Genomic DNA, 288,358 nt, shown 5'->3' with positions numbered 1-288,358 from the left:
CCTAATCAAAAATGTAATGTGACAGCTGTCAGTGAACCAAAACACATGAAAGCAACTTCAATGTTCAAACTTATCAAATTTATTAAGATAAAATCAGTTCATATCTTTCAAATCAGGTTCAAAAAATTGAAGAACCCCGTTTAGCTGCAACAACAAAAAGTTAATAAAAAAAGTCCAAAAAAAAAGTCTCATCACTGTCCCAGAAACAAAAAAAAAGTAAAAAAAAAAAAAAGTCCCATCACTGTCCCATCGCCTGTCCCTTCACTGCACAGTTGTGTAGAAAAATGTTGGCGACTCATTGGGTATCTTGGTGTTAATTATGGGCAAGGGCAGTATATGTCTGTTACTGCCCATTGGGTCAACATTCACCCAGAAGACCACCAGAAAGTTAGCCCATTCTTGCCACTGTCACCTCCCCACTGCTTTAGGGGGCCAGTTCTGCACAAGTTCTGCCTCCACCAGCTTGCAACCATCCACCACTTTGACTGCAGTCCAACCTGCCCCGGTGTCTTACCAACGTTGTCAGGCCAGGTGCTCTCAGGCTGTCCTTCATTTTGTGAGCTTGGGTGAACAAAGCCACAGTGGGCAGAAGCTCTTCCGGACCATCAGGGAGGAGAAGGAGGTATATGATTGGCTGACCCAAGGTCAACTAACGGTGGGAAGTGTTGTAGCCGACAATGAGAGGAACATTGTCTCTGCAGTGCAGCAAGGAGTCATACACTTTGTATGGCAAACGTGATAAACCTCATAGTGCAAAGGTTTCTTCGAACATGTCGTGCCAATTGTTGATCCCTTTTGAGGATGTGACTCTGTGAGCAGGCATCAAGGACATCATCCCACTCGTCCGTGCGGTAACCAACATCATAACCAATACAGCACTATTACTGCTGCTGGTTCCACTGTCAAATGTCTGTTTTCCACCCTACTGGCTCCAAGGAACTTTGTGTCCTATGTCCCGTGTAATCACTTACACCTTGGCTGATTTTTTTTTTCCACTATTTTTGCACTTTGATTTTTTCCCACTTTTTTCATTGTAAGTGCAACTGCAACTAAACAAAACTGTACCATATCAGACTCCCACTATTGTAGCTGCAATTATTCAGCCGTTATTGCAAGGTTCGCTTTAGGTTCGGTTCAGCCAAATCCGAACTTCACGAAGGTTTGCCGGATCGAACCGAACCGACCTTTTCAAAAGTTCGCTCATCCCTAATGGATATCTATTATCAACTGCAGGTTAGAGGTTTAATATCATATTAAAAAGTTAAAGCATAATAATTAATAATAATAATATAATGACCTAGTTTTTTATTATTTTTATTATTATAGGTTTAAGATAGTGAAAGGCTTAAAATGTAAATTATACAATTCTATTTACCTGCAGCTGTAACTGAAAAAAGGTTACTATGAATTTATTAAAAACATATTTTTCTTCCTTTTAATGATGACAGAAAGAATTTGTAATTTACATTTGTTATACATATTAAGGGTTTTTATTAAGGGTAGAACCTCAAATGGCAATTAAACATTATAATAGAATACTCCCACAATGAAAAGTCCTTTTAATCCAGCACTTTCAGCAGTTTAAGAAGGAAACCGCTTCTTCTTATTTATTCCTCTTCTCCAAATCTCCTATTTAAACCTGAAAAACAGTAAATAATAATAAAAAATGAAATTTCTTTATTCCATGCACAACTAGGAAAATATTAGCTTGTAATTGTGTTAGTTGTGTCAGCATTGATTGTTCAGTATAAGCCAATGGGGGAAAGTTATAAAACAAGAAAGTTGTGTTTTTTTGGGGCGTAAAATGGCCTGATGCTAATTAATTTATTCGCAAAAGGCCGTTTTGCGAATAAAATTTTTGCATCAGGCCATTTTACGCCATCTTCACCAGTGCGGCGGGGAAGGGGGGTGTGGGCGGAACGGGGGGCGCGGACTCAGGGTCCACTTCATTTATCATTTTTCGCAAAGAAAAATTATAAGGAAACCTACGTCAGCTCTGAGCTGGCGTAGGTTTCCTCGGCGCACACACTGGTGCGCATGGGATTTATGTAGAGGCAATGCTCCTCCACATAAATCTCCGTACTGTCGGAGCTGCGGGGACATTTTTACGCCCGGCGCAAAAAGCGCCGAACTTAAAAAATGTCCCCCAATATCTTCAAAATAAAGTAAGCATGTTAAAACATTGTATCCTTAGTGTTATGTCTGAGGTGGCATCCTGTACTCCGGGCTGTTGCAGCACCCACTCCCCTCACTTGGCGGACGCCGGATCCCATGTGCTTAGGCCCAGTGCCACATCTCCTTCGGCCCTTGGGGCGCCCTACCTCTCCCCACTCCTGCTCCGTCTCACTCGGGCTGCCACATGCACCCCCCCACCTACTTGTCTCTAGCTGCACCTTGCCTGCCTGCCATCCCTATCAAGCCAAGCCAGGGGTAGCGACCTGGGGGTCGTCTGCCACAGCAAATCTGACCCACCTTACAGCAGGCTCTGGGGAAGACCAGCAGCCCCTTAGACTCTGCTCCCTAGTGCGGTCATGTTATACTCCAGTCATTACAATTAGAATATTTTATTGGAATGTCCAAATACATTTAACAAAAAAGATAACCTGTTAACATGTATGCAGTTATTTCCAGGACTGTGTGTGCCATAAGGCACCCAAGGGGCTGTGCCTAGGGAAGCGGTGTTGAGGGGGTAGTACTCTAGCAATTACTTCCATTGAGAAATCTTTAGCCTTTAATGTTCTACAGGAAGTGGTGTATTCTTTCCAGTCCGACACAGTGCTCTCTGCCGCCACCTCTGTCCATGTCAGGAACTGTCCAGAGCAGTGGCAAATTGTAGATAGAGGTGGCAGTAGGGAGCATGTGTCAGACTGGAAAGAATACACCACTTCCTGCAGGACATACAGCAGCTGAGAAGGCTTGAGATTTTTAAAGAAAAGTAATTTACAAATCTGTATAACTTTCTGGCAAGAGTTAATGTATTCTTTTTTCCCCTCTGGAATACCCATTTAGGCTATGTTCTCATACAGTATTTTTGCTCAGTATTTTGTGGGGGAGTGGGGGGGGGGTTGTTTTGTCTGGTTATACTGGTTTGTGATGACTACTATACAGTGTATAATAAATGTTCTCAATCCTTGTTCAACAATAAGTGTTGATTCTTCTTCATGGAAAAACAAGACATCCCCTGAAAATAAGACACAGCACATTTTGAGAGCAAAAAATAATATAAGACACTGTGTTACTTTCTGGGACCAAAGTGCTGAGCAAAAATAGTGTGTGGGAACATGGACTTAATGGGGGAGATTTATTAAACTGGTGTAGAGTAGAACTGTCTCAGTTGCCCCTAGCAACCAATCAGATTGCACCTTTCATTTTCCAAAGAGTCTGTGAGGAATGAAAGGTGGAATCTGATTGGTTGCTAGGAGGAACTGAGCCAGTTTCACTTTACACCATGTTTGATAAATCTCCCCCAATAGGTTGTCAGGCCATAATGCTCATCTGTACTGATGAAACAGTCACACACCATGCATCCAATATAGGCATTCTCTTTGATTTCAGATTAAAATTCAACAATATTAAATCTTGTATTAATATTAACTACCAGCAATTATATTCATTGTGCATCTCCTCCCAGTAAAGTATTGAAGACTTAAAATATGTTAAGAATTAAACTTTGTCTTATTCATGTCACTGGCATCTGCTGACATTCCTATCAATGCATTATTTATTACAATTACATTATTAAATCACCAACGAATTACTGTTTTAATTTAATCCAAGGGACAGCTGGCTTATCTGTGAAGGAAAGACGTATGCAAAGACTCTGCAAAGAGAATTTAATTTCTATTGATAGAACAGGCTCTGTATACTTTTACAAACTTTCAAAGGCAAACCAATAAAAAACTGAACTCTTTTATCCATTGATTAATTTATACAATATTATATGGGCTAGTTAATACCATGGGGAACACCATCAGTATAACTTGAAACTTATAAGCACCAATACAGAGTCTGACCCCTACTGTATTACTTGACCATTATAATATTCTGTTTCTGCACCTTCTCAGGTATCAATACTTAAGGAAGAAGTTCAGTGGAAATTTTTAGTAAAGTATTGTATTGCCCCTAAAAGTTATACAAATCACCAATATACACGGGAAATGCACATAATGGGGGGGATTTACCAAGACCGACGTACAAGTACACCGGTCTTATATTAGGCCCGAATCTGCGCCCGGCGTACAAAATCTACACCTGCTTCCAGCAGGTGTAGATTTTGATCATGATTTATGCCTGCGAGCATCCACTTCCTGGATAAAATGGTGATGTGACGACCCGACATTTTTGGTAGTTTCAAAACTGGGTTTGACTGGTAAGTAATGTTATATGCTTCTGCGGCAGATTTTTTTTTTCTTTACCTCTACCTGGAGTTCCACTTTAACCCCATTATTAGAATGTAAGTGATACTGTTAAAATTTAAGTGTGATACAGTATACTTACAGAATCACTGTCGACCACATCCGCCATCTTGGGACGATCACGTCATCTTCAAGAGGCCGGCTTGACTGCTCCAGCCCTCCCTCATGCCGGCCCCCCACCATTGCATCATCAGACGTCTTCTATAATGCTCAGCCAATGGCGGCAGAACAGTTGATGACGCGCTGGAGGGGGGAGGCATGAGGCAGGGCTGGAGCATGAGGCGATCGTCCCGAAATGGTGGCCAGTCATTCCGTAAGTATACTGTATCACACTTCCGATACGTTCATACGGTCGGGGGGGGACATGGGGAAGGGGGACATTCACTTAAATAACATACATTACAATGTTGTATAACTTTGTAGTGTGTGTTATTAAGTGAAAAAATGTTTTACACTGCACTAACCCTTTAATGTAATCTGTGTCGGCCATTGGTTTACTTAGAGGTGGTTACTTTCAGCACTTTCAGCACTTTATTATTTTTTTATGTTGACAATTAAAATATATATTTACTGGCTTCCATATTTAATGTACTGTTTTATGATAATGTGGATGAGGGGAACCCGGCACTTGTATGCATTATTTTGTTGTTTTTAGGGGTAATACCTTTAACTTTTTTTATTGGATAGATTTTGCTTTGGGAGGATTATAGTTGTTAGTATCAGGCCCGCTCCTGCCATGAGGCGGAATGAGCCTTCAGCCTCAGGCGGCAGATTTTGCAGTCCGACAGGGGGCGGCATTATGTCCCCCATGCTGTCATTTTTGTTAAGTATCACTTAACAAAAATGACAGTGGCCGCACACCTGTCCCGTTGCCCGCGCTCTCCACTGTCTCCACATCCGTCAGGTCCCGCGACGTCACCCTGCAGCTGTCATCGACCTCCAGACTGTGGTGAGTGCCCGGGGTCGGTGGGGGTCGCGCGGGGCCGCCGGGGGGTTGTTGCGGTTTGATGCGGTGCGGGTGGCGCATCAAACCGCAACCCCCCCACTCACCACAGCCTGGAGGTCCATGACAGCTGCAGGGTGATGTTGCGGGACCTGACGGGATGTGGAGACAGCAGAGAGCGTGGGGCGGCTGCGGCGTGGGACAGGTGAGCGGCTGGCTGGGGGGGCTCGCGATGCCGGCCATCACTCAGGGGGCGGCCGCCTGAGGTTTGCCTCAGGCGGCAGAGACCCCAGAATCGTCCCTGGTTAGTATTATGGGTGATCCCTTCCATTATGATGAATTGCTTTATTGTACCAGTCTTCTGACTATAGGTGTATATAACACAAGGGAGCCATGGATCTCAAATTGTGCAGAATTATAAAGGAGGATATGGTATTATTGCATACTTTTGCCTAAAATGGTCCCAAAATGCTGCAAGATCCCCCCAGACCTGGTCACACCAATATCAGTATATATTACCAAAAATGCCTGGCTTCACTCACTAATCATGTTCTGAGACCTCCCTGCACACACTTTCCCAATGTACGTTTCGCAGTCTTCCTCAGGAAACTAATAAGTAAGGGGTATGAATAGGAACACCTATTTTTTTTAAGAACGCCCATACAGACACTAGGGGTAAGACAAGAAGCAATACTTACTTAACTTCCTTGCCAACCGCCCCCCCCACCCCGCAATGTCTTCAGTCCCCTGTTAAACGCTCTAGCTGCTACTATGAAGACAGACTTGCCTTGGGAGTGACAGCCCATTCATCAATCACCAGTTGCAGCCATCACAGGGGGAACCCTTGTGCCTATACAATGTATTACCGTATCTGTACAGTTCTGCTATACAGGTACAGTAGCTGATAGAAATCCAGGAAGTGAAGAAAAATGACATCTATGCAAATCCACATTGTCTCCTGCTCCTTCTGCTATCCCCCCTTAGGAGACAAACCTTCCATGCCTTTGTCTCACATTGTGTGTGTTTGCTGAGATCAGGCTGATGATGCAGACAGGGGGCAAGGCGTGATGTCCCAGAAGGCTTGGCTGGATTACCCAATCCCCTGAGTGATTCACCATCTCTGACTGGCCAGAAGCAGGTGTTGCACTGATTTGTCTAATTGTGCAGAAGTGTGCAGTGAAATTAGGGCTGTGTTCACACATGTTAGAGTGTCATTGCAGTGCTGCAGCGTATTCACAAAAATCATGCAGTAACACAAGTAAACTAGATTTGCATTTCCAGGGAAATACATAGTGCTTGAAAAGAGCGCCTCTTTACCAGTGACCAGAGAAACTTTAACCCTGGGTGCCGTACCTTAAGAGCAACTCGGTTCATTTTCCTTTAAGAGCAACTTGGGTCCCGTCCCTTTGAGAGACATGGGTCCCGTCCCTTTAAGAGCAACGTGGGTCCCATCCCTTTAAGAGTGACTTGGGTCCCTTTAAGAGCGTCATGGGTCCCATCCCGTTAAGAGCGACTTGGGTTCCGTCCCTTTAAGAGCGACATGGGTCCCGTCCCTTTAAGAGCGACTTGGGTCCCGTCGCTTTAAGAGTGACTTGGGTCCCGTCCCTTTAAGAGTGACTTGGGTCCCATCCCTTTAAAAGCGTCTTGGGTCCCGTCCCTTTAAGAGCGACTTGGGTCCCGTCCCTTTAAGAATGACATGGGTCCCTTTAAGAGTGACTTGGGTCCCTTTAAGAGCGACCTGGGTCCATTTAAGAGCGACTTGAGGCCCTTTAAGAGCGACCTGGGTCCCTTTAAGAGCGACCTGGGTCCCATTAAGAGCGACATGGGTCCCGTCCCTTTAAGAGCCACATGGGTCCCTTTAAGAGTGACATAGGTCCCGTTCCTTTAAGAGCAACCTAAGTGCCTTTAAGAGCGATCTGGGTCCCTTTAAAAGCGACCTAGGTCCCTTTAAGAGCGACTTGGGTCCCTTTAAGAGTGACCTGGGTCCCTTTAACAGCCACCTGTGTCCCTTTAAGAGCTAAATGGGTCCCTTTAAGAGTGACTTGGGTCCTGTCCCTTAAAGAGCGACATGGGTCCCTTTAAGAGCGACCTGGGTCCTTTTAAGAGCGAAATGGGTCCCTTTAAGAGCGACACCGGTCCCGTACCTTTTGGAGCGACCTGGGTCCCTTTAAGAGCGACTTGGGTTCCTTTAAGAGCAACATGTGTCCCGTCCCTTTAACAGTGACATGGGTCCCTTTAAGAGCAACATGGGTCCCTTTTAAGAGCGACTTGGGTACTTATAATGGTTAAGAACATTGCTCGGTTAGTATGACAATCTTGCTCATGTCAGTGAGACAAAATTGTTAAGGACCTTCCATCTTCTACATCTTCTATTGGCCAATAGTGGACATGTGACTGTGTGGATGTTGTGATACATTGACTGACAAGACCTTAGAGTTCCTATTGACTGCTGTATTTCAGCTATTTGCATATGTGCTGTGATTGGCTGTTACCGGTTAGAGTGTGGCCATTATTTCCAATGGGCCATTATTTTCTATGGGAAAATTCTTAAAAACGACAAATCCGATCAAAACCAAAATAGATAGCACACCTCTCATCACCGAGGGCTTCGAAACTGTTTGAACAGAGTCTGTGCGCAAAGTAGTTCGGGCTGTATTAATCACAGAAAAATGTCTGGAAAAAGAAGAAGAAAAGGAAGAAGAATACGGATTACAATATTAAAGGCAGAGAGGATCAGAGCCTTATTGTGGGGCTTAACTTCAAAGATAACAGATGCTTTATCATAATATGTGCGTGAAAATCAAAAGAAAAAAAAAATCTAAAAGTTCTTTACTTTATTCCAATATCAGCATTACAGGTAGAGAATACAGTGTGCTGTGTGGTGTTACAGGTAGAGAATACAGCGTGCTGTGTGGTGTTACAGGTAGAGAATACAGTGTGCTGTGTGGTGTTGCAGGTAGAGAATACAGTGTGCTGTATGGTGTTACAGGTAGAGAATACAGCATGCTGTGTGGTGTTACAGGTAGAGAATACAGTGCTGTGTGGTGTTACAGGTAGAGAATACAGTGTGCTGTGTGGTGTTACAGGTAGAGAATACAGCATGCTGTGTGGTGTTACAGGTAGAGAATACAGTGTGCTGTGTGGTGTTGCAGGTAGAGAATACAGCGTGCTGTGTGGTATTACAGGTAGAGAATACAGTGTGGTGTTACAGGTAGAGAATACAGCGTGCTGTGTGGTGTTACAGGTAGAGAATACAGCGTGCTGTGTGGTGTTACAGGTAGAGAATACAGTGTGCTGTGTGGAACTACAATGAAAACACAAATTACTGCAAATAATTCAGTAACACAATGAAACTGTGAACACAGCCTAGATCATGGGTCTCCAAACTGCGGCCCTCCAGCTGTTGCAAAACTACATTTCCCATCATGCCTTGACAGCCAAATCCAAAGCTTTAGCTGTCCAGGCATGATGGGACTTGTGGTTTCGCAACAGCTGGAGGGCCGCAGTTTGGAGAACCATGGCCTAGATGTTCTGCAAAAGCTTTGGGCGGGGAATAGGCAGGGTGGAGGACTGTGATGAACAGCTGAAGGAAAGCATTGCATTCTGGAACCTGTAGTACTGTGTACAACTGATAAACCAGGAAGTGCAGAAACACAAAACAGAACAAACCCCCCCCCAAACAAATGGATTTTTGGTAGTTTCAAAACTGGAATAGACAGGTAAGTAATAGAGATGAGCGAACCTAGAGCATGCTCGAGTCGATCCGAACCCGAACGTTCGGCATTTGATTAGCGGTGGTTGCTGAAGTTGGATAAAGCCCTATGGCTATGTGGAAATCATGGATATAGTCATTGGCTGTATCCATGTTTTCCAGACAACCTTAGAGCTTTATCCAAGTTTAGCAGCCGCCACTAATCAAATGCCGAACGTTCGGGTTCGGATTGACTCAAACTCGAACCCGGCTCAAATAAAGAAATTTGGTCACAACTAAACTTTTTGTTGAGCTTTGGGTAAAACAGCTGAGCCAAACTTTTGAAAAGTTTTCTCATCTTTGTTGCAGACTGCAGAATTTTTATTTTGGCTTGGGCAGTTTAGACCAGTTTCTTTTTGATGCAGTTTGATAAATCTGAACCATGGAATTTTACTCTTTTTCCAAAATCTAAAACTAAATGGACCTTTAGAAGAACAGAGTAGACGATGGTTTTGCTCGAGTAATACATATCTAAAATGCATCATTCAATCTTTTTTTACCATCAGAAATTTGAATGCGCTTTATATTAATTTATAATGTGAATTATAGTACAAATAATTGAATTTTGTGAAGATTGCAGATGCACAAAATGGAACAGATAGACAAAATGGATTTTTTTGAATAAACTGTTTATTTCCCTGTCATTTTTAAGCAAGTAACAGCATTGTGAATGAGTTTGGAAAATTATTTTCTCCTATCTGTTATTATTTTGCTCTATACATAACTGTTAGGCTGTAAAACCTGTTAAAGTGCATAATATTTCATTAAATAACCTTAAATGAAATACACTTGAGAAGTGATTAAGGAAAGTTAATTTAGTTATATGTTAATCTTCTGTAAATAACATTTACCACCAAGTGCTTCTTTAAAAGATTAATCCATTTATCTTACCTATTTGCAGTTATATAAAAACCTGAAAGGGCTAATTAGATCAATTATACCTCAATCATATATGTATTATGATTTATGACCCCAGCTAGGTTGCAATATACCTAATTTCTAGTAAATAGGTAATATCCTGTGAGACCATTAAATCGGATTAAAGTAAAATTTTGTCAATGCAATTGTCTTCTTCGTTTGTTTTCTAGATGAATCTTTTATTAGAGAACATTGTTGTTGTAAATTAACATATTATTTGAAAAAATATAAATAAATAAAGAATAAGTTATTTAAAAGATTCTCTAGGAATTAAATACAGATCGTAAGGAATCTCAGTTCCTCCCTGAAGGTTGCAATGTCACCTGTATGGGTGAGCTACTGTGTCTATAGATAACAGTCAAGGGTCGGCCCTCCCGGGAGTTCATTCATCTTGCTGATCGGGGGAATGTTAAGTCCACGTTAATTAGACAATAATGGCTTTAAAAAAATAAATAAAAAAAAACTTCCAGTGTTAGTCCCAGAAAACCCACATAATCATAATAGAATGAAGTTGACTATGTCTATTTTAATTTCCTTATAGAATTATTACTTGACAGACCTAAATGGTCAATGTGGTTTTAACAAACTTTGTATGAAGAAATAGTACTAGTGATTATACCAAACTTAAAATGATCAGAAGTTCAGCTGATCGTTTTTATTTCACGGAGCAAGATTCTGCCCATCAGCTTATCCCTGGCCAATTTACACAGGCTGATTATTGTTCACCAGCAATCCAAACTGTTACTGTTTATGGAAGAAAGCAGTTGTTGTTGTTTTTTTTTTTTTGTTTGTTTTTTTAGTCCTGGTAAATTGTCCTGCCAGTAAGAAGTTTCCAAACATCAACTTTCCAACTTTCTTGGTTTTGTAATATCCTCACTTGCCTGTGCTTGTGATTACAGATGTACAGATCTGACTATAATTACATATTTAAGTAGGGATGGTCCGAATCTGCCGAGGTTCGGGTTCGTACAAACCCGAACTCTCTGCAATGATTCCCGCTGTCTGCCCGCTCAGTGGAGAGGGTGGATACAGCGGGAGGACCGACTGGAAAACTGGGATACAGCCATAGCCATAGGTTGTATCCCAGTTTTCCAGGCTGTCCTCCCGCTGTATCCACTCGGAATCTGATGCCGAGCGTTCGGGTTCATACGAACCCGAACCTCGGCAGGTTCGGACTATCCTTATATTTAAGTCAGAGACTACTAATGAGTTATTCATCTATCCATATAGGTTGGTAATGAGCTATCATTACAAAAGGTATCTACAACTAGCGATAAATACACACGTATTGAGGAGAGACTGACCTACTGTATACTGCAATTGTATCATGACCTGATTTTGCTGGTCTCAATCACAAATGGAACACATTCTTATTAGAGATGAGCAAACCTCGAGCATGCTGGAGTCCATCCGAACCCTATCGTTCGGCATTTGATTAGCGGTGGCTGCTGAAGTTGGATAAAGCCCTAAGGCTATCTGGAAAACATGGATATAGTCATTGGCTGTATCCATGTTTTCCAGACAACCTTGGAGCTTTATCCAACTTCAGCAGCCACCGCTAATCAAATGCCGAACGCTCGGGTTCGGATGGCAAATTTCTGCCCCTACTTATTGATTAATCTATTCATTTTATGCTGGATGGGAACTTCAGATTACTACATCCCTTTTAAAGGGTCCTTGCAGGGATGAGAGTTTGAATCTGATTGGTTGCCAGTGGACAATGCCTCACCAAATACTTCATACTTGGGCAGCATTGGGCACTTTTTCTAGTATATATGTGTGTGTATGTGTGAGTGTATATGTATATGGCAGATTGTGGAGATTAACATACCAGGTGGTTCTGTCTATGTTGTACTATAACAGATGATACTGTGAAATGATAGAGCAGCTGATGCCAAAGCACATTTACATTCATTAAAGCAGAATGTGATGCAAGTGGTAAGTATTTCTGCCAAACACAATTCTGCCATGTTCCATTTATATCCATGTACATTTATAGTAGATGTTGTGACAAAAGGGTTTGTTTTACTCAGATAATTTGTGCTTATCCACCATCTTCCTCATGCATCTGCCTCACTCATTGCTCCTGTTTACACACCATAAGGCTGCGTTCACACTACGTATATTTCAGTCAGTATATGTTTATTTCAGTCAGTATTGCAACCAAAACCAGGAGTGGATTAAAAACACAGAAAGGATCTGTTCACACAATGTTGAAATTGAGTGGATGGCCACGATTTAATGGCAAATATTTGCTGTTATTTTAGAACAACGGCTATTATATTGAAAGAATGGCCGTTATTTACTGTTATATGGCGGCCATCCACTCAATTTCAACATTGTGTGGACAGAGCCTTTCTGTGTTTTTAGTCCACTCCTGGTTTTGGTTGCAATACTGACTGAAATATACGTAGTGTGAACGCAGCCTTAACATGGATGATGCTTTATACAGTACTACTATTATAAACCAACATGTGGTGTCTGCAGTTTTATGAGTTCTGGTATCATGGCGACTGAGGAGTAAGACATGCGATGGAGGATAGATGTTCTTCAGAATGTATGGGGCTGACACATTTATCAGATACATAGAGAGAGAGAGGAAGCCTGCGAGCAAACAGATATCTAAAGGCGAGGATTCAGAATATGACCTCCATTACTGTATATACAGTACTGTAAAGGGTCTTTTACATGGGCCTATTAACATCCAGGAACAAAGCTAGAAACACACCAGCAGCCAACAATTGACCTGTGTAAAAGTAAAGCCCCTATTCCTCGCTCCCAGCTCACTGCCGCTGCTATTCCACGTGTCCGCAGTGAGCGTTGAGTCTGAGGGTAGGGGGCACAGGGAGCTGTGGGGAGGCTGCCCGGGTGATCGCTGATTGTCCAGGCAGCCCATGGCATATGGCAGCGGTCTGCTGCCGCCGCTCCTATTCCTCGGAGTGATGGCAGCAGATCGCTGCTAAATGAGTTGTTTGTTTTTCAAGATGTTGAAAAACAAATGACTGCAACGATCAGCTGACATGAACGATGTCGGCTGATCTTTGCCTTCTATTCCGCGGGACAATTAACGGCCAATTTCAGCTGATAATCGTTCCGTAAAATAGGGCCTTAACACGACCAGCTGAGGGCAGGAAAAATACCTGTTCCTTGGCTTATGGGGTCTTTAGAGCAGGTTTTAAAATTTATTGTTGTTGGCCACATGTGTAAACAGGATTACAGTAAGTTTGGCCGTGAAAGTTAAAAGAAAAATGACAGCACAGGTATGTGTGTATCTGTTCTGTCAGTTTAAAGATCACAAGCAGCAAAGCACAAGTCTATATTAGTTGTACTTGCTTGTGATCCAGCATCCAGGTCTTCAATCCTCCAGCCATGTAGCATGAAGAAAAGCAAGAGTTGCACTCACCAAAAGTAGCCTTCATGGAATCTTTACTTTCCGTATAAAAAGTACATGGATATAGCGGGGACAAATGTGGGAAGACACCATAAGGATGACAGTAACAACCTGTTTTGCGTGCTCAGAGCTTCAAATGACCTTCAACAAACAATATATACAATTAAAGCAATTGAGAGCTTCAACAAACAATATATACAAATAAAAACAGCAACACAAGGTAAGAACAATACAAAAGGAAGCTCAGAAGGAGGCCTTCTGCTTATGTTCGTACTATCCAGGTTTTGGTTCTTAGTAGAGAGGAGCGAACCTCAAGCATGCTCGAGTCCATCCGAACCTGATAGTTCGGTATTTGATTAGCTGGGGCTGCTGAAGTTAGATAAAGCTCTAAGGTTGTCTGGAAAACATGGATACAGCCAGTGACTATATCCATGTTTTCCACATAGCCTTAAGGCTTTATCCAACTTCAGCAGCCACCGCTAATCAAATGCCGAAAGTTCGGGTTCGGATCGACTCGAGCATGCTCCAGGTTCGCTCATCTGTAGTTCATAGTAATAAAAACCTAAGATGCTGGCATATTTTAAAACTGACACATCACTGCCATGAACCTCTCTCCCATCTTCTAGCCACCGGCTGTACCTTAAAGCCCCGGGGGGCATGAATATACAGCCGGTAACCGGAAGATCACAAGCAGGGTGGAAGCAAGTATATACTTGTGATCTTTAAACTGACAGCACAGATATGTATATTCATATTTCTTATTTAAGAAAATGTATTTTTGTTTATAAGGGTCACCAGGTACACTGGTGACATTGTCTCACGTGGGGCCTCGAGGAAAGGTGGGCAGCCAAAGAACTAATATTGTAACTCAAGGGACTACTGAATTTGAAGTTTCACCTCTTCAATAAAAGTAAAAAAAAAATCAAAGCAAAAAAGACCCAAGTGATGTCAGTTTTCCCTCTGCTCTGCACAGAATGATCTAGTGAAAATAAATGCTGATTGGCAAGCAGCTGTGCACGCCTGTGTTTTCTTCTATATAAAAAAAAGTCTTCCGGTACTTATTAGCTGCTGTATGTCCTGCAGGAAGTAGTGTATTCTTTAAAGTCTGACGCAGTCCTATTTGCTGCCACCTCTGTCCATGTCAGGAACTATCCAGAGCCGTAGCAAATTCCCATAGAAAACCTTCTCTTTTCTGCAGACTGGAAAGAATACTACTTCCTGCAGAGCATACAGCAGCTTAGTACTGGAAGACTTGAGATTTATTTAATAGAAAAAAATTAAAAATCCCTGGCACTTGCTGGTGGCAGTTGATTTGAAAGATTTTTTTTATTTTTTTTTCTGGGGGGGAGGGGGGACTACCCCTTTAAAACGTGATGAGCCACACATACCAAGACATAATCTCTGCTAGAAGGGGGAGTTACTAGTAGCGGAGTATAATAGGTCCGTTTTGGGTGGTAGCCCGGGGCCCTGAGCTCCTGGGGACCTATGGCCACCCAAAAAGACGTATACTTTCAGTGGTGTACTGTCTCCTGGCTACATTTCTGCCATGATTTGCAAAAAAATCACAGCTTTTTTACCGCAATTTTTTTTTACCAAAAATCAATTCATCATAATATTATCTATCCTGAACTATGAACACCATGCTGGTGTTGCCATAGTTACAGTGGGGGTGGGGGGCCCAGGTTTGGTGAACAGCCCAGGGGCTATGGTTAAGTTAATCCGCCCCTGGGAGTTACCCATCTGTAGACAGCTGTTTTGAGGTTCTTGGTTAGTGCAGAGCAAGTTGGCGCTGTAAAGCAAGTTCTTTTCTTTCTGAAAATAAGCTTTGCATGGCTTGTACAACTCCAGATAGCAGTTTGGTAACCTTCTCAAGGAGATACATTGATCTTCTAGTCCCTCTTTATTCTATAAAATACTACAAGTATAAAAAGAAACCGCTATGAAAAAACAAACAAAAAGTTAGTTATTCTGAACCAGAAGTTAGTAGTAGTTACCAAAACTCTTACATCTGAAAGTCCTCCTCTTGTCCTCTCCTCTTGATCCTCTTGGTATTTTCAGTACTTAATATTTGATACAATTGTATTAGAGATGGTAAAAAATAAAGATTTAATGCCATAAAGCCATGTCCTAGTGACATATTCAGATTTGTAATTAATGTATATATGTAAAGTATTCCTACAAAATAATGCTAGAGGGACTAAATATTGATCTACAATTTTTGCTTTGTCTTCCGCCACTGGCCCTATGATAGACATCAAGGCATTTTATGTAAATTTGAAAGACTAAATCAGTATAATAGTGTAATGAATGAAAATGCAAACGTGTGTGAAATTAAACTCAAGAGAGGGAACCATTGGAGACCTAATTAGCAGCACCATGATAAATCACCTATATTGTATGAAGTGATGTATTCATTCACATTTAGGGTACAAACCCACTCGACGTATTTGCTGCGTGAATCAGTCTTAAAAATAAGCAGGCAAAACGCAGGTTGGCTTTATACGATTGTTCTGCGTTAAAATACGCAATTGCGTATTTTTGAAGCGTGAAGCTTGTTGTTAGCAAAGCATCAGTTGTTAACAACCTGTGCGAAAAACGCATGTAGCTTCACGCTTCAAAAATACGCAATTGCGTATTTTAACGCAGAACAATTGTATAAAGCCAACCTGCGTTTTGCCTGCTTATTTTTAAGACTGATTCACGCAGCAAATACGTCAAATGGATTTGTACCCTTAATTTTACATACTGTTGAAGAAGTTAGAAGTCAGATATAATGGCCAAAATAAACTCTCACTGTGTGTTCATAACCATCTTGTTACACTACTGTAAAAGATAGGAAATATAATAAATCAAAATTGCAGCACTTATAGGCTGTGTTTCATTGTGGTACTGTCGTAGTACTATAGCATCTTCACAGAAATGTTGCAGTACTGCAATGAAATTGAAGAGACTCTGACAGCAGGTTTGTGCTGTCCTATCTCAGGGTAGCATAAACTACTGACAAAGAAGCTAAATAGAATGATGTAACACTTATATTGTTCTCTGCAGCTGATCCAGAGATATCCTCCTTAGTAACATGGACAATAAGTAGTTCTCTCCATTATGTGCATGAGCCCAGTAGTCCTGGATATTCATGAGAAGCAAAACTCCAACTCCACCCACCAGCTGCTGATTGACAGTTATCTATCCATGCTGTGTATAGGCAGTCAACTGTCTATCAGAATCTGGAGGGTGTGGGGAGGGGTGTGGCAAGAATCCTATTCTCCTACATATTAGGAGAACGGCTGAACAGAATGATTTAAGTAATAAACTGATTATGTCACTAGTTTATGCTGCCCTCATTGAAGGTGGACTAGGTAGTAGGTGAAGCTAGTGACAGATTCCCTTTACTGCAATTAAATGAAACAGTACCGCCATGAAACTGCAATGTATGAGCACAGCCAAAATCATGGCGCTTGCACTGTGGAGTCCTATACAAAAATATATACTTGTAAATAGACTGAACATAGTCACTAGTATACTATGTTCAGTCTATTAAACTTAATATACTCATATACTTTGGGGTATACATCAGCATACTGTCCCGTTGGTATGCCACTGTAATACTTGTCTCATGCTGTATTTCATCAGTCCTGAGGACCTATAGTAACATTTTCCACCACATGTTAAAGTGAGAGCTTTTTTTATAAGCTAAACTTTTATTCTGCTTTATGATGACTTTATGTTTAGTATTCTTAAAAAAAAAAAAAAAAATCAAATTAAAAACAAAAAGCTTTAAGGTCAAGTACTCATTGTTATAATGATCTTGAACATATTTGACCGTGATGTTAAATGAATGCTTTTTCATGCTCAACAGAGACTGGTGTTACCATGGCTTCCGAACTTGCTTGACAACAAGCAACAAGCAGCTTGGCATCAATAATAATGAGAAATATCGCAATTATTGTTTCTGTCCAACATGATAATGAGTGTGTAGAAATAATTGAAATTAACCTTGTATTGTAAGTAATGACCATGCACAACTTTGAAAATAACAACATATAAATATGCAACAGTGAGATTACAATATAATAGTAGAACCAAGTTTCAGACACATTTACTAAAATTAGCATATTTTACACCAATGCAACTGGAGATGGCATGTGGAGAGGGCAAGAAGTTAAGGATATTTGACTTGTGGGAGAAATTTCAGGATAACCTAAAATGTTCTCTAATCTTATCAGGTGAGCTTAATGTGACTTTCTCTAAAATTTTTAATGTACATGTCCAACTTTTTAATGTTTGAGTACTTTTTGCATAACTTGCTGTTTTCTAACAAGGGTCTTGTTGTGGGGTGCTTGGTGGTAATGCTACAATGCGGGCAGCTATGTCTAGTCTCTACACTCTGTCAATGGTACAGTGACAGTGTTCTGTAGCTGGCAGTCCCCTAGTGAGCATGTTGCTCTTTGGTAATTTGTCCACGCAAATATACACAATCTTGTGTCTATTGTAATGAAGAGTCAAAGAGGATTGTGGCTCAGTGTTTCTGCCACACTCAAGCACATCTCACTCCTTCCTCCTTCCTCTTCTTTATGAATAATCAATGCTGCCCAGCCTCCTGCTCACTCATACTGTCAGCCAGTATCTGCCAACAGAGGACTGATCTGCAATCAGATATAGTTGAAATTCTTAGCCTGCAAAGGAACTGTGGTCTAGGGGTAAATTACCTGTCTAGAAACAATCACCAGTTTGTTTTCTTTGGTTGGAATCCCCTGATGGAAATGAAATATAGATATTTCTTTTTTCTCATCATTGTATCATTTTTAAAAGAGCAAAGAATTCTCAATCAGGGCCAAAATAGTTGACTTAACTAATTTGACCCTGATTGGGAATTCTTTGTACTTTTAAAAGTGATACAAAAATGAGAAAAAAAAAGAAAAAGGTATCTATGTAGTGCCTTTTATGTCTGCATAATCTTGCTTAGTTTTCTTTTTTTTTTCACATCAATTTATTTCATTCTGTTCCTTTATTTCCCTATCCCGTTATCAGTGAATGTATTTTCAAATAGAAACTCTCCATCACACTTAGCTTTAAGTAATTTTGTATTCCGCAAATGTCAGAGTGTCAAGTGGTTATTAACTTACCCTGACAACAATATCCTTAATTAATCTTTTCTGTATGATTTCTCATTTTGCTAGCATGCTCTGGCAAGATTTTGTTCCTACACAGTGGCTGCACATCATATATATGTCACTTCTGAACATGTGTAAACAACAACGCCTGGTCCTTTTTATCTTCCATGCATGATACAATCCTCTTCTCTCTGTCATAGATATGTATCTACAGAAATATCACCTGTATAAAAACAAATGTACTGTGCATAAAAAGTCGCCTTTCAATCTAATTTGTAAAGTTAAAACTGTTAAACTGTACAATTTTTCCTTTAAGAAAACGAACTGAGGCTGAAAGTATAGTGATATATAGTATATTAAAACATTTAAATTTAAGAGGTTTAACAAAACCTTGAATCAATTGTTTAGGAAACTCAACCATTTTGTTTGCACAATTTCTCTATTCATCCTTGTAAAACATACATTAATGTTTTACAAACAGTAAAACATACATTAATGTAAATACAAGTATTATTTTTTTACACTGGAATGCAATGACCTGAAAATTGGAACACATAGACATGCCAACTGCTAAATTTCCTCCTTTGGGATACTTTATCACCAAGTAATGGAGATTGTAATCCCAGTGTACACAGACAGAGCTGTAGAATAAATTAAAAGGGGTCCAAAGATGGGCTAAAAAATTATGGAAGGTCCTTAATTATAAAATATATCAGGAAAAACATAAAATGTGCCTACTGTTTCAAAAGAATTATATTTGTAATCTGCATATTTCTGTTACAGTGGTGATTAGTGGTAATTTTAGTGTCATTAGTGGTGCCCTCAGCCCCTTCTTAGGTGCACAGCTATTTCTCATCTCCTACATTTCAGGAACTGGTTGTCAGCAGTAATGATGAGCGAGTAGTGAAATATTCGACTTTTGGGAAATCGAATCGAGTAGTCACCGAGATTTGAATATTCGAGCGAATATTCGATCCCATTATAGTCTATGGGAAAAAAAATTGTGGCACTTGGAACTCCAAATTCGACCACTTGGGGGTCACCAAGTCCCCCATGAAACCTCCCTAAACAATGCCAACACCTCCGGAATGACACCGGGACATTAGGGGGAGCATGCCTGGGTGCACTCAACACCCAAAAATGACAGTTTAATGCCACTCTCCGCAGTTGAGAAGGAAAAATATTTGTGAAAGCTTTGCGAACGTTTATGGCAATGCTAACACATTTCCTTCGTATTTCTTGCGCAGCGTTACAAACATGATTCCAATGTGCGTCCATAGAGCGTCATGTTATTCGCGCGTATCACACATCATGCTGTGCGAACGTTACTGGAACAGTATGTATGACGTGCCTTTTTCTGGGCTACTGGAACAGTATATATCAGGTGCCCTCAGTGGGCTACTGGAACAATATGTATGACCTGCCTTTTACTGGGCTACTGGAATAGTATGTATGACGTGCCTTTTACTGGGCTACTGGAACAGTATATATCATGTGCCCTTAGTGGGCTACTGGAACAGTATGTATAACGTGCCCTTAGTGGGCTAAACCAGGGACACGATAAGTCACTTGTACACACAGGGTACTGGAATGAATACAGCTGATGCTGCTGCTTTTATATAATCTATTTCTTAGCACTGAGAAGTGCTTTGGATTTAGAGATGACTTTTTCGTTGGATCTTAGCCCTGAAAAGGACTTTTGGGTTCTGTAGTAAACCTGCCTGACCGAAACCTTTCTCTCCCCGCTGCAAGATCTTTCCCTGGCTAGGTTGAAAGCGCATCTGCGGTCGAGAGGCGGGAGCCAAGTATTTAAGATTCAAGGTCATGTGGTTCAGCCACCCAATGAGGGTAGACGCCGTTTTCGCACTGCGTGTGTACTCCCAGGGCCCTCATGGCCTCCCTGCATGGTGATTGGATTAAAAAGAGCGCCAACTGTGATGGGAGGGCTTTTGAATGTTTCCCGCGTATTCGTCACACTACTCAATTGAATTCGAATCTTTTGAATACCGCAATATTCAATCGAATACCATCTCGATTCGCTCATCTCTAGTCAGCAGTACTCATACAGTACAGGGACTTCCTTTCTCTTACTTCTCTGGCTAATCACAAAAAAGAACATACTCCTTTCTGCTAAACCATGACATAGTGCTGGAGAGAATACAGTAGTTAATGGTATTTGGAAGGAGAAAGGGTTATTGATGTACTTGGTTTGCAAGGTGACATGTGAGCAGAAAGGAAAGTAACAAAAGCAGCAGGATGACATCAAGGAAAGGGTTACACTAAGCCTCGAGCTGCTACTGTTGCTAAAGAAATAAATCTGTGTGGTGTGGGCACTAACAGCCAATTTCCCATTGACTTCAATGAAGCATTATTATATTGAAAATACGGACACATTTTAATCTAAAACTTACAGCTGTATTTTTATTTTATTTAATGGTGCATGAACATAGCCCAAAAGGGTTCAAAAGAATGTGTAATAATCAGAAGCTGAACAGAAGAAAAAGAAGACAGTCTGGGGTTAGATCAAGAAAATGACAGGCAATGTTAAAAAAATATTATTTTACTGAAAAAGCAGTAGATACTTGCAGCAAACTTCCAGCAAATATGGTTGATAAATCCAAAGTGAATGTACAGTAAACCTGCCTGGAATAAATCTATATCTCCTAAAAATTAAAAGGAAATAGTATTAGGGGAGTCTAGATGGACCAGATGATGGGAAAAATCAATATATCAATTTATTTAATAAATCAATTTATTGCTCAATCATGTATGTTTTTGATCATTATTCTTTAGTGCTATGATACGTGGTATAGAAAGCATTTAGCTCACCATTGCTTTCCTAAGAATGTACCAAATTGGCAATTGCAAAAATTTTTGTTCTTTCTCTTCAGGAACATATCGGGTAAAGGCGGCCATCTTGATCCTGATCATTATTAGCGGCCATCAATGTTACAATAGTGCCACTTTCCCCTATATTTTCCTGAAGTGGGAACATAGCCCCAGTGTCAGTATAGTAAATGAAGCAATTTTGCAAATGGTCTTGGTTAAATTATCCTTCCGTCTTGTGTGCACAGCTCTTATGCAAACCTCTGTATGTTAGGGTGAGACTGCTCCAAAGTGGTACACTACAAAGAAAATTGGGTATACTCCCAGCCCTCTTACCATTTTTTTTTGTTAATTTACCCTTAAACTCTTGAAGAGGCATATTTGATTGCAGCAATTGTGTAAACAGTATATTGTAGCGTGTTTATGTTGAAGGTTCACACTATGTAAAAATTATGTCCGTCTTTCATAACACTGGCTGTCATTGTGCAAAGAATGTCCTTTATTAAAGTAATAACAGACACTTCGTGCAATGGTAGATGTTATTTTGAAAGATAGCTGTCATTTTTCCATACATTGAACCTAGCCTATAGCTGTATGTTTTTTAAATACAGTTGTGTTTAAAAAGCGTGTGAACCCATAGGGGGAGATTTATTCAACATGTTGTAAAGTGAAACTGGCTCAGTTGCCCCTAGCAACCAATCAGATTCCACTTTTCATTCCTCACAGACTCTTTGGAAAATAAAAAGTGGAATCTGATTGGCTGCTAGGGGCAACTGAGCCAGTTTCACTTTACACCATGTTCGATAAATCTCCGCCATAAATTTTTCTTTAAACTACAACAGATTTTCGCAGAAATACAAAATCAAACAAATGATCAAAAAATATTAAACTTGCTCATTTACTTATTGAGGCAAATTATCAGATATCACAGTGGCAAAGGTATGTAGGATGAGCCAATAATTTGAAGGTGACCTAAGGTGTGAGTAGATGACCTGTTTTATTTTTAGAATGGTGATCTATCATAGTCTGATCTTCACAACACATCTGGGGGAGTGTATCATGGCACACAATTTAGAGGACTTCAGAAAAAAAAGCTGTTAATGTTTATTATTCTAGAAAAAGGTTACAAAATCATCTCTAAAAAGACTCCACCAATCTACAGTCAGACATATTGTGAACAGATGGAGGAAATCCAAGGCCACTGTTATCCTGCCCAGGACTGATCAACCTACAAGGATTACACCAATAGCAAGGCATATAATAGTCCGCAAAGATCACAAAATTACTCAAGGTAACAATTCAGCAACTAAAGCCCTTTCTCACATTAACTAATGTTAATCTCTTGTGGACACAATAAATATTGCTGGAACTTTCCTGTGATCCTTTCTTCTACACTGTGGCCTCTTGGTGTGTTATGGATTGGGGTTGATTCCTCACTAGCCACCTGCGGAGTTCAGGAGCCCGGTGCTCTTGCTCGTTTTAGATACTAAAAGAACATACTTTTGTCTCTCTCTTATATGTGATATTGGATCATTTTTCTCAATAAATAATAATGACTAAGTCTAATATTTTTGACTCATATTTGTTTGATTTAGTTATCTTTAGGGTGTCTTACTGTATGTCTGATGTAATTTTTTTTCAACTTTAGAGAAAATTATGCAGTGTTCACAAACTTTGAAACACAACACAATAGGGTAATCTCCCGCTCGACTAATGGGAGGGCAGGGGGGTTTGTGGGTACAGCATGGTGGGGAGGAGGCGTGGCCTCTTCCCTTGCCTCTTTTATCATGATTTACACCTGCTCGCAGGTGTAAATCATGATTCAAATCTACAACTGCTGGGAACAGGTTCAGGCGCCCGGCCAACCTAATTGGCTAAGAGAAGGACACCTTTTAGTAAATCTGGCTGGCCGGGTGCCTGAATCTTGGGGGAAAGGGGGCGGGGCCTAATGTAAGAGCCGCCTTGCAAGTATGCCAGTCTTGATAAATGTGTGTTTCTATCTATATGCTTAAGTATGCACTATAGTATTGTATTCACACTGTATTAAGGGTATCCACAGATTTCTACTTGATATTGTGCCTTTATGGCTAGCATAAATATCCCTTAATCCAGCCCTTCCCCTCTCCTGTACTTGGATAAACTTGTTTCCAGCTGCTTGCATTGTCTTAAGCACATTCATCTATGGAATATTTCATGTAAGATCATCTACAAACACACAGTCGTGAGTTAATAAGAGCTTTTCGTGTAGCCAGTCATAAACAAACAAAAGATAGAAATGATCCAGCGTAGAATGGAGGAATATCAAAGAACACTTGGCATCAATGAATCAGTGAAGAAAAAAAAAAAATTCTAAGTGGCTAAGTGCATTTATTTTCTAAGATGTTAACTCACATTTATCCGAATAAAAACCCTCTACACTTTCTACTGAGCTTGTCATGTCTTAATGATTTGTTTTTAGTTTGTGAAACAGCTTTAACATATAAATATCACAACATTTAGAGGACATTACAGTACAAAGGGAAGCTGTCATTGGAGAAAGGATGACCAGCTTCATTTTTCAGGAATACAGCTTTTCAAAATGTACTAGTGATTTATACACGACACATAATTGGTACATAGTGAAAAATGTGTACACCCGTCAGCCGTAACATTAAAACCAAATAGACAAATATTATGTAGAGTTAGGCTATGTTCATACAACGTATATTTTCGTAAAAGTACGTCCGTTGTTGCAATTGGCAGCAACGGCCATACTTTTTCCGAAAATACACGTTGCCTTGCCTTCTATGGGATCCCGTTAGCTAAAGAATGTAGTAGTGGGCACTGCAAAAAAATATAACAAATATAATGGAGAGTGCTACTGAAAACCATATAATATCAGCAGAACAATCAAAAGAAAAAAAACAGAAGAATATAGGGTATAAAGAAAAGATCAGTGCACTCCAAAAATAACATAGAATAGCTTTATTACACCAGCTAGAATAATTAAAAACACTAAAATCACAAAAAAACGGCAATAGCCTATGATGTAGGCTGTGCCTCGGAACCACAACTATATATAGTACAAAAGCATGAAGGGACTATGTATAAAAATAACTGTAATGGCAAGAAAAGATATAATACAATGGTAACGAAGTTAGAAAAATGTAATGAGTCTACCAAAAAAGAAAGGGGGAAGGACGAAGACCATACCACCTCCTATGACTGGCCCCTACGTAGCACTGAGAAAATGATACCCCACGCGTATCGCCGCCATGTTGCGGCTTTGTCAGGAGTCCATGTCTCGATAGTTCAGAGCTGATATATTTTTGGAGAACAGGGTTAGGCGATGTTCACACAACGTAAGAGACCGGCCGGGTCACGGAGCGGCCGGTCTCTTACGTTGTGTGAACATAGCTTAACCCTGTTCCCCTAAAATATATCAGCTCTGAACTATCGAGACATGGCCTCCACAAGGTGGAGGTGTCCTATGGTACCTGGCAGCAGATCCTTTAAAGGGGAAATGTGGGGAAAAAAAATCAATTTTAAGATATGTTATTGCCCAATGAAAGTTATAAAAATTACTAATAGACATTTATTATGGAAAATGCACCTATAGTGCATTTTCCCTGCACTTACTGCAGCATGGAGTGTTCAGGTCTCTGTAAAGTTGATGACGTCAGGTGACATAAACTGCCGACACCTGCTGCAGAGGTGGGATGGACTGGAACAGCAGGAAACGGATGCAACAATATGACTGAACGTATGAATGAGGCCTAAGTGGTGCACGCCTCTTAGTGAAACCGACCTGACCTGCGCCTGCCTTACTGATCAAGAGCAGGTGTATATTTCTGCCATGATTTAGACCTGCGTACTTATATGTGAAATATATTTCCTAAAGTAGGCTGCCTGTCAGTTCATTCTGCCAGCTCTAATGACATAGGGATTCAGCAAAGGATCAAGGTGAGGATTTTTCTTAGAGACAGACAATCCAAGAAAATATACTGCCATGATCAGAAGAATCAGCATTCTAGACCCTGTGTGGGAAGAGAGTTTCTATTACTGTACTGCCTGTACTGCTCTCTATAAATCTTTTGGCTTGAGATGGTTTCAACAACTTTTCGCCTTTTTTATAGCCAGATCAGATTCCTAACATTTCTGTAAGTCATTCATTTACCAAAAGGGAATTCGTACTCCAGAAAAAAAGTCTTAGCCGCTGGGTGTCCCTGCAATCTCCCATTCCATTGCCTGTAGTAGTAACAGTCACAGGACCATAGAACACAGGAATTGAGGGTGGGGCTAAGTGCACTTTCACCAGCACTTCAGTTGGGTAGACAAATAAGGGATTTATTAACTTCAACATTTTTTGCGCACTGCCCCTATATAAATCCCCTCCATGCGAACAGAGTGAACTCTACACCAGCTTAGAGCCACTGACATTTTTTCTCCGGAAAAATTATAAATGTGGTGTACGCAAAGAGTGCTCACCCTGCTTCTGCACATTCCGTTACACCCCTGGCCGCCCTTCTGGTGCAAGAGGTGCAGATGGGTCCGATGCGAATAAAATATTTGCAAAAACACTGTTTGCGAATATATTTTTACGTCGATCTGGCCCATTTATTCACACTTTAATAGCTCTTTTTATTCCTTTTTTTTTTTTTTTTTTTTTTTTTTGCAACGTAACCAAAATTCTGCAAGCAAAGCAATGAATTCTGATTTTTTTTTTCCATTTATACCTTAAGGCTTTCACAGATTATTATTTTGTACATTTTTTTTTTTTTTAATATTGGAAAAAGTGGGGATTATTAGAATTTGTATTATGGAAAAGATTTAAAAATATGTGTTTTTAAAACCTTATTTTTTTTTTTATTTTCACATTGTTCATTCTTGAACTATTTCCTGACATTATGACATACATAGACATCAAGTGTCAGGAAATGGTTAACCACGGTTCTTGCCTCTATAGTCTGTAAATAGCCCACTCCCCAGAGGTTGGCCAAATTGACTACAGCCATCCATTACTCTTCATCTGTTGTTGCACATGAACAAATCTGTTCCTATTTTTCAATATTTGGTCTCTTCTACTAAATTCTATAATTTTTTTCCACTTGAAAATATGATTTCATGCTGCACAGTTCATCTCTCATGTTGGAGCATGTTGTTTGTGTTTTGGTAATTCCTACAAGATATGTCGGTATTTGTTTCAGCTTTTCTTTTGACATCTTTTGATTATATTGTGTGAGCCAAAAAAACATACATCTAGCTAGACTTATATTATATATATCAGAGGTACTGATCCTTCAGCCCTCCAGCTGCAGGTTGAGTACTAGAGATGAGCGAACCGGGTTCGGGTTTGAGTCCATCTGAACCCAAACGATTGGCATTTGATTAGCGGGGGCTGCTGAAGTTGGATAAAGCTGTAAGGTTGTCTGGAAAACATGTATACAGCCAATGACTATATCCATGTTTTCCACATAGCCTTAGGGCTTTATCCAAGTTCAGCAGCCCCCCGCTAATCAAATGCTCAAAAGCTCGAGGTTCGCTCATCTCTATTGAGTACCCCTGATATATATGAAATCTAGCTAGCTAGATGTATTCAGGGGGTCATGGTGCTCAACCTGCATCCCTCCAGCTGTTGCAATCTCCCATCATGGCTGTCCAGACAAATTGGTTTAAGGGTACAAACCCTCTGGGTGAATTCGTAGCGAGACTGGCTGCAGATCCCTGCCCTGTTTACTCAATCGCAGACAAACTCACAGCAGGGATGTACATCCCGATGATAGTTTCTTCGCAGCCCGCTCCATCAACCCCCCGCCGGCTGGAGCGAACACATCACCTGGTCCCGCACCAGCTTGCTTCGGGGGTTCCCGGCAGGTCCCGCTCAGCCAATCAGTGCGCTGCCCTGCCGCAGAGCACTGATTGGCTGGGCGGGACATGAAGACACCGAGAGGCCCAAAGGAAGCCAGCTGGGGGTTAACTGGGTTGGCTGCGGACAAACTCGCAGCCGGATGTACATCCCTGCTGCGAGTTTGTCTGCCATTGAGTAAATAGGGCAGGGATCCCAGTGAGAAGCTCGCTGCAGATCCGCCTAGTGGGTTTGTACCCTAAGGGTGCTAACACACACGACCGATGCGCTGCAGATCTGATTTGATGCTGTGTTCAGTTATTTACATCAAATCTGCTGCAGATCCGCAGCAGAAAATTCACTGCGATACGGTGTGTGTGCAACTACCCTAAGGGTATAAACCCACACACCGTATATGCAGCGTATTTACTGCTGCGATACGCAGCAAATACGCAGCAAACACGCAGCAAATACGCAGCAGATTAGATCTAAATAACTGAACACAGCATCAAATCTTCACCATCAAACTGCTGCGTATTTGCTGCGTATTTGCTGCGTATACGGTGTGTGGGTTAGTACCCTCAGAGTAGCTTCGATTAAGAGCGTCTTAAGCATTTTGCTCACAGTGTTTCAAAATTGTAACTTGGTTTAAGAGCATTGCTTTGGTTTAAGAGCTCCCTGTACTAGGTGCAAGGGGGAGTGGGGTAGGGGCATGGTCTGCACAGCGGGGTCTACAGCTCTGTACTCTGACCCAGGAAGTGTCCCTCACCTTCCAAATCATGGCAGATCGACTTCAGGCTGGGGCTTGCATCAGGGGATAGGACTGTAGAGGTAATCTCCTCATAGCTGTAACCCCTCTCTTCCTGGACAGAGAGTGCTGCATTTAAGTGCCAACATATTCCCTGCTGATTCCTTCATACTCTCTGCAGTCTATGTCAGCCCTTGTGTTTCCTATATTCTCCATTCCTGCTTTATTGTGCCTGCACTTACACTCAACTATGCACACTGCTGCTATAATGTGCCTGCACTAACACTCAGCTATTCACACTGCTGTATAGAAAGGTTTCTGTCACTGTCCTCCTGCACAGCTCTGTGATTCTCACTTCTTAATTGGTCCATGTTGAACACACAACCCTTCCCCATTGCTGTCATGTGACCACACAGACCTCTGACAGCAGCCCTGCTTCTTTATTCTAGCCTGTTGCACTAAGCTACTCCATTTTCGGGATCTGCAGTTCTATCCTGTATCCACAAACTGCTGCTGTTTTTCAGGTTTATGCACTTATTATACAGTATACTCCTCATACTAATTGCTATATTGTACAGTAACTTATAATATGACATATTCAGCTGTTTCTCATTGTTTGTTTCATCTGTTCTGCACAGTGGCGTAGCTATGATAGAGGCAGGGTAGGCAGTTGCTATGGGGCCTGTGCAAGAGGAGGGCCCGGGTAAGGTAAGAGCGTGTGTCCTGCTTAACCCCTTATGTCCTGCAATGTGTAAGTGACCCAATGTTTACTTATATGCTGCAACACAAAAAACTCTGACCCACCTAAAGCGCCTAGCCCAACAAGGATGCGTTTAGGTAGGTGGTCAGACAGCAGTGAGCTGCCCCCTCCTTCTTTGGTGGAGCAGGAGATATGCTTGTTCTCTGCTGCACCACTAATAAAAGGAGTAGCTGCACAGTTTCAGTGCGGCCTCCAAGTGACCATGCTTACTCATCTCCATTTTTTTTAATCTGTCAGTTTTGAGTTTTCACCCAAAAACTTGTATAATCCGGAATGGCACAATTTTTTGTGAATATTCAGCATATTTTAATAACAAGTTTCACTGACAGCAAGAAGAGACCTTTAAAAATAGTAACTTAAAACATTTTTCTAGGACTATACCTGTTGGGATCTTGGCAGTACGACGAGATTGTGCTTTTTATGTTTCTTTTGCTTTAGTCTGAACTCTGCTAATTGAGTTCTCTGCCACCTTTGTCTGTTCACTGCTGAGTTCCATCTGGTCACTGCCCGGTTAACTTTGTTTTGCTTTGGATATTTCTGTGACTGACAGGTCTCCCTGACAATCAGTGTGTTATGTTACCAGGTGTCTGTGGTTGGAGATCAGGGCACTGGTCCAATTACCCTCTGGACCCGACCCTTGACCTCCTATAAAACCCTTAACCTCCTATTAGGCATTAACCCCTTGCTAGCTATTGAGTCTAGTTATCTAGTGTACTCAGCTCCCCTGTGATTATCTCCTGTATTTATCTTGGCTTAATCTGACCCCGTCTTTCTGTATTGGACTTTCTTTGTTATCTGGCCTCCCTGACCCTTTGACTTTTGTGACCTGACTATCTTGTTTGAGGGTGCATTCCCATGTACAGGATCCACAGCAGATTTGATGGTGCAGATAAGAATATGCAGCAGATCCACAACAGATCTGAAGTAGATCCGAAGCAGATTTGATAACCCAGATTTGCTTTGCTTTGAATCTCCATCTTCAAATCTGCAATATCAAATCTGCTGCGGATCCTGTACGTGTGAACGCACCCTAACTCTGATTTAGTACCTCTGTTGACCTCTAGTTGTGACCTCGGCTTTCTTAACCTCCGTTATTGTGTGTGTGTGTGTCTGTCTTGTCTTTGTTTTGTGTGCCATGACAGTAAGTCAGGGACAGTCACCCAGTTGTCCACAACCGACTAGGGCTGATTCAGGCAAGTAGGTAGGAACAGTGAGCGAGGACTAACATTAGGGTCCATTCTCTGTGTCTTCCTCCGTTATTTCCCTGACTAATCGGTATAATAACATTTTTAGAGCATATATGAATGATGAATGGAGATAAGGACAGGAGATTTATTCCGTTGCTGTATTTAAAGTGTCACTGTCGTTTCATTTTTATTTTTATTTTTTCAGAAATCAATAGTACAGGCGATTTTATGAAACTTTGTAATTGGCTTTGTTAGTGAAAAATGCATTTTTTTAATCATGAAAAAGCAGTTTGAAGCTCTCTCCCCTGTCTTCATGGTCCTCTATGGAAAGGGGAGGGGTGAACGGAGATGAGGCACCAAAACAGGAAAACAAAGAGCTAATTTACAGCTACATCACAGGCTATCTCCTCTGAAGTCAGCACTGACCTCTCTAACCTCTCACTACTGGCTGTCACACAGGTCCTGCTGTGTAATCCTTTGTTCTCTGCTCTCTGCTGGTGACTAATCTCCCTTCTCCTCCTCTTCATAGAACAAACAGGGCCCGACTGATGTCAACAAGTCGAGATTTCCTAATAATGAGCAGTGATTGAGAGAAAGGAGGGGAGGAGGCTGGGTAAAGTCTTTGTGAATGCAGATAATGACATATTTGCCAAATAAACCCAATTACAAAGTTTCTTAAAATCGCCCTGACTATTGATTTCTGCAAAAAATAAAATAAAATAAAACGACAGTGACACTTTAAATGTGATAGATAGAGATCTTATAAACAGTACAGACTTGGAACATTCACTTCCATCTTAACCTAACGCTGCCTACAGGTCCTGAACAGTATATAGGGAGGGGATCCTTTATGATAAAATACCCACCACCACCACCACCCATATACTGGTGGTCAGAGCCTGGTGCCCATAGGGGGTTTAATGTATAATAAAGACCCCTCAGTGCCATGGCTCTGGCCACGAGCAACCACAAGCTCCAACCCATGATGTAAACTCCACCCACAACCCGTCAAACCCCCCCCCCCACCATCCCAGGCCTGGCATGGGTGTTCTTTTCGTTCTTCAGAACACAGGGTGATGCAGGAGGGGGCGGTCCATCTTTGCCCTCTTCTGCAGGTGGTGGCTGGTCACAGCTCAGTTTTTCGCTTCATTAGTGAAGCAGGGAAGCTACGTGGGCTGGCTCTGCTGTCTGTTCCTCTAATGAAGGAAGGAGCTGCATCTGGGGAGCGCATGGATGGGTGAGTAGAGCTTTCATTCACCCATCCCAAAAGCACCCCCCATAGCAGCAATGACAGAAAAAAGTGTAGTAAAACTGGGCCTCTAGAGGCGTTCTTGGCCTTGGCACTTGCTCTAGTAAGCCCGGTGCTTGTTTGATTAGAACTATAATTGCAAATTGGTTGTTTATTCTTCATTAGTGCTGCTCCAAGGTCTGTTTCTGAGGCTTTGCTCTAGACCACCACATCTTAATCAGGATCAATATAGCCTAGGCTTGCTGTGTGCAATGGCCTACTTGACTGGCTGGAAAGCAGTAAATTGCTATAGCGAATCTTTGAGGTTGTTGCCTTAGTGGCTCACAAATGTCTGAAAAATACTTGCAAAATTTTGAAAGATAACTAACCCTGCCTAGGAATCTCTTTTATTCCTTTGTTGCAGATTTTGGATCTCCATCTTTTTTAACTATTGGTATCAATTACTGCTGGGCCACCTTTGAGAAAGGGTTCAGTCCCATAGATATTCACAGCATTTTCTTCTCCATTTGAGATGTTTTAAATGACTGTCAATAAACCCGATTTGTCATCTATTTCCACGTGTCAGAATACATCTTTCACACCTTCATCTTACCTTTAATGGTTTCTGGCGGAATGTCTCCTGTTGTAAGCATTGAATAATACTTTCTTTTCAGAGCCTTGTTCACTGGCTTATATAGCCTTGAATTGTCTGACGATTTCTTCCCTATAAGGCCCCGTTCACACTATGGAATTAGCGACGATATTCCAGGCGAAACTCCTCCTCGCAGACTCGGCGCCGACTCCTGTCTTCTATGAATTACAATGGGACTAGTCAATTCTTTGCGCAGAGAGGCGCGGAGAGGCATGGAGAGATGCGGAGAGCGGAGGCGTGTGCGCTCTCCCATTGTAACTGATAGAAGGTAGGAGTCAGCGCTGAGTCCTGTTAAAGCGGCCTTGGGCTAGGGTCATACTGTATTTTTGCAGTCCATTTTTTATTCATCCATTTTATGCTAAAAAAAAAAGGATGAAAAAATTACTGTAAAACGGATGCATTTGTGTGCATCTATTTTGATCTGTTTCTTTTTTTTTTTTATTGATTTCCATAAAAAAAAAAAAAAACTCAGATCAAAAGACATTCTTTTTTTTTACCGTAACCAGAAATATGGTTGATCAAAACAGTTGCATGCAAAGGGGTCCGTGTTATCATCTGTTTTTTGCATAAAAAGGATGGGGGAAAATAACAGATTGCAAAAATGCAGTTTGAACCCAGCTTAACCAAGCTGCTTATCCAGTCTGTGCCTTTATGTACTGCTGCTATCATGCCTGTGTTATGAAGTCCTGCATTTGAACGTGGTTCTAGTAAATCTACAGGAACCCTTGTAGGCTGTACTTACTGTTCAGTATTGCACTCTGCCTTTCAATCGGTATCTTGAGTATTCTACAACATTTTTAAGAGCCTTAACCCTTTGAGGACCAGGCCCAAAATGACCCAGTGGACCGCGTAAATTTTGATCTTAGTGTTTTCGTTTTTCCCTCCTCCCCCTCTAAGAGCTCTAGCACTTTCAGTTTTCTATCTACAGGGCCATGTAAGTACTCGTTTTTTACAGGAATAGTTGTACAATGTCTTTCATTTTACCATAACATGTATGACAGAATTCTAAAATTATTATTTATGAAGATATAAATTGGTGAAATCGTAAAAAAGAATGCAATATGGTAATTTTTGGGGGGTTCCTGTGTCTACGTAATACACTATATGGTAAAAGCGACATGATACTATTACTCTATAGGTCAGTCCGAACACAACCATATGCAGGTTTACACAGATTCTTTAATGTTATTTTTAATGAAATCCTTTTTTGGGCAATTAATTATTAATAAAATAGGCCTATGGTGACGCTTATAGCAGTTTTATTTTTTCACCCACGGGGCTGTATGGGGTGTAATTTTTCCCGCTATGATCTCTAGTTTTTATTAATACCATATTTGTGAAGATCGGACGTTTTGATCATTTTTATATATATATATATATATATATATATATATATATATAATGTAACATAAAATCGGTAATCCGAGCACTTTATTCCCTCTTTTCATGTTTGCCATTCGCAATGACACCTGTTATATTTTAATAGATCAAACAATTACACACGCTACCGTATATTATATGTTAATTTATTTATTTATTTTTTATCTTTTATTTATATAATGGGAAAGGGGGGTGATTTTAACTTTTATTGGGGGAGGGGCTTTGGGGTAGTGTAATAGTGATTTTTTACTTTTTTTTTTTTTTTTACACATTTTAAGTCCCTTTGGGGGACTTTTACATCCATTAGTTGATTACACACACTGATCTTTGCTATGCCATAGAAATAGCATTGACCAGTGTGATAGGGGATCTGCTCATTGAGCCTGCCTGTGCAGGCTCAGTGAGCAGATCGCCGATCGGACTGCAGGGAGGCAGGTAAGAGACCTCCGGCGGTCCGTTTTAACGATCGGGACTCAATCGGGTCCCGATCAGTGACAGGTGACTCCCCCTGTCACTTACACATAAACGTTGCGGCCGTGCCACGTTCGCGGCGCTTAAGGAGTTAATGACATGCTGCAGCGCGATAGCTGCAGCCTGTCATTAACGGTGAGGTGCTGGCAGCTCACTGCAGCCGGCCCCCACATGCTATGAAGCGCGCTCCGCTCTGAAACACCCAGGACGTACAGTTACGCCCTGGGTCGTCTGGTGACAGACTTTCATGCCATAAACGTACGTCTAGGGTCATTTAGGGGTTAACCCCTTAAGGACCGGGCCTGAAATGGCCTTAAGGACCGGAGCAAATTATATGAATATGACCTGTGTCACTTTATTTAATAACTTTGGGATGCTTTTACCTATCCGGCTGATTCTGAGATTGTTTTCTCCTGACATATTGTACTTCACATTTCTTGTAAATTGAAGTCGATACTTATAACGAATCTTTATGAAAAACCAAAATAACGTGAAAGATTGTGAAAAATGCATTTTTCCAACTTTACAACTTATCTGCTTATACAGAAAATGGTTATACCACATAAATTATATATTAAATAGCATTAGCAACATGTCTACCTTATGCTGGTGGCATTTATTAAACTATATTTCATTTTTTTAGACAATAGAAAGCGTAAAACATAAGCAGCAAATTTCCAAATTTTCAGTAAAATTTCAAAATCAGATATTTTTAGGGACCTGTTCAGGTTTAGGCTATGTTCACACTGCATATATGTCCGGCCACATTTTTTCGCGGCCGGACATATACGCGGTAAACTCCGGCCAGGGATTTACGCTACTTGCGGCCGGCTACGTACGGAGCGCGAACTTGCGCCCGAAGTCTACTTACGCTTCCCGATCGCCCTACGTAGCGATTTGACAGCGGTCTTTTACTTGGAAATCTTCACCTAGCCACGGACACCCCACAGAACCTTTTGGATCGGCACAAAAAGCTTAAAAAATGAAGAAATCACCACTACGTACGGGACCGCATGTTACACTACGGGCGTAAGTTACGGCATTTTCGTCCTCAAACAATGGTCTGGTTCATTTTTTACGGCGCCGAGTATGACCCTCACATAAGTTCTTACGTAGTGTAAACTGTGCCGCCGTAAATCATATACTTTCCATTGTACGCAAACTACGTAAGTCTCCGGCCGTCTGGAGATGTACGTAGTGTGAACATAACCCCCAAGTGTATTTGAGGGGCCTGTATGTTAGAAAGCCCCACAAAGCACCCCATTTCAGAAACTGCACCCCCCCCACTCTGCAAAAGCACATCCAGAAAGTGTTTTAACCCTTTAGGGGAGTCACAGAAATAAAAGCTAAGTGTGTAAGAAATTTGAAAATTTTAATTTTCTGTGCAGAGATTTTATTGTAATCCAATATTTTTCATAATTATAAACCTATTACCAGATAAATTCACCCCAATACTGATTGCCCCGTTTCTGCAGTTTATAGAAATACCCCATATGTGGCCCTATTGCGCTATTTGACGCAACCACAAGCCTCAGATATAAAGGAGCGCCTAGGGAATTTCAATGGCTCTGTTATATTTGGTCATTTCTGACTGTACCACTTCAGGTTGGCAGAGGCTCTGGGGTGCCAAAACATAAAAAAATACCTCTAAAGGGACACCATTTAGAAACCTACACCCCTCAAGGAATGTAACAAGGGGTGCGGTGAGCATCTGGACCCCACAGGTGCTTCACAGATTTTCCGAACAATATGGCGTGGAAAAAGACAAAAGTATTTTTTACACTAAAACGTTCTAGCCTTCAATTTTTCATTTTCACAAAGGGATAAAAGGGAAAAAAAACACAAAACATGTAGCGCAGTTTCTCCCGAGTACGGAAATACCCCACATGTGGACATAAAGTGCCAAGCGGGTTCAAGACAAGCCTCCAAAGGGAAGGAGCGCCAATTGGCTTTTGGAAGCTGAATTTCACTGGAATGGATTTCAAGGGCCATGTCGCATTTACAGAGCCCTCGTGCTACCAAGACACTGGAAACCCCCCACAAGTGACCCCATTCTGGAAACTACACCCCTTAAGTAATCTAACAAGGGGTGCAGTGAGTATATGGACCCCACTGGTGACGGGCACAAATGTGGAACAATGTGACGTGAAAGGGAAAATTTTCATTTTTTCACTTTCACGGCACAAATTTGTCCGTCATCAAGGGGTCCATATCCTCATTGCACCCCTTGTTAGATTCCTTAAGGGGTGTAGTTTCCAGAATGGGGTCACTTGTGGGGGGTTTCCAGTGTTTTGGCAGCACAACGGTAAATGCGACATGGCGTTCATCATCCATTCTAGCCAAATCCAACCTCCAAAATCCAAATGGTGCTCCTTCCCTTCGGAGGCTTGCCCTGCGCCCACATGGCACTTTATGTCCATATGTGGGGTATTTACGGACTCGGGGCAAATTGCTCTACACATTTTGTGTTTTTTTTTCTTTTAACCCCTTGTGAAAACGATAAATTTAAGGCTAGACCAACATTATAGTGTAAAAAATGTAATATTTCAATTTCGTGCCACATTGTTCCACATTTGTGCCCGTCACCAGTGGGGTCCATATGCTCACTACACCCCTTGTTACATTCCTTGAGGGGTGTAGTTTCCATAATGGGGTCACTTGTGGGGGGTTTCAACTGTCTTGGCAACACAGGGGCCTTTTAAATACAACATTGCCCCTCGAAATCCATTCCATCCAAATCCAGCCTCCAAAAACCAAATGGCGCTCCTTCCCTTTGGAGGCTTTCCCTGAACCCGCATGGCGCTTTATGTCAACATGTGGGGTATTTTCATACTCAGGGGAAATTGCTCTACACATTTTGTGTTTTTTTTTAATCTTTTAGCCCCTTGTGAAAATGAAAAAATCAAGACAAGATCAATGATTTAGAGTAAAAATTTTAAAAAAATTACACTAAATGTTGGTCTAGCCTTGATTATTCTCCATTTCCACAAGGGGATAAAAAAGAAAATGAACACAAAACGTGTAGAGTAATTTCCCCTGAGTACGAAAATACCCCACATGTGGACATAATGTGCCATATGGGCACAGGGCAAGCCACCAAAGGGACAGAGCGCCATTTAGAGGCTGGAATGGAGGATGGAGGCCATGTCGCAATTACAAAGCTCCTGTGCTGCCAGGACAGTAGAAACCCCCCACAAGTGACCCTATTCTGGAAACTACAACCCATAAGGAATCTAACAAGGGGTGCAGTATGCATATGGACCCCACTGGTGACGGGCACATATGTAGAATATGTGGTGTGAAAATAAAAAATACAATTTTTTTCATTTTCACGTCCCAAATGTGGCCGTCACGAGGGGGCCATATCCCCACTGCCCCCCTTGTTAGATTCCTTATGGGGTGTAGTTTCCAGAATGGGGTCACATGTGGGGGGGGTTCTACTGTCCTGGCCGCACAGAGGCTTTGTAATTGCATCATGGCAAGTCTCTAATGGGAATGGCGGCCATACCTATTTAGTTGGGGAAAAGGGACAATTTTAATTTATTTGGGGGTAATAGGCCAATTATTAGTTCATAAGGTTGAAAATGACAGGTGTCCATCAAATTCAACCTGTGTTGATCCAGAGGAAGGCAAAAAGCCCTCATAAGGCAGACGACAGTAGCCTTATCACAGGGGAAAAATTCCTTCCCGACTCCATAATGGCGATCAGAATAATCCCTGGATCAACGTGACCCCTGAAATGGGAATAAGGGACAGAATTTAGAATATGTGGAACCCCAATGATGCGTGGCACGCCTTGAAGTGATCCAGTATGCAGAGGCCGGGGTGATCAGGACAGGTGTCACACTGAAAAATGGTGTCCTTCCTGATCCCCCTGTTACGCCACACTCTGAACTTCTTCTCGGGTCTCCTGTTTTCCAATGTGGGGGATGTCACCTGGAAAATGTTGCCCTCGTGCGATATGGGGTCCTTCATATCCAGAAGCACTGGGTCCGCTCCATGGCTGCTAAATATTAGGGCCCTATTACTGCTTCTGATATTTTCGGATTGTGCCACAAGCTACAGTAGCTCGGGTAGCGAGGGACCGGAAGAGGGGGTGCTGGTATAAAAGTTATCCCTGTACAGGTGGTAACCTTTATCCAGCAGTGGGAAGATCAGTTCCTGAACGACCTTCCCACTAACTCCGAGGATGGGGGGGGGCATTGTGGGGGCTAGATTCGGGCGTCCCTTCCTTCATACACTCTAAGGGTACGTGCACACTTTCTGAATGGAGAAGGATAACCCTTTGTGCATTCCGCAGTTGGCACCCGCCGGCGGACTGATGCGGGCACGCGTCTCCGTCCATGTCATAGACTCCATTATATGCACGGGCGGATTCCGCTCTCCGTCCAACGTGTTCATTCTTTGGATAGACGATGGAATCCGCCCATGCATAGAATGGAAACTATGACATTGGCGGAGAGGCACGCACCTGCCCGCATCCGTCCGCCGGCGGGTGCCAGCTGTGGAATGCACGAAGGGTTATCCTTCGCCATTCCGCAGTGTGCACGTACCCTAAATCTGTAAGTGTACCCTGAGGTACTCTCACAGAGTTTGTAGAATTTTACGCCATACCGTCATCTCTTATTGGGATGGTACTGGCGGAAAAGACGTGTCTGGGGGGCAGCGTACGCTACGCTACCACCCAGACACGTGATGAGGATGAATGGAGGAAAAAAGGATCCCCCTTATTCATCCTCACTGGCTGTTTCGGTGTCGGAGTCAATAATAGCGTATGCGTCCGAAAACGCCCTGGGGGCCATTTTTATATGGGAATTGGTATATGGGGTATGTAGTGGTGTAGTGTAAAACTTTATTCAATGTAGTGTAGTGTAATGTAGTGTTTTTTACGTTTTGTTTTTTTTTAACATTACGTATAAAAAAAAAACCTACGCCAAAAATGGTGTTGCTGATAAATGCCGCACTTATGTGCGGCACTTATCAGCAGACCGCGGCAGTAGGATATAGAAAAAAAACACCCTACGCCAAAAAGGAGGAATTGCTGATTAGCAGCGCACTTACGAGCAATGCAGATCAACACTTAGCGGCGTAAGGGTGAAGAAAATACAAAAAAATGAAGAAAAAAAAAACATTTACTACATGCTGAACATCCCTATAGCTGCTGATAAGTGTATTACACTTATCAGCCGCTAGAGGGCAGCAGAGCGCCGAAAAAAAGTCAAGGACATCCGAGGGGCCAACGGAAAAGGCCGAAGTCCCGAACGGAGGAAGATGACGTCACAGGACCCGGAAGACACCGATCGGGACCCTGGGATCCTGTGAGTATGGCCAAATACCTGCTCTGGACCCCTCAGCTACCTAGCTGAGGGGTCCAGAGCAGGTATTAATTACTTATGGGTATCGGCCTTAAGTGTCCTTAAGTGACAGTGATCCATGACGTACCGGTACGTCATGGGTCCTTAGAAGGTTAAAGGGGTTATCTAGCGAAAATCGTTTTTTCTTTTAAATCAACTGGTTTCAGAAAGTTATATAGATTTGTAATTTACTTCTATTTAAAAATCTCCAGTCTTCCCATACTTATCAGCTGCTGTATGTCCTGCAGGAAGTGGTATTTTCTTTTCAGTCTGACACAGTGCTCTCTGCTGCCACCTTTGTCCGAGACAGGAACTATTGAGAGCAGCAGCAAATCCCCATAGAAAACCTCTCCTGCTCTGGACAGTTCCTGTCTTGGACAAAGGTGGCAACAGAGAGCATTGTGTCAGACTGAAGAGAAAACACCACTTCCCGCAGGACATACAGCAGCTGATAAGTATCGAAAGACTTTTTTGCTACCACCAAAGGTTAATGATAACCCTTATGCAGTACAGTAAATTCCCCTCTAACTTTTTTATTACATAATTTCTGAAATTTCCCTGTGGGTTTCTGAATGCTTTCTTTTCTTGAGTACTTTATGAGTACCTTGTCAGTGGAAAAAAAAAAAAATCACTGAAAAAGCTCCCACCTAGATAATTGATGGATGTGAGTACACTACATGTACATAGAAACAACTATCACTGAAAACATGTAGGTTAAAACTTCTAACAAATTTTATTGAATATGCATTAAAAACGTGGTCCAAGAAATAAATCAACAAACAAATGGAAAACTTAGTGAATGATGCCGCACTAAGAAATCAAGTTAGTGTGTCTATTCATTCATCTATTAATACACTAAACCCTAATCACCGTATATATATACAGTATAGTGGCATCAATTTACCACCTTGTCAGTGGGCTTCAGGGTAACTTGTTTAAAGGAGACCTGTCACCCCCGTGCCGGGGAAAGAGCCTGGCCGACCCCCCAGTGCAGACCCATATACTCACCGCTTCCGAGAAGTCCCTCTCCTGGACCAGCTATATATCCGTCCGAAGCCTTGCGCACACTCCCAGAGTTGAGTCCGACACCCACAGAGAATGACGGCTCCAGTCATTTTCTATTGGCATCGGACTCATCTCTGGGAGCGCGTGCATGGCTTCAGACGGAGATATCTCGGCGGCAGGATTGGGTCCAGGAGCAGGGGTGACAGGTTCCCTTTAAGCAGGATGACATTACAGCTGGCTTCCCAATGCGGTTGAACCACAATGGGCTGCTCACCCAACAATTAGGTTGTAATAAGCCGCTTTCCATCACTGGTTACTGACTGACTACATTGAGGTTCTCTGTTGCAGAATACAGCTGCAGCAATGTCATTTTCTTTTTCATGCTGTCACTGTCTTTGACCTGTGTTGTTGTGGGGTTTTTTCTGGGCTCTTTATTTAACACAATATGTATGATGGAATAAGTTAGCTGAGAGAACTGGCTTTGCTCTCCCTTTCACAGCTCCTACATGTACTGTGGCATTACTGGTGCCTTACATAATCTTTAAGCAGTCTTTAGAAGTCCTGCAGATTTGCATACATTTTTCTGATGCCTTCTCTTTTTCAAACATATTTTTATTTCTTTTCACAATTTTACAAAATAAAAGGAAATTTGATGAAGGAAACCTCACATCTTGTTCCTTCCAGGCATATAAAGATGTTAACAGACATTTCAACACAACAAAACATGCCAATGACCCCCCCTCCTCCCCCCCCCCTCCCAATAGTGCTCACGGCCCAAGGTCCTCACAGTCCCCAGTCAGCAGGTTCGGCAACACTACCTATTCCGGAAGACGTAATCTGCCCAAAGTACCAGCAATATCAGCCATCACATACCACCTTGTATTGCGAAAAGGCCTAATCACCTTCTGCCTTTCAGCCTCATCCAGGAATTTGTTTATAAATGTCTTCCATTTCCTGAAGAAGGGTTTAGATCTCCTTTCCCTAGAGGGCTCGGCCTCCAATTGTTCCATTAGCAGATATTGCTTGACTTGCTACACTACATGAGCAGCCGTGGGCATATCAGGGGTGAGTCACCTAGACAGAATACAGCGTTTTGCCACAAGTAGGAAAGTATAAATCAATAACGTTACTTTGCCCCCCTCAGGCGGTATATATAATATCATAAGATGGAGATCTATGGGGACCGTGAGATCCAATTTTCCCTGGAGAAGAGAGACCACCTCCCCCCAAAAGGTTTGCACTAGAGAACATGCGAAAATCCCATGATATAAGTCCGTTCTAGCTTCCCCACAATTCGGGCAAGCTATAATACGGTCTGGATGTTCCGGAGTACGAGGGAATGTAAACCCATATGTGGCATGATGCAGGATAGGGAATTGCGATTCCCTCCATTGCTCACAAATGATGGCCCTGCTCACAAATGATGGCCCTGCGCACTGTGGCCCATCCCTTGAGAGTCAAAGCATGTAAGTCAGGTAAGGGTAGTTTATCTTTCCAATACTTAAACAGCGAGGGCTTCACCCCCCCTAAGAGCAGCCTGACGCAATGTGGCATGTAAATAGGCCACAGAGTGAGTCGGCACTGAAGTCCGTACAAATCCTGACATAGAATTGGATGACAACTCACTCTGTAGTGTAAAGTGTAAAGGGAACTCGGATCTCTGCCCACTTTGATTCCTAGATAAGTAATCAACGTCGGGGCCCATTTTACTGAAAGACATATGTCGGGAGGGGGGTGACGCGGGGTCCTGGGGGACAAAGCTAGCAATTCGCTCTTATCTACATTGATCTTAAAGCCCGAATGGCTACCAAATTGGTCCAGGTAATGTAGAACATTAGGCAGATCTCTCTTATAATCATTTAGGAATACCAATAGGTCATCCGCGAAAAGCGCTACCCGTTGTTCCCCTGCTCCAACCTTAATTCCTCCTACATCAGGTGCGGATTGCAGCCTGCGAGATAACGGTTCCACAGACAGGTTAAAAAGCAGAGGGGACAGTGGGCACCCCTGGCGTGTCCCTCTAAAGAGAGGAAAAGAAGGGGAGAGAAACCCCGGGATGTGAATCCTCGCTAGAGGAGTAGAGTAGAGACTTTGTATATAGGTAAGGAAAGATCCCGTAAAGCCCATCCCCCTCATCACCTTCATCATCCATCCCCAGCTCACACTGTCGAAAGCTTTTTCAGCGTCGATGGACAAAAAAGCTGGGGATGGATGACTGTGAGGTCAGAGTCTGACCTCGTCTAAGGCTGCTGGCACTCTTCTTATATTCATGACTGCTGCTCGCCCTTTAATAAACCCCACCTGGGCTGGTGAAATAAGATCTGGCATCACCCAGGATAACCTGTCCGCTATAATCTTTGAAATAATTTTCAAGTCTAGTTTAAGAAAAGAAATAGGGCGGTAGGATCCCGGTTGCTGTGGATCCTTTCCAGGCTTTAAGAGTACTTTAATATAAGCCGTATTTGATGTGCCTGGAATGGGCGTCCCTTCTATGTATGTTCTATAAACAGATAACAAGGTAGGGGAGATATCTTCGTTAAAGATTTTATAAAATTCCCCTGAAAACCCGTCAGGGCCCGGAGCCTTGCGGGTCTTAAGGTGTTTTATAACTCCAGATATCTCCTCTACTGTAACCGGGGAGTTGAGAAGGGGCACTTGGTCCTCTGTCAAAGAGGGCAAAGCACCTCCCAACCATGAGGCCCTGGTGCTATGGGAAGATGGGGCGGGTCTAGCGTACAGAGTTTGATAGAATTCTTGCAGGAGAGACACAATTTTTTCAGGGTGATTACATGGGGTTCCCTTAGTGTCCTGTAGGGTGTGAATTTGCTGTGAAAGACTCTTTCCTTTCCATCTATTGTTCATAATCCCAACGTGTTTGTTGCCATTCTTTCCTAGTCTGGTCAGATGGGGTTGTTAAAAAACTGGTGTACGCTTGACTAAGAGCGAGGCTAAATGTGGCTATGTTAACTGCGACCTTCTTCTGAAGGGAGTGTTTATATGCCATAATTCGACCCCGCAAGACAGATTTAGCGGCATCCCAAAACAATTGGGGCTGGTCAGCGTGGGCCGAATTATGGGTAGAATACTCCATCCACCACCCCTTCAAGAGAGTTTTGAATTCATCATCCCTAGCCAGCCCTATAGGAAATCTCCAGAGAAAGTCACGCCCTTTTGGAATAGTTGTTATGAAGGTACATAATAATGGGGCATGGTCCAAAATGACTAAATCCTCTATAGTATGGGTTAGCAGTTTAGAGAGAAAGGTGGGCAAAGAAAATACATAATCGATTCTGGACCAAGAATCATGAGGAGCAGAATAAAAAGTATACTCCCGTGAGTCTGGGTGCAGATGCCTCCACGTGTCAGACAGTCCCACGTTTCGGGTCAGTAATTCTAATGGTGTAGGTCTAGGAGACGATAAGGGTGGGACTGAACGAGTACTGGACCTGTCTTCTAATATCGACATTACTTCATTAAAATCTCCTGCCACCAACTTATTGGGAGCAGGGTCAGTCAGAAGTTTGGAGGAGAGCCTATTGAAGAAAGCAGTATTGTTCCCATTAGGGCCGTAAACATTATACAACACTGCATCTTCAGAGTGCAATTTCACATGTAGGGAACACATCCGACCCTTATTGTCATGTTCAGAACCCAACACTTGGCCCTGGAAGGCTCTACTTATCAAGGTCACTACCCCTCCCTTACGTTCTACTGCAGGAGATCCATATACCTCCTTCACCCAAAGTTTTTTGAGATGGAAGATATCCTCCTCTCCTAAATGGGTCTCCTGCAGTAGGACTATGTCTGGTTTCAGCTTTTTTAGGTGTCTAAGGATCATGACCCTCTTTTGGGGAGACCGGAGCCCCTTTATATTCCATGATATCAGACGCAGCATTGTTGCTGGTTACTAAGGATATGAAACCTGTGAGAACTGTATGAACACCCCTTATCCGCGAGCACCCCTAACCACCCCTCCCCCCTCCCTTCCCCAACTCCCAACAAAAGTAACATGACAAGCTGCTCCAACGGCTGTGCTACCCGCACCGCGATCGGAGAGCAGCGTCTACTGACTTCACCTTTTTCCATGTCGTGAGGCATCGACTTACACTTGTTAACGTTACCAGACCTGCCACCGCCAGCCACTGCTACCGGCAGCCGGCATAAAACAGGAGCATAAGGAGCAACAACTATAGTTAACCATATAACAACTCAGGAATAATAAGGAGGTCAACAGTAAACTAGAGAACCAGGCAGACAGTGTCCCATAACATATATCATATAGCTCCACCACCAAGGGAACGCCTCAGGGATCACGGTGGTAAAGAAGATCTCCTACGTTGCTGTTCTTTAGGCGGACAAAACCACTCAGAGCCGCCTGGGGAAGCGGGATCATCACTGCCGGCCCGATGTCTAAGTGAGAGTGATTTTTGACGGCCATGGCGCCTCCTGTCATCATCTGGTGAAGGGTCATCATCAAGCTGTAGGTCTTCTCTGGCTTTATCCAGAGATCGGTATGTAGAGTAGGAGCCATCTTGGTGAAAAACGCGGAGCATTGCAGGATGGAGCAAGGCAAACTTGATCTTTTTCCGATATAGAGCAGGGCAGACAGGGGAAAACAGTTTGCGCTGCCTGGTGGTCTCCGCCGAATAATCCGCAAATATGAGTAGCCTGGAGTTCTCATATACTATGGCCTCGCGCTGACGGCGGAATGCTTGGAGAATTTCCGCCTTGTCCGAGTAGTCCAGGTATTTAACAATGACCTGACGCGGACGGGACCGCTGCTGAAGAGTCGGGTGAGAAACCCCCTGATCTGTATTTCTCCGATCAGGACCGAGTCTATGCCCAGGAGGGACTCACATAACAAGAGAAGGTCCTGTTGGGCTACCGTTTCCGGGACCCCTATAACCCGAAGGTTATTCCGCCTCGAGCGATCTTCGAGGTCATGCAGCTTATTTGCGGTTCTTTGCTATCAGATCTCTGGAAGTAGGAACCAGAGAGTCTATGCCTTCCTCCAGCTGCTGGATACGGGTCTCGGCCTCGTCTAGGTGATCGCCATGCTGCGTGACCTCCGTCTGTAACTGTTTCAGGGTAGCGTTCACAGTAGCTGCGAGTGTGGACTGGATCGTGGGGGAGAGGCGTTTATCCACCGCAACGGCCAAGCAGTCATAGTCAATGTTCAAGGGGTCCTCTCCCTCTGACCCATCACTGCCCGATCTGGCCGGGGAGCCATCTCTTACCCGCTTACCCGCCATCTTGGAGCCCCGCGTCTTGTCCTTCACAGGCTTTCCCAGCGCAGTGCCGCATTTCTTGGGACCCATCGCCTGCACGAAGCAGTCCATACAGCTTTCCTGGGTTGTAATGATGTGTCTTCACCAAGCTGTGAGCAGTTGTGCGGGTAGGAAGCGGCTCAACCAGCGCGGCAGGCACGGAGCTGAGTCTCCGAGCGTCCTCACCACATGGCGCCGGAACCGGAAGTCATCTTCTCTTTTTCTCTTAAGGGTACAAACCCATTTGACGTATTTGCTGCGGGGATTTTGTTTTTACACCGTTCGTCCTATGGAAAAACTGACACGATTAAAACGATATGCATATTATGCATTTATTAGGGGAGGAGGTTTTGTTTTAACGAAAATACTTTTTTTTTTACTTATACATTAATTAGAAGTCCCCCTGGGGGACTTCTAATGCAACTACAATGATCTCCCATAGAGATCAATGTAGATGTATTCCACAGCACCGATCCGTGAAATCGGTGCTCTATTTCTTTGGCCTGCTGCAGACCACTGCAATAGAATACCAAGCCGGGATCAGCGTCATTCCGACGCTGAGTCCCGGGGCGGTAAGATGAAGGGATCCCCTCTCCGCGAATGCACTGGGGGGGGGGAATCTCGCCACTAGACACTAGGGAAGACACTAACGGGAGCGGTGATGGCCCACTTCTGCTAATAGCTGCGGTCCCGTGCTGCAGATAGCAGCCGGGATCGCGGCAGTTCAGAGCGGGGTCGTGGCGCGGCCCCCCTCTGAACTTCTCTTGCGGACGCATGACGTACCCTTACAGCATACATCTTCAAGAGGTTAAGGCTGCGTTCACACGTATAGGATCCGCAACAGATCTGCTGCAGATTTGATAGCCCAGATTTGATTTGCTTTGAATCTCCAACTTCAAATCTGCTGCGGATCCTGTACGTGTGAACACACTCTAAAGGGGTTTTCTGGGCAAAACAGACTCTTTAATGGGAGATGCAGGTGTGCATTGACACTGATACACAGTGAAATGAGTCTGACTGCTTCTGCCTCTGTTTGGTGAGTGCAGGCACTGAATAGCTGATTGATAGGGATGCCAGGGGCTGACAACACACCCATTAGTGACTGATAACTGTGGATAGCTCATCAGTTTAATTTGCCCAGAAACCCTATTTTAACTTAATAACTGACACAGTAAGCCTCACTGTGTCTGTAAATGTCCTTAAAGAGGTATTATATTTAAAAATGATTTTTCATAGGCTGCTGCTAACAGTTTATTCCATACTTATTATTATCTATTCAGTCTAACTTCTCAAGTTCTGAGCTGCTGCTTTCTTCTAAAGACAAAAAAAATCTGTGTGAGCTTTTCTCCCACCACCACCCCATTTCTTCTAATATGGCTGATGTAAACAAGTCCCTGGCTGGCTGTAATTGCAACTTTGTAGCTTCTTTGTAAAGCTGGGAGGGTTAATCTGAAGTCATGTTGCTGATGAACTCACTGTGATTATCCTTCCAGGCATAGCAAAGTTGCAGAAAGGGACTTGTTTACATGGGCCATCTCAGAAAGGAGGAGTGGGAGATGGAGAGAAAAGCTCACAAACTGTTTTCTGTGTCTTCAGCAAAAAGCAGTTACTTTGTTCTTCCAGATGTGTACAATGTTTTTATACATTTTATTGTATATTTGATTGTAGCAGCCGTTATATGTGTGTTTGCAAGGTGATCTTTAACCAACAGGTAACAAAATCACACCTGTACAAATGTTTAAGTAGTATACTGTATATGAGAAGTAGTGAGACCATGGTTCACCTGAAGCAGCCTACCATATCACTTAGTAATTGACAGACTATTTCATAGGAATTACCTTGTTGGGGCCATCATGGAATTGTTATAAGGACTAGAGATGAGCAACGTTTTTTAAAAAGTCTTGTTTTCAAACACAAAAATCACAGTCCTTAATCAATCCATCAGTAAAAATACCGTCCACATATACAGCAACGTGTTTCGACGTGCCATATATGCTGTGATAAAGACATGCACGTTGAAACGCGTTGCTGTACACACATTTTCTATATGTGGACTGTGTTTTTACTTGTGGATTAATAAAGGACTGTAATTTTAAGGGATTGAGTGCTTCAAGACAAGAATTTTTGGAATTTGGATTTGCCTATTCACATCCAGCACAAAGTCCTGGGCGTTGTCTGCACCTCCCCTGGTCCGGAAATCCAAACCAAGAAAGCTATACACACTGTTACTAGCAAGCATAACTACAGTCGAGTGGTTAATCTTTTCTTTGAGTAAAAGTTTTAAAAAAATTTGGTTTGCCAGATTAAAAAATTTCTGCCATGCAAACCGAACTTTAACGAACTGCACTAAAACAGCTATATATTTGTTTAGTTATTTTGGTGCACTAATTACAAGTATCTGTAATCTTTGTTTGAAAAAAAAAAAAAAATAATAATGATATGCTCATTTTTCTGCACTCCCCCAGTGACAGCCCGCTCAGCCAATCACTGGCCGTGGAGCTGTCGCATCTCAGTCAGTAATTGACTGAGGGGGGTGGATGTACACAGAAAAGGACGCTGGGGGAGCACGGACAGGTGAGCATAAAATATTTTTTTTCATAATTTTTTTCAAAGCATGCAAAAATTAACTTTGTTGCCTTCTTGGAGACTTTTCCATCATAGACAGCCCAGACATTTATGAAGAAGAGGACTCAACCCACTCTCCTTCCCTCTCTCTACCTCAAGTGCTTTCTAATAAAGCTTTTGGCCTGTAATTCCATATCCAAAGTACTTTTTTCTCTTTTCCATTCCATTTTTCTTCTTATTACTGTCCTGTTCTGTTTGTTGTTTTACATGTCAGCTGAATGTTGGTGCAGTGCAGCACGTGTATTGTATGGCGTTGGGTCTTTAGCCTTTTAAGTCATTATAGTGTGTTTTATTGCACTGTTTTTTTTTATGACGAAGATTCTATAATGGTTTTCTATTGATAAAAAAACCACATAGCATTTTGTATAGCAATAATGATTCTTAGCTGACATCACTTCTCAAGGGCTCGAATGAAATAAGAAAAAAAAAAGTCTGCTTTATATGTAGAAATAGCATCATTCTTGCCCATGGCCTTTGTCTAGTATTGTAGCACTCCATTCATTTTTAACCTTGCACAGAGAAAGGAGCCGCATACAATGCATTCATATAAAAACAGAACTGATAATTTGTGATATACAGAATAATACCTAATCTGCTGGAATTGGCATGTTTTTATGCTATGGTGTTATTACAGCTTTTTTCCTCCTCCAGAATAGTAGTCTACTAATATTTTTGGCTATGGTTATTACAAAGGTACACCTTGAATAACAGGCAGCCAATTGTTCAGCCATTAGTTATCTCTACTGTCCTCTACCCATTCTCCCCATACACAGGAATGATTAGCACAGGTGAGGGATCCAGTGTTCTTTATAGGGAGGGATAAACCACAGCTAGAGAGTTCTGAATACACAGCAAGGCTATGTTCACACCTTGTAAGAACGGCCGGTCTCAGAGAAGATCATCCTGGCCGTTACTGCAGGTACGGCCGGATGATCTTTAGTGGGGCAGAGTTCTGAGGCGGGCGCATCCGTGTGCGTCCGCATCAGAACTCCCCACTTCACACAATGGAGTGTGCGGCTCAATATTGTGCACTGACAGGGTTTTCTGCAGCCGCTATTCTCACGGCGCCGCTAGGGATCCCGGACGCATTGTATACTATGTGTATACACTCTGTCTGGGATCCCTCAGAAGGCAGCACAATGTTCGGTTCATATAGCAATTGTACTTTGCAATGACAGGCTGAATTTTTACATAAAATATGCTGCAAAACCCTAAAAAAATTATATGTGCTGAAAAAAAGGCAAATCTTTTTCTTTGGGGGGGGCGCTTCGTTTTTAAGCCGTTTGTCCTATGGAAAAACTGACATGTTATATATGTTCCTTAAGTCGGTACAATTAAAACGATATGCAACTTGCATAACTTTTATTTTATTTGATGGCTTGTAAAAAATTCAAACCATTGTTAACAAATATACAGTATGTTCCTTAAAATCGCTGTATTCCCAGGCTTATAGCGCTTTTATCCTTTGGTCTATGGGGCTGTTTGAGGTGTCATTTTTTACAACATGATGTGTACTTTCTATCGGTACCTTGATTGTGCATATGTGACTTTTTGATCTGAAGACTTAATTAGCGGGCACGGTGATCGGACTGAGCCCGCTAATAGCCGCTGTCCCGGGCTACATGCCTCACCCGGGATCACAGTGGTTTTGAGCGGGGTTGCCGCACAGCCCCGGGCTGAACTCCCCCACCCACGCGAGGACGTCACATTACGCCCCTCGTGCGGGAATGGGTTAAACACGAGAAGGAAAAAATAAAAGCGCAAAAGCGAAAATTAACCCGGCCCTGAAGGGGTTAAAATGAAGTCACATGTGACTTGTTAGGAGCATTTGTGCTTGTTCCAGGCATTAAAAAGTGTTCTTGCGGCAAAACCGTGCCAAAAGTGTGATTTTTAATAAACCTGTGAATAAACCCTTACTGCGGGAGGCAGTAAGTAGTGGTAACAGCGCTCTCAGTGACCTCACAGGGCCAAAGATAGACAGGCATAAGATTTATTTACATGTACACAGTAGCAGTAGTAGCAGTAGCACTCTTATCAAGCCAGTAGGGTCTAGAACAACCAGTTGATGGTGGAAGCAGCAGGACGTTAGTGGATCACTGACATACAATGACAAGGACTGAGAATGTAACCTGACAGGTGATTGACAGGGTTAAATTAAAACAGCAGTGGTGGATCACTAATGTACAATCCTGTTTATTATGCTGGAAGACACAATTTTACATAAATGGCAGGCTGACAGCACGCTCCTGTGTATACCCTAAAGGAGGAAAAGTTGGGCAAACAAAAAACTTAGTATTTGTGAAATTATTAATAATGAAAATCTACGCCTACTAGAGATAAGCGAGCGAGCACGCTCAGGTTCATCCGGACCCAAACTCTTGGCATTTGATTACCAGTGGCTGGAAAACATGGATAGTCATAGACCACAGACTGTATCCATGTTTTCCAGGACTCCCTAGGGCTGCATCCAACTTTTTCAGCCTCAGGTAATCAAATGTACAGCATTCGAGTTCAGACAAACCCAAAAGTGCTCAAGGTTCGCTTATCTCTAATGCCGATAATTTTTGGATTAATTTTAAACCTTAAGCTGGGTTCACACTATGTATATTTCAGTCAGTATTGTGGTCCTAATATTGCAACCAAAACCAGGAGTGGATTAAAAACACAGAAAGGATCTGTTCACACAATGTTGAAATTGAGTGGATGGCCGCCATTTAATGGCAAATATTTGCTGTTATTTTAAAACAACGGCTGTTATATTGAAATAATGGCAGTTATTTACTGTTATATGGCGGCCATCCACTCAATTTCAACATTGTGTGAACAGATCCTTTCTGTGTTTTTAATCCACTCCTGGTTTTGTTTGCAATATGAGGACCACAATACTGACTGAAATATACGTAGTGTGAACCGAGCTTAAGGAGAAGTCTGGCAAGAAACATTATTGAAATATTGTATTGCCCCACAAAAGTTATACAAATTACTAATATAGGATAATTTTTTACTCACCGTAAATTTTCTTTCCTGTAGTCCGAAGCAGCAGCACAAATGGGGAAGATCCTATCTTCCTGCAATGGTAGGACAGATGGTACTAATAAAAGATTGATTAGGAGCCCTATAAGAAATCCATACAGACCCCTCCTCCTTGTGTCAATTCTAACGACAAAAAAATTTAAAATTCATAATAAAATCTTAGTTAATAAGGCATTAAAACAATCAAGGTATGCTGCATAAATAATAGTTTGTTTAAATCAGGGCGGGAAGTCTGTGCTGCTGCTTCGGACTACAGGAAAGAAAATTTATGGTGAGTAAAAAATTATCCTTTCCCTTGCGTCCTCAGCAGCAGCACAAATGGGGATATAGCAAGCTATGAAAACAGACTAGGGAGGGCCATTACATTACAGAAGACAGAATGGCTGAGCCAAAAACTGGTTGACTCGTGAATATCTAGTCTATAGTGCTTGACAAAGGTATTGACGGACGACCATGAAGCAGTCCTGCATATTTGTTCCAAGGGTACAGATCTTTTTTCAGCCCATGTGGATGATATTGCCCTCATTGAATGTGCCTTGATTGCACCAGGTACCTGTAATCCAGCTTCTTGGTAGCATATGGAGAGGACTTCCCTTATCCATCTGGACAGAGAAGCTTTGGATGACTTGCATCCTTTGTTTTTCCCTGCAAAGGATAAAAACAAGTGGTTAGATTTCCTGAAGGAGTTTGCCCGTTCAATATACATGCTCCAAGCCCTTCCCACATCTAAGGGATGAAGCTCCTTCTCTCCCGTGTTGGCAGGAGTAATGGATTGTAACAATGGAGATGTGGAAGAGACTTTCACCCACCAGGCTTCAAACATCTTCTTTACCTTCAGGTAGGTTCTGTAGGCAGTTGTGGCTCTGGACTGCAGAAGAGTGGTCACCACTTTGACAGCATATCAATTCCCACCTTGTTGACGGCAGTCAAGCTTCGGACAAGCCTGCCCTCTTGAGTTATTAACTGAGGGTATACAGAAGCCTCCAGATTATTCCTATGGAATTAGCGCCATGCTTTTAGATAATAAGAGGCCATCATGAAACCAGAGACTTGCTACTTGCAAGATTTTTAGACTCTGCCCACACCTGGCAGGGACGCTGGGAGTAATCTCTGCTACTCTGTGTCAGTAGCTGGGGAGACTGGGAGAGTTCCCAGAAGATTCTTAGGCAGGGGGCTCACCATTGTGAACCATGCCCTCTTGGGTCAATAGGGGCAAATGAGGCTGACCAAGGCCCAACCTTGTCTCAGATTCTGCAAGACTCTGGGCTTTTTAGGAGTGAGGAAAAAAGGTTTTCCAATTTGAACCTTGAATAGGAATAGGTCTATCCTCCATGCGATTTACCAGAAAGCTTCTGGTCCAGAGACCGTTCCTCCGACAGGGTTACATCGCAGCATAGATTGCCAGCAGACAAAATGCCCCTGCCTCCAGTAGTAATACTACAGAGTTAGTGCCCCTATAAAGATCGATATGCGCCATCCTAGATGCGGTTTTGATCTTATACTGATAGCTTACCATAGATTGGTGTGCTGGTGTGCTGGAGTGGACTAGTATTCCCTTCATATGTTGGATGCCAGCAACATCTCTGATGGGGATTAAGGCTCCTTTGCCCGTTGCTCATACAAGCACCCCACTGCTTGATATATCAATGGTTTTCTCTACCCACTTCATTGGGAGACTGCTGCCATTGAGCAGGAAAAGCTATCCTCGTCTCTGGGTGTTATTTCCAGTGTAGACATAAGACCCAAGGGTATCAGATGAAGTGACAGCAACTGGGGAGTGCCGAGAACCCCGACTTGTGTCAACTTCTGTAATCTCTCTGGTGGAAGAAAGTCACAGACTGGGGATCTATTCTCCTCCCTAGGAATTGTTCCATGCCAGAAACAATGATGAGCTTCAATTTTCTCAAACAGTCAAAGTACAATAGACATCAGCTTGGTGACTGTAGATGGAGCCAAGATGATTCCAAACAGAAGGGCTGTAAATTGAAAAGAATGCCAATTGCCTTGTTCAAAAGGTCTTGATGTAAAGGAATATGCAGCTTTTGTCTGTAGACAGGTACATGCGGGTATACATGGTCAGATAGCATCCTTCTTCTAGGAGGGAACTACAGAGCATAAATCCTCCATACAACTGCTTTCTCAGAGGAGGCTGTATACAGGTACATGCAGGTATACCTGGTCAGATAACATCCTTCTTCTAGGAGGGACCTACAGATCATAGATCCCACATACAGCACCTTCCTCAGAGGAGGCTGTATACAGGTATACACGGTCAGATAACATCCCTCTAGGAGGGACCCACAGATCAAAATTCAATATGGTAGCCTTTCCTATCATATAACACTGGTACAGACCTCTCTCATTATGGAAATAAATTGTCAGAAAAGACGTAGTCACAAGTTCTTGTCCCCATCCCCAAGGCCTCCGAGACGTCTGGTCCTTCTTGTGCAGGATTCTTTCCTTTACCTTCCGTACTAGAATTCCTACGGAATGTGGAACAAAAGTAAAAGTTCCTTCTCTTCTTATTAGACTGGGGCAGATAATGGACCTGATCATAAGAAAAAAAGGACTTTCATGAGAATGTCCAATACAGATCCAACTATCTTTATATTGGAGTGAACATCTGCCCCCTTACAACGAAGGACCAGTCTCCAAACTGTGGGGATCGGGCAGCCAAGTATACTGCTCAGCTATAGTAATATAGACAATTATTTATTTTATTTAATTTATTTATTTTTTATTTTTTTATTTTTTTTTTGAAAATTACTAAGACATTTTTTTTTTTTTTTGAACAAGGTCTTTGTGCGTCTGAAGGAGCTATGACCTCGGACTCCATCCAGTTCAGCCTGTAGATTATCATTCAGATGTAAAATCTGAAGCAGTCATTGTCTCTTCTGAGAAAAAGTTGCAATCCACAAATGAATTCCCTGCCACCTGAAAGTCGAATCTTGCAGGATCTGTACGCCAAGAAAGCTTTTTCCCCAGAAGTTCTGTTACCAGGATCCTGCTACATCCAAGGATGGAAGTTGTGCCAGACTGACCGGCCGACTAACAGACTAGTGCAGAGTGCCTGGAATCAGACACACAGGTGCACTGAATATGCAACCAGCAATCCTAAGGCAGTGTTCACACATAGCAGCTTCATAGCTTTACTGCATCCTTCAGTACACAGAAGCTCCATAGGGTCACTGCATCATCTGATATCAGTATTACAGAGTGTAACTAGACAGCAGGTGTACACAGTATTACAGAGTAATTAGACTGTAGGTATACACAGTACACATCCAGCATCTCTAAGGATGTAGCTTCATAGGTCACTGCATTATCTGATAACAGTACTAATCAGATAGTACACATCTACAATCCTAAGGCCATGTTCACACACAGTAGCTTTACTGCATTCTTAAATAGCAGCACTGGAGCAGCGCAAAAAAGCTCCATAGAATCACTGCATCATCTGATGGCGGTATTAGGGAAAGTAATCAGATAGCAGGTGTATCCAGTACACATCCAGCAGCTCTAAGCATGTGCTCACACACATAGCTCCATATGGTCACTATATAATCTGATAGCAGTATTAGGGAAAGTAATTAGATAGATGTATCCCGTACACAACTAGCAACTCTAAGGCTGTGTTCACACACAGTAGCTTCATAGGGCACTGCATCATCTGATAGCAGTATAGTGAAAGAAATCAGACAGCAGGTGTTACACAGTACACTACAATTCTAAGGCAATGTTCACACACAGTGGCTTCATAACTTCACTGCATTCTTAAATAGCAGCACACAGAAGGTCCACATGATAACCATCATCTGATAGCAGTATTAGTGAAGGTAATTAAACAGTAGGTGTACATAGTACATGACTAAATTCTAAGGCAGTGTTCACACACAGTAGCTTCACTGCATTCTTAAATGTCAGCACACAGAAGGTCCACATGATCACTGTATCATCTGATAGCAGTATAGTGAAAGTAAATAGACAGCAGGTGTATAGTATACAACTAACAATTCTAAGGCCGTGTTCACACACAGTAGCTTCACTGCATTCTTAAATGGCAGCACTGGAGTAGCACACAGACGCTCCATAGGGTGACTGCGTCATCTGTTAGCAGTATTAGTGAAAGTTATTAGACAGGAGGTGTATCTACCACTACACAATAACTCTAAGGCTGTGTTCATACACAGTTTTATAGCTTCATTGTATCATCTGATAGAAATACTGGAAAAGTAATCAGACCGCAGGTATACACACTGCACAACTACAATTCTAAGGCTGTGTTCACACACACAATTTCACTGCATCATCTGGTAGCAGTACTATAGCAAGTAATTAGGCAGCAGGTGTTCACAATGCACAAATAGCAGCTCTAGGGTTGTGTGCACACACAAACACACAGTTTTATAGCTTCACTGCATCATCCGATGGCAGTACTATAGAAAGTAATGAGGCAACAGGTGTACACAATTAGCAGCTCTAGGGCTGTGTTCACATACAGTTTCAGAGCTTCACTGCATCATCTGGTAGCAGTACTATAGCAAGTAATCAGGCAGCAGGTGTGCACACTGCACAACTAGCAGCTCTAGGGTTGTGAGCACACAGTTTTATAGCTTCACTGCATCATCTGGTAGCAGTGCTATAGAAAGTAATCAGGCAGTAGGTGTGCACACTGCACAACTAACAGCTCTAGGGTTGTGTGCACACACACAGTTTTATAGCTTCACTGCATCATCTGATGGCAGTACTATAGAAAGTAATGAGGCAACAGGTGTACACAATTAGCAGCTCTAGGGCTGTGTTCACACACATACACAGTTTCATAGCTTCATTGTAGCAGTACTGGAGAAAATAATGAGACAGCAGGTGTACTAAATACACAACTAGCAGCTTTAAAGCTGTGTTCATGTATACACACTATAGTTACATAGGTCACTCATATAGTGAAGCAGTCTAACAGGACTTGCACAACCAATGTTAAAAAAAGTGAAAGACATTGAAACGAAACATTTGAGGCATAAAAGCCTCATACAACATATATATATATATATATATATATATATATATATATATATATATATATATCCAATAATCCTCCTGACACACATGCCAGGCTTCCAGCTCAAAAGAAAAAGCAGCATATCTTACCTTGCTGAAGTATCAAGAAACATTAGCAGCCGCCCAGGTGAGGACACAGGTCTGGCAGCACCATGATACTTACTGCAGTAGCCTCATGGCTTCCCTCACACAGCGGCTCAATACAGCAGAGAAGCTGAGCGATAACTCTACTAAAAAGTAAATAATCTCCTCTCTGATATAGCAGAGCAGGAAAAACAACATTTCTATAAATTTCTCCTCTCCACACGACCATGTGGAAAGGAAGAATCTTTGGAAAGGAAAGTCAGACACAAACATAGGCCTGAGCCTGCTTCCCTCTCCTACCACCTGTCCCACAGGAGGACAGAAAAAAACACAAGGAGGAGGGGTCTGTATGTCCTTCTTATAGGGCTCCTAATCAATCTTTTATTAGTACCATCTGTCCTACCATTGCAGGAAGATAGGATCTTCCCCATTTGTGCTGCTGCTGAGGACGCAAGGGAAACACTTATTACGGGAAATGCACATATGCACAAATGCACTTACTAATGCATCAAGGCTTCACTTCCTGGATAAAATGGTGATATCACTTCCTGGATAACATGGTGATGTCACTTCCTGGATAACATGGTGATGTCACGACCCGACTCCCAGAGCTGTGGTTTGGCTTCTGGTGAGAATGATGGTAGGGGGATGCTCAGTGTCCCTCCAGTGCCCTGTGTCCCTCAGTGTCCCCCTGCCATCATCCTCTCCAGCAGCCACAGCCCACACAGCTCTGGGAGTTGGGTCGTGACATCACCATTTTATCCAGGAAGTGAAGCCTTGATGCAGTAGTAAGTGCAGGGAAAAAAGCACTTTATGAGCATTTCCCGTAATAAGTGTATATTGCTATTTTGTATAACTTTTGGGGAGTAATACAATACTTTAATAAAAGTTTTCGCTGGACTTCTCCTTTAAACAAGGCGCAATAAATGAATGCACAATATCCAATTGACATTTCAATTGTTAATCTTTCAGTAAGTGAATCTTTTTTGTTTGTTGAGAATCTCAAGTCTAGTAAATAGGCTCATCTACATAATGTAGGAAAAACTATCTTTAAATATAATTTCTCCAATTGATTCTTTGAAATGTGCATCAATACAATTTGCTGTAAATCTCAAACCTGGCAAATTGATTCTCTCATTCCACTGCACTAATCTAGGCTGTTCTCTAATAGCCTGCGTTCCCAGCAATGTGACAGAAATGGATGTATTCAGCACTCTTAATCAATCAGCAAAGCATGGTACTTGGTTTCATGAAGACATAGTTACCATATAATAAAGTTGCAATGCTGAGCAATTTGGGGTTGCTTATGACAATCTCTTTATATAAATAATACTAGCCATGATTCATAGGTATACAGAGAAACATATTGATGCACATGTGTCAATGAGCTGTACAGTATGTAAAAACTAAGAAAAGCAGATAGATTCTGAAGACCATACATGGTGCTTGTATTTGGACTGTTTCCATGCTTGGACCACTCTTGCCAGTGGTCTTTGCGTCTTGCTTGCTGGACTTTCATGAGGATGCACCACTTCTGACATTGTGTGAGACTCCGATATGTTATTGCAGTGTGAAATATATTTTGAGATGTTCAATGTCTAAAAACCACATATACAGTGGTACCTTGGTTTAAGAGTAACTTGGTTTGAGAGCGTTTTGCTAGAAGAGTTCACAGTTTTTCAAAATTGTGACTTGGTTTAAGAGCATTTCTTTGGTTTAAGAGCTCCCTGTACTGGGTGGGAGGAGAGTGGTGGAGGGGCATGGTCTGCATAGGGTGGTCTACAGCACTGTACTCTGACCCAGGAAGTCTCCAATTCAGGCTGGGGCTTGCATCAGGGGACAGGACTGTGGAGGTAATCCCTGAATAGCTGTATCCCCTCTCTCCCCAGACAGAGAGTGCTGCATGTATGTACCCCCATTTGCCCTGTTCATTCCTTCATGCTCCCAGCAGTCTCTGTCAGCCTTTGTGTTTCCCAACCTCTCCATTCCTCCTATAATGTGCCTGCACTTACACTCAGCTATACACACTGCTGCTATAATGTGCATGCACTTACACTCAGCTATACACACTGCTGTATAGAAAGGTTTCTGTCTGTCCTCCTGCACAGCTCTGTGATTCTCACTTCCTGATTGGTCCATGCTGAACACCCCCTCCTTCCCCACTGCAGTCATGTGACCACACAGACCTCTGACAGCAGCCTTGCTTCTCTATTCTAGCTTGTTGTACTACGCTACTGCATTATGGGGACCTGCAGCTCCTTCTTGTATCTACAAACTGCTGCTGTTTTTCAGGTTTATGCACTTACTATTCATTGTACATCACATGCTGATTGCTATACTGTACTGTAACTTATAATATCACATATTTAGCTCTTTCTAAAGGTTTATTTTATTTGTTTTACATGTTTTTCAGAATAAAAAAATCATTATTTTTGGGCTGTGGAACCATTTGTCTGCATTTAAATGATTTCCTATGGGAAAATTTGCTTTAGTGTAAAAGTGAATTTAGATCACAAGCACAGTCCCGGAATGAATTATGCTCGTAATCCAAAGCACCACTGTATATGTAGTAGTTTATGACTACCAAGAAAGGCAGGAACCCCTGAGAGGCAAAGCATGTACTGTATGCCTTACTGTTAACATTTGCATATAGCAGATCTGCTTACTCTCAAGTGGCTGTGCTTAGCCCAGCATATATTAACTGCTTACTTTGTTGCTTGTATGGTTCATTGCTCAATGTACAGGATCCACAGGAATCAATGTACAAGGTATTCACACTTTTTGACAGGAGTCCCTGCTCCTGTATGTACTTTCCATGACACCCTGCTCTATAGGAGCAGGGCACAACAGAATGCACATAAATTGAGCAGCTATAGTTTATTTTATTTTGCTTCAAAGCCTGTGGCTCTCAAGGCTGCAGAACTACAACCTCCATCATGTCCTGCTGACAGTTCATGGTTTAATTTGTAGTTTTGCAACAGCTGGATAGCCACAGGGTGGGAAACAATGATTAAAAGATGGCCCTTAAAGCAACTCTGTACCCACAATCTGTCCCCCCCAAACCACTTGTCCCTTCGGATAGCTGCTTTTAATCTTAGATCTGTCCTGCGGTCCGTTCGGCAGGTGATGCAGTTATTGTCCTAAAAAATACTTTTAAACTTAAAGCCCCGCGCCAAACGGGAGAATCTGTGCCCTAACTTTGCACCACCCCTCCGTCCCTCCTCCCCACCCTGGTTTGGGGGGGTCAGATTGTGGGTACAGAGTTGCTTTAAGGGGCCATGGTGGCATAATTATTTAGCTCAGGGATCCCACGTGTGGCATTGTATGACAATAGTATGAGATAGTGAGAATCTGAAAACATCTGGGCAGCAAACTCTACATAGATGAGATGTGACCGATAGAAGTCTTCATGGTGGCCTGGGTCGAATGAAAAAGAAAGCGAAAATAGATTACTCCGATTAGAGAAGATGTCACCTGTAAGTGTCTGGATATAGCTGTTTATGCTGCTTCTGACTGTGTCTAAAAGAGGGGGGGCTGAGATTTTGCACAAGGACCCATGAGCCTTTAGCTACACCCATGATGATGGCCGTCCAAAAAACGGTGTGCGGAAATAGCTTTACAGTGATTTGGTTTTTGAATATGTGTCTGGAAGCAATGTCATCTGGGATCTATGCTTTCCAGTGATAGCTTCTTTAGGAACAAAATACAAAGTCAGTAAAGTGAGATTAAATAGTTTAATATTGTTGCTCTAATGAATACATATACTCAATGCTATTTTATATGCAGAACTGTAAAAAAATAATCTCAATACAGTATCAAAATGTACATAATTGTTTCTAATTTAAACACCACTGTCTGGTATATTAGGCACTCCAGATTAGTGCTTCAGGCCTGAAATTCAGATCTTTATAATGATATTTGATAGGAATGCAACAATTTCAGTGTATTTTACAGAACAGATGCTTCGAACTCACATTTGGTATTATATCAACATTTTACAACGATTATGTCTGTTTCAATGTCTACATTGAGGGTATGCTCATACAATGTTTTTGGATGCAAGTTTTTTTTTTTTTTGCTTCAAAAAAACATTGTGTAAATTTACCCCAAAAATAGTGATATGTTGTCAGAATTTTTGGAATTTTTAGAACAGATTTATGATTTGTATATTCTGCTGATCAAAAACAATTGTGGTCTAGACAACAATTTAAAGTGCTTCAAGAAAACTCCATTCATTTTCATATACTCAAGAAAACAATAAAACATCCCATTGTTCTAGTGTTTTATTCATTTTACTATAAATACAAGTCACTACACTCATTATTCATTTCTATCACAATTTTTTACTAAAACTAGTTTACAGTTTTTTGGTAAAGGGTTTGCTACTTCATCGTGTGTTCCAATACCTGGGCTCCCCCCCCCTTCTCCAAGACAATGTTACAGAAACAGCCCAGAATCACTCTTCCCCCTTCTCAAATCTCTTTCTAAAACTTTTTGGTGCCTTGGATTGCAAAAGAGATCATAAGACCCTTGTACTTCTAATAATACTAGAGGTTTGGTCCTCACTAGAGGTGAGCGAGGGTCCCACCTCAACGGCTAACTGGCTGAGTGGGCCTGACACGTCACAACCCAGGTTCCCACTCAGACATGGAAGTGGCTGGGGAACAGGCAAACCGGAGCTTAGGACAGTTGATATAATTCACTAGATTAGATTAGACAATAGATTTCACTAACACAATAGGGAACATTTATAAAGGGTGTTGTGCCTATTTTTTGTGCATATATGGTTTTTGTGCCCATTTTTTGGATTGAGTTCTATTTATGAACCAGTATTTGAATTTTTAGATGCAATTTGCCTGTTTTGAGTATTCATCCAAAATTTGCATAATTCAGGATTTGCACCCAATTTTCTTCATTTTTTTTTTCTTTTGCAAATGTTCTGTAAATAATCTGCTAATTCATGAATATTTGTTAAATTTGTCCTAATCAGCTGGGTTAAAAAATAAACAAACATTTTGTAGAAAAATCTCACGCTTTAGACTCAGTAGTTATATTAGAGACTAATGTGATCAACTTTATTATAGACAAATAATTTTTTTTAAGACTGGGTAAAATAATAAAAATAATAAATAAAATAATAATAATATAAATAAATACATTAAGGAGACACTTTAACAAACTTATCTTGTTTTATGATTTATACATCAATTTACGTTGTAGTTGTTCTAGGTAGTATATTTGCTCTTTGGATGTCCAGTTAATTATGTAGATAGCTTAAAAGGATATTCCCAACTCAACCCCACCAATGAGGGGATAATATTCAAGTTAGGATTTCCTCTTTAATCGATCAAGCTTTGTAAAACTTCTTAAGGAACACAAGGGAAAAGCTTTTATAAGGTTTTGCCTCACATTCCTAATTTGATTTTGGGCCGGATTGTAGCTTGGCAACTTTAGGACTTTAAAAAAGACCTACTAGGTCTCCTGTCATTTTTAGAAAGTATTTTTGTTATTTTTCATAAAAACCTGCATTGTTCCATTTTTCTGTTTCATTATAAAGTTGTTGTTTTTTTCAGATCTCAATATTGATATCAATATCAATATATGATCAATCAGAATCTAAGTCTCTGGCACCCCATGACAAACAGCTACTTAAAGGTCAAATGAGTGCTGCTAGCCCATAATTGTTTACCTGGGCTCAATATCGCTGACATATTGGCATCTCAGAAATCGTTTTTTCCATTCATTGTACCAAATTCTCCATGTTTGTAGGAAGGTAAGAGAAGCCACATTTCAATCTAAAAAGGGGTAATCTTCACAATAAAGATCATTTAAGTGTATTTCGGGAGTATTTAGCAATTTTAGAAAAATACAGGTATATACATATATCAGCTGACTATTATTTTTAATAGCATTGTAGAGTAGCTATTTGTGGAGTCTTCCTAGTTTCTTTCAAATTCATGCTGAAAAAAAATATATATAATTGGAATGGCTTTTCAGTCACAAAAAATAGCAACAAACTGCTGAGTGTAAACATACCTCTACAGGTCCATTATTTTGTCAAAATAGTCCAATCGTGAACATTTTTGGGACATTTACAGTACCTCTATATGCATCCAAATTTATACATAAGTCTTTTTTACTAAATCCTTTACAAAACCAACAGAAACATAAATATAATATATTTCGACAGGGAAAATAGCTTAATGCTGGCATGCACAATAAGCTGCAACAAAATATCAGTGCCAAGTGTTTAAGGCCTTAGAATGATTTCCTTTTCATCAGTTCAAAAAAGTCTCATTCTCTATGCCATGTTACTGAACAGCAAAATATAAAGATGTAGGAGGGGGACAATACATCTTCTGGGTGGGATGGCCTTTTAATTAAATAATCCTTCCACATTTATAATTTTGTTTAGAGAGGACAATATCCTGAATTAATAACACAATGTAGACTCCAAATATAGAGTGCTAGTATGTACATACTATATACAGTAACAGCTTGTGAAAATAAATCCCTTTTTGTTCTTGTAACAAAGTATCTGGCAAAAGTAAATGGTCGGTTAGGCCCAATATATACTATTAAACTAACATCACGCAAACACTAGAATATAACAAAATAATAATAATAACTTCTTTAGTTCAGCCTCCCCCCCCCCAAAAAAAATAAATTATATAAATAAAAATAAAAAATGTAAGTTTCAGTTTCTCTCTCTCTCATATATATATATATATATATATATATATATATATATGTATATATATATATATATATATACCACAGGAAGTCATCACTTTTTAAAAATTATTTCAAGACAGCAGTACAATACTTCCGTCCACACTATGCAGGTACACGCCGGCACAGGGGAATGCAACCTGAACATGCAAGTGCTAGGACTGACCATATGTGTATGTCCCCCCCCCCTCCCCTATTGAACATGTGATAAACAAAAAACTTCTCTAAATATTTTTGAAAGAAATCAGGTTATTAGCAAACCATTTGGTCAAATAGCTTGTACCACCTCCCCAAGTTAAGGTGAACCTCATAGAGATGGTTCCTAACACTGGCTAACATTAAGCCTACAAAAAAGTGGGCATGAAGGATCCAACTGCACTCTGTCAAAACACCCACAGGAGATGAGTGAAGTGGAAGCCAGAAGAATGTACACCCCCCCTTCCTTTAGAACACAATAAAAAAGAAAAAGGCCAGTATCCCAATACTGCTGGTCACACAATGCACAATGCTCCTGTGACTAGTATATACAATATATATCAAAAACAGAAAAGTGCAACAGCAACCTGCGAGTGCTAGGACTTCCTGTATATACTTTCTCTGTCGTACACACAATAATACAAAACTCATTTTATCATGTAAACAGTGAAATAAAAAAAAAAGCTGTACTCACCCACCCTTTCTCTGCCCCCATGTGTCAAGACAGGAACCAGGAAGTGGGAAGCAGCAAGGGCCAGGGCCAGTTTTTTTTTATTTTTATTTCACTCTACGATAAATTTAAAACCATTCATTCATTTACATACATTTTTATCTTTATATTTGAAAGTTCACAGTGTTGAAGAATTACCTTGTTTAAATTTAATATTTGGTCATATTTGCTAATTAAAACTATTCACTGAGACATCCTCTTTTATCAACACTGGTTTAATTTTCTGGTTGAATAATATATTTAGTCTGTTGTAACGGCAGTTGCTGAGATTTGCTTTACAAACATGTACAACCGACTTACCTTGCTTTACACACATGTACAAGGAAATTATAGGTAATCACTTTATTTTAAAGACTTTTAAAACCGTCTTTTCATAAGACAAGCACCAGAGTTTTTCATGATAATTTTCTATTTCCCCATATCCTAAATATATTACTTTCTTGTATAAGAGGACCACCCCATCAGATTTTTTTCTGCAAAATTGGTTGTTCATCTCCAGAAGGTGTCACTGTAGTTTAAATTGGTATCCAAATAGAAATATTGGGGGAGATTTAACAAACTGGTGTAAGGTAGTACTGGCCCAGATGCCCGTAGCAACCAATCAGATTCCACTTTTCATTATTCACAGGTTCCTTAGAAAATGAAAGGTGGAATCTTATTGGTTGCTAGGGGCATCTGGACCAATTGTACTTTACACCAGCTTGATAAATCTCCTTAATTATGTGTATTTCAACAGAATGTGCGAAAATATTTCATGCATCTCAATTGATTACCAAATTTTTTGAGTCTGTTATGAGATGGTATGTCAGTGTTAGGCCCCGTTCCCACTGAGCAAAAGTAGTGGAATTCCGCGACGGAATTGTCCGCCGCGGAATGCCGTTAGCCTCCCGCTCATAATAGGAGTCTATCGGAGGCGCGCGCTCCTGCTCTGTACGCGCTGAAGAATGAACATGTATGAGTGGGAGGCTAACGGCATTCCGCGGCGGACAATTCCGTCGCAGAATTCTGCTACTTTTGCTCAGTGGGAACGGGGCCGTAGTGGGCACATAGTAACACTGGTGCCCACTCACAGGAAGTGAAGAGACCAAAGCAGCAAAGAGCATACGAAATAACACTGTCGGTTTTTGTTTTTGTTTTGCATTGATTGTGTGTATTATTCCAGAGCTTTTTTTTATTGGTATTTTGCCCTTTACTGAAAATATATAGTTTAATAGTAGGACGCACATGAATAAATGAAAAATGTGTGAAAATGAGAAAAATTAAGTCAATTAGCCAGTTGCAGAAACATATTTGTTATGACAAATAGAATAATATGATGTTAAAACTGTGTCAAATGTGAAAAATAATTATCATAAACTTCTAAAAACTCTCTCTCTCTCTCTCTCTCTCTCTCTCTCTCTCTCTCTCTATATATATATATATATATATATATTATACTTTGTGCTACATATGTTCAGGTTAACACTAGAACTAAACTGTTTGGGTTTGGCAACATTCTCCAATCCTGAATGCTTGACAATTTTTCTCCCTTGTAGTATGTTTGTCTTTCAATTAGTTTTTCTTGGTCTACCAGTGAAAAGTTTCAATATGGTAAATGCAGAGGAACAAATGTGTAACGCCTGGAGTAGTGGATCCACTGGACCGGCACCAGCGGTGGCACAAACCTCACCAGGGAGCGGAGTCTAAGGGGCCGCTGGTTTTCACCAGAGCCCGCCGCAAGGCGGGATGGACTTGCTGCGGCAGGCGACCCCCAGGTCGCTACCCCTGGCTTGGTTGCTGGTGTCGGCAGGCGAGGCGTGGCAGGAGATGGCACAGGCAATGGTCTGCAGGTGAGAGCGCACGTGACAGGCTGGACACGGGAACAGGTGGAGTGACAGGGAAACAGGAACCAGGAACAGGGACTTGGGACCAGGTAACGGACAGGACTCAGGAACAGGGACTTGGGACCAGGTAACGGACAGGACTCAGGAACAGGGACTTGGGACCAGGTAACGGACAGGACACAGGAACAACAGGGAGCTGGGCCAAACGCTATGGGAAGCATGTAGAGGCTCCAACACAGGGGACAGGGCATGCTGGGATTTATAGGGGAGTGATTAGGTGCAACTACCAATTAGGAGCGCACTGCCCCTTTAAATCTGAGACAGCCGGCGCGCGCGCGCCCTAGGAGGCGGGGACGCGCGCGCCGGCCGGCAGAGCGGGAGACAGGAGCGTGGAGAGGTGAGGCGCCCCCCGGGGCCGAGGTGATAGCAGCGCCGGGTCCCCGACTATGGACACCGGCTGCTGCATGGGGCAGGAAGCGGTCGCGGCGGCGGCCCGGAACGCGGGACGCCGCCGCGGCCGTGACAGTACCCCCCCCCTTTGGCCTCCCCCTCTTTCTTGCCTGCAGATGGCACAGGAAGCCACAAAGTCTTTGACATCTTGAAACAGACTAGGCCACCAGTAGTGGCGAGAGATCCGTTGGCCGGTCTTACGGACTCCAGGGTGCCCGGCCTCCAACGAGGAATGACCCCACTTCAAAATACCTCTTCGAAGCGCAGGGTGAACATGAGTCTTTCCGGGGGGTACTCTCTGAAGCGAGGAGGTGACGACTGGTGCTAGGCGATCAGGCGGTAAAACATGGCAAGGGACTGTGGGTCTGTGGACGAGGACCTTCTGTAAGTTCTCCCGGTGGTGAGAGGACACGACCTTAGTCTTGGGTACGGAGAGAGGGTACACCTCGGCAGAGAAGGCATCCGCCGAGTCTTGGTCTTCTGCCGGTAGGTCGGGTAGAGGCTTGGCTGGGACAGGAAACGACATAGTACACTTGGTCTGAGGTGACCTGAGACACTGGTTGGAACAGTCCTGACCCCAACTGAGAATCTCCCCGGTTCTCCAGTCCAGTTGAGGGGCATGTTCTTGCAGCCACGGGAGTCCCAGGAGGACCGCGGGGGAAGAATGGGGCAGGACGTAGAAGGATATCTCTTCTTGATGTAAAGGACCCACCTGGAGGACTAAAGGTGCGGTCTGGTAGTACACACGGTCGGTAAGAATTTCGCCTGTGACCGAGGAGATAGACAGGGGCCTGGCTAGTCGGGTCACGGGTAGCCGCCATCTTTGGACCAATGTTGCCGCAATAAAACTGCCTGCTGACCCAGAATCGAGGAAGGCAGTAGTCTGATGATTTCGTCCTGAGAGAGTCCGGATGGAAACTGGCATAGACAGACTTGGAATGGTGGCATTCACACCTAGGGACACCTGTCCCACCGGACCTAGGTGCGAGCATTTTCCGGATGTTTGGGGACGTAGGGGACATCCCAGCCGGAAGTGATCGGAACCACCGCAATAGAGACAGAGATTCTGCTCCAGGCGCCGGATTCTTTCATCAGGCGTCAGGTGAGCCCGTTCCACCTGCATAGGAATCTCAGGAGAGGGTTGGGACATCGAAAGGTCAGGATTCTGGAAAACCGGCGCCAGCTGGGGATGGCGACGGGAACGGGTTAGTAAATGTTCATGCCGAACCTCCTCCTCCCTCTCCGAAAAACGAGTATCAACTCGGGTGGCCAGTAGAATGAGTTCGTTCAGGGAGGTAGGCAGGTCTCGGGCAGCGAACACGTCTCTCACACGACTAGACAGGCCCTTCTTGAAGGTGGCCAATAGGGCGGCCTCGTTCCAGTCCAATTCGGCTGCCAGGGTGCGGAACTGGATGGCGTAGTCACCAACAGAGGAGCTGCCTTGAGAGAGGTTGAGGAGAGCAGTCTCGGCTGAAGAAGCACGGGCAGGTTCCTCAAAGACGGAGCGAAACTCGAATAGGAAGGCCCGGAGATTGGCAGCAACTGGATCATCACGGTCCCACAGTGGCGTGGCCCAGGCCAGGGCTCTACCTTCTAATAGGCTGATGATGAAAGCCACTTTAGAGCGCTCGGTGGAAAACTGACTACTCAAAAGTTCAATGTGCATGGTGCACTGAGTCAAGAATCCTCTGCACAACTTAGAGTCCCCAGAGTACTTGCTTGGGAGGGCCAGTCGGAGTGAAGAAGAAGCGTCAGGAGGTGGTGTGCGCTGGGCAGTAGTCTGCTGCTGTAAGGCGGCAGTGAGTTGCTGGATCTGCTGTGACTGCTTCTGGATTTGTTGCGCCTGCTGAGTGACCACTCTGGCGACATCACGGAGATCAGGCACCTCGCCGGGATCCATGGTTGGAGCCTACTGTAACGCCTGGAGTAGTGGATCCACTGGACCGGCACCAGCGGTGGCACAAACCTCACCAGGGAGCGGAGTCTAAGGGGCCGCTGGTTTTCACCAGAGCCCGCCGCAAGGCGGGATGGACTTGCTGCGGCAGGCGACCCCCAGGTCGCTACCCCTGGCTTGGTTGCTGGTGTCGGCAGGCGAGGCGTGGCAGGAGATGGCACAGGCAATGGTCTGCAGGTGAGAGCGCACGTGACAGGCTGGACACGGGAACAGGTGGAGTGACAGGGAAACAGGAACCAGGAACAGGGACTTGGGACCAGGTAACGGACAGGACTCAGGAACAGGGACTTGGGACCAGGTAACGGACAGGACTCAGGAACAGGGACTTGGGACCAGGTAACGGACAGGACACAGGAACAACAGGGAGCTGGGCCAAACGCTATGGGAAGCATGTAGAGGCTCCAACACAGGGGACAGGGCATGCTGGGATTTATAGGGGAGTGATTAGGTGCAACTACCAATTAGGAGCGCACTGCCCCTTTAAATCTGAGACAGCCGGCGCGCGCGCGCCCTAGGAGGCGGGGACGCGCGCGCCGGCCGGCAGAGCGGGAGACAGGAGCGTGGAGAGGTGAGGCGCCCCCCGGGGCCGAGGTGATAGCAGCGCCGGGTCCCCGACTATGGACACCGGCTGCTGCATGGGGCAGGAAGCGGTCGCGGCGGCGGCCCGGAACGCGGGACGCCGCCGCGGCCGTGACAAAATGCATTTGTATGCATCTGTTTTAATCTGTTTTTCAATTGATTTCCATTAAAAAAAAAAAAAAAAACCTGTGAACCCAGCCTAACTATGCTGTTTCAGTATATAAATTACTAGCAATTCTGGCCTCAGGTCATTTTGTAGCTTTTAGGAGTAAATGACAGTAGAAATCTCTTAATGGACACCAATCAGCAGATATATCTTTGCTTATGAGGAGTCTGTGGGCATTACCATTCTGTATGCTAATTAGGCAGAATAAGCTGTAATTACCAATCAGATTCATTAAGAGGACTGACACAGAGGTAACCTTTGTGTGTTCAACCATCCCATTGAAGTGGCCATTACAAGCAAAAACTTGTGTCTTTTTGATGGAATTGTCTAGGTTGGTTTTGGATACTTAAAGCAATGTACCAGCAGTACATTTGCTTTAAGACCTTCATATGGATAGAACGGCACTGATGCAGGGAAGCCGATGCCGCGGTCCTTTTTTTTTAACCGCGCGTTCCCATGTATGGCGCCGTTCTATTCCCAGGCAATTTAATGGAGCCGCATCATAGAGGGGCTGGAAGTTCCTCCCACTTTGGGAGGGCTGGCCCACCTCCAGTGTTTCAGCCCCAGCTAGAACGGCCAAATACATGGGAACCAGGCAGTGGTTCTGCCCATGTGAAAATCTTAAAGCGAATGTACTGCTGGTACATTTTCTTTAAAGAGAGCCTGTCACTAGAGATGAGCGAACCTCGAGCATGCTCAAGTACATCCTAAGGCTAGGTTCACACTATGAAACTGTGCGGCTGTATTTTTTATGCGGCTGTAAATGTGCGGATGAAACTACGGCCGTGGGAAAAAATAGACATGCGGCTCAAAACATAAGGTCATTTACTTGGAAATCTGGTTCAACTAAAAAATAACAAATAAAATCTTAAGAAAGTGATGCAAACACCTCTGGATGCATCTGGGAAAGCAGGGAACACAGTTTACATGAATTGCTATTACCGGGGTTTGCGATTCTCTGCACTAATGCCGATGTCTCTCATGGTTAATCTATTAAAATAATAAAACACATTTTCGTTGTAATAAAGTGCCTTTCGTTGTTCAATAATTAAATTTAAACGAATCCATCATTTTGCAATTAAATATACTGTTAAAATAAATAGATATATAAATAAATGTATATTTATATATATATTTATTTTTTGACAGTATATTTAATAGCAAAATGATGGACTCGTTAGAATTAAATTATTGAACAACGAAACTGAATTTATTTAATCGAAAATGTGTTTTATTAATTAAATATTAATTAGTACAGGAAGCTCCATAAGCCGTTAATTCATATTGCCGGCAAAAGAGCATTCTGTACTAATCATCACTTTACTTTAATGAAAACATCAAATGTTTCTTCTAATTATGTTATCACAATAGCATTATTAGAAGAAACATTTAGAATTATATGTGCGCTCAGCTGATTGGCTGATCGGCTCAGCGCACATATAATGAGCCGGTCCGCAGCACAGTGACTTCATTGTGCTGCGGACCAGCGAAGAGGACACATCGGGGTGAGTATAGAGCTCTCCCCACCCCCTCCCCAGCACTGCACCCCTCCCAGCAAGGAAGGGGGGTCACTTAACCCCTTCCTTGCTGGGATGGGTGCAGTCTGACATCAGTCTGGCCCCCAAGGGGTTAAGGGGGATGCAATACATCCTCCCTTAACCCCTTGGGGGCCAGACTGTAAGCAGCGATCTGTAAAGATGCTGCATACTGTAAGGTGCAAAACACCGCTCACAATGATGGGTGTTGTGCTCCTGTTTGTGTGTTTTTTGTGTGTTTCTCCCTTTTTGTTTTTCAGATATCGGTATCCTGGGGATTACGTCGGATTCCATGGACTACGTCGATGACAAGCGTTTTTTTATTTTATTTTTTAATAAAATGGTCAATGAGGGGTGTGGGGGTGTTTTTATTTGAATAAAAACATTTTTTTAACTTGTGTCTTGTCTTTATTTCTTTACTTTATACACTTAGTAGTGGAAGCCGTCTAATAGACGGAATCCATTACTAAGTTGGGGCCTAGTGTTAGCCGGTATAAAATGGCTAACACTAACCCCCTATTATTACCCCAATACCCAATGCCACCAGGGGTACTGGGAAGAGCCGGGTGCCAGTGGTCCCGGAGCGTCAAAATTGGCGCTCCTGGACCGGGCGGCAGCAGGCTGGTAAGATTTAGGCTGGGGAGGGCCTAAACCAATGGCTCTTCCCACCCTGGTGTTACCAGGCTGCTGTCGTTTGGTTTTTAATCCGGCTGATTATAAAAATAGGGGGGACCCTATGTGTTTTTTTTTTTATTATTTATTTATTTTAAAAAAAAACACGTAGGGTCCCCCCTATTTTTATAACCAGCCGGGTTAAAAACCAAACGACAGCAGCCTGGTAACACCAGGGTGGGAAGAGCCATTGGTTTAGGCCCTCCCCAGCCTAAATCTTACCAGCCTGCTGCCGCCCGGTCCAGGAGCGCCAATTTTGACGCTCCGGGACCACTGGCACCCGGCTCTTCCCAGTACCCCTGGTGGCATTGGGTACTGGGGTAATAATAGGGGGTTAGTGTTAGCCATTTTATACCGGCTAACACTAGGCCCCAACTTAGTAATGGATTCCGTCTATTAAACGGCTTCCACTACTAAGTCTATAAAGTAAAGAAATAAAGACAAGACACAAGTTAAAAAAAATTTTTATTCAAATAAAAACACCCCCACACCCCTCATTGACAATTTTATTAAAAAAATAAAATAAAAAAACGCTGGTCATCGACGTAGTCCACGGAATCTGACGTAATCCCCAGGATACCGATATCTGAAAAACAAAAAGGGAGAAACACACAAAAAACACACAAACAGGAGCACAACACCCATCATTGTGAGCGGTGTTGTGCACCTTACAGTATGCAGCATCTTTGCAGATCGCTGCTTACAGTCTGGCCCCCAAGGGGTTAAGGGAGGATGTATTGCATCCCCCTTAACCCCTTGGGGGCCAGACTGATGTCAGACTGCACCCATCCCAGCAAGGAAGGGGTTAACTGACCCCCCCTTCCTTGCTGGGAGGGGAGCAGTGCTGGGGAGGGGGTGGGGAGAGCTGTATACTCACCCCGATGTGTCCTCTTCGCTGGTCCGCAGCACAATGAAGTCACTGTACTGCGGACCGGCTCATTATATGTGCGCTGAGCCGATCAGCCAATCAGCTGAGCGCACATATAATTCAAAATGTTTCTTCTAATAATGCTATTGTGATAACATAATTAGAAGAAACATTTGATGTTTTCATTAAAGTAAAGTGATGATTAGTACAGAAAGCTCTTTTGCTGGCAATATGAATTAACGGCTTATGGAGCTTCCTGTACTAATTAATATTTAATTAATAAAACACATTTTCTATTAAATAAATTCAGTTTCGTTGTTCAATAATTTAATTCTAACGAATCCATCATTGTGCAATTAAATGTACTGTCAAAAAATAAATATATATATAAATATACATTTATTTATATATCTATTTATTTTAACAGTATATTTAATTGCAAAATGATGGATTCGTTAGAATTAAATTATTGACCAACGAAAGGGACTTTATTACAAAGAAAATGTGTTTTATTAATTCAATATATTAACTATTAGAGGCATCGGCATTCGGCATCATTGCCGGCTATTTTTGAAGTACTCCGTACGGACCGCCTGTCAATCCACGGCCGCATGTCCAGCCGCAAACAATGGTCTTGTTCATTTTTTACGGGTCCGTTTACGATCGGGCCGTAGATTCATACATAGTGTGCACTGTGCAGCCGTATATCCTATACTTTCCAGCGTATGCATGAACCACCAAAAATACCACCGCACAATTACAGCCGCAAATACAGCCGCTCAGGTACTTAGTCTGAACCTGACCTAACCCGAATGTTCGGCATTTGATTAGCGGTAGCTGCTGAACTTGGATAAAGCCCTAAGGCTATGTGGAAAACATGGATATAGTCATTGACTGTATCCATGTGTTCCAAACAACCTTAGAGCTTTATCCAAGTTCAGCAGCCCCCGCTAATCAAATACCGAACGATCGGGTTCGGATGGACTCGAACCCGAACCCGGTTTGCTCATCTCTACCTGTCACCACTCCAGTCCTTTTTGTTTTAGTAAATACTTAAATTCCCCATGAATGAACAATTTTGGAACATCTTTTCTTGTGCTGTTATTTTTACTAGAATTGTACAACTTAATAACCTTTTGGGGCTCTATTGGGTCGCTGTTCGGTATGGATGCACCCACAATTGTTGTAACAAACCGGGTTATGTCTGTAGAAGGAAGTATCAGTTTTATTCACTATAAGAGATGACATTTTAGTTCTACATAAAAATCATATTGAAATTTCATAAAAACAATATTTTAAATATAATTTCACATAATATTTTCCAAAATAGAAGATTGTTGCATTCCTATTATATATTTAAAGTGAAAAAATAAGCAACTATATATTTTAACAAGCCTGTTGCACATTCATACAAGAAACTATCATAGCAGTTGGAACACATCAAACATCTATCAAAGCATTTAACTACACACAACCTAATGATTTAAACATATGAAGAAATCCAACTACACACAGCTATGGCACCTCTTGGTCAATAGTCAGGCAATCTGATTAAAAGCATCTAGCAGTTTATTAATGGAAGGTCATGCTTTGATTATTTGAAAATCTTTCTTTCAATGAATTATATGCGAGATAAGCTTAAGTTTCATAAATGCAGTGCAATTTTAGATTTTTTTTTCCAACTTATAAAAACAAACCTAAAGTTTTAAATTAGAATTTTAAAATAATAATAATATACATCTGAAAGTCAAAAGTGGTCCCACTGGTTATTTAAAATTATGTAAATTCTATCCAAAACATTTTTTTTTAATTATAATTACATTTATTTTTATGTGTACCTTTCATTTTTTGTTCTATTCCCTGAAACAAATCAACATGACTTTAGCACCTCTAAACACAACTTATTAGGAATTACATAGCTATAAAAAAATTAAACACCTAAATAATTAATATTATAAATCAATAAATAAAAAACATAAATAAATACAAAAATAAAAATAAAACAAAATTATAAAATAATTAAAAATAATAATAAAATACAAAAATAAAAAATAATAATAAAAAAACACTTAATAGAAGCTAGAGCACTTTGGCATGCCCACATTATGATTGTGCAGCACCATTTTTAGGATGAGGATATAGGTAGGAACAAAAATGAAGTTTCTTTATTATACAATTTCCAAAGCTTCTGTAATTGAATAAAATGGGGTATGTGAAATTTTGTTTTATTGGTAATACTATAGGAGATGAATCCCAGATGCCTGGTGTAATAATATTAATATTCTACATTGTACAGTATAAATAAGTAACCAATACTTATATTTTCATTACGTCAAAATTACCAGTTACCATTACTATATAGAATACTCAAACATTTTTGTTGTGCTACAATAACTTTTTTTTTAACCTTTATTATGGTTTGACTTCTTACTTTATATCAATATGTTTATTTTTCTGGACAGAAACATTTTTTATAAATTTGCTTTTGCAATTTCTTGTTTTCTACAACTGTGCCATCAGAAGATATTTATAATATGTGCTATTAAGAAGTATATATATATATCCTTTATTTTAAAGAACAGATTTGCAGCTTATAATTTTGACAAGTTGTGCAATGTAATAAACCTATACAGTGAAATGTTCAGACACATCATCGTGTCTGGGGCTTAGCATTTGTGAGTTATTTTGTATTTTTTTTCATAGTAACATCATCATTTTATGGTTGTCTTTTTCGATGAGGGCTTGGACAGTATCCATTTTGCTCTACATTGGTCCTTTGTACTGATTGCCAGAAAGATGTCTAATTCCAGGACATGAACCTGCAGCATCTCCAAGTTTCCTCCACACAACCTGAAAAAACATTAAAAAAAAAAAGATATATATTAACACATTGATAAATAAAATCTAAAATTAAGATAGGGCAATGACAATAAAATACAAGTACAATGAAAGAAAAAGACAACCGGTAAAACTCAATCACAACTCCAACATCTCAATATAAGAGGGCACTAGGTTCTCTGATGCCCCTCCCCCTTGTCACTTAGTAAAAAGGGTCCTTTTAGAGGGGGTCAAAGGATGTCCATTAATGAACGTTGGTCAACACAATCAGAGCTCATTAAATGAGCCTTCACACAACCCAATCACTGGATGATCACTGAATCATTCATGCAGCCCTTAAGTTTAATCTTGGTCAGCCGCACATCACCTTTTCACACAAGGCAATGTTGTGTGCTCAATATTGATGATTTAAATGCGTACACAAAGTTCTGATCAGCTGATGAATGAGTGCTTTCTTATTTGTCAGCTGATTGCTGGCCTCTCTTTACATAGGTTCTGTGTAAACTACAAAACTTAGGGGACACAACAGTGCTGCATACTTACCTGTCCCGCTTTGCCACAGCTGCTGGTGACATCCCATTCCCACAGGAAATGGCCATGCAGCATAGACTGCACTATACTCTCTATACTGAGTGCCGATTTCTTCTCACCAGAATTTGCAACAATGGCCGTGATTAATTCAAAAGATACTTTGCATTGAAAATTAATAGAATCCATACAATACACATAGTATATGCTCCAGCCAGGATTGCAAGCGGCCGCACGGAAAACCGACATGCCGCACAGAAATGTTAGTTCACATAATGAAAAGTGTGGTTCCAGCCGCACTTTCCATTGGATGCTATGGTAAATTGGGATGCAGGCACACACGGATGAACCCGCATCCCAATTCAACAGAAATTAAGTTCATCCGGCCAGTACTGGGATGATTTTCACTGACACTGGCCGTTCTTTGACATGGACGGGTCACAGAACAGCCGGGGTTTTACAGCTTGTGAACCCGGCCCGAGCCAATAATCAGCCCATGTAAATGGGTTTTTAGCGAGAGGAAATTTCCATCTTAGCTTCAGGCTGCCTGTAAGGAAGGGAAATTGGGAAGTTAAAGCTGGAACCTTCTATCTATTGCTTCATATCACCCATAGGGACAATTTCTATGGTACAGTGGATTCACCTGCATGCTTACATGTAAGAAGCATACATTAACTATTTAGTAACATTGGGAATACAATGTGATTTGCATTTCTTATCTCATTGATCCATAAAATGAATCTCTAACCCCGAATACCATAAATCTTTCAACAGACACCGTGTAGTGATCTCCCTTTAGTTCTCTCCCATTTGTCTCAAAGGCATTCTGAAATAAACTGGTAAGTATGCAAAATGGAAAGAGAACTATAAGTGCAGTTCTGAGCTATAATAAAGCATGGTAACTCTGGGTCAATACAAGATCAAATATGGAAAAAATTTACAAAATTGCTTTAGGTTTTTTTCTCCCCCCCTACGAACGGTTGAAGTTTGAAGGTCAATCTGTGCATTAAAGGGAACTAATACATTCAGATAAATCTTATATTCTAGATCATGTCTTATAACTATTATAGATTTATTCTTAGATCTCAGTGTATCTGATAGAATTAAAACTGAGATTGAGCGTGTAATGTAGAATATTTGGCAATTCTGAAATTCCTTGTTTATAATGCAAAAACCGTGACAAACACATTTCAGAGTCCACATTTGTCATACAACATTGAGTTTCCTCCTACACATAGCAGTAAGCGTATTGTTAACAGTAAAAGCTTCAGGCTTTTCAATACTGAATTCCAGCAATCGCTTGTTGCAAATTTGTCATTGCTAGCGTGACTGTACTGTTTTATATTTGATTTATTTTGTATTTTTATTTTAGCACAGGTATTGCAGCCTGAACAAAAATCATACAATATTTTCCTAAGGCATTCTATTTACTTGTGTGTAAATTAATTCCTAAATATCCTAAATATCCTAATTCCTAAATATCTGGCCTTCTTTTAAGACTCTTGATACACAGAACTAGCCAGACATCCCTTCGGGAAGGACCCAGCCAAGGACCCAGCTAAGGAAACCACCAAAACCACCATATTAAGTGGTCCTCTTGCAAAAGACGTCTAGAAATAAATGTCATGATCTTTATTTTGATGTTCGCACAAAGTCTGCTACTTAAAATACTGTGCGCATTGGGCGTCCATTATTTCATTGATGTCAATGCATTCCAGAGGGCACAGCTCTTTTTTATCAGTTGTGATTGATTTTTTTTTTTTTTTTTTGGGGGGGGGGGGAGGGGAATGATTGGCACACCGGATATGTAAAGTATGATATTAATTAAATTAAATTAAATATGATATTGGTTGTGAATCTCCGTTATCATGGACTTATCTTTCTAAAGCCCCTATTACACGAGGCGATGGAGAGGGGCCCCGTGTTAGCGCCTTCTTGCTCCTTGTTCCCTGCCCACTACTGGTGCTATTACATGTTCCCGGCAGATATATAGTCATAATCTGGTAAGTCAATTTTAACTGATTTGCAGGGGTTAAACTAAAAGGGGTGCAGATGTGTCCTACGACAGCTACTGTTTATACTATGAAGTCACTATACAATCTTTCAAGATATCGGCATAAATTCTTCCTGTAGTATGAAATTTCAGAGTTCATTGCAGCGTCACATTAAAGCTTTGGGGTGGCCCCTCATAGACACATATTTCATATACCTTTCCCTAAAGAGGAGCATAACATCATTAATTCATCTCTCCCATCACTTGGTTTAACTTAGATACTCATCTTTTTTATTCATTCTATGTAAACATGTATCATTATTTTTTCCTTTTACAGCTTCTAAATCATATTATAAAATCTACAAGAACATCCCCACTATCTCAAATAAGCCCCCTAAAAAGTGCAGCACTTCTCAAACTTCAGCCAACAGAGCAAAGTGATACCTGGGCCTCACCAGACAGACCAAGAGGATGCCAGTGCCTCAAAATCTGTTGCGGAAATCCATGCAAATATAAAAGCTCTTGCTCAGTCTACCCTTCATTTGTCATATTTGTATAACATTAAAATAAGTACAAAATGAGTCAGTATTGTTCCTAAACCAGATATTGTTGCAGCCAGAAAAAAAAAACTATGCATCTAATGGCCCTATTCCACGGCCCGTCTAGAGGAGCAAACGAGCGCTCCTCGTTCCCCACTCGCTATTATTAAACACGGCTGCAGCGAGCGGGTGAGTGCAGGAGGGGCGGTGGGGAGCTGCGGGGGGGCTGCCCGGGTGATCGCTGATCGTCCGAGCAGCCCATAGGATATAGCAGTGTCTGCTGCTGATGCTCCTATTCAACGGAGCGACGGCAGCAGATCGTTGCTGTATCAGTCGCTTGTTTTTCAACATGTTGAAAAACAAGCGACTGCAACGAGCAGCCGACATGAACGATGTTGGCTGATCATTGCACTCTATTCCACGGGACGATTATCGTCCTAACGGCTGATATCGGCCGAATACAGCTGATAATCGTTACGTGGAATAGGGCCTTTATGGTCACTTGCCTCCCAAGCTGTGCCTCACTAGCAACAAGGGGGCACCTTATTTGTGAGGTCCACTTCACAATTTGAGAAGCACTGCTTTAGGGCATGGGTGCAACCTTCGCATTCTGATGGGCCCTATTACACGGAAAGATTATTGTGTGAAAAATTGTTTAAATTTAAGCGATAATCTTTCCGTGTGTATCCAGTGTGTATGCAGGCAACAATCAAACAACTAACGAAAGTTTGTTTGTATTTTGTTGGTCACATCTTTTCAGCTGATCATAAAATCATCGTTATTTGTTCGCTTACCATTCACAAATCATTTTTAATTCGTAATTATGATTGTATACTACAGTATATAAATGATCATGATTACGATTGTGATTACGATCATAACTAACCACAATTGTTTCAAGTATTATGTTGAATGAAGCACTCATTTGCTATAGTTATGGTTATTTGGAGAAAATAAAAAATTGCTTAGTCTGATAGGACCCTTTAGCTATGCCCCTACACATCACAACAAAACCGATCCAAGAAATGTATCTGCACATCAAATTGTATGTGAATATCTAAGTTAAATGTTTGGAATTTTACAAACTGGAATCTTGGTTGGAATCTTACAAAATTAGAAAACTTTTTCTTCTGTTAGAATTTTCAATGGAAAAAAAATGGTTTCTGGGCAAAATATTAGTGTTTGTACAAATGGTAACTTTTCTAAAAGCAAAGACAACTTTTCTATGAATATGTATTTTTAAAATGAATACATTTCTCCAGGGTCTGCCACTTTCCACTATTTTATTTGAAGCATTAGTATCATTACCTCTGCTGCACAGTGCAATACTGGCTGTTAGAAGTTTCAGGATTAGCAACACATGTTCTAATAGCCCAATGTCTTTTAGGCTTTTCTCGATAACAAAAAGATGCTCTTGCTCATTAGTGTTCACAGTAGACCATATAACTTATTACCATATTAAGTGTAGCACAGTAAATAATCAACAAGCATCCAACTTTTCGGCATTAAATTTATAATAAAAATCAACCTTCAATGAACTTTGCCCAAGAGAAGCCAATTAAAAAAGATCTTCTTACCTATCTCGGCTGGGGTTGAGATAGGCCAAGTGTCAGCTCAGGCATTTATTGGTTAGTTTTTAATTAGTAATGTATTTTATTTAATTACTGTACTATAATGTCGGCTCAATAGCAAATGGTTTGTTATCTACAACATAACAATGGGTTCTTCAAATTTATAATTTATCATACCAGGATTATTGATTTAACAGTGAAGAAAATATTGACTCTAGTTCCCTCTTGCAATTGATTTGCATTCTGCAATATTTTAGAGGTCAGTTCTACAGGCAAGAAATGTTAACCAATACAGGAAGGAATGTCTGGAAAATTGGGATTATATGATCTGTGTAGTCTTTACTACTGTACATTAATATAAAATAAACCACTATCATATCACAAATATATTTGGATGTTGACAAATGATGGGCATTATAGTTTTGCAACAGCTGGAGGGCTACAGTTGCCTATCCCTGGATTAGATCATGCCTAAGGGTAAGTAGAGAAGCTGACCAGAACTGGATTTCAAAGGTGCTATAAACTGCTTGCATAATCCTTTAAGGATTTGTAGGTAGGAATGATTGAGGGAGTAGTATACACCTCCCCAAAACTGCACATATTTATTTATATGCCATAACCTATATTCATGCATATTTATTTATATTTCATAAGATCTGGTGGTGGCAGCAGACAGCCATAACTTTTTTATTTAAAGGGGTACTGCAGAGAAAATAATATTGACTTGGGCCATAAAGTTCTACACATTTTACATTACTTCTTAACAAAAAAAAAAGCAGCTCTCTATAGCAAAACTTTTCTGCTCTAGGCTATGTTCCCACAATGTTTTTTCCTGTCCGTTTTTAAATTTTGAAAATGACGCCCGTCATTTTCAGTTAAAAATGACTTTGGTTTGGCCACCTATTTGTGCAACGACGGCTGTAAATTATTCTAGTTCAGGTGGACTGATTGCCCTTTGGGTGTGTCTTTAAAAGTCCATTGAATTTAATAGTAAAGATGGTAAAAGGACGGTGAAAAAAGAAAAACAACTAAAACATAACATCCGTTGTTTGCAAAAGACGTCCACTAATAATTGCTTTGATCATTTTTTCTGACGTCTACATTGCATTGAGGTAAATGAAAATACGGCAATATTGGGCATCTTTTTTTAAAAAAACTGTGTCGTGGATCCATGTACTAGTAGCAGTGGTGCTGGAGAAGGGTCAAGCCCAGATATACATGGAAATAGGTACTCCGCACTGAGTTGCAGTTAAAGTACACAGCGTCTCCCAGTCCAGGCAAGGCTGAAAGCTACCACAGCTCTCCTACTGATATCAGGACTGTATGGGGCCCAATGAATACTGTACACTACCACCTACTTGTGCACCAGTGACCCAGGTGGGCTAGTGTGTGCTGGCGGCTGTGCATGGGCAGGAGGCTGGTGTGGGCTGGTGGCTGTGTGGGGGAAGGAGGCTGGTGTAGGCCAGTGGCTGTGCGGGTCCAGGAGGCTGGTGGCTGTGTGGGGGCAGGAGAATGGTGCAGCCCGGCGGCTGTGCAGTTGGGGCGATGTGCTGCCGGTGGCTGTCTGGAGAGGGGGTGCTAAAGTGAGCAGTCCCATGAACACAGAGCACGCTTCGCTGGGGTGGGACTTTGACCCCCCCTGCCACATGGGCCCCATGGTAGCTGCATGGATGCCTCCATTGATTATCAATGGAGCGAGCGGGCCAGATGATGATGTGGGGGGCGGGGCAGTGCTCCTAACAGTGCTCCCGGCAAAAGATTACGCCGACTTACAGCACAGGACTGGCACCAAGGAGGAAGGCAAGAGCCATATTTTCCTCCTCAGCATCCCAGGCGCTATAAGCGGCTATCAGCAGGTAAATTAGTCTAAACTGCTGATAGTTACCCTTTAACAATCAGAACATCACAAAGTCAAAACACGTTACATGAATCAGGTAAATGACTGGTACATATGATAGGGGACTCTGCCCATGAGGGCTTACAATCTTTAAGATAAGGGGAGGGAGACAGAAGGTGAGATGGTAGCTAGTTAAACAGTGGCACAGAATTATTGTAGGTTGTAGTCTAGTTTAAAGATTACATCAAAATTTTTTAGATATATTTTTATTCACTGCTGCCTAATGGCTGCCTCCCTCAACACTGCTACCCTAATGGCAAATACAGCCCTGCTGCTAAGTTAAACTTTTACAGTTCCTTATAGAAAAAGGGATCTTTTGCTATAGATATAATGTGTGGTTTCGGGGAGTCAGGCTAAAGTCCTAGACCTTCCTTCCATACTGTGGGAACCCAGACAGTACATGATTTCTAAAAAAAAATAAAAAATTATGTCCTATGTCGTCTAGGGGTTAATCCCAAGTATGGTAACTTAAGCTTCAGTTTACGGTATACTGATTTGCCTGAGCTAAACCATTGGTTCAACTCTTGTGGAATTTGCAGATTTATAAGGCTAAGTTCACAAAACATATTTTTTTATTTAATAACGGCCGTTGTAACACCAGCCATTATTAACCCCTTAGTGACCGCCATGCTGCCTTTTCACGGCGGCCACTAATGGGCTTTATTCCGATGCGTACGCCTTTTAACGGATGAAGAAGACTATAAAAATATGGCCCTGCGTCTGTTGGAAGATAGTAACACCTATAAAGTTCTGAAGAATGACCCTACTAAACAGTACCTTTCTGAATTAAAATACATACTGAATGAAGCCAAACAGAATGCCTTAATTACAGAGGAGGAATATAAGGTTTTATATAATTCTACCCCCACAGTAGCTACTTTTTATTCCCTTCCAAAGTTGCATAAAGAACGTGTACCCATCCCCGGACGCCCGATTGTGTCGGGCAACAATAGTCTGACAGAAGGCGCGAGCAAATATATCGACCAGATCCTGGCGCCTTTTGTCAACACCTTACCGTCCTATTTAAAGGACACGAAGGAAACGGTTAAAAAACTTCAAGAGATCACTGTATCAGGAGCGACAAAGATTGCCAGTTTGGACGTGGAGGCACTGTATACGAGTATACATCACAACCTAGGTATAAAGGCGATAGAACACTTTCTCAAAACAAAAGGCACATCTTTCAATGCACATAATCAGTTTGTCTTACAATTACTTCAGTTTACCCTCACTCATAATTTTTTCACATTTAACCAGAAATTTTATTTACAGACCACCGGCACCGCGATGGGCACTGCGTGTGCACCTAATTATGCAAATTTATTTTTAGGGTGGTGGGAATCTGAATATGTATTCAATGAAAATCTAAGTCACTTTACATCACATATATCACTGTGGGCTAGATACATCGATGATGTATTGATCCTATGGGAAGGGGACACCGACACATTTCATGAGTTCGTTAACACATTAAATGCAAATAACCTAGGTCTAAAGTTTACCAGTGAAATACATGACAAAAGTATTAATTTTCTAGATCTGAAGATCACGATAAATACGGATAGAAGTGTCTCCACAGAGATCCATCGTAAAAAAACGTCTACCAATAGCTTTCTAATGTGGGATAGCCATCATCCAGCACCCCTGAGAAAGGGGATACCTATAGGCCAGTACCTAAGAGCACGGAGGAATTGTTCGGACGAGGCCAGTTTTGAAAGAGAATGTCGGGAGCTGCTTCGTAGGTTCCTTGAGAGGGGCTACCCTAAAAAGGTATTGCATAGAGCATACCATAGAGCCAAGATACAGTCGAGAGACAGCCTGCTGAACAACAACCAACGTCAAAATGCATCAAAAGTTATAAGGTGTATAGGAACCTACGATGCAGCTCACTGGCAAATAAAACAAATTCTCTCCAAATACTGGCCAATTTTAACGTCCGACCCAGATCTAAAAGAGGTGATCTCTAATACCCCTGCAGTCACCTATAGAAGGGGCAAGAACCTCCGTGACCTTTTGGTCCACAGCCATTACCAAAATAATGAGGAGTCGGGTACATCATGGCTTAAAAGTAGTATTTCGGGTTCACATCCCTGCGGGACGTGCTCTTTTTGTCAGTACATGCCTAAATTAAAGGAGTTCTCTAAGGACGGTAAAAAATACATTATTCAGGACTTTATCAATTGCCAGACAGTTAATGTTATCTACGCTATTAAATGTCCGTGTGAACTTATATACGTCGGGAAGACCTCACAGCAATTACGTCGTCGCTTGGGGTCACATATAAGTAACATTCATCATAAAGTGGAAACCAGTGTGGCGAAACATGTCAATGAGAAACATGGAGGCAACCCTAAGTGCCTAAAAGTGTGGGGTATTCAAACTGTTAGGCTAGGACCTCGCAGAGGAAATTTAGAAACAAAGATGCTTCAAATTGAAGCACAGTGGATATACAGGTTACGAACTTTATCTCCCCATGGCCTTAATGAAGGCTTCGCATATGCTCCCTTCTTGTAAAACTGGTTAAATTATGACCGGTCAGTGCAGAACATAATTCTTAGTGTTCACATTATGGCAATTTAGAGAATCCAAGTGATGGGATCCGATGTCTTAGGACCTGGTACCCTGGGTGGACCAACTGAGAACTCGGATCTCATCTCATCTTGTCTGCATCCTGGATGCACGGATGGCCAAGACCATCAGGACATATAGTAAAACAAAAATTACATAAACAATAATGAAATGGACCTCGACTGAGGCTAGTTACATATAAATAGGTATCATATATTCTACGTACCTCTCTATACCGTTCCGTCTGAGTTCCCCAATGGTCCCAAGTGCTGAGGATCCTAGGATGGAACGAGTCTCTAGCGCTGAGCCTGCTGTCAGAATTGAGACTATCAGGCAGCGCATGCGCAAGGTACATCATTCCTATGCGTAAAAACTAAGTACACAGACATGCGCAGCGTAAGAGCACGGCATTTCAGTCTAAGTCCTAACGCATGCGCAGTGCGGTAATGTCTGTTTAGAGCTAAGTCTTGGCGCATGCGTAAAGGAAGCCGCTGACCGGCGTCTAAGATTCTATGGTAACATGATCTAAGGGGGCGTCTCTAGCTAACTCATACTATGCAAAGCAAGATGATAGGTCGTTACGTCATACTCACCTCCCCAAACACCCTCGTTCTGGTCCACGATCTCCCTCATAAGCCAGCGGTGAGCGGACCTGCAACAGTTTTGCCAATTATCTTGAGAAAGTCAGTGTGTTGCTGACGAAACATGTTGTTTGTTTAGGCAGTAAATGTTTTATTTATGTAGTGGGGATGTATGAGTAACAGGGGCAATATGCGTATACAAAATCGCACTCGAGCTAGCGTACCAAGCAGCTCATCTAGCACCTGATAGACAGAAGTTACAGTGCTGAGCAGTTCCCTAATTCAGTATAGTCAAGCGTGGAGGAGTGTCTTGAGGTTATCACCTCCGTCGCTAGTACTGTGTAGTCGATAGAACATTAAGTTCATCTGTGTAGTGTCCTCGGCCGGGACACTGTTAGTGACTATATACTGAAGTTTATAGGTGCCCCATTATCTAAATCTGTATAACTCTAACCTACACTACATTTTTAGACCACTTACGCACTGTCTGTCCATATATGTGGGTGTTATTTTGGGGTGCAATATATTAATTATTTTATTACATTATTATTAAAAGCTAAGTTTTAAGCCGCCAAGTAATTATAGGTATTTTGGGACTCTATGTCTCTTAGTTAATCAGTGTTAAGCGTACCTCTTGGACCGGGCGGGGATCCCCCCACCGACGCCTTTTAACGGCGGGCGCATCGGAATAAATTACCGTCCGGCGGCGGCTGCAGGACGGGTGATCAGCGGTCAGTGTGACCGCTGACACCCTCCTGTAACTGCTTGGCTCTGCTCCGGGAAGTTTAACCATGACAGCGGCATCTAACGGGTCCCGGTTGATCCCGGACGGCGCCGTGGGTCACTTACGCGATCGCGATGTCCCGCAGTGCCGTCCGGGTCCCGATGTCTCCATGGTGATCCCGGGGTCCTAATGAAGGTCCCCGGGGTCACCATGGAGATGCCTCATGCTGACAGGGGTGGCCGTGGCTGTTGCCTGTCAGCATGAGGCATGATACAATACATTGCAGTACATCAGGTACTGCAATGTATTGTATCAGTGATCAAAGTATTTTACACTAGTGTACAGTAATGTACACTAGTGTAAAAGTAAAAAAGTGAAAAAAAAGTGTGCACCAAGCACAACACAGCCCCCCAACCCCCCCCAATAATAAAGATGCATTACATTCCCTATACCCAATAAAACGTGACATAAAAGTGATCAAAAACACAAATCCTATACATATTTGGTATCGTTACGTCCGTAACGACCCAATCTATAAAACTATATCAATAATTATATAGCGCAACACACGCTGTAAAAAATAAATAAAAAAACAGTACCAGAATAGCTGTATTTTATCAATCCACTTTAGAAAATACGTCATAAAAGAAATCAAAAAGTCATATACATATAAAACTTGGTATTAATAGAAACTACAGATCTTCCCGCAAAAAAAAGAGCCCCAAACCAGCTCTGTCGCGCAAAAGATGAGAACGCTATGGATCTTTCAATGCGGCGACAGTTTTTGTAGGTTTTTGCTAGGAAGATAGTTTCTATTGCGCCAAAGTGATAATAGTGAACAAAACCTATACAAATGTGGTGTCGCCGTAACCGTAGCGACCCAGAGAATACATGTATTATGTTATTAGTGACCGCCGATACGGATTTAGTGCAGCAGAATAGTGCAGCAGCGCCGGTAATGCCCGCAGCCCCCTCCTCTCAGCTAACGGAGGTAGCTGAGGGGTTGGGCCAGAGTGTGGGGTCAGTCCCGGCAAGTCCCCTCACTGGCGATCGCCGTTATTATCAGTATAACGGTGGCCACCGGTAACAGACATTGCCAGCGCAGCTGAATGCTTTCATCTCTTCTCACCGTAAATCCACAGTGAGAGGAGATGAGAACATGTCCCCCCCTGTCCCCAGAATTAACCCTAGTGACCTGGTCACTGACCCTCCCCTCCCAGGGCGGCCATCTGATCCAAGATGGCCACCGCCATCTCTGTGAACAGACTCTGTTCACAGTGATGGATTCCTAAAAATGATCAAAGCTTCATTCTCTCCACCACCGGAGGTGGCGGAGAGCATGGGGCAATGATCGGTGACCACCCGGTGTGGTCCCAGTACAAGTGATCAGCGGTATGTACTATATACCACTGATCGCTTGTTCCAAATGGTGCCGGCACCAAAGTCAAGTGCCCTGGATTACCCGTAACCACCCTGGATTATTTGCAACCACCCCAGATTACCTGTAACCACCCCAGATTACCTGTGACCACCCCAGATTGCCTGTAACCACCCTAGATTGCCTGTAATCTCCCCAGATTGCCTGTAACCACCCTAGATTGCCTGTAATCTCCCCAGATTGTCCGTATCCACCCCAGATTGCCCGTATCCACCCCAGATTGCCCATAACCATCCCAGATAGCCCATAACCACTCCAGATTGCCCATAATCACCCCAGATTGCCCATCACCACCCCAGATTGCCCGACACTACCCCAGATTGCCTGTCACTACCCCAGATTGCCTGTCACTACCCCAGATTGCCCGTAATCTCCCCAGATTGCCCGTATCCCCCAAGATAGCCCATAACCACTCCAGACAGCCCGTAGCCTCCACAGATTGCCCGTAACCACCCCAGATTGCCACAGATTGCCTGTAACTACCCCAAATTGCCTGTAACCACCCCAGATTGCTCACAACCACCCCAGATTGCTCGCAACCAGCCCAGATTGCCCGTCACCACCCTAGATTTCCCATCACCACCCCAGATTGCCCGTTGCAACCCCAGATAGTCAGTGAACACCACCAGATTGCCCGTCACCACCCCAGATAGCCAGTGAAAACCCCCAGATTGCCCATGACCACCCCAGATAGCCAGTAACCACCCCTAGATAGCCAGTAAACACCCCAAGATTGCCCATTACCACCCCATATAGCCAGTAAACACCCCATAACCACCCTATACAGCCAGTAAACACCCCCAGATTGCCCGTAACCACCCCAGATTGGCACAGACTGCTCGTAACCACCCCAGATTGCCCATAACCCCACCAGGTTGCCTGTTGCCACCTCAGATAGCCAGTAAACACCCGGAGATTGTCCATTACCACTCCAGATAACCAGTAAACACCCACATATTGCCTGTAACAAAAATGACACTCTTTCTCTTTTGAGCCTTGCTGTGTGCCCATACAGTGGTTTATGCCCACATATGGGGTACCATTGTACTCAGGAGAACCTCCGTTACAAATTTTGTGGTGCTTTTTCTCCCCTGTTCCTAGTGAAATTGAGAAATTTCAAACCAAACAAACATGTTATTGGAAAAATTCAGTTTTTTTCATTTTTACGGTCTAGTTTTGAATACTTTCCTCCAATACCTGTGGGGACAAAATGCTCACCACACCCCAAGATGAATTTCTTGAGGGGTGTACTTTCCAAAATGGGGTGACTTTTGGGGGGGGGGGTCTATTCTGTAGACACTACAGGGGCTCTGCAAATGCACCTGGCTCTCAGAAACTTCTTCAGAAAAATCATGCACTGAAAATGCTAATTGGTGCTCCCTTCCTTCTGAGGCCCGCTGTGTGCCCACACAGTGGTTTATGCCCACATATGGGGTACCGTTCTACTCAGGAGTACCTGCTTTACATATATTGGGGTGAGTTTTCTCCCCTGTTCCTCGAGAAATTGAGAAATTTCAAACTAAACAAACATGTTATTGGAAAAATTCTATTTTTTCATTTTTACTGTCTTCTTTTGAATACTTTCCTCTAATACCTGTGGGGTCAAAATGGTCACCACACCCAAAGATGTATTCTTTGAGGGGTGTACTTCCCAAAATAGGGTGACTTTGGGGGGGTTCTATTCTGCTGACACTACAGGGGCTCTGCAAACACACCTGGCGCTCAGAAACTTCTTCAGCAAAATCTGAACTGGAAATGCTAATAGGCGCTCCTTCCCTTCTGAGCCCCGCTGTGTGCCCATACAGTTATTTACTCCCACATATGGGGTACCATTGTACTCAGGAGAACCTGCTTTACAAAATTTGGGGTGCATTTTCTCTCATGTTTATTATGAAAATTAGATACTTTAATCTTAACAAATATATTATTGGAAAATTTCTATTTTCCATTTTTTTCCGGCCTAATTGTGAATACTTTACTCCAGCCCCTGTAGGGTTAAAATGCTCATTATACCCCTAGATTAATTCTTTAAGGTGTCTAGTTTCCAAAATGGGGTCACTTATGGGGGTTTCCAGTATATAAGCCTCCTAAATCAACTTAAAAAAAAAAACTGGTCCCTAAAAAAATCAGTTTTGGAAATTTCATGAAAATTTGATAATTTGCTGATACATTTCTAAGCCCCGTAACACCCTAAAAAAGTGAAATATGTTTACGAAATGAAGCCAGAATGAAGAGGACATATTGATAATGTGACTTACTTACTCATTTTTGTCATGTGCCTTTTTTTTTTAGAAGCAAAAAATTTCAAAGTTCGTAAAGTGCAAAATTTTCACATTTTTCATTATATTTTGATGTTTTTCACAAAAAACCACACAAGACAGTGACCAAATTTTGCCACTAACATAAAGTACCATATGTTACGAAAAAACAATATTAGAATCGCGAGTAAACGTTAAAGCATCACTGAGCTATAAGCGCATAAAGTGAGTAAGGTCAGATTTTGAAAAATGAGCCTGGTCATTAAGGCCCAAACAGGCTTGGTCCCTAAGGGGTTAAATGAAAAAATACATTGCATTGATTGTAATGGAATCCCAGCCAGAGTGTATACACTCTTTATACACTCTGTTCGGGATTTCTTGTGGCCACACAAAAAACTGACATGTCAATTTTGTGCACCTGCTTTTCATTGAATAGCGTCCGCACAAGACCGACAGAGCAGTCAAGATGGGTAATTGGAGTGCGGGCATACCTGAATGTGCACACATCCCTATTCTAAAGAAATGAAGTTCATCTGGCCGCTACTCATGAACTTTACTGACACCGGCTGTTCTTTAACTCAGCCGTGTCACAGATCGGCCAGTGGCATCTGGAGACCGCTCCATCCATCTCCAATGCCGGCCCCCCTATGGTGCGTCATTAGCTGCTCAGCCGCGATTGGCTAAGCATAACTGTGCTCAGCCAATCGCAGCTGAGCAGCTGATGACGGCCAGCATGAGGGACGGATGGAGCGGTTTTGCCGCCCTCACGAAGTTGACATCATTGTCCCAAGATGGCGGACGGGGTCGACATGAATCAGGTGAGTATAGTGCATCACATTTCTGGGTCTAGCGTGGGTGGGGGGGAACACGGGGAAGGCCATTCACTAACATAACATACATTACAAAGTTGTATAACTTTGTAATGTGTGTTAATTAGTGATTAATTTTGAAACGCAGCACTACCCCTTTAAAATAAATAAATATATATATATATGTATATATATATATATATATGTATATATGTATATATATATATATATATATATATATATATATATATATATTGTAAGAGAGGCATGGTTTGGGAGCACAGATATGTGCCACTGAAGTGGTTAAACTGTGTCTGGTAAGCCCTGGGTGTGTCTCTGGTAACCAAGGGGTTAACCCAGACACAGGTAAAGCAGGATTGATAGCCTGGTTGTCTGTGTTGGCCATAGCTAACATAGGCAAATTGTAAAAATACGTACTGGGACCTGCTTTTTCTGGAGTGAGTGAGGTTGGCAGTGGGACGCTCACTCCACCCGGGCTTCAGTCCTGGGCTTCCATAGCCCACAGCTGGGGGTCATCAGGGCCTTAAAAAGAAGCTTACTGCAGTGCTGAGTGTGGCCATACCTTGAGAACTATCTGCTGGAATACTGAAGGTATTGCATGGGCCACACCATACTTTGTTATTTGTACCCGTGGGCTGGATAGCTGGTCCCATGTATAGTCAGGGATCAGTTATGTACTAGTAAGTGCTCAGCCGAGCAGGGTTTATTTGTGTTTAAGCCTTTGTTAAGGTTTGCTTTGTGTTTTGACACTAAGGGGGAGATTTATCAAAGGGTGAAAAATTTAGACTGGTGCAAACTGCCCACAGCAACCAATCACAGTTCCTCTTTCCTTTCAGCACTGCCTAAAGCTGAGCTGTGATTGGTTGCTGTGGGCAGTTTGCACCAGTCTAAATTTTACACCCTTTGATAAATCTCCCCCTAAGTGTGAAATCAAAACACTTAAATTGAACGTTACCCTGTCTGTGACCCTGCTTACTGCACTGCTACCTAGGATCGACCAGAGCTATTCCCCACAATATATATATATATATCTAAAGGCTTCACTTCATCACTAGTGATTTTAGTTATGTTAAGCCCATTCAGACATTCATATCACTGTTAACATCATTTAAGAAAACATACATTAAAAGTAGTAGTGAAATACTCTACTTTCGAGAATTCGAATCGAATAGTCACAGAGATTCGATTATTCGAACGAATATTCAATCCCATTATAGTCTATGGGGAAAAAATTCACTTGGAAATCCAAATTTGACCACTTGGTGGTCACCAAGTCCCCCATGAAACCTCCCTAAATTATGCCAACACCTCCGGAATGACACTGGGACATTAGGGGGAGCATGCCTGGGTGCACTCCCCAAAATTGCAGTATAATGCCACTCTCCGCAGTTGCAAAGAAAAAATATTTGCAAACACTTTGCGAACATTTATGGCAATGTTCACACATTTCCTTTGTATTTCTTGCGCAGCGTTACATACATGATTCCAATGTGCATCTGTAGAGCGTCATGTTATTCACGCGTATCACGCGTCATGCTGTACAAACGTTACTGGAACAGTATGTGTGACGTTCTTTTTTCTGGGCTACTGGAACAGTATATATCAGGTGCCCTTAGTGGGCTACTGGAACAATATGTATCACGTGCCTTTTATAGGGCTACTGGAACAGTATATATCAGGTGCCCTTAGTGGGCTACTGGAACAGTATATATCAGGTGCCCTTACTGGGCTACTGGTACAGTATGTATAACGTGCCCTTAGTGGGCTAAACCAGGGACACTATAAGTCACTTGTACACACAGGGTACTGGAATGAATACAGCTGATGATGCTGCTCCTACTGCTGCTGCTATCATCTATTTCTTAACACTGAGAAGTGCTTTGGATTCAGAGATGACTTTTTCGCTTGATCTTAGCCCTGAAAAGGACTTTTGTGTTCAGTAGGAAGCCTGCCTAACCAAAACCCTACTAAAACCTCTCTCTCTCTGCTCCAAGATCTTTCCCTGGCTAGGTTGAAAGCGCATCTGCGGTCGAGAAGCGGGAGCCAAGTATTTAAGATTCGAGGTCATGTGGTTCAGCCAATGAGGGTAGACGCCGTTTTCGTGCTGCGTGCATAGTCCAAGGGTCCCTCACGGCCTCCCTGCATGATGATTGGATTTTAAAAAGTGACAACTGCGATGGACTACTCGATTGAATTCGAATCTTTCCAATACCACAATATTCAATCGAATACCATCTCGATCTAGTCGTATTCGCTCATCTCTAATGCCGGATAAAAAAAGAAGCATTTTATTCCCATGGGTATTCCCATCTGAAGCGACATAGTTAAACTTGTAGGTTAGTAATTAGAGATGAGCGAACCGGGTTCGGGTTAGAGTCGATCCAAACCCGAACGTTCGGTATTTGATTAGCTGGGGCTGCTGAACTAGGATAAAGCTCTAAGGTTGTCTGGAAAGCATGGATACAGCCAATGAATATATCCATGTTTTTCACATAGCCTTAGGGCTTTATCCAACTTCAGCAGCCACCGCTAATTAGATGCCGAAGGTTCGGGTTCTGATCGACTCAAGCATGCTCGAGGTTCACTCATCTCTATTAGTAATTTTGTGAGTACATTCATTTAGCAAGCTAGCCTCCTTCGCCTGATATGCTGCTCTTTAACTCCAATTGTTGACAGTTTAATGTTTTGGATACCAACCACCCATCTGCTCTAAAAGCAGTGGTCTGGCTGGAGTATATAGCTGTAGTGCACATAGTTACGTATTTATTTTACTGTATGTATGTCTATGGCCCAGATTTATCAAACTGTATAAAACTAAAACTAGTGTAAACTGTCCAAAGTTGAGAATTCATTTTACCAGAACAAAAAAAAACTGCCCTTATTCGGACAATATTGGCCGTTACAGCCGATAATCATCTTTGTAATAGAAGGCAACGATCAGCCGGCTGATCATTGCTGTCGTTTGTCTTTCAACATGTTGAAAGACAAACAACTATAATAGCAGCGATTTGCTGCCGTCAGTGGCTTAGCTACCATGAAGGCAGGGAAGGCGACTGCTATGGGGCCCCTGCAGGAAGGGGGCCCAAGAAAGCCTGCTCTGCCTTCATTGTAGGTACTGTATGCCACTGGCAGCTGACCACTGCTCCCCCAGGGGCCCAGAGAGGGAGTGGGACCCGCCAATATACTGTTTAGCCCCCTTACTGTAGTGCCGGGTGAGCGGGCTGAACATCAAAAGGAGAGGAACAGAGAGCAGGACCTGCCAGGTCCTGCACAGCACAGGAGGAGAGGGATGAAGGACCTTATCACATGACCCAAAGGTCCTTAATACCTCTGTGTGAAGAACAGCCTACTACAGGAGGGGGAAGCCCTGGAAGCTGTTAGTGCTGTGTGTGTCAGTGAGTGTATCTATGAGTATATATGTACATGTCAGTATGTGTATGTATATGTGGCTATATATATATATATATATATATATATATATATATATATATATATATATATTAGTCTGTAACACTGGTGTATGTGTGCGTGTGTGTGTGTCAGCAATGTCTGTAGCACTGGTGTATATGTGTGTATTTTTGTATGTCAGCTGTGTCTCTACTGGCTGACAGGCTTGCTCCCAAAGATCTTCTGCAGCAGTTTCTATTAATGCTGGGCTCTAATAAAAGAACCCACCATTAAAAAAATGCAGCAGATGTTATTTCTGGTTCAGTATTTCTTATTACACTGAGAGGATTTCCCTGTATACAGTCTACTCATGGATTATACATCTGCACTAGTGTAATCACATTACAGTGTATATATGTGTATATGTCAGTGGTGTATCTGTATATATGTAAATGGTGCCTCTGTGTGTATACAGTATATGTGCGTCATTGTCTGTGTTTGGCAGTGGAGGGTAGGGGAGTGTACAGAATTCATGGGGCCCCTACAGTTTTTTGCTATGGGGCCCCATGAATCCTAGCTATGCCCCTGGCTGCCGTCACTCCACGGAACAGGAGCGGCGGCAGCAGACTGCTGCTACCTGCTATGGGCTACCTTGATGATCAAGCGAGTGGGGAAAGAGGAACAAGCAAGCATTGATAGCACTCGTTTGCCTCTCTCAGTTGCTCCGTGTTATAGGGGCTTTGTTGAGGTGTGGGATTTGTTGAGGTCACAAAAAGAAGCAATGTCAGTCATAGCAAAAAAAAAATCTTCTTCTTTATTTTAAGCAAAATAACAAAACAAATAATATACAGCAGATCAGGGTTTGTTGCAGCTGCCTTGGTATCAAGCAGCACCCTGCTTTCCCAGCTCACATACTCTGAGCCAGACTCTCTAAACCTAGGGATTCCAAGTGTCTTTATACCCAATTTACCCAAAATGCAACACTCTTAAAGAAATATACACATCAGTCTAGATTTAAACATTAAAGTGCTACAAACTTGTCCTTTTCTTACACAGCATAAAATTATAATACATATTGTGAAAATAAATAACATAGAAATATACAAAATAACCAGGAATACAAAACCCACTATAGCTGCATAGCTCCAGCTCAGCCTCACCTGGCAGTAATCAGGTCAGTGCTCCATATAAACCCAGCACCCCCTCCCTTATGGTTCCTCCTGGTAATCTGTGATGCTGTTTGTATGCTGGTGGATGTGTGTGCTGGTGGGAAATGCTGCACTTGTCTGTCTGCAGAAATAATAGTGGATAGAAAGAGGTTTTGCTGGCCAGCAGAGAAAGAAAGTAAGAGAAAGACACAGACACAAACAGACAAACGTATACATCATTCACAGAAATATTCTGTGGCTCTCAGAAAACAAATATGACCAAATGTTCTGTTCACAAGAATGAAAAACAAAGCACATACTAATACTGGCAGACAACAAAAATAAGAACAGCAAAAAGTGAAGACTGAAACTGGCAATGGCAACTCTCCCTAGCAATAAAAACTCGAAAGTTTTAAAACTTAGATAAACAAAGCAGCACAAAACTTTAAAAAATGAAATTAGCCACAAGACAACAAATTCCAATTCTATATACAGTAAGGCTTTTCCTTCATCTGGAGCTCAGTTCGGGAAGCTCCGTTGCAAGTTCTGTTTATTTTGCAGTGGATAAAAAATACTTGATGGAGTAATTTATTTCCACTCAAAATAAAAAACCAAAACCAAATGTAACACACAGAAGTTAAGGGGATCTCTCAGGCATCAATCAGGTTGTGTCCATTCTTAAACAAACTTTCAGTCGGAGGTTTAGAGTGGAGCTCCAGCAGAAGTGTGAACCTAACCTAATGATAAAAATAACAACAAAACCCAAAGCACTATGAACAAGGAGAAATATAAGAGTGGTATAAGAAGTATGGTTAACCCTTTAGTGACCGCCGATACGGCTTTCTACGGCGGTCACTAATGGTCCTTACTCTGCTGCCATCAGCTTTTTACGGCGATGGCAGAGAATAAGGCTGCGGGGCCGAGACGGCCCCCACCCCATCCCCCCGGCTACCGGAGGTAGCTGAGGGGTTGGGGCAGTGTGTGCGGTCCGTCCCGCCCCCCCCCCCCTTACCGACGATCGCCGCTATTAACGTTATAGCGGCGGCCGTCGGTAAAGGGGATTACCGGTGCTGCCGCCGCCTTTCATCTCCCCCCGCCGTGAATCTACGGCGGGGGGAGATGAAATAAGTGTATATCAGACCCCAGATCAGACCCCCCTAGTGCCCCGATAACTAACCCCCCTCCCCCGGCGGCCATCATTTCCAAGATGGCCGCCGCCATCGCTGTGAACCGACTAACGTCGGTTCACAGCAATGAAAAAGTTAAAAGGAATGAAAGCCCCATGCTCTCCGCCACCGGAGGTAGCGGAGAGCATGGGGCAGTCATCGGGGACCCCCCTGTTTGGTCCCGGTACAAGCGATCAGCGGTATATACTATATACCGCTGATCGCTTGTACCATGTGCTCCCGGCACTTTTTATCCCCCGTCACCATGAATGATTGGTGACAGGGGATAAAAAGTGATGTCCCCCCACCCCCCAAGTCGCCCCCCCACCCCCCCTGTCACCCCCGTCCCCCAGTCACCCCCCCTTCCCCATATACTCACCGGATCCACGGAGCTCCTTCCTCCTCGACGTCCTGGCTGGTTATGAAGTGCGCATGCGCTTCACAACCAGCCAACTCTGAAAATTTAAAGTGACAGAGACCAATTTGGTCTCTGTCACTGAACTATGATTACTGTGATAGAAAATATCACAGTAATCATAGTAATACAGTGAAAATGAATATGTAAAGTACAAAAAGTGACAAACATACAAAAAATAAAACACACACTTTTTATTATAGTAATAATTGCAGTTTACTCCCAAATTACCCCTAACCCCTCCCCAGATTACCCGTAACCACCGCACGTTGCCCGTAACCACCGCACGTTGCCCGTAACCACCGCACGTTGCCCGTAACCACCGCACGTTGCCCGTAACCACCGCACGTTGCCCGTAAGCACCGCACTTTGCCCGTAACCACCGCAAATTGCCAGTGACCCCCTCCAGATTGCCCGTAACCACCCCAAATTACATGTACCCACCCCAGATTACCTATAAGCACTTCAGTTTATCAGTAACAATCCCAGATTGTCTGTAACCCCTCCAGGTTGCACATAACCCCCCAGGTTCCCCGTAATCATGCCAGATTACATGTAACCCCCCCCAGATTGCACGTAACCACCGCGCGTTGCCTCTGACCACGCCACGATGCCTCTGCCCACGCCACGATGCCTCTGACCACGCCACGATGCCTCTGACCACGCCATGATGCCTCTGACCACCGCACGTCGCCTCTGACCACCACACGTCGCCTCTGACCACCACACGTCGCCTCTGACCACCCCAAATTGCCAATGACCCCCTCCAGATTGCGGTGCCCATGTCAGATTACAGGTACCCACCCCAGATTGCCTATAAGAACTTCAGTTTATCCGTAACCACCCCACATTGCCCGTAACCACCCCACATTGCCCGTAACCACCCCACGTTGCCCGTAACCACCCCAGATTGTCAGTAAGCACTGCAGGTTGCGCGTAACCATCCCACGTTGCCCGTATCCACCTCAGATTGTCTGTAAGCACTGCAGGTTGCCCGTAACCACCCCACGTTGCCCGTATCCACCCCAGATTGTCTGTAAGCACTGCAGGTTGCCCGTAACCAGCCCACGTTGCCTGTAACCACCCCAGATTGTCTGTAAGCATTGCAGGTTGTCCGTAACCACCCCACGTTGCCCGTATCCACCCCAGATTGTCTGTAAGCACTGCAGGTTGCCCGTAACCACCCCACGTTTCCCGTAACCATCCCAGATTGTCTGTAAGCACAGCAGGTTGCCCGTAACCAGCCCACGTTGCCCGTTACCAGCCCACGTTGCCTGTAACCAGCCCACGTTGCCTGTAACCAGCCCACGTTGCCTGTAACCACAGCAGGTTGCCCGTGACCACCACTTGTTGCCCATAACCACCACACGTTGCCCATAACCACCCCGCGTTGCCCGTAACCACCCCGCGTTGCCTGTAACCACAGCAGGTTGCCCGTGACCACCCCATGTTGTCCGTAACCACCCCAGATTACCTGTAACCACCTCAGGTTGCCCATAACCACCCCAGGTTGTTCGTAACCACCCCACATTACCTGTAATCTAATTTTTTTTATTTTATTTTAGTAACTGCGCTATTCTAATAACCATTACTAGCTGCGGTTTTGCTCCTCTAAATTGGCGCTCCTTCCCTTCTGAGCCCTGCTGTGTGCCCATACAGTGGTTTATGCCCACATATGAGGTACCGTTTTACTCAGGAGAACCTGCGTTACAGATTTTGGGGTACGTTTTCTCTCCTGTTCCTCGTCAAATTGAGAAATTTCAAACTAAACCAACATATTATTGGAAAAATTCGAGTTTTTCATTTTTACTGGCCAATTTTGAATACTTTCCTCTAATACCTGTGGGGTAAAAATGGTCACCACACCCCAAGATGAATTCTTTGAGGGGTGCTCTTTCCAAAATGTGGTGACATTTGGGGGGAATCTATTCTGCTGACACTACAGGGGCTCAGCAAACGCTCAGAAACTTCTTCAGAAAAATCTGCACTGAAAATGCTAATTGGCGCTCCTTCCCTTCTGAGCCCGGCTGTGTGCCCATACAGTGGTTTATGCCCACATATGGGGTACTGTTCTACTCAGGAGAACCTGCTTTACATATATTGGGGTGACATTTCTCTCCTGTTCCTCGTGAAATTGAGAAATTTCAAACTAAAGGAACATATTATTGGAAAAATTCGAGTTTTTCATTTTTACTGTCTACTTTTGAATACTTTCCTCAAATACCTGTGGGGTCAAAATGCTCACCACACCCCAAAATAAATTCTATGAGGGGTGCACTTTCCAAAATGGAGTGACTTATTGGGAGATTTTACTCTGCGGACACTACAGGGGCTCTGCAAACGCACCTGGCACTCGGAAACTTCTTCAGCAAAATCTGCATTGAAAAAGCTAATTGGCGCTCCTTCCCTTTTGAGCCCTCCTGTGTGCCCATACAGTGGTTTACGCCCACATATGGGGTACCATTGTACTCAGGAGAACCTGCGTTACAAATTTTGTGGTACTTTTTTCCTCTTGTTCCTCGTGAAATTGAGAAATTTCAAACTAAAAGAACATAATATTGGAAAAATTTGAGTTTTTCATTTTTACTGTCTACTTTTGAATACTTTCCTCTAATACCTGTGGGGTCAAAATGGTCACCACACACCAAGATGAATACTTTGAGGGGTGCACTTTCCAAAATGGAGTGACTTATGGCGAGATTTTACTCCGCTGGCACTACAGGGGCACTGCAAATGCACCTGGCGCTCGGAAACTTCTGCAGCAAAATCTGCATTGAAAAAGCTAATTGGCGCTCCTTCCCTTCTGAGCCCTCCTGTGTGCCCATGCAGTAGTTTATGCCCACATATGGGGTACCATTGTACTCAGGAGAACCTGCGTTACAAATTTTTGGGTACTTTTTTTCGTCTTGTTCCTCGTGAAATTGAGAAATTTCAAACTAAACGAACATATTATTGGAAGAATTCGAGTTTTTCATTTTTACTGTCTTCTTTTGAATACTTTCCTGTAATACCTGTGGGGTCAAAATGGTCACCACACACCAAGATGAATTCTTTGAGGGGTGTACTTTCCAAAATGGGGTGACTTATGGGGGGTTTTCTCTCTGCTGACACTACAGAGGCTCTGTAAACGCACCTGGCGCTCAGAAACTTCAGCAAAATTTGCATTGGAAAAGCTAATTGGCGCTCCCTTCCTTCTGAGCCCTGCTGTGTGCCCATACAGTGGTTTACGCCCACATATGGGGTACCGTTGTACTCAAGAGAACCTGCATTACAAATTTTGGGGTGCTTTTTGTCTCATATTCCTTTTGAAAATGAGAAACTTTAATCTAAACGTATATATTATATTATTTTTTACTGCCTAATTGTGAATACTTTCCTCCAGCCCCTGTAGGGTTAAAATGCTCATTATACCCCTAGATTAATTCTTTAAGGTGTGTAGTTTCCAAAATGGGGTCACTTATGGGGTTTTTCAGGATACCAGACTTCTAAATCCATTTAAAAAAAGAACTGGTCCCTAAAAAAATCAGTTTCACGAAAATGTGATAATTTGCTGATAAATTTCTAAGCCCCATAACACCCTAAAAAAGTAAAATATGTTTACCAAATTATGCCAGAATAAAGAAGACATATTGGTAATGTGACTTAGTAACTAATTTATGTGCTACGACTTTCTTTTTTTAGAAGCAGAGAATTTCAAAGTTCATAAAATGCAAATTTTTTTAATTTTTCATGATATTTTGATGTTTTTCACAAAAAACACACAAAGTAGTGACCAAATTTTGCCACTAACATAAAGTGCCATATGTCATGAAAAAACAATCTCAGAATCGCTAGCATACGTTAAAGCATCACTGAGCTATAAGAGCATAAAGTGAGACAGGTCAGATTTTGAAAAATTAGCCTGGTCATTAAGGCCCAAACTAGCTGCAGCACGAAGGGGTTAAGGACTTACAGAACATATGCAATAATTCACAAATAACTGCAGAAGTCCAGGCCTTTTAAAAAGTGGCTAACCACTAGGACCCCCACTACAAACTATTGAGGTTAGATCAGTTATGATCACCTGTTCCGAAGTGGTGGATCATTCTGTAACACAGTAACAGGAGAAAGTAGAATTATTATTTATACCATGTTTCCACCCCTGGCAACTCTACTATCTTTTACTCATTCCCTCATAACATATGATTGTTTTTTACACTGTAGTTACCTGAAATTAGGCATCAAGTTGCAGGTAATATTTTATTTACTTTGTATACAGAGCTTTATGCCTAAATGTAAAGTAAAACCCCAATTTTCCAATTCTCCTTAGAGAGACTAGCAACATTTAACATATGTAAAGTCAAAAAAGGAAAAAAAGCCTGAGCGCCTCATAGAGTCGTAATATTCTATAGAATGGATTACGCAGTGGTTATAAGAAACTTTCTCACCTTTCGGGGTTGTGGATAATGGAACACCCAATTAAGCAAATAACCAGATATAGAGGGTTGTGTGCCCTACTACCATATCTTCATGCGTGCAGTTGTCATCAAAGACCAAACTTGAACCGAGTGACATTGGAAACCGGTATAACATCAATAGTAGTGAATAAATGGGAAAAATTATCCAAAGATATCGCTCAGATCTTCTGAGCGAGCCCGGCACTTTGGATGAATGAGCAATGATAAACTCATTTTGGTGTCCTCTATCTGATGACTGGGTATATTGTACCTTGAAATTCGTTATACCTGGACTAAATAAAGATTTCCGATTCATCATTATGTTTACCATTTTCCTAACGCTGGGACTGCTATCCCTGGATCATTTTTCCTATTTGTACTAATATTGGCAACATTTAAAGATAATAATAATAATAATAATAATAATAATAATAATAAATCTATGTTGGCTAAACGCATTGTTCAAGCAATAAAAGTATCCTTTTTATAAATAATTTACATGTTCTGTTTATGGTCTATGATCATATATAACCCTTCTCTCTTTCTAAAAGGGAATCTGTCAGGTCCGTACCAGGTACAGAGCTGCAGACACAGGCGGATAGATGGTAGGGAGATGAAACAAGTGATGCTTTTGACTTTGCTGATGTCCATTTGCAAAGTTATAAAACGGCATTTTTTTCTCAGAAGCTTAAGTGCCACACCTATCTGCTAGTAGTATTTTTCTTGGAAGCTGAAGTGCCACACCTGTCTGCAGCACTACCTGGTAGGGACCTGACAGATTCCCTTTAAGGGACTACCCCATACAAAAAAGTTGAGCACCTCTACGCTAGAATGAGATGGCCATTCCATTCCTTAAAACTCAACATACTTAAACTGAGACTCACACTTGATCCTAACCCTGGGGAAGAAGTAACCGACCATGCTATGTACCATATTATGTTTTCTAAATAAAATATACAGGATTAATACATCTATTCACAAGCTACTCCAATTTACCTTTACTTGCCTTTTATGCCGATTTGAATAGTGCTCAACATTGTCATTATTCAGGCTAAGCAGCAAATGTTTCCTGGCTGAATGCCTTGTGCACCATCCATGTAGAATATAGGACTAAACATTTTGTAGAATAAATAAATAAATACATTTGTTGTATGTAGGTAAAATAACAGAAGTTTGCATCAGGCAAACAACCTTCCCACTTTGGTTCTTTGTATACTTACCCTCCTACAGTATATTATCCCTCTGAGCAAGCCTGCTGTTTTCCTCTGATAAGTATGAATAAGGACTATCTGGCTCAGGTTTCCCCTTTAATTTATTTAATTATTTTATACCTTTTCCTGTGAGTAATAAAATAATTAGCTAAATACAGAAAATGACTACTACTAACAATATGATTAATTTACTGGCGCAGAAAATACATTAGCAGCATCTTTAGAATAAGTAATTTACCAATAAATATCCTAAGCCAAGAGTGAGTTTTTTTTATTATACACATACTCATTCAATGACTATGCTCGGCATTTAGAAGGAAAATCTCACTTTAAATAAAACATTTACTATACTTAAGTTAACAAGTCCCTATGCCTCATTATTGTAGCACAGTTACAGTGCTGCTTTTCTCATTCCCTTTCTTCTCTTATTTTCCATGATTTAGGAATAAGTTCTAATATACTACAAATGGGAAAACAAAACAAGCTGCAATATAGTTCACTTTGTGCAATTCCCTCATCACCTATTCCTTTCAGTCCTTGCTTACCAGCTCTACAGTACGACATTTAGTCATCTGATCGTGATCGTCTATCCCTTCTACATGATATGATGGAATATCTTAAAGGGAGCCAAGATCATGTGACATGACATCACATTGATATTATGTCATTGTATAATGTAAAAACAAGAAGTATAACAAGTATATTGAAATTTATTTTCTATATTGAAGGTTAATAAATATAACTAAAATGGCCAATTGGTCCCACTAAGGACTCAGAGAAATTTATCAAACTAACGTAGTTAGTAAAGTAGAATTGTCTCCCCCGTCAGTCTTTGTAAACAGGCTTATAAAATGTATATTTCATTTACTTATATTAAAATCTAATTGTGGTGAGTTGATCAAAAAGGGGAAAAGTGAGTTAAACTGGTCAGATGAAGTCTCTATAACTGTGTAGGGAGTGCAAATTGCACTGAATTTAGTTTTTTGAACTGACAGTGAAACTCAGACTGATTTAGCCATATCAAAACTTTTGACATGTCTCTATGACATGTCAAAAGTTTTTTTGAAATGACAGTGACACTTTAAATACATCTTGCACAGTGAAAATAGACACGTTCACCATTTTCACACCATCACTAGGGGACAGGAATGAACTGTTTCCTAGTTTCCTGATGAAGCCATAAAATTGGCAAAACATGTCGAGGGAAGGAAAACTATACTGGATATAATCAGCATTTTTTTATGCACATCAGTGGTCATTGCAAATTGTATTTCTGGTTGGCAAACCAGGACACTAAATGCCCCAAAATTTAATATTCTTTAGAATTTCTCTAGAATTATGGAGTGATGGTTTAGGACTGTATGATAGTTGACTGGTTTAGCTTACTTTTTTGACCAACTAACAATTATATTTGCAATATAAAGCATCCTCTCTCCTTCTTAGGTATGTTTATGTAGCACTTTTTTGCTATTCTTTAGTTTAAAAAAATACATTTATGTAGTTTTTATTTTAAAAATACAACAAAAACAAGAATACAAATGTCACTGGTGACATTATTATACTAGCATAGTATACTAGGTAAACTAAAGAAGTTTGGGTATAAGTGAGCCCACTGTAACTCAATTTCCTCAGAGTCCATGCAAACCTGTAGCTGACCCTGTCTCCTAGGGCTTTATTACACAACCTAAGCTGCAAAGTAAATTATGAGACCTGATTTGTTTACAGAGCCAATTACATGGCTCGTTGTCGTATGGCCAAGGCTGTTCATGTAATAGGGCCCTTAGGATACAGATGTTCTCACCCTCATCTAAACTCTAAGTTAAGTATATTTAGTTATAAATGTCATGAGATTACCCACTTTTTAAAGCAACTTGAGGTTATAACCTTTTCTCACTGTGTAAGTCTATGAGAGGAGACATAGAGATTGTTATCTAAACAAGGCATTTTAAGAGACAACATTTCTGGTTATTTTCATGAAAAGCTGTCATGAAAGATTCCTTTACTAAAATTATCTAAGGGAAAGGTGAGGCTGAACACATCTGTAAATACCCAATATCTGATCAGTGAGGGTACAAATTCATAGCAAATACCATGCACCAAACACCACACCCTGGGCTCTTTTATGTTCATAGTATCAACTATAAAAAACAAATACTTGGGTTGTTCTTGATAATTGGGGTATTGTGTATGTTTAACGGAAGTGACCCCAAGGCACAAAGTCATGTTTTCTAAGTAAGACCTGCAAGAACACCAGAAAATATTGAATAACTAAATACTTGGCTTCTCACAGGCACTAGAAAAAAAATCTTCCTAAAGATTTTCCTATAGTTCCTATAGTGCCCACCAGGTACATCCTCTTTAAGCTGAACCCACGGATCGAATGTCGCTGCCGACAAACGGACGGTGGCCGTTTCCCGTGCACAGTGCTGTTCTATGCACTGGAACCGGCCGGTGCTCAAGCACTGGAGGAAGGCCAGCCAACCCCTAGTGGGAGGGAATTCCCTCCCCTGTATGACACGGCTCCATTCATTCTTAGGGAGCCGAGTCATACAGGGGAGGGAATTCCCTCCCACTGGGGGCGGGCCGGTCTACCTCCAGTGCTTGAGCACCGGCCGGTTCCGGTGCATAGAACGGCGCCATGAATGGGAACCGGGCCATGGTAAAAAAAACGGACCGTGGCACCGGCTTCCCTGTGACGGCGCCGTTCGATCTGTGGGTTCAGCTTAAAGAGGATGTACCTGGTGATACATCCTCTTTAAGTAGAGGCATAAACAATTGATTATACTCTCAAAGTAAGTTCAGACTCTTAATCAAAATAAATTTTCTATGCAAAAACATGGGCATAGAACTTTCAAAAATCCCCCTCCCTTATGTGTCTCATCCTGAAGTCACACTTCTTTGAATTTGTACTTCTTACTACCATACATTTGGGGGCTAGCAAAAAAAAACTAGGGACAAATGTATGTTAATATTAGTGCAGGATCAGACTACAGAGAGTTTGTAGTCTGTTACCCTGGAAACACATATTGGAAGATTTATCAAGCAGTCTTACAGAAGCAACCAATCATTTTACCAGAGTTCATGAATATTTGAAAATTGTCAATTAAATATCCATTGCTGTATTTGTAAAGAATCTTGGTGTCATTATTTCCCCCAAAATGTAAGTTAATTGCAAGATCAAAGAGGCTGTGCCTAAGGCTGCAATACCTCTCCCCCTCAAGAACACCCCTGGGATGTAATAATGTTCCCTTCATGCCATTCGATTCTGGACTCAGAATTTGAAGACATAAAGGGGCAGAGATGGGATAAGGTACAGAGGCATTGCAATTCTAGCACCCACCTCTTTGACCCCGCTAGTAACAAAAATAAACTACTTTTTTTCAGCAAAAACGGCACCAAGGTTCTTTTCAATCGCAGCGATGGACATCAATTACTGACAACTGCTTAAGGGTAACAGCGGTTTGGGGTGCAAAATGCATGTTTTATTAAATTCAAATAAATTCAAGCCAATCATAAGGAAAGAAGGAAATTAGGATGAAGATGCTAAGCAATAGGCACCAATAACATGCTTTTCTGCATACATTTTGTTTTGCCACGCCAATTTGTTTTTCTTTTTCTGGGGTTATGCAAATAAACAATCGTTACATAGAATTCTTTAGTATTTACAAGGATATGCTTTTTTATTGTTGTTACCTAGTTAAAACAAAACAAAAAAAAACACAAATAAACCATATCTTCCTTTTTCATGGCTAACGATTTGTGTTTTATTCCCAACCAACCAAACACTTCAGTGCCTTCAAGATTTCATCTCAGTCTGTGCTGTATAATTTGATGCAGTTACTGGTCTGTGACATTCAGATAATCCGCTTGGTTGATTAGTGATACGCTGTTATATGCCTGTTGCATCCAGAAAATGCTAAAAGCCCACTCTGAACTGCTGATTACACTGTGGTGTTGCTCTATTGAGTGTGTTATTAATGATGGCTTGGTGGCCAAAAGTGAAAAGAGCAGTGATGAAGCAAACCTGCAGTAAATCTAAAATACTTAGCATAAATATATATTTTTTTGTTCCTTGGGCTTTTAAAGCTGCATGACGAATGCAACTCAGGCAACTTTTTGTGCAACTTTTCTCTTAAAGAAACACTCCTCTCAGTTTTTCAACCAAATCCATAAATACATATAGGGCAGTGTACAGTATGTTGCTCTTTCCAAAGCAGCAGTGAGATGAGATGCCATTGGTGAAAGACTGGGTCACGTGGGCCATGCAGCCAGTGCAGAACGGCATCCTGCAAGGCTAAGAATGTTTTCTGAAACTACATAATCCCTCATGGGCCTTTTTAAAGACTCTTTAACCCCTTAAGGTCAAAGCCTATTTTCGATTTTCCTATTTGCGCTTTTGCTTATTCCATTTTAAGTTTAAAAGTCCATAGCGCTTGCATTTTTTCACCTAGAGACGTATATGAGCGCTTATTTTTTGCAAAACCAATTGTACTTTGCAATGACCGGCATTATTTTTCCATAACATATGCTGCGAAACCGGAAAAAAATCATTTGCGCTGTCAAATTGAAAAAAAAAAACGAATTTGTTTTGATTTCGGGGAGTTTTGCATTTACGCCGTCCGTCCTATGGTAAAACTGACTTGTTATGCATGTTCCTCAAGTCGTTACGATTACTATGATATATAACATGTATAACTTATATTGTATCGGATGGCCTGTAAAAAATTCAAACCATTGTTAACAAATATACGTTCCTTAAAATCGCTCCATTCCCAGGCTTATAGCGCTTTTATCCTTTGGTCTATGGGGCTGTGTGAGGTGTCAGTTTTTGCGCCATGATGTGTTCTTTCTATCGGTACCTTGATTGCGCATATACGACTTTTTGATCGTTTTTTATTACATTTTTTCTGGATTTGATGCGACCAAAAATGCGCAATTTTGCACTTTGGAATTTTTTTGCGCTGACGCCGTTTACCGTGCGAGATCAGGAATGTGATTAATTAATAGTTCGGGCGAGTACGCGTGCGGCGATACTAAATATGTTTATTTATTTATTAATTTATATTTATAAAATGGGAAAAGGGGGGTGATTTGGACTTTTATTAGGGGAGGGGATTTTTTTATTAATAAAAACACTTTTTTACTTTTTTTTTTACTGTAACTAGAAGCCCCCCTGGGGGACTTGTATATAGACAGCACTGATCTCTCATAGAGATCAATGCTGTGTATATACACAGCAAAGATCGATTAGATCGGTCATAGATTACTATGGCCTGCTGCAGGCCATAGCAATCTATTGCCGAGCCGGGATCAGCGTCATTCCGACGCTGAGGCCCGGCACGGGCAGAAGAACGGATCTCCCCCCCGCGATCGCATCGCGGGGGGGAGATCCGTCCCACTAGACACCAGGGACGTGCGGCGCAGTGCCTCTAAATGCAGCTGTCAGGTTTGACAGCTGCACTTAGAGGCTTAATTAGCCGGCGCGGCAACGGCTAATAGAGGCACTGCCCGGCTGCACGTGTCAGCCGGGATCAGCGCCGTTCAGAGCGGGGTCCCGAGCGGCACCATGACGTATCAGATACGTCATGGTTCGCTAAGGGGTTAAAGTATCACTGTCATTATACCTTTCAAAATCTAAATCAACATTAGATGTGATGTAAAGCAAGTTTGCAATTTCCATTCATTATTTTTTTTATGGAGAACAAGGCACTTGATGTTTTCTGACTCTTTTTTTCAAAAAAAAAAAAAAAAAAGGAAACAGTCAGAAAACAGGAAGTTCTGTGTTTCCCAGGTCATCTGCGCATTCACAGAGAGAAGGCAGTGATGTGATTGCTGGACACATTGAGCCGTGACTCTCTGTACTGGCTGGAATTCCTGTATTTAGTCCCTTTTTTTCAACCAGCACAAGTGTAAAAATCTGCCTGGACCTGGATTTCTGGTAAGTACAGCTTTGTTTTACAGCGCGATAACAACAACAACAACAAAAAAGAATAAATGCATATTGCAAACTTGTTTTATTTCACATCTACTTTTAATTTAGATTTTGAAAGTTATAATGGCAGTGACACTTTAAAGAGTCTATTACAAGTTGAATATATATTGTGCAAGCAAAGCTATGCAAATAATCATTGGATAATTTGTGTGGCCCTTTGCTTTCCTCATTCATCAGCTGCATATTCATAATTTTTTTCATGCAGACAAAGTAAAGTAAACAGCTGACGAACAAGCGTTTTACAATTATTGGTAATCACTGGCCCTATTAACAGGACAATATAAGCGTGTTCAGCCTGCTAATCACCATATGTAATAGACCGCTTAGGCCCTAAAGCTTAGCATCATAGCTTTTGGGTGTAAAAACATTGATTTAATTTGACCCTGTTATCCCCCTCTGCCCACCAGTCTTCAGTGTTCTTATTTATAATGTAAAATCCCCAGTTTTGTCCATCCCATTTCCTTCCACCCTACCAGATATCTAAAGGGCTCTTTGGCTCCTGCTCTGGCTCAATTTTATTTTAATTAGAAGGGGTTGTCCAGGATTAAAACATGACTGCTTTCTTCCACAAACAGCACCAATCTTGTCCTCAGTTTGTGTATGATACTGCAGCTTAGTTCCATTAAAGTGACTCTGTACCCACAATCTGTCCCCCCCAAACTACTTGTACCTTCGGATAGCTGCTTTTAATCCAAGATCTGTCCTGGGGTCCGTTCGGCAGGTGATGCAGTTATTGTTTTAAAAAAAAAACTTTTAATCCTACAGAGCTGTGTCTAACGGCCGGGACTTACATTAGTATAAGAAATTGGTCTGGCACCACCTCTCCTTCCCTCCTCCCCACCCTCCTCATGATTAGGAATGCTCCAGGCAGATTGCTTCCTATTCCCCAGCTTTGTGCATAACGAACATGGGCTGGATCGTTAAGACACCTGTGGAAAGCTGAAACAGCAGTAAATGTTCCTGGATGATTCCTAATGCTGAGGAGGTGCAAGCCTAAAGCATATACAAATGTAAGCCCCGGCCGTTAGACACAGCGCTGTAGGATTAAAAGTTGTTTTTAAAACAGTAACTGCATCCCCTGCCAAACGGACCCCAGGACAGATCTTGGATTAAAAGCAGCTATCCGAAGGTACAAGGGGTTTGGGGGTCAGATTGTGGGTACAGAGTCGCTTTAAAGTAAATAAAGCCCACTTCTAATACCAAAGAGGACAAAAGTGGTGCTGTTTTAAGAAGACAGAAACTAAAGACATTTTCTAATCCTTAACAAGCCATTTAATAAATGTACCCTCTATCAAGGGTTCAATAGGTGGCCATTTACCCTGTCTACCCCTTACCCTTGCACTTTGTTGTACCATTGTATCCTTATTATCTTCTGTTTTCAGGGTTGTTGGGGATAGACTGTAACTACATCATCCATCTACTTATCATATTCCAAGGTACCCCATGTATGGGACCAAATATACTGTACTTACAGCACCTATAGGAATTGCTATCAGTGATCTTAACTGTGTTTTTTTTTTTTTTTACTCCATTTTTTTACAATCAAAAATCACTGTTGTTTTCTTAAAGGCTTCCTAATCCACGTCTCTTGACCCGTAAAAACGACTGGGGTTGTGTGAGCTGTGTGAGACCATGGGTATCACATTTATAGATTGTGTGTTCGAGAATGATCAAATATTGTCCTTTGATACAGTAAGAAAAATGTATAAGTTGTACATTTAGATATTACCAATTTTACATGTTCTTAATGAGAAGGGCTATAAGGGATATAAAATGAATATATATATATATAAATTATTTTTAATCTAAAGTAGATAAGTAAAGAGATTCATCATTTGCAGACCTATTAGACACATTACACCATTTCCACAGAGTCCTGGCCCCACTGCACAGTGTTTTGGATTCCACACAAGGACTGTCTGCTCAACCAGTTGCTTAAGTGGGATAAGAGATAAGCAAAGCAGGCTGAAATTCGTTTCGCTAGCTTCACAAATTTTGGGTCAAATTCATTAATATTTGCAAATCGAATCTTAAGGAAATTCAATAAAACAGGCAAACTATAGTAGCTACAATACTGGGGCGATTACAGAAGGATTTGTCAACGAAAGTTCATGTAAAAGTGTAAAAAATTGGAAATTAAAAAAATATTAAATATTAATATTAATTAAAAAATTAAAAGTCAGCCAAGTCAATCTTCCTATCTAATGAAACCCAACTTGTATAACACAGCAGTAGTGGAGTGCGAGTACTGATTATGTAAAGCACACACTCAGTTCAGTAATGAAACTAAATTTGTTTAACCAAACCAAATTTGTATAACACACTACCCCAACAATTGCTTTAAGTTTGAAAGTTTGCTGAATTGGTTAAAATATATATATATGGGTTATGAAAGTCGACCAATGGGAGTTTAGGAAATACACCCTCTGCATTTATTAAGTTTAAACACAGTTTATTATTGTTGACATTGCTATACACCATTACATCGGTATAAGATTGGTGTTTGTAATAATTTGGTGTAAATTGTTTTTTTTTTTTATCTTGTATATTTATTTTGTCTGTGTACCAGAGATACAATCCTACTGAAAAAAGTTTTTTAAAAAAAATATCATAGACTGTAAAATAAAAGCAGCCCTACCTTATACAGTGTCCTGCGGGATTACGTGCAACTTACTGGAGACAAATTGGTCTTAAAAATATATGTATCCCTTGGTGTGAGCTGCTTTTCCTAACCGGATTACTGAAACTCTGAAAATGGTTTTTGATCAGACCCCAGAGGTGAGAGCCTGATTAAGCCTAAAAAATTGGGTTAGGATAAGCAATAAAATTCTCTCTAGCAGTAAGAACAAAGAGATAAATGGAAGACATTAGAAGAAGGTTGGTCTGAATAACAGTAAGAGATTTCCTTGGTGTCCTTGGTCTTGGGTAAGTGGGAAAGGAGAAAGTCATATACTTTATTATTGTTGTTAGTCAATGTCACCTTCTGAATTTTTTGTTTAAATTGAGTAATACATAAAAAAAAAAAAAATCTAAATGAGCCCTTGGTTACTATCCACTTAATACACTTTTCTAAGCCTTTTTCATTAATGTTTATAATGTTCACCTCAGTTGTGGCCAAAGGCAATATAAACCGAGGCTAACCTTTATTTTATGAGCGAGATTTAAGGGTCATTATGGGACCACATGTGAGGGAATTGGATAGAGAATAATGATGGTTGGGCAGCAGTTTTATGAAATCTTAAACTTACCAAACTAGCAAGTACAACCAGGAATATAATATATTTGTGCTTTGCTAAAATGTGAAAAAGTGGATTTGGGATCAATACTGTTGTTTTCTCATTTTACAATCACACAATTTAAAGACAGGAAAAGAAGACTGATATTTTGTATATTGATTTTAGTATCTAACATGGACAGGTACTGGGGAACAGTAATCTATACTCTATCTCGATGCCGAAAAATATCCCACTGCTTTTGAGTGTAATCCTGCTGCTACTGTAAAGCACTACAGTGCTGAATAATAGGCATATTTGGATCTTGCATGATGATCCAGCAAAAAAGTATTTTGCAAAGACTGAAAAAAAAAATGAAACTTTTAGGCAATTTAAGTTGCTGAAATGAAAATGCATAAATTAACAATCCTACCAATAGCCTGATAACATATGCAAGGCAACTTAATTTCTGCAGTTTTCAGGTTCACATTTAGTACACCCGGGATCATACATTCTTCTCTGCAATTAGTATTCTGCCTTTAAAGGAGAACTCCAGACAAATATAAAAGCCAGCAATGCCAGGGGGTAGTGGGCACATAATAATCAAGGTATACTTACCTGTCCCTGTGCCCCCACAGTGTAGCACCACTGATGACAGTCGCCCACTGGTCTCCTGTATCTCCTAGTCCTGTACTGTCACCACCATGTTTAGAAATGTATGCTCAGGGAGCTAGTGACTGAGGCAGGACACCTCTGCAGCCATTGACTGGCTGAGTGGGTAGTTCCTGTTGTGTCATGAGAACACAGGAACCTGGACATACAGGACACCAGATCTCAAAGTGAGAGGTGGTGCTGTGGCTGTGGGGGCATTGGGACAGGTAAGTATCACTTCATTATTATTTTCCCACCACTCCCTGCCTTTCCATTTTTTACGTTCCCGCGTAAGGGGTGACACAGGCCCCTCTGCTGCCACCATCATTTGTGTAGGAAACTTCAGGACTGTCCAAGTCCTGTAGTTCATAATCCCCTGCTCTGATCAAGCGCTGCCACACAGCACTATACAGAACAGGCCACCCTTCAAATATACATAAAATGTACTAAAGAAGCTTTACTAATGTATACAATATAAAAAATATACATATTATACGTAAGGTCTTCAAGAAGATTGCAACATAAAAGTAGATATATTGCAATATGGACCTTGTAACATTGGTCATTTGGTGACCAAGGATTAAGGGCATTTCGATTAGGAAAATCTGTAGTAGTCATGCTTACTAATGCTTACACATGAATTACCAACCCATGGTATATGATTGTGAGGGGATTAGCTCATGGGATCACCATCTCCTGGGTTAGATGGGCGCTTTTTGGCACAAAACACAGTCCACACCAGAAAGTAAGGTGCAAATGGCCACAACCAGTTTTATTTTTCTTCACAGCAGCAAAATAAAACAATAATACAAAAAAAAATAAAAAATACGCCGTCTGGTGACTAACTAAACAGTATACAACTCACTAGCAGAACTGAGCCTACTGCACAGCTCTCAGACAAAACATGCAGCACTGTGAACTGACAATGAGACTTTACCCAGGAGCAGCTGATTCCACATTCCGTTGAAAAAATTGACCCAAAAATAAGCCATTACAGCTTAAGGCTATGTTCACACTATGTAAAAACAGCCGTATTTCATAACAACGGCCGTATATTTCTGAATATACTGAAACAATGGTCATTGTTTAAAATACTGCCGTTTTTACATAGTGTGAACCTAGCCTAATATATTAAATGGATAATGTAATTTAAAATAAAAAATTATATGAAACAGAGATATAGTATATCTACATTTTTGATAAGTCAGTGCACTAGAATGAGTGCACTAGAACAAGTGCATTGTCTCCTAGCTCATGTATCCAAGATGATGCAACTCCTAATACATAGTTATGTGTGGAGTAGAGAATTAACTCTCAGAAACATATTGAGGCTATGTTCACACTGCGTATGAGTCCGGCCGTAGTTTGTACGCCGCCGTACATGTGCGGCTGAAACTACGGGCGTGGGAATAATCGACATGCGGCCGGATGCGTACGAACCGCGAACAACCCGTAGTATAGTTATGCTTCCCTAGCTTGTTTCGAAGCGATCGGAAGCAGGTCATTTACTTGGAAATCTTCGCCCAGCCCAATAAAACTCACAGAACCTTTTGGATCGAAAAATCAAGTTCAATTTGGCAGAAATAAGTACTCCGTACGGGACCGCATGGAAATGCACGGCCAGGAGTTTCAACATTTCCGTCCTCAAACAATGGTCTTGTTCATTTTTCACAGCGCCTTATACGATCCGGCCGTAAGCTCATACGTAGTGTGCATTGTGCGGGCTTATATCATATACTTCCCAGCGAACGCATCAACCTCAAAACTACGTGCGTATATTCGTGGTTCGCATTACGGACGGAAACATACGCAGTGTGAACGTAGCCTTAAGATGCATGTATTTTCAAAACTATGGTGCATAGCGCCTCATGATATTGTCCATAAAGGTCCCTGTCAGGACCAGCCTTAGGGGTGTGAGACCTGTGCAACCACACAGGGTGCATCACCCCATCAATCATAGGGGGCGCCGCCGGGTAAACCCAGCAACGCCCCCTTTTAATATCGGACATGTCCACTGGAGGTTCAAAAGAGCCTGTCCCAGATTCCTGGGTGAGCGCCGCACTCAGCCGTGTGTGTGGCGGCAGCAGCAGCCGAGACCTCTGGTACAGGCAGCGTCTCAGACGCAATGTCTAAACCGGAGGAGAAGAGAGGAGTGCCAGCTGCCGGGAGAGGCGCTGCTGCGGTGGAGCCTGTTTCTGTAGTTGAGGGAATTACTATGGGGAGCACAGTGGGGAATTTCTATGGGCAGCACAGGGGGGAATTACTATGGGGGAGCACAGGGGGGAATTACTATGGGGAACACAGGGGGATTACTATGGGGAGCACGGGGGGAATACTATGGGGGAGCACAGGTGGGATTACTATGGGGAACATGAAGGGATTACTATGGGGAGCACCGGGGGGATTACTATGGGGGAGCACAGGGGGGATTACTATGGAGAGCACAGGGGAATTGCAATGGGGAGCACAGGGGGATTACTATGGGGGGCACAGGGGGATTACTATGGGGGAGCACAGGGGGGAATTACTATGGGGGAGCACAGGGGGGATTACTATGATGGAGCACAGGGGGATTACTATGGGGAGGGGGCATTATTATGAGAAGAGCACAGGGGGATTACTATGAAGAGAGCTTGGGGGAATTCCTATGGGGACAGCAAAGGGGGCATTACTATAGGGAGAGAACATGTGAAAGGGGCATTAATATAAGGGGAGAACAGGGGGGGTCATTACTATAAGGAGAGCACATGGGGAGGGGGCATTACTATGGGGAAAGAACAGGGGGCATTACTATTATGGGAGCACACGCGGGTCATTACTATAAGGGGAGCACACGGGGGCATTAATATAAGGAGAGCACATGGGGCCATGGACTGCACAGATGGGGCCACTAACTACAGGGGCCAGAGTGGCATTACTATAGTGGATAGCACAGAAGGGGGAGCACCTACTGTATACAAACTGCATAGAGGGGGCCACCTACTGTATAAGGGCTTCACAGAGTGGTCAGACTACTATATAGGGGCACAGGGGATCTACAGTGCTGGCCAAAAGTATTGGCAACCCTGCAATTCTGTCAGATAATACTCAATTCAATTTCTTCCAGAAAATGATTGCTATCACAAAGGCTTTGATAATAATATCTTCATTTATTTTGCTTGCAATGAAAAAACACAAAAGAGAATAAAAACAAAGTCAAATCATTGATCATTTTACACAAAACTCCAAAAATGGTCCGGACAAAAGTATTGGCACCCTCAGCCTAATACTTGGTAGCACAACCTTTAGACAAAATAACCATGAATAACCAATTCCGATAACCATCAATGAGTTTCTTACAATGCTCTGCTTGAATTTTAGACCATTCTTCATTGGCAAATTGCTCCAGGTCCCTGAGACTTGAAGGGTTCCTTCTCCAAACTGCCGTTTTGAGATCTCTCCACAGGTGTTCTATGGGATTCAGGTATGGACTCATTGCTGGCCACTTTAGAAGTCTCCAGTGCTTTCTCTCAAACCATTTTCTAGTGCTTTTTGAAGTGTGTTTTGGGTCATTGTCCTGCTGGAAGACCCATGATATCTGAGGGAGACCCAGCCTTCTCACCCTGGGCCCTACATTATGCTACAAAATTTGTTGGTAGTCTTCAGACTTCATAATGCCATGCACATGGTCAAGCAGTCCAGTACCAGATGCAGCAAAGAAACCCCAAAACATCACGGAACCATGTTTGACTGTAGGGACCGTGTTTTTTTCTTTGAAGGCCTCTTTTTTTCCCTGTAAACTCTATGTTGATGCCTTTTCCATAAAACCTCTACTTTTGTCTCATCTGACCAGAGAACATTCTTCCAAAAAGTTTTTTGCTTTTTTTATGTCTCTGGGTCAGAAGTGGGGTCTTCCTGGGTAACCTACCATACAGTCCCTTTTTATTCAGACGGTGACGGATAGTACGGCTTGACACTGATGTACCTTCCGACTGCAGGGCAGCTTGAACTTGTTTGGATGTTAGTCGAGGTTCTTAAGCCACCATCTGCACAATCTTTCGTTGAAATCTCTTGTAAATTTTTCTTTCTAGGGAGATTAGCCACAGTGCTGTGGGCTTTAAACTTCTTGTTGACACTGCGCACGGTAGACACAGGAACATTCAGGTCTTTGGAAATGGACTTGTAGCCTTGATATTGCTCATGCTTCCTCTCAATTTGGCTTCTCAAGTCCTCAGACAGCTCTTTGGTCTTCTTTCTTTTCTCCATGCTCAATGTGGTACAAAAAAGGACACAGGACAGAGGTTGAGTCAACTTTAATCCATTTCAACTTGCTGCAAGTGTGATTTAGTTATTGCCACCACCTATGTGGCACAGGTAAGTAACAGGTGCTGCTAATTACACAAATTAGAGAAGCATCACATGATTTTCTAAGGGTTCCAATACTTTTGTCCTCCCCCTTTTTATGTTTGGTGTGGAATTATATCCAATTTGGCTTTTTGACAATTCTTTTTGTGGTTTTCCATTGAAGAGAAAATAAATGGAGAGATTAATACCAAAGTATTTGTGATTGCAATCATTTTCTGGAAGAAATTGACTACTATCTGACAGAATTGCAGGGGTGCCAATACTTTTGGCCAGCACTGTAACTATTATATGTGCTGGAGCAAGTAGCTTAAATGTTTCTCTGGCAGATTCTGGAGAAAGGATTCATGGTCATAAAAGGACTGCAGGATGGCCCAGGCAGAATGAAGAGAAAAAGAAAAAGTGAATGACTCTGATCAGAGAAGACGCCTCCTGTGAGTCACTGGATGTAACTGCACTCTCTTATAGGGTCTGTAGTGATAGTGGTCATGGAGTGGCAGTATTATGTAGTGGTATCATTGGTAATGTCTTTCTGTTTTGTACAGTTGCAGGATGGAGGCAATATGTAGTCACTGAATGGTGGTAATATTTATTGTCAACAATGTTGTAAGATACATTGAGGGCATTATACTGTGTGTGGATACTTAGAGTGTGCCCTTAATGGGGTTTATGTGGGCAGTAAAAATTACTAGTAGTGCACTACTAGTATATGAGCGCACTCTGTACATTCTGGTACATTCTGGTCTCATATCCTGTGGATTTTGATTGTGTTGTGTTGTTGAGTGGTCTGTATGTGGATGCGGGGGTGGGGGAGAAAATTCCGCACAGGGCACAATTTACTCTAAGGCCGGCCCTGGTCCCTGCAACAGTAAAAGTTACAAAACCTCTGCTCAGCTAGAAGTAAACCTAGCACAACATGCCCACTCAGTGAGGTGAAATCTCAACAAAATAGCACCATATCAGTTCCCGTGACCAACTTGTCGCAACCCTTCAAGCTTCTAGTTGCTATTGGAAACAGTCAACAAGCTTGTTGACAGACAAACCCTAGGCTGTTTTCATGCAATGGATAATTACTGGAAGCTGAAACAAATACACATCTAAAAATGCAAATCACCAAGGCTAGCTCCATGTCTACAGCGTGCCAGCAAAGAAGTGAATATTTTCCATCAGATGCCCTCAGGACTAGAAAAGCAGCCCCAGGCTATAACATAGCTGATAACTCCATGGTTAGCAAAATCTACTAATGTATCATGATGCAGATTATGACAATTCAATTCATTTGTAAATTACAAAGCGGCCCTCACAGGTGGACATCTGCTATAAAAGTAATTACCATTCTTAGTCAGTGCTTCTATCCCTTGAAGCTTATATCATGGTGCTAATTGCAGGTTAAGCTCAATGAGAACTCTTATGAATTCAGGAGTGACTAAATAAATCTCGCTGATGCCTGAAAATGTTCCAAGATGCTATTGACCCTATCAGTACATTTGCGGCTTGTCCTTCAGTGAGCTCTTGTTAACCAAACCTCAATGTCACTTGCTTCTATTGGAGATTTAAACATTAGCATTTAGTGGTCACACTTTGCTACCATCACCACAGCTGTCGATGACTATTGGTTCAATACCACAGGTTTTATATTATGCTTCATGCTGACTGTGATGGATTTTTCATATATGCCTTTATTGCAACTTTCAAATAACACTCTATTACACTTGGCATGACTTCTGTATCCTTTCTGTGAACTTCAATAAGCATCAAGTTGTGATAATGAACTTGGTGTCATTTTGTACTCCGGGAAGTGTTAGTGTACGGCTGCTCTTTGGGCATTAGATTGTTTTCAACTAAATAGAGCAGGAAAATTGCAATTTAAAATTGTAATGTAATACATTAAAACATAGGTAATACTATATGTGAATTTAAGATTTCAAATCAAATAATGTAAAGAAAGTAGATACGAAAAACAATAAATAAAAAAGGCCATTAAAGAGGTATTTCGGCAAAAATCTTTTTCTTTCAAATTATCTGATCTCAGAAAGTTATATAGATTTGTAATTCACTTCTGTTTAAAAATCTTCAGTCTTTGCAAAAATGGATTGCAAAAACGTAGTGTGAACCCAGCCGTAGACAGTGTAGACCGGCCGTTCCATTACCCATGATCTTACATGATCTTTTCAAAGACCGGCCGCTCTGTGAACTGGCCGGGTAATGGAACGGCCGGTCTTTGAAAAGATCATCTCGGACGATGATGATCTTTCGGGCCGCAGTGTTCTGATGTGGGCGCATCTGTGCGGGCCCGTTACACTGCTGGATCCGCTCGCTCCACAGTGTGCACTGATAGGGTTTTCTGCGGCCGCTATTCAATGAATAGCGAATGCAGAAAACTGACATGTCAGTTGTTTGCGGCGCCACTAGGGATCCTGGCCGGAGCATATACTATGGGGGACATTTATCAATGTAAAAACGCGTATTTTTTGTCAGAAAGAGGCCAGAAGCGAATAAATTTGTTTGCAAATGGCCACTCTCCGACCGGTACGCCAGGGGGGGCGGGGAGGGGGTGGGGAAGGGGCGGAATGGGGGGCGTGGACTCAGAGTCCGCTCTATTCGTCATTTTACTCGGCAAAAAATAGTCAGGAAACCTACTCCAGCTCTGAGCTGGCGTAGGTTTCCTGGCACGTGCACTGGTGCGCACGGGATTTATGTAGAGGCAGTATTCCTCTGTATAAATCTCCGTAGTGTTGGAGCTGCGGGGACATTTTTAAGTCTGGCGCAGAAAACACCGGACTTAATAAATGTCCCCCTATGTGTATATGCTCCGGCCGTGATCCCATAGACAACAATGCAACGTATATTCTCATAATAATCGTAAAGTGATTACGTTGTGTGAACATAGCCTCAGACAGGAAGACGTCAAATGCACCAGAGTTATTACAGTGTAACAGGATGACTGATGAACCTGGCATGTATGAAGACAGCCAAATTTAGTCCACCATCTTTTTTACTGAAGCTATATTCCCTTTAATCAAGGCCGCACACCCTCTTACAATAAATATGGTGAAAATCACATAAGACATAAGTTCTGGGGCATTTACAATAATAAATCCCGGCCATTAATATTCCATTAAATAATCTATTAAAATAAAAGTGCCCCACAGATTGTCTTGTCCACTTTAATATTGAAAAGTGAATCTGAATCTAGCGACTAAGTCACACATTATTGCCGCTTATACGCTGCAAATCATGTGCTGGTGTTCAATCAATAAAAAAGCAACATTAACATTATTCCCAAGAGTCATGCCATAAATTATTATAATCAACAGCCACAATATATTGATGTGAGTAAAAGGAATTCCATATATCACGTTGCTGATAAATCTGACAAACCTTTCCCTATTAATCCAGCGGACCACCTCTATTTAGAGGATAATATTTAAAGGCACAATTATTTGGCAATTACAGATACTCCTAACAAATTACCTGTCAGAGTTAACAACATCATTATAAAAAAAAAAACAGTAGCAGCCGGTTTATAAGGAGGGAAATTTACTGAATGCAGACATATTGTGACTTTCACATAAAACCACCTGCTTTCAAGATCACTGAGTGGTTTAATGAACAGGACTCATAGAGAGCTGAAAAGAAATCGCACGTCTTGGAGATGTTCTCTGCACAGGGGGTTAGAGGTTTATAGGCACTATCCACTCAAGTGTTATTTCCATGATCAATGTGTAACTTCAATTCGCTTCAATGATTTTTTAACATTTAGCCGCAGTGTTTCCTAACATAAATGAGGAACAAACCCTTGTATTTCTGAAAAGCTTTACTGTATGATATTCACAGTTACTGATAAATGTTAAAAAGATTGCTTTGTTTATATTGAATTTTGACAGTATTATAGTGTGAGATGATAGATTTTAGGTATTGTCACAATGTAAATAATTTAAATCATGTTTTTATGTTAAATGGTCATTAGCTTCTCACTAATTTTGACTTTAATCAATAATACAGTGATCAATAAATCTATATTTCTTTCTCCATATATGAGGACTCACTCCCTCTTACAAAATTCATCATTTACTATGACAGATAATTTCCCAGAGATCAGGTTATTGGTTGTCCAAAGAGGTCTATGCAGATTAGAAGGAAAAAGAGAGTGTGTCTAAAAGAGAGACAGATGCTGGTAGTCAGACAGAAAGGCTTCAGTAGCTTGTAGCATGTTTTATATTTTTCTGAGTACTTATAGTTTGGACTTTTCATTTCTGCTATTTAACATCTTTCATGTTGCCGTTACTTTGGAGGATGTTCTATAGACAAAAAGGGGAACAGATGACGTCTTTTGTGTGTGTGTGTATAATGTATGGGATACATCATTGTAGCTATTATCTATTCACTAATTTAAAGACAAATGAAAATGACATATGCAGCTTTCACTTCTCAGTATTGCTCTATAATGTCCTCTATACTTGAAAGATGCACTATAGAGTTATAGGGGAGCAGAGCCTCTTGTTTGTGTATAATGTATAAGATGCTTTATTGTAACTTGTATTTACTCACTGGTTTAAGGCTATGTTCACACTACGTAAATCTACGACCGTAGTTCTCGCCGCAGAACTACAGACGTAGATTTGCGGGGTGGAACATAGCATTGTTTGCTATAGAATCCCGGCCGGAGCGTACACACATCGTAAACGCTCCGGCCGGTTCCCATGCGGCGCCGCAAACAACTGACAGGTCCATTATTTGCAGACGGAATTCAATGAAGTCCGTCCGCAGAAGGACCTGTGAGTTCCCACAGTAAAGCGAGCGTGCTAATGTTCTCTGCAAAGGCAACAGAGCATGCCTAGAATACTATTGCATAAAAGTCAATGAGTCAACTCTAGACAACAGGTTCCTATGAGCCAGTCAGGCAAGATGGGAGGGAAGGAGAGACAGTATGCCTAAAAGAGAAACAGATGCTAGTAGACAGGCAGAAAGGCTTCAGAAGCTTGGAGCGAGTTTTTTTTTATTATTATTATTTTCCTCAGTACTTTATTCTTTTTCAGTTTACACTGTTTATTTCTGCTATTTAACGTCATTCATGTTGCCATTGCTTTGGAGAATGTTCTATAGATATATAGGGGAATAGATTAGATCTTCTGTGTGTGTATAAAATGTATACTGGGATACATCATTGTAGCAAGTTAGTAGCTAATTCAAAGACAAATGAAATTAGATTTGCAGCTTTCACTTCTCGGTATTGCTCTATAATGTCCTCTATGCTTAAAATATATTGCGCTATAGAATTATAGGGGAGTAGATCACCTCTTTTATGTGTTTAATGTATAAATACTTCATTTTAGCTTATATTCACTCACTAGTTTAACCCCTTAACGACATCGGGCGTATATTTACGCCCTGATGCCGGTAAGGACGTTCAGAGAGGGGCCACGCAACGACCCTGCTTTGAACCGCGGCGGTCCCGGGTGCCGCTTGTAGCCCGGGACCGTAGGTATTAGCGGGAACGGTCCGATCGCCGTGCCCGCTAATACAGTAATCAGATGCAGCTGTCAAACATGACAGCTGCATCCGATTACCGGATTCAGCTGTTCCCTGGTGTCTAGTGGCGGAGATCGCTCCTCCGGGATGTTATCCTGGAGGAGCGATCTCCATTTCTGAAGCTGGCCGGGGACCGCTCCAAGATGGCGCCGTCCCCGGCTCGGCACTCGTTTACTTCCGTAAACGAGTGCCTATCTCATGGATCTCTGCAGCATATCTATGCTGCAGAGATCTCTATGAGAGATCAGATCACTTATACTAGAAGTCCCCCAGGGGGGATTCTAGTATAAGTGTTAAAGTAAAAAAAGTGTTGTTAATAGTAAAAAGCCCCCTCCCCTAATAAAAGTCTGAATCACCCCCCTTTTCCCAGGTTATAAATAAAAGTAAATAAATAAATAAATAAACAAACATGTTTGGTTTCGCCGCGTGCGTAATCGCCTGAACTATTAATTAATCACATTCCTGATCTCGCACGGTAAATGGCGTCAGCGCAAAAAAATCCCAAAGTGCAAAATCCAGAAAAATTGTAATAAAAAGCGATCAAAAAGTCGTATATGCGCAATCAAGGTACCGATAGAAAGAACATATCATGGCGCAAAAAATGACACCTCGCACAGCCCCATAGACCAAAGGATAAAGCGCTATAAGCCTGGGAATGGAGCGATTTTAAGTGACGTATATTTGTTGACAATGGTTTAAATTTTTTACAGGCCATCAGATACAATATAAGTTATACATGTTACATATCGTTTTAATCGTAACGACTTGAGGAACATATATAACAAGTCAGTTTTACCCCAGGGCGAATGGCGTAAAAACACATTTCCCCCAAATAAACAAAATGCATTTTTTTTTTCAATTTCACCACACTTTGAATTTTTTTCTGGTTTCGCAGTGTACTTTATGCAAAAATTCAGCCTGTCATTGCAAAGTACAATTAGTGACGCAAAAAATAAGGGCTCATGTGGGTTTCTAGGTGGAAAAATGCAAGTGCTATGGCCTTTTAAGCACAAGGAGGAAAAAACTAAAACGCAAAAATCAAAATTGGCTCTGTCCTTAAGGGGTTAAAGACATATGAAAAGTGTCTTTGCTAATGTTCTGTGCACTGGTAACAGGGCATGCCTAGAACACTATTGCCTAGAACTCACTTCTAGTCAATGAGTCAACTCCAGACTACAGTCAGTAATCAAATTTTCAATGAATAATGAAGAGAAGTTCCCTAACCCAAGAAAAAGTGCAGGCTACAAACAGTATTTCACACTCTAGAGGACCTAGCATGCCAGCACAATACACAAACTACTGATTGATTTCTTAGGTGATTGTTTAATGCTTTAATTCTCCAATGGCAGCGTTGTATGAAAATAGAACACAATTGCAGGATTCCCCTCCACACTACCGGTCCTAGCATTTGGACAGTCTGTAATCAGCTTATCATCAGGGGATGTTTGTAACTAAAAGGGATTTTCCTCAGTAGAAAACTCCTTTAAATTACTCTAAACCTTTTAAATGTATGGGGACTCCGGGGATTGTACTTACACATCTACTTGTTAGGACAAAGAACAAATAGAAACACTATACAGCACATTAGAAATCAAGTATACCAATAAATGTAAGATATAAGTGATTTACAGTGACAATATATTATACGTTGCTTCGGTGAGAGGGTAAAGAAATAAATGTGTTTTATTTGAAGTGAACACATTGCATTTCTTTTTTGGCATGCCAATAAATGTTTCTCTGCTTTTTATTTAACATTGAAACAAGCTAAATTTAGATTTATCGAGTGACAACGCATGTATAAAAATAACATTTTGGCCCTAGTTTTTTTATGTTTTTCCATAAATTGCTGGCAGCTCGGCTGCTGAGTCCCTCATGCGCCATATAGAATAAAATCATTTAGTATATTGGGGATGACAAGAAAGCATAAGTAACTATATGTTTCCTAAGAGATGAGGGGTTCAGTATATCAGTTCCAGAGGATTATTATCTTCTCATGCATCAGCAGGCACCATAAACGCCAGTGATACTGGGCTCAGTGGGTTCAATTGCTCGGTCTGGGCTGTTTTGTGCTCTGTAAAACTGATATAGGTCTCAGTGAGAGCCATTAGTGAGTTGGCATGGCATTGCCATGGAGTTTAAAGCTGTTAAACTCAAGCAATGATTGTCACTGTGTAAGTCAGAATAAGGAGAACCCATTTAATTCTTTTATTTAATATGTATAAATATATATTTTATTATTCTACAGATCCGCTGATACGTATTGGTTTAAGGGCTTGTGTAATACGAATGCCGTGGCCCAGGGCGCTGGTTGCAGGTGTTGTGTGCAGCTGGTGAGCTCTGGTGTTTTGGGGCTACTTGCCTTGGTGGGGATCAGTCCCTCTGCCTTTCTTTATCGGGTGGTACTGGAGTAAGACGGCACTCTGTAGTGGGGTGGTGCTCATGGTTGGAACTGGTCCCAGCATGTAATAAAGGATGGTCCCGGCACTCACTAATTGTTTGTGTTCTTTTATTAAAGTGTCACATAATACAGGAACAAACAGGAGGGTGCTGCGTTTCGGCTCGTGGCCTGCAGCAAATTTAACACTGGGAGTTTCACATAAGTACATACTAAGTATAATTAAAGTCTATGGCACTCCATGTAGTGACATAGCCTTGTAAAACTTAAGATGCTGTGCTGTTGCTATAGTAAAAAACAATAAAGCAGCCATACTTGCCTGTCTGCTCTCCCCCCAATTCTCCCCGACTCTCGCTCACTGAAAGCCCACTCAGCCAATTAAATTGCTGTCCAGCTGCAGCCAGAGATTGCCTGAGCAGGCCATCATTGAACTGCACTTAAAGCTGATGCCAGGGGACATTGGAGGAGCCTGGACAGGTAAGTATGGCTGCTTTATTTATTAATTTTTTACTGTAGCAGCAGTACAGCGTTTTAGGATTTACAAGGATATGTCACTACATTCTCACAGCGGAATGAAAATCCGCTGGGAGAATGGAGTGCCAAAGATTTTAATAGTACTCAGTATTGCAGTGGATTTCACTGTAAAACTGCAGAAATATGCTATGTGTGAAGGCACCCTTAGGCTTAAAGAGAAGAATGCAGAACTTATAAAATAATGATGGAGCTTTTTCTGTAATAAGTAACCTTTAGAGAGTATATTATTTTAACACTGGATGTTTAAAAAGCAAAAAAAAAGAAGTTTTTTGGTCATTAATAAATAACAAATGTGCACAGTACATTTGCTGAGCTAAATAGTACACAATATATTGTAAAAGGTCAAAACCAGGAGCAGAACAGTCTGTTCTTCCAATGATGGCTCCAGGGTAAAGAATACAAACTATGAAATAATTTCACTGAATAAAGCCTAGTGGAACCCTACTGACATCAGTCATATTTCAATAGGTGTTTGCTAACATTTATTCCTACTCTGTATTTTAGCAGTGTAAATAAAGCACATGCAGACATTTCTGTGACAAATCTGCACTAGGGTTTAGGTTTACTTCTATAGAATAAGTTTCCACCTTAAGATTATGTTTAACACAGATGAGCATGTTTAAAGAGGTTGTCCACCTTAAACAGACTTGTCCCCTATCCATAGGATAGGGGACAGGTAAGAGATTAGGGAGGTCTGACCTCCATACCCCCTGCCAATCTCCAGAATGGAGCTGCCAGAGAAAGCTGAGTGCAGCACTTGACTCTTTCTGGTGGCTCCATAGAGAATGAATGGAGCTGCCAGAGAGAGACAAGTACAGTACTTAACTCTTTGCGGCAACTCCATAGGAATAAATAGAACCGCTTGTCACGTGCCATAACTGTGGCTGTATTCATAACAAAGGACTGCAGGGTAGAGAGGTCGGATTCCCCCGCAATCTCTTACTTGTCCCCTATCCTGTGGCTAGGCGACAAGATATTTTACGGTGGACAACCTTTTTATGTCTGTCCTAACCCGGTAGTCTCGTCATTGGACTCCTGATAGCTGGAAAAGCTTGATTCAGCCCTAAGGCTGCCTGGAAAACATGGATAAAGCCATAGGACATAGGCTGTATCCATGTTTTCAGGACTTCCTAGGGCTGCATCCAACTTCTTCAGCCACCGCTAATCAATGAGATGGATTAAAGCATGTTTAAAGTTGTGCGCTTCTCTAATGTTTACACATTCAGAATTTCATAAAGATACTATGCCTAAATCATCCGATTCACTCATAGTAGGCAAAATCTACATTAAAACTTATGATTTTGAAACCTCCATGTCCAGCACCAAAAGCTGAGGTATAGCCTTACTGAATGATAACATGATAATCATTGTGCATATCCCTCAACACGCTAGTATCAAACTCACAACCCTCCGGCTGTAACTAAACTACAATACCCATCATGCTTGGACAGCCAGAGCAAGGCTTTGGTTGTCCAGGCATTATAGAAATTGGAGTTTTTCAACAGCTGGAGGGCCATGAGTTGGACCCCACTGCCCTAACATGTATGTCAGAGATCCAACTGTCAGCCTTGGATTTGTTCTGTAGATTATTTTTAAAATACACAATAGGTTTGTCATAGGTGTGAACATGTCCTAAAGGAAGCAAATACAGAAAGTGCTCTCAATGAACAAGAAGAGGTGGGTGACAAGCAAGGCTTTATCAGTGATCACAAACGGTCTTTTATTTAATTACATTTCTAATTACTACTGCACATGCAGCATCTTGGGGCTAATTAAGCACTTGTCAAAGTCAAAATAATCTATTTCTTGCTGAGAGTTCTGTGACCCTATCCAAGTGTATGGCACCGAATCTCACCCAGAAGTAATTACTTAAGATATATGAGTCTGGTTGGCTGAGTTGTTGATACATAGTATACCTTCTCCTACTGTTAATAAAATACAACCACATTTTTTTTTAGAATAAACACAAATAAATTATCTATCTATCTATCTATCTATCTATCTGTCCATCAGTTCATCCATCCATCTATTCTTCTGTGGCATTTTACTGATTTTATCTACTAACCATTCATCTGCACTCCCTCCTCCTGCCTAGGAAAGATATGAATTATTCATGCTTGATAAGCTTTTCTCTCACTGACTTCTAGATTTGCTTCTAAACTTTTACTTCAGCTTCTGCCATGCACGACTATCGTTACACCATAAGACTATGTTTGCATTGCATCGATTGTAGCGCAAAATAATGGCTGTCTTTTTATAATAACGTTCATAAATAATGTACACGATTATTATTTACGGCCATCATTTTACGCTACATTCCTGTAGTGGATGTACTACATAGCCTGAGTCTGATGTAATACTGTGGATCGAATAATATGGGGTGATATCGAGATAGAGGAAAATAATGCACAAGCAAAGAGGTTGCATAATGTTTTGTGACTTTTGTCTGTAGTGTGGCAGTGCTTACCAGTTGGGCAGGCAAGGCAGTGCATTATGGAGTAACGTGGTGTACCGCTGAACCAGATCTACTACAATTTACACCTGTAAAGCCCGTGTTACACATAGCGATTATTGTTCAAAGATTCACTATACCGATCGTTTTCTAGCGATAACTAGCAATTTTGTAGCGAACGATTCTGAGGTTATTACACTTACTGATTACTGTTAAGAACAGTCGTTTTTATGTCGGTATATGGTGGTTAATCGTTCCTCAGGACAACCCAGAAAACATGTTTTATCGGTAAGCGACTTATTACACGAACAAATATGGGAAGGATCATCGAACTACTAACAATAATTTTTCAACATGTTGAAAGACAAAAATGAACGATTTTTTATTTGTCATTTGCTCGTTGGGTCGTTGTAGCAAATTTTTAAATTATAATCGTTCTATGTAATGGGGCCTTAAGTTGTAGCTTAAATTTAATTGAGCTCTGAGCTGGTGTAGATTTCAGTAAGATCACAATACAAAAACACCATAGGCAACATGTCTTGTTTATGTATACCTTTTTTTTTTACCCTCTTAAGTGTGTTTTTTTTCTTTTTCTTTTTGTTTTTTTTTGGGGGGGGGGTTCAAATGTAGTTTTTCTAAAAATCAACATGTTTTAGCTTTGTTTGTTTTTTTTACTATGTGATTATTTTCGGACAGTGTACTTATTCATTAACACATTTGTTTTATGGAGCTAATTTGAACATTTTGTTTAAAAATGCACCAAAACAAATCTAAAAATAGAAATAAATGCTAAAAGAAACTGACTTTTTTACGATGTAAAATGACCCCCCAAAAACATGTATTAATCGCTAATTTTTATGAACAGTATAATTATGGCAGTAAACCTTCATTACATTTTCTCACTGAATTCAGTGGGAAAAACAGACATAAATCTCTTAATGCCAACTACTTCTTAATGTTCTCTAATGGCCATTGTTTTTTTTTTATTCTTAGTCATTTATCAAGCTGTCTAATACTGTTCAGTAAATCATGTTACTTGGCTTTTCTTAATATAATGTGACTTTGTGCATCAATCTGCTTGGAGAAAAGAACATTTACATAGTAAATTTGTTAGCAGCAGGTTATAAAAGTTCTCTTACTCTATTGCTAATAACTGGGCATTAACCCCTTAAAGACAGAGCCAATTTCGATTCTTGTGTTTTTGTTTTTTCCTCCTTGTGCTTAAAAGGCCATAGCAGTTGCATTTTTCCACCTAAAAACCCACATGAGCCCTTATTTTTTGCATCACTAATTGTACTTTGCAATGACAGGCTGAATTTTTGCATAAAGTACACTGCGAAACCAGAAAAAAATTCAAAGTGTGGTGAAATTGAAAAAAAAACAAACGCATTTTGTTTATTTGGGGGAAATGTGTTTTTACGCCATTCGCCCTAGGGTAAAACTGACTTGTTATGCATGTTCCTCAAGTCGTTACGATTACAATGATATATAACATGTATAACTTATATTGTATCTGGTGGCCTGTAAAAAATTCAAATCATTGTCAACAAATATATGTCACTTAAAATCGCTCCATTCCCAGGCTTATAGCGCTTTTATCCTTTGGTCTATGGAGCTGTGTGAGGCGTCATTTTTTGCGCCATGATGTGTTCTTTCTATCGATACCTTGATTGCGCATTTACGACTTTTTGATCGCTTTTTATTACAATTTTTCTGGATTTGATGCAACCAAAAATGCGCAATTTTGCATTTTGGGATTTTTTTTGCGCTGACACAGTTTACCGTGCGAGATCAGGAATGTGATTAATTAATAGTTCGGGCGATTACGCACGTGGCAATAGCAAACATGTTTGTTTATTTATTTATTTATTTACTTTTATTTATAACCTGGGAAAAGGGGGGTGATTCAGACTTTTATTAGGGGAGGGGGATTTTTATTAATAATGACACTTTTTTTTAAACTTTTACACTTATACTAAAAGCCCCCCTAGGGGGGGCTAGATATGCTGCAGAGATCCATGAGATAGGCACTCGTTTACTTCCGGCTGCTGCAGCCGGAAGTAAACGAGTGCCGAGCCGGGGACGGCGCCATCTTGGAGCGGTCCCCGGCCGGCTTCAGAAACGGAGATCGCTCCTCCAGGATAACATCCCGGAGGAGCGATCTCCTCCACTAGACACCATGGATAAGCTGCGTCCGGTAATCGGATGCAGCTGTCATGTTTGACAGCTGCATCTGATTACTGTATTAGCGGGCACGGCGATCGGACCGCGCCCGCTAATACCTGCGGTCCCGGGCTACAAGCGGCACCCGGGACCTTAACGGCAACAGGGCGTAAATATACGCCCTTTGTCATTAGGGGGTTAAACAGACCACTTTATACAGTAGGTCCAGTTCCACCTTATGGCGATGTTCACACAAAGTATTTTTGTAAGTATTTTGGTCAATCTTTTTTCAACCAAAATCAGGAGTAGAATTGAAAGGGCAAAATGATAATGGAAAACTTTGAACAGCTTCTGTATTCTCAACCCACTCCTGGATTTGGTTGAAAAGTACTGACCAAAAGACTGACAGAAATACTATTTGTGAACATCGACCAGGCTGTATCTACAGAAGAGCAATGTAAGGCAAGCTTTGTTTAAAGAATTCGTGAAAAATAAAAAATAATATGCTCCCCTGTCCGGTTTTCTCTTCCGTGTCTCCGGGGTCTTCAGACATCAACAGCCCACTCAGCCAACTACTAACTGACACAGGACAGCACAGCAGCCAGTTATTGGCTGAATGGGCTGTAACAGCTTCAGATGAGCGAGGTTTTCAATCATTCAGTTTACAAATTTTTGGTGTAAGATTTGCAAACTTGCAAAATAAACCTTAATGAACCGCACTAAAACAAGTAAACAATTGTTTAGCTGTTTTTGTGCAGTCTTGGTGCAATACTTACCTGGCCATGCTTCCCCGGAGTCCTTTTCTCTTTCTTCAGTGTTTTCAGCCTTCTCCAGCCCACTCAGCCAATTACCGACAGTGATTGTCTGAGCAGGCTGTCACTCTCCTGACAAGCTGTCCCGTCCTATTGGTCATTGATTGGCTAAGCCGGCTATCATTCCAGAGATGTGAGTGACGGCCTGCTCAGCAAATCAATGACTTAAAAGGGACAGCGCCACGGCCAGCAATGAGCTAAGCAATGGTAAAATAGTATAAAATTTGTGGAAAGAAAATATTGCCATCGATATACAACCTACTCAGGATATGGGAAGATGTAAGAATTATAATATCTCAAGGCCGGGTTCACAAAGCAAATGACGCTGTTCGTTCTGTGACCCTGCTGTGTGACTGGTGTCAGTGAAGTTCATCCCGGCCAGTACTGCAGTGCCGCCGTATGAACTTTATTTGTGCTGAATTGGGATATGGCCACATCCTTGTGTGCACTCATCCCAATTCACCATAGCACACAATGGAAAGTGTGGCCGGAGCCGCACTCTCCATTGTGTGAACTGACATGTCTGTGCGGCCGCTATTATATACTATGGGGGAGATTTATCAAAGGGTGTAAAATTTTGACTGGTGCAAACTGCCCACAGCAACCAATCACAGCTCCTCTTTCCTTTCAGCACTGCCTAAAGCTGAGCTGTGATTGGTTGCTGTGGGCAGTTTGCACCAGTCTAAATTTTACACCCTTTGATAAATCTCCCCCTATGTGTATACACTCTGTCCGGGATTCCCTCTGACTTCTATGGCAAACTATCTTTTGTATTAATCACGGCCGTTGTTGCAATTTGCAACAACGGCCTTGATTAATACAAAAGATACGTTGTGTGAACACAGCCTAAGAGTGCATTCAAATAATTTACTGCCAAGTTGATAGTTGGGAATGTAAGTATGATTCCTAAATATGTTATATGCCCTTTGGACCATTGAAATTGTTGTTTATTTTGGAGCTTTTGTTGTAAAACGGCGGAGATGATCATTTTTAAGATGACAGATTTGGAAGAGTTCACTTTATAGTTCCTGATGGATCCAAACTCTTGGAGGATGTCCGCTATCCCCCTTAAGGATGATTCAGGAGAGGAGAGTCTTAATATCATATCATCTGCAAAGAGTCTAATGTGATGTTCAGTCATACCTATTCCTGTGATTGTGTTTGCAATTCTAATATACCATCACCATGGCAAAAATTAGTGGAAACAGTGGACATCCCTCGCATGTTCCACTGGAAATTTTAAACTCTTTGCATTGTGTACCAGATTTATATGCCTTCACAACTGGTACAATATACAGGGCCATTATGGCTTTATGAAGATCTCCACCAATCACAAATTTGGTTAAGATGTACCTGGTCGAGCGCCTTCTCCACATTCAGTGTAAGGAGCAAAGAAGGCGTGCACCAGGCCTCCACCGCAGATATAATGTCTATGAAAGAGTGTTTCATCTATGTTTTTTCTGCCCTTAACAAACCCGATTTGTTCATTAGCGATAATTGGAGGAAGAACATCCAACAATCTTCTAGCTAGTATTTAAGCATATAGTTTCCAGGTGGTGTTCAGTACTGATATGGCTCTAAGTTTCCCTGGAACATCAAGGTATTTCCCTGGTTGGGAACAAGAGCTTAGAGCATTTCAGATGGGAATGTTCCTTTTTGAATTGCTGCATTAAAGGTCTTGGTTAGGTCCGGGGCTAGAATAAATTTGTGGGTCACCTGTCACACGGTTATGGGCCTGCATCTATTTTACCTTTTATACCTATTTCACCTTTTATACCTATTTCACCTTTTCTTTTCCTTGTATGTATACTCCAATAAAGCTGAAGTGACAAGTTTGAACCACTGAGTGCTTTGACCTTCTCTTATTGCTACATGTTTTTAGAAAAAAAAAGAACCCACGAACAAGGGGAAAGGTCAGAAGCCATGTGAGAAAATATTACTTTACTAAAAGAGTAGTAGATGCTTGGAAGAAACTTCTAACAGATCTGGTTGGTAAATCTACAATAAAACAAAATTAACAGGAGAAGTTTCATGAAAATGACAAGGCAGGGAGGTGCAGGAAAATAAGAAATAAAGTAAATTTACCGATTCTTGCTCTCGTAGTGCCACTTCTGAGTCCACCTGACAAGGGCCGGTGTCCTGCAACTCTTCCAACTGTAACAACATGTACCCGGCTAAGTGATTGCCCGCTCAGCCAATCATTGACAGGGGCGAGACACCACCCCAGTCACTGATTGGCTTGGCGGGCAGTTGAAGCTGGAAGAGCCAGGTATGTGATGCACACAGGTTGGGTGAGTTTACACTGTGTTTTTTGTGTCCTGTACTCCTCTGTCTTCCTTCTTTTTCTTTAATTTGGTGGGACTTCACCTTTAAATATGCCTGGGATAATCATATATCTATCCCAAGATAGTAAGAAGAGATTACTATAGGGGCAGACTAAATGGACCAAGTGGTCTTTTTCTACCAATAATCTTCTGTTTCTATGCTCTGAGTTGTGATTGATTGCTGTGGGCAGTTTACGCAGTTTCAATTTTATACAACTTGATAAATCTGGGTCATTATATTTTCAAACATCAATTAATTTTCCTCCAGATATTACTTATACTTCCACGGGTCTCCATTGTCTTTCTCCTTATCTTAGTCTAATGTTTATTGGACCACATTATGCTGATTTGCACCTGCTAGGATCTAAAGAGAGGAATGATCTTTCTGGAAAGTTCATGAAGGGGTGGAGAGAAAATGTTTATAAGCCAGGTACACTAAACACAAGGTGAAGGTCCTTTGGAACAAGATAGTCCATGTGTAACATTGATGCTCAAGGGCAGTCGTGTTGGGAAACTAGGAAACTGCATTGAATATCCATCCAACGGAGCCCCCCCCCCCCCCCCCCCCCGCAGACAGCTGTTGTCTGTATTGATTGCTAAATATATCTTGTTTTTGTTAACTTCTTTCTATAACCTCTTGCTTTGTCTTTGTATTTGTCATAAAAACTACAGTAAAGTATGTTTTTTTAATTAAGCAATTGTGCCCAGACCTATTTATTCATGCATTTTAGAATCCCTTCAAAAATGCCAAGAAAAGCATAGGTAATAAATGACAATAAATAGAAAATCCTGCTAAAAAAACAACAAAAAACCCCAAACAATGCACATTGCAGTGAAATAAAATCCCATTTAAAAAAATTGAAAACTGTTGGTGCTATCAGAAAAAAAAAAGTGGAAATACATTAACAAATGTGAAGCGCACTTTAGATGTCATATTTTCTGGCCCTTTGGCACCATTTTGCAGGAAGGTTGAAGCACGAACAGTGACAATTGTTATATCAGATGTATCCAGCTATACTAGTAATAGTTTTGCAGTAGTGTAGAAAAAAAAAAGAAAAAAATATATATATTTCTCAACAAGACTACTGTGTAAAATCAAAGCTTTAAGGAAAGAAATATATTCTGCGTGATGAGGTATAAATTTTATAGCAGCATATATCATCTTTAGGTTTAAAGCGACCATAAAGCTGTCATGTCTCTGATGTATTTATCTCCTCTCTACTTTACACCAATTTGGTAAAACATACAATAAAAAATAATGTAGAATTTAATTTGCATAAAACGAGGAACAGTCTATGAGAGCTCTGTATCTCTCCAGGTTAAGCCCATCCATCAAGTTTACAGGCATCGAGCGCTTTCCAGATGGGAGTCAGAGATTATTACATCAATGCTTTTCCCCCTTTACAGTATATTGTTTCTTCCTATTTGTTGCGCCTAGTATTTTGCTGAAATCATTGTCTGTAGGAGTCAGAGCATATGTGTTTGGGAACATTCATCATCCATTGACCTAACCGTACGTTATTATGAACATAAACTGTTCCAAACATTAACCGTGTTGTGGGATGAATGGGAGATAAAACAGTGCTATATATATTTGCACATACGCATAGATAGATATGGGGCTGTGAATTCTTATTTCCATAAATAACATCAGCCTACATATCTAGCTGGCTGTGACTTTCACGTTGATTGTAATTATCATGTATTAAGCTCTATTGTCTGGAATATGTGTTCTCTTTCGAGAAGGAGGAAATAAATATTAACACCGCTTAATATCATAAGGCAAAAGACTTGAGAACAATACATTATGTAATATGTAATGTGAATCTATTAGTAGTTGAAATATAACACATGACCATATCTGGAAACTGTACTGTACTGTCCAATGATAGAGAAAACCAGCAGACCTCTAGGACCCTGGTGGGGATTGATGACATCACATTCAAATACGCTATCATAGAGTTTAGGGGGCAAAGCAAATCTTATGGCTGAGCATAAAAATCTTAGAGCAGATTAGAAAGTAATAACTTCCAGCAGCAGATACAGAACCAATGTTTGACCTGATTGTCTTTATGGAACTGACTGCTGTACTACTGGTGCAGAACTCCTAAGGACCAGCTCGCATTTCTCTAAATGCTTTTTCCTTTCTAGGTCAGTGGAGAACTAGGGGATAGCAGGATACTCATCTCCATACAAATTCTTCTAAAAGTGAATGTTAAAAGAACACTTAATGTAAAGCTGATACCCTGTGATACACAGTATCTACTAAAGGGGCATATTAGATATGCCACCGTTATACCACTCAGCCATAATGCTATAACCACTGGCAGATTAACCATTGATTATTCATTAAAAAGGGATATATTAGACATCAAGTAATTTAGTTCTTTAGGCCGGGTTCCCACGAGGTAAGACAGCGGCCGTTTTGAGACATGGCCGTGTCACTAAACGGCCGCTACCAGTAAAGTGCACTGGCCGGATAAACTTGATTTCTTTTTAATTGGAATGTGGGCACATTCGGGTGCGCCCGCATTCCAATTACCCATAGCACACAATGTAAAATGCACTGTGCACATTGTGCACATTGTCTGCACTGTCAGTTTTGTGCGACCACTATTCAATAAATAGCAGCCACACAAAACTGACTTAGGGTATCAGTTTTCTGTGTGGCCGCATTAAATTCTGGCTGCAGTGTATACAGAGTAAGTATTCCATAGTAAGTAAATTGATCTGCCTAAATTGAACATGGCCTTAAGCTGCAAAACTTGGTAAGGATCCGAATCAAATTGTGAATATCAATCGAGGATGAGATAGACAAACTCTGATCCATGGAGACCTCATTTCAAAACAAAGTGAATTTAAAGGACATGCTGTTAAAGTCTGCAAGAAACCGCATAACACATGCACAAGTTCTGTTGAGTCCATGCCTCACAGATATTTTAGTGGCACAAATGGTCCCTACATAATATTACCTAGGTGGTTTTATAGCTGATCAGTGTACAGTATACCTAAGACATACACTTTATGTGATCACTTACTTAAATCTGCTAACTGTTTCTGTAAGGAAAGTACGTAAACATTTTTTATCTACTAAATATTTAATATCATACAGATGTGAAAATGAAATGTTTCAATTATTAAACTCTAAAATTAAATAACAAGAAATAAACCAGTAGCAGCACATTATAGCAAAGTAGTTTTAATTCACATAATCTAGCAGGTTTTTATCTGCAGGTCCTGCGGACCACCTGTTGGTGAGATCTTTGCTGCCACCTCTGTCCATGACAGGAACTGTCCAAGGCTGGAGAGGTTTTCTGTGGGGATTTCTTACTGTTCTGGACAGCTCCTGACATGGACACAGGTGGCAGCAGAGAGCACTGTGTCAGACTGGAAAGAATACTCCACTTCCTGCAGGACATACCTCTAGCCACAAGAGGCCAATCTTATACACATGCTTACCATGCCCGACGCAGTCCCCTCATTCTCCCAGCTTCCTGACACACGAGTGACGTTACTTGTGCGCTGGGAAGCTGGGGGACTGTGCTGGGCCAGGAGTATGTGTGTGTGTGTGGGGGGGGATTTTCCTGCACAGGATTCATGGGGCCCTGTACATTTCTTTGCTATGCAAAAGAGAGCCTGTGGAGCTTCATTAAAGAGTCTCGAAACACAGGACTAGGCAGATATCCCTCCGGGAAGGAACGGGGCCGGCAGTGTTATCGTTTGGCTCGTCTCCCTGAGATCAGCGATCTGTTCCTCTTATGGCTTTACTAGGCATTATTCCCACCTAGCCAGAATCCTGCTCCACACTGATGAGGGGCAACACCCCGAAACAGCTGTCTGTGGATGGATACCTGGCCTTGGTTTTTCCCTTGTCATTACATTGACTTATAGGGCCACTTAATATGGTGGTATTGGTTGTTTCCCCACAGGAGCCACCCCTTGGCTGGGTCCTTCCCGGAGGGATATCTGTCTAGTCCTGTGTTTCAAGATTCTTGAATCAGGCTCCACGGGCTCTCTTTTGCATATTCATGTTTCCCAGGGAGCAATGCACCTAGGATTTCACTGCATAGAGTGCTTTAACCTGCAGAGTTATAGTTTGGCTGGTCTCCCTGAGATCAGCAATCATTTCTTACATTTCTTTGCTATGTAGCCCCATGAATATTAGGTATGCTCCTGTTCAGACCCTAAACGATTGGGAGAATGAGCAGGGACAGGACCACGCTACCTCATGGTCCGCTCCCCGCTCTTTGTCAGTGAGCAAAGATTCCAACTTATCACGTGACACAGAGCCAAGAGAAGACTGCACTAGCGTGGATCGTTCTCAAGATCGGTCAGGGTTTGAACACTCAGGTCCAGAGTGATCAAAACTTTTAACATGTCTCTCTTAGATGTCAAACGTTTTTTGAAACGACAAACAACTTTTAGATTTTTAAATAGAGATAAATGATAAATCTGTATAACTCTCTGACTTTTTTTTTAATTTCTCCAGAGTACCCCTTTAATGCCAAGCATAACTGATACACAAAAAGATTTACAAATCTTATATATTATAACAAATAGACACCAATTTTACCAGTAATTAACAGTTACTATTTCTTCCCAATGGTTGCTATAGAAATGGAAAGACAGTATCTATATTCTTTCTTTTATTTTATACAACACATAAGGAACATGATTGTTGTTCTAAACCCTTGACAGACAAGACTAGACTGGCAATATATATTCTGCAGCAAATTATATTTCAGTGCCTGTGGCTAAGGTCATCTTTACCTATCTGATCTTATATCATCAAGAAAAACTGTGAAATTGTACAATATGATTGCATTAAAATTCTTGATGCAATTGACCCTATTCAAAGCAACAACCCTCTTGTGCGGTTATTTAAAAGAGTATTTCTGAATATAAGTGTCCTCTGTACTTAATTACATTTATTAGAATTGTGGCCCAGAAGCAGAGGGTGCTTGACTTTATCAAGAGTTTATTTGGGCTTGTACAATTTATTGAAGTGAACAGGGCAGCACTATGTTTCTCCACTAGTAAAAGTATGGCAATGCAGCTGCGAGCACTGGTAAACATTGAAGGGGCTACACAAAGCTGGTTGGCGGGATACCAGGAGTTGATTTAAGATTAATTGCTTTTTTGGAGGATAGGCCTTCCATTTTAACATTAAAGCGACTTTGTACTCACAGTCTGCGCCCTGGTGTGTCTGTGCCCTAGGCCTGCAACACCTCTTTTTCTTCCTCCCTGCCCTCTTCATCATTAGGAACACCCACAGACAGGATTTCTCCTTTTCATCACATCAGACAGGTAATGAATAGGAGAAATCCTGGCCAGGAGTGTACTTAATGAAGAGGAGGGTGGGGAAAAGGAACTGAGAGGCCTAGGGCATGGGTACTCTAGACCACTCCAATTTGACACAGCTCTGAAAGTTTAAAAGTTGTTTTTTAAGACAATAACTGCATCACCTGCTAAACGGAGCCCAGGACAGATCTTGGATTAAAAGCAGCAATCTGACGGTACAAGCTGTTTGAAGGGGGCTGATTGTGGGTACAGAGTCGCTTTAAATTGTGTCCTACAACTGTGCGGAAAGAGAAATAATATATGTAAAAAAAAAAGTTACATAGTACGGTTGAAAAAAGACACATGTCCATCAAGTTCAACCAATGAGGGGATGAGTGCAGGGAAGGGGGTGGGTAATGGGTATATATTTGTTATTTTGGTCTAAGAACTTGTCTAAACCTGTTGTGAGCTCCTCCACTGTTTTGATAATCTGGAATGCCAGGCAAAGATTATCAGTCGGAGCCCCGCTCCTAAACATACCACCGCTGGCCGCCGACCAGCTCCCCTCCTTAGCATACTGCCGGCCGCTGACCAGCCCCGCTTCTCATACCGCCGGCCGCCGACCAGCCCCTCTCCTTAGCATACTGCTGGCTGACGACCAGCCCAACTTTGTGCGGCCACTCTGCATCGGCCGGTGCCCTTAGCTGCTTACATATTCTATGATCGGCAGCCCGATGCAGACCGGCCCCGGAGTCTCACAGCTCCAGCCCGGCGGTGCCTGTATCTCTCTCATCTCCTGCTCTGGCGGGCAGTAACGGATGACGTCACACGTCCGCTGACGAGCAGGAGATGAGAGAGATGCAGGCACCGCAGGGATGGAGCTGTGAGGCTCCGGGGCCGGTCTGTAGTCTAGTATCTACAAGTACACGCAGAAACTTCTCCATCAGTGACTCTCCCAGAGTAACTTCCCCTAGGAAATACAGTATGATGCATGCGGGTTATTAGTACCCAGGTGCATTACTTTACATTTATCAACATTGAACCTCATTTGCCAAGTGGACGCCCAAACAACGAGTGTGTCCAAGTCAGCCTGTAACATTTGCACATCCTCCATAGACTGTACTGTACTACAAAGCTTGGTGTCATCTGCAAAGATATTGCTGTTGCTGTTGATTCCATCCTCAATATCATTAATAAACAAGTTAAACAAATGGAGGCCCGTACATACTATTTATTGTTCATGTAGGATATGGAACTTTTTGCCTAAATGTATGCTGCCATAGCTTTATACAAATTTGGATTGGCACAAAAGACAGAAGTATAGTTAAATACAGGGGGAGGGTCAGGACAAGAGGCTCACATATTAGTTACCAGTACAGGATGACAAAAGGAAAGGGGTCAGGCACATGTGATGAAGCTGATGAAGGCCATGTTGGCCGAAACGTATCCTGCCTGTAATATTGATGCTTTCTGCACATGAAGAAATAAGCAAAACTTATTGGTGAGTGCCAGGCTCTTCTATTTACCTGCTACTGGACCTATCCACCTCGTGCACCACCCCACTGTTGGAGTGCCATCTTCTCTACTTCCTAGGCACATGTGTGTAGTCTGAGGATCCTGTATAAGCCAGGATGCAGGATAAAACTCTCTCTCAGGAACACTAGGAACCAAACAATACTTAGACAAAAAGGAGTGGGTGGAGCAGCCTTAAATAGATGTTGATGAACTAGTATAGGAAGGGTAAGAACAGGGTCAGTATTTGAAAGAACTGGTGTACACATGCCTTAGAGGTCACCTGAAGAACTGCAGCTTCTAGATTGCACAAGCCTGGGGTCACGAAAGGAGGATATCAATGTAGGAGCCCCAGACAGGACAGGACCATAACCGGTGAGCACCAGAGCACCAGCCTTATATACCATTTTTATAGAGATCTTCTGCTAGGAGGATGTATGCTTTATGCCTTATAACTTTATACTAATTAAAAAATTTGAATTCATGCATAGATCCAGTTGACTTTACGAGGCCCATTAGTGACCCCGATGCCTATTATTAAACATTAAGTGACTCACTACATAAGGATACACTTTCAGTTTCCTCTCACATCAATACCTTTGAGTTTTGCTTTACTGTATTTTGGAATAAATGTCAATGTAACTATTTCTACCATCTGACGTGAAATTCATCGATAAAACGAAACGTATCCCGTAAGAGCGCATACAGTACAGATACGACAGTTCTAAATTGTGCCTTTAATAATGCATTTGTTAGCAGATGTCTCTCAGTAATATTTCAGTAACTAGTATCGCGCTAAACATTGTCTGGCTTATTATTATCCGTCTCATATTCACACTCAAGTCAATTCCCATTTTTTTTCCCTCCCAAGTCTTCATTCTATATTTAGTCTGGTGTCTGCACTGCACGTACAGTATAAATCTATTTCCTCCATAAACGCCTGGTGCCAATTTGTCTGACTACTAATATTTCCCCAAATTTGAACATATTACTTTACGCTCCTCTAAACGAGGTCCATATATATTTTATAAGGTTTAAAAAATCCAACGAAAAATCCCTCCTGTCAGTGTGAGCCGGTTTGTTTATAGCACAACATTGTGTAAGTGTTTCAACATATCTTTCTCATGTTGAAGAATAGATACTGACACTTCCATTTTTAATGCTGAAGCAGCTGCTGCTTATGCATCTACTGCTATGGTGCCAGTTCTCATCTCTTGGCTGGGTGACAGAGACACACTTTATGCCAAGATGGGAAAAATCAATTTAAGTGCTGAAAGATAGATCTATTACTAGGGAAAACTACCGTTCCTTTTAGAAATATTAATGTCCGCTTCTAGGATGTCATGAAAGGTTTTCCAATCATATGTACATACAAGATGTTGCTTGGGTTAATGTGTTTTTTTTTTCCGATAGAAGCTTATTGAGTAGCTTGGTTTTTCTCATACAGTATATGACAGATGTTTTAATAGGACTACAAAGACAATGAAGACATATGAACTGTGGAAATATAAGAGAACAGTGGTGTATAATTGTTCTGTTATACATTATGCATTGAGGTCAAGAGCCTGAAGTAACACATCTGCATATGAAACAAATGCCTTTATGCAATTTAACATAACAAAAATGTGAGTGATCATTGGAGGAAAAAATATAATTTCCCTGTGGAAGAACAGCGGGGGAGAAAATAAAAAAAATTATGTTTAATTCTTACTTAAAATTTTGACTAGACTGTGGGACAATGCATCAGGTTTTTAACAGTGGCTTACAGTGTTTAATGGGAAACTTTAAAGTAGCAATAGGGAACCCCGGGCCCTACAGCTGTTGCAAAACTACAATTCCATCATGTCTGGTCAGCCTTTCCCTGGAAAGCCTATGGGTGCAGAATAACATCATTACTCTACACCCGTAGACCAGATGTAACTTCTGGGTTAAACATGGTGAATCTAATACTTTACAAAAGCTTTGAAAAGCCAAGAAAACCTTGAAGAAAAAATAAATAAATAAATAATAATAATAATAATAATAATAATAATAAAAAAAAAATAAAAAAAAAATATATATATATATATATATATATTTATATACTGTATTTTCCCCCAAAATAAAACACCCTGCTAAAATAAAACACCCCAACTACTCTACCCTGTAGCCTAAAGTGAGGCATCCCCCCAAAATAAGGCACTTCCTCTTCTAAACTAGGCCCCCCCCCCCGAAAGTAAAGCCACTCTTTTCCACCACCCACCACCAGCAAGGACTCACCTAATCCCCCCCACACGTCCCACCGCATACCGCCGCATGTCCTGCTGCACGTCACACCAACGCATGCTTGATGTATGTCCTGCCACATGCCTGACCCACATCCCGCTGCTGATGCACTCTTGATCCCAGGGTGGGTATTCCGGTGAGGTCCAGGAAGGATGTCTTATATCTCTCCCCCCGCCCGGGGGGGAGAGAAAGAAGGTATCCCCTGAAAATAAGTTAATATATTAAAGCAACTCTGCACCCACAATCTGACCCCCCAAAACCACTTGAACTGTCAGATAGCTGCTTTTAATCCAAGATCTGTCCTGGGGTCCGTTCGGCAGGTGATGCAATTATTGTCCTAAAAAACAACTTTTAAACTGGCAGCCCTGTGTCAAATGGCCGTGGCATACAATATCTGTGCCCTAACTTTGCACTTTGCCCTAACTTTGCACCACCCCACCCTCTTCATCATTAACCCTTTGAGGACCAGGCTCAAAATGACCCAGTGGACTGCGCGAATTTTGATCTTTGCGCTTTCGTTTTTCCCTCCTCCCCTTCTAAGAGCTCTAGCACTTTCAGTTTTCTATCTACAAGGCCATGTAATGGCTTGTTTGTTACAGGAATAGTTGTACTGTGTAAAGGCGTTTTTCATTTTACCATAACATGTATGACGGAATCCCAAAATTATTATTTATGAAGATATAAATAGGTGAAATCATAAAAAAGAATGCAATATGGTAACGTTTGGGGGGTTCCTGTGTCTACGTAATGCACTATATGGTAACAGCGACATGACACTATTATTCTATAGGTCAGTCCGAACACAACCATATGCAGGTTACACAGATTCTCTAATGTTATATATATTTTTTTAATGAAATCCTTTTTTTTGGCAATTTAATATTAATAAAATGGGCCTATTGTGACGCTTATAACAGTTTTATTTTTTCACCTACGGTGCTGTATGGGACGTCATTTTTTCCGCCATGATCTCTATTTTTTTTTTAATACCATATTTGTGCAGATCGGACGTTTTGATCACTTTTTAATTTTTTTTTATATATATAATGTAACATAAAATCGGTAATCCGTGCACTTTTTTCCCTCTTTTCGTGTACGCTGTTCACCGTTCGCAATGACGCTTGTTATATTTTAATAGATCGGAAAATTACGCACACTAAGGTATATTATATGTTCATTTATTTATTTAATTTTATATGTTTTATTTATATAATGGGAAATGGGGGTGATTTAGACTTTTATTGGGGAAGGGGTTTTGGGGTTGTGTGTTGGTGTTTTTAACTTTTTTTATACATTTTAATTCCCTTTGGGGGACTTGTACATACAATAGTTTCATTTAATACACTGATCATTGCTATGCCATAGGTATAGCACTGATCAGTGTTATCGTCGATCTGCTCATTGAGCCTGCCTGTGCAGGCTCAGTGACCAGAGCGCCAATCAGACCGCACGGAGGCAGGTAAGAGACCTCCGGCGGTCCGTTTTACCGATCGGTGGTCCCAATCGGTAAGTGACAGGGGACTCCTGTCACTTACACTTAAACGCCGCGGCCGCGATCGCTGCGGCGTGTCATTAACGGTGAGGTGCTGGCTGCTGATTGCAGCCGGCCCCCACCTGCTATGAAGCGCCCTCCGCTTCAAAGCGCGCTTCATAGCTCAGGACGTACCGGTACGTCCAGGGTCGTCTGGGGACAGACTTCCAGGACGTACCGGTATGTCCTAGGTCGCCTAGGGGTTAAGAATGCCCCTGTCTGAACAGGTGCCTTAACGATCCAGCCCATGTGCCGTGCTTACACAGGTGAGGAATAGGAGACAATCTGCCTGGAGCATTCCTAATGATGAAGAGGGCGGGGAGAAGGGACAGAGAGGGTGTGCCAGCCTTGGCACGGCCGTTGGGCACAGGGCTGCCAGTTTAAAAGTTGTTTTTTAGGACAATAACTGCATCACCTGCTCAACGGACCCCAGGACAGAAGGTGCAAGTGGTTTTGGGGGGGTCAGATTGTAGTTACAGAGTCGCTTTAAAGCACATTAAAATAAGTGTACAGTAGTAGAACAGAAAACACACTTGCCAGTCTCTTATGGCCCCCCTAAGAGTAATGTAACAGATATAAGTACTGATGCATAAACAATACAACTAGCTAATTAAAAATGGGAAGAAATTTTACCAAGTGGTCAGTAGAAAAATACACTACAGTATACAGCATAGTAATGAACATATTACCCTGCGGCCTGAACACTGGACGGGCACTGAATATATGTTTCACTTATGTGGCTTTGTTTTTTAAGCCCTTAACGACCGCGGGCGTATATTTACGCCCTGCGGTCGTTAAGGACGTTCAGAGCGGGGCCGCGCGTAGCCCGGGAGCGCAGGTATTAGCGGGCACGGTCCGATCGCCGTGCCAGCTAATACAGTAATCGGATGCAGCTGTCAAAGTTGACAGCTGCATCTGATTACCATTTGCAGCGTTATCCCTGGTGTCTAGTGGGAAGATCGCTCTTTCGGGACGTTGTCCAGGAGGAGCGATCTCCGTTACTGAAGCCGGCCGGGGACCACTCCAAGATGGCGCCGTCTCCGGCTCGGCACTCGTTTACTTCCGGCTGCAGCAGCCGGAAGTAAACGAGTGCCTATCTCATGGATCTCTGCAGCATATCTATGCTGCAGAGATCCCTATGAGAGATCAGAGCACTTATACTAGAAGTCCCCTAAGGGGGCTTCTAGTATAAGGGTAAAAGTAAAAAAAAGTGTTGTTATTAATAAAAAGCCCCCTCCCCTAATAAAAGTCTGAATCACCCCCCTTTTCTCAGGTTATTAATAAAAGTAAATAAATAAATAAATAAACATGTTTACTATCGCCACGTGCGTAATTGCCCGAACTATTAATTAATCACATTACTGATCTCGCACGGTAAAATCCCAAAGTGCAAAATTGCGCATTTTTGGTCGCATCAAATCCAGAAAAATGTTAATAAAAAGCGATCAAAAAGTCGTATATGCGCAATCAAGGTACCAATAGAAAGAACACATCATGGCGCAAAAAATGACACCTCACACAGCCCCATATACCAAAGGAAAAAAGCGCTATAAGCATGGGAATAGAGCAATTTTAAGGAACATATATTTGTAAACAATGGTTTTTATTTTTTACAGGCCATCACATAATATAAAAGTTATACATGTTTTATATCGTTTTAATCGTAACGACTTGTGGAACATATATAACAAGTCAGTTTTATCTCAGAGCGAACGGCGTAAAAACACATATCCACTAAATACACAAAATGTGTTGTTTTTTTTCAATTTCACCACACATTGAATTTTTTCCTGCTTTTGCAGTGTACTTTATGCAAAAATTCAGCCTGTCATTGCAAAGTAAAATTAGTGGCGCAAAAAATAAGGGCTCATGTGGGTTTCTAGGTGAAAAAATGCAACTGCTATGGCCTTTTATGCACAAGGAGGAAAAAACGAAAACGCAAAAATCAAAATTGCCCCGGTCCTTAAGGGGTTAATATATTAACTGAAAAAGATTAAATTTAAAAAATTCCCAATGGGTTTTTTCGTCAGCTCAACACCCTTATTAGCATATTAAGATGTATCATATTTTTAACATGTGAAAAATGATTCAAAGTTGACCTGTCATCAGAAATCAGAGGTTTAAAAAAGCAATCAGTCAAGGGGGGGTAGACAGATTAAAAACAGTCAGACAACGACTGATCTCTTAAAGAAAATGGGTGAAGAGCATGCTAGTCATGTTTAGCGATGAGCGAACCTGCTGGATTTCTGGTTTGTACGAACCAGAAATCTTGGCATCTGACTCCCGCTGTCTGCTGGCTCCATGCAGCGGGTGGATACAGTATAAGGAACGCCTAGAAAACTGGGATACAGCCTGTGGCCGAGGGTGTAAAATGAAAATTGGCATTGTGGCTAAGAAGCAAACGATTTAAAAAAATCTTTTTGTCCTTAAAATAAAATAAAAAAACAGTCATTTAAGGGTTAACACATATTATAACATTAAAAATTAGGGGTACTCGGGGGGGGGGAATCAACTGGTGTCAAAAAAATTATAAAGATTTGTAAATTAATTCTATATAAAAACACGTGTCTTCTGCAGTATGTTCTGCAGGAAACTGTGTATTCTTATCAGTCTTACACAGTGCTCTCCTGCTGCCACCTCTGTCCATGACAGGAAACTTTTCAGAGCAGGAGAGGTTTTCTATGGGGAATTGCTACAGCTACGGACTGTTCCTGACAGGGACAGAGGGGCCTGCAGAGAGCATTGTGTCAGACTGGAAAGAAAACGCCCCTTCCTGCAGGTAAAACCACAGATCATAAGTACTGGAAGGTATGAGATATTTAAATAGAAGCTGAAAGCAGCTGATTAAAAAAAAAAAAAAAGAAATCTGGAGTTCTCCTTTAATTTTGTATAACTAAATATATCTTTAGAATATTCCACATGTGTAGCTATTAGAATTATTAGGCGTGAAATTGGCATAGCAGCGTAGAGTATCACCTATTATATCACAGAGGCACCATTTGGTGCAACATGCATTAATATAAGGTATATCTCATATAGTTCATGTGGAAAAGAGCTAGACTAAACAAGAAAACGACATGGTGTCTTCCTGACCCTTCCTTACAGGTCACACTGGGATTGTATTTCTGCAGTCGTGGCAGCATGGGCTCTAGGAAATGTCTTTAAGTAGAAGCGTCTTGAAAATGCTCTTCACTGGTCTGTGATCAGATTCAATTTGAACCAATTTCATGTTGTGTAAGTATTGATCGAACTTTCATCCAAGTACTACTGACAAGACTATTTTTTTTTGTTGGGACTAAACATCAGTGACCATGATGTAAGAGCGACCTTCAGACACAGAATTGCTCCCACTCAGCAACATTATCATAGGACGTGTAGAGCCTTGCTCTGCAGCCACTCTAATGTGATCGCTAAATATAGCTTCAGGTGAAAGATGAAAATGGTTATACTTGTAAGTATTAAATTAATACATTGTTCCCCCAGTAAAAAAAAAAAAAGAAATGCGCCCAGTTGTCACAGAAATAGTGAGACATTTACAGGAAAGTATATAATAGGGCAAAAACATTTAAATGCTGGTGCAGGTACAGTATATTAGCAAAATAAAAGCACCAATTACTCTTCCTATTACACGGTTCAATTATGCAGCCAATTACTGTCCGCAGCGGTCCCTTCCCAGCCACTTATTGGCTGAGCAGCCTGTCACTTCAGAGACCGACTCTGAACCGGCGGCTGCCAGGAAGACACCTGGTAGTGTGGAGAGGTAATGTATGAACTTTATTATTATTTATAGATTCATCAGCTGTCGGCCTTGCATCAGGACCAAAAGACACGATCATCCAATGATCATTGTCTTCAGCTAATCGTTGCCTTTATTACACTGAGCAATATTCTGCCGAAACGGCCTGATTCGGCAGATTACCACTCCGTGTAATAGGGCCCTTACTGATGCTACTAATGACCCTGCCAAATTGTTAAAGTTTCCCCAGAATGTCTCATGAATCCCTCACGGTCCAGAAGTGGATCTCTATAGTGGACTATTTATATATGTTAAATGTGCCCACTGATAAATAGGTCCACCTGATAACCATAAATTGGCTTGGTCCCCAGAGAATACTAGACTTCTTACTTTTGAATTATTCTGCTTTTGGTCTTTGTCTGCCACCTACAGGATGGTTATAGTCATGTGGTCCTGTTTACAATTGTTGGAAGGATATAATAACTAATGGGAAAAAGGTCTTATATCTCAAGACCAGAGAATAGTGAAGATCCTTACCATAAGTAGGAGCCATAACATAATTATTAAATTAGACCTATGAATTTTATTAGACAGTGGCCAACCCCTTCAAATGAACTCAAGGAAAGGTAAAGGTGGTCATGACACAAACTATGGAAAAGCTCAAAATGAATATGTAAATTGTTTAATCGGGTATTCCCATCGTATAGTTAAACTTGTAGGGCTCATGAAGTTCAACTATGGAGGGCACAACAGATAAGCCACATCTCACCGAGGGCCGCTGCCAGAGAAGATGACATGAGGAAGAGACTTTCACCATGAAATGGCCATCACAGGTATGTACCTGCACCTTGTTTGTCTCCCTCCTTTGGTATAAGTCTCACAACATGAAATAAACTGAAGTGGATATTGCAACTAGCAGTGAGTGCTGACTTATGTTTCTCCTTCCATTTTCTATCTATCTATCTATCTAAATCTCCCACCGGCCCAGATGCTCGCAGGAGTTATGTAAAGACTCAATGCCTCTATATAAATCCTATGCGTACCAGAGCCTATCCATGCACAAGCAGTGAAATTTACTCCAGCTCAGGTTGACGTAACGTTTGCCAACGCCAGCTGGTGTAGGCAAAAACAGGTTTTTTGGGACTGCTGTAGGAAATGATCGATTGCTGGCCCTTTTAATAGCCCAAGAGTTTAAACAAAATCAATCCCAACACCCAGTGCAGAAAAATCTAAAGACTAGCGCTAGGATTGTCAAGAGTTTTAATTATAGTGAGCATGACTGGTTTTAAGAGATTGCCAGGACAGCAAGGGTTGCAGAGTTTTGGAATTGCTGTAGGTCAACACATTGGGTCAATTAGAAAAAGTAGAGATACAGAAGGATGCCCTGATGCACCTAGTGATCTCAACAGTACAGGGCTTATTTTAAAGGTTCAATTAAAGGATAAACCATAGAATAGGATGTATGTTATCTCCTCTCATTTCAGCCATAGGAATCCTGTAAATACTGGTATGTCAAGAGCATTTAACCTAAAGAATGTTAATTTGCCGTAACAAGGTCCTTTTGTTAACACATGGATTTGGTGAAGCTTTCGTATGCTTTACTTCCAGAGTGAAGTAAAGGTGCCTGGTAAAATAAGATACTATATTATTAAAAATACGGATGATAATCTGGAGTCAGTTAATTTTGTTTAAATTCTTAGGCTACTAAAATGGCCTGCTGTGATTCTGTTAAAAATTGTACTAAGAGCCTGTTGTGATACCGTTAAAAATTGTGGGTAAGAGCGTGTCATGATCCACCTTTCAATTGTGGGTTAGAGCCTGTTGTGACCCACCTTATAATTGTAAGTAAGAGTCTTTTGTACCTCTGTTAAAAGTGCCCCTAATAAAAACTGTGGGTCTGTTGTGTTGTGACTTATGGGTAAGGGTCTATTGTGACTTATAAACTGTTAAGACCTTGTTAAAAATTGTTGGTAAAAGCCTTTTGTTAACCTCTCAGAAATTTTTTGGATGAGAGTCTGTTTTGACCCTCTCAAAAATTGTGGGCAAAGAGGGCCAGTGCACGGCGAGCACCAGTAGGTGCTCATTAAGGAGTACAACTTTCATCCCAGCTATTTGGGTGCTTTGCTGCTAAGTGACGGTGCATGCTGATGGTGGTCAGCCTGATAGTGTTGTGTGCCCTGCTGATCATCACATGGAACAGTTTGCCAAAGACAAATTGTTTGTCTTCAGCACTTTCATTAAAATAATGACACATGGCAGAAGACCTCCCCAGCCACGAGCAGGTGCATTGTGGAACACTTGTGAGACCTATTGGTATGGCCCACCTTCTCCCTCTTGCCACAGTACTGCCTTTTGCAGCTGGTGTTGCAGTTCCCTCCCACTCTGAAATGCTGGGTCCAGTCGGCTCACCAGTCGTACCAGTTGTTTCCTGGTCCACCCCATCCCCATTACCCTGCAACAGTGGAACATCAATGCATAGGGGATTGGTTGATACAATCTCCTTCTGAAGCAAAATTTCAGACTGTGTGGTGTCAAATTGTCTGGCCACATCATCTGCCATTCACGTCAACACTTGCTTGCACTGTCCTGCATTTAGTAATGGTGTACTGCGTGCCCTTGCCAACCAGATGTGGTGGCAAGGGATCTTGCACAAGCTGTGTTCTAGTTCTCCCTTAGCAGCAGGCTCTGTTTCAACATGCCTAGGCTCTGAATTGTGCCCGTATCTTCGCCCACATCCTCGTCCCTTTACACTATTCTTTCCCATGTTATTTGCTTTTAGCAGATTACACGCAATTTACAACGGCGTAAACCCCGGTTAGACTATAAAATACTGCATGGTAGATGTTTTGAGTTTTTTTGGATAGTTATGGATATAACGGACTATTTCTAGCTATATACCAGTATACTACAACGTATAGTACTGGTATATTGTATGGAATTAGCCCTTTTTCAGTCACACTGAAAGACTACTTGTCCTTAAAGGGGAACTATCAGCAGGTTAGAGGTATCTGATATCTCCCTATTGCGCAGGAGATGCTGAGGAGGAAGGTACTGTATGTCTCTTACCTCTATCCTCAGTGCTGTTCCTGTGCACTTACTTGTTCACTCCAAGACTATTTGTAGCACTAAGGCACCATTAGAAGAACTGTCCCAGCCCCATAGCGTTGATCTGCACCCAGCCAGCCTGCCGCTTCTAATGAGAATCAAGGGAGACGGATGGCCGGGGACGTGATGGAACTTCTTTATGGGTGCGGGGGAGTGCTCCTAACGGCCATACCAGACCGATGAGTAAACAGCTAAGTGCACGGGATTGGCGCCGAGGATGAAGGTTAGATACAGCAAGTTAGATTTGTCTAATCTGCTGGTAGTTCCCTTTTAAAAGGACTGTTGTGTGTTTGATGAACCTAATCACCTGCCTGACTGCCTAACAATAGGCCTACACTACCTCTTTCCCTGCTTCAGCAGCTCTCCCTGAAAACTAGCAGCAAGGTCACCTGATGCAGCTGGCCAATCAATGCTATGCATGTTTATTGGCTGATTAAAGTCATCAATATGCGGGGAGGAAACTATCAATGGTATTCAAGCACCATGCAGTATTCGTTCAAGTATCAAGTACTTTCGAGTACCACTATACTTGTGAGCTCGAACAAGCATGTTAGCTCATCTCTACTTTCAATATGTCAAAATATAATATATGGTTGAAATGGCAAAATAAAGACATTGATATTATTTTTATTTTAAATGTGTAATACTGATATTTTAATAGTTTTACATAACTCACATCAGTTCTGAAGCATAGGAAATTATTAAAGCATAACATAAGATTTCTTGTGTATACCTATTTTAGCTGATTAGGTTACCAGCCATCTTGATTCCTATTTTCTCTCTGATATAGTTTCCATATGCAGCCTACATTTCCCATCCCAGCTCCTTTTTAACTACGGAGTTAATCACCCTTACTTTCTGGCTAGCACTGATCGAGGGGTATTATAACTGACTCTAATACACAGCCACTATGGCTTTCTGTCTCTAAACTAAAGGTACTGAGGCTGGTCCTAATTGTGCACTACTAAATAATAATAATCTATAACACATAATAAATAGGAAACGTCAAATACACAAGAAAAAAGCAGCAACGGTATGTCTAACCTCTTAAGGGATTACCTATTGTATATCACATTAGAAGGACTATACATTTTCTTCTGGTACCTCTTATACCATATACCCATTTTTTGTGTGTGTTGACATGATAGTTTTTTGTTGTTTGCTTTTCTTGGCACAATTAGTACCATTTTATTGGTAGCCTATGGAGTGATAGGGGGAGCCCCTCTGCCAAAATACTGTACTTAAATGTTATGGTCAATACAGAATAGGGCATCTAAGGAGCTAAACAGTCAAGATTAGATTCTCTGGTCCCAGCCATTACAGGCCATTCACGTACAGCAGTCTGCGCCAAGGGGTTAAATAGCTGTGTATAGGTTTTTGTTTTTCTGTGGTTCAAATACGGAATGTTAAACTTTTTAAGCACAAGCAATCCTTCGGTTAGGCTTGTTTTCACACACTTTTGTAAACTCCCAGTTGAGCCCAATTTGACGCAAGAACAGTAGGTGGCTAGTTATCATTAATCACTGCTGAGAATTACCTTAAGTCAGAATTGATTCAAGACTCACTTGCAGAATTGATTATGAAAGATCACTAAGTAACAACTAAAGTGTTGTAATTTTGTGATGGGCAGAAGACTTCCTGAGAAAAGAAAAGATCTCTAGAAGCAGAATCGATGCAGTTGAAAAAAAAAAATTAAACAAACTAAATTGTCCATTATTTTTGAATGGAAAGAAAGTTTTTACAGAAGGCTGGATCAAGGTGCCCCAGATTAAATAAGAGGTGCAAGCCACTAATATATTGGATGCAAGTCATGCACAGTCCATGTGGCAGACCACCTTGGGGTCGATTAGATTTCTGAGCAGTGAAAGGCCATGCCACCTCCCATTAAGCCTATGCTTTGAAATTACCATAAGTGGTGCATAAAAGGCAAAAAGTTACAAATTTTGGGGTGTAAAAATTCACCATGCGAAAACTTTGAGGCTTCGATATGCAAGAAAACTGATATACAGCCTTAATAAATCCCCCCATTGTATGGGTATCACATACCCAATTACAGTAAGGCATATATGTCCAAATGTGGACAGCATTACACACTTCACTCTCTGTTTACTTCTATATTGTATTTTATAGGAAAACTATCACTGCATGTAGCAGAATTTGTTGTATTGAAACAAGTTTTAAACAGGAGCCACAATGCAGATTTTTTAAGTTTTACAAATAGAAATAAAAGAACAGATCATGAATGGTCATATTAAAGTCCAGAGTTACATTTACAATTCTGCAGGCTTTAAGGGCCCATTCACACTGAGTAAAACAGGTGGAATTCTGTGACGGAGCCCCTGTTGCGGACTCCGCTTGGAATCCCGCCTGCCTTAGTGTGTCAATGGAATGCTTTGCCCGCCTCCGCTCTCTGCCGCCCTCTGCTCAAAGAGTTGATTAGGAGCCCCTGTTGCGGAATTCTGCCTCATTTACTCAGTGTTAACAAGGCTAAATGTTTCCTTCCTTCCTTAAAGGTTTTTTTCAGAATTAGAAAAACATGACCACTTTCTTCCAGAAACAGCACCACTCTTATCTCTAGTTTGGAAGTGGATTTGGAGTTCAGTTCTATTAAAGTGAATAAAGGTTAATTGCAAAACCCCTACCCAAATAAGTGTGGTGCTTTGGGGGGGGGGGGGCTTATTTTTTTTTTGCTGGGGGTGATTTAAAGGATTTTCCAAGTTAAACCATCTGATCAACTAAACCAATCCCATCATAACTTTTACAGTAACAGTGGTAAATCACATCAGTAAATTACAGTTGCAGATTAGCAAATCTCCCTAATGTTGTTTTGGGTAGTATTCAAATTCACATTTGGATTAGATTTGACAGCTGATTTGGATTAGTAGTTGTAAGGCCTAATCTGTACTCCTCCCCATTGAGTTAAATGTGAAATAAAGCAAGTTTGCAATTTGCATTCATTATTTCTTTTTGTTGTTATCATGCTGTAAAACAAAGTTATACTTACCAGAAATCCAGGTCCAGTCTGCTGAAGGCAGATTTTATGACTTGTCCTGGTTGAAAAAAACAGACTAAACACAGGAATTCTGGCAAGTACAGAGTCACGGCTTTATGTGTCCATCAATCACATGACTGCCTTCTCTCTGAGCGCTCAGATCGCCTGGGATACACAGGACTTCCTGTTTTCTGACTGTTTCCTGTTTTTTGAGAAAAAAAAAGTCAAAACTCAGGAAGTGCAGTGTTTTCCATGAAAACTAAAAAAATAAATGATAATAAATGTTTATTGCAAACTTGCTTTATATCACATCTACTGTAGATTTAGATTTTTAAACTTATAATGACAGTGACACTTTAACACTGACTGAGTCAGGTGCTCCTCTGCTTAGCTCCGAGTGGCCATATACACTATAGGCCTCACAGCTCAGTACACAGGAGAAAGAACTTCTGCCTTCGACAGGAGGTTCTGCTCCTATTTGTACCTTCCTTAGTGCTATTTACTATTGCTGGAGGTGGCTACAGAATTGCCAAGAGAAAAATCCCAGAAAATATGAATTCATTGGGAAAGTATTTAGGAATCGATTAGTTCATCTCTACAGTGCCGGCATTTGTACATTTAATAGCTGTTGAATGACCTACAATGGCATACATATTTCCTGTTCTAATAATGCCCAATATACCAATCACATGAGCAATGGGGCTAATAGACACAGTCCAGTATATGAAATGTCACTAGCAATGTTCGGCTCAAGGAGTGGTCAGTTTAGCTACGGGAACTCACTTGCAGTCCTAGAAGTACTCTCTTTCATACAGGCATTTTTGTTACTGAAACACCAAATTTTGGTGGTTAGGAGGCTTGAAATTTCATAGTAACATAGTAAGTTTGAAAGACGGCAAGAGTCCATTAGGTTCAACTTAGAAAAATCCTACTATGTTGATCTAGAGGAAGGCAAAAAAAAACCCTATTAGGCAGACGACAACTGCCCTATCACAGGGGGAAAATTCCTTTTCGACTCCAATGCCAATCAGAATAATCCCTAGATCAACGTATCACCAAAAATCCCTGTCTCATTGCAGGAGACAGTCCAATAGGCTAGTAATGAATTCATGCAATGATCAGCATTATCACTGAACTGGGGAGTAAAGACCTTAACCTGAAGCCTGTAAGCCCCAGTGCAAAATCTGTTACAGGGCCCCTCAACTATAATGGTTCATTGATAGCACTGACCTCCTCGAATGGGGCAAAGAGACTTTAAAGACACTTTTAGGGCCCTTAAGCAATGGAAACCACTGCCCCCCCCCCCCCCCAATGACATCCCTGCCATTATATGCTTCTCTATATCAAGAGCTCTCCAATCAACAGATCAAAACTTTTGATGTGTCTGCATGTCCAAAGTTGTATATTCAGTAAGTGACAGTATCCCTTTAAAGCTTCACTATATTGACAACAAAGACAGTTCTGTTTACCAGCTTACATAAATCGCCCACATAGTCTGCACAGAGTTTGTTTTGTCATTAGCATTCTGGAAATTGTAGCCTTTGCACCAGACACTGAACAGTAATACGATTTTCCAAACTGTTCCACTGTGTAAAAGCAACGTTCTCGGGTAATTGTGATTAAATGTTGTCTCCTGGAAACAATAAGTCTGTTACTTTTGTTATTCTAACAATACGTTTTGTTTATTTAGCATTATGTAATTACAAGCTTGGGTAAACATATTATCTTATCAATAATAAGGCTCTTACTAGGGAAAACACATGCATAGCGATTTATATAGCCTTCAGATTAGGAGAAGATTCATAGGGGTAAATAATAAAATGCAAATAGTGATCAATGCTAAAGCAAGTTTCCTAAATGCTATACATCATAAGCAACAAAGACAGCTTTCTATTCAACAGTTTTCATCAATGTCCCCCATAGTCTGTACAAAGTTGTTTGTTGTTGTTGTTGTGTTTTTTTTTTTTTTTTGTTATTTTACCATTATGGAATCTATAGACTTTATACAAGAAAAAAAAAAAAAAAAAAAAACTAAACACAATTTTGAAACTTTTAAAGCCTTTCGTTTTTCAGCAGCAGACGTCACACTACAACACTTGGGAGAGGACAGGACTCCAATCCTGGACTTTTAACCAGTCAATAATGTAACACAGTAGCACAGCACATAATAAATGCGCCCCCCCCTCCACACACACACACACACACACACATAAAAACATCCAATAATTTGTCACGGTACTCAGGGTCCTAATCTTTGAATTAGTCTTTTAACTAAAATGCCCATTGGGTCCTATTGTTTATTCCGATCTATGCATAGCATGTTTTTATCCTAAAGGACAGATTTAAGTGCGACTTAAGCAGACCTCAAGTTAAGTTACTTCAGTGGTTTTCAGATATGCGGGCAGCTTGAGCATGCTCAACTCCTATCATTCGGCATTTGATAAGGGTAGTGATGAGCATTCAGTAAAATGTTCGAGTTTGAGTCGAACTTCGAATGGTAGTGGTGTTTGTTTCAAAGTTCGACTCAAACTCGAACCCCATTTAAATCAATAGGAGATGCTCGGGTTACAGACAGAGAGCAGTCTGTGCAGCAGAGTGAGTGAGTTAAAAATGGTGTTCAGAACGCATCACAGTGAGATACTGTATATATGAGATGATCGTGTGATTTTAGCAGCCAATGAGACCTCTTTACCTCAGCAATAACATTTCTGACTCTTCTATAGGCTCTGCAATGATTGACTGTCAAGAAGGCGCTAACTCGAAAAAACAGTAAAATGTTTGGTTTGAGTTCGAGAAAATCACGTTCGAATGTTCGAACATTGGATGTTGCATGTTTGATGCAGCCCTAGGAAGTGTGAGACAACATGGATACAGCCTATGGCCGGGTTCACACTACATATAACACTGGACGTTCTGTGACACGGCCGTGTCGGTGTTACTGAAGATCATCTGGGCTGGTACAGCAGTACCAGACGGATGATCTTCATTTCTGAGAATTAGGATGCAGGCACATCAGTGTGCGGCCGCATCCCAATTCACTGCTGCACACAATGAAGAGTGCGGCCGGAGCCGCACACTCCATTGTGTGAACTGACATGTTTTGTACGACCGCTATTCAATTAATAGCGGCCGCACAAAACTGATATGTCAGTTTTTCGTGCAGCCGAATAGAATCCCGGGCGGAGTGTATACTATGTAATATATGTTATATATGTTTCCGTAATTTGTGTATGTGGTGGTTGTGGTGGGGGTTTGAGAAAAATATTTTTTTTTTCTTTGATTTAACATAGTACCAAATAAAAGACAAAAAGACATTTAACTAGATATTAAAAAGATGATACAATGGTGTTTATAAAGTAATTAGAAACAGTAAAACCATTTATACCTTGCACAATGAACCAGATAAAAGAAACATTTATTACCATCATTTATATTAATAGAAGTACATTGCTAGAAATCTGCATATTATTAATGGGCCATGTGGATGATTCCGCCAGCTCAATAGACATACAGCACCATGCAATATTTCAATGCATATTAAGCACATAAATAACAATGAAGCAACATGCCTGGGAATTGGGATTTAATGTTGTCTCCTGACAACAATCAGTCTACAATTACTATGTAACACTAATAAATTATATTGTGTTAATATACAAAGATTTTAACAGCCTTCAGACTAAGAGATGATTCATTGCTAGGAAGAATAAAATGCACATAATAATCAATGAGAAGAGGTCTCCCAAATTTTATACATCATTTCAGTATGAAATAAAATGTGTTGACATTTATTGCTCCTGTTTATTAACCATAAACCATTTAGGATTTACCACACAAACAAATTGCACTTCATTAAATCAGGTAATAAGATTTATATTAGCTTATTCTCAAGGGGTTTATATGATTGCAATAAAAATAATAAAGTCAAAATAAAAAATTTGCAAGTTTAGGCTTCATTCCTTGTTTATATCACAAAGAAATATCACTCTTGGGTGAAGTGCCCAAGTAGTATGGGACATGAAAGTCAGCGGGCGGGCGGTGCACCAAGTAACACCCTTAGTGCAACAAATGGACTAACTAACATATTTGTTACTAAATAGTGATGAGCGAACATCCCGATCCTCTGTTCGGATCCCGAACATGAACATAAAAAGAAATTACCGTGATCGGCTGGCGTTCACCGAACATTCATGAACATGCATACAGTTTATCAGGTAAAAAGTGTAAAATACGTAATATTGCAGCAATTACGTAGCATTAGCGCAGGGCAGGCCCAGGGGGGCTTCTAGTATAGTATAAGTGTAAAAAAAAGTGTTATTATTAATAAAAAGCCCCCTCCCCTAATAAAGGTTTTAATCACCCCACTTTTCCCATGTTATAAATAAAAATAAATAAATAAATAAACATGTTTGGTATCTCCGCGTGCGAATCGCCCAAACTATTAATTTATCACATTCATGATCTCGCACGGTAAATCCCAAAGTGCAAAATTGCGCATTTTTGGTTGCATCAAATCCAGAAAAATTGTAATAAAAAGTGATCAAAAAGTCGCATATGCGCAATCAAGGTACCGATAGAAAGTACATATAATGGCGCAAAATATGACACCTAACTCAGCCCCATAGACCAAAAGATAAAAGTGCTATAAGCATGGAAATGGAGCGATTTTAAGGAACATATTTATGTCAACAATGGTTTGAATTTTTTACAAGCCATCACATAAAAGAAAAGTTATACATGTTACAGTTAAAGTAGACGACTGGTCACTACAGGGTTAAGAAATGAGTCCTTATAGTGCTAAAATGCTTGATTCTGTCGCTCCCCCCCCCCCTATACTAACAATGTCACTGTCAGGGAAGGTCAGGAAGGTACAAGGACAGGTGATCCCTAAAGCTGGCACCCACCCCACTGATCCTACATATTTGCCTCAAATGCCCTAGATGGCAAACGGACAACTGGACGACAGTCCCTGTACTGGCTAAAGTGTGACACAAAACTAACAAGACAGACAAACACAACAAGAGAAGAGTCAGAATTCCGGGTCAATAACAGTCGAGCGGCGGGGTACAAACACGAGTCCAGAGAGTAGTCAGAGAAGCAAGCCAGAGGGTCGAGCAACGGTAATAGCAAGGTCAGGAAAGATGCGAGGTCAAGAAAACACTAGGGATACTAGGCTCTATCACAGGCAAGGACTGAAACACAGGGAAAGGAATTTATACAGCCCGGAGTCTCAGCCCCCTGAACACAATTGGAGCCGAGACTCCAGGCTAACACAGAGAGATGGATTGACTGGAGCAATCTGCTGTCAGTCACCCATCCCTAACGCCGCTCAGCTGGGGGAGATAAGCCCAGCTGCGGCTAGTATAGTGGGCGTACCCAGCAGGCTGACTGCCAGGGACGTCGCTGACGCGCCCCTAGCAACCAGCCCTGCACTAAGGACGCTGTCGGCGTCTCCTGAGCCTGGCCGCGCGCACCGCAGAGCGAGAGCCGGGAGTGCGGACGGCCGTAACAATAACAACAGTGAGCCGTCTGCTAGGGACGCCGGCGGCGCGCCCCCAGCAACCGGCCCTGCACGTTACCAGGGACGCCGGCGGCTCTGCTCAGAGTCCGGCCGCGCGCTCCGGCAGAGCCAGGAGCCAAGCGCGCGGCCCGGACCCTGACAGAACCCCCCCCTTGAGGAGGGGCCTCCGGACCCTCACAGGAACCTCCAGGTTTAGTAGGGTGTTCTTCATGAAATTTTTTGATCAACACTGGGGCATGAAGATCCTGTGAAGTGACCCATGTGCGCTCCTCTGGTCCGTATCCCTTCCAATGTACGAGATATTGTATGGTTCTGCGGATTCTCCTAGAATCTAAAATTCTTTCGATTTCATATTCTAGTTCGCCTTGAACCACTACTGGGAGCGGAGGGGAACTGGTATTAGTTGGAGGGATATATCTCTTAAGTAGGCATTTATGAAACACAGGATGGACTCTCAAAGATTGAGGTAATTGTAATCTAAAAGACACTGGACTTATAATGTCTACAATGGGAAACGGACCAATATATCTCGGGGCGAGTTTATACGAAGGAACTCGGAGACGTAGGTTTTTTGTAGACAGCCATACTTTTTCACCTACCACATATTAGAGACCGGGGCGGCGTTTCCGAGTCTCATATAGAATTTGTTTTTCTTGGGAAACGGTTAGAGTCGCTAGACTCTCCGCCCAAACTGTGCACAGTTTCTTTGTAAGTTCCTTAGCAGAAGAAAAATGTGTTTCCTGACCTGGGACAGCAGAGAATCTGGGATGATAGCCATAATTGCAATAGAACGGAGTTAGTTGCGTGGAAGCATTTACGTGATTGTTTAAGGCGAATTCCGCCATAGGTAAGTATTCCGACCATGTAAGCTGATTATCTGAAACAAAACACCTAAGATACTGCTCAAGGGATTGATTGGTCCGTTCCGTCTGACCGTTGGTTTCGGGGTGAAATGCTGAGGAAAAAGACAGTGATATATTTAACAGTTTACCGAAGGCTCTCCAGAATTTTGAAACGAATTGTACCCCCCGGTCTGAGACTATGTTGGTAGGTATACCATGCAGACGAAGGATATGTTTAACAAATAACTTGGCGAGAGACCTGGCATTGGGAAGTTTTTTCAAAGCAGTAAAATGGCACATTTTGCTGAACCTATCAACCACTACCCAGATTACTGTCTTTCCTAGAGAGGGAGGAAGATCAGTAATAAAGTCCATTGACAGGTGAGACCAAGGACAACCAGGTAACGGTAGAGGTTGAAGTAACCCTTCAGACAATGACCTTGGAGTTTTAGCCCTGGCACATGTCTCACAGGACTTTACATATTCCCGTACGTCCCGCTGCCATGAGGGCCACCAGCAGGAACGAGACAGGAGGTAAGCAGTACCGGCAATACCAGGGTGACCAGCAAGTGTAGATGCATGAACTTCATTCAAAACTGCTAACCTAAGGTGTACAGGGATGAACAACTTTTCAGGAGGTACATTAGCAGGCGCATCATTTTGAGATCTCAAAATTTTTTCTTTTAAATCCATGGATACGCTAGCGATCACAATACCTGGGGTTAGGATATTTTTGGGTTCTTCCTCAGGCATATCCTTAGACCCAAAACTTCGAGATAAGGCGTCAGCCTTTACATTTTTGGCCCCTGGGCGATATGTTACCACAAAATTGAACCTGGTGAAGAACAAGGCCCAATGCGCTTGACGTGGGTTCAACCTTTTGGCTTTGTCCAGATATAATAGGTTCTTATGATCAGTTAGAACCGTTATTTGGTGTTTAGCACCCTCCAGAAAATGTCTCCACTCCTCAAGCCCATTTGATGGCCAACAGTTCCCTATTACCAACATCATAATTGACTTCAGAGATGGAGAATTTCCTGGAGAAATACGCCACAGGTCTAAGATTGGTATATGGTTCCCTTCCTTGGGACAACACTGCTCCGACCCCGAACTCTGATGCGTCTACTTCTACCAAAAATGGTGAATCTAAGTCAGGATGCACCAGTACAGGTGCAGATGAAAAACTATGTTTAAGCTGGGCGAAAGCTAGGTCTGCCTCTGTAGGCCAGGAGGTTGGATTCGCACCTTTTTTTGTTAATTCGGTTAAAGGCTTGACAATAAGTGAGAAATTACGGATAAACTTCCTGTAGAAGTTTGCGAAACCCAAGAATCTTTGGATTTCTTTCAAGGTGGTGGGTTTTGCCCAGTTGAGTACTGCTGCCACCTTCTGGGGATCCATCTGTACAGACTCTGGAGTTAAGATATATCCTAGGAATCCAACCTCCTTAACCCCAAACAGGCACTTAGATAATTTAGCACATAGGGTATTCCTTCGGAGTCTAGATAAAACCTCGCGGACATGTTGAACATGGGACTCCCAATCAGGGGAATAAATAAGTTTGTCATCCAGATAGATTACTACAAATTGACCAAACAGATCACGGAAAAGATCATTTACAAATCTTTGGAAGACGGCTGGGGAATTACTTAACCCGAAGGGCATTACCAAGTACTCAAAATGCCCCTCAGGCGTGTTAAAAGCCGTCTTCCACTCGTCCCCTTCTCTGATCCGAATCAAATTGTAGGCGCCCCGCAGGTCAATTTTAGAAAACCAGTGGGCACCTACCACCTGGTTCAAAAGATCCGGGATCAGGGGAAGGGGATGTTGATCTCTGATGGTGATTTTATTGAGTTCCCTGTAGTCAATACCACCATCTTTTTTCCCCACAAAAAAGAATCCAGCACCCATAGGGGACACTGAAGGCCGGATATGACCCTTCCTCAGACTGTCCTGAACGTACTGGCGAATCGACTCTCGTTCCGGAGGAGACAAGTTAAAAATGCGGCCTTTGGGAAACCTGGCCCCGGGCACCAGGTCGATGGCACAGTCGTACGGACGATGAGGAGGTAAGGCATCGGCAATGGCCTCATTAAACACATCAGAAAAATCTGAAATAAAATCAGGAATAGGAGAATCAATCACTGTACACATTATAGGATTAACTTGTAACAAATGGGCGTCACAGGAGCCACCCCACTGCACCAGCTCTGTAGACGTCCAATCAAATACCGGATTGTGCTGGCGCAACCAAGGTAGACCCAGTATTATATCGGCGGCCAACTCATCCAACACAAAAAAATGAGATCTCTTCACGATGAAGACATCCAACTTGCATTAATATCTCCGGAGAGCGAAATTTCACTGAACCGCCTCTCAGAGGGGTGGAGTCAACACCCGCCACTGTGAAAGGAGCACTGAGAGATATTAATGTTAACCCCAATAAGTCCGTTACCGAGGTACGGATGAAATTCAGGGCGGCACCTGAATCAACCATGGCAGAACATGAAATTACTGTATTATTAAACACCAGGGTAAACGGCAAACAAAAATTATCAAACTGTCTAGGAGGTACCTGTGTGCCTGAGTGACCCTCCGAATTATCACTCAGGCACTGAAGTTTTCCGGCTTCCGAGAAGGCTTGGTGGGACAGTCTTTCAGGTAGTGCCCTGGCTTTCCGCAGTAAAGACAGAGAGAACGCTCCATACGGAATTTTCTTCGGGCTGAGGCACTTCCCAGGATCATAGGTTCGTCAGAATTCGTAGGAGGGGGAAGCGACTCTGTCACCTTGGGGAACGGTTTAGGGAGCTGACTGACTCTGGTCTGTACTGTGGTCACCCCCATCTTTTCCCTCTTTCTTTCCCTGAGTCTCCGGTCAATACTAATAGCCAATGTCATATATGCACTAAGGGAATCAGGAGTGGGATGACTGACCATGGCATCCTTGATGGAATCCGTGAGACCCTGTCGGAACAGGGTCTTTAGAGGGGAATCCTGCCATCCAGTCAGGGTGCACCACTGGCGGAACTCCGAGCAGTACTCTTCCGCAGTGCGACGGCCCTGTTGGATGGACAGTAGGTGGGACTCCGCTACTGCAACACGGTTTGGGTCGTCGTAGATTTGAGCCAGGGAGGAAAAGAACGTTTCCACCGAATTCCACTCTGGAGCTTCAGGGGGAAGGGCTAAGGCCCAGTCCTGAGGGGAACCTTGAAGGAGGGAAACAATTAAAGCAACCCTTTCAGCATCAGAAATAAAAGAGTTGAAACGGAAATATAAATAACAAGACTCCCGAAAGGTACGGAACTTGTCAGTACTTCCACTAAATCTATCAGGTAGTATCATTTTGGTTTTATGTTTAACTACCTGGACGGGCGCTGACTCCGGACTCTGTGTCACCGGGCGGGATGAGGTAGCCTGAGACAGATTATCCACACGATTAGACAATTGGGCTACCAACCCTGCCACACCTTTAAGCTGGGTAGTCAACTCGTCTAGACGGTCAGCGACCGAAGTATCGGTACTCATGCTGTTCCGTCGAGAGTGACGTCGGTATGGGCCTGTGATAATGTCAGGGAAGGTCAGGAAGGTACAAGGACAGGTGATCCCTAAAGCTGGCACCCACCCCACTGATCCTACCTATTTGCCTCAAATGCCCTAGATGGCAAACGGACAACTGGACAACAGTCCCTTTACTGGCTAAAGTGTGACACAAAACTAACAAGACAGACAAACACAACAAGAGAAGAGTCAGAATTCCGGGTCAATAACAGTCGAGCGGCGGGGTACAAACACGAGTCCAGAGAGTAGTCAGAGAAGCAAGCCAGAGGGTCGAGCAACGGTAATAGCAAGGTCAGGAAAGATGCGAGGTCAAGAAAACACTAGGGATACTAGGCTCTATCACAGGCAAGGACTGAAACACAGGGAAAGGAATTTATACAGCCCGGAGTCTCAGCCCCCTGAACACAATTGGAGCCGAGACTCCAGGCTAACACAGAGAGATGGATTGACTGGAGCAATCTGCTGTCAGTCACCCATCCCTAACGCCGCTCAGCTGGGGGAGATAAGCCCAGCTGCGGCTAGTATAGTGGGCGTACCCAGCAGGCTGACTGCCAGGGACGCCGCTGACGCGCCCCTAGCAACCAGCCCTGCACTAAGGACGCTGTCGGCGTCTCCTGAGCCTGGCCGGCCGTAACAATAACAACAGTGAGCCGGCTGCTAGGGACGCCGGCGGCGCGCCCCCAGCAACCGGCCCTGCACGTTACCAGGGACTCCGGCGGCTCTGCTCAGAGTCCGGCCGCGCGCCCCGGCAGAGCCAGGAGCCGAGCGCGCGGCCCGGACCCTGACAGTCACAATGTTCTAAGCCCTACTCAGTGAGCTCTCCCTCCCTACACTGACTAACTACTACAGTGAATACTGCTGCTTAACCAAATTCAGATTGCTGTCCCTGCTCGTTTCACTCTCCCTACTAAATTGCACAAGAATCAGGAAAGACTGTAGGAAAATTTGCGTTGCATTTTTTGTACATGCTGTACTTAACGTACGTAATGACGCTAATTGTTCAGCCAATTAAAGTAATGCCAGTAGTGAACATGGCTAATACAGTGGAACAGTCGACTGTGTGTAGAGGAGATACCGGGATCGCATCAAGCAGTTAGAGCAGAGCAGGGAGAGACTAACAGAAAGATTTACGGACATAGAGGAGAGGAGGGCTGATTGTGGGAGATGTCAGCACCTCCCCCTCCCCTTCTATACAAGGCCGTTTGTAAACCGAGGTGGGCAGTCGGCTGTGTGTGGAGGAGAGAAAAGGATTGCAGCAGGCAGTTACAGCAGAACAGGGAGAGACTAACAGAGTGATTTAGGGACAGAGAGGAGAGGATAGGGGGGCTGATTGTGGGTGATGTCAGCACCTCGCACTCACACTCTATATAAGGCGGTTCGTTAACGTAGGTGACCAGTCAGCTGAGTATGGAGGAGAGCCGACATGATCTGAGCAGGCAGTTAGAGGAGAGCAGGGAGAGACTAACAGAGTTATATAGGGATAGAGAGGAGAGGAATGGTGGAATTTGGATAATTGACTGGCAGATTGACATTTTTTTTATTTTGATTCTCCAATTTTTGACACTTTTACAAAAACATGCCTTAACAAATTTGCCCTTCTGTAATAGTCCCAGTATATTACCTACTACAGCTTTGGCTGTTTAAATTTAATTCGTTAAGATTCGTTTTGCGAAACTCAAGTAACGAATTTCCAGCTGCTTCGCTCATCTCTAGCTACAACATATGATTGTTATGAATTGCAATATTTTACTAGCACTTTGCAGTTGCTTATCATGCATCATTTCCCATGAACTCTATTAACTAGACAGTTTACCATCACTTCAATACACTTCCTTAAAGCGGTTTTCCCATCTCCCATAATTCAGATGTGGACCGCTGCATCTCTTCTATTGTTCAGGTTTGATGTGGCAGTGTTATCCAGTCACAGTAGGGTGTTGTTGGTCAGGTCTGGTGGTATTGGTCAGGTCTGGTATGGCGGTGTTTTCCAGTCACAGTATGGTGATCTTGGTCAGGTCTGGTGTATTGGTGTTATCCAGTCACAGTATGGTGGTGTTGATCAGGTCTGGTATGGTGGTATTGGTCAGGTCTGGTATGGCGGTGTTTTCCAGTCACAGTATGGTGATATTGGTCAGGTCTGGTGTGGTGGTGTTATCCAGTCCCAGTATGGTGGTGTTGTTCAGGTCTGGTGTGGCCATGGTAAATGTGACGCCTTGAGCAATAACCTACCAATCTACCAATGCTGTGAGAATTCCTTCAGACAATATGCAGACTGCTCCAATCATTGATTCAATGTGGAAATTTATTTGTTTTAAGCAGTGTAGAAAACATAAAAAATGCGATTCAGACAATGTTTCTACATGTAGAGAAATGCATGTGGCCGAACCCACACTCCCATTTCTTCCCCAGTAATCATGTGCGGTTACCAGGATTATTGGCCATACGCCTATTGGTTACCGCATGAGGGTCTGGTTTCTGCTGCATGTGGTGACGTAAAGAAAAAGTGGGAACGCGGCCTAAGGGTAGCTTCACACGTACCGACTCGCAGTGTTAATAATGCTGCAAGTAGGCTAGGTCCTGGCAGATCACTTTCGCTACATACTCACAGTGGTCTGAATGACCGATGCGTGTATGTAATTCTGCCGGCCGCTTAACCCCTTCAGCTGCCGCCCGGCTCCCGCTCTGCTCCCACTTTGTTTACATTACCTGTCCTCGCTGCATGGGGTCCCGGCGTACTGCTCTCCCGCCCGGCCAATCAGTGTGTTGCCCTGCCGCAGCCACTGATTGGCCCGGGCGGGAGAGCAGTACGCACCCCATACAGCGAGGACAGGTAATGTATACAGAGCGGGAGCCAGGCGGGAGCTGAAGGGGTTAAGCGGCTGGCAGAATTACATACACGCAGCGGTCGTTCCGACCGCTGTGTGTACGTAGTGAAAGTGGTCTGCCAGGACCTAGCCGACTCGCAGCATTATTAACGCTGTGAGTCGGTACGTGTGAAGCTACCCTAAGACTGATAAGATATCAATATGATGTTCTGAAACTAGAAAAAACATGATGCTAATTGGTGAGTGAAGAGCGGGCGTCTTCAGGTTCAGTGCCTAGGGCAGCAGCAGCTGGTAATACAGCCCTGGATATGATCAGTTATTCCTGAAGCAGGTGGAACAAACCACCTCTACAATGTTTTTAATTTAATGAAGTCAAACTCATCTAGACAAAAAAAAAATGAATATTTGATTTTGATGTCCTCTGTTTAGAGTACGGATGGGCCCTGCTTTAACATTTGTAGAGAAGTTTAATATAGAAAATACTTCTGGTGTTCTCATATGTTACTGCTGTATGTCACTATTCTCATTTTAGAACAACACAATGTTCTCTTACTATTCATTCAATAGCTTTTTTATTCAAACTAGGTTGAAATGATATCGAGTTAAATATCAAGCGGGTACACTTTGTTGCTTTACCCTGCGGAAGGAAAGAGAAGAAATATGAGCTAATATATAATATGTCTAGTGTCTAGTTGTAAAATTTGTGTTGTTTATACTTGTAAGCAATTTCACACATTTCCACAATTTGCTGGTAGTCCTTGGAAACAGTCTGAAGGTTATCTAGATATGTAGCCTACTGTTGATTGAACTGATTTGTTAGAATGATCCCCTGAATTCCTGTAATTCACTGCACTCTGGTAGCAAAAAAAAAAAAAAAATCTAATTTCAAAACTCTACAGGTGACAAGAAAATAGCTAATCATTTAATCCATACACTATGAATTTCTAAAAAAAAAAAAAAAAAAAAAAAAAAAAAAGTATTAGCAACGTTAAGTAATACTTTATAATAAATTATGGAGAAGGAAACTATGAAATGTTTCTAAAATCTGAAGTTTTCTCATTTGTACTCTAGTATTAAACTTTGTAATACTTGACCTGAAACAACTTCCAGCGTCTGTAAACTATTTACAGAATTTGGGTTTGTGCACATTGTGGAATTTGGACAATTTGTTAAGTGACAATAATCAAACAAGGTGACAATATGAACTGGGGCCTGTTTAGTAAGATCCTCACTTATGTTTAGAACAAAGAGTTTTAAAGTCTGGTGAGCATTTTTATTTAAGTATTGTATTGCTCCCAAAAGTTATACAAATCACCAATATACACTTATTATGGGAAATGCACATAAAGTGCTTTTTTTTCCCTGCACTTACTACTGCATCAAGGCTTCACTTCCTGGATAAAATGGTGATGTCACGACCCGACTCACAGAGCTGTGTGGGCTGTGGCTGCTGGAGAGGATGATGGCAGAGGGATGCTCAGTGTCCCCCCAGTGCCCTGTGTCCCTCAGTGTCCCTCTGCAATCATCCTCTCCAGCAGCCACAGCCCGCACAGCTCTGGGAGTCGGGTTGTGACATCACCATTTTATCCAGGAAATGAAGCCTTGATGCAGTAGTAAGTGCAGGGAAAAAACACGTTATAAGCATTTCCCGTAATAAGTGTATATTGGTGATTTGTATAACTTTTTGGGGGCAATACAATGCTTTAATAAAAATTTTCGCCGGACTTCTCCTTTAAGTATTATCTTATGGTAGATGCAATTTATTCAAGGCAGGTGTACATTCGCTTACTGTACATTTACCAACAGCATCTGCTAGAAGTTTGTTCCAAGCATCTACTACTCTTTAAGTAATATTGCTTCATGATGCTTCTGAGCTTTCCCCCAACAAACCTCAGTACAGACACAGTATTCCAAATGTGATGTCACTAGAGCTCTATACATTGGGATCACAATTTCCCTCTTCCTCTTGGTTATACCTCTATAGCCCAACATTTGAGTAACTTTCCCTACCTAGCACCTCTTTGGGCCCATTCTACTTAATCAATATATTTTTGTAGGTGTGGTGTCCAGAAGTGGACAGAGTATTCCAGATGTTGTCTCAGTACACTTCTACACAGCGGGATCACAATCTCCCTCTTCCTTCTGGTTATACCTATTGCTCTACAGCCAAACATTTAATTAGCTTTCCCTACCTCCTGGCTGAACTGGTGACTCATATTAAGGCTGTCAAAGTTCTACACCTAAATCCTTCTCTTCTGAATTCTTTGCTAACACAGAACTGTCCCTATATAACCCAGAACTGCTATGACAACATTTTCTTTCGATGCAGGACTATTTTATTTTGTAACATTAAGTAACATACCTGGGCATAACAATGCTATAACTGACACAGAATGGGAAGGGGGAGAGAATTGGTACAGAAATTCATGCTGCAGACTCTTTGCCCCTTCATTTTTATATTAGGGCTCTATTATACGGGGAATTATTGTGAAAATAAACCAATATCACCATGTTTAATAGGGGCAATGATCAGCCAATGAATGGTCAGTTGCTAAATTATCATCTGATGGGCTCGTTTTGCAACAGGCCGCATAAACAATTTAGCAATTATGGACTAGACTCCGACCAATCATACATTGATGTAATATATATAACATTGGTTATCCATGCATACATTTTTTGTTTGTTTCTTTTTATGTATATATAGTAGTAACAAAGACAACTCATGGTCTTAACAATTTCAACAGTAACTTATCGCAATCTTTATTAAACAGACCTATATTTGTTCTATTCAATTATAGCCGAAAACGTCAGATAGAAATCTACCCGACTCAGTCTAATTACTTCTGTAAACTGTTTAACTACAGAACATGCATTTACTATATCTGTCATCATATCTGCTTCCAAGTGATGACAGGTGCAGTTATATGGAACACACAAAGTTGCTAATTATTCCCCAAGGAAATCCCTCATGCATTGCTCATCCTCAATCCCTTTCCTCTGTGATCTTGTATTTATGAAATTTTATTGTACATAATTAGAATTTAATTGGCCTCTTTGTTCAGGGGGAACCTTATTGCTCATACAGTAAGTGGACACTCTTTAAGATAGCGGACGTAGGCTCAAAATCTACAGGAAAGGAAAGGCTTGGAACTTCAAGAACAATCGTAACATTACAGCAAAGAATAACTGATAAGATGAAAAAGTATGGTAAAAAAAAAATTACAATTTTAAAAGCAGAATCCTATGTAAACTACCCAGAAATTCAGTAGGGACATACTTTTAGATGACCCTGGCAGTAGGGTGTGTTCTGGAATCTAGGAAATTTGCATACATTTGTATTCAAACACACAATAACAGATGCATGTTAATAAACTAAGGGAGCACTTACAGAATTGTGAGCGGAATTTACTTATTGGAAGCTATAGAAGGTTCTAGATGGTGTCCCATTGTTTTTCTGGAGCATAACACAATGGTCTAATGCACAGACTACTGCAAGATAAAGGGCTAGTCATATATACTTCTGGGTCGGAGAATAAATCTAAAAAGGACTCTTATCCTTAACTCCTATGCTGCAAAGAAAATTATCTAGCGGTCAACTATAGAGTTTGGCTGATGTTGCTGTGTGAAGTCATACAAAAGGGCATCAAGGCCATGTCTCCCAGACCAGGAGACCCTCCTGTTTATCAGGCACATGCATGGGGATTTTCTTTCCAAGACAGTTTCTTTAAATATCCTGGTGGATTAACTCCTTCCATGCCCTGTCAATTCTTTGAGCGGACCACCGCGAAGAATGGAGGCGCACGAGCCCTCCCATAGAGAAACAGTGTCACACTGAGGCAGGCAGAATTCCACGGCGGAGAGTTCTGCCGCTGAATTCCACAAATTTTACTCCGTGTGAACTGGCCCTTTTTAAAATAAAAATGTTCTAAATGATTTCAATGATATGTGTCCAACCTGGTAAGATAGCATTTTAGTAAATTATTTCATTTTAATTTAGTCAATTTTTTTTTTTTTTTGCGATTGGTTGACATTTGGATCCCCTCCAAGCCTTCCAGTATTTATCAGCTGCTGCAGGACCTACGGGAAGTGGAATTTTCTCTGCTCTCTGCTGCCACCACTGTCCGTGAAAGGAACTGTCCACAGTAGTAGCAAATCCCCATAGAAAACCTTCCCTGCTTTGAACAGTTGGGCACTGTGTCAGACTGGAAAGAAAACACCACTTCCTCTAGCGCATACAGCAGCTGATAAATGCTGTTTTTTATTTTTTTATTTTTAAGTAATTTACAAATCTCTACAACTTTCTAAAACCTGTTGATTTAAAAACAATTTTCCTCCAGAGTATCCCTTTAACTTAGATCCTTGCTATAGGATCATGTTAGGATGGAAAAAAAAAAAAAAAAGGTTCAGTCTAGATGTCTATCTTTCTATCTTTTGTTTAAAGCTGTAACATTAGTATAATTCTTCCTGTGATGAATAAATTAGTTGGAATTAAAGTTTGATGACTGTATAAGAACTGCATTAGCTTATATGCAGCTATTTCTAGCTACTTCCTACACACATTGATTTTTCCTGAAACTGTAATGGTTGCTTTAGAGGCTACGGACACCTTTGCTCTGATATATTTTTTTTTATTGTTTGCTTGCATCCTAATTGCAAATGTAAGCAACTTTCTAAATCGTCATCATTCAAAATTCCTTCTTTCTCATTAACCCTTTCCGCATAGGAACTACATCAGCTTGCATCTACTTTTATCTGCATCCTTGATATATTGATTTTATTTTTAACTAAAATGTGATGATTGAAAAACAATGACTCCTGGTAGGGATAAAGATTAAAGGCTATGTATACTATTGAATTGATTTATATAAATATTTTCTGCCATATTGCTGCTTCTGTTCATAGCCTATGTTTAATTTATGTGCTGGGACATACATGGGGGTGTCTAAAAATGTGTTAATAATTTCAGCATGAAATTTAGGGTGAGTTCCTTAACTGCTTACAAATTCTAAAATCATTTTGGGATTTATATATTATAGTTGCCAATTCACTTTAATATTTGTTATTGTATAAGAAATAGTTATGTATAAGGATAAATAGAAATTAGATATAAATGATACAATCTGTAGTGCTGGTAGAAAGCTTTTGGGTTATGTTCACACATAGTATTTCTGTCAGTCTTTTTTCAACTAAAGCCAGGAGTGGAACTGAAAGGGCAAAATTATAATGGAAAGATATGAACAGCTTCTGTTTTTTCAATCCACTCCTGATTTTGGTTGAAAAGAGACTGACCAAAAGACTGACGGATATACTATGTGTAAACATAGCCTTAAAATTATTTAGGGTGTTGCAAAGGTCATACTAAGATTAAAGGATATCCCCTATCTACAGAATAGTGGATAACTGGGTGATCAATGGATCTAATTGTCCCTTAGCGTACGTGACTCCATTGACCATCTGTGGGATTTCTGAGCATAGCCTAGTCCAGCCCTCAGCAATGTTCGGAAGGCCCATAGAGAATGAAAGGTGTGACCATCTAGCTCATAGATGAGGAACCTTTGACTCTCCAGCTGTTTAAAAATTACAATTCCCATCATGCTTAAAATGGGAATGATAGTTTTGCAACAGCTGGTGGGTTGAACGTTCCCCATCCCTGGTCTAGCTGATACTCAATTCACTTGGCGACAATTGACCGTTGTTTTTGTGATCAGTGGGGTTAGACATCCACCATTCGGCGAACTATCACCTATTCTATGTATAGTAACAGCCTTTACTCTTGAGCTAACCCCTTTAATGCTATGTTCACACAATGTATTTTTTATGACAAGAATGATGGTTGTTGCCGATTGAAACAACGGGCATTCTTGTCATAAAAAAAGTGTTGCATTTAAATCAATGCAAACAACAGCTGTTGTTCAATGTATTGAACAACGGCTGTTATATACGGCTGTGTAAATAATTGACCTGTTAATTATTTCCGGCCGTTGTTTCCAAACAGCGACCGTTTGCTTCTCAGTCACACCCATATGGCAGCTGGATTGTAATGACTTTAAAATACTGTTCATCTGGCTGATAAAGCAATATTGGCCAGATGAACACGTAAAACAACAAACTCTGGCCACGATTCCCTCTGTCTGTAGCAGAATGTAGGTTTAGTATTAATCACGGCCGTTGTTGCAAAGCGGCAACAACGGACGTGATTAATACTAAACTTATGTTGTGTGAACATGGCCTAAAGGTGTATTCCAGTCCTAGACTAAAAATTAATTTTAAAAATAGAAATGGCTGGCAGAAAGCCTCCAGCTGACATAATGTATTAACTGTGCTAAGTGTTGCAGGTGCTAATCAGTCACCCAACTGGAGCATTTGGCCTTTTTAAATGTTACAGTTAGTATCACACTATTTAAGTCAATGTTTACATTAAGTTTATGATGTTTATATTGAACATTTTTTTCATATCATTTATTTATTTATTTTTTATTACAAAAAAGAGATTAGGGGGGGTGGGGGGACTTTCAGTACCAGGCTCTAATCGGTAAAAATAAATCTAGCTGATACATTCGCTTTTTTTTTAATAATCTCTGGGGAATCCAAATGTCAAACTTTATGTAGATAAAGCTTTTTAATCTGATATAGTTTTATATTGCTAAGCAGATATTGTATTTAGAAGCCCGGTAATACATGGCACATGTAATTTCCTCTTACAGAAAGACATTGCTCTGACAAATCTAAATAGGCTTTGCCATGAAAAGTCCAGAGGCAGAATTGGGAATAAGTCCCAGTACATATTTACTAGAAATATACAATGTCATGTAAAGATGAACAGCTAAATACAAATTCCAAGTGACAGTACGTCCCTCAAGAACATTTCAATCTCCTGAGTAATGGAGATGTAGCTAAAACTTTCCGACTGTTTGACACATGCAAAGTATCAGTAAGAATATTGCTGTCACTGCTAACCTATATTTGTATTCAGCCTTAGTAAACGTGTGCTCTGTCATGACAATTTATTTCATACATTATATTGGCCTCTGTTCATACAAGTTTCACATGCTTGTCTGAATTCAAATATCAGTGTTGGAATAAATCATATGCTTTACCCAAAGCCATTTTTTTTCTTAAAGGGTACAAATGCTTAGAACTCTGTGTGTACACTTTTAATGGGAGAATAGTTTTCAAAGAAATACATATCGGGATAGATATGCATAGTAACATTAAAATATCTGACTTTCATTAAAGTCTTTACTAGTGATGAAAGTCCGATGTCGGGTTTAGATCCCTAACACAAACATAAAAAAAAAAAAGATTGTGATAGATTTGTGTTCACCGAACATTCATGAACAAATAACAAACGTACAGTGGAAGCATACGTTTCAGTCTACGCACATGCGTACAGATTATTAGGTGCAAAGTGTAAAATCCATAATGGCGGAGCCATTGCAAGTTCTGTTGTATTGGCGTATCTTTTTTTTTTGGCCCATGCGTATGTACTGGCAATCACTGGCACACAGAAGAGCCCGGCAAGAAGATTAATGGAGGGGGCAAAAAAAGAAAAAACAATTAGCGTCATGTTCTTACGAACATTTACAAACATGTTCACTCATTACTAGTCTTTACTAACTAAGAAGTGTTCAAATAAACTGTAACGTTTAATGGGCTTCTCAATCTTTTTCCTAGGGTCTTCTATACCCAGTACAAATTGATGCTAGTGCATCACCAGTAAAAACATGGTGGTGCCTGGGCTTCACCATGGGTCATTGTGCAGGCTAAAACCTATTAAGAAATTAAAATCTTGGGCTGTACATACAGTACATAAAACATATGTCAAAAGTGTCTTCCCATCTATGGTTCACCAATACCTATGGAACACCTCACCAACGAGACCTACAACACAGTTCAAAGATGATTATCTTAAACTACTATGACCAGACATGCTAGATACTGTACATGTCAGTCAAACCACTAATTTTTGTGGGATCTAAGGTACATCAACTTTCCCGTTTTGGAATATCTTGGGGAAAAGAATGATTCAGCATTTGGAATTTTAGTATGCCTTCTTCCCATGACAGATAAGCCTCTTACTGTGCCTCTATGGCTCACCAATACCTATGGGACACCTCACCAACGAGACCTGCAACACAGTTCAAAGATGATTATCTTAAACTACTATGACCACACGTGCTAGATACATGTCAGTTAAACCACTAATTTTTGTGGGATCTAAGGTTCCTCAACTTTCCCATTTTGGAATATCTTGGGGAAAAGAATGATTCAGCATTTGGAATTTTAGTATGCCTTCTTCCCATGCCAGATAAGCCTCTTACTGTGCCTGCTACTCCCCTCCTTAAATTGATGGTTAACAGCATAACAATAAAATCTGCATTAGCAATGGAATGGAAAAACTTTGTTGTATCAAAATTTTGGTCTCAGACAAGATAATGTTAAAAACATGTCTCAAATCCATTCAGCCCAAAAAACTATCATTGAAGGGCACGCTATACTCTAATATTACATATGTGAATAGCTATTTAAATTTTTGAGAGAAGCATATTAATCTATGAATATGCTTCTCTCAAAAATTTCAATAGCTATTGACATACGTAATATTAGCGTATAGCATGCCTCTTCCCTAGACTCCAAGCATTCTCCCTTTACAGATGAGTAAACTGAATCTTATGAACTGAGATTTATTATGAAGTTTGGTTTGGTATCGAACTGCACTTTTTGCAAAGTTAGTAACAAGTTTGTAAAGATGACTTCTGGACTCCTGTCTGCGCTCCCTCAATGTCCTCCTACAGGTCTCTGGTGTCTCCAGTCACCTCCAGCCTGTTCAGCCAATCTCTGACTGAGCCAGGATAATGCAATGGCTTCTCAGGAGTGACTGCCTGCTCAAACAATTTTTCAGCCCTCCAACAGTCAATGCTAAAGGCCCTTTTCCATGGGCCGACTATTCCACGTGGCTGCAGCGAGCGGGTGAGTCTGGGGGGGGGGGGGGCGTTGGGGGTTTATACCCAGGGGATCGCTGATTGTCTGGGCAGCCCATAGGATACAGCAGCGTCTGCTGCCGCTGCTCCTATTCCACGGAGCGATGGCAGCAGATCGTTGCTGTATCAGTCGTTTGTTTTTCAACATGTTAAAGAACAAACGAATGCAACGATCGGCCGACATGAATAATGTCGGCTGATTGTTGCAGTCAATTCCACGTGACGATTATCGGCCGTAACGGCCGATAATCGTTCCGTGGAATAGGGCCTTAAAAGGTTGATAGTCTCCTCAGTGAATGCTGTAGATAGTAGTAGATGTGCACATGTACTTCTCACATGGTTATAAAGGAATCGGGCATGGCATGTAAATCTACCTATGAACCGGTATAGTTGAGCCTGTATGATGTTTTATTATCTCTTAGAACAGGGATGAGGAACCTTCAGCCCTCCAGCTGCTACAAAATTACAATTCCCATCACGGTTGGACAGCCAAAGCCAAAGTTTTGACTGTCCAGGCATGATGGTTGTAGTTTTGCAACTGCTGAATTGTCGAAGGTTTCCCATCCCTGCTTTGAACAGCATAGGGTGCCTTTAAATAATGCTTTGCCCAGGGTTCTTTATCTGGCCCTGCATTGACCTGGTGCATGGTTTTATTACAGGCATTAACAACAAACAATGGAATATTTTTCATTATTTTTCTTTATATACAGAAAATTCATAATAAACATTAAAATTTTATTTTGTGTCAAACATTATAAAAACGTTATATTTGAAAAAAAAAGAACCTATATCCTGGTTATTCAAATTAAAAACAATCTAAGAAACAACACGTACGATGAACATATACATTTTTTGCATCTATGCATTACTGGAGACAAAATACTAAAACTTGCAGTTGTTAAATTATACAATTTTCTTCATTGGAAATTTGCAAGTACTTTCTCATTTACTGAGTTTAATTCACCCTAAGGCTCCCTTAATATTTTATTCTGTTAATATTTTCATGAATTGGAAAAAATGTCCTGCTCAATGTGTCATTTCATTAGCATTATGCTTACATATTATTAAGCCATTAGATTTTCCCATTTAGAATCGGAATTACTGTAAGTTGTTTATGTGAACTTGCCTGACTTTGCTTCATTAAAAATATCATATTAATTGGATTTTTCTTATAGCTGCTTCCTAGGCATCGGAATACTTATTCTAAGATCGCTTTCAAAGCCGAGCCATAACCACATCTTGGAAATAAGCACTGAGCTGGTACAACCTGAATATTATGCAGCATAAATAGCAATACTCTAAAATAATACAATTTTCTTCTATGTTGTCTTTAATGACTTCAAGTGTTTAGCGAATTTCCTTTAAGAGTGTCCAAATTGGCCTCTAAAGGGTAAAGGATGGCAGCACTGTGGCTCAGTGGTAGCATTGTTGAACTGCAGAACTGGGTTCCTGGTTTAAAAAAAGGCACAGATAGGAAGACAGAACATACGCATAAGGTTGCATAGGTTTCCCTCACACTCCAAACTTACTGTAAAGCTCTCCGAGAAGACAAGAGTTGCCACTTTAAGAGTGCATTCATGCTATCAATGGGTTGAAAGTCTGCTTGTCAATCTCCCTAGGGCATCACTCCCAGAGGGCATCACTCTATTTGTCACTGGCTCAACCAAAAGATGTGGTACATGATTTTTTTTTTCCACATTATATATCTATTTTCTACCGTGTCCTGGCACGGATGTTGGTGGGTCTCCTCTGCCTTGTCAGTCACCATCATTAGGTATGAATACAGCCTTGACTGTGCGGTTTGTTGGGCACAGGTCTTGGACCAGGTGACTAGTTGTCGGTCATGTTTTATCTTTAAATTCCGGGACCACACAGCTTACAGATGTTTTAAAGTGGTACAAAATGAAGTGGTGAAAGCTGAGTGTGAAAAACACAGCTAACAGTTTCCCTTTAAGTCTGACCGCCCATCAATAAGAAATATTTTAAGGGAGGAGGTGACGCTAAAGAGCACTGGATAGTAACCTAAAATTAACAACTATCCTCACAACACGGAGGTGTTGATTATGTATTTTTCAGAAAGCAGGTAAACTTTGAATGAAGTGGAGATAGGGGGGCTGTGCCAAGGATAGTTAGTAGAGATGAGCGAACCGGGTTCGGGTTCGAGACGATCCGAACCTGAACGTTTGGTATTTGATTAGCGGTGGCTGCTGAACTTGGATAAAGCTCTAAGGTTGTCTGGAAAACATGGATACAGCCAATGACTATATCCATGTTTTCCACATAGCCTTAGGGCTTTATCCAACTTCAACAGCCACTGCTAATCAAATGCCAAAAGTTCGGGTTCGGATCGACTCGAGCATGCTCGAGGTTTGCTCATCTCTAATAGTTAGTAGAGTTGAACAAATTTCGAGCATGCTTGAGTTCGTCTGAACCCAAGTGTATAGCATTTTTTTTTAGCAGTGGCTGCTGAAGTTGCCTGCAGCCCTAAAGCTGCCTGGAAAACATGGATACTAGAGCTCCCTAGGGCTGCATGCAACTTCAACAGCCACCGCTAATCAAATGCCGCACACTCGGGTTCTGACAGACTCCAGCATGCTTGAACTTTGATCAACTCTAATAGTTTGAGTTCAAGAAGGGGTTCTATGTTATTCAAAGCTAAACTAAGCCATTTCCTTCTGATTGCCATTAGCTTCTGTGCAGCTTATTTGGCACTCAGCACCACAAACACCCCCGTAGAGTCCAAGAAGCTGCCACCTTTGATGCTAAATTACCGACATGATATATGTGTATTGTACTGATGCATATTAAATGTTTAAATTTTGCATTAATTAAAAATAAATTGACTGGTTCCCTGTCTATGAATCTGTGATCTTGTCATCTCCACTGCTGTTTTTTTTTTTTTTTAATGTACACATAACTGATGAAGAAGCAAGACTGCTTAGAGCTGCAAATAACTCATGTTGGCTCTGCAATGCAGGGAAATCCTGTGACATAATGGGTGCTTCCCAAAGCATCTGCTGTGAAGCTCCAATTAGCATTTCAAACAAAGATATCTGGCTGATGCTTTCCCATATATTATTACATCTTCTCATGCATGGCTCCATGTTACCAGACAAAGCTTTGCTTGCCCTGTTGAACAGATTGAATAGACTTGTTTGCTCATTTTAAAGGATTGTGTATGCCGATTTTCAGACGTGAACAATAGAATTAAAATTATATTTAACTAGCAATGCCACCCATCTTTCACAACACTCCCACTGCGAGAGCTGAACAAGCTTGTCAATCTAGAAAATGGGTTGGATTGCTATATAAAGTAAATACCATTTTAACGCTATTGTTCATTGTTCAAGGTTAAGTACTCCTTTCAATTGAATAAGCAAAGTTAGTAAAGAACCCAACACTGATAGCATATCCTGAGAATAGGCCTTCCATTTTATAAGGCTCGATAATCACTTTAAAATCTCAACAGAATCTCCACAGACCACAAGTGTATAGGCATAGTAATCAAAAGGCAATATTTTAAATGCTGGGGAAAAAAAAAACTAATCACCTGTTGTATGCACTAAGCATGAAGCCCCAGCATACTGTGCAATGGTCTGTACATCTTTATAAGTGTACCTGTCGTTATACCTTTCAAAATCTAAAAAGTAGATTTGATATAAAGCAAGTTTACAATTTACATTCATTATTTATTTTTTAGTTATCATTGAAAACACGGCACTTCCTGTTTTCTGACTGTTTAAAAAAAAAAAAAGAGTCAGAAAACAGGAAGTCCTGTATATCCCAGGACATCTGAGTCCTCACAGAGAGAAGGCAGTCATGTGACTAATGGACACATTGAGCCGTGACTCTCTGTACTGGCCGGAATTCCTGTGTTTAGTCTGGTTTTTACAAGTCTAAAAATCTGCCTTCAGGAGACTGGACCTGGATTTCTGGTAAGTTCAGCTTTGTTTTACAGCATGATAACACCAACAAAAACGATGAATGTATATTGCAAACTTGCTTTATATCACATCTACTGTTGATTTAGATTTTGAAAGTTACGTACAACGACAGTGACACCTTAAAGACAAACAAGTCTGCATAATGCTATATGGTCTAGTAACTAGTGATGAGCGAATACTGTTCGATCGAATAGATATTCGATTGAATAGTAAGGTATTCGATCTATCACATATTATCGAATAGTTCGCTGAATATTCGATAAGCGTTCAAATCCCCCTACTTCCGTTTTTTTCCTCCAAGTGGTCAAATAAATGTTTTTCAATAAACGAATACTTGTTCCCATAGACTTTAATGGGATCGAATATTTGATCGAATATTCGAATATCGAATATTCGTACGAATATCAAATATTCGAATATTTCGCTATTCGCTCATCACTACTAGTAACAAAGACACATTATGGGGAAAAAATTCTAAGGAAAAGAGGAATAGTTTCACAATGAGATCTCAGCTATTATCATGATGATGATAGTTTATTTTTAAAGCCCCCCTTTCAGATAATAAGGGGTTAACCTACAGGATGTAAAATAAAATAAAGGCACGAGTACAGTAAATGACACATTGATACATAGAAAGAGAAAACCCTGCCGGTGAGGGCTTACAATCTACAAATCAATCTTCTGTACAATCTACAGCTATCATTTGATGGGCTCTTCTTATAAGAAAGATGCAACTTGATTAGTTTCCTTTGGCAACTGCAATTTTCCTTTGCACGAGTTTTAATAAATTATTCATTAAAAAAAAAAAAAAAATTACAATCAAAGCAAGCAGAGTTATTTATAAACCTAGCAGCAATTACTTCCAGAAAGTGCTAGTGATAAGTGTTTTATTTGCAGTGACCTTGGTGAAGCATATGTTAAAGTAGCGAGATCTGCACTTCGGCTAATGCCCAGCAAAGACAGATGTGGATACTCTCTTCTTTCTGATAGACTATGCTATATATATGCAGCTCACCATTGAATGAATTAAGTACCTAGAGAGATTATATAAGGCTTAGAAGAATGTTCATCTTTTCTCCATGACATTTAATCAAAACTTGAAGTTTCCATCGGAGAAAAATGTATTGACCCAACAAGAAGAGACAGCAACATGGGAACAATTTGAGTCTATATTGCTAAATCAACAACTTTTTTTTTTCAATCTTCTCTACAGTAATAATAATGACAAACTGTTCTATTATATGAATTTGTCTTTGTCATTACATCATACGTAAATCATCCTCCTGCCAATTTTTACATTTCGGTTCAATGTAGTTTAGAAATGTCAAAGGGAGAAATAGAAGCATTTACACCTTTGTATGTACACAAATAAATGTATGGTAATATATATATAAATAATGTGCAACCGGTGGGAAGATATCAGATATGATACATCTGTACCCATCATTTTATTAACCTGCACATTGATTTAAAAGGAAGTAGTAAATGGCTGTTGTGCAGGGGAATAGGGAGAAGCAACAGTAACAAATGACCAGAACCTCTGTGATTACTTGGTTTTCTGGGAATCAGATGAAGAAGAGTTGTCCAATAAACTCCACTCGGATATCAGTTATGATCCCATGGCATATTTTTCATTCAGAAAAATATGCTGCAAGATATGTGATGACAATTCAGCTCTGTATTTTACTTTATGCTGTATATTTTATTGGATGAACTATAACCCTGTTCTGTGGGGCTAATCAGGATTATGGCTTAGAAAAGATAATATAATTCCGCATAGATTATATGAGAATAAATTACATGTCTATTATCAAATCAATGTGCAAACGAGCATTGTTTGAGGACGGAAATGTTCAAACTCACGGCCGTGGATTTACATGCGGTCCCGTACGAAGTACTTATTTCAGTCAAATTAAACTTGATTTTTCGATACAAAAGGTTCTGTGAGTTTTATTGGGCTGGGCGAAGATTTCCAAGTAAATGACCTGCTTCAGATCGCTTCGAAACAAGCTAGGTAAGCATAACTGTACTACGGGCGTATGTTCGCAATGCGTACGCATCCGGCCGCATGTCAAATTTTCGCACGCCCGTAGTTTCAGCCGCACATGTACGGCGGCGTAAGAACTGCATACGGATTCGTACGCAGTGTGAACATAGCCCAAATCTTAACAAATTTCATTACAACAGCCAAAACTATAGATGCTACAGTACTAGGACTATTACAGAAGGGCAAGTTTGTTGAAGCATGTTGTTGTAAAAGTGTAAAAAAAAAAGTCAATCAGCCAGTCAATCATCCAGTTTCTGCCATTCCTCTCCTCTCTCCCTATATCACTCTGTTAGTCTCTCCCTGCTCTGTTCTAACAGCCTGCTGTCATCCTGCCCTCTCCACCACACACAGCTGACTGGCCACCTCTGTTACCGAACCGCCTCATATAGAGAAGAGGGGGAGGTGCTGACATCACAGAGGGGATGCAGCTGATTGGACGGGCTCTAGGGATTATGGTTAATCCTTTTCTCACGCTCCAATGATGCTCCAGACAGCATGTGCGGCCGCCGTTTCGTTTTTTTGCGAATTTCCTTAACCAATCTGCTGGAATTCGCCTTGTAGAATGAAACAAATTGACAAAGCGATTTGCAGTGAATCTTGATTTACCAGATTCGCTTCTGTTTCTTCCTATTAAAATCAGTGGAACCTATTGAGGAAACTTTAGACATGTACAGTGGTGCCTTGGATTACGAGCATAATTCGTTCCGCGACAGCGCTTGTAATCCAAATCACTCTTAAATCAAAGCAAATTTTCCCATAAGAAATCACTGAAATGCAGACAATTGGTTCCACACCCCAAAAATAATGAATTTTTATTCGGAATAACGTGTAAAGCAAATGAAACAAACATTTAGAAACAGCTGATTGTGTTGTATTATAAGTTACTGTACAGTATAGCAATCAGCATGTGGAGTATAATATATAGTAAGTGCATAAACCTGAAGAAACAGCAGCAGTGTGTATAGCTGAGTGTGAATGCAGGCACATTATAGCAGCAGTGTGTACAGCTGAGTGTAAGTGCAGGCATATTATAGAAGCAGTGTGTATGGCTGAGTGTGAAAGCAGGCACATTATAGCAGTGTGTATAGCTGAGTGCAAGTACAGGCATATTATGTCAGGAATGGAGAGGATGGGAAACACAAGGCCTGACAGAGACTGCAGGGAGCATGAAGGACCGAACAGGGCAGATGTGGGCACATACATGCAGCACTCTCTGTCTGGGGAGAGAGGGGTTACAGCTATGGAGAGATTATCTCTACAGTCCTGTCCCCTGATGTAAGCCCCAGCCTGAAGTGGATCTGTTATGATTTGGAAGGTGAGGGACATCAATCAGACTCCCTCAGCTGATTGATGTATTGGCCTGTGTGACAAACACCCTGCCCAGGGTGTCACTCCAAAAGCCTCTAGCAAACTTTTTCCCTGGGTGTAGTCAAAAGCCTTGAGAATCCACAGCTGCAGAATATTCCCTATGCAGGGTGGAAGCTGACAAGGTGAGTTGTGACATACAGACACAGTTCTGATTTCAGCATCCCTGCAACTTTCTTGGACGCTGTACTTACAGTATTTATGGCACTTCTTACCTGCCATAAAGTACAGAGGAAACCATTGATGATCAGACAGTCTCCCTTATATTAAAGGGGTTTCTAGGTGTAAAAAAACATGAACGCTTTCTTCAAAATACAGCACCAATCTTGTCCTCAGATTAGATTTTTTCAGCCATCCACCTTGAATTACCTCTCCCTGTGCCCACGGTGATTAGTGGGACCGGCCCAGGGACTCCCGCCAGAAGGCATTGTCCCCTTGAGTTGTAATGACATCACAACTTGGGGCAAAAGGCCTGTCCGGACTGATGAAATGGCAGCTCAGCCAATCAGTGACTGAATACGCGTCCCAACTCTTAGTTTTCTTTGTGCTTCATTCCAAAGTAGATATAGACTACCATACAAAGAGAAAAGAAGATCCACTTTATCTTAGTAGAACACCCACGGATCCATGGGACATTATACATTAGTACTGAGCTGTAGCTCAACAATGCCCTTGTCTCACTTGAGCAGCTGACCCTCTCCCCTCACCCTACTTCTAAGGATAGCATGTAATCTGATCCTTCAGAGAGATGATAGTCTATCTTTTCTCCCAAGATTGATTTGATAGTTAGAATATATGATCAGAACAGGAGGCACGAGAGGAGGAAGCTTTTATGTTGAGAAAATGAGTTGTTTTTTTTTGTTGGTTGGTTTGTTTTGCAACAAGATGTATTACAAAGTTTCTTAGACTCACTTGTACTATTGATTTATGCTAGGTTTGTTGAAAATGCAGTGACTATTAAATAGATGTTTTACCATTTTGATTGATTTTTGCATTCCTAACTCTAGGTATATTAGATAAATAAGTCAGCTTTACTCAGAAACAGTGTTACTTAGTTGGCAAGAAAGGATCGATAAGAGTAAAAGGTCAGATTTTATTGTTAATATACTCATCCAATTTCAGTTTGGTGGAGATAGCCTCTTATCCACCTTTTCAGTATACGGCAGACATTAACATACAGAACGCTTATTTACTAGTTTAAGCAAAGTCAAGCCAAGAGACATACTGTCATTAGTTTGTAAGCAGGATACTGTTTGCTTCTGTGTGTTATTATGGTATTTACTGTGTAGGAAAGTTAAACAGATTTGTAAATTACTTATATTTAAAAATTTAAAGAAAAAAAAACAACATAATTTAAAAATCTGTATAACTTTCTAATACCAGTTGATTTAAAGGAGAAGAATTTTTAAAGTATTGTATTGCCCCCCACCCCCCAAAAGTTATACAAATCACCAGTATACACTTATTATGGGAAATGCAGATGAAGTGCTTTTTTCCCTGCACTTACTACTGCATCAAGGCTTCACTTCCTGGATAACATGGTGATGTCACTTCCTGGATAACATGGTGATGTCACAACCTGACTCCCAGAGTTGTGCGGGCTGTGGCTGCTGGAGAGGATGATGGCAGGGGGACAATGAGGGACACAGGGCACTGGAGGGACACTGAGCATCCCCATACCATCATCCTCTCCAGCAGCCACAGCCCACACAGCTCTGGGGGTCGGGTCGTGACATCACCATTTATCCAGGAAGTGAAGCCTTAATACAGTAGTAAGTGCAGGGAAAAAAACACTTTATAAGCATTTCCCATAATAAGTGTATATTGGTGATTTGTATAACTTTTAGGAGGCAATACAAAACTTTAATAAAAAATTTAGCCGAACTTTCCTTTAAAAACATTTTAATCGAGTACCCATTTAAATATGTCATAATGAAATTCTCAGTATCATTATACGACTCACTACTTATATACATCTACCATGTTTTTGTATGATATACACTTGCGGTATGAGAATCATTTCTAATTGCAATCACAGCAGTTATGTAAGACTGCCATAAAATAGTCTCTCGGAAATATGATATCAAAGTGATTTTGAGTCAGTCGGTTCTATACAAGACTTGCCCTTGATCAGTCAATTGTTTACTATTTTTCAGACTTAGTCAAGCTGTGTTGACCATCTCAGTAAGTCCAGCGTGACCTATTTGTAAATTTCAATCCTATTCTTTTACAATTGGTGGCTTCCTATCTTTTAGCGTTCAGAAAATCATTTTGACTTTTATGTCCTTGTGAAAATAAATGTCTCATACACAAAAATATTTTTCACTCAGCTTTAACTGAGGTCTATAACAATAGACAAGTTAAAGGGGTTTTTCTTTCAAATCAACTGGTTTCAGAAAGTCATATAGATTTGTAATTTAATTCTATATAGGGATGAGCGAACCGAACCGCTACGAACCAGATTCGTTCCGAACTTTGCAAAAAGTTCTTTGCGAAGTTCGTTAAAACCGCAACGGCGTCGCAAAACTGTATTGTTTTCACAGAATGGAAGAGGATGTAAGGAATTATTACTCCTATAATCCCTTTTATCCTGTTATTATGTGAATATCAAGGTGTGTGACGTCACTACAGGAACAGGAAGTGCCTGAGCGTCCATGCTCTTTCTCATTGTGTGTCTAGACTGCAGAGAGAGAGGAGCTTTGTGCTAGTTAGGGAGGGAAAGCACATAGAAAGATAGGCAAACAAGTAGATATTTACAGGGAGGTAGAGAGAGGGAGAGATAGGCAGAGATAGGAAGTAAAAAAAGTGAAAAGAGTCAGAACCAGCTACAGTTCTGTGAAAGAGAGGAGACGCTAGTTGTTGCTGCTGTGGTGGGTGCCTTCAACCCCCGTATAGCTGCAACCAAAAACTTCATTAAAAAAAACTAAAAAAAACTCTTTGTTTGTGCTACCCTGTACATTGCTGCTTTGTTGGGTGCTGTCAACACCGTATAGCTGCAACCCACAAAGTTGTTAAAAAAAAACAAAAAAACAAAAAAAAAGGTTGTTGGTTCGTCTGTGATAACCTGTACATTGCTGCTTTGTTGGGTGCTGTCAACCCCGTATAGCTGCAACCCACAAAGTTGTTAAAAAAAAAAACTAAAAAAAAGGTTGTTTGTTCGTTTGTGATAGATAACCCGTACATTGCTGCTTTGTTGGGTGCTGTTAACCCCGTATAGCTGCAACCCACAAAGTTGTTAAAAAAAAACTAAAAAACTTAAAAAAAAAAAAAAGGTTGATTGTTTGTTCGTTTTTTATAGAACCTGTACATTGCTGCTTTGTTGGGTGCTGTCAACCCCATATAGCTACAACCCACAAAGTTGTTTAAAAAAAACCTAAAAAACTCTTTTTTAAAAAAGGTTGTTTGTTTGTGATTACCTGTACATTGCTACTTTGCTGGGTGCCGCCAACCCTTAAGATTGTCATTGAAAGTTTGTGCCTTGCGGCCAGTAACTTCTTTCATTTTCCCCCAACAGAAGAACCATGTCCGGGCGTCCTACATCCAGCACTTCACTGGCAGGGACTGCAACAGGCGGTGAGGCTAGGAGAAGTGGAAGCACCAGGCCCGGTGGCAGCCGGGGCAACAGGCGTGGCAGCCGGGGCAACAGGCGTGGCAGCAGGGTGCAGCTACCCCAGACACCCAGTGGTTCTGTAAGAACCACACAGCCAGCGGTTCTAGATTGGCTTACCCAATCCTCCACTTCCACCGCCCAAAGCTCCCAAATGAGGTCGGCTGGATCATCCGACACCACCCTTACATGGGACGGTCAGCGAGAGTCCTCTTCCCCTTCCCCTGTTATTACTATGCCATTCACCTCTGGGGCACCTTCTGCCAGGGAACTGTTGGCAAATCTTGATCTGCCTTTGGATTCTCTACCACTTTTTAGTGATGATGGGGAGAAGGAGGTAGTCCCCCAAAGGCAGCAGGTGGAACATGCAGAAACTGCAGAGGAGTTGTTGGCTGTAAGCCAGGGAGAGGCATCCAGTGCCACACCTGAGATCCTGTCCCAGCCACTGGAGGACAGTAGCAGTGGTGGTGATGATGATGTCGCTGGTCGGACGTGGCGTCCCCAAGCACCATTATCCTCAGCGTCATCAGGGGAGGAAATTGAGGTGCTACCGAGACAGCAACATCCCACTGGTGCAAGGAAAAGAGGCACAAGAGGGAGGGGTAGAAGACAATCTACCAGGCAGAGTCCATTACCTCCAAGCCTTGGTCCTGAGAGGGGACCCTCAGGCAGCGGTAGCAGTGAACAACCAGCAAGACCCCCCGTGGCTGGCAGCAAACCACGGTTCTCTGTTGTCTGGCAGTTCTTTCGGCTGGGGACAGATAAGCACATCGCTCTGTGCCTGCTGTGCAATGAGAGGGTCAGTCGTGGCAGGGGTGATAATCTTGGGACAACATCCATGAGGAAGCACATGGAAAGGCAACACCAACAGGCCTGAAAAAAACGTGACCCCAATACCACCTCCTGTCAGGATGCACCATACACTGCAGATCCCATCATGCAGCATCCTCTCACTGGAACTCAGGCCTCATCAGCCTCAGTTGCCAGCAGCAGCACAGTCTCCCTGCCATCTACACCCCTAATGAGGCAGTAATCCCTGACCCTGAGTCCATGGCCAAACGTCCGGTGTACTCTAGCAGCCATCCCATGGCACAGAAACTGACCGGACACCTGGTTAAACTGCTGGTGCTTCAGTCCCTGCCTTTTAATGTTGTGGACTCCCAGCCTTTCAGGTTTTTTTGGCGTGTGCGCACCCCAGATGGTGAGTCCCCAGTCGCCACTACTTCTCTGGCAAAGCTGTCCCATCACTGCACAGTTATGTGAAGAGAAAGGTTGGTGACTCATTGGGACTCTCGGTGTCCAAGACTGTGCACTTCAGTGCTGATGTCTGGTCCTCTAATTATGGGCAAGGGCAGTACATGTCCGTTACTGCCCATTGGGTCAACATCCTCCCAGGAGACCATCATGAAGTCGGCCCATTCTTGCCACTCTCACCTCCACGGTGCTTTAGGGGGCCAGCAGCGGGTAACACAAGTTCTGCCTCCACCACCACTGCAGTCCAAACTGTCCCAGTGTCTTACCACCGATGTCAGGCCCGCCGCTCTCAGGCTGTCCTCAATTTGGTTAGCCTGGGTGAACGAAGCCGCAGTGGGCAGGAGCTCCTCCGGACCATCAGGGAGGAGAAAGCTGAATGGCTGACCCCACGTCGACTAACGGTGGGAAATGTCGTAGCGAACAATGGGATGAACATTGTCTTTGCAGTTCAGCGGGGAGGGCTGACTCATACACCTTGTATGGCACATGTGATCAACCTCATAGTGCACAGGTTTCACCGATCATTTCATGCACTACATGACCTTATGAGGATATCACGTAGAGTGTACAAACATTTCAGCCACTCCTACGCTACAAGGAACACCCTGCTCAGAATCCAGAGACAGCGCGGTATGCCCCAACATTGGCTAATCTGCGACGTGCCAACCCGCTAGAATTCTGCCCTCCATATGCTCGACCGCCTGAACGAGCAAAGATCAGCCGTAACAGACTACCTCATGGGGCAATCAGGCAGCTTCACACCACACTGCGACTTCCAAGTAACACACTGCAAGTTAATGCGGGAAGTCTGCCAATTGTTGATCCCTTTTGAGGACGCAACTCTCTTTGTGAGCAGGCAGGACTATGGGATCAACAACATCATCCCACTCCTCCATGTTCTGGAAAGTGCGCTGACCAATATCAACACCGAGGATTACCAGGCCACGACTCCAAGGCTGAACATCGCCTTGAGCCCAGAGCTGGATGAAGTGCAGATGGAGGTTGTGGAGGAGGAAGATGTATACGCCCAGTCATTCCGCACACCGCCACCTGGCTTCTCTGCCTCTCCATCACAGGAGGAGATGAAGGATGAGGTGGTAGAGGAAGAGCAGGAAGACCCCAGCAGACCCTGGAACTATACCGAGGACAGTGGAGAGGAGAGGCGGTCATTGTCCTTGGTGCAGATGGCAAGGTGTCTGCGGGAGTGTCTGCGGAATGATAGCCAGATTGTGGACATCCGCAAGAGGGACCAATACTGGCTGGCCACCCTGTTGGACCCTCGCTTCTGCCGCAAAGTGGCCGAATTCTTCCCGCCATCACAGAGGGAGGCTAAACTGGTGTACTACAGGGACATGCTCACCAGTCAGTTGGTCTCAACTTAACTGCGAGACCAGCCAGGTTCCCAGACAACATCTTCTGGGGGGGGGGGGGGACCAGCGCGCTCCACTCCCACCAGCACTAGTGGAGGCGTCAGAAGTCGCTACAGCCTGCAAGCCCTCATGAGCGATTTCATGCAGCCAGCTGGTGAAGAAAGGACACAGCACCGGACTCATAGAGTGGACCAGCATGAGCTCAGCCACCAGGTCACTGCCTACCTTGATTCCACCCTGCCCCAAAGTGTCACCAACCCCGTGCAGTACTGGGCAGAAAAACTGGAGATTTGGCCTCAACTGGCAGAGTTTGCCTTGGCTCTGCTGTCCTGCCCAGCCAGTAGTGTGGCGTCAGAGAGGGTATTTAGTGCAGCAGGTAACATTGTAACACCGCAAAAAACAAGGCTCTCTTGCCACAGTGTGGAGATGCTGATGTTTGTGAAGATGGATCGTGCCTGAATTAATAATACTGGCCTGGAATCAATCAACTGCTGCCTCCTCCTGCTCTTCAAGTAGTCTGTTTTTAATTATACTGGCCTGGAATTGATCAACTGCTGCCTCCTCCTCCTCAAATAGCCTCTCCTCTATAATACTGGCCTGGAATCGATCAACTGCTGCCTCCTCCTCCTCAAGTAGCCTCTTCTCGATAATACTGGCCTGGAATCGATCAACTGCTGCCTCCTCCTGCTCTTCAAGTAGTCTGTTTTTAATTATACTGGCCTGGAATTGATCAACTGCTGCCTCATCCTCCTCAATTAGCCTCTCCTCCATAATACTGGCCTTGAATCGATCAACTTCTGCCTCCTCCTCAAGTAGCCTTTCCTTGATAATACTGGCCTTGAATCAATCAACTGCTGCCTCATCCTCCTCAAGTAGCCTCCCCTCGATAATACTGGCCTTGAATCGATCAACTGCTGCCTCCTCCTCAAGTAGCCTTTCCTCGATAATACTGGCCTTGAATCAATCAACTGCTGCCTCCTCCTCCTCCAGTAGCCTCTTCTCGATAATACTGGCCTGGAATCGATCAACTGCTGCCTCCTCCTGCTCTTCAAGTAGTCTGTTTTTAATTATACTGGCCTTGAATCAATCAACTGCTGCTTCATCCTCCTCAATTAGCCTCTCCTCCATAAAACTGGCCTTGAATCGATCAACTGCTGCCTCCTCCTCAAGTAGCCTCTCCTCCATAATACTGGCCTTGAATCGATTAACTGCTGCCTCCTCCTCAAGTAGCCTTTCCTCGATAATACTGGCCTTGAATCAATCAACTGCTGCCTCCTGCTCCTCAATAAGCCTCTCCTCGATAATACTGGCCTGGAATCGATCAACTGCTGCCTCCTCCTGCTCTTCAAGTAGTCTGTTTTTAATTATACTGGCCTGGAATTGATCAACTGCTGCCTCCTCCTCCTCCTCCTCAAATAGCCTCTCCTCTATAATACTGGCCTGGAATCGATCAATTGCTGCCTCCTCCTCCTCAAGTAGCCTCTCCTCGATAATACTGGCCTTGAATCAATCAACTTCTGCCTCCTCCTCAAGTAGCCTTTCCTTGATAATACTGGCCTTGAATCAATCAACTGCTGCCTCATCCTCCTCAAGTAGCCTCCCCTCGATAATACTGGCCTTGAATCGATCAACTGCTGCCTCCTCCTCAAGTAGCCTTTCCTCAATAATACTGGCCTTGAATCAATCAACTGCTGCCTCCTGCTCCTCAATTAGCCTCTCCTCGATAATACTGGCCTGGAATCGATCAACTGCTGCCTCCTCCTGCTCTTCAAGTAGTCTGTTTTTAATTATACTGGCCTGGAATCGATCAACTGCTGCCTCCTCCTCCTCAAAAAGCCTCTCCTCTATAATACTGGCCTCTAATCGATCAACTGCTGCCTCCTCCTCCTCAAGTAGCCTCTCCTCGATAATACTGGCCTTGAATCGATCAACTTCTGCCTCCTCCTCAAGTAGCCTTCCCTCGATAATACTGGCCTTGAATCAATCAACTGCTGCCTCATCCTCCTCAAGTAGCCTCCCCTCGATAATACTGGCCTTGAATCGATCAACTGCTGCCTCCTCCTCGAGTAGCCTTTCCTCAATAATACTGGCCTTGAATCAATCAACTGCTGCCTCATCCTCCTCAAGTAGCCTCTCCTCGATAATACTGGCCTGGAATCGATCAACTGCTGCCTCCTCCTGCTCTTCAAGTAGTCTGTTTTTAATTATACTAGCCTGTAATCAATCAACTGCTGCTGCCTCCTCCTACTGCTGCTCAAGTAGTCTGTTTTTAATTATACTGGCCTGGAATCAATGAACTGCTGCCTCCTCCTCAAGTAGCCTCTCCTCAATAATACTGGCCTGGAATCGATCAACTGCTGCCTCCTCCTCATCAAGTAGCCTCTCCTCGATAATACTAGCCTGGAATCGATCAACTGCTGCCTCCTCCTCAAGTAGCCTCTCCTCAATAATACTGGACTGGAAACAATCAACTGCTGCCTCTTCCTGCTGATAAACTTGTCTCTTCTTAACAATACTGGCCTGAGAGGCGAGCAATCTACTGCTGTCTCCTCCTGTTCCTCGACTTGTCTCTTCTCAACAATACTAGCCTGAGAGGCGAGCAATCAACCGCTGCCTCCTCCTGCTGCTCAACTTGTCTCTTCTAAACAATACTGGCCTGGGTGCAATCAAGTGCTGCCGCATCCTCCTTGTAAGCTTTTTTTTTTTCAATATTTTTTGTCACTATTTTGGCACTTTTATTTACTATATTTTATTATTATTTTTATAATTATTTTTTTTTCCTCATTATTTTTGCACTTTTTTCCCCCCACTTTTTTCATTGTAATATCAACTGCAACTAAACGAAACTATACCCTATCACACTCCCACTATTGTAGCTGCAATTATTCAGCCGTTAGAGCAAGGTTCGTTTTCGGTTCGGTTCGGACCAATCCGAACTTCTTCACGAAAATTCGCTGGATCAAACCGAACCGAACTTTTCAAAAGTTCACTCATCCCTAATTCTATATAAAAAGTCTTCAAGTACTTATCAGCTGCTGTATGTCCTGCAGGAAGTGGTGTTTTCTTTTCAGACTGACAAAGCGCTCTCTGCTGCCACCTCTGTCTGAGACAGGAACTGTCCAGAGCAGGAAAGGTTTTCTATGGGGATTTGCTGCTGCTCCGGACAGTTCTTGTCTCGGACAGGAATTACCCTAGAAGGGAGTAATCCTTTAAAGTCTTTTATGTTCTTCTAGGCAGTGAACGCTGCCATAGTAGTTGGTTCTCAATAACTGAGACCAGAGGTTTTGTAATGCTTCACAGGTAGGGTGGAATCTCTTGATCTTGGGTATAGATCAGATGATTGATAATTATCAATAACTATTATTACCTGATTTAATTTATTAAGATGTATTAAGGATTATTATGGAAAGAATATTCCGTATTTTTGTAGCATTTTGAAAAATTGTCATGTGTTCAATCGGCATAAAGAATTGTTATGACTTTTTTAGTCCACAAACATACTGAGATTATAAAATCAAAACACATATAGCATTCAATATTCAGTTAACAAATACTGTCAAAACTAAATGTAAAAGTCGAATTGCTCTTATCATTTTCTGTTATGTCATCCGCTGAAAACATTAAAAAAAATTTCTAGCCTGAAGAGAAGCGATATTTCAAAGTTGTCAGCTCATTTTCATGACTAACATCAGTTTGTCAAAACCACATTTTAAGTATGTGACATGCTTGCGGTACAAATGTAGAATCCCTATCTCAATAGTAGCTAGACTAAAATATCCAGTATCACGCAGCAGACACTGGGGTGTGGCAAGTCTTAAAGTGTACCTGTTGTTATAACTTTTAAAATCTAAATCAACTGTAGATATGATATAAAGCAAGTTTGCAATATACATTCATTATTTAATTTTTTGTTGTCATGAAAAATACGGCACTTCCTGTTTTCTGATTCTTTTTTCTCAAAGAACAGGAAGCAGTCAGAAAACAGGAAGTCCTGTGTTTCTCCGGCTATCTGAGCGCTCACAGAGAGAAGGCAGTCATGTGATTGATGGGCACATTGAGGCGTGACTCTCTGTACTGGCCAGAATTCCTGTGTTTAGTCTTTTTTTTACAACCAGCACAAATCTGAAAATCTGCCTTCAGGAGACTGGACCTGGATTTCTGGTAAGTACAGCTTTGTTTTACAGTATAACAACAACAACAAAAATTATGAATGTATATTGCAAACTTGCTTTATTGCACATCTACTGTTTTAGATTTAGATTTTGAAAGTTATAACGACTGGGACACTTTTAAGTAATTACATATACTATTGTCTGTGGGTAAGAAGATAAGGGTAACATTTCCTGGAAGTGGGATGGTAGCATTTGCCAGATATTTAACAGATTCTCTATGATACTTTGGTCCTTGTCTTATATTGAATGCAGTTAAATAAAAAAAAAAAAAAGGTGGAGAAATTTGAATTTTTTTTTTGTTTTTACAGTGTTTATTTACAGTGTTTTAGTGTGTTTAGTGTTTTCATAATATATATGTTCCCAAACCTTCCTTGCCCAGGGTAAAGCCTGAGGCATATTTTGTCTGTACGTAATCTGTACAAAATATGAAGCTAATGTAATTCTGTGGAAGTGTTCTCACATTATAAATTCTGAATAAACATTTCTTATAAGCACTACATATTTTCGAAATGCATAATGCATTTCATGGCAAATAACAGCCTTTACTTTACAACAACGGTTGTTATTGGCATAAAACCAGCTATTGTTGTAAAATAAAGTCCTTAACCTTTGTAATTGGTGGCCGTCCAGTAAAAATGGTGTGCGAATGATGTGCAAACATGGCCAAAGACCAAGAAAAAACTTAACCAAACAGGGAAGCACAACAGTTTACTTGCTAACAAAGTCCTTTGATCACAGCAGCCTCTACACTCAAGCAAGTAGTTTTTCTACAGTGTGAAAGGGGAAGAAGAGGTTGCAAGTGTAAAATTAGCTATCATAATTGTATAAACATTTATAGGGGCTGAGGCTTTTGCTCATCTTTCCATGTAACCAATTACAGAAATTCCTTTTCAGTGAATGAGGAGGATACATCTGCCACACAAATAGATAAGCCTTAAAGGCCAAGTGCCATGAAAAACTTTTTCCCAGTAATTGAAGCACATTACAAAGTTATATAACTGTGTAATGTGCTTCAATCACCTATCTGCCTTCCTTCCCTGTCTTTTCCCCCCTCCACCCCCCACCAGGAAGTGTCCTAACTCACACAGACCTTATTACTGTCGTCACCGTCACCAAGCTCTTCTCTCAGCTCCTTTTCCTGTTACAGCAGCCCCCCGCCCCCCCTCCCCTGCCTTGTCAGGTGACTCAGCTTGCTCAGCTCCCATTGGCTGAACAACTGCAAGCCGACACTTGGACTAGGGAGGGGGGCTTCTGTAACAGGAGAAGGAGCTGAGAGAAGAGCTTGGTGACGGGTGACGACAGTAATTAGGTCTGTGTGAGTTAGGACACTTCCTGGTGGGAGGTGGAGGGGGGAAAAGACAGGGAAGGGAGGCAGATAGGTGATTGAAGCACATTACAGAGTTATATAACTTTGTAATGTGCTTCAATTACTAGGAAAAAGTTTTTCATGGAACTTGTCCTTTAAAGGGGAAAAATAGCATAAAGATGTCAAACTGCCCAAAAAAAGTTTGGGGAAAGAATGATAAGGTAGTTTGATTTTTAAAGGGGTTATCCAGTGCTACAAAAACATGGCTACTTTTCCTCCTACTGTTGTCTCCAGTTCAGGTGCAGTTTGCAATTAAGCTCCATTTACTTCAATGGAACTGAGTTGCAAAACCCCACCCAAACTAGAGACAACAGTAGGGGGAAAGTGGCCATGTTTTTGTAGTGCTGGATAACCCCTTTAACTGTCCAACCCTTCTGTTCTGGCAGTGGCTTTCCCTTCCTCTCTATATTGAGTACACATGAACATAAGTGCAAAAGGGGGATAAGCTGGTCATCTAGGAGAAATGTATGGCCAGTATAAGAGCACTGTGAAGGTTTTTGTTTTTCTTCTCACTGGACATACACTTTAAGCTTAGTTATTGATAGTAATGAGCAAAACCCTTAAAATTCATTTTGGAAGGTTTCATTAGAATCATCTACTATCGTTTTGGATTCAATTGCAGATTCATATTTGGCAAAGCACCCTCCTTTACATAGAATGCAAAGACTTAGGTGGCAATGCACAGCAGTAAACAACATAGCACACCACTGTTAACTGTATAGGAGTCGGGACTCCTGGTAAAATGGGAGGAATTCCTGCTTTGTCCGGGGTTTTCCCCTAAAAAGCAGAAGGTGTACCAAATCCAATATAGTGTGAATAAATTTGTGCATGTCTAATTAGAATGAAAAATAAGTAAAAAAAAAAGTATAACAAATATAGATAGTGTATGCCAATTTGCATTATGGAGATAATAGTCACTTGTTGCCGCAATTTACAAACTGTAATTTAGTCTATGACAGGTCAATGACCCAAATCATGAACCCTGTATTGTATTAGGATTGCATATTGTGCAAACATTTTTACATTTATTTATTCATCCATTTATCTATTTTGCTACCATAGAGAATCTCTTTGCTGAAGACTACAAAGGCACCTGAATTTACATAAGATTCTCTGAGCTAGATGAATTTCTAAAAATATCCAGATTTTTTTTCCCCCCTTCATTTTCTCAGAAAACATGCTGTCTATTTAACCATGTTACACATTCTTCTGCTGCTTTTAATCTATAATGTTTTTGATATTTTGCTTCAGTATATCAAGTTTTTTCCTCCAGAGGGAATAAAAATTACTTTCTTGAAATTGTCAAGTGTGGATATCAATTGGGTGACCTACATATGCTGCTTAATTATAGCGCTGGGCAGCAACTAATTAGAAATCATGTAAAGAAAAAACTGGTAAAAAAAAACTTCCTTTGAGTTCTTTAATAATGAAATATACAAACAGGAGGAATAACTGTAGAAAATGTAAGGTATGATTTTAAATATTAAATAATTGTGACTTTATATCTAGGTTTATAGGGTGAAAGTCAATCTCCCCATGCAGCATGTGCAATATTTATTAACACATTGCACCCTCTTTTCATGAATAAGGTGAGAGGGTTCAAACTGCACAATACATTTACATAAACTTTGATCATTTGAAAATTTGATAAAAACTTCAAAAAATTAGAGTGAAAGCCTCGCCAATAACATACTGCAATGTGTTGGATGAACTTGTGTAAAATGAAGCCCCATGTGTTTGGTTTATTACTGTAAAATCTAAAACTACTGGCTTGTTGGGATATGTGACTATATTATATACCATAGTATAGTCATGTGACTATTCCTCATTACAGCCCGACTAACACTTGTAGGTGTCAACCTGCATACCAGGGTTAAATTGCAATGTGGGGAAAAAAGAGGCGTAAAAGTGAACCCTAGAAATTGGAAGGGAGAAAGGCTGTGCAGCTATTTTACTGATTTTATCCATGTTCACACATGGCATAAACAGCGTCCGTTGTATGACATGGCCATGTCACAGAATGACCACTGTCTGAGATGTTCACTGCAGTATCGGCCAAGTGAACATCACTTCATCTGAATTCGAACGGGGGCACATTCGGGCGTGCCCGCACTTCAATTATCCATAAAACACAATGTAAAGTAAGGCCGGGAGCCGTACTTTTCATTGTGTGCACAGTCTATTTTGTGTGGCCGCTGTTCACTGAATAGCGGCCGCACAAAATAGACATGTCAGTCTATACACTACGGCCGTTGTTCTATAGAATCTAATGTAAGGCCACACTAAGAATGAACAGGGCCATTGTTACGATATGCAACAACATTGTTTATTGTAAATATATGTAGTGTGAACGTGGCCTTAATGGAAAGGATGCAAATGATAGAAAATAAATTATAAAGGTCTGAAAAAACAAACAAACAAAAAAAAACAGATCAAAGATTAGGGCATTAGAGAGGCAGAAGCAAACTGGTAGTGAAAGAAAGAGGGAGGAGAAAAACTGTAAAAGAACTGTAAAAGAGAACCATTACTGATGGTTACTGATCTCCCAATTTATGTTACACCACTATTACTGATTAATAATTTTTCCTGCCGATTGAAGCCTATTGTTGCCAGTTATTCGGGACCCATAATTTATATTACACCCCTATTACTGACCAGTAAGTCTCTCTGCATATAATTGTGTTTTTGGAACATTTGGAATGTTAACATTACAGCAACGATAGTATAGTATTCCTTAGGCCATGTTCACACAACGTATGTTTAGCATAAATCATGGCAATTTGCAACAATGTTATGCTAAACATACGTTGTATTTGAATGAATGGAATCCCGTCCAGAGCGTATAAACACAGTATACGCTCTGGTCGGGATTCCATCCGGCCGCATGAAAAACTGACATGTCAGTTTTCTGTGGCCACTATTTATTGAATAGCGGCCGCAGAGAAATGTCAGTCCACACAATGGAGCATGCAGCTCCGGCCGCACACCCCATTTTGTACAGCGTAATAATATAGAGCAATATAAAGAAAATTGCTTGAACCTGTTCGTCATCAATACCTCAGTTTTTGTAACATTTTTTTCTCTTTTGAATGAAGCAGTAATGAAGAAATAACCATATTATGGGCCATATTTACATAATTGCACCCTTTATTTTCATATCCAGGAAAATATTATAAGCCAGGTAACTCCACCTCTGCCGCTTCACGCTATGTGGCTCTGGCACTTTCATATTAAGAATGACGTCCTTAGAGGTCATGAACGTAACATTGACAGTACATTTGTAGTTATTGGATTCTCTATTAGAGATGTTTAGCACTGTCTTGTATATATTGACCAGTTATCAAAGCACAGTGATCGGCCCTTATGAAGTTAGATGTTTGATGATTTTAATGCTGAGTAACTGAGATTCTCATGACATACAGTAGGCATTACATATTGGCCCAGATTTATCAATCAAATGTTTGTCTCAGACAGCAACCAATCAGAGCCTGTTCTGAGAAATGAAAGCTTAACTGTTATTGGTTGCTATCAGTCATAGACCGAAAATGTGTGTGATTTTTGATAAATTTTGGCCATTGATTCGACCCAATTGACTTTGTACAGCGGTTCTTGAAAGTTTGTGAACCCTTGAAAATTTTCTATAATTCTACATAAATTTGACTTAAAGCTACATCAGACTTTGACACAGGTCTTCATTTTGATATTATATATCAATCACTGGCAAAAGTATGTGAACCTTTAAAACTAACAGATAATTTAGAGTCATCTGGACATGACAAGAGAGGTGGATTATAATGGAGGCGGTTCAGGCGGCCTCCCATGGCCTGAACCTCCTGAACTACCCAAATCTGATCTCACCGCAGCTGCACATCACTCAGGGGCCCACTGGATGAGCCTTTTGGTGGGCCCCAAGTGATGTGCAGCTGGAGGATCAGTGAGTTTATTGCTCTCCCCTGTTCTCCCTTCCTGCACAGGTCGCATATGTTACAGATGATGCCAATGCATCATGCAGATGGGAAAGCCTGTGGGAGGTGACTTTTTTGTTTTTGTATTTTTCATTCATCTACTTTAGGAGTAATGAACAGGGGTCCATGGACTAAATGGGGACTACACTAGGGGATGCACAGAGGGTACCATCTACTAAAGGGGGACTACAAAGGGGCCCATCTACTAAAGGGAGACTACTCAGGGGGCCATCTAGTATAGGGGCTGCATCGAAGGCCACCTACTATAGGGGGACCTACAGAGAGGGGGTGCCAAGAGGGCATATGGGGATGAAAAGAAGACACCATCTACTATATAGAGAACACACAGAGGACGCACTGATGTGAGCAAACTCATCGCTGTCAATCACTGTGTAGGCCTTCCCAGTTGACTAATTAGCTTAGAATGAGCAGCAGTTTATATGACTAAAATGACAAGTTATCGAAGATCTTTCCCTACTATACTATATATTCGTTTTTTCAGATCCTCCTCCTGCTATATAATGTGGTCAATTCTCCAGATTATTGCTTCATGTAATAAAGAACATGATCATAAGCTAATCATGTCTTTTGGTCCTGCCTAAAAATCATCGGCCACCAACCACACATTGCTCTGTGTAATAGTGATGTGCAGCCAATGGCCAATCTAGCAGCAGCGTTCGTTTACATTATTGATGGGGCCGCCTAATACCGCCCTAGGAATACTCTGATTGATCAATATTTGACTAAAAGGAAAGAAGCATGTAGTTTTGGTCCCAGTTGCTCCATTTTGCCGTTTTAAAGTTTACCTAGTATGTTCATTATTTTACAATCATACATGTAGTCTCAACAAGTCAGCCAAACCATCAGGAGCCAACGTTGTATGATGCTTTCGAAGCACTGTACCCTCTTCATTTTACAGATAGACGGGGCAACTTTTTTCATAATTAAATAGTTCAGGGTAGAAATATTTCAATGTCCTCTGTCTATTCTAGCAGATAAAAAACCGATACATGTGTCCCCGTAATCATTCTGTACACCTATATTTGGTTTATTTTAGCATATTCTACTCTTCTAACGAAACTACCGTATTCTTGACTTGCCAACACATGTTTTGAAAGATACATCTCCGGGCTAATGTCAATATATTGTATTTTTCCCAGGTGAAGTTACTATTCGCAGCTCTTTACGCTACATCAATTCTCAACAGGAAAATAGATGTTAATGTAGACAGCAAATTATACCAATTTTTCAAGACAGTGTGCGTGACTTCAACTTGTTACAAGAAGACTGTGATGGGGGAAAAAGAGAAGACGATATGCACAGTATTCTTATTGTCTCTTTTCTTTTAAGCTGTGTGAAAAGGTAAGAAAACTCTGAACATATTTTACACCCTATCTATCGGAAATGTTTATAAAACTGCCTTCAATAGTAGCTTTTATTTTATTTCTAGCACTCAGGACCATCTTTGGTTTATAATGTAGAATTCAAGAAACCTATCTAAAGGATTTATTCTCTCCTGACCTGATAAATTCCCACAGATGGGTTTGTCAGGTGCAATATCTACATCCTAAGTTCAATATCGACAGGTATATGTATGAACATGGATACCAAGTCAATGCTGACCATTGATGTGATAATAAATCATCCTAGAAGATCATTCAGGAGAAGGAGAGGGGCTAGAGGCCAAGCCTTTGGACAGCATCGCTGATGGATTTCACTCTCAACAAGACAGAGTGGCTTGCTCCGTATGTGAAAACAGGCCGACTATAGGGAAAAAAAAAGTTTTAGACCGACAAATGTAACAGGCACCGATACAGCATTTATGTTTTCCAGGACTCCCTAGGGCTGCACCCAACTTCTTCAGCCACCGGTATTCAAATACCGATAATAGAATACTTGAGTTGTGCTCAACTTAAAATAAGTGATTCTGGCCCCACAGCCTCAAATTCACACCCCCTTAGCCTATCATTCACTCTACTTTTTGCAAAAATGTTTGTACCCTAGTCAATCAACTAGGAAAATGCATATATGTTGGGATTGGGGTGGCATAAAAAATGTAAAAATAAAATTGGCATCAGGGTACTACGTATTTTGTTTTCTTGGACTGACCAAAGGAGAAGATAAATCTGATATTAACTACAGGCATAAAAGTTGTTCAGTTAGAGCAATGCAATAAGAAAATGTTCAGCATAGATTTATAAAAACCATTAGTGGAAAGATGAGTAACTTGATAGCGATTTCCCAGTGGAGCTCATAGTGTAGGTAAGAAAACCATTGAGCTAGGAACTGGGAATGTTAATCACTTGTGGTGATTTTCACTCTTCTCAGGTAAGGTTGCTTTTCGTTGAAGGCATTAGGTGGGAAATACATAAATTAGCTGGGGATATGGCTGCTTACTGAACAGTTAATGATCTACTTGTTATCTTCCTAATGTTCAAGTTACACCTCTAGAAGAGAAGGCAGTAGACTGGCTAAAGCAAATTAGTTTTACTGATGAAATAATTTATCTAGAGACTTGGGCATAATGATAAGTAAAGGAGCCGTATATTTTCTCAGAAAGATGAAAAATAAACACCATATACTAAAGGCTGAGCGTACACAGGCTTATACACTCCAGTGATTAAACCTACTTATAAACACCAAATAAATTAAATTAGCCCGCTACAGAGAAACATAATTAAACATTCTCGCTTTCCTTAAAACTGTAATCACTTGACAAGTTTAAGTCTCTTTATTTCTGCCGTTAACTCAATCATATTATTATAATAAATGCAAACGGAAGAAAAGGACTCAATGGAAGTAAAAAGAACTACATTATATTGGGTTCACATCGAATATGGCTATTCTTCTGGAGCGTCTGCTTAACTCCTTCAAGTCTACAATCAGTATATATATATATGATCCTACTGCACATGCCCTATGCAGTAGGAACGTATATAAACACATTCCTTCAGTGAACGGGCTTGTAATGTGAGCGGGACCGCTCCAATATGAGTGGTCATGCACACATTAGTGTTGCTGTAGCCAAAGGTAATGACAGCTGCCTGTCATTATCCCCTTAAACACTGCGATTTACAGCAATCGTCGCGTTTAAGAAAGTCAGCGACAGGATAAGCACCTGTGACTGACTGATCGGGACCCTGCGGGAATCCCACTTTCCCTGACAAGTGGAGGAGATCTCCTTACCTCTGTCTCGTATGGTCTGCGATCTTCTGATAGTCTGCGTTCAGGCAGGCTCTATGAGAAGATCACTGATAGTACTGATCAATGCTACGCTATGGCATAGAATTAATCAGTATATGGAATCCAATGATTGCTTGTGTAGCTGTAGAAAAAAAGTGTAAAAGAAAAGTGTAAAAAAAGTTTTAATTTTTTTTTTTATTCTTATAAAATAAACCATCAATAAAAGTTTAAATTACCTCATTTCCTAGTATAAAAATATGTTAAATAAATAAACATATATCGAAGCATGCAGAATTGCTCAGTATAATAAAAAGTGGTCAAAATTTTTCTTTTACACCACTATAATACCAATTAAAACTAGAGATCATGGCGCAAAAAAATGACACCCCAACCAGCCCTGTTGGTGGAAAAGGCAGGGAGGAGAGCACTACTTTACTGTGACCAGGACATCTGTGCATCTATGACCTTCAGTCATGAAGGGGTTAAAAGGGGGGGGGGATAATTGCTGCAAATGGACAGTCAAAACAATGTGTAGTGATCTTTAATCTCTTAAGGACACCCACACATATGTCTTTAAGAGAGAATTTTTTATGTATAAAAAGGGAAATTCTGTATGAGCTTGTGGCGGGTTTCGTCTGTTGATATAAAGTGTATGGTGCTTTCCAGACAGTTCACTGGGAGAAGATGTTTTTGGGACATTATCCCCAAAGAGAACACAAGATTACTCTGATATGTTGAACGTTCCTGTGTATGGGGAGAATGGGGACCAGACGGCAGAGATAACTGAAGGACGATTGCTTGGCTGTCAGTTATTGATGGTGTTTGGCCACCATTATTCAAGGGGGGATACTGAACAACTTATTGTCAGGAAAGCTGGGTTGTGGCCCCCTGCTGATCAATTATTGCTCTCACCTACCATCATAACATTGAAAAGTGACCTGAAAACCCATCTTGTCAGACTAGTAGTAGGCTCCTGTCTACAGGCAACAACCTACAATAATCCTGCCGTAAAGGGCAGGGTCCTCCCTGCCTCTGATTCACCCTGTTATTTTGTCTTTTGGCTTGCTTTTATGTTATGTATGTTATTTGCTTATCATATTGACATTGAACAAGAATATTGTTGATGATTTCAATTGGATATTTAATTGTCCTTATTCAGAGAACTTGAAATGTAGTCTTATCTTTCCAAAATATAAAGATTTTAGACATTTCCCATGATTTACATTTTTAAGAGGATCAGAGACACAGAGACCTTGCTTGTAAAATGTGGTAGCCCGATGTAATGACAGGCTGGACTGTAAAATTGGCCATAATGGGCTTTTGTGTCAGATCTTATAGCCTCAAAAAGTGAAAAAAAGAGAAAATTAGCAAACTCACATCTTTTATAAACAAGACTGCTTTCAGTGTTATAAATGACCTTTAGTATTTTCTAGACTTCCCGGTAGATGAAATTGTGCTGAAGGTTTGATTAGTCTTTCATGATGTGTCACTGCTTCTCAAAATGAATTTGACTTTCGGACATTGTCTGCCAGAACGACTACATCTCATATTGTTTGCCTTAATATAAACAATGTTTTACTTTGTAGTTGAAGGGTAGTCTATTCCCTGACAGTCTGCCACCACATTACTGTAGGCTTATTGCCAATTTAGTAGATGCAGTTCATGCAGAACCCTCCTTTGTTAATGTCCCTTCAAACAATACATAAAAAAATAACTAACAACAAAGTAAAAAAGATAAATATTTATCACAAGAAAAGGAGCACCTCTAACCACAGTTATAGCAAATGCAAGTGCCAGCGTAGAGGGCACAGATCATAATCCCAACCAATATAGAAATCCGATTCCACAGTACACCTCTCAGGGTTAGAACTGGAGGACATGAGACATGTGATGCCCTAGCACTGACACCCGCCCCGCTGATACTGCCTGCTTACCGCAACTGCCCTAAGTGGCAGCAGATAACTGGGCAACAGTCCCTGGCATGCACAGGTGTAACACAAAACGCGGACAAGATGTATAAACACAATAACTTGTGGTTAGGAAGAAAGGTCGGAAAAGGTCAGTGCAGTACAAAGATGTTGGTCAAAAGAGAAGTCAAAAGCCAGAATCAAGGAACCAGGAACACAAAAAGAATAAATGCTAGGTCAAGGGACCATCAGGAACTGAGGCTCTATCACAGGCAAGGGAGGATACACAGGGGAAGATACATAAGGAGACTGGAGTTCCAGCCCCAGCATGTAATTAAGGCTGAGACCCCAACTCCCACAATACAACAGAGCTGACTGGCGGTGTGTATTGTGCCGCCAGTCAGCACAATACTAATGTCCCACACCTGGGCCGATCATTCGGGGGCGGTGAATCCCTGGCCACATCAACATTAAAGGATGGAGCCACCTTGCTCCTAGCAACCTGGTTCCCTGTCAATGCCATTGGCAATGTCGGGAGCCAGGTGATGGCAGGCTCCTGACAACACCATCAGTTTAGTTCAAATCAAGTCCTAAAGTGAATTATTAGTACATCCAAAAAAACAATACATCAACCATGACGCAACATTTCGGTCCTCAGAATGGGACCATTTTCAATCTTGAAAAGGTTTTATTGTGGGGACTGAAAAGTTGCATCACGGTTGGATGTATTGTTTTTTGGATACACTAATAAATCACTTTTGGTAAACCAGTACCTGTACAAGTAATTTCCCAATCTGTTATCCGGAGATTCATGCTGACTGGCAGCATAAATTCCTATCGGGCTATATGGAAGCAACAATGTTTTACTCTGAAATGCCTCTATGGTTAAGAAAAAATATAATTCCAAATGAGTCACAAGCAAAGAGAAGGATCACAGAGTTGGCTCCCTGCTGATTTCTCCTTGCCTGACTCAGTTTGATTGACAGGCCTTCCCCAATTTGTATTTAGGAAAAGACTTGTCAATCAATCCAAGGCAGAGAGAGACAACCAGGGAGTCATCCCCATAACTCTTTTCTCCATTCACATGCTTTTTTTTCTGCACTTTAATTTCTCTGAAGCAATCAAACATTTCAGAATAAAACATAACCGCAGACATAGCTGTTTGCAGTGCTGCTTGCATTATTTCATGCTCTCTGTAGTTCAGGCAGTATAAAACTCCTAACTGGTCCTTTTGAAGAGGACCTTTAGTCAAACCCGCCACCCCCGCAAAAATGATATCATATCAATTATATCAATGTTAACCCCCTCCCGACACAGCACAGTAAATTCACGTCGCCGCAGCCGCAGCTGCAGAAGCTGTGCCTGTGTCATCTGCGGCAGATCCTGGCTGTCAGTGATAGCCAGGGACCCTGTCAGCACCACAGCCACACTCCAGTGCTTGCAACTAACCCTATAGATACTGCAGCCGGCATGACTCCAGCATCTATAGGGCTTCAGACAAAGAATTCTCCCTCTACAGAGGGAGAATTCTCTGTCTGGTAACCATCTGGGCTCTGCGATATGATCACAGAGCCCTGATGGTAACCATGGACATTGGAAGCCTTCAGCTTCCTGTGTCCTGGCTATGGAGGCCAGCAGGGAAGTGAGAGAGGTAAGGCCAGCGCTCTCTCCCCTGTCGCTGTTACAAGCTTCTAACAGCAGTAGGGGACAGAGGTTAGGGGGAAGAGCTAGGGACTTCAGCTTATTGGTCAAAACGACATTGAGGCATCAATAAACCATGGTCATAAAAGGGTTTATATTATTTAAGTTAGGGTGCTTCGATTACACACACAGTTTCTCGATAAGGCTTTCCATTTCTGAAGTATTTGGGTTTATTGATGGTCTTAATACTGACACTCCTCCTTATCATCTTGTGCTGTGGACTTTTGCATTTTTGAGAATGTTTGGTCCTCATATTGTGTGCGTCCCCTCTATTTTGGACTATTGGATGTGCTGCTGCTTCTTCTTAGCTATCTATATTTAGTAGCTCAAATCATTAAAGTTAGGTTACTTGTCAGGCCACTGCCATTTTCTTCCTCTTTTGGACAGAGAACAGTATTGAGTGTATTGATTTCTTACTACACTAATGCATATTAAATTAACTTAAAGACATTCAATACATTAAAGGTTCTCTCAACCAAGAACAAATAAAAATGTTTAAAAAAAAAAATCACAATGTTACTAATTATATCTTTCCTAGATTTCTGTACTGAATGGATTTATCTTCTTGGTTTCTTAACCCCTTAAAGACACAGGCAATTTTTTTTTTTTTTTGCTGATCAAATTTTTATTGAAGTTTTCATCATATCAGCAACAATTATCTGGACAAGGCACATTGTCAGAATAAGTAAAGATATAACAGAAATATGACGTGTGACAGTTACTGACCACAGTCATAGTATACAGACAAGCTTGTCACATCTAGTGCCGAACACCTGTGGAATAACAATAGAAAGAAAGATAGGGTGGGTGGGGATAAGAGGAGGGGGACAGGGACAGAGGACAGAAAAAAGAAAAACACTCCCTCCTAACAGATTGGGGAGCCATAAACAAATTTAGTTAACAGTACTTTTACGTAAACTATGACTCCTATGGGGCCCAAATTAGTAGAACCAGGTTTTGTTGGACGTGCACATTTAGGCTGGGTTCACACTATGTATATTTGAGGCTGTATTTGTGAGGCTGTATAGCAACCAAAACCAGGAGTGGATTGAAAACACAGAAAGGCTCTGTTCACATAATGTTGTAATTGAGTGGATGGCCATCATTTAATGGCAAATATGTGCTGTTATTTTAAAACAACGGCTGTGGTATTGAAATAATGGCAGTTATTTACTGTTATATGGCGGCCATCCACTCAATTTCAACATTGTGTGAACAGATCCTTTCTGTGTTTTCAATCCACTCCTGGTTTTGGTTGCTATGAGGACCTGACATGAGGACCAAATACAGCCTCAAATATACATAGTGTGAACCCAGCCTAAACCTATGAAGCAGAGGGATACCATCACTCTAAACATTTCCAGAATGAAGCCATAAGCTAGGAAGCTAAGAAGCAGGAAGATTTTTTTTTTATGGATTGTGCAAGTATGAAGAAGACTGTGCCCGAGAAGAGGTCAGCGTAGGTGAGAGGAAGGACGGGGGAGACTCAGAAGTCATTGGAGGGATCCGATTATACTCCTCCGAATCCTTAAAGACAAGCCTGGTCGCCAACAACGAGAATATTGTTTGGTATAATGCAGAAATTGATCTTTGGAATTTAGTTTTTTCCTCTTTACTTCATTAGATTGTTCATATTATTCTATTAGATAGGTGTTAGGGTAGTACAACTTTCGGGTATGAATTTCGAGGAAGCCCATGCATCTCACAAGAAGAGGGTTATCTCGAAATGCGTAATCAACAATATAGAGTTTGTGTTATGTGAACTACTCTCCCCATCATCCTTGATTCAGCAACTTCCCGTCAGCCAGCCAGCGCCTTGATGTCCCAGGTTTTCTGCTACACTGGACCTCCAGCGTGCTTATTTCCTCTAGCGGTTTTATACTTAAGCAGTATAAAAATGTTTTTTTTTTCTCATGTTTAGCAGGTTGTTATGAAATGTGCAGTGAGAACATTTATAAAATGTTAATTGCTCTTGACACGATTTTAGGAGAATTTCTCACTAGTTTGTTTAAATTGGACCTTTCACATTGTTATTATTCTGTCTCTGGCACATTTCAGATCATTAGCTTCAAGCTTGATCTGACATTTTCTTCTCCTAAACATCAATACTATAACCACTATTAGGAGGCATTGTAAACAGCAATTATATCTCTCCTGATCTCCATATTTCATGTTTCTGAATGAACTGCCGGGAATATGATTTTCGCCATTTATTAGAACCCTACGGGGGGAAGTTATTATACCATTAGCACCAGTTTTCTAGCATAGTAGGCAAAATGGTGTTACTATTTCCAAAACTGTGTTCACCATTAGTGATAAGTGAATAGTATTCGATCGAATAGCTATTCGATTGAATAGTACGCTATTCGTGCTATTCAAATGAATATTTAATATTCAATATTTTCCGAATATTCGAACAATAACGCAGTAAAAATTTGATTCACCCTCCCACATCCCCTGGCACTTTTTTCCAACCAATAAACATGCAGGGGGAGGGATAGGCAAGACTTAAATAAAAAACCTCTAACTGTGATTGACTGGCTAAACTACGTCACCTCCTGAATATAAGAATAGTCATTTCAGACTCGTGTCACTTGCTGGTTGGAGCTAGAGAGGGACAGGCTGTTCTCCAGGGAGAGAAAGCTTTTAGGTGAAGTTAGGTAGGGAGGGACCCCCAAAAGCCCTTGTTAGGGCTGAAAGTATAAAAAACATATATTTAGAAGCTGTTGTGAGACAGGCAGTATGTTCAGACATCTGCTGTATACTGTGAGTGTGTTATAATAGCTGTTATCTTGCTACTACTGATTTGAGCAGTCTGCGTCCTGTAAAGGAGTTGACCAGCTCTTTAATTTTATTGTTGTAAAAACAATTATATATCCGGTATACGGCTGTATACTGTGAGTGTGGGATAAAACCTGTTATCTTGCTACTACTCATTTTCGTTATTACGTGTTTTACACTGCACCTGACCTGATATGTATGCAAGTGCATATTGCTAGACCGAAACGTACACTTCTACTTTATGTTCATAATTTGTTTGTAAATCTTTGGCATATACTTAAAGGGGTTGTCCGGCGATAAAAAATTATTCACAGAATAACACACATTACAAAGTTATACAACTTTGTAATGTATGTTATGTCTGTGAATGGCCCCCTTCCCCGTGTTTCCCCCCACCCACGCTAGACCCGGAAGTGTGGTGCATTATACTCACCGCATCTCGTGTCGTCCACGGTCTCCGATCCTCAGCAGTGACGTCTTCTTCGGGAGGCTGGCGGATCTTCCCGAGTGCCGGCCACCCTCTGCAGCGTCATCCGAAGCTCAGCCGCGATTGGCTGAGCATAACTGTGCTCAGCCAATCGCGGCTGAGCAGCTGATGACGTGGCCGCGTCATCAGCCGCTCAGCCGCGATTGGCTGAGCACAGTTATGCTCAGCCAATCGCGGCTGAGCTTCGGATGACGCTGCAGAGGGCGGCCGGCACTCGTGAAGATCCGCCGGCCTCCCGAAGAAGACGTCACTGCTGAGGATCGGAGACCGTGGTCGGCACGTGACAGGTAATGTATAGCGCACCACACTTCCGGGTACACGGGTGGGGGTGGTGGGACACGGGGAAGGGGGCCATTCATAGACATAACATACATTACAAAGTTGTATAACTTTGTAATGTGTGTTATTCTGTGAATAATTTTTTATCGCCGGACAACCCCTTTAAGAAAGTTGGGATGTTTGCTCATCACTAGTGTTGGATGCTCCATGGCACGCTTCCCCTGCTGTCCCATATGCATTCCAGAGGTGTTAGCATCATTTCCTGAGGTTTCATTGTGCATTTGGTGACCTTCTAGTGGTCGAATATTGATTTCCAGGTCCCAAGTATTTTTCTCCCATAGACTATAATGGAATTTGATATTTGTTCGAATATACAAATATCGGGAGCTATTCAAAATGAATTTCAAATTATCAAATATTTTACCATTCGCACATCTCTATTCACCATCAAAAATTGGGCAGGGATTAGTGAGATGGGGCATGGCTCCCAGTATATATACTTATATATAATTTGGAATTGGTGTAAATCATAGCTGAAGTGACATGTCATGTCTTCTATGCTTGGTTTCCTATCTCGGACTGAAGTCAATGGGAGTGAGGTTTTTGACAGTAATGCTGTTTTTGATGCAGAAATTTGCATTGGTTCTCTGTCATTGGTTTTAAAGCTGAAGGCAGCTAGCACCAAATATAGTAAGGGGCACAGATCAACTTCTCTTTTCGCCTCCTTCCTGTTCCTATGAAAGAGCAAGTCAACAACTGTCTACCACAACTAGTAATCTTTGACTGAGTTTTCTTGTATTCAGATAAGTGCTAAAAAGAATGGCTACTAGAGATGAGTAAACCAAATCTTATGAACCGAGATTCATTAAGAACTTTGCAAAAAGTTTGATTCAGTACTGAACCAAACTTTTTGCAAAGTTCAAAATAAGTTTTTAAAGATGGCAGCCACTCAATAAAATACACATAAAAAAGGGTATGATCACTTGTCTGCACTCCCCCGAGTCCTCCTATGGGTCTCTGGTGTCTCTGCCACCTTCAGCCTGTTCAGCCAATCACTGACTAAGACTGTTACTCTTGTCTCAGGAGAAGAAGGACACTGGAGGAGCACAAACAGGTAAGTAGACATGAGTGAACTTGCTGTTTTAGTGCTGTTTTTTTAACCATTTCACGACATGGGGTCTTTGATTCCTTAATGCCCTGGTTGTTTTAGGACATCAGCTTATGGGATCATAATGATCCCATAAGTTGATGTCCCTATGTCTGCCCCCTCTCCTCTGTCCCCTGCCACTGTTACAATTTTGTGACAGCGGCAGGAGAGAGAGCAGAGGGGGCAGAGCTCAGGGCCATGCGCCCCGCACTCAGCCTTGCCTCCCCCCCCCCCCGCCGGCTTCCGTAGCCAGAAAACAGGAAGCCTGAGGCTTCTGGTTTCCATGGCTATGATCAGGGATCACTTCACAGAGCCCTGATGGACAGTGGACAGAGAATTCTCCCTCAGTAGAGGGAGAATTCTCCTTTAGAAGCCCTATAGATGCTGCAGTATCTATAGGGTTAACTCTCAGCACCCGAGCGCGTCTCTAATGCTGAGAGTTGCGGCGGGTCTCTGGCTAGCACTGATAGCTGGGACCCGCTGAGGATGACACAAATTATTGTCGCTGCAGCATCAGGCATAGGCTGCAGCAACGTTAATTTACTGCCCAGCGGCAGGTGGGGGTTAAGGCTCAATTCAGACAAATCTGACCTTTTCTTCAAAGATTGGCGAACCTGGCAAACTGAATGATTAAAAAATGTTGTCATCTCTGCTGGCTACCCCATAATCATAATTGGAGTTCTTCTGCCTTGTTTAGTTTTAGTGTAGAGAATTACCCCACTGGAGGTCCAGTTAAGCAGATGTCCTGGGTATGAGGCGCTGGTCCGCTGGATAGAAGTACCACATCAGCAATGATGGGAGTAGTAGTTTATCATAAAAGCAAACTTTGATTAAAGGATAATCGTCCATCTTCTTTAGATCCCAGTTTTGTTTAGTTTCAGGCCATTTTTTCGGGAATTACTATCTTAGCATATGAAAGATTTGTTAGAAGGTTTGTTAGAAGTGATGTTATTTCATGGAGAAAAAAGGAGGAAAAGGCGGTACAGCATCACTGCGTTTGGCAAAAAGATAACTATATGCTAAAAGGATGCAAGTGAATATGTAGTATGGATAGTTAAAGCCATTTCAAAGATTTCTGGTTTAATGGAATGCAAAGTAAAACCCTAGTCAGTCGCTTGCCAATTATTTTCTTCTTCTAGCTTTAAACATCTTCGGTTTGATTTCTGTAAAGATTGCTATTAGAGTTTAATTTTTACTTGTTGTGACAGCTTAAATGGCATCATTGTAAAATTGCTATCAATTATAGGTGTACATAAGAAAATTTCTGTATATGCAGTCCTCCCTATATCAAATAATAGGTTATTTCTTGGTCCAGGTTAAAAAAAAAAGAAGAAGTAGAAGAAAAGAGCAACATTAGAGCACTACATATATCAAGCTTACACTATACAGTATGTAGATTGGGTTATTACTAGGCCATCTACTATATAATATTAAACAAATTGTGCCCGTCAGTTTATAACACACGATCTGACTATGTTATCTGACTGATGATAGAATATATTGAAAACCAATTGTATACTCTGCATACAGAACACCAAATGAATCTGAAAGAAGGCAATGTACTGTAGCAATGGAAATTAGGAACCTCAGCCATGCATCGTGGAAACATGTAGCCTCAGCAATTTTTTTAGTTGCAACTCTAACACCATCTCTTTCTTAGCACAAAGAAAAAGTGATAAAAGTGGTGGATTCCTTGGCACAGTCCATCTGGATCAGGAGCCTGTTGTCTGGATCACTGGGTTTCCTCAATGTAACCAGACACTGACTCCACGTTCTGGTGAAAAGAAGTTCTTTATTTGCATTCAGCTACGCGTTTCGAGGAGGCCACCCTGCTCTTCATCAGGCCACTTTGTTAAAAGTTTCATTTGTAACAAAACCAAACTTTATGCAAAGTTTGCAAAGAGTTTGTGAAGATGGCAGACACACATTTTATTACACATAGAAAACATACAAAAAAGAGCCTATGCTATGCTTACCTGTCTGTACTCTGCCGATGTCCTACTATGGGTATGCCCTGCTGATCGCAGACACCTCCAGCCAATCACTGACTGGTGGGAAAGCACTGTGGTAAGATGAGAGTGACAGCCAGCAAAGCCAATCACTGGCCACAGCACTGTCCCATCTTAGTCAGTGATTGACTTAGTGGGCTGTCACTCCCAAGACAAGAGTGACAGTCCGCTCAGCCAATTACTGACTGACTAAGACAGGACAACACCACGAACAGTGATTGCCTGGGCAGGCTGTCACTCTCATCTCAGTCAGCCAGTGAAGGCAGCTCTGATCAGCCGGGGACACCAGGGAAGTGCGGACAAGCAAATATTGATATATGAACTTGCTAAACTGCCCTAAAACAAGCTAAATTCCTGCAATCCTTTTGCTGCTTTAGTGCAGTTAATTTAAGATTTTGTTTGGAAAAATCCTACCTCTTGGTTGGTTTAGTGAACTTGCTGAACTAAACTTTTAAAAATTCCCTCATCTCTACTGACCATACATCCTATTCCACCTCTAGATATTATCACAATAATTTTGTGCCTTCAACATGAATTTAAGATTATATACCCATTAGGAAATTCAGTATCACCAAAGCAAGCCTGATCATTTGTTGAGCTTTAGGTCAGGCATAAACGATTCCCAAGCCAGCTTGTACCTGCCCTAGGACTATAGTATTTTTCACATTTCCATCTTCATTATGTCTTCCTTCCCATGTTCATACAACTTCAAAAATAGAGAAAAGGCGGACGATTTTTATATTTAAAAAAAAAAGTCTGTCATTGCCGCGATTTAACTGACTGCAATGGCAATGCATTGAAGTCAATGGAAAGACAGACGTCCAATGCACACAATGTATTGAATAACGGACGTTTTTACCGTGGATGTCAAAACAATGAACATGATCATTATTTTTGGACAACTTTTGCAAACAGCGGACTTTTTTTTATTAGTTGTTCACACACAGTTTTTCTTTTGTCACCGTTCCTTCTCCATTTTTACTATTAAACTCAATGTACTTTCCAATTAAGCCACACCCAATTGGCAATTAGTAATCCCAAATTAGAATAATGTACAAACACCAGTCATTGAACTAAGGGGAGGCCAGGCTGCTAAATGACGTCCGTTATTTTAGACTCAAAATGACGGACATCATTTTAAACGGAGCTGAAAAGACGTTGTGTGAACATAGCCTTATGTAGGGATGTATAATTGTGGTTGTACTCTTTCACAAGACATATTGTTAACTAAGTATACTAAAATATTGTGCTGTTACTAAGTATAGCTGAGAAGAATCAGCCTACAAATACTGTGACACAGTAACCTACATACGCTTACAGGAAATATATTGCAGTAACCAGTAATATCCAAACAGCAGATTTAATTTAGACTAGTTATAAGCCATTCAATGCTATTCTCAAGCTTACAAGTTTCAAACCTCCAAAGAATAGCATAAAAAGTGCAATGATCACCTTACTTACAATGTCCAGCAAAAAATAGAGTATTTTAAGTTTGTTTTTAATTTTGCCTTTTAGGCTTTTTATTTTATTTTATTTTTTTAGTAGGGAAATCTCTATAATGATTTGCTATAAAGACAGATGGGAAGGGATTCAACTTGGGTATTCAACAATTAATTATTTTTAAAGCCTCCAAATCCTTATAAAATGAAATATTTGAACAGAAAACGCATGGAGAGAGCAATTTATCACCAGAGCCCTGAAAGTACCAAGCTCTCTAGACAATGAAATATAGCACGAGCCGCTACTTTTAAACATAATTAATTGTGAATCTTACTGCCTATGCCTCCAACTGAGGTCCATTTTAGTCAGTCTATTCATGCAAATGTAGACTAATGCCCTGCTTAGGCAGAGTGAACATTTTCATTATGCTAATCTCACCAGAAACCATGATATATAGTATTCAGTTAATGTCAGATAATATTCACAAGTCAAATTTGAACACTTATTAGAAAAAGAAAAACTTTACAATAATTAAAAAAATAAAATAAAATCGACAAGGATTATTATAAATTTGAGCAAGTATTTTTTCATACTCCATTAGGAAACTGTGGATCTATTTAGGGAAGGAAAATGTTCTAGAAAGGAATTTTTTTTCTTCTTCAAAAGAGTACTTTTCTGTAGTACCAGCTGTGATCAACAGAAGGGAAAACAATTGAATGGTTCTCATTGAAGATTAAAGGGGAACTCCAGGTAGAGGTTAAAAAAAATGAAACTTCTGCAGAAGCATATAGCATTACTTAACTGTCTATCCCAGTTTTGAAACTACCAAAAATCCATTTCTTTGGGGAGGTTTTGCTCTGTTTTGTGTTTCTGTTCTTCCTGGTTTGGCATTTCCCAGAATGCAATGCTTTCCCTCATGTGATCATCACAGCCCCCACCCACTACAATCAGTAAAAATAGTGCAGCAGCTGCTTCTGGCTGGTTGGAGATGGTGAATCAGTCAAGGGATTGGTTTATCCAGCCAAGCCTCCTGTGAGATCACGTCCTGCCCCCTGTCTGCATCATCAGCAAACAGACACAATGTGAGACAGAGGCATGGAAGATTTGTCTCCTAGGGGGGGATAGCAGCAGGAGCAGGAGACAATGTGAATTGGCACAGGGGCCATTTTTTTTCACTTCCTGGATTTCTATCAGCTACCAGTGTGGCAGAACCGCACAGATACAGTAATAGGCCAGGTTCAGACTATGTAACTGTGCGGCTGTATTTGCGGCTGTAATTGTGCGGCGGTATTTTTGGTGGTTCATGCGTACGCTGGAAAGTATAGGATATACGGCTGCACAGTGCACACTATGTATGAATCTACGGCCCGATCGTAAACGGACCAGTAAAAAATGAACAAGACCATTGTTTGCGGCTGGAGATGCGGCCGAGGATTGACAGGCGGCCCGTACAGAGTACTTCAAAAATAGCCGGCAATGATGCTGAATGCCGATGCCTCTAATAGTTAATATATTAAATTAATAAAACACATTTTCTTTGTAATAAAGTCCCTTTCGTTGGTCAATAATTTAATTCTAACGAATCCATCATTTTGCAATTAACCCCTTAAGGACAGAGCCTGAAATGGCCTTAATGACAGAGACAAATTTTATGAATATGACCAGTGTCACTTTAGTCATTAATAACTTCGGGATGCTTTTACCTATCCGGCTGATTCTGAGATTGTTTTCTCGTGACATATTGTACTTTACATTTCTGGTAAATTGGAGTCGATAATCATAACAAATCTTTATGAAAAAAAAACCAAATAATGTGAAAAAATGTGAAAAACTGCATTTTTCCAACTTTGAAACTTTTTTGCGTATACAGAAAGTGGTTATACCACATAAATTATATATTAAATAGCATTAGCAACATGTCTACTTTATGTTGGCGGCATTTATTAAACGATCTTTAATTTTTTTGAGACAATAGGAAGCTTAAAACATTAGCAGCAAATTTCCAAATTTTCAGTAAAATTTCAAAATCAGATATTTTTAGGGACCTGTTCAGGTTTAAAGTGTATTTGAGGGGCCTGTATGTTAGAAAGCCCCACAAAGCACCCCATTTCAGAAACTGCACCCCCCACACTCTGCAAAAGCATATCCAGAAAGTGTTTTAACCCTTTAGGGGAGTCACAGAAATAAAAGCTAAGTGTGTAAGAAATTTGAAAATTTTAATTTTCTGTGCAGAGATTTTATTGTAATCCAATATTGTTCATAATTATAAACCTATTACCAGAGAAATGCACCCAAATAATTATTGCCCCGTTTCTGCAGTTTATAGAAATACCCCATATGTGGCCCTATTGCGCTATTTGACGCAACCACAAGCCTCAGATACAAAGGAGCGCCTAGTGAATTTCAACGCCTCCGTTATATTTGGTCATTTCTGACTGTACCACTTCAGGTTGGCAGAGGCTCTGGGGTGCCAAAACCTAAAAAACACCCCTAAAGGGACACCATTTAGAAAACTACACCCCTCAAGGAATGTAACAAGGGGTGCGGTGAGCATTTGGACCCCACAGGTGCTTCACAGATTTTCTGAACAATATGGCGTGAAAAAAGAAAAATTTATTTTTTACACTAAAACGTTGTTCTAGCCTTCAATTTTTCATTTTCTTAAAGGGATAAGAGGAAAAAAAAGACACAAAATGTGTAGCGCAGTTTCTCCCGAGTATGGAAATACCCCACATGTGGCGATAAAGTGCCAAGGGGGCGCAGGACGAGCCTCCAAAGGGAAGGAGCGCCAATTGGCTTTTGGAAGCTGAATTTCACTGGAAAGGATTTCAAGGGCCATGTTGCATTTACAGAGCCCTCGTGCTGCCAAGACACTGGAAACCCCCCACAAGTGACCCCATTCTGGAAACTACACCCCTCAAGGAATCTAACAAGGGGCACAGTGAGCATATGGACCCCACTGGTGACGGGCACAAATGTGGAACAATGTGACGTAAAAGTAAAAAATTTCATTTTTTCACTTTCATGGCACAAATGTGCCCGTCATCAAGGGGTCCATATCCTCACTGCACCCCTTGTTAGATTCCTTGAGGGGTGCAGTTTCCAGAATGGGGTCACTTGTGGGGGGTTTCCAGTGTTTTGGCAGCACGAGGGCTCTGTAAATGCGACATGGCGTTCATCATCCATTCTAGCCAAATCCAACCTCCAAAATCCAAATGGCGCTCCTTCCCTTTGGAGGCTTGCCCTGCGCCCACATGGCGCTTTATGTCCACATGTGGGGTATTTACGGACTCTGGGGAAATTGCTCTACACATATTGTGTGTTTTTTTCTCTTTTAACCCCTTGTGAAAATGATAAATTCAAGGCTAAACCAACATTATAGTGTAAAAATGTAATATTTCATTTTCACGCCACATTGTTCCACATTTGTGCCCGTCACCAGTGGGGTCCATATGCTCACTACACCCCTTGTTACATTCCTTGAGGGGTGTAGTTTCCATAATGGGGTCACTTGTGGGGGGGTTCAACTGTCTTGGCAACACAGAGGCCTTTTGAATGCAACATGGCCCCTTAAAATCCATTCCATCCAAATCCAGCCTTCAAAAACGAAATGGCGCTCCTTCCCTTTGGAGGCTTACCCTGCACCCGAATGGCGCTTTATGTACACAAGTGGGGTATTTCTGTACTCAGGGGAAATTGCTCTACACATTTAGTGTTTTTTTTTTATCTTTTAGCCCCTTGTGAAAATGAAAAAATCATGACAAGATTAATGATTTAGAGTAAAAATTTTACAAAAATTACACTAAATGTTGGTCTAGCCTTGATTTTTTCCATTTCCACAAGGGGTTAAAAAGAAAATTAACACAAAACGTGTAGGGTAGTTTCCCCTGATTACGAAAATACCCCATATGTGGGCATAATGTGCCATATGGGCACAGGGCAAGCCACCAAAGGGACAGAGCGCCATTTAGAGGCTGGAATGGAGGATGGAGGCCATGTCGCAATTACAAAGCTCCTGTGCTGCCAGGACAGTAGAAACCCCCGACAAGTGACCCCATTCTGGGAACTACACCCCATAAGGAATCTAACAAGGGGTGCAGTGAGCATATGGACCCCACTGGTGACAGGCACTTACGTAGAACATGTGCCGAGAAAATAAAAAATACTATTTTTTTCATTTTCACGTCCCAAATGTGGCCGTCACTTGGGGGCCATATCCCCGCTGCCCCCCTTGTTAGATTCCTTATCGGGTGTAGTTTCCAGAATGGGGTCACTTGTGGGGGGTTTCTACTGTCCTGGCCGCACAGAGGCTTTGTAATTGCATCATGGCATCCTCTAATGGGAATGGCGGCCATACCTATTTAGCTGGGAAAAAGGGACAATTCTAATTTATTTGGGGGTATTAGGCCAATTATTAGTTTATAAGGTTGGAAATGACAGGTGTCCATCAAATTCAACCTGTGTTGATCCAGAGGAAGGCAAAAACCCCTCGTGAGGCAGACGACAGTAGCCTCATCAATGGGAAAAATTCCTTCCCGACTCCATAATGGCGATCAGAATAATCCCCGGATCAACGCGACCCCTGAAATAGGAATAAGGGACAGAATTTAGAAAATGTAGAACCCCAGTGACGTGTGGTGCGCCTTGAAGCGATCCAATATGCAGAGGCCGGGGTGATCAGGACAGGCGTCACACTGGAAATGGCGTCCTTCCTGATCCCCCTGTTACACCACACTCTGCACTTCTTCTGGGGTCTCCTGTTCTCCAGTGTGGGGGACGTCACCTGGAAAATGTTGTCCTGGTGCGATACGGGGTCCCTCATATCCAGAAGCGCTGGGTCCGCTCCATGGCTGCTAAATATTAGGGCGCTATTACTACTTCTGATATGTTCGGATCGTGCCGCAAGCTACAGTAGCTCGGGCAGCGAGGGACCGGAAGAGGGGGTGCTGGTATAAATGTTATCCCCGTACAGGTGGTGGTAACCTTTATCCAGCAGTGGGAAGATCAGTTCCCGGACGATCTTCCCACTTGTTCCGAGGATGGGAGGGGAGGGGGCATCTGGGGCTGGATTCGGGTGTTCCTTCCTACATACACTCTAAGGGTACGTGCACACTGCGGAATCGCGACAGATAACCCTTCGTGCATTCCGCAGTTGGCACCCGCCGGCGGACTGATGCAGGCGCACGTCTCCGTCCGTGTCATAGACTCCATTCTATGCACGGGCGGATTCCGCTCTCCGTCCAACGTGTTCATTCTTTGGATGGACGACGGAATCCGCCCGTGCATAACATGGAGTCTATGACACGGATGGAGACGCGCGCCTCCATCAGTCCGCCGGCGGGTGCCAGCTGCGGAATGCACAAAGGGTTATCCTTCGCCATTCCGCAGTGTGCATGTACCCTAAATCTGTAAGTGTACCCAGAGGTACGCTCACAGAGTTTGTAGAATTTCACACCATACCGTCATCTCTTATTGGGACGGTACTGGCGGAAAAGACGTGTCTGGGGGGCAGCGTACGCTACGCTACCCCCAGACACGTCACTGGATGATGAGGATGAATGGAGGAAAGAACGATCCCCCCCATTCATCCTCACTGGCTGTTTCGGTGTCGGAGGCAATAATAACGTATCCCTCTGACACCGAAAACACCCTGGGGGCCATCTTTATATGGGGACTAGTATATGGGGTATGTAGTGGTGTAGTGTCAAACTTTATTCAATGTAGTGTGGTGTAATGTAGTGTTTTTTTACGTGTTTTTTTTACAGTAAGTATAAAAAAAATCTACGCCAACAAAGGAGTTGCTGATAAATGCCGCACTTATGTGCGGCACTTATAAGCAGGCCGTGGCAGTAGAATATAGAAAAAAACACCCTACGCCAAAAAGGAGGAGTTGCTGATTAGCAGCGCACTTTCGTGCGATGCTAATCAACACTCAGCGGCGATAGGGTGCGGAAAATAGAAAAAAAAAAATTAGGGAAAAAAAAAAAACACTTTTTCTATATTCTGAATATCCCTGTAGCTGCTGATAAGTGTATTACACATATCAGCCGCTAGGGGGCAGCAGAGCGCAAAATCCGGAAAATGACGAGGCTGGAGCCGAAAATAGCCGAAAGAAGACGACGAAGACCACCGGAAAGACCCGAAGACCGAACGGAATGACGGAGGACGCCGCGAACCCGGAAGCCGCCGATCAGGAGCCCGGGACAGGTGAGTAATGTACAAATACCTGCTCTGGACCCCTCGGCTACCTAGCTGAGGGGTCCAGGGCAGGTATTTACTATTTTGTGGGACTCTGATCGCCGTGCCACCGGCCCGATCGCCGTGAACGGCCGGCCGGCCGTTCACGGCGATCGGGCCGGTGGCACGGCGATCAACATTACTTTTTACAGTAATGGCGGTCGGTGCCGTCCTCGGACAGCACCGACCGCCATTTTTTTCCGGGTCATCGGGTCACCGATGACCCGGAAAGGTTCCGATCGCCGCTATTGGCTGATCTGAATTGATCAGCCTATAGCAGCGATCGTAAGCACGGGGGGTGTTAACCACCCCCCGTGCCGAGAAGCTATGATGGCCTGCTATGATTTATAGCAGGCCATCTTCCCCGACCGCTGTGTGTGAACACGCAGCGATCGGGGAAACATCGGGCGTAAATTTACGCCCTGATGCGCTAAGTACCAGGGCGCCAGGGCGTAAGTTTACGCCCGATGTCGTTAAGGGGTTAAATATACTGTTAAAATAAATAGATATATAAATAAATGTATATTTATATATATATTTATTTTTTGACAGTATATTTAATTGCAAAATGATGGATTAGTTTAAATTTAATTATTGAACAACGAAAGGGACTTTATTACAACGAAAATGTGTTTTATTATTTTAATAGATTAACCATGAGAGACATCGGAAAACTGCAGAGGATCGCAAACCCCGGTAATAGCAATTCATGTAAACTGTGTTCCCTGCTTTGCCAGATGCATCCAGAGGTGTTTGCATCACTTTCTTAAGATTTTATTTGTTATTTTTAGTTCAACCAGATTTCAAAGTAAATGACCGTATGTTTTGAGCCGCATGTCTATTTTTTCCCACGGCCGGAGTTTCATCCGCACATTTACAGCCGCATAAAAAGTACAGCCGCACAGTTACATAGTGTGAACCTAGCCATACATTGTATAGACACATCTATATAACGTTTAATGTACTTTTAATAGAAAACAATTTTTTTTTATCCGGAGTTCCCCTTTAAGCATAACATAAGTAGAAAAAGCTAAATTTTTACAAATAAAATTCTGTCTTCTGTGGTGTCTTTGATGAGACACAAGGAAGGATCACTATCACTACCGATCACTATTACTACTGGTTCTGATTTTCATTTTTGGTCCATGTTCACACACCTTTTTTTTTTTTTTTGCTAAATAGTAAATGATTAATTTGAGTCCTAATAACGGACATTATTTCATAGTTACGGGTGTCCTTTGTACAATCAGTCATTCCGTTGACTTAAATACATTCTATTGACTTCAATTATAATTCAGTTATACCAGACGTTTTATAAAAAATTTAAACAAATTTTGCCCAAAGGTAACAGCAGATGATGACACACCACCATAGGTCTTTATAAATTATATAAACAATATATTTACTGTACAAGCTAGAATTTGAAAAAATATGTTTTAACCCCTTAACGACATCGGGCGTAAACTTACGCCCTCGCGCCCTGGTACTTGGCGCATCAGGGCGTAAATTTACGCCCGATGTTTCCCCGATCGCTGCGTGTTCACACACAGCGGTCGGGGAAGATGGCCTGCTATAAATCATAGCAGGCCATCTTAGCTTCACGGCACGGGGGGTGGTTAACACCCCCCGTGCTTACGATCGCCGCTATAGGCTGATCAATTCAGATCAGCCAATAGCGGCGATCGGAACCGATGACCCGGAAAAAAATGGCGGTCGGTGCTGTCCGAGGACGGCACCGACCGCCATTACTGTAAAACGTAATGGTGATCGCCGTGCCACCGGCCCGATCGCCGTGAACGGCCGGCTGGCCGTTCACGGCGATCGGGCCGGTGGCACGGCGATCAGAGTCCCACAAAATAGTAAATACCTGCCCTGGACCCCTCAGCTAGATAGCCGAGGGGTCCAGAGCAGGTATTTGTACATTACTCACCTGTCCCGGGCTCCTGATCGGCGTCTTCCGGGTTCGCGGCATCCTCGTCTTCATTCGGGTCTTCGGCTTCTTCCGTGACGTCACGTTCGGCTTCTCTCGGCTATTTTCGGCTCCAGCGTCGGCTCTTTCCGTATTTTGCGCTCTGCTGCCCTCTAGCGGCTGATATGTGTAATACACTTATCAGCAGCTACAGGGATGTTCAGAATGTAGAAATTTCTTTTTTTTTTTTTTTTCAAATTTTTTTTTTTCTATTTTCCGCACCCTATCGCCGCTGAGTGTTGATCAGCATCGCACGAAAGTGCGCTGCTAATCAGCAACTCCTCCTTTTTGGCGTAGGGTGTTTTTTTTCTATATTCTACTGCCACAGTCTGCTAATAAGTGCCGCACATAAGTGCGGCATTTATCAGCAACTCCTTTGTTGGCGTAGGGTTTTTTTTTATACTTACTGTAAAAAAACACGTAAAAAACACTACATTACACCACACTACATTGAATAAAGTTTGACACTACACCACTACATACCCCATATACTGGTCCCCGTATAAAGATGGCCCCCAGGGTGTTTTCGGCGTCAGAGGGATACGTTATTATTGCCTCCGACACCGAAACAGCCAGTAAGGATGAATGGGGGGATCCTTCTTTCCTCCATTCATCCTCATCATCCTCATCATCCAGTGACATGTCTGGGGGTAGCGTAGCGTACGCTGCCCCCCAGACACGTCTTTTCCGCCAGTACCGTCCCAATAAAAGATGACGGTATGGTGTGAAATTCTACACACTCTGTGACAGTACCTCAGGGTACACTTACAGATTTCGGGTACGTGCACACTGCGGAATGGCGAAGGATAACCCTTTGTGCATTCCACAGCTGGCACCCGCCGGCGGACTGATGCGGGCGCGCGTCTCCATCCGTGTCATAGACTCCATTCTATGCACGGGCGGAATCCGTCGTCCATCCAAAGAATGAACACGTTGGACGGAGAGCGGAATCCGTCCGTGCATAGAATGGAGTCTATGACACGGACGGAGACGTGCGCCTGCATCAGTCCGCCGGTGGGTGCCAACTGCGGAATGCACGAAGGGTTATCTGTCGCGATTCCGCAGTGTGCATGTACCCTTAGAGTGTATGTAGGAAGGGACACCCGAATCCAGCCCCAGATGCCCCCCCCCCCCCCCATCCTCGGAGTTAGTGGGAAGATCGTCCGGGAACTGATCTTCCCACTGCTGGATAAAGGTCACCACCTGTACGGGGATAACTTTTATACCAGCACCCCCCTCCTCTAGTCTCTCGCTGCCCGAGCTACTGTAGCTTGCGGCACAATCCGAAAATATCAGAAGTAGTAATAGCGCCCTAATATTTAGCAGCCATGGAGCGGACCCAGCGCTTCTGGATATAAAGGACCCCGTATCGCACCAGAACAACATTTTCCAGGTGACGTCCCCCACACTGGAGAAAGGGAGACCCCAGAAGAAGTGCAGAGTGTGGGGTAACAGGGGGATCAGGAAGGACACCATTTTCCCGTGTGACACCTGTCCTGATCGCCCCGACCTCTGCATACTGAATCGCTTCAAGGTGCACCACACGTCATCGGGGTTCTACATTATCTAAATTCCGTCCCTTATTCCTATTTCAGGGGTCACGTTGATCCAGGGATTATTCTGATCGCCATTATGGAGTCAGGAAGGAGTTTTTCCCCTGTGATAAGGCTACTGTCGTCTGCCTTACGAGGGGTTTTTGCCTTCCTCTGGATCAACACAGGTTGAATTTGATGGACACCTGTCATTTCCAACCTTATAAACTAATAATTGGCCTAATACCCCCAAATAAATTAGAATTGTCCCTTTTCCCCAGCTAAGTAGGTATGGCCGCCATTCCCATTAGAGGAGGCCATGATGCAATTACAAAGCCTCTGTGCGGCCAGGACAGTAGAAACCCCCCACAAGTGACCCCATTCTGGAAACTACACCCCATAAGGAATCTAAGAAGGGGGGCAGCGGGGATATGGCCCCCTGGTGACGGCCACATTTGGGACGTGAAAATGAAAAAAATTGTATTTTTTATTTTCTCGGCACATGTTCTACGTAAGTGCCCGTCACCAGTGGGGTCCATATGCTCACTGCACCCCTTGTTAGATTCCTTATGGGGTGTAGTTTCCAGAATGGGGTCACTTGTCGGGGGTTTCTACTGTCCTGGCAGCACAGGAGCTTTGTAATTGCGACATGGCCTCCATCCTCCATTCCAGCCTCTAAATGGCGCTCTGTCCCTTTGGTGACTTGCCCTGTGCCCATATGGCACATTATGCCCACATGTGGGATATTTTCGTACTCAGGGGACACTACCCTACACGTTTTGTGTTCATTTTCTTTTTTAACCCCTTGTGGAAATGGAAAAAAATCAAGGCTAGACCAACATTTAGTGTAATTTTTGTAAAATTTTTACTCTAAATCATTAATCTTGTCATGTTTTTTCATTTTCACAAGGGGTTAAAAGATAAAAAAAAACATTTAATGTGTAGAGCAATTTCCCCTGAGTACGGAAATACCCCACATGTGGACATAAAGCGCCATGCGGGTGCAGGGTAAGCCTCCGAAGGGAAGAAGCGCCATTTGGTTTTTGAAGGCTGGATTTGGATGGAATGGATTTCGAGGGGCCATGTTGCATTCAAAAGGCCCCTGTGTTGCCAAGACAGTTGAAACCCCCCACAAGTGACCCCATTATGGAAACTGCACCCCTCAAGGAATGTAACAAGGGGTGTAGTGAGCATATGGACCCCACTGGTGACGGACACAATGTGGAACAATGTGGCGTGAAAATGAAATATTACATTTTTTACACTATAATGTTGGTTTAGCCTTGAATATATCATTTTCACAAGGGGTTAAAAGAGGAGAAAAAAAACAAAATGTGTAGCGCAATTTCCCCCGAGTCCGTAAATACCCCACATGTGGACATAAAGCACCATGCGGGTGCAGGGCAAGCCTCCGAAGGGAAGGAGCACCATTTCGTTTTTGAAGGCTGGATTTGGATGGAATGGATTTTGAGGGGCCATGTTGCATTCAAAAGGCCTCTGTGTTGCCAAGACAGTTGAAACCCCCCACAAGTGATCCCATTATGGAAACTACACCCCTCAAGGAATGTAACAAGGGGTGTAGTAAGCATATGGACCCCACTGGTGACGGGCACAAATGTGGAACATTGTGGCGTGAAAATGAAATATTACATTTTTTACACTATAATGTTGGTTTAGCCTTGAATTTATCATTTTCACAAGCGGTTAAAAGAGAAAAAAACACACAATATGTGTAGAGCAATTTCCCCCGAGTCCGTAAATACCCCACATGTGGACATAAAGCGCCATGTGGGCGCAGGGCAAGCCTCCGAAGGGAAGGAGCGCCATTTGGATTTTGGAGGTTGGATTTGGCTAGAATGGATGATGAACGCCATGTCGCATTTACAGAGCCCTCGTGCTGCCAAAACACTGGAAACCCCCCACAAGTGACCCCATTCTGGAAACTGCAGCCCTCAGGGAATCTAAAAAGGGGTGCAGTGAGGATATGGACCCCTTGATGACGGGCACATTTGTGCCATGAAAGTGAAAAAATGAAATTTTTCCCTTTCACGTCACATTGTTCCACATTTGTGCCCGTCACCAGTGGGGTCCATATGCTCACTGCACCCCTTGTTAGATTCCTTGAGGGGTGTAGTTTCCAGAATGGAATCACTTGTGGGGGGTTTCCAGTGTCTTGGCAGCACGAGGGCTCTGTAAATGCGACATGGCCCTTGAAATCCTTTCCAGTGAAATTCAGCTTCCAAAAGCCAATTGGCGCTCCTTCCCTTTGGAGGCTCGTCCTGCGCCCCCTTGGCACTCTATCGCCACATGTGGGGTATTTCTGTACTCGGGAGAAACTGCGCTACACATTTTTTGTCTTTTATTGCCTCTTATCCCTTTAAGAAAATGAAAAATTGAAGGCTAGAACAACGTTTTAGTGTAAAAAATAAATTTTTCTTTTTTCACGCCATATTGTTCGGAAAATCTGTGAAGCACCTGTGGGGTGCAGATGCTCACCGCACCCCTTGTTACATTCCTTGAGGGGTGTAGTTTTCTAAATGGTGTCCCTTTAGGGGTGTTTTTTAGGTTTTGACACCCCAGAGCCTCTGCCAACCTGAAGTGGTACAGTCAAAAATGACCAAATATAACGGAGGCGTTGAAATTCACTAGGCGCTCCATTATATCTGAGGCTTGTGGTTGCGTCAAATAGCGCAATAGGGCCACATATGGGGTATTTCTATAAACTGCAGAAACGGGGCAATAATTATTGGGGTGCATTTCTCTGGTAATAGGTTTATAATTATGAAAAATATTGGATTACAATAAAATCTCTGCACAGAAAATTAAAATTTTCAAATTCCTTACACACTTAGCTTTTATTTCTGTGACTCCCCTAAAGGGTTAAAACACTTTCTGGATGTGATTTTGCAGAGTTTGGGGGGTGCAGTTTCTGAAATGGGGTGCTTTGTGGGGCTTTCTAACATACAGGCCCCTCAAATACACTTTAAACCTGAACAGGTCCCTAAAAATATCTGATTTTGAAATTTTACTGAAAATTTGGAAATTTGCTGCTAATGTTTTAAGCTCCCTATTGTCTAAAAAAAATGAAAGATCGTTTAATAAATGCCGCCAACATAAAGTAGACATGTTGCTAATGCTATTAAATATATAATGTATGTGGTATAACCACTTTCTGTATACGCAAAAAAGTTTCAAAGTTGGAAAAATGCATTTTTTCACATTATTTGGTTTTTTTTTCATAAAGATTTGTTATGAGTATCGACTCCAATTTACCAGAAATGTAAAGTACAATATGTCACGAGAAAACAATCTCAGAATCAGCCGGATAGGTAAAAGCATCCCGAAGTTATTAATGACTAAAGTGACACTGGTCATATTCATAAAATTTGTCTCTGTCATTAAGGCCATTTCAGGCTCTGTCCTTAAGGGGTTAATTATCAAGTTATGTTAAAAAAAAAACAACAACAAATGAATGATTTTACACTATTAAGAAAAAAGGTTATAGCCTAAAAACTAACATCTACTGTTAAAAAAAAATAATAAATAAACAATATCTGATCCCGAAGGTCCCGAAGGAGACAGCGTTTTTCGGTACATAAGAGGCATACGTTTAGCCCAAAAGTAGAGAAACTTAAGTACTTAGTAACTGCTGGAAACTGAGATTTTTGGTAGAGAAAGGGTTTACAAGGTATCAAATAAATACTAGCATGTGACCCATCTAGTGACCCATCTGTAGACACATTACCCCTCAAACCTCTGTCTACAGAAAGGTAACCCTCCCTACTGAGAGAGATTCTAGCTTGCCATATATGTACTGTAAATAGTAACTATCTTTTCCCTTGAGTTGCAAGATACCCACAAAGTGAGTGGTGTACAGAACTGAAGGAAGCACTACAGCCTTGCAATGTAAGTAAGTCTATTACAATGTTAGTCTATTAGAATGCAAATTTATGCACTTCCTTACACTGCTCGCTTTATGGCTATGTTCACACAACGTTTTTTTTCAGCTCCGTTTAAAATGCCGTCCGTCATTTTGAGTCTAAAATAACGGACGTCATTTGGCAGCCTGGCCTCCCCTTAGTGCAATGACTGGTGTTTGTACATTATTCTAGTTTATGGTTACTAATTGGCCTTTGGATGCGGCTTAATTGAAAAGTCCATTAAATTTAATTGTCAAAACGGAGAAAGAACAGTGACAACTAATAAAAATGTCCGCTGTTTGCAAAAGACGTCCGAAAATAATGATTATGTTCATTATTTTGACGTGGCAAAAACATACGTTATTCAATACATTGTGTACATTGGACGTCCGTCTTTCTATTGACTTCAATGCATTGCCATTGCAGTCAGTTAAATCGCGGGGATAACGGACGTTATTTTAAATTTCAAAATCAACCACCTTTTCTCTATTTTTGACATTGTGTGAACATAGACTAAGGGTGGACTGCCAAATTTTTAAAAAGATATCCTGCCAATTAAGCAAAATGATAGGTACCCTTTACCTACCACGTAGCCGCAGTGAACGTATGGCAAAGTGCTACTGTGCTGTATATACCAGCCTGGATACTCGCTCTACAAATGAATGTTCCTCCCGGAAGGAAGTTCCCTTTCTTGTTCAACATGTACTATGTTAAGGACTGTATTTTGCTTCTTCTGTTTTTTGTTTGTTTGTTTATTCTAGGTCGATGATGTTTTCGGCTTATGTTCTTCCTTGTAATATCTTTAAAATTTCTTATAAAAATTTAAGTCACAAAAAAAAATGATAGGTACCCTGTAATGGTCAAACTGATTTCAAGGGACCGTATCTCTAATAGGTGACAGTGAGGAGCAAGCTTTTTTTTCTTCTGTAAGAGAGCAACGTTGCATATGTTATTGACAAAAATGCAAAGTTTAGCTTATAACATTTTTTTAGGTTTGTAAAAAAAAGCCAGGTTCCGAAGTAGTTAAATCCTTTTGCCAAGCATTTCAAAGCAGTGAAGCATTTCATTTTTATTCATATTGTGGATTTACTGCTTTGACAGATATTATTAGTATAAAACATGTCAAATAAAATTGTCTCTCTAGGTTATGTCTCTCTAGGTTATGCATCATATGCCTGCATAGCTGCCTTTAGGGATGCACTGATATAAAATCTAGGACAACATAGGTTGCCAACTGGTGTGACTGTGAAATGGTACCAAAAGAATTACTGTCACCAAGGAGACAGAATACTTAGAACAAAGGAAAAACAGAAGTGCACTACATTAGCCACAAGGAATCTAGCTGTCTAATTTAAATAATTCACTTCAGTAATAAAAAGGAAAGTTATGGTTTATAATACAGAATGCCAAAAAAATGCTTTGCCTAATAAAGATTGTTGTGATATTTTTGAAATATAGAATTAGATATCCTTTTGATGTCGTAATCACAGTGAATGCCCCTTGAAATAAAGTTCTTTCATTATAGTAGGGAAAATATTACATCTATGTTAACACAACGTACTTTGTTTGTAAAACAACGGGCGTGGTCGGGTAAAACAGCGGCCGTTGTTTTCTGACATTGATCTTTTCCATTACATTCAATACAAACAGTGGCCGTTTGTGCACATAAAATAGCCAACAATGGATGTTGTTCTCCGGAGCAGCAAAAATAATGAACGTGTCAATTTTTTTCTGCAGTGTTTTCGCAAACAATGGCCGTTATTTTTAGTTGTTCACACACACACACTACTTTTTTTTTGACCCGTCCTTTGCATCAAAGGCAATGCAATTTTATTACAGGGCCCACTCAAATGGGACAGCCGTCAATACTGAGCTAAAAAAATGTTTCTATGACTGATATTGCAATGTCAGCCTGAGAAACATGCTAAAATGCGGCCGTTGTTGACACTTAAAACAACTGCTGTTATTTTGAGGGCAAATACTGGCCGTTGTTCATACAGCATGTGAACCTAGCCTTATACTGTTTAACCAATTAACAAAGATTTATATAAAGGAGCTGGGCACTTTATAGTAAAATTGTACTCGCTGCATCTACTGACAGCAGCTCCCTGTGTACCTCATAGAGCTAAATTAAGGCTCCCCTCCTCCAAGCTGTGCTGTCCTGCTCTGTGGTGATTCTGTCCATAAAATGGTCGAGCATGGAAGAGAATAAGGCCATGCCCCGCCCCCCAGTGCCCTCCATAGGCATATACAGGCTTAGTGGTGGACGCAGAGATGGTGGGGATTATTCACATGCTCCTTCATGATCAGCCATTTTATGGACAGAATCACCACAGAGCAGGATAATACAGCCTGTAGCAAAAGAGTCTGATTTTAGCAATATGAGGTACACAGGGAGCTGCTGTCAGTAAGTGCAGTGAGTACACTTACTAATACTGTACACTGAACAATTTTACTTTAAGGTGGCCAACTCGTTAAGTGGCTGTCTGGAGGGATAAATATTCTTCTTTAAAAAAAAAAAAAAGGACCATGCTTGTCAAAATTGGTAAGATATGCCCACTCACAGCACTGATAAGCCAACTAGGCCTGTGATTGGCCAAGCAAACATCTATAGCTTTTTCTTGTGTGTCAAGATGGGGCCTGATAATGGTGGTTCAGCAGCAAGTAATACTTATTTAGTTTTTTTACTTTTCTACTTAGCCTGTGTTTTTTAGTTGCATGCCACTAGTAGCATAGTAGCAGTGGTGCACATGGCAGGTAAATAGTACAGTAATAAGCTATGTTTAAATGACATTTTTTCTGTGTTTTTTTTTTTTTTTTTTTTAATTCTCAAAATGACATCAGTCATTTTGAGTACCAAATTGCGTTTTGGCCACATATTACAATGACGGTTGCTGGCCCTTTTGGATGTTGTTCTTTTTTTAAAGGTCTACTGAATTAGGTAGTAAAGATGGCGAAATGTCATAAAAAAATTAAAAAATATGTGTGAAAAACTAAAAACAGTGTCCGTTGCTTGCAAAAAAAAGCCAGTATATATTTGTCATGAAAATTAGTTTGATGTCCATGCGAACGACATCCGTTATTTAATATACTAGGTGCATTGGGAGGCCATCATTCAATTGACTTCAATGCATTCCTTTGACTTCCATTAAAATTTGATAATAATGGATGTGATTTTATTTATTTTTTTTAAAGCGGGCGCCTTTTCTTTTTCTTTTTTCACACAGTGTGAACATAACCATAAAGTAAACATCTTTTAAAATTCCTTTATTCCTGTATATAGTACATGTTCTGCAAGAGGGTCGACTAGATGGACCAAGTGGTCTTTTTCTGCCGACAATCTTCTATGTTTCATTCAGAACAGTTGCTGAGATAGGCAACTTGTCCAGCTTTCAGTACATGTACTATATGCACTAAAGCAACTTTATTCAAAGAGAACATGAGTGCCTGATGTTCACTTTATCACTCTTAGTAGCTATAGAGTTAACTAATATTTGGGATAAAATGCACAGAATGAACAGTGGGAAAATGCCAAAAAATTTGAGTTCACACAAAGGCCTCCTGAACATAGTTATATTTATAGATCCAAATTGTACAATTTCACAATACAGCACCTATTGTTTGCAGCAGGTGTCTCTGGAGGAGCAGAGAATATTATTTTTCTAAGTTTATATGGAGTTTAGTAAAAAAATTATATGTTTGAGACCCAACAACATAGAATGTCATTGGGTCGTAGATTGTATTAATTGGCAAAAAAATAATAAATAATAATAATAATAATAACAATTTTAAAAAAAATCCTATTACGTTTTGGGTAAAAGAATAAAATGCCATCAGCAGAACTATCACTAAGCCCATAAAGAAGTCTTATTAAGAAATATCTCAAAAGGTATATGTTAAATATAGCCAATAATAAAGCGTTTAAATACTCTATGACCTTTTATAATACACCAAGGGTACGTATTCAGGAAGTTTCAGATTTGAACTGAAATGTCTTTATAGGACAAGCCGGCAATGTTAAGGTTTCATATTCAGCTAGAATAGCAATAAAATGTTCTGTTGTAGCAGTTTTGTCACATAAAAGCAACGATACTGAAGAACGGTGACTGGGTGAGAAGTAAAATGAATACAAATGATAAAGATGGAAAGGTCAGGCAAGTTCTAGGCCTTTAAACAGAAATCACTTTCAAAATAGGGCACAAGGATTGATCTTTTTTTGTACTGAGAAAATACAAGTGAACTTTTGTCGAGTCAGTTTCTGTTGGGTGTGTGGAGTATATGCGTCATTAGAGCTGGGACAGGAAAAATTCCATATAGCAGCAGGTAAGCTCTAATGCAATGAGAGTATATGGCTGGTAATTGGCAATTAGTAGAGATCTATGTGGACACAAGGCTTCAAATTGCTGACTTATAATCATGTGCAGGAAAATGAAATTTAATTTAGACCATTTTCCTGTATTTTGCCTATTCTCCATTTTCATTGTGTTTACATGGGCGTCTTACAGTGGTCATAGTTGCCAATTATGATGGAAAAGATAAAATGGAGGCAAATTTAATTAAAGTGTGTATAAACCTATAGAAATACAAAGTAATGGCATTACATCATAAAATTTGAACTTCAATTACTCAATACATAAGTGGCAATTACCTATGAGTTTCCTTGTTCTTAATGGTAGTCGAGTTAATTTATTTAACTTTTCTGTAAGGCAAATATCTTGTTTTTCTATAAGGCAAATCACTTCCTGTTAAAGGGAAACGGTCACCCCTCTGGTGGAGTCTCTGGCAGGGTGTTAATTAAAAAAAAAATCTTTAATCCTCGGCCCTGACTGTAGGCCGGAGACGCAGCAGCATGTGTTCATACTGCCTTTTCTATCTTCCCAGCCACTCGCGCATGATTGGTTAGCCTGAGTGCTTGAAAAGCCAGTTTTCACACGCCAATCAAGCGTAATATGAACTACTTCATTACATGCCACCCCCTAATAAAGATCCCTACAACATATAGAAGGACATTTATCAACGGAAAAAGGTCTATTTTCTAGCGTAAAATGGCCAGATGCGAATAAATTTATTTACAAATGGTCATTTTGCTAATAAATTTTCGCATCGGGCCATTTTACGCCAGCTTCGCCAGGGGGTGAGGAGGGGGTGTGGAGGGGGCGGAACGAGAGGGGGGGGGCACAGACTCTGGGTCCACTTTATTTATAGTTTTTCATGCTCTGAGCTGACGTAGGTTTCCTCCGCGCACACACTGGTGCGCATGGGATTTATGTAGAGGCAGTGCGCCTCTACATAAATCTCCAGAGTATCAGCGTAGCAGGGACATTTTTGAGCCCGGCGCAAAAAAACGCTGGACCTAATAAATGTCCCCCATAGAGTATATACACTATGGGGGGATTTTTAAAGACCAGCGTACACCTTAAATTAGGCCACACCCCCTTTTCTCAGGCCGAACTTAGAAGCCCAGCGCCCAGAATTGCTGATTTTGATCATAATTTATGGCTACAAGCAGGTGTAAATCATGATAAATGAGACTCAGGAGGAGACCCCGCCCCCATACCCGCCCATTGGGCGAGCAGGGTATACAGAAGGTGTACACCAAGGAGAAGGGGAAAATCTGTGTCTTCTCCCTGGCATATGCTTCTGCCATAACCTTCATAAAGTTCCCTCTATATCTATACACACCTACTTTATAACTATATATATATATATATATATATATATATATATATATATACACAGTACAGACCAAAAGTTTGGACACACCTTCTCATTCAAAGAGTTTTCTGTATTTTCATGACTATGAAAATTGTAAATTCACATTGAAGGCATCAAAACTATAAATTAACACATGTGGAATTAGATGCTCAACAAATAAGTGTGAAACAACTAAAAATATGTCTTATATTCTAGGTTCTTCAAAGTAGCCACCTTTTGCTTTGATTACTGCTTTGCACACTCTTGGAATTTTCTTGATGAGCTTCAAGCGGTAGTCACCGGAAATGGTTTCCACTTCACAGGTATGCCCTGTCTGGTTTAATAAGTGGGATTTCTTGCCTTATAAATGGGGTTGGGACCATCAGTTCTGTTGTGAAGAAGTCCGGTGGATACACAGCTGAATAGACTATTAGAATTTGTATTATGGCAATAAAAAAGCAAGTAAAGAAAAAAGAGTGCTCATCATGACTTTAAGAAACTAAGGATAGTCAGTCCGAAAAATTGGGAAATCTTTGAAAGTGTCCCCAAGTGCAGTTGCAAAAACCATCAAGCTCTACAAAGAAACTGGCTGACATGAGGACGGCTCCAGGAAAGGAAGACCAAGAGTCCCCTCTGCTGCGTAGTAGAAGTTCATCCGAATCACCAGCCTCAGAAATTGAAGGTTAGGCTAGGTTCACACTGCGTTTTCAGCATCCGTTTAACGCATCCGTTTTTTGCAAAAAACGCATGAAAAACGGATTGCAAAAAACGGATTCATTTGTGTGCATCCGTTTTTCCATTGACTTCCATTATAAAAAAAAACGGATCCGTTTTTTTTGGCGGGCCAAAACGGACCAAAAAACGTTGCTGACCCTATTTTTCTGGACGTTAAAAAAAACGGATCCGTTAAACGGATGCTGAAAACGCAGTGTGAACCTAGCCTTACCAGCAGCTCAGAATAGAGACCAGGTCATTGCCACACAGAGTTCTAGCAGCAGACACATCTCTACAACAACTGGTAAGAGGAGACTTTGTGCAGCAGGCCTTCATGGTAAAATAGCTGCTAGGAAACCACCGCTAAGGACAGGCAACAAGCAGAAGAGACTTCATTGGGCTAAAGAACACAAGGAATGGCACATTAGACCAGTGAAAATCTTTGCTTTAGTCTGATGAGCCCAAATTTGAGATCTTTGGTTTCAACCATCGTTTCTTTGTGTGAACAGGTGAACGGATGGACTGTACATGCCTGGCGGCCACCATGACGCATGGAGGAGGAGGTGTGATGGTGTGGGGGGGCTTTGCTGGTGACACTGTTGGGGATTTATTCAAAATTCAAGGCATACTGAACCAGCATGGCTACCACAGCATCTTGCAGCTGCATGCTATTCCATCCGGTTTGCATTTAGTTGGACCATCATTTATTTTTCAACAGGACAATGACCCTAAACACACTTCCAGGCTGTGTAAGGGCTATTTGACCAAGAAGGAGAGTGATGGGGTGCTACAAGATAGTTTGGGGTGAGCTGGACCGCAGAGTAAAGGCAAAAGGGCCAACAAGTGCTAAGCATTTCTGGGAATTCCTTCAAGACTGTTGGAGACCATTTCCGGTGATTACCGCTTGAAGCTCATCAAGAGAATGCCAAGAGTACAGAGCAGTAATCAAAGCAGAAGGCGGCTACTTTGAAGAACCTAGAATATAAGAGATATTTTTAGTTCTTTCACCCTTTTTTTGTTAAGAATCTAATACCTAATGTGTTATTTCATAGTTTTGATGCCTTTAGTGTGACTCTACAATTTTCATAGTCATGAAAATACAGAAAACTCTATGAATGAGAAGGTGTGTCCAAACTTTTGATCTGTACTGTATAGAAAGGCTATGTTCACACAACATCCAAGAAATGAAAGAGGCATTCGCTTTTTAATTTAAAAAAAAGACGTCTGTTGTTGCATCATTTTCAGTGACTTCCATAAATTGCATTGAATTCTATGGAATAACAGACATCTTTTTCACACAGTGTATTGAATGCTGTCCACCTCAAAAGATGTCAGTTATTTAACAAATTGTATAACAAATGTCTGTTATTCCGTAGACTTCAATACAATTTTAAAAGTCAAATAAAATTATGCAATAATGGATATCTTTGTTTTAAAAAACAAAATGGACGCATTTTTCCTTTTTTGGACGTTGTGTGAACATAGCCTAACAATAACCAATAAAAGTTTAAAAATAGCTTACCAGCTACCTAAAGAGAAGATGGAGACCGCACTTCCAAAGAAGAATTCACACTTTATTCACACCAGATGCAACGTTTCGGCTCAATGTGCAGCCTTTCTCAAGCAGTGATACAAAATGCTCCAAGAGCTCAGTATATATACATGTGTACATGATTGTGGTTCATCAAACAATTAATTCATAGAGACATAAGTAAAGTAAAATAAAAATGATCTAGTATCATGTGAAATTCAAAAATCAAGATGATAAACAGGCAAAGTGAAAAGAAGACCTAATCTGATAATTTACAACAATGATCATATTAGGAATGATGTGAAATCACAATAAATGACATGATTAGGTGTTATACACACAGCTGTGCAACAAATAGTAAACAAAAAACAAGTTATACATACATCACACCAAAGCAGGGAATCCACATGGAGGTGGCGTGTCCGGGAGCGCCGGCGTCGCCCGCTGATGACGTCACCCACAGCGCATGGTGTCCGGATCACCTAGTTCCAAATCATGTGACCCAAGTGTATCACATGATCGGTGTGATCACAGGCGCATGCGTCGGGCAGTCCCCAAGCTGACATGCGCTGTGGGTGACGTCATCAGCGGGCGACGCCGGCGCTCCCGGACACGCCACCTCCATGTGGATTCCCTGCTTTGGTGTGATGTATGTATAACTTGTTTTTTGTTTACTATTTGTTGCACAGCTGTGTGTATAACACCTAATCATGTCATTTATTGTGATTTCACATCATTCCTAATATGATCATTGTTGTAAATTATCAGATTAGGTCTTCTTTTCACTTTGCCTGTTTATCATCTTGATTTTTGAATTTCACATGATACTAGATCATTTTTATTTTACTTTACTTATGTCTCTATGAATTAATTGTTTGATGAACCACAATCATGTACACATGTATATATACTGAGCTCTTGGAGCATTTTGTATCACTGCTTGAGAAAGGCTGCACATTGAGCCGAAACGTTGCATCTGGTGTGAATAAAGTGTGAATTCTTCTTTGGAAGTGCGGTCTCCATCTTCTCTTTGGATATTCTATACGAACCTGGGTCCGGTTTGGTGAGACGTGCACCCGCACATATATGTTTTTCTAGTGCTGCTGAACATTTTTTCAATTTACCAGCTACCTAGTCACATAACTGGTTACTGATGCTAAAACATAAAATCCTCCATTGACATTGTCTGTCAATCTTACACCAGTCTTACACCTGGGAACAGAATGATGGTTTTTAAGTCTCTATATCTTTCACACCTTTTTAAAGCGCACGTGTCACCTAGATTTTCTTTTACTGTATATATATATATATATATATATATATATATATATATGTATATATATATATATATATATATATATATATATATATATATATATACTTTCATTCTAATCTATTTTCTAAAACATATCTTCTATTTTCTGGCTGTATTTTTTTTATTTCAGTTATTGTACTTTGTTATGGGGCAACCATCTTGCCTGAGCTGTTCTTAACATTGTTTAGTGGCATGACTTACAGCAAGACTCGTGGACATAGACAACAATAGACAGAGTCTGTCCCCTTAAGGTGAATGTGAAATATTACTGAGCCTGCCCTGTGACATTTGAAGTTATTATTCCAGGGAGCAGCTATTTTCTCTACTATCTACTGATGTCACATGTTGCTGCAATTCTGTACAGATCACTTTACAGCAGCCTTCTCTTACCACCACTGACAGAACAGGAAGTCTCAGCTTAGTTTTTCCCCTAGTGGTGAGAATGAAAACTGTAAGATCTCAGAATTACCTCTTATTATAGAGAGTGACATGTAAAATTATAGAAAAAAAATCACAAAAATAATATTCTAATGACACGTTCCCTTTAACATTATTTTTTCAGTTTTGGCTAACATTATTTCAGAAATTGACTTATGTACTAGATCAATGTGAGAATCAATTCTTTACCTGTTATATGGCATGTGAATCGCCTTTTGTATTTTGCAGAGATTTCTTCTGAATTTATCATACCACTTAATGATTTTTGCTTAATTCCTAAGAGTCGGCACGTTCTCCTTAACACCCCAGCTTAAACAAAATCAAGGCTGTATCTGTAATTTTCCTAAACAAATGATAAATGTTCCATATTTATTTACTGACTGTCCAGGAATTTAACAAACATTGGTTACCCTGGTCCTCACAACAAGATCACAGTGTGTTGAATAGTTGCCTTGGAAACCGGGGGGCCAAAAAATGGTCTCAAAGGGGGAGATAAATCAAACATGGTTTAACCCATCTGATACGTCATGGTGCCGCGGGGGGTGTTCAGAGAGGGGTCCCGCCGGGACCCCGCTCTGAACGGCGCTGATCCCGGCTGACATGTGCAGCCGGGCAGTGCCTCTATTAGCCGGCGTGGGTCCCGTTGCCGCGCGGGCTAATTAAGCCTCTAAGTGCAGCTGTCAAACCTGACAGCTGCACTAAGATGCTTAGATAAACACATCCCTGGTGTCTAGTGGGACGGATCTCCCCCCGGGGGGGACCAGCCCCGCCGCAGCACAATGATTGGCCGGGCGGGCCGTGAAGACACCGGGAGCCCCGAAGCAAGCAGGATCGGGGACCCGGTAATGTATAATGTCCGGCGGCCGGGGGGTTAATGGGGCGGGCTGCAGACAAAATCGCAGCAGGGATGTACATCCCTGCTGCGATTTTGTCTTCCATTGAAAGAATAGGGTCCGGATCCGCAGCGAGTCTCGCTGCAAATACGCAGCAAGGGGACTCGCTGCGGATCCGGCAAGTGGGTTTGTACCCTTAAGGGTGTCCATGTCAGAAAATAGGTCTAGACATTATTGGGCAATTCTGGCACAAATGCCCAATAGAATCCTATAGAAGCATCCAGAGTTCCAGACAACTCTAGATTCACATCTGGAATCTATTTAGATATTCTGCCTGTCAGGCCAGTGCCTGCACCAGCACACAGGCAATTATAACATACAGTGCTGCATATAACATATGCAATTATAACATACAATGTGGTGCTGCATTGGACAGGATGAGGAGCCATTGGCTCTCTGCCCTGTCAATCACTCTTGTGGCTGGAAGAGGTATTATACTTCTGGCCACAAAAGGTCACTCTCTCTCCGGAGCTCGGGCACACAGGGAGAAGAAGGGCTAGAGAGCACCGCTACTGCTGTGCATCAGGTAACTATGTACTTGTATTTATTTATTTTTCTTTACTATATCAGGCTATGTTTACTCAACGTATTTTTCGTATTTCTACAGCCGTTGTTGCCGATTGCAACAACAGCCATAGCTAATACGAAAAAATATGTATACGCTCCGGCCGGGATCCCCGCAGCGCCGCAAACAACTGACATAACAGTTTTCTATGTCCGCTATTCATTGAATAGCGGCCGCAGAAACCCTGTCAGTGCACACTATGAAGCGAGCCCCTCGCTTCATAGTGTGCTCTGGGGAGTTCTGATGCAGGCGCGCACGGATGTGCCCGCAGCAGAGCTCTGAGGCTGGAAAGATCACGGAAAGGCCAGTCCAATATGCCGTGTGAACATGGCCTTACGGTGAGGAAATACTGATGTTTTCCTGAAGCCTCCCGAAAGGCTTCCTGATCAGTATTTCCTGACTATAGAAATGGCCATGAACATTTGCATTTGTGTTCTAAAGAACAGGCGTTAACATAATGCTGTGTGAACACACAGCAGGCGGCATTGCATTGACTCCAATGCAATGCCACCCCTGCAGTAAAGAACGGACGCTTATTCTTGACGATACAAAAAAAAATATAGCTCTTCCTACAACAGAACAAGCCATCGTACAGCTCTGTAGGTAAAAATAATTCTAAAGTTATGAAATTAGACAGTGGTAGGCTGGTGACCATGGGGATATTTTTTTGTATATATATCTTACTGTCTTTTCTCCCTTTGCTGCAGGGTATACTTATGAGCTGCTACACACATATAATAAGGGCTTTTTATTTCTTCTTATTATACCCCTAAATACATAAACTCTGTTTTCATATGTTTTAGCTATCTGGCAGGTATTATTAGTCACCAATCTTGTATTTCTTTTCTTTCTAATAATTCCTGCTGGGAACGACAAGCTGATCTAAAACACTTTGATATCACACTATGACGGAGATATCAAAGCGTACCATGAAACCAGAGATAAGAAACAGATGATTTATAATAAACCACTTGGATGAAGCACAGCACTCCAGCACAGCAAGGTGTAATGATACACGGTTATCTTACACGGTTGTCACACACATCATACTGGAAAATGTAAATACTGTATGTTCCTATTTGCATATTTCATAATGTAATATTTAGCAAGTTTCGTAAGAAGGAAAAATGTAGACTTGTTAAACATCCCTAGGAAGCCCTACTGCGTTTATCTAATAATGTCCATTAAGTGGAAAATGACGAACTCAAACATCAAAGGCAAAGACATAAAGAAGAATATAAAATGTGGCATCAAATCTGGAAATATGGGCGCTACAGTTATTCCGATGTCAACACAACAGCGTGTTTTCATGTCATATTCAGGAAGCTGAGAAATCGGTTTCTGTTTGACGTGTTCCTCACCCTGAGTTGGTAGTCACCAGAAATCTATTCAAGTTACATAAATGAAACATTCCGAATGAACTTTTATGATCAATATCAAAAACAATCCAAAAATATTCCATAGTCAATAAACCTTACAAGAGACTGTCAGGACAGCAGAGGTAAGAACATGTAGCCATAATCTCCACCTGCACCCCTGTCTCTGCCTACTTGGAGGATCTGCCCATATACCCCCCCCCCCCCCTCGAGTCGGGACTAGGATGTCTTATCAAGGTTCAAAGTTCAAATCAGTATGCAGAGGAGTGGTCAGTAGCATGCCTAAAGGTCAAGGTCAAAGTACAGGAAGGTATGTAAAAGTTTAAACTGAAAAGCACAAAGGTCTTTGAGGAAACAAGCAAGTTATCTGACACACGTTTATTCAAAACTGCAACAATGCATGTGAGGCGATCACAAGTAGCTGGAGGCAAATAAAATTGGATCAACCATTTACAATAGCAATTTACAATGCAATTTCCTAACTTTTTGGGGGGTTCTCGTGTCTACATAATGCCCTTTATGGTATCTTTATTCAATAAGTCAGTCCAAACAGAACAATATGCATGTTTACATATTTTTTCTAACCTTTTACTATTTTGAAGAGCAAAACCTTTTTTATTTGCAAATAATTATAGTTTAAATTGCCCTTTTCCTTTTTCTTTTTTTTTTTAAAGCGACTCCCCTAAACCACTTGTACCTTCAGATAGCTGCTTTTAATCCAAGATCTGTCCTGGGGTCCGTTCGGCAGGTGATGCAGTTATTGTCCTAAAAAACAACTTTTAAACTTGCAGCCCTGTGCCCAACTGACATGGCTTAGATAGTGTATGCATTAGGCTGGCACAACCTCTTGGTCCCTCCTCCCCGCCCTCCTCATCATTAAGAATGCTCCAGGCAGATTGTCTCCTATTCCTCACCTGTGTCAGCATGGCACATTGGCTGGATTGTTAAGGCACCTGTGCAATGTTCAGACAGGAGAAAATCTTCTAAGGGCATTCCTAATGATGAAGAGGGTGGGGAGGAGGGACGGAGGGGTGGTTCAAAGTTAGGGCAGATATTGTAAGCTACGCCTTACGGCACGGGGCTGTAAGTTTAAAAGTTGTTTTTTTAGGATAATAACTGCATCACCTGCCGAACAGACCCCAGGACAGATCTTAGATTAAAAGCAGCTATCCGAAGGTACAATTGGTTTTGGGGGGCACAGATTGTGGGTACAGAGTCACTTTAACCTATAGGGTTGTTTAGGATATAATTTTTTTGCTCCAGGATCTCTAAGTTTTTTTTTTTTTTTGTACCATATTGTGTAACTGGGACTTTTTGATAACTTTTTATGATTTTTTTTTCCGTCTTATATATAATGTAACAAAAAATCATCAATCCTAGAAGTCTTTTTTTACTTTCATTCGTCGTGTGGGAATAACAATGTTATATACAAATAGGTGAGACAACTACACGTTACAATATACAGTATAATATGATTATTTATTTATGTGTTTTATTTATAAAATGGGAAAGGGGGTGATTTAAACTTTTATTTGTGGAGGGGCTTTAGCATATTTTTATCATTGTATTTTACACTTCTTTATGTCCCCCTAGGGCAAAACTACAATTCCCTGGATAGCCAAAGCTTTAGCTTTGGCTGTCCAGGCATGATAGAAGTTGTTGTTGGGTAACAGCAGGAGGGCCTGAGTTTTACTTGTGTTCCTGTGTTTCTGCTATCTTCTAGTAGAGCCTGTCTGAGGAAGACTCTGCCAGAAGACTGAACATCAGACTGCAGAGAGGTAAGCATTATACCCCTGGTAGTTGTGTCCTGGGGGGGGGGGTCCCGATCAGTAAGTGACAGGAGCTGCACTTAAAATTCACGTTTAAGGGGTTAATTGTGGGTAGCCACATAATCACGGAAGCCTGTCATTGACTGTGAGGACCCGGCTGCTAATAGCATATGGTCCTCATCCTCTATGAAGCGAGTTGAGGAGTTAAGCTTGCTTCATAGAGCCCCTGAAGAAAATGGTGTAAATGGATGCCATCCTTTGTTAAGTGACGGACATGTATGACATTCATTTACTTCATCTGTCAATAAGGGATTAATGATCAATAACATTAATAGCAGTAGTTGTTGCAGACAAATTATATATTTTTCTATATGCCTTCCTATGCACTAAAATTATAAACAGGACTGTAGTGGGGACCAGAAGAAAGAACAGGACTATAGTGGGGACTGGAAGATCTAAAAGCAGGATCAGCAGGGGAGGTAAATATTTCATAATTTTAATACAGAGAGAGGCACATTGTACAATATTATATTTGCCAGGAAAATCCCTTTAAGGGGAGTTTGGCATTCATTCACATGATCTATGTGTTTTATTTAACAAATAGCAAATGGAACTGTTTGCAGTAAATTATTACATTCAGCCAAGTGAGAAGACAATTAGAACAAATCTTTCACCAGTAATGGAACATCACACTTAGAAAAACTTCACAACATGTAGGAGTTACCAAACTGAAGAAAGTACCTGATAATTGTCTGAGAGAGACGAAGAAAGTGTGAAAAACAAGAAGCGATACGAAGGACTGTGCTTAATTTACGCATGGAAGCCTATGAAAATATTCATCTCTATTAGGCTTCATTAAATACCTGAGAATGACGGAAAGGAACATAATGTATAGGGCTGGGCCTGTAACCAAAGAAATAACATGAAGCAGCTTCAGGCCAAGTACTGGCAAGGCAATAAACACCAATAGTATCATATGGCATGAAAAATTCCAAACAAGATATCACCACTCCCTAATGGGGCAATGACCAGTTGTCACCTATTCTCAGATACTATAGGTATTTAACTGTTCAGACTCACCCTAGTCTTAAAAAAAGGGTCTTCATTTTCACCACTGAGCGAAGTAACAGTAAAGGAATGACAAAGTCTAACACTGTCCATTAGGGAATGGGACTCAAGTAATAAGATTTTTGTCACCTTTCCTGTGGATAGGTGTTAGGCATCAATTTTGGGGGGCCCTTTAAGGCTATGTTTACATGGTGTATTCTTTTTTTGACAAGAACAGCCATTCTTGTAAAAAAAAAAAAAAGAATACACTTTGTTGAATCCTATGGGGAACACCGGCCGCTGTGCACATAATGTATTGCATACCGGCCACTGTTCCCCTAAGGCCGTGGAAATAATTGACCTGTTGGTTTTTTCCAGTTGGCAAACTGTAAACAATGGCCATTGTTCACAGTCTGTTCACACAATGCATGGGCACTCCTACTCCTCCTATTGTATTTAGGTCATTGGTTAATTGAATTGCAGGCACACCGAAAATGTGTCCGCAATTCAAATAACTATTCAGAAATGTTCCTGTGGCCCATGGAAATGTCAGCTGCAAGAACATGAAAAAATGCGGCCAGTGCTGCACTGTAATACAACGGCTATTGTTAAACAACTGCCATTGTATTACTGTGTGTGAACATAGCCTAAGGCTATAGCCCCTTTTACACAGGCAGATGGTAGGGATCACGCGAATGCCGACCTGTCAGATCAGTGCTCGCTTGCTCCTCGTTCCCCGCCATTAAAAGTGCTGGCAGTAAGCCGGTAAGAGAGGGGGGGCACAGGAAGCTGTGGGCAGGCTCCTTGGATGATGTAAAGATCGTCCGGGGAGCCCATAGGAGATAACAGTGGTCTGCTGCCACCGCTACTATTACACGGAGCAACAGCAAGCAGATCAGGAGCTATTACACCAATAATCGCTTGGTTTAATAGGGCCTTAATTCTACTTAGAATTGTTGTAGCGTTGCCTCTTTATTTTTATCAAGTGACAGCAGTAGCAGCAGACAGACAGTGTTCAACTCAGTTTATTTCGTTGGGCTGTAGTCTCATTATAGCCTTATTGTAATAAGGGGTATAACAATATGTAATACCACCTGTTGAACTCTTACACAGTCTGTTAGTAGAAGTTGGTCCAAAATATTCAAATACAATCCAAGCAAATGTAATGCCAGCATGCCATCCAGTGTGTCATTTCAGTTGTCTAACAATTCCCAGAGACAACATTTGCCTCCAACCGTGAGCCTTTTTCCTGTGCTTGGAACATCTGTTTGAAAAGGCAATATAATAGATATACTGGATCGCATGCTGACTTTGTTTTTTTTTTTTTACTTTCATATGAGATGATCTCTCAGTGACACATATTTAATGTCTTAAATATATACACACATACTCCGATCAGTAAAGACATTAATGGGGGGGTATTCACTATTACAAAATCATGACTGCTTATGGTATTGCTGCTCAGTTCCAATGTACTGAATAGAGCCAAATTCTTTGCCGACTCCTTCACCAAGCTAGGTAGCGTTACAAATTAAAATATAATTGTGAACCATTGTATAATCATTTTCTTTCGATACCATAAACGATTGTGGCAGTTCTTTAGTTGAAACATTTCCCATTGTCCATCTCTGGATTTACCAAATCACCCACAACAGCATGCTCAACATAAAAAAAATCATATTTAAACAATGTATCAGATTACTTTAGTTCCTTTTAAATGTATAAGTTTGAAAAAATAAAAACATGGCTGCACCATACCTATTCATGGGTCAAGCCTGTTATGGCAGCACAGCTGTCAAATTTAAAGGGGTTCCCAGAGAGCATAAAAGGTCATACCTCTTCTGCTCTACAGGGCTCCACTTCCTCCTGTTGACCTCCATTTTTTGAGTTTACCTCCTCTGTTTCTTTGTACTGTCATTTCAACCTTTATATTTCCTTAGAGACCAACTGGATGGACAAAGTGAGGAGAACTCTTAAAGTGTAACTGTCGTTATAACTTTCAAAATCTAAATCATCAGTAGATGTGATATAAAGCAAGTTTGCAATATACATTCATTATTTTTCTTTTAGTTATCATGGAAAACACAGCACTTCCTGTTTTTTTCTCTCAAAAAAGAGGAAACAGTCAGAAAACAGGAAGTCCTGTGTATCCCAGGCCATCTGAGCGCTCACAGAGATAGGGCAGTCATGTGATTGACAGACATGTTGAGCTGTGACTCTCTGTACTGTACTTCCTGTGTTTAGTCTGTTTTTTTTTCAACCAGCACAAGTCAGAAAAGATGCCTTCCAGAAGAGACTAGACCTGGATTTCTGGTAAGTTCAGAAATTGATTGTACATTGCAAACTTGCTTTATATCACATCTACTGTTGATTTAGATTTAGAAAATTATAACGACAATGACACTTTAAGCATTATACACACATTTTACAGAACCAAAAATATAATATAGAGACATAGATATTATGCCGACATAAGCTCCACGCACATGGCTTTTGTTTAGTATTGACTGGTTATTTTTTCAGTTTAAATGGAGATGCTTTTAACTTAGAGCTCATTGGCAATAAATCTCTTTAAGCCCATTAAGCCTTGGGTGATTAACGATACATATGATCTTTGTAATAACACCTGCTAAGCCTCGTCCTCGATAGGTAATAAATGTCCACTCTAATCTTAGTGTAAACAACATCACCTGCCACAACTTATATCTATATAGTCAACATCAGCATTCTCATTTGGGTATTAGAATGGAAATAATAAAATATATTTAAAAAATTTAACACCATCCATGTCTGATCTAATACATAACCAGCAGAAAAACTGTACACATGCTCTACTTTTCTTATTTTATGTTTTGCAAAAATAGTTTTACCAATACTTTACGTATATAATCACACAGAAGAAAACAACATATTCTCAAATAGACACAAAACAATGGCATATGTTAATATTCAACATAGAAGCATTGATTCAATGGGTTAAGCTAATCATGTATGTTTGTATCAAACGCAAACATCCTGTGAGATGTGTATCAGATCTCATAATGACCAGATATGTTTAGATTTGTCCTGGTAGGAGTTAACAAAGCCTAGAAAAGTTAAAGAATAGATGTATGTGCTTAAAGGGGTTGTCCATCCGCCTTTAGGGTATGTGCACACAACTGAATGCCTTCTAGACACCCGCAGCGGATTCTCCAGCTCGCCCTCCCTGCTCATGGACACTGTCAGCCGCATGCATCTCCGCTGGTCCCATTGGCTATATTGTATGGTTTGCCAGATTCCGCCGTCCTCCCAAATAATGAGCAGGTTCATTCTTCGAGCAGACGGCAGAACCTGGCAAACCAAAGAATGAAGCTATGGGACCAGCCAGCGTCTGCGGGCAAGGGTAAGCTGCGGAATCTGCGGTGAGTGTTCCGTCAGGATTCCGTAGTGTGCACATACCCTAATTGTTTTATGTTTTTTTTTTATAATTAAATAGTCATTGTCACCTTACCAACCCAAACATTGCCATTTTGACACTTCCTGGGTTCCCCTGGTGTCTGTTCTTCCTGGTTCCTCCTAGCATGGATACGTGACCATGATAGCCATTCAGAGGCTACAATGGTCACATTAAGGTAAGGAGAGACAAGGAAGCACAGAAACCAGCAGGAGTAGAAACGCACTAGAAAGTGGTTGGGTATTAGTAAGTTGAGTACGACTTCTTTCATGATTTTATACCATTCTGGGATCCTTAATAAAAATGCTTAAAGAGGATGTACCACCTGGTACATCCTCTTTAACCTAAACCCACTGATCGAACGGCGCCGAGACGGGGAAGCCAGTGCCGCGGTCCGTTTTTCAGACCGAGCCCCCGTTCCTGTGCACAGCACCGTTCTATGCACCGGAACCGGCTGGTGCTCAAGCACTGGAGGCGGGCCAGGCGGCCCCAGTGGGAGGGAATTCCCTCCCCTGTATGACGCGGCTCCATTTATTCTAAGGACCGCGGACGAAAAACGGACCGTGGCACCGGCTTCCCCGTGCCGTCACTGTTCGATCAGTGGGTTTAGGTTAAAGAGGATGTACCAGGTGGTACATCCTCTTTAAGTAGACGACTAATCCCTTTAAGTCACGGTTGGAAGTACATGTCCAATTCCTAATAATTACTGGCCATTATTAGAATACAGTTTAAATTTCGGCTAAAACGTGCATTCATGAAATGTTCACCTGTATGTATCATGTATATTCTGGTTGTTTAACACATGCAGAAAACTCCATTTAAGAAAATGGGGATTTCAGTAGGTTTGTCCACCCACCATTCATTCCATTGTACACACTTCTGTGATGAGATGACATTTCATCTGCTACTTGTCGCCTTAAGGAGCCTTCCCTGCTGCTCCCACTCAAAAGTTTGAGATGTTCTGGGCTACCTCCAAAATGTCTGAGATGCTCAGGGCTACTGCCCCTTGCTTTTTGAAGATGATCTGAGTTTCCACTTAATGTATGTTTTTGGAGATGATCTGGGCTGCCACTGCTGAGCTTTTGATACTCTGGACTACCACCAGACCTATGCTTTTTAAAATGTTCAGGACTACTACTTAATATTTGTTTTTGTAGATTTTCTGGGCTACTACAAGTATGCCTTTGTGGCTCAGGACTACTTTTACCCACACTTTTATGATGCTCTGGACTGGCACTTTTCAGATGTTTCTGATGGTCAGGGCTTGCTGAACTCCTAGGCTTTTGAAGATGTTCTGGGCTGCCACTTCTGTGTTTCTGGTGTTCAGGACTTCCTTCACTTTTGCTTTTTTGAAGGTGTTCAGGACTGTTGGTAGAATTTGGTTTATGATGGTCTGGACTATCTGTACTGCCTGCACTGGATGTGCTACTTCCATCACCAACATCGCGCAGGAAAGTACTGGTTGTTGTATTCAACTGGCAGAGGCTATTTTGGCTGTCGATGGAACTGCGACTACCAGCAACTCCAATTTTTTCGTCATCTAGCAAAAAACAAAGTTCTTTCAGTTCAAGGTTTTCTTTTACCACTTCTTCTTGTCTAACTTCAAGCTCCTTTAATTTTTGCAAATACAACGTAACCTCTTTCTGCATTATTCCAGAAGTATATCTTCCCAGTCTTTGCCATTCTCTCGAAATCCGTTTTCCCTTTTGTCTGTCATCATCCAAGAAGCAACATAGGTCTCTGAGTTCTTGGTTGTCTTCTTGCAGCTTCTGATTCACGTCCTTAAACAAAAGGATATTTTCTATTAGTAAATGATTGAGCTGGGAATCATACATATCTCATTGCCTGCAAATTGTTTAGATGAAAATATGACGACTTTGAAAAGATACAATTTACGCTCATCTATGTGATTTATTCAAAACGCATTTTTTAGTACATTAAATCTGATATAATATTTCATAAGCCGATGCAGGGAAACCATCATTCTGAAATTAAACTAATTTTTCTGTCATCTACATGTCTAAAACAATTGCAATATCTTTCCTTTACTGTAGCTATAAAAAGTTACAAGCCCTTTTGCAATCAGAGGTCCCTTTTATTTTAATACCACATTTAGGATGTCAGCTATTTCATACATATTTTTTGATCAAAAGGTGGGTATGATATCAGCATAAGAGAGAGGGCAAACATTCCCTACGGACATGTTAGGGAACGTGATTGCTTTTCCTTCTGCTAAGAACGTATCCTCCTTTTAATTAAATTAAAATAATAATAATACAAATATATAAAATAGTATCTATCTATCTATCTATCTATCTATCTATCTATCTATCTATCTGTTTTTCTATTAATGTGTCTATTTTTTAGCATGTAGCATACACCTGCATAGTGAAAATAGTTGTATTGGATTGGCATCTTTTTATTTGTGTTACACGTGGGGTGAGTGTATGCCTCCACCTTGGATTTATGCACTCCAATTATCTCATACCATGGGTGATTTAAAGGGGTTGGCCACTTTACAGTAAAATCGGTCAGTGTACAGTATTAGTAGGTGTACTCACTGTATATACTGACATCAGCCCCCTGTGTACCTCATAGAGTTAAATCAGACTCCCCTCCTCCAGACTGTGCTGCCCTGCTCTGTGGTGTTTTGGTTCATAAGATTCCTTATATGGAGGAGCATGTGACCATGCCCCGCCCCCCAGTGTCCACCACTGAGCCTGTATATGTCTATGGAGAACACAGGGGACAGGGCCTGGTCACATGCTGCTCCATGTCAGCCATTTTATGAGACAAAACCGAGCAGGGCAGCCCAGCCTGGTGAAGGGGAGTCTGATTTTACCTTGTACTGACCTATTTTACTATAAAGTGGCCAACCCCTTTAAGCAGAGATTAATTGGATCATGCATGCCCAGAGTATAGGCTTAGTATTAGCCCAGGAGAGGCCAGTGTACAGTGTAGGAACCATTCCCCTGAGGTCAACTTAACATGGCGGGATGGTACACACCATTTAATCAAATGCTAGGATCCTTCTTTTCTATTTATTCGGGGAAAAAAACCTGCTGATATGTCCCTATTGCACAGGAGACGCCATGGGGGAGGTACGTGTCTTACTTCCCTCTTCAGTTCAATTCTGGTGCAATTACTATTTTTCTCCACATTTCGGTGAGATCATTAGGAGCATTGGGGTACTACCCGCCCCCATAGTGCTGATACAGCCTTCCCCTGGCCAGCCCGCTACATTCATTATCATTAAAAAGGGGCAGGCTGGCTAGGGGCGGGCCAAATTGGTGCAATGGGGGCTGGCTGTGCTCCTATAAGGTGCCCCAGTGTTCCTAACTGACTAAATGACAGCGCCAAGGAGGAACATAAGGAATGGCATGTCTTAACATTTGCAGCGTGCAGTTGTAATTTTCTTTTTTTTATCTATTTACCTCTACTGCATCTCTCTTACAAATGACTTACATTGCAACTCTAAAAATGATTGACACAACTGAACAACCTATGTACTTATACCCTATACTGTATGACTGCATTGTATAGTATTGTCATCCATTCATACATGGATTGGCATTGCTTTATTCTGAGCATTGCAGTATACATATTTAATACAAAAATACAGTAGCCACTCAAGTTACAAATGATTGCAGATTGAAATGTATCTTGAACCGAAAACTGTATGGACAACTAGTAATTGATTCGCAAGTCCCCAAAATATCATTCCAAAAAAGTATGTACATTGAAGATAAATGAGCAAATAACTAATGCAGAAAAATCAAGCCGTTACTAATAAAAATCTAAACCAGCTGTTAGGGTCCATTACACAGAGGGATAAACTGCTAATTCAGGCCAATTTGGCAGATTATTGCATGTAATAAAAACAACGATCAGCCAAAGAACCTATAATCGGCCGATTGTTGTTATTTAAACTTGGTTAAAAGTCATTGGCCGCAGGCCGTGCATCACTAGTGGTGCGCTACTTTTGGCTGATGACACTTGAAAAATAATAAGGATTATACTTACCTATTCTCCCCCATTGTGCTGCAGCCTTTGCTTGTGTTCCCTACTCACTGTTGATGCTTCTGTCCCCTTCTCTTAAATGACAAGCCGCTCAGCCAATCACTGACCAGAGGCTGTCCCTTAACCTACTCTATGCAATGAATTTCAAAACTCTTCTAGAAATAAAGATATTTTAGAAATAAATATGGATTACACTGTTAAACACCTACACTAAAATCATTGATTTCTCAAGAATAGTAATGGTACACATAGTAGACAAATATGGGTATGTAGCTATACTTACTTGTAGTATTCTAGAATGGTTTACGCACATTAGTGTTTATTAAGCTTTGGATTGTGAGAATGCTTGGATCAGTGAGCTTGGTAATATTATATCTAAGATAAAAAAAAATTTCCACAGAGCTGTTGTTTCTCCATTTGGTTATGGCAACTGTGCTATCTACATGGCAACAAGCCTAGATTTTATTTTCTGATTGGAAAAAAAAACTATCAACTGCAAATAGCCTCATTAAATTATATCTCCCCTCCCAGCCAGTAACATAAGTAGCTGGGGTATATAGACAAAAAACACACAAAAACACATATGTTTAGTTTTGACATGCCTTTCTTTGTGTAGAGAAAAGTGGACATGGAAGGCAATACACGGAAAACCATAGAAGACAGGACTTTGTTGCAGGCTCCAAAAGAGCTGTAAGAATGGTGGCAAACACTAAAACTAAAAACCTTCATAAGGCTTGTGGAAAAAAAAGTAATTATAATTAGTAAAGAAAACTAATAAAAAGGACACCTGGTGCAGATTTTTGGGGTCTCAAACCCAAAGTAGGATCTTTACTCTCAGGGTCTTGTCTGTAACATACTACATTTCCAAACTAGGGAGACTTAACTAAAGAAAAAGAGACCAACCACAGCTCGCCTCTGAAACCTGCTGATAGGTAACAATCCTCAGCTAATCATTGTCTGTATTATGCATGGCAATATCTGCCCGATTCTGCCTGATTGGCAGATACTTGCCACTTGTAATAGCCTCCTTACTCTCCCCACACCTCTGAGTTTACTGGATCACAGCTACTAAAGGTTCTGTATATTTCTTCTGGAGAGAGAACCAGAAGACCATTACAATACCTGGTGGCATTGTATCAACGGTGGAGGAGGAATAATGGTATGTGGTTGTTTTTCCGAGGTTTGCTGAATAAGTCACTAACAGTTAATGATATGCAAAATTAAAAGGTGGCTAGATTCATTTCTGAATTTATTCATCTGAATAGTTTTCCAGATGTCTCTAAGCCCATCTTTGGGAGGTAGACACATCGGGTGCGACGGAAGAACTTATTGCTTTGAGCAACGAACTATAAAGGCAAAGAGATGGTAGAGTTTATGCCCTTCAGCACTAGAAGAAATATATTTCAGAAAGAGATGAAAAGCTTCCTCAATATAAAAGCTAAAATTTTCAAAATAGGGTGAAATGGAGACTTAAACATATTACATGCCATAATTTTTAAAACAGGCTTCAGAGCTGCCTACACTTCCCCTACAGCGAATGAGTCCCGGCAATTTAGCAAAGCCCTTTATAACCTCAGAGAGAAAAAATGATGGTCCTTTTACCAAATTAGAGCCCATTAATACATTCTTACACTCAATCCACCTTCCCAAGTTACATACGGAGGCTAAATTAACTGCTCCTCTCACAATGACTACGTTTCTTTCTTTAATCTGGGCAATGGCAAGCTCTTTGTAGTACAGGTTAAGGATATATTAGACCCACACTTTCCTAAAGAATGTAATTTAATAACAGCAGGAGAACACTTCTCACATCAAGTGTTAGAACCATATATCACTGTAATTCCAAAGAGGAAAAGGACCATTATACCTCTTTTTTGCTATTTAATGGCAACCTAAAATGGTGTGGAATACTACTCTAACTGCAATGTATCAGTGGCTTTCTGGATAGTTTAATCATCTCAGAGCAGATGGGGTTCATACCATAGAAAAAGGGCAAGTTTGAAATGATCAGATTTATCCATTCTATATACTGTACTAAGCAAAAAAAAAATTCTAAAATGTTGAAAGATGTTTGATAAGGTTTGAACAGATTTTCAGACTTGGTCATAAATTGGTCAGAAACAGCAGTATAATATTAATAGGCATCCACATTAGGTGGTAACCTAGGTGGTAACATTACCTTCTACCTCTTGGTTGGTCAGAACAAAGATGCTGAAACCCTACACACTTACTAAGCTTATTTGTGCATGGATGGTACTATGACCAGCAGCTTTAATGTACCTTATTCCCCCAAATGTGTGTACTTTATGGTACTTTTATGGATCTGCTTCCTGCTGACCCATACTTGGAAAGGAGGTGTATTGTCTAATGCTTGGATCCTGTGAGGATTACATAGGAGTGGCAGCGGTCTTTATTGTGTGCTTATGCAAGAGATGTGCCTTGGAGTCAGCATAACTCGACTAGGTGATAATCTCCAACACATTTAGCTCACCTAAGTTATGTCAGATTTATGCTATGGAGCGCTGTCTATTATTTTGCAAATGTGTTTAAGAAATGTTAGACTTTCTTTATCCATTCCACGCTTGGACATGACCAAGAGAGTCTAATGGCCCTATTCCACGGAACGATTATCGTTCATAAACTCGCTCCAACGACCGCTCGTTAACGATAATTGCTTCGTGGAATTGGTGTAAACGAGCGAACGACAAAGGCAAAATCGTTATACTGTCGTTCAAAATTGTTTTTCAGCATGTCGAAAAAAAGTTGTTGGTCTTTGGAAGATAATTCGCTAATCGGTTCGTAAAATTAGAAATCTTTCAGTGGTTCGCAAAAAGGTTTAAAAAAAGTAGGTGTGTTGTATGGTCATGATCACCCAGGCGAACGTTTTAAATAACCATGTGACGACCGCAAAATAATCATTACACTACATATATCATTCACGTTATGTGTTATCGCTAAAAAAAAATTGTTTAGTGATCGTTAACGAGCGGTCGTTGGAGCGAGTTTATGAACGATAATCGTTCTGTGGAATAGGGCTATAACACTCTTGAAAACCATTGTCTATTAATTATCCTCCTCATTCAGACTTGGGGGGGGGGTATCCTGTGGTGCATCTGAAAAAAATAATTCCACTGAGGATTTCATAGGTTTCCTTTAAGAAATTGAAGTTGTTAATTTGTTTTGAAACCCCTTGCCGGATCTTAGGTCTCCATAGAGCTAAACCGGTCAAGCTGAGAGGGTTTACAGTCTGAAGGAATTTATGTGACATTCTAGTTTACAGTCTCATGATGGGAAAATTGGGAGGTTTAATGGGCACAATTGCTCTATATATTTAAGTAAAAGGTATGTCCACTAGGGCAACTTCACAGAGGTAATAAATTAAATGATGGAAGATTCATATAAAACTCGCAATGAGAAAGAAGACATGTTTCTTTTTGTTCCTTTTTATTATTGCGTATTCTTGTGGATGCCAGAATATTAAAATCCAGATTCTAATTGCTAATTATATCCAACTGTAACTAGAATGTCACCTTAATAAATAACCTCTCTTAAACACTGCACCACAATATGCTTAGCCTCAATGGATCACTCGGTATAAGAAAAAATACTAAGATGAGCCTTGCTTTGCACAAATTTACTGCACGTAATAAAAAACACAGTTGGAAAACATTTTTCAGAAGGGAATGAGCTGCATCATAAAAGACTTAAGGGCTTTAATAATACTGATGGAAAATTTCCAACACAGAAAGACACACACAAAAAAAAAGAATATAAATTTAGATGAAAGGGTAACACCATACATTGAGGCGCCGACAGATTTATATAAACCATTCAGTGGGAATAATATTTTATTTTTATCTTTATATTCTTCCTGACTTGATAACAAATGAAAGCACATTGAACGGCTCAAAGGAAGTCTCAGGATTAAAATGTTCACATTATAAAATATCTATGGCAAATAATTCTCATCCAAAACTTACTTAACTATCAGATCTGTTCACAAAAAGTGAATAATTACCGAGTGGGATCCAAGTAATCGTTCAATTCTAATGAGTTAATGCATGAAAAAATATCTAAGAACTTTTCTATGAGACTGGGCATAGCTGTGTATCTCATTGTAACTGTAAGTCATCATATTTTTGCTAATTCCTTTTAAGATTAATGTTCAAAAATTCAGTGTGAAATTACAAAATATTTTTTTGTCAAAAAGTCGCACAAAAGTAACATAATAGATGTCCTGCTGTCGTTACCCTAGAGATAAGCTGTAGGCTATGTTCACATGAAACTGGCTCAGTTGCCCCTAGCAACCAATCAGATTCCACCTTTCATTCCTCACAGACTCTTTGGAAAATGAAAGGTGGAATCTGATCGGTTGCTAGGGGCAACTGAGCCAGTTTCACTTTACACCATGTTTGACAAATCTTCCCCATGTCTGTAATTTTGAGGTAAAAATATGGATATATATGCTATACAACAATGCGCTTCATTAAAGTCAATGGTATATTGGCCGGCAGTGCAAAAACTGCATAGAATAACGGTGTTAGTTAAGTACAACCATCCAAATAATGAACATTATTTATGCAAAACAAGAGTCCGTGGAGCCTCAGTTACGAGTCTCAAAACACGGGATAGCCTGGCTATCCCGTGTTTTGAGACTCGTAACTGAGGCTCCACGGACTCTTGTTTTGCATATTTAAATTTTTGGGGGCATCAGTGGAGACTCTTGATTGAGTACTTCATTGGAATTTTTTTCGCTGTTCTCCTTGAGTTCAGTGATTACTGTGTTTTGTTGGTTGATTTTTCATTGCCCCAACTAGCCAGAATCCTACCCCACACTGACGAGGGGCAAAAACCCCGAAACGGCTGTCTGTGGGTGGAAGCCTGCCTTTGCAAGCCCTTGTCATGATCGCAATGCTCGCACCTTGAGTTAGACATTGACAAAAGGGGCCACCCTGTTGTTTCCCTGTCTATGTTCCAATACTCGCAACCGAGTGGGACTTAAGGGGTTATTTATCAGGGTGGTGTGGTGCTCTCCCCATCTTGGAGGCACCCCGTTGGCAACAGGCTAGAGATATCTGGCTATCCCGTGTTTTGAGACTCGTAACTGAGGCTCCACGGACTCTTGTTTTGCATATTTAAATTTTTGGGGGCATCAGTGGAGACTCTTGATTGAGTACTTCATTGGAATTTTTTTCGCTGTTCTCCTTGAGTTCAGTGATTACTGTGTTTTGTTGAATGAACATTATTTACCATCTGCTTTCGTACAATATGGCCCTTTTTTCTTCATCTGTTCACACTGTTTTATTATCACTCAAAATTACGATCACACTGTGTGTGAACCTAGCCATGATCTATAAGAAAACCCCACAATTTAATTTTGGATCATGCTTTGTAGCAATTGCCCTAGAAGAGTATAACATTGACCATAATGGGATTTAAATTTTTTATATATATAATAAGTATTGAGTGCATAAGTACTAAAATGCTCGAATGCTCGTTACTCAAGTGTTTTCAAATGCTCGAGTGTTCGATTTGAGTAACAAACCCCATTTAAGTCAATGGGAGACTGAAGCACTTTTTCAGGGACCTCCTATTCGGCAAAGGGGAGGGTGTACCTGAAAACCTCAGAAATTAATGGAAACACCTTAGAAATGGGATGGGAACAGCGGGGGAGGCATGCATGGATGCATTAAAAACTTCCAGGTAACTGTATCAAAAGGACCTTTCAATGAGAGGGGGCAATATTGTAGACCAGCCTGTGCTGTAGGACTACATAAGAACTGTGCCAAGAACAGATCAAACTTTTATTTCCAGGTCAGAGGCCACAAAGCTACTCCAACAACACCCCCTGGTTATACTCCTACAAACCTCCTGTTTATACTCTTACAACACCTCCTGGCATTACTCCTGCAACACCTCCTAGAATTACTCCTGCAACACCTCCTGGCATTACTCCTACAACACCACCTCGCATTACTCCTACAACATCTCCTGGCATTACTCCTACAACACCTTCTGACATTACTCCTGCAACATCTCCTGGCATTACTCCTGCAACACCTCTTGGCATTACTTCTGTAACACCTCCTGGCATTACTCCTGCAACACCTCCTGGCATTACTCTTACAACACCTCCTGGCATTACTCCTACAACACCTCCTGGAATTACTCCTGCAACACCTCCTGGCATTGTTCCTACAACACCTACTGGCATTACCCTTACAACACCTCCTGGTTATATTTCTGAACACCTCCTGGTATTACTGCTACAACACCTCCTGACATTACTCCTATAACACTTCCTGGTTATACTTCAGAACACCTGGTGTTACCCTTACAACACCTCCTGGCATTACTCCTAAAACAATTCCTGGTTATACTTCTGAACACCTCCTAGTTTTACTATTACAGCATCTTATGGCATTACTGCTATAACACTTCCTGGTTATACTCCTAAAGACCTCCTAGTATTGCTCCTGCAACACCTCCTGGCTTTACTCCTACAACACCTCCTGCTATGGCTTCTGCTATACACTAAATATATCGCACATACTATATGTTGGAATACCTTGTTGTACTGACGTATATCCACCATGAGTGAACCACTGTTTTACATAAATCGTAATAAAACAGAAAGGGGTGGTTCTGATTAGGGATGAGCGAACCGAACCAGATTTGTTACGAACTTTACAAAAAGTTTGGTTCTGAACCTAACTTTGAGAGAGTTCATATTGAATCTAAAAAATCACAGAATAGACCAGGATACAAGGGATTATTACTCCTAGAATCCCTTTTATCCTGGTTTTCTGTGAATATCAAGATGTGTGACGTCATCCCTGTTAGGGTGAGACCTTAAATTAGTCTCCTCAGATATACCTGGGTGCTGCCTAATCAAAAATGTAATGTGACAGCTGTCTGTGAGTATCAACCAAGACACATAAAAGCAACTTCAGTGTTCAAGCTAATCTATTTTATCAAGTGAAAATCTCAGTTTAAAGCTTTACAGTAAAGCTTCAAAAAAATTTATAGGAGAACCCTATTTAACCAAAAAAGTAAAAAAAAAAAAGTCCAAAAAAAGTCCCATCACTGTCCCATCACTGCACAGTTGTGTAGAAAAATGTTGGTGACTCATTAGGATTCTTTGTGTCCAAGACCGTGTACCCCAGTGCTTATGTCTGGTCCTTTAATTATGGGCAAGGGCAGTACATGTCTGTTATTGCCCATTGGGTCAACATCCTCCCAGAAGACCATCAGAAAGTTAGCCCATTCTTGCCACTGTCACCTTCCCGGTGCTTTAGGGGGCCAGTTCTGCCTCCACCACCTTGCAACCATCTGCCGCTTTGACTGCAGTCCAACCTGCCCCGGTGTCTTACCAACTATGTCAGTCCCGGCGCTCTCAGGCTGTCCTTCATTTTGTGAGCCTGGGTGAACGGAGCCACAGTGGGCAGGAGCTCCTCCGGACCATTAGGGAGAAGATATATAAATGGCTGACCCCACGTCAACTAATGGTGGGAAGTGTTGTAGCCCACAAAGGGAGGAACATTGTCTCTGCAGTGCAGCAAAGAGGGCTGTCATACACCTTGTATGGCACATGTAATAAACCTCATAGTGCACAGGTTTCTTCGAACATGTCCTGCCAATTGTTGATCCCTTTTGAGGACGCGACTCTGTTTGTGAGCAGGCATGACTATGGGATGAACAAAGTCAACCCACTCGTCCGTGTTCTGGAAAATTAGCTGAACAACATCATCAGCGAGGATTCCCAGGCCATCACTCCAAGGCTGAACATCCTCCTCTGTCAATCGTCTGTTCTCAACCATACTGGCCTGGGTGACTATTCCTCCTCCTCAAAAAGTCTGTTCTCAACCATACTGGCCTGGGTGCAATCAATTGGTGCCGCCTCCTCCAATAGTCTCTTTTCAACCATACTGGGCTGGGTGCAATCAAGTGCTGCTGCCTCCTCCTCCTCTGTCAATTGTCTGTTCTTAACCATTTGTCTGGTTCCACTGTCAAATGTCTGTTTTCCACCTTACTGGGTCCAAGGAACTTTGTGTCCTATGTCCCCTGTAATCACTTACACCTTGGCTAATTTTTTTCACTATTTTCGCACTTTTTTTTTTCACTTTTTTCATTGTAATAGCAACTGCAACTAAACGAAACTATACCCTATCAGACTCCCACTATTGTAGCTGCAATTATTTAGCCGTTATAGCAAGGTTCCTTCGATCGAACCGAACCGAACTTTTCAAAAATTCACTCATCCCTAGTTCTGATCTAGACCCTTGTCTATTAGCTCAGAGTCATACATGCAATGTTGGAGACAAGCACAGGAGAGATCTAAATTACTGACAATTACTCACTGTATACCAGTATCACTATTTGTGACTATTTATTTCTTAATTTATTTTAGGCACACTTATAAACTACTAGTCCCAAAAAGGACTATTGGGTTTTTTAAAGCTAATTGTCAGTACGTACCTAAGCACACTAAGCCCTTTAATTCCACTGTCTGCTCCAGCTCCTCTTCTTGACAGCTAACAGACCACAAGTGAATCGAGTATCAGGGGACCTGAGTCTTTATGAACCCAGGTCACCTGATGCGGCTGGCCAATCACTGCTATTCTTGCAGCCAACATGATTGTGTCATAGCAGGATGTTCCAGACCCTTCCCTGCATGTTTATTAAAGCTGCTAAACATGCAAGGAGGAGACTTGAGCACCTGGCAGTACTCATTTGAGCATCCAGTACTTTTGAGTACCCCAATATTCAAGCAAATAGTGAGCTTGAATGAGCTCATCTCTAATAAGAAGCTACTTCTTTGTGGAAGTTTGCTGCTTTACTTCGATTCTTCTGAAATTAACACTGACACAAGACATAAGATTTTGCTCGTTTCAAATGTAACATACTTTTTAACTCACACCTAAAGGTTAGTAAGTTGATCCAGACATAAAGCAGACAATGGCCTTCTATGTGTCATCCAATTTAATTAATTTCTCCAAAAGACAAGATATTTTAGAACACCTTTGTTTTTGTTATTTATTTCACATACTGTATAAGCCCAACACACCTAAACCTGTTCCTCTTTAGGTGTTATAAGTGACCTTCTCTGGCTGTCTATTGGGACTTCCAAGGTTTTTTGCTACTTTGCTTGTTTTTCAGTTATTATCATAAGCTTTTTTACAGTATGCGTTGACCTACTCATATATACAGTATCTAACATGCTCGATGCATACTTTAGGCCATATATTAATTTGTGTAATTTTTTTTTTTTTTAATACAATTGTATGAAAACAGAACATATATTGCACAGAATACTGCTTGTTTGCAGTCAGGTAAAGTCCAATTTTTTTTTAGTTTACTTTCTCATCAAAGCACTTAACCCTTTGAGGACCAGGCCCAAAATGACCCAGTGGACCATGCAAATTTTGACCTTAGTGTTTTCGTTTTTCTCTCCTCCCCTTCTAAGAGCTCTAGCACTCTCAGTTTTCTATCTACAAGCCATATAAGTGCTTGTTTTCACAGGAATAGTTGTACTTTGTAATGGCGTCTTTCATCTTACCATAACATGTATGGCGAAATTCCAAAATGATTATTTATGAAGATATAAATACTGTAGGTAAAATCGTAAAAAAGAATGCAATATGGTAACATTTGGGGGGTTCCTGTGTCTACGTAATGCACTATATGGTAAAAGCGACATGATACCATTATTCTATAGGTCATCCTGAACACAACCATATGCAGGTTTACACAGATTCTCTAATGTCATATATATATATTTTTTTATAAAATCCCTTTTTTTGGCAATTAATTATTAATAAAATGGGCCTATTCGTGACGATTATAACGGTTTTATTTTTTCACCTACGGGGCTGTATGGGGTGTCATTTTTTCCGCCATGATCTCTTATTTTTGATTAATACCATATTTGTGAAGATCGAACATTTTAATCACTTTTTTAAAAAAAATTTTATATATATAAAGTAACATCAAATCGGTAATCCGTGCACTTTTTTCCCTCTTTTCGTGTACGCCATTCGCAATGACGCTTGTTATATTTTAATAGATCGGACAATTACGCACGTAACGGTATATTATATGTTTGTTTATTTATTTATTTTTATATGTTTTATTTATATAATGGGAAAGGGGGGTGATTTAAACTTTTATTGGGGAAGGGGCTTTGGGGTAGTGTATTGGTGTTTTAAACTTTTTTTTACACATTTGAAGTCCCTTTGCGGGACTTTTACATTCATTAGTTTGATTTCATACACTGATCATTGCTATGCCATAGGCATAGCATTGATCAGTGTGATAGGCGATCTGCTCATTGAGCCTGCCTGTGCAGGCTCAGTGAGCAGATTGCCGATCGGACCGCACGGAGGCAGGTAAGAGACCTGTCACACTGCGGGGGTCCCGATCGGTAGGTGACAGGGGACTCCCCCTGTCAGTTACACTTAAATGCTGTGGCCACACCGCGATCGCAGCGTTTAAGGAGTTAATGACACGCTGCAGTGTGATCGCTGCAGTCTGTCATTAACGGTGAGGTGCTGGCTGCTTACTGCAGCCGGCCCCCACCTCCTATGAAGCCTGCTCCGGAGCGCGCTTCGTAGCAGGAGAAACACCCAGGACGTACAGTTACGTCCAGGGTCGTCCGGTGACAGACTTCCATGGCATAACTGTATGTCCAGGGTCGTCTAGGGGTTAAAGTGACTCTGTACCCACAATTTGACCTCCCCAAACTGCTTGCACCTTAGGATAGCTGCTTTTAATCCAAGATCTGTCCTGGGGTGCGTTCGGCAGGTGATACAGGTATTGTCTTAAAAAACAACTTTTAAATTTGCATCCCTGTGTCAAATTGGCGTGGCCTAGAGTACCCATGTGCTAGGATTGTGACACCCATCTGTCCCTTCTTCCCGCCCTCTTCATCATTAGGAATGCCCCTAGAACAGTTTCTCCTATTCATCACCTGTGTGAACACTGCACATGAGCTAAATCATTAAGGCACCTGTGCACTGTTCAGACAGGTAATAGTAATAGCAAAAAATCCTGTCTTGGGGCATTCCTAGTGATGAGGAGGGCGGGAAGGAGGGATGGAGGGGCGTTGCAGTCCTAGGGCACACACACTCTAGGCCACACCAATTTGACACAGGGCTGCAAGTTTAAAAGTTGCTTTTTAGGACAAGAACTGCATCACCTGCTGAACAGACCCCAGGACAGATCTTTCCTTCATTCACATATCAACCACTGGATGGGAAACATATGGATACACAGATTTTATGCTTAGTAACTCAAGGATGTCACGTTGTGGTGAAAAGTTGGTAATATTACAACATGCATTAATTATACCCTTGGGCTAGCACTCTCACCACCTTGATAGAAATATAGAAACATAGAAGATTGTCGGCAGAAGAAGACCACTAGGTCCATCTAGTCTGCCCTTTCAGTATTTCCCTTTTTATTATCTTAGGATAAATATATGTTTATCCCAGGCAGGTTTAAATTCTGTTAATGTAGATTTACCAACCACATCTGCTGGAAGTTTGTTCCAAGTATTTACTACTACTTGTAAAGTAATATTTTCTCACCTTGCTTCTGATCTTTCCCCCAACTAAACTCTCACTGTGTCCTCTTGTTCTTGAGTCAATTTTTTGTCTAAAAACACTTCCCTCCTGAACCCTACTTACCTTTGATCACGTCCCCCCTTTCCCTTCTTTCCTCCACACTATACAGATTCAAATCCTTAAAGTGACACTGTCACCTCCTTTTGGCATTCTGACATCTCTACACAGGTGTAAAGGGTAAATTTTGCGTTTTTCATACCTTATTTCATATCATACGTCATGGTGTTTGTTCAAGTAAAAAGTGTCCTTTTATCAACTGCAGATTGTATTAAGTGACATTAAGTGGCATTAGCACCACTTAGCCCCACCCACAACGGCACCGTTGGCCCCACCCCCTTGACGCCCATTGGTTGGTCGACGTAAAGGGGGTGGGGTCTAGACCTTTCAGCCAGCCTATTCCAATGTCCGTCGAGGGGTCGGGGCCATTGGTGCAGTTGTGGGCGGGGCTAAGTGGCGCTAATGCCGCGAGGCCACGCTCACTTAATACAATCTGCAGTTGATAAAAGGACACTTTTTACTTGAACAAACACCATGATGTATGATATGAAATAAGGTATGAAAAATGCTAAATTTACCCTTTACACCTGTATAGAGATGTCAAAATGCAAAAAGGAGGTGACAGTGTCACTTTAAGTCTTTCCTGATATGTTTTATACCTGCCACCCTCCACAATTTTTGTAGCCCATCTTTGGACCCGTTCTATTTAATCAATGTCCTTTTTTTAGGTGAAGTCTCAGGAACTGGACATAGTTTTCCAGATGTGGTCTCACCAGAGCTCTATACAGCAGAATCACAATCTCCTTCTTCCTACTAGTTAAACTTCTAGCTATGCACCCCAGCATACGGTTTGCTTTCCCCACTGCCTGGTTGCACTGGTGACTCATTTAAATTGTTCGATCCCACCAGTCCACAAATTTTTCAGAACTGAAACAAGCCACCTACCCAGGCACATCACAACTAAATCTTTATTTTCTCCTAGTCCATTAGTATCTCACCCACAGCTGAAATCTCTCAATACCTGCTTTACTCACCTATAACCCCTCACAAGACTGATGTCCAGCTATGTTCAGTTTCTTAGGGGAGGGCTCCTCATAGGGCTAAAGAATCACTCAGCCACAGAGTCTACCATACAGTTTCTCAGCCAGCTTTTCACACTACTCTGGCCTTTCTGTGCCATACCTTTAAGGCAACTCTGGGCCGCTGGGTCTCTGTCTCAAAGTGAGAAGACTCACTGGCACACTCCAGTCACACAACTCGATAAGGCTACCCTAACACTACATTTGGTTTTGCCAAGGAAAACTGAGGAAGTGTGATGCTTTGGCCAATGTTTGTTAAGAACCATTGGTTACTGTGAATATTACTTCAAAGGATACCCCTCACTTTGTGTCAGCAGCATGATCCTTCAGGTAGACTGTAATACACTTACAATGCAGTCTATGGTACTTCCGTCAATTCCGTACCATAGCTCGTGTCAGAACAGGACCTCCTACCTGCAGGATTATTTGAGGATCCTGTCGCAGATGCAAAGTGAAAGGTATTCTTTCACATTTGCCACATATCTAGACACCGTTGTAGACCAAGTATACGTCTTCATATGGTAGTAATGGCATTCCCTAATAGCAGTGCACACTTTCTGCAGAATAATAAGCTCTGTAACACTGTAAAAATTGTTCAAGAATGGTTTGAAGAACATATAAAAGAGTTTATGGTATTGACTAGGCTTTCATATTATCTAGATTTTAATCTGATCAATATTCTGTAAATAAAAAAATAAATAAAGGATTGTAAGGATCTGTTGTTAATTTCTTGGTGTCAGGAACTGCAGAACACCTTCAGAAGTATTATGGATTAGTTAGAGTTCTTTAGACTGCCCAAGGGGGACCTGCACAATTATAGGCAAATGTGTTTAACCTCCTCCCCCCGCTTCACAGTAAATTAACGTTGCTACAGCCTATGCCTGATGCTGCATTTATGATAGAGGATAACACAGGTGCAGAAGCTGCGCCTGTGTCATCTCCGATCCCCGGGGGTTCCCGGCTATTAGTGATAGCTGGGGACCAACCGCAACTCTCAGTACCGGAGTCGCGCTCTGGTGCTGAGAGTTAACCCTATAGATACTGCGGTCAGTACGACCGCAGCATCTATAGGGCTCCAGACAGAGAATTCTCCCAGAGGGAGAATTCTCTGTCCGGTGTCCATCGGGGCTCTGCAAAGTGATCGCAGAGCCCCGATGGTAGCCATGGCAACCGGAAGGCTCAGGCTTCTGGCTTCCTGGCTACGGAGGTCGGCGTGGGAGGGAGGTAAGGCAGGGCGCGTGCTGGGGGGAGGAACGGCAGGGCACAAGGCGGGCACGTGGTCGTACGCTCTGCCCCCTCCCCTCTCTCCCCTGCCGCTGTCACAAGATTGTGACAGTGGCAGGGGACAGAGGAGAGGGGGCAGACATAGGGACATCAGCTTATGGGATCATTATGATCCCATAAGCTGGTGTCCTAAAGCGACCTGGGCATTGAGGAATCAATGACCCATGGTCGTGAAAGGGTAAATGTTGCAGCTCATCGGTGAACATAAAAGTCTGACTCACCTCTCCTTGATTTGTCAGCTGTTAATAGTACAGGCAATATAGTGCAGATCCTACAAATAATAAACTACAGCACATACTGAGGTTTTGAAATGTCAAGTATTAATTTGACAGTATAGGCTCTCAAGTTTGCTATTTTCCTACATTTCTGCACTAACATCATGGAACTATAATTAGTATTTCCACCAACTCTATTTAAATCTAACTACCTTACACTTTCTTCAAATAAAAAAAAAAAAAAATCATTTTACTCCTGAACATTAAACCATGACATAGGAAGAGAAACAACTATTCTGTGCAAGAAAATAAATAAATAACTAAATAAACAAATTAAGTACTAAATTATTAAGAATTACCATTATGTAATGTTGTTTATGTACATTTATTTAGGAGTTATATACAAATTGTTTAATTATTTAAATACATTAGATTAAAATTATGTTAACAAAAACATATATAATGACCATATAATATATCTTGGCTGCCCTGAAATATGACTGTAAGTTAAAAGCTAATATTTCAATGTCTTTATTATCTCCAGAGGGGGTACTCCAGAACAAAAAAATGTTTTAAATTAATTGGTGTCAGAAAGTCATACAGATTTGTAAATTACATTCTTAAAAATGTCAATCCTTCCAGTACTTATCTGCTGCTGTATGTTCTGCAGGAAGTGGTGTATGCACTGACAAAGTGCTCTCTGCTGCCACCTCTGTCCGTGTCAGGAGCTGTTCAGAGCAAGGGATTTTTCTGCTGTTCTGGATAGTTCCTGACACAGACAGAGGAGGCAGCAGGGAGTACAGTGTCTGACTTGAACAAATACACCACTTCCTGCAGGGAGTTGTAAGCAACAGCCATTATGTGCCTGTGTTATCTATATATTGGTATCACCTCTCACAGCAATCCTATCTGTGCTGATAAAAAGGACACTGCTGTAAAATAATCTGTACAGAACAGAAAGTCTTGCCTTAGTTTATAGGTCAAATGGTCTAAAAAAATCTTTAAAAAAATATGCTTAACATATAAACTTAATTTATAGAAGGAAATTTTCAGCTTAAACATTCCCTTTAAGTTTAGTTGCAGATAGACACGACCACTTAAAAGCTTCATCATCATGGCACCGTTAGGGAAGTCCAAAGAGCTCTGAACCGCTGCAATCCAGGCAGCTTTCTCCTTACCCAGCCAGGGCTCAGCGTTGGAATGACATTGATCCCAGCTGGGTAATGTATAGATCTGGTCTGCGGCAGCCCAGAGTAATACAGCACTGATCTAATGGATCAGAGCTGTATTAAGTATACTATACTGATCTTGATGAGATATCAGTGTACTTGTATTAGAAGTCAACCCGGGGGAACTTCTAATTAGTGTGTATGTTAAAAAATTCTGTCCCCTAATAAAAGTTTGAATTCCCCCCTCTTTTCCCATTTAGTAAATTGAAATAAAAAAAATAAACATATTTGGTAATCACCCGAACTATCAAAATTATCTCATTCCTGATCATGCACAGAAACAGGATAAGTGCAAAAAAATTCCAGCGCATTTTTGGTTGCATCAAATCCAGAAAAATTGTAATAAAAAGTGATCAAAAAGTTGCATATATGAAAATAAGGCATCGATGGAAAGTATAGATCATGGCGCAAAAAATGACACCTAACACAGCCCCATAGACCAAAGGATAAAAGCATTATAAGCATGGTCAAAGAGCAAAAAAGATTCAAAAATTTTAAAATCAGTCAAATAAAATAAAAGTTGCCTATCATTGTAATCATATTGACTTGAGGAACATATACATACCATGTCAGTTTTACCATAGGGTGAACAGCATAAACACAAAACCCCCAAAAATAAAAATGTGTTTTATTTTCAATTTCACCACACATATACATTTATTCCAGTTTCACAGCATATTCTATGCAAAATGTAAGTCTGCCTTTGAAAAGTACAATTAGTGATGCAAAAAATGAGGGTTCATGTGGGTCTGTAGGTAAGAAAATACAAACGCTATGGCCTTTTAAACAAAAGGAGGAAAAAAATAAAGTGTGAAAATGAAAATTCTCCCAGTCCTTAAGGGGTTAAAGGGAATCTGTCAGTTAGGGCATCCTAAGGAGCAGCCTAAAGCCCCTATTCCACTGGTCGTTAAGAGGAGCAAACGAGCGCTCTCAGCTATTCAACGAGGCTGCAGCGAGCGGGTGAGTGCGGGAGGGGGCTGCGGGGAGCTGCGGGGGGGCTGCCCCAACGGGGCGACGGCCGCAGATCGCTAATATATCAGTCAGACATGAACGATTTCGGCTGATCGTTGCACTCTATTCCACGGGACGATTATCGTCTGTAGCAGCCGATATCGGCCGAATACGGGCGATAATCGTTCCGTGGAATATGGCCTTTATTATTTATTATAGGTCTAGTAAGAGAAGCAGCAGGCAGCCATATCAGTGCACCAAGAAGTAAAGTACTGCCCACTGTGCACCGAACCTTATTTGTATATAGATATAGGAGGAGATTTATCAAGCATTGTGTAAAGTTAAACTGGCTCAGTTACCCCTAGCAACCAATCAGATTCCACCTTTCATTCCTCACAGACTCTTTAGAATATGAAAGGTGGAATCTGATTGGTTGCTAGGGGCAACTGAGCCAGTTTCACTTTACACCCTGTTTGATAAATCTCCCCCATAATTACCGGTTCGTAAAGACTGCACACTGAAGCAACATATTAAGTGCACCATGTGCTGCTGTCAAGGTCGTTTATTATATCAACAGGTTAAGATGCCCAGGCCAGGATTTCATAGCCAAACAAAATTTATTGAGTAAGATGAGCAAGCTTGAGTAAAGTGATTACTCCTCTATGAATCAAAATGAAAAAAGGAAGAGGACCAACAGCATAGACGACAGAACACTATCAAAGAAAGCAAAGAAAACAACACTGAGAAATAGTCAAATATAAAATGTTAATAAGGCTATGTTCAGACCTCGTAAGAGACCGGCCGCTCCGTTGTGGAACATCCGGTCTCATTAAAGATCATTAAGATTAACTTTAGTGTCTTTAAATTTCCACTGCACACAATGGAGCGTGCGGCCGGAGCCGCTCAATCCTCAGTGTGCACTGACAGGGTTTTCTGCGTCCACTATTCAATGAATAGCGGCCGCAGAAAAAAATGACATGTGAGTTGTTTGCGGTGGTGCTAAGGATCCTGGCCGAAGCGTATACTATGTGTATACGCTCTGGCCGGGATTCCATAGACAGCAAGGTAACGTATATTTTCGTAATAATGACGCCCGTTGTTGCAGTCGGGAACAACGGACGTACTTTTACGAAAATATACGTTGTGTGAACTTGGTATAATACTGTAAAGAGTCCTAGATAGATAGATAGGAGATGATAGATAGATAGATAGATAGATAGATAGATAGATAGATAGATAATAGATAGATAGATAGATAGATAGATAGATAATAGATAGGAGATAGATAGATAGATAGATAGATAGATAGATAGATAGATAGATAGATAGATATGAGATAGATATATGATAGATAGGAGATAGATGGATAGATAGATAGATAGATAGATAGATAGATAGATAGATAGGAGATAGATAGATAGATAGATAGATAGATAGATAATAGATAGATAGAAAGATAGATAGGAGATAGAAAGATAGATAGGAGATAGATAGATAGATAGATAGATAGATAGATAGATAGATATGAGATAGATATATGATAGATAGATAGATAGATAGATAGATAGATAGGAGATAGATAGATAGATAGATAGATAGATAGATAGATAGATAGATATGAGATAGATAGATAGATGGATAGATAGGAGATAGATAGATAGATAGATAGATAGATAGATAGATATGAGATAGATAGATAGATAGATAGATAGATAGATAGATAGCAATAGATAATCCACGGCACTCACGGGGTTAAACGGTGAAAAAAGTAAGAGATTTATTGCATTATTCCAAAACAAGACACGACGTTTCGGTAACCTCACGTTACCATCCTCAAGTGTAACGTGAGGTTACCGAAACGTCGTGTCTTGTTTTGGAATGCTGCAATAAATCACTTACTTTTTTCACCGTTTAACCCCGTGAGTGCTGTGGATTATCTATTGCTATTTGGGAACGATCTGTGGTCAGGATCCAGGACCGCTGGCACCCGAATATTTTTGAGCAGTGCTGCTTAGATTTTCTGTTACATAGATAGATAGATAGATAGATAGGAGATAGATAGATAGATAGATAGATAGATAGATAGATAGATAGATAGATAGATAGGAGATAGATAGATAGATAATAGATAGATAGGAGATAGATAGATAGATAGATAGATAGATAGATAGATAGATAGATAGGAGATAGATAGATAGATAGATAGATAGATAGATAGATAGATAGGAGATAGATAGATAGATAGATAGATAGATAGATAATAGATAGATAGATAGGAGATAGATAGATAGGAGATAGATAGATAATAGATAGATAGATAGATAGATAGATAGATAGATAGATAGATAGGAGATAGATAGATAGATAGATAGATAGATAGATAGATAGATAATAGATAGATAGATAGGAGATAGATAGATAGGAGATAGATAGATAGGAGATAGATAGATAGATAGATAATAGATAGATAGGAGATAGATAGATGATAGATAGATAGGAGATAGATAGATAGATAGATAGATAGATAGATAGATAGATAGGAGATAGATAGATAGATAGATAGATAGATAGATTATAATTAACACCTTTTTAATTCTATGTGATTTTACCATTTGTTCATCATTCATTCATCATCTTGATAACTTTTGCTTTCTGCATGTTTATCCAGTCCCCTGGCACTTACTCACATAGCATTCTCTCCAGCAAGAATCCCAGACCATCATCCGTACAATACAGTTTCATCCCAGTATCAGGCACCAGTTAATTTCTTGTTTACAAGAACCTCTCTTAGATCGATAAGAAGCTGATGAACCTTTGCCAGTGAAATCCCAAAGGCCTCACAAGGCTTAGACATAAACACTGACATGAGGCAACTATATCTAATACAACTCGAAAATACCTTTAGATACATGGGTAGAGAAAAATTACAATGTCTACGTATTTATCATATTGAACACTGTGGACTGTAGACTGATGGATACAGATCAATCATTTGCCATTCATAAATGTGAAGTATAATTACTTTCAGTGGAATGATAAAAAACCTCATAGTCATAAAAATGAGATCTGTAAGTAGTCCTCACGTTTATAGTTTCGATAATAAATTGCGCGTTTGATAGATCCATTGTCTACTGCATTCCCCTACTTGAGAGACACTTACAAATTTGTTCATTATTTTCTAGTGGATGAGATTCATCATTGTTAATGTAATACTTGAAGGGATTGTCATAGCACAATCTCTTAAAAACATGAGCGCTTGCTCGTCAGTCCTGTAAACTGTGTAAAACAGCCCATTTGGCTCCCTAACCAATTCCATGGACTACAGCCAGATCAGAGGGTTATGGATCCCAGAAGTGGGACTTGCATCTATTAGACATTTATAGAATATCTGTATATCAAACTGTAAATGTCCAGATGGGAATATTCTTTAAAGGGGTAGTTCACAAAAAAAAATCTTTCAAATCAACTGGTGCCAGAAAGTGCCAGAGATTTGTATTCAAAAATCTCTAGTCTACCAGTACTTATCAGTTGCTGTATGTCCTGCAGGAAGTGGTATTCATTGCAGTCTGGAAACGTTTTCTATAGGGATTTTTTACTGCTCTGGACAGTTCCTGGATAGACATGGATAGAAGTGGCAGCAGAGAGCACTGTGTCAGACTGGAGAGAGTACACCACTTCCTGCAGGACATACTGCAGCTGATAAGTACTCGAAGACTTGAGGTAGAAGTAATCGAAGCAAATTACAAATCACTGGCACTTTCTGGCACCAGTTGGTTTGAAAGAAAAAAAATTTGGAGAACAACCCCTTTCACAGTATGCGCATAAGAGATTAGCCAGATCAGTTTGCGATCTAAGGTTTACTCATTAAACTACATTTAACAGTATATACATTTGAATATGCATAAGGGATCGATATTGGGGGAGGCTGTGGATGTTGTGTATCTAGACTTTTTAAAGGCATTTGATACTGTGCCACATGAAAGGTTGGTCTATGAGGATGCTGGGACTATGTAAATGGGTATGCAAATGGTTAGTAACTGGTTGTGTAATAGAAAACAGATTGATGGAACATATTCAGATTGGGTTTTAGTTACTAGTGGGGTACCACAGGGATCATTGTTGGCTTCACTTCTTTTTAATATTTTTATTAATGTTCTTGTAGAGGGGCTACAGAGTAGAATCTCCATTTTTGCAGATGATACTTAACTGGGTAAAGTAATCAGTACAGAGGAGGATAATATCATATTACAGAGGGATTTGGAGAAGCTGGAGGCTTGGGCGGTGAAAGAGCAAATGAAGTTTAATGTGGATAAATGTAAGGTTATGCATTTGGGCTGTAGAAATAATAAGTACAGTTATGTGCTAAATAATAAAACACTGGGTAAAGCTGCTTCTGAAATGGACCTGGGGGTATTAGTGGACAGTAAACTCAACTTTAGTGATCAGTGCCAGGCAGCAGCTGCCAAGGCTAATACAATAATGGGATGCATCATAAGAGGCATAGATGCTAAAAATGAGAACATAGTTTTGCCTCTTTATAAATCACTGGTCAGACCACACATGGAATACTGTGTACAGTTTTGGGCACCGGCATATGAGAAGGACACTGCAGCGCGTTGGGCTTGGGGCTACAAGTTTAAAAGTTGTTATTTAGGACAATAATTGCATCACCTGCCGAATGGACCCCAGGACAGATCTTGGATTAAAAGCAGCTATCGAAAGGTACAAGTGGTTTGGGGGGTTCAGATTGTGGGTACAGAGTTGCTTTAACTGGTCCTTTTGTTTTTCTCAGCTAATAAATAACCTGCCTCTTCCTCTCATCCTGCCGAATCCTTAGTGCCCTGTGCCTATTGAAAAAGCGTTTCTTGCCTGTCCGCCTGTCCCTGTTTCTGACCATTAGCCCGATTCCTGACTTTATTCCCTCCACCTGCCCAAGATCTTCTAGCCTGTTTCCTGACTATGTTGCCTGCCGTCTGCCCTCAACCTTCTGACGTTTTTTTCAGTGTGTTCACTACTCCAGCCGTTTCAACAGCTCCCATGTTCCCCTTGCTTACCGGAGGCTCCATTTGTCTGGTATGCTGTTACTTTCTGTCCCTGCTGCAGCCCAGTGTCACCAGCCAAGCCCCACTGGGGTTTTTGGATGGACCTGAAGTCACTTCCTAATGTCATTTTATAGATTTATATTGCAGAAAATGACTTCAAATGCAATTAGCCAGTGATGGGTGAACCTAGGTGCTGCAGCATGGAATGTCTGTATGTTCGTACGTACGAACATGACGCTAATTGTTAGTATCCGCAGATCACAAACAATTTGTTTGATGATCAGAATGGTTACAACGGTCATTTTAAAATGTTGAACTTGCGAACGTACGAAACTGCATAAATTACGCTTTGCGTCTGATCATCTCTACGCATGTTTGTAACTTTAGACCAAAGCGTTCGCAATCTGTACGCAACTGCATAATTTAAACTTTGCACCTGATAACTTGTACGCATGTGCGTAGACCAAAATGCACGTTTCTACCGTACAGTCGTAATTTGTTTGTGAAACTTCGCCTAATACAAACCGATCACGATAATTTTTAATATTCATGTTCAGGATGCAACTCGAACATCGGGATGTTCACTCATCACTAGCAGGGACCCAAACCAGCAGCAGAACACCGAAACTTAGTGGCTGGCAAGCGGAAAGAGCAGGGAAGCCATTTACCCTGACTACCCATGTGCTGGGAGGTTAAAATGCTGTTAAAGGCTATGTTCAGACTACGTAAACCTACGGCCATAGTTCTGGCCGCAGAACTACAGCCGTAGATTTGCGGGGTGGAACATAGCATTGTTTGCTATGGGATCCCGGCCAGAGCGTACACACATCGTATACAATCCGGCCGGTTCCCATGTGGCGCCGCAAACAACTGACAGGTCCACTGTGTGGCAGTTCACACAGTGAAGCGAGCGGCTTCGGACGCATCCGTAGTGTGAACACAGCCAAAAACTGTAGGTTTTTGGAAATGATTCGGCAAGATTGATAACAATTGCTATAATTTAAGTCATAGCAATCTTCGAAATAGCATAACAAAGGCAGTTTTGACAGTTTATGAATGAAACAACATTTCCCAGTACTTGTTATGTGCCCTTTAAAAACGGAGATCAGCTCAGCTGCCATCTTACTCTGCTAAACAAATTTCCATCTAACTTCACGCATTGCTATTTTATGTCCAAGAAATTCCCGCAGTGAATACTAACTGTCCTTCGGGAGTGCAGACAGTATGAGGGTGGTGAGACTTCAGGCAATATTTCCTGGGAATTGTATGCAAATTAATATTAGCAAGAGACTTCTTCAAAGCATAGCAAGTGCTGCACGTTCTGTAATACAATTATATTAGAGGTTTCAGGTAAAGGGGATTTTATTATTATTATTATTATTATTATTATTATTATTAGGGGAAAGGGGCAGTGGAGAATGGGTTAAATACTTACTTCCTTACCCATGGCATCAATAGCTGTTTTACATAGTATAACCGAACCACTATGGTTTTTATGCGTGGTATGTACAGTGGGTCATGTTTTAGTTTGAGCAATTCTTGGATCCTTACTAAGTAACTCATCCACCTGTCAAGAAACTATGGAGTCCTACTGATGTCAGACGATAAGTGTAAAGTAAAGCTCCCTGCAGTCATTGCTCTTGTCAATTATACTTAGCATACTGTAGCTTATGTATGTAAAAATAATCTTTTAAAGCTTTAATATTAGGTTTGAAGGGGATTATCTTGGTTCTATGACCCAATTTATGATTTTATTATTTTTTTTTTATTATGGAGTTCACTGTAGTAACAGTTTGCAATAAGTCACACCCACTGGTCGCTGATGGGAGTCAGAATTTTATCAGCTCCTAAAATTTAAAAATCTAAATCTATAAGTAAATGGTTATGTATGAGCTTTGGCTTACTAGATCAGAAATATAAAGGTATATTAAAAAATAAATCTGTTTCCAGACATCTGGATCTAATGGGGATACATTCCTTTAGCACAGGGGTCTCGGGACACTAGTTTGCGGCCCCCCACCTCAATGGTAGCTTTCCTGTAAGTGCGGCCCTCATCAGCTGCTCAGCCGCGATTGGCTGAGCTTAACTTTATGCTCAGCCAATCGCGGCTGAGCAGCTGGTGACGCGGCAGAGGGGGGCCGGCATCAGGGACGGCTGCGGCTGTTCGGCCGGCCTCCCGAAGATGACGGAGAGGTAGGCGGTGGCGGTGGTAGGAGGGGAGGTGTGCAGTGCAGGGGTCTACAGCTGCCTAGCAGAGCCGCCGCCCCCTAGCGTCCCTGCCACACATGCAGCTCCCCGGTCTCTGGAGGAGGAGGCCGCGGGGACTGCAAGGTGATCGCATGGCTGCAAGTCCTGGGGCTGTTCAGCAGGATCCGATCCTGCTTTACAGCCCCAGGACTTGCAGCGATGCGATCACCTCACCCTGCAGTTCCCTCGACCTCCTCCTCCAGAGATCGAGGAGTTGCATGTGCGGCTGAGAGGAGAGCGCCAGTGCCGGGGGTGAGAGGAGGAGGAGGGGTGTGTGCCCACCTCCCCCCAGTCACCTGTGTCACCCCCCAGTCCCTTCTCAGAGACTCCCAGTCCCCTGTGTCACCCCCTGCTCCCCCCCAGTCCCCTGTGTCCCCCCCTGCTCCCCCAGTCCCCTCTTAGAGACCCCCAGTCCCCTTTGTCACCCCCAGTCCCCTGTGTCACTCCCCTGCTCCCCCCAGTCCCCTGTGTCACCCCCCCAGCTCCCCTCTGTCACCCACCAGTCCCCTGTGTCACCCCCCTGCTCCCCCCAGTCCCCTGTGTCACTCCCCAGCTCCCCTCTGTCACCCCTGCTCCCCCCAGTCCCCTTTAAGAGACCCCCAGTCCTCTCTGTCACCCCCAGTCCCCTGTGTCAAAGAGACACAAATAGACCATCAATACTGTACCTGATCAGTGCACAAAGAAAGAAAAAACTGAAAAAATTTTGCTGCATGTGCAGATGAATATAACCAGAGTATTCGAGTGCACGTTTACCTGTTGTGGTCGTACACGCTCAGGTACAACTCTAACATGCGCACAATGTAGATCAGTAGAGAACCTACACCTGACACCCCCCACACTATGCAGTTAACATGGACAAAAGCTCTTTCCAGTTCATTGTCTAGTAGTGGGCCAAAGTGAATGGGAACTGAACTGCAGTTTTATTGTGAATTTCATTGGGAATAATAATACAAAATGTTATTGTAGCAAATACTGGAGTTCCGCATTGACTTGCTACAGTAGACTACGTTTATTGAACCCAGTGGACACACCGCAGGGATGCCCTTCTATATGTTTGAATACGTTTTGCTTATTCTTTTCTTTTTTTTTATGCACTCCTGCAATGTATGAAAGATTTCTGATGTGAATATACCCCAAGACCTAACAGAGCTTTATTCTTCAGCTGTTGAATATTGCCGCGTTCTAAAGACAGCACTACCACACTAATGATCAATCCATAGGCTTTTCACACTTGATTTATTTAAGAGCTTTTCAGTAAACCTTTCACTGCGTCAGGGAGGAATTTAAACAAGCATCCACCAAATAAAACAACCAGGCCATTTAATGTCTCCTCGTATTTGCAACCTCTCATTTATGTGACAAGGGAAGAGGTGGCGTGGAGTGATTGAAGATCAAAAGAGGTGCAGTAAAGAAAAGAAAATACGCACATATACGCTATTAGGAAAAATCGTAAAAAACAAATTATAATATTTAGACCCTTTCAGTCTATTGCTGACAAGGTCGTAAAGGCTGCGGCAGTTGTTTGCTCTCTTGCCTATGCTAGAATGACATTTTCCCTGGAATCTGCATGGTAAATCTGTTCCATAATTCTGATTGCGTATACCAATCGACCCGCATACATAACACCAGCCGACTTAGACATTATGACCACTTGCTTGCGTGCGGATGTCAGGAGGAACTATTTAAAATTTGGTCGCATTAAGAAAGCATTTCCATACACAATATTGTATCGAGAGCGAACTGTAATGTTATTCGCACTATCATTATGAATTATTCAACTGCATTAACGTCTTCTGATATTCTAAATTGCTAAATGAATGTATCAGGACAGGTACAAGCTGAGCAGCAATAGAACAGAAGCTTCTATTTTATCATGCCCGGAAAATAACACTTTTTTTTTGTTACATACAATTTTTTTTCCTTTTAGTATATATTGAGATTGTCAAGTCTAAGGTTTATAGGGAACAGCCTGTTCCAAGGATGATTTTTTATAATTTCACTATTCACTGTGTATTATTAAAGGTTTTATAGTCTTGGCACCAACATTAATTTGAGCCAGGCCCACTAGATTTATGGACACCTAGAAAATGTCAAGATGACTGATTTAAAGGTTGGCTTGATACATTTATCAGTTTAAAAATTGATATTTCCCACGCTAAGAATTGCAGGGTTTGACATTTCATATGTATTTTGGAATAAATCACTATATTAAAGTTAGAGACGAGAGTCCGAAACCATAATAAGCCAAGAAAAACTATGTGAACAGTGTGAATCTGGCAACAAGCATTAGGTTTGTATTGTGGATTATAGCCCTATTAATTAGGCCAAATTGGGCAGATATTACCCCATGTAATATAGACAATGAGAAGATGAGCTGAGGAGCGAGCCATTTTTCACTCATCAACTGATCTTTGTGTTTCAACAAGTTTAAAAATTATAATTTTTATAATTATCAGCGACTGACCACACATTGCTCTGTGTAGTAGGTGATACACGGACGACAGCTGAATAAAAGGGTACTCCAGCATTAGTATATAGAAAATAATAAAGATGTTATGCCTCTCCAACTCTCCTGGTGTTCCCCACTGACCATAGCCACCACCGACACTTCCGAACCCGCTCAACCAACCACGGCCATAACACTTTCTGTCTTGGTCAGTCATTGGCTGAGCGGGCTGTCACTACAGAGACTGGTTCTTAATTGTCAACAAGGGATGAAGAAGGACATGGCAGAAGGACACTGGGGGAGGATGAAGAGGTAAGCATAGCTAATTTATTATTTTATATATACTGTACCAAGTAACACTTTAAAGTAGGGACTGCATGGACATCGCTAATGATGTCTGTGCAGCCCTTGGCGCACAATCATTGAGCCCTCTAATGGGCTCTGTCTGCTAGCACTTACTCCACACATCGGGCCATGTAATATGGCGCCAAAGGTTTCTCTCTTTGTAACATTGTCTCTCATGGTAGGTGTGAAACTGTAAGGGGTTGATGAGATTACACTGACAATATTCAATAGTTAGGGGTTTGACTACTTTAATCATCAATGATCACTAGAAAAACGTGGCAGTGCTGATAATATCTACTTAAGCTGGACAGCCATTGAAGCAAAATCTAACTTTATGACTATAAAAAGAAATGCTACACATTTTCTACTCAGATTCTTCTTTCTATCCTGCCTATCTGTATGAGTTACCACTAGCGGTGAGAGAACCTCGAGCATGTTCAGGTTAATATAATACTTGAGTGTGCAGCATTTGAATACCAGAGGCTGAAGAAGTTGGACACAGCCCTAGGGAGTCCTGGAAAACATGGCAGCCTTAGGACTGCATTCAACTTCTCCAGCCACCGATAAGGTTCTCTAGGATCTCTAAGTATCTCTAAGGATCTCTAGTGACCACACTATCCCCGTGTGCAAAAGACCATGGGCTACAAGGATCTTAGAAATTAGACAAATTACACGTGCAAAAATTAAATAGTTTTTTTTTTATCTCCAACCTCCGAAAAATGGATGCAGCCCAACAGTGAACATATCTATTCTTCCAATTTCAATACATTAAATATACTGTCGTTTGATTCACTCAACCAGCTCTACATCTAGTCTATCGTACATCGAATCCAACAAAGTTGGTAAATTTCAAAATTGAGAAAACGTTTTTTTCTATAAGAAGACTAAATTGAAAAAAATTACAAATAAATGTAAATATATAGTTATCATGTAAAAGCATAAAATGGTTTATAGTCAATGTTTATTGCTATTCATTTTATAAAAAATCAATAGTATTCTCCACGTCATTTACTCTTTGATGGGTTTTATTTAGAGTAAAAACTCTTTGAGACAACAACCAAAATATCATATCAGCATAGGGTACTACTGTCAACAGGATGACAAAAAAATTTCAAGGGAGAAATCTTGTTGGTAAACCTCTCTTGCTGATTGTCATAGTCATGTACTATGTGAAGATTTTCTTTCAGTGTCCCCTTTTTATAAAATTACTGTATGCAATAGTCCAAAATCACATGATCTTGAATAAATGTGTTAGTGTGAGCACTTTGGACATGTGACAAATCCAAACTTTACATTTTTTTTTCTTTAGTGGTGTTGGTAGCTGTCTTAAAGGCTTTTAAATGCATTTTTGTTAGAATAGCAATTACTTGTTATGGTGCAAAAATACTTTTCCTTCCTGTCTGCTGCAAAGAGAAATCCATCAGAGAATAAAGATCAGTCATAAACGGCCGGGTCATAAACGAGCTCAGAAGGTCATTTAGGAGGGAAGGTAAAGAAATGAAGGAATTAATACACTTTCAATAACTGACAGCCAAACAAATTGTTCAGCTGTCAGTTATCTCTCCTTTCCGGCCCTTGGCCTCCACATAAACAAGAACATTCAGCATGGTCAAGTGATCCTGTGTTCTCTATGGGCAGGGGAGGGTTAATCCATAGTCACTGCATCTGTCGGCGGTCCATCAGGAGAGCCCCATACACCCTATACCAACAGCCGAACCCACTGCCAATGGTCAACAAAAATGTAAGGTTTATGGAGGCATTTAGGTAAGTTTTGCACTGGCTTTATATTTCACAAAAATGACCCCTCCCCCCCACCCCCAGAAAAAAAAAAAAATGACATGGTGTTTGTTTGTTTTTCTCCAAAACTCAGGCGGACAGATTTTAGCTGGAGGTCAATGGAAGTTTTTGAGATACTGGACTTTTTTTTTTAAGGTGGCTTTTTTTCCCCTCTCTGGAGTTTTTCAGGCTCTGTAGCAGTTTTTCCAAGATGTAGCATGCTGAGGGTGTGGCATTTTTTCTGCAAACTGTGGCATTTCTCTATCATAGAGTTCAATGGAAGTTCTTTTGCTTAACTAAAAAACACCAAAGCTCATGTGTATGATGTTTTAAGTGCTGTTTTTGGACCCAAAAAGTGATGGTCTGGCTTCCAGGGGGATAAGTTAACCCCTTGTGGGCCAGATTGTGCTCTGTTGGGGGGCAGAGGGTTACCTCCAGCGTCTTCTTTCGATCAGCCAATCAGTGACTGAGGCAGGATCCCACTGCAGCTGCTGACTGGCTGAGCAGAGACTTCTGCATTTTCAACCTCGGCTGCTGATTGGCTGAACGAACATTTGAAAGAGTATGGCACACATGAAGCTTAGTTAAAAAAGAAGTCTGGTAAAAAAAAAAAAAAAGAGGACATCTTTGGTGAGTATGACCCCCCCACACACACATACACACATGCCACTGCACCCCTCCCAGCAAGTAAGGGGGTCGCTTATCCCTCAGGGGGTTAAAGAATTGCAATACAGCCTAACTTGACACCTTGGGTGCCAGACTGTAGACAACTATCTACAGATTGAGCATACTGTAAGAAGTGGGAACACCTGTCAAAATCATAGCTATTCTGCAGATGCCTTTTTTCGTGTGTGTCTCTCTTTTTTGTTTTTCAGATATTGGCATCCTGATTATGTTGATTATGTTGTATTCAGTGGATTACGATGATGATGATTTGTTGAATAAAATGGTCAACAAGGGATGTTGATGTTTTTTTTTTAATGAAAATAATTTTTTTTTTACTTGTATATTGTCTTTTTTCTTTACAGGCTTAGCAGTAGAAGCCATCTGATAGACAACATCCATTACTAAGTCAGGGCTTAGTTGGTAAAAATGGCGAACACTAACCCCAACATTATTACTCCAGTACCCAGTACTGGGAAGATCGGGTACCAGTAGTCTCGGACCGTCAAAAAATGGCACTCCTGGACTGAATTGTAGCAGGCTGGTATTGTTAGGCTGGGGAGGGCCAAAAAAAATGGCCCTAGCCACCCTGATAATACAAGGCTGCTGCTAAAGTGCAGGAACACCATTTTTGACTGTCTAAGACTACTGGTACTTGGTTCTTCCCATAACCCCAGTAGCAGTGGGTACTGGAATAATAAGGGGGGAGTTAGTTATTAGCTATTTAGTTAATCACAGTGAGTTAATTAAGAACCTGACCTCAGAATAACCCTCCCAGCATTACAAAGAAGCTACAATGTTGCAGATAAAGCCTGCCAGGGAGTTTTTTACATCATCTTTCTCAAAAGGGAGGAGGGGGAGACAGAGAGAAAGGCTCACACATAGATTTTTGCATGTGGGGGAACTGGGGGAAGGAGACTGAATAGATAATAAGTATGGAATAAATTGTTAGTCTCACCATGGGCAGCAACATATAAAAAGTTATGTTTGAGTGGAATACCCCTTTAATAGAGACCCATGTAAAAATATTTTTTCTACTATAAATATAGTGGGGTGAAAAGGATTCAAAGCTATACATAGCTTTCAAAGTGTTACTGTCACACCTCGGCACAATTTTCTCTACTCCATCTTCTTACAGGAGCCAGGTTCTATAGTAAGTCTACAGAGCCCACCACCTGAGATGTGTACAGCAGTGAGTTGGAGAGAGAAATGTTAGTGATCAGTGGGTGTCTAAATACCCAGACCCTGACTAATAAACATTTTAGATATGCCTGTGTGACATGTCAAATTTTATTTTGTGACAGTAAAGCTTCAAAGCGTTTCTGTAAAGGAGCTTTATTTTCAAGAGCAGAATACCTGCATGAAATCTGAAGTTGGTTTGTGAACTGCAAAGTCCATGTTAGCACTGTAATCTTACTGTATTTGTGACTGTACTCTTTGATTTTTGTACTTAACCCACCCCCCCACCCACCCCAATTTCTAATAATAAGAAACCCAAGGCCCCAAAGGATTCTTGGGAAGACATAACATTCTAACAAAGTAATTCTTTTTATAACAGGTAATGAAAAATGAGAGAACCAGTATTTTTTAATGCAGTCTCCAGACTGTTCACTTCCATCCAGGATTATGAACCCCGGAAGGGAAATAGAATTTTTATTATGAGTACCCAGATCCTTAACATTTCTACTAATGAATGCTATCCATGCCTAATAATTGAACACTTTGTAAAATACTAGTACAGTACTTGTAATATTTTAATCCTTTAGTGAAATCAGCAGCTAAGAAAAAAATAGATGAAACCTCAAGTAAGAAATCAGAGATAGAGACTGACTAAAATTGTCAGGTCCATAAGGTATCTCCACACAAATATACTACCAGCACAGTGTACAGTGTTCTTTCCCTAGAATGGAGTTTCCACTTTATCTCAGGTTTAAAGGGAACCAATCAGGGCTCATATGGTTTCCTGAACCGCTGTAGACAGCTCCTGCAGCAGCCGCCGCACGTACCATACCAGCAGTAGCTGTATACATGGAAAAAAGGACTTTAATCCCCCGGGCGCGTGACAGGCAGTGGCAGGTAAGTATTCATCTGGGCGGCTTTCCGCCCGTATCTAGCCACAACGCTCTGCCTGTCAGCGCTCTCGGAAACGATGAATGACAGGCAGAGAAGTCCTTTACTGGCCTTTAGGAGCGCCCAGATGACTACTTCCCTGCCGCTGCCTGTCACGCGCCCGGGGGATTAAAGTCCTTTTTCTCGGGCATACAGCTACTGCTGCAGCCGCTGCCGTACATGCCACGGCTTCTGCAGGAGCTGTATACAGCAGTTCAGGGAACCATATGAGCCAGATCGGGCTGATTGGTTCCTTTTAATAAGATTTGTAGTCAGAAGGATTCCACTTTTCACTTTTTTCACTTATGACTGTAGCTGCTGGGACCTTGGCGCGGTCCTTTGTTCCTAAGGTACTGTACGATTGAGACTGTGCTTTTAGCCATTAATTTGTGTTTGGTCTGTGTGTAATTGGCATTTTCCTGAGCTCTGTCTGAACACTGTCCTACTCCTTTTGCCTTGTTGATTGATTCACCTGCCTCACCTGTCTCTCCTCTGCTGAGTTCTGTTTGGCTACTTCACAGTTAACCTCTAATTTGCCTAGGTGATTGACATCTGGTTTCTCTACTCATTTTTGCTGAATCCTGGACCTCTGTTCCAATCACATTCTGATTTGACCCCTGACTTCCTATATATACTTTCTCATTTTGTTAACCCTTTGTCAGCTATAAGTCTTCCTTGGAAGCATGCTGGAGTTCTTTCTCTCTGTCTGCTACTTTGGCTTATCTTGACCTTGGCTCTGTTACTTGACTATTCCCTGCTTTTGTACTTTGCTGCCTGTTCGGTTTGGACCCCGACCTGTTGACTATTCCTCGTATGTAAGTTTGTCCTGTCCAGGTTTTGTGTTTCACGTTACCACAAGTTAGTGACTGTTGGCCAGGCACAAGTATTACCCAGGCAAGTGCCAGGATCCACAGCGCCTCTACAGTTGAGTGAGTAGTAAAATACTCAATTCATCACTACTTGAGTTAAGCATTTTTCAATGCTCGAATGCTTGACTTGAGTAACGACCCCATTGAAATCAATTGGAGACTTTAGCACTTTACCAGATGCACGCTACTGAAGGACACAGAGTGAAGGTTAACATAGGACTTTTTAACTCAGCAGTTAAATTTACCTTTTTTTGTCTTCATTTTTGAATATTTTGTTGCTTCAAGGGATGTTTAAACAAAATATACCAAAATTTTAATGAAAAAATGTAATAGCTTTGTGCAAAACACAATATGAATAAATGCAGGGGATGGGGGGAATGCTGGCAATTGCAAGAATTCCCATTAGTAATGTGTTTTGCAAACAGTTATTACCTGAGGCTTCCGGTTTCCATGGCTACCATTGGGGCTCTCCAATCACTTTGCAGAGCCCCGATGGACCACTAACAGAGAATTCTCCCTCTGTAGAGGGAGAATTCTCTGTCAGAGGCCCTATAGATGCTTCGGTGGTGCTGACCGCAGTAACTATAGGGTTAACTCTCAGCACCAGAGCGCTGCTCCGGTGCTGAGAGTTGCGGCGGGTCTCCGGCTATCACTGATAGCCGAGACCTGACGCAGATGACACAGGCGCAGCTCCTGCGCCTGTGTCATCCTGGATTGTAAATTAAGGTCGCTGCAGAATACGATATAGGCTACAGGGACATTAATTCTCTCTCTCACACACAGACGCACCCTGCCGCAGCCTATGCACACTGTAAAAAATATATACCATCACCTCCCAGGAAGAAAACAGTACATTGAGGACAGAGTTTAACTATTATTGCTACACTGCTTATGGCTTTTTCTGATTCTTCTTCTTCTCTATCTTCTCTTCTAGGAAGAGAACAGCACAGATCTCCCCACACACAATGAACTCATCCAGCTCAGAAACAAGTTACTAAAAAGTGGGCTCCAACTTATCCCAACCATCCTTATCTACGTTAATAGGGTCAGTGTGTCAGCAACTTACGTGACCTTGCTGTCACATACTCTTCTCAATGCTGAGGGCAGAGGTTCCAGCTCCACCTGGCCTTCTGCTGCTGCAGGTATGCACCAACATCATCGCCCAGGGAAAGGGGGTGGGGAAGAGTTGGGGCATCTGGGTTGCCAGTCCCAGCACGCAGGGGCTGACTGACCAGGAGAGCAGGGACACTGGGCCAATCACACAGCCAACCTTTCTTACTAACTAGTTTGAGATGGAGATTTAAACAGGCATCTCCAGTACAGAAATAGTGATAGTGTAATAGTTTTAGGTTCTGCTCTTTGTTTTGTGATCATGTACTATTTGCTATTGACTGTGTTGCTGTCCTCGGCTTGGCTTACGGTAATCCATTTGCTTTCTGATTTTGGTTCTGCTCAGCTTTCTTGGTATTGACCCCTGGCTTTTTTTTCCAGTTTTCCTATGGTATTTCTGAATTGTGGCCTGATGTTTCTGAACTGTGTTTTGACCTGGACTATTCTCTCCAACTTATGGCCTCAGTACTTAGCATTGTAGGGACAGTCACCCAGTTGTCACTTGCAGCCTAGTGCAAGATAGGAAGCAAATAGGAAGAGATAGAGGCTGTGGGTAAGATCAGGCCATTGCCACTGATAGAAGGAGGAAATGCTTCACCCTTTCTAATTTCAGAAAGTCTGTTTGTTTGATTGATAGAATATAAAATATATTAGTGAGTAACATTTATAAAATTTATTTGACCAGTCCAATAATGAAATTTTAATGAAACTTTTAAAGCTGGAGTCGGTAAAAAATGTTTATAACCAAAACTAGCTCCAACTCCACAACTCATCCTACTCTACAGCCCTGTTTCATATAGTGTGTAAGAATAACATAATCAAGATGCTTAGGAAACTAGATCAATGTGTTGTCCGCAAATATTTTTTTGCATTGATCCATGGATCCACCTCCAAATTCAATAAAATAATTACAACTACCTGTATTAGCTTATAGTAGGAAGAGCAGCTGTGGAGGACATACTGCTGCTCTTATACAAAAAATAAAATAATTATTTGGGCAGAGATACAGATGGAGAAGTTGTCCACCTATTTTTAATCTGATTAATATTGCATTGACGATAGGTAAAAGCACTGTCTTAGAACTGCCAAGGCTCTTTATACTTCCTCTGCACTCAGCTTCTGCCATTTCATCCTTCAGATGAAGACATGAGTAATCTGAGACAGGTTGCTAGGGACACAATTCCTGGCAAGCCTTGAAAAGGCATTGTATCAAAGGGCAGGTTTAAATACCAGTTTCCAACCATCTGCTGATATTAGAGGCAGGATGCAGGCAAGCCACAAAGATGCTTGCACTCCCATATAGCATTATTGCTTATTGCATCCTGCCTATAATAAGATAAGAGGAAACAATAATTGTAGGGTGAGTTGAGGATTCAATATATATATATATATATATATATATATATATATATATATATATATTATATAAAAAATAATTGAGTCCTATATCATGGCTCACTGTTGTTCCACATTGGGCCAGTATACACAGTAACTGGATGATGTATCACCATGGTTGAAACATCACGGTTCCCTGCAATAGCAACACCTTCGGATAGGGCAAAATTTTGACGATGAAGATGAAGACATAAAAAAAAGTTGTTTTACTATTGTTTACAGGTCTATTGTATTTGTAGGGGTTGTCCATATAATAATGCCTGGTCAGCTAAATCCTAGATTTTCCAAGGTGAATGGGTGATACCCTTATTATAACTCATAATTCCTTAATGGGACACTGTATATGAAATTAGGTTTCCTACTTAGACAACCTCTTAACACCGCAGTCATTTTACATATGAAGCAGACCACTCATTTTCTTTTTATTTCTGTTGCTTATATAGTACAAATATATCCCACAGCACTTTATAGATGTTGTTACTACTTACTGTCTCCATTGGGGTCCACATTTGATATTCCCTACCAGTATCCTTTCTTTGCCGTATAGGAGTAAGGGTATAGAGCGTCTCTTTGAGGAGACCACCAGACTGACGTATGAATTCTTGCAATGTTTCAAAAGAATGGAAAGAAAAGATCTTGCTCTACAGTGCCACCTACTGGAGGTAGCTTTCCTGCAAACCAATGTCTGTGCTTGAAACAGGATTGGGGATTATATGCCAAGCCAGAATCTCTCCCTGAAGGGAAAATTACTTTGTCATGTAGGCGGAAACCAGAGTACCAAGAGGAAATCCATGGAAGGACAGGGAGAAATAAACACTCTTTGCACTTATGATGTATATCCAGGATCCACAAGGATGAAAAGCAAGAGTGTTAACCACTAAGCCACTAGGCTGAACCAACTAAACCCTAGGTTATAAACCTGTTAGTATGCATAACCCATATCACACATCTAGGGGGTACTCACACTGTACTTATGTTTCCTTTTTATAATACAGCAGAGAGTCTAGGGGGTAATTTAATGTAATGTTTTTATTGACGAAACTTGTCTTAGGGAAATTGAGTAAGATTTTTCTAAGCTAAAACTGACTGTAAATGACCTACAAAGATATGCCACCCCCTTGCACTTATCTTCTCCAGCATCCAGCGCTGGAACCTCCTATCTGTAATTACTGCAGGCAAGTAGGTGTCAGTCATCGCTACCTGCCTCGCAGTCTGATGTGATGACGTACTGGAAGGTAACCTGCTGCTCTCCAGCTGCTCCAAACCGGCAGAACATCTTCAGAGTCACAGTGCATTGCCCAAAAGGGATTCCCAAGTAGATGTCAAAGTGCTTTGCAGAATTAATTTCAAGGAGATTTTTATATCACATTCTCCAATGTATCTTTTATTCCTCCAAAATGGGTTAATGACATATAAATGAACACATGCTGAGGTTTACTTGCCACCAAAAGGTCGAAATGTACTTGGTATGCCGTTGTGGTATAAATGCATATTATCCAATAAGTGAACTTGACTAAACATGAAATCCCAAATCTTTGTGGTAGCAATGAACCATGGTCTCCAGAGTAATGGAAAATACATTACATTTACCTCTTTTCTGTGCTTATTTGCTTGATTTCTGCTGGTCCCTCAGAGAGAGGAGTGGGTGGGAGATGATATCTTTGGGCAAAGGAGATCAAACCACATATTTTATTTTATTTATTTTTTTTAGTAAAGATACTATCATTCAATGGTTATAATGAGGATTTAGTACTAGTATGTACACTTCTTCTTCTTTATTATTATTATAATTATTATTATTATTATTATTATTATTTTATTACTACCGCGCTCTTATTGTTGTTAAAGTATTATATATATATATATATATATATATATATATATATATATATATTTGAAACATTCAATAAATTAAAAAATAAACATTGTTTTTTCTTTTCCATAAATATAAATCCGGGATGTCTCATATAGAAATTCAGTTACTAACCGAAAGCTAAATTTAGCATCTCATAACCCGATCAGCATGACTTAATATCCCTGGAAGCACACCACCGAGATAGCGATATAAGATGCTGAAGCACACTGTAGCACTGAAACAGTTACACTGTGACTCATTACATCACTGCTATAGCTGTTAGGAAGCTACCACTCAACCCCAGCTAATGTTACCATCATGAAACTAATCCGATTGAACTAATATACATTGCATCCACATCCGAGGTTGGTAATGACAGCCTGGCACCCCAGGATATGGATTTATTTTATAACACTGCCGTAGAAGGTGAACATTGCACTTTTTCAAAAGGCTTTTCTATCATCTTATTTGTTTCTATCTTGGGATTCTCTGACACCTTCACACCAGTAACTCTGATTTAACACTTCGATTCAACCTCTGCTGTCATTAGATTTCAGCAGAAAGCCCCCAGCCCCCCCCCCCCATCAAACCTTCCACTCTGTACTGTACCAATGTGCTCCTCTTGACACATTACGTAATGATCAGGCTGGGCTGCAAGGTGTGAGAGTCACCGAGATGCTGTATTTTTAGGCTTCAAGTAAATCCTCTTAACTATTGATGTGCAGAATAAAATAGCTCGGGCTTCTTGAAGCAGACATGTAGTATTTAAGGTGAGCTGTCTGCAGCAGTAGGTTAAAAGGATTAATTCCCATAGAATGATGAAGACTAATGATAAGGGAACCTTCAGAAATTCTCTTCTCCACTGATTCTTAAAGGGGCAACGTCACTTTTTTTCAGAGAGTGTTTTGTACCATTTCTGTCCAAGATGTTACACAGAGCAACAGTGTGCACCAACATGATCAGTGGCGGTGTACAATAAGAAGACATTAGACAGACGTATGGAGATTATATATGAGCACTGATCTCTATCCCTTACCTTAAGCCCTCTGATCTCCCCTAGATGTAGCTGCAGTCTCCTATTCACCTCCCGGATCAGATTGCTGTGATCTAGCATAGCACTCATCTTGTCAGCCTCTGCTCTTCGGAGTCGGACAATCAGCTCCTCCTTAGTCCACTTCATGAGCTCCTCATCCGAAACCTTTGCAAGGTCTTCCACCGAACTTTCCCCAACAACCTTTGCCATTTTGGCTTTGCACTTTTTCTCCACTTTTTTTGTTGTTGTTGGAATAATCCCTACACTGGAACTCACAGCTCGATCTCCAAACACTGTGCTACTAGAGGAACCCCCCCCAAAAAAAATTCTTAACAGAGACACCCAGATCCCTGGGTGACTTCTGGATCTTGCAACAAATAAAGGAACCCCTCTAGAAAGTCCATCTTTTTCCAAGCCATCTTATACATGGGCTGTTTGTTTGCCATCAATTCTTCTCCTAGGAAAAAAATAAATCCATGAATCCGTAGATTAAAATCCTAGAATAAAAATACCATTGTGATCTGTAAAGCAGCTTGTAGGAATCAATTACTCTACTACAAAGCATCTGCAGGCTCCTCTCATGTCCTCATGGCTATAGCTTTACTGCAGTAGAATGAATGAGAGCTTGCAGATGCTGCTGCCGGCATGCCTGTGTGGATCTTCTCCGTTGGGCTGCAGTGGGAATGCTCTTGACTTGGAAAAGAGTTCCATTGCCTGCAGCAGACACAAGACACTCTGGCTGCTGTTGCTGATGCTGATAATACAGCCCAAGTGAATTGACCCTTTCTTCTGTGCTGAGAAATGTGCAGGCTAGTCCCAGATAGAGGTTAAGGTGCGCCATCTGCTGGTCACTTTGGTTATTTTTCTCTAGAACGACAAAGAATCCAACTCAACAAGGCAAATTGTAATAAACTAAAGGACAATTATATCCTGAAAATAATTAAGCCATATTTACTTCTATTAATGTTACATTATCTCTGATATAGTTCTAGTTACATTGTTAACATTAATATTAAATAGAATCTTTTGAAAAGCATTGACATTTCCCCATGTGCTTCTCCCTGAATTTGCCGTCATAAATTGTCCAGTAGTATTTCTAACAGTTATTGTCAGACTGGTGGAAATGTTATCACATGAACAAAGCTATGACGACTCTGAAAGTTTCTTTCTTTTTAGTGTACAGGGCTCTATGGCCAATTTTACCCACACCCACCCAGGTAGAAAAATAAACTTTTATGAAAGGGTGTAATGATACACCTGGGGGGAGATTTATCGAACATGGTGTAAAGTGGCTGGCTCAGTTGCCCCTAGCAACCAATCAGATTCCACCTTTCATTCCTCACACACTATTTGGAAAATGAAAGGTGGAATCTGATTGGTTGTTAGAGGCAACCGAGCCAGTTGCACTTTACACCATGTTTGATAAATCTCCCCCCCTGGTGTAAACTGCCCACAGCAACCAATCACAGCTACTCTTATATTTTACCAGAGCTGAAAGCTGAGCTGTGATTGGTTGCTGTGGGCATTTTACACTAGGTGTATATTTACACCCTTTCATAAGTCTCCCCTAAAGTGTAGAGAACCCAATGAGAGGCAAACTGGAGACATTTCTCTCTTTACTTGCCCCCTGCAGAGGTATAGACTTAAAGGGGTTTTGAAAAGCATAGCACCTTTCTTCTAATAATAGCACACACCTGTGTGGAACTGAGTTGCAATACCACACTCAAACTAAGGAGAAGAGTGGCGCTATTTCTGGAAGAAAGCAGCTATGTTTATTTAATCCTGGATAACCCCTTTAATGCAAGCAATCCCTAGGTTTTTTACTTTGTGAAATCTCCAATAGCAACTGCTGGTAACTTGATGCTAATAAAAGAAGTAGGTGTTCTTGAATTTGGGATCATTGTGGGGATTCACTTAGTACGATGAACGTGAAGCCAAAAAAACTGAAACATCTAATGCTTCACATGATCAGCAATGGTTGGTGACGCATTTCACACGGATTATGTCCTTAATTGTTCTTAAAATATATGAAGGTACATTCAATTTACATTAGAGGGTCACATGACTATCTGCCCGAGAGCATGTTAACCCTATGTAATACAGAGTGGTTTTAAAAGTACATCCAGTCATTACAACATCCAAGATTACAACAGAATATGTATACATCGAAATACTGAAATGAAACAGCAGGACCTGAATGAGTGAGTATGGAGATAAGGGCAACGCAGCATAAAGATTCCTAAAACCATGACCAATCAAAATTTGGACAGGAAATGAAAAATCAAACTAAGAAGTAGAAATATTAGCTGAAACACATGCCAGACTGTGTCAGAACATTCAAGGTTAGTTATTTTCTTAGATCAGAACTACTGCCTAGGTATTCAGAATAAAATGTTATAATTATGAGCTCTTATCTAAATACACTTGCAAAGGTAAATATACAAGAGTCATTTTAAAGGTGTATACCCCAATTGTGCATCTCCTGTGCAACAACAGCTGGGAATATACCCTGTGGTGCACAACTATTTGACATGCTGTTCATGGTGCCGAACACCATGGTGCCTAAGTAGTTGAATCCAATCATTATGAATCTCCATGGGAATTTTCGATTTTAATATGTTTAAAGGGGTAGTGCGGCGCTAAGAAATTATTCACAAAATAACACACATTACAAAGTTATACAACTTTGTAATGTATGTTATGTATGTGAATGGCCCCCTTCCCGTGTTCCCCGAACCCCACCCGTGTACCCGGAAGTGTATACATAGTATACATACCTAATCCGTGTCGACCGACCCCATCTGTAATCTTGTCAAAGACGTTATCTTCGGGAGGCCAGCCGACCCGCTCCTGCCGTCCCTCATGCTGGCCCCCTCTGCCGCGTCATCAGATGCTCAGCCACGATTGACTGAGCATAATTGTGCTCAGCCAATCACGGCTGAGCATAGTTATGACGCAGCAGAGGGGGGGCGGCATGAGCAACGGCAGGAGTGGGTCGGCCGGCCTCCCAAAGA

At 41.4% G+C, this 288,358-nt stretch overlaps 1 protein-coding gene across 1 annotated transcript; it reads right to left on the bottom strand.

Moving 5' to 3' along the window:
• Window positions 1-74,154: 74,154 nt before the first annotated feature.
• CCDC85A (coiled-coil domain containing 85A) lies at window positions 74,155-285,554 on the bottom strand. Its single transcript, XM_069954923.1, has 3 exons — window positions 285,348-285,554; window positions 244,912-245,836; window positions 74,155-74,366 (listed from the first exon to the last, which is right to left on the bottom strand). The coding sequence occupies exons 1-3, from the start codon at window positions 285,552-285,554 to the stop codon at window positions 74,317-74,319; spliced, it is 1,182 nt and encodes a 393-aa protein (XP_069811024.1). The 3' UTR covers window positions 74,155-74,316.
• Between the last annotated feature and the right edge of the window lie 2,804 nt (window positions 285,555-288,358).

This window comes from Dendropsophus ebraccatus, chromosome 15, assembly GCF_027789765.1.
Source record: "Dendropsophus ebraccatus isolate aDenEbr1 chromosome 15, aDenEbr1.pat, whole genome shotgun sequence".
NCBI classification, from domain to species: domain Eukaryota; kingdom Metazoa; phylum Chordata; class Amphibia; order Anura; family Hylidae; genus Dendropsophus; species Dendropsophus ebraccatus.
This window is presented reverse-complemented; position numbering and strand designations above follow the sequence as displayed.

Excerpts from the sequence above, each read along its gene's own strand:
- CCDC85A (XM_069954923.1), bottom strand. The coding sequence starts at position 285,554 with ATGGCAAAGGTTGTTGGGGAAAGTTCGGTGGAAGACCTTGCAAAGGTT. Across the intron at positions 245,837-285,347 it reads GGGAGATCAGAGGGCTTAAG|GACGTGAATCAGAAGCTGCA; the intron begins GTAAGGGATAGA and ends CTTTTGTTTAAG. Across the intron at positions 74,367-244,911 it reads TGTGTACAATGGAATGAATG|GTTGTGTGGAGGAAACTTGG; the intron begins GTGGGTGGACAA and ends ATGTTTTTTCAG.